Raw genomic sequence first — 288358 nt, 5'->3', positions numbered from 1 at the left:
AGTATGATGGGCTTGTTGAGTTTGTGGTTCTTTAAATCCTTGCAAGGGCTGCTTTGAGGCAAGGCTGGTCTTCTTAGCACATTGCATGGCATATGCACTGAAACATCTTCATGAGGGTAAGGCGGCAGCCGGAGCTTGGCCACTGGCCACCACTCTTCTGCTGAGAACTTTAAAGCAAATGTGTGTAGGGGGTGGAGGCAGAAAGATACATGCCAAGATTTAGCTTCGAATTCCCTCGAGACGGTCTGGAGGCCGATATGCACACTCACGCACATGTGCTGATGCTCGCGTGTGCACGCTCACAAGGCACTCCGTGCCGGTTAGTGCTGTAGGGGTTCAAGGGAGCCGGGCCCAGGCAGGGCCAGCGGCTGGCCAAGGCATTGTTCATTGTATTGTGAGTGACATGAAATCCACCGTTTGACAGCCAGCCCGCAGAGCTGCGGTGACGTGAAAGGCTCGCTTTAGATCACGCATTCCACTGCTGTGCATGGATTAATATGGCTTTGAAAGGGCTTTTCTTTCTTTCTTTCAAATTTAATATGAGAGTATATGAGGAAGAACATGGTAGCAATTAGCTGCTGCCATGAATTTTATGAGCAGTTTGCTAGAAACCACATTAATGACTCCACGGGTAGTGCTGAGATCAGTTTTGCTATGTTATTTTTTTCTCTTTCCCTCCCCTTTCCCTCTTAAAAGAGGCCAGTTCGAAGCTCCAGGATGGTATCAGGTGGGTGGCCCTGAGGGCCAAGATTCTCTTTTCCAAGACAGGAAAACCATCTCTGCTTGGGTCCTGCACAGAGCCCGCCCGGTGGCTCCAGCCTTGTTTTAGAGCCTGGAGCAGCTGTAAGGACGGCAAGTAGTCTGGCCTTGGCCCTGACAGGTGGAGAGAAACCCCTGTAGGAAGTGTCCACAGTGAAGTTGCCACCGAAGAGAAATTTGAAAATCCTGCCTGCTTCTCAATTTTAACACGGGGAGCTAGAATAAAATGGGGGCATCAGCCGGGGGGGGGGGGGAATGCAAGCAAAGAGTCTTTATAAATTCTCAGGAGGCATGGATGGAGATGATTTAAAAATATTGTACCCGAAGCCAAGGGAAAGAGGTGGAATTGGATAAAGGGACCGGATGCAGGAAGCCAAACCTTCTGCACGGCTTCTTGGGCACGTGTGCTGAAAGCCAACTGAGGTCTGTGTTCAAAAGCGATTTCAAGGCTTGGATCTGGAACCCTGAAAGAAACAAAAAAGGGGTTTGTTACCAAGTCATAAACCTTGATCCAGTCGTGAAAGGAGGATCTGTAAACACCAAACAAGCTCGAGACGGTCCCAGCCACGATAGTCAATCCGCTAGCTGGCAGGAGAGGTATAAGCAAAACAAAACAAAACAGAGACAATGAGCAAAAAACACCTCGGTCTGCTTGAGGAGAAATAGATGTGAGGGTGCTGAGAACGTAGCTTTTACTTCTGATTCTTTTCTGGGACCTGAAAAGTTAACAAAGGGAGCTCTGGCAGAAGTCGAGGTGAGATGGGAAACTGAGGCCTCCTCTATGATAAGGAGATGAGCCACCTACGGAGGAGAGAGGGAATGACAGCTGTCTCCTGGGGACAAGCATTTGCAAACCCTTCTCCGTTGGCCAAACTGAAAGTTGTGGCTTCCTGTCCGGGAAGCTTTTGGGCTTTTGACTCAATCAGCGATTCAGACTGACCAGAAATGAAGAGCCTAGGGGCGATGATAAAACAATACCTCATTAGCACATTTTCCCCCTAAATATATAATATGATGGGGGTGTTGCTTCTTCTCAAGTGCTTTTATGAGGCGCCATCTTTCTGACCGGTAAGAGGTGGAAAATTCACGGTAATCAATCTACCGGGGCTTGAATCTTTAATGCGAGGCACATCTAATTCTTGGCAGTTTGTCTGGATCATGGAAACGATACCACCAAATATCGTTTGATAGAAACATGATTAAATGGACTGTTTCCTGACATTTCCTGATGAAAACATCGTATTTTAGCTCAGACATGAATATTTCAATAAGGGGGAACTAGACTGTTAGTAAACTTGGCTCATTGAGGACATTCCCCATTTGAAGATTTTTTGATCTGGGTTCAGCTTTTTTAGAGTGGGCCATCTCATACAACTTTTGATGCCTCAGCTAAATATTGTCAGATTTGAAAGAGGCTATCACACGCATGTGAGAGTTAGAATTGTCGGTTTAAAACGCAGTCCCCGTGATGTAAATGTACATGCAATTTACAATGTGATCAGTGGCGAACTGACCCTCTGCCTCTTCTCAAATACAGCAAAATCAAATGCGAGGTCAGTGTTAATACAAAAAAATCACTCGTGCCGGTCGCTAGAGTTCTCCTTTTGTTTTATTTCTTCAACCATGCACGTGTGTTAGACAAGCTCTTTTTGGTGCCTTTCACAATAAAAAAAGTGTAAAAATTTAACTTGGGACTCTGAGTTAAACTTCCCTCCTACACACACACACACACACACACACACACACACTTAGTATTAGTCTAATCCTCATAAAATTTCTAGTTGGGGCCCTGACATCCTGGTGACACCACGAGTCATGAAAATAATAAGAACTGGAAATCAGCAGGTATGAGGGAAAGCTGAAGGCATTGGCGTCATTTAACCTAGAGAAGACAAGGACCCGGTTGATTTAATAATGGTCTCCCAGTTTATGGAGGGTTATTATGCAGAAGATGGTGTCCAGCTGTTTTTCATTTCTAGTGAAGACAGAAAAAAAATAACTCGAGAGGCTGGAATTGCATCGGGGGAGATCGGGGCGAGAGCTGAAGAAGCAGGGCCTGGCTGAAGGGTTATGAGACTTTGGAATGAACAACCAAGGAAGATTATGAAATCCCCATCTTTGGAATTCTGAAATTAATGGGATCTGTGCGGCCCAGCGTGGTAGAACGGGTTGGTTATCTGCCGGCTAGCCAGCGAGGGCCAGCCGAGCGGAGGGTGTCTGTAGGCCAGGGCCCCTGGTCACCAACAGCCTGCAGCCGGGATCCCAGTGCGGGGAGCCAGGAGCCTGGGGCCTGGTGACAGAGCCCTTCTCTGTGTGCTGGGGTGAGCTGATGCTTCACGTTCCTTTCGGCTCAAATGGCTCCAGAGCCGTTTAGGATCTCTCTGCCTGCCAATGGCCACCTTGAAATAGGGAAAGAATTTGAAACAAACCCTCCAGGACATGCAGGCCCGGGATGCATTTGCAGCGCTCGGGAGACACGGTCACCGGGCAGCTCACAGAGGCGACCGAAAAGCATCAGCGCAGCGGGAATCCCGTGGAGAAGAGATGTGGGAAATGGGAAGATCCGGATAGTCAGCTTAACTTTCTTGCTCTTTTTAAAATATTTTTTTGACACAGAAGCTAAATGTACTTGACCAGATTTCTCTCTCTCCCCCGCCCCTCTTCCTCTCTCGTTTCCCCTTCCTCTCTCGAGTTCTTTCAAACTTTCTTTACTTAAAAACAAAATATTGGGGCGCCTGGGTGGCACAGTCGGTTAAGCGTCCGACTTCAGCCAGGTCACGATCTCGCGGTCCAGGAGTTCGAGCCCCGCGTCGGGCTCTGGGCTCATGGCTCGGAGCCTGGAGCCTGTTTCCGATTCTGTGTCTCCCTCTCTCTCTGCCCCTCCCCCGTTCATGCTCTGTCTCTCTCTGTCCCAAAAATAAATAAACGTTGAAAAAAAAATTAAAAAAAAAATATTTAAAGTCTGACAATTAGGTCTTGTGGATGCTGAGAGGCAAACCCAGGGAATTTGAGGAAGGCAATCGAGGTTTTTTTTGTTGTTAAAAAAATAAAAGCCTAGAGCTCTGCTTCACTTAGAAAGGATACTCTTACTCGTGTCTGTTTTAAATATATTTTTTAAGGTGATGAAACATCCCAGGGAACAGAGCTGTATGTGAAGAGATTTGTGTGGAAAGGAGGATTTTAAAAACTTTTTTTTTTCATCTTCCCAGAGCAGCCCAACCTCATACTTCAAAGGAACTGAGCAGAACTTCTACCTAAGGGAAGCCTTGCCTCCCCCAGCGGGCTTGGTTTCCATACCATGGTTTTTCTGGAAATGTCCTCTTTCCATACACTACCTCTGAGTCACGCCTCATTGAGAGTGATGATTATGATCTCCTCTGGACGTTCAGTTGCTGCTGAGAATCGGGAGGATATTTTGAGCCCTGGAATTTGGGCTCTGCCACATGTTTGGATTAACAACCAGTTAAACCTTGCAAGGGCAATATTTTTCTATGCAGTTAGTTTTTATACCAAACAAGGTTTGTAGTAATTGGATGCCCTACTTGAGCAAAACTGTTTACCAGAAAATAAATCACTCCTGGCATTAAGAAAACACAAGGGCAGGGATTCGCCAGCACAGCATCATCCCGTTCATTTCTCATAAACCTAGCCCCAAACATGTGCATTCTCATCTATGATGACTTATGCTTTGAATTGTGGTCTCTTTATTTCCATGCCCATTATAATGCTTACCTAAACATTTCCCTCTGTTTAGCTGCAGTGCTTCTGGTAATGACTTCTATTTGGCTGCTGGGAAGCATTTGCCAGCTTTTAGCAAGCCCCTCGGAAAAGAGAGAGACAGAGAGATTGGAAGGGGGGAAGGAGGGAAAACAGAAGAAAAGAGGCACATTTTTTTTTTCATAATTGGCCGCTGAATTATGGAGAACTGAAGCTTGCGGCAACTTCAGGCTCATCGAAGTTAGCTCTGTGATTTGTGGATGCGGAGTGTGGGAGCGTGCTGGCTCTAGGGGCCATAAGAGGCAAAAAGGGGGAGTGTGAACTCAGGCCCTCTAACACCTGTTGACCTTTGCCCTGTACTTCTGCGCTCCGGTAGCCCTCTTTTTCTCTGGACATCGTGGATGCCTAAAAAGGAGGCTACAAAACCAAGATGATAGGCCATGTTGTCTCGGGAAGAGACTGGAATAAAGCTAACGTTAGAGGATATCCATCACGGTAGCCAAGAGAGTCAGTGAGTTGCAGGGACAGGACCACAAGCTGATGACGTGTGGGCGTACCTCCATGAATGGTCTTGCCCAGTTGCTGGCAGTCACTTAACACCAGTTAAAGGCTATTAGTAATGCAAATGTCAGGAGAAAACAGGAAAATGGTCCAAATATATGAGGTTTTCAGACTTTGAGACATTTGTTGAAATTCGTATAGAAAATGGAAGAACAGCTCCCCCCCCCCCCCCCCCGCCCCTGAGTAATGATTTAATTTGTTTTAACTGACCTCCATCAGAGCTGGTAGCTCTAATCATTTGGAATGAATCTAATTGGCTTACCGCCAACAGGAATATCTGATGCAAGTCAATTCTGCTCCTAAACCTTAAGTGCTGTGAAAGGGAAAAAGCACCCCAAAAGTAATCCAAAAGATTTAGAATTCGCTCCCTTCATTGTTTTAGTCGGACTTTGGCATCTTGGAATATTTCGGGAGCCTGCACAGCTAATGTGTCTTTTTGACAATGGGGGCAAACTCGTGGCTTTTGAGAATCCAAAAATGAGTCGCTGAGCATGAGAAGATTTTAGTCATTAATGAAGTAAACATATTTTTTCTTCCAAGTAGACTTTTTCCTTCACTTTAACTGGGTACTGTCATTTGCAGAGAGGCTGGGGTCATGAACGTGGCTTCAAGGGAATCCCCCTGCTTCACTTATCTCAATGATAAAGTCATTCACATGGAACCACACGGAACTTGGATTCTAGTGTTGAAACCGCTTCTTCAGGCCTGATTTGCATACGCTAGAAGTATCTTGAGAGCTGGGACAAAATTATTGAGCCAACCACATTATCTAGCACTTTTCTTTGCAAGTACTAGGAAATAAATACACTTTGGAGGAAGGAATCCGTGAATGAATGAATGAATGAATGAAGGTCAGAAGAAGTCATTTCACCGTAGAATAGATAGATGTTCCTACTCATATAACAGCAGTGACTGTTGGGTCCTTGCCACGTGCACTGCAGTGTGAGAGGCACAGAGTGAGGCATACCGACGTGGTATAGCAGCCAAGGCTCCTGCCCCAAAGTAGCTTACACACTACACAGGGCACAGCCACAATTTGCAGTCTTTTCCTCTGGGCGACATCATGGATCCAGTCAGCTGTGGGGTCACCATCTTCCCCAGTGGCCCCTACCACCGTAGAGGCTAGAGTTCCTACCTTTTTTTCCCTGTGAAGCCTTAACTCCCCCTCCTCTCCCTGCCCTGGGACCCACTTCCTAGACCAAGGCAACCGGCAGAAGGACCTGTGCTGGTGATGTGATACCTCATCTACTTGACATCTACTTCACCGACTGCAACTCCTTGACTTCATCATCTTCCGAATACTGCTGGGGGGAAACCAAGTGAAATTTTGCAGTGTTTGTAAGTCAGAATGGCCAGCTATTGATACTCTCACAAGATGCAATCAAATTTTGGCATATTTGTACAAAGTGGATAATCCATAAGCTTTTGGAAGTATTCTAGATTTTTCCAAGAAGTCCTTCCTCTAGGACTCTCTCTCAGCCAGGCAGGCCTGGTGTCAGGGGATGATGTTTTTGATGGACTGTGCTTCTGGGAGGTGAGCGTTGATGAGGTTTTGTTAATTGTAGCAGAGGAACCCTAAAGTGGAGGCATGCTTTGAAAAGTAATTAAAAAAATGCCCTTTGTCTGCCAAACAATCTGATTGGGATAAATACAGCATAAGAATTTCAAAGGAAACACAACTATATGAAAAGATCTAATAGCTCAACATGACGTGATCCCTACAACCACAATATAGAGCTGCTTTTATTATTTCAGTCAAGATGCTTCTGGACTTTTTTTTTTTCACATGGGTAATACTCGAAAAATGGAAATATTCTCAGGAAGTTTGAGGGGAAACTATTAATCACTCATAATTTACTGGGGATTAATTTATATCAAATGCTTTCAGAACTGGAAGTGACTTTAGAAATATTTTAGACCAGTTCTCAACCAAGGGTGATTTTAGCCTCCCAGGGAACATTTGGTAACGTCTGGAGACCTGTTTGGTCGTCACAGCTTAGGGGCCCTCCTGGAATCCAGTGGGCAGAGGCCAGGGACGCTGCTAAACATCCAACAGTGCATAGGGCCATCCCCACAACAGAGAATAATTGGCCTCAAATATCAGTAGTATGACTTGGTGAGAGAGCTTGTTTTCAACCAACTCCCTTCCTTTTGGAGTGAGATGCCCAGAGCTTGAAGATGATTTGCAAAGTCACTCAGCCAACCAGTGACGGGAGGAGGGGTGTCAACCTTGTCCCCTGTTCCGTGCTCAAGGCTCATTTCACTGCAATGGAATAAAAGGCTTTCCTCCTGATATCTTATTGAGACCAGCAGTGTGAGTTGAGAAAATACAAATTTTGATAGCTAATGGAGGATTCAGGAAAACGTGAGAGGATAATTCTCCACCAGAGATCTGGGAGGAAAGATAGATACAAGTAGTGGGAGGTGAGAGTCTGCAAGCAAGAGAAACGAAACAGCCAGAGAGCCATAGTGGGGGTGACGGAAACCAATTGTAGAAGAGGCACAAAAGGAGCAGTGGGGACATATCCCCCCAAATATTGCTTGCTTAGCAGTTTAATATGGATATTTCTAGGGTGACTAACTTGTCCCAGTTTGCCTGGGACTGTCCTGGTTTTAAGACTGAGAGTCCCATGTTCTGGGAACCCCCTCCGTTCTGGGCAAACCAAGTGTGTTGAGTTTCCCATTCCTTCACACGAACAGACTTGATCAAAGCTTTTCTACCAAATTGCATATTTGGACAATTTCAGTGAAGGGCACATGAGACCTCTTCTGTACATTGTTGCAACTTCCTACGAATATATAATTATTTCAAAATAAAAATTTTTAAGTAGTTTATTGAATGTGATCTGAGTGAATCACTAACCTTCTCTCAACCGAGACTCCAGGGCACTTTTACGGGACCAGATGGGACAGCCAGAGTAGAAAGTCATAGGACGTCACAACCACTGTGGGCACTAATTTCATAGGTAGTAAGGGTACCATGTGGTCACGGGACAAATGGTGTGGTTGCCATTTAAGCATGGTCAAAGGGTTACTTAATCTTGAAGTAGTCCAGATCTTTCTGTGGTGGTAAATAGTGCAGTTTAAGGTATATGCAAAGCAGAATGATTTATATAAGAAAAAAAATTGTAGGAGAAACTTCCACTGAGACCATTGCTCATTCATTCATTCATTCATTCTAGTGCCACACACTCTGCTAAGTGGTGAGGAATAAAAGTTGGGTGGGAACTCTTCTTGTCCCTTGAAAGGTTTTTTTAGCTTGGGGCTGAAAGAAAGGTATTGAGCAAAAATGTCCATTTTAACTTTAACAATGTAGAACATGCTTCTTTCATAAAAGGGAGAAGGGAACATTTGTTGAACACCTTCTACGTTCAAGTTACTGTGTTCGAGTTAGATAGCTCAGTACCTTCAGGCAGACAAAACCGGACTTTCCAGAGGAACCTGGGGTTTTCAGTGTTTGGACGTCTTTAAAAGAACATTTGAATGTAATGGAATATTCATTTTTTAAAAATAATTTTTAGTGCTTATTTATTTATTTTTGAGAGAGATAGAGAGTGAGAGGGGGAGGAGTGGAGAAAGTGGAAGACAGAGAATTCCAAGCAGGCTCTGCACGGTCAATGTAGGGACCAACGAGAGGCCTGAACGTGTGAATCATGAGATCATCACCAGAGCTGAAATTAAGAGTCGGTCACTTAACCAACTGAGCCGCCCAGGTACCGTTGGAATATCCATTTTTTAAAGAGGAACATCCACAAGTAAAAATTGGCCTCATGGGCCTGGGAAGCTGAGCATTGGGTAGAAGTGTTTGACCAGAAGATTTCTCAATCCGTTCCAAATTGCTTATCTCTTTAGGTTAAATCCTGGAAAAAACTTATATAATTATCTGAAAATTTTCTAATTTTCAAGGCCACATGACTCTTCCACATGGGGAGGGAAGGTACTATTTTACAGGGTTTGTTGTCAGCCTTGCTCCTGTCTCTTAGATGAATTCTCTTTTAGCTGCAAATGAATGTTACTGTATGTTTTACCCAAAGCAGAAGAAAAGTACAGTGGGCACTCGGCCATATCAGGTGGGTCAGGAGACAAAGGAAACAGAAGGAAAAAGGAGAAGGAAGAAGGAAAGCACAATATGCTAAAACAGAAACTGGAAGTCATGGAAGCAAACCATGGACTCTTCTTTTCATTCAGAATTGCTCATGGTTACGAAGTCAGAGCAGCCATCTTGTTTTTAGGTGAGTCCCTCTCTAGGTTTCTGTCTTTGGCCTTCAGCAAAGACATTACTGGAAGAATCCCTGGGGGGAAGCTTTTAAAAGAATACCTACCCTCAAGCCCCATCTCCAGAGATTCTGATACAATTGGTCTTATATAGGACTTCAGCATTAGTATATCCTCGAAGGTCCCGGGGTAGAGTCATAACTGAGAACCAGTATTTAGCATAAACTGCTAATTTTTACGGATGGAGAAATCAAGCCCCAGAGACATTAGACAACTGAGAGAGGTCCACACGGCTAGACGCAGAGGTGGATCGAGAACTCAAGCCTCCGGCTTCCCATGTGATAATTTTCCACTACTGCATTTCGAATGCCTCACATATGAAGAATAAGTCCCTAATGCACTTCTGTTTTTAAAAACACCTAACATGGTACCGAGCACAAAGCAGCACTTAATAAATATTTGCTGAATGAAGGAACATGGCACATGTTTAATTTTCTCCCCCACACCCACCAGAAGTATTACAATAACATGTTCTTAGACGCTAAAGTGAAATGGAATGACTTTCACGTTGAGTCCCTTTCTTAGGGTTCAGTACCTTTTTGTGACTCAATCTACGAGCCTGTGATTGAGTGGATCATAGAATTCAAGGGGATTTCCATTAAAGTAATGAAGTAGCAGTTGGCTTTTCAGCTTCAAATTCTTTCCCTTGTTAAAGAAAGTGAAACATTATCTTGAGTAGGGTCGGCTATTTAAATCCCGCTGAATGGATTTTCAATAGAAGTGATTGAAAAAAAACATTTTTAATTTTTTGGAGGAATTTGTTCCATTCTGTCTTGTGTTTCATTATAAACAGGTTTTTTTTTTTTTAGCAGAAATTATTCTTCGTGCCATAAATGTGTGGTGAATGCCTCCCAACCATATTTCCACACAGACCACAAGTCTTTGCCAATTTTTTTTTTTGTATGTAGAGCCCCCACTGATGATGGCTCAGAACTGAAACCCGATCTAATGCTACTAAACTCCTGGATTGAGAAGGGTCTTAAAATCAACTTTGGCGGTTTAGACAGAAATTAGCCCAGAGCCTCTGGTTTCTCTCTTTTACTAGAATTGTTGATGATGCAAGACAAAGCCTACTGAATATTGGACAGTAAGCCTTTGAGGGCAGGGATCAGCTCTCTTCTCCTCACTTTGATATCCTTCACACATGGGGAGCGCTCTAAACCATGCATTCTCAGTGGAGATGAGAGCACCCTCCAGGGTGATTCTTGGGGGAAGGGCGTAAGAAAAACCTTAGAAATGGTTTATGGCCCTTCAAAGGGCCACAGTGCATAAGCAGATATACAGTATATCTGTGGCACTAGATTTTCATGGGGAGATTGGGTGAAAAAGATCTAAAGGCTCCTTAGGGGAGTTATAATTTAAAAAACAGTTTGAGGGGCCCCTGGGTAGCTCAGTCGATTGGGCGTCCGACTTCAGTTCAGGTCATGATCTCACTGTTGGTGGGTTCTAGCCCCGTGTCAGGGACTCTGCGCTGATAGCTCAGAGTCTGGAGTCTGCTTCGGATTCTGTCTCCCTCTCTCTCTGCACCTCCTCCCTCGCACTGTGTCTCTCTGTCGCTTGAAAATAAATAAAGGTTTTAAAAAAAAAAGTTTGAGAAACACTGCTCTAAACATATTTATTGACTGAGTGTAATTTATGGCTGGGGATGGTGTTTCATGGCTCCATCTTGGACAAGTAACCTAAGCAAAGATTCCTGTATCTGGAGACTTAGCCAACCGCCATAATATTTTGACTTCGGTTTCAATTATACTCCACATGTCCCACTGTCCTTGTGGTTTGAGATTCAATGTGAAGCCACGGGCACCAGGGAGGACTCTTTGGTCCTTCACCAATTTGAGTGTGAAAGTGAAAGAATTCCATCATGGAAAAATCGGAAGGGAATGAAGCTGGTACCACGAAAGTAGCAAGGAACAAGGCAAAGCTATTTCATGGGGAATGACCCACAAACTATCTCTTACAGAGCGTCCGTTCAGCTATGACTCTGCCACTTACCCAATTTTTTTAAGACACAAATCTCAGTTTCCTCCTCTCTGGAATGGGGACAAGAGTAGGTATCATCCCCACCTCAGAGTGTTCTGGTTGATATCAAATGGGATCACATGTACGGACACACAGTCTAACCTGTAAGTTGTTAATTTTAGCATATTGTTATTTTCCCGATGATTGAAATACTATTTCCCTAGACTATGAGGACGCAAGCAAGGATCTGAAAGAGTAAGATCTTTCCGTGCCAGTGAAAGATCCATTTCAGGCCCTGGAAGACTTCACATGACATGGCGCATGCCACGTGCCCCTACTTGGATGCAAAAAGAGCTGGAAGTTACTTTCCAGAAGCGAATTTGTACAATTGAAGGGCACCACAAGGAAGACAGCTAACAGGCTGTGCCATGAAAGAAAACCACTTAAAACTATACCTAAATGTTAATTACCCATAGCACAAGCATCAAGAAGTTAAACCATCTTAGAATGGTACCTTCAAAAGTGGTTCCAGTTCTGCATCTTGACCCCCATTTCTGTCCTTGGGTCTCTTTCTCTTTGCAAGAACACCTCCTTCTTCCTATTTTCATTGTGTGTATTTTACCGTTAGGGCAAGTGCCCTTCTATCTGTAGGAGTTTCTTTAACCATAGATTCCACCCCTTTACCCTACAGGAGTTTTCCCCTATATTGGAGTTTATTCAGTCTGGAATAATCTGCCATCTTGGGAGATTCCTGGGGAGAATGTAGGACAGTAGGGCATTCCATGGAAGCCTTTGACATTCCAAGACCTTCAAACAAATCCACTGGGAGGGGAACACAATGGTTCTGGTCCCTGTAGAGCTTTCCACACCAAGGTAAGGGGCAGTTACACTTTCTTATCTTTCCACTTTTCTGGAGTATTATTGAAACAGATACACATGTATACACACATATAGAGGAATCTTCTGAAGACAAAGATCACTTTTCAGAAAAAATTCCAGTTTCAACCCACAGAAAGGGACAGAAACCCTTTTTTAACTGCACCACCATGGTAAGCTGCTTTGGTAAACTGCTTCTCTCATAGCAGAGTTCATGATTCAAGTATTAAACAATTTTTTTTAACGTTTATTTATTTTTGAGACAGAGAGAGACAGAGCATGAAGGGGGGAGGGGCAGAGAGAGAAGGAGACACAGAATCGGAAGCAGGCTCCAGGCTCTGAGCCATCAGCCCAGAGCCTGACGCGGGGCTCGAACTCACGGACCGTGAGATCGTGACCTGAGCTGAAGTCGGACGCTCAACCGACTGCGCCACCCAGGCGCCCCCAAGTATTAAAACAGAGTAGTGTTGGTTGGTCATTTGTTTTTCACTCATCTTTGAATTAAAAAAAAAAAAAGTTTATTTATTTTGAGAGAGACAGAGAGAGTGTGAGTGGCAGAGGGGCTGAGAGAGAGAGAGAGAGAGAGAGAGAGAGAGAGAGAATCCCAATCAGGCTCCACAGTGGCAGCTCAGAGCTTGATGTGGGGTTTGAACCTGAGATCGTGACCTGAGCCGAAATCAAAAAGTCAGATGCTTCACCAACTGAGCCACCCAGGCACCCCTCCTCTTTGATTTTTAAAAGTACGCTTAAGGGGCGCCTGGGTGGCGCAGTCGGTTAAGCGTCCGACTTCAGCCAGGTCACGATCTCGCGGTCCGTGAGTTCGAGCCCCGCGTCGGGCTCTGGGCTGATGGCTCAGAGCCTGGAGCCTGTTTCCGATTCTGTGTCTCCCTCTCTCTCTGCCCCTCCCCCGTTCATGCTCTGTCTCTCTCTGTCCCAAAAATAAATAAAACGTTGAAAAAAAATTTAAAAAAAAAAAAAAAAAAAGTACGCTTAAACTTTGGGAGAATAAGAAATATGAAGCATTGTATTTATCATTTGCAATAGTTTAATTAAATTCCCAGACAAATGCTATTCTTCACCCCCCAACCCTATGGGGAGTAAGACTAGTTTCATTCTTCCGCTTAAGACTTGTTTTCACTTCCTTCCAGCCTGCTTTCTCCTGTTCATTTGTGCTTCAATGCCTTTGCCTACTGTGTCCCCCTGACTAGCAATGCCCTTTGAATGATTTTTTTTTTTTCAACTTTCAAGATCCAACTCACTCTGTGCCACTTTCCCTGGCTTCTCTGGCCCATGCTGGCCTATTTCTCTGACCTTCTACTATGTTCCACAAAGTTGAATAAATAATTGCCTTACATATTTTTTCCTCTGTTGCCAAGGTTGTATTTGCCGGCACGCGGAGTAAGTGCTTTATACATATTTATTGTCTGGATGAATCTCACTTGATGGCTGGAAGTGAGAGAACATTCTTGGGTAATTGATGAGAACTGGTGTTTCTTCAAACTCTCTGGGAACAAGGAAATTAGCTTATGACTTCATTCTCACAGGCTGTGCAACCTTGAGCCACTTACCTAACTTCTGTAAGTCTCGGTTTGGGTATAAAATGGAGATTAATGGAAAAACGACCACTTTGTCCATTTTTTGGAAGAATGTGGAATAAGATAGGAAAAGTGGCTAGTGCAGCGCCTGGCATATAGCAGGTGTTCAATCAATAGTAGCTGTCATTAAGAGCGTTGTTATCGTCATTATGGTTATTCTCCGCATTATCCGATACAGTTCCGGGCATGTTGATTGACTACTTAGTCCTGAACAATGAGGCTGTTCAAATGTCCTGTAGCATCCTTCACTGGTCTGCTCTCTATGATTTGCTCAGGGTGCAAGAGACCTGTCGAGGAAAATAAGTTGGAAGATTCAGTAGAAGTGCTGTATCCAAGTATCATAGCCAAGCTACGTAAAAAATGAAAACTTTCCCACTGAATTTCCTGGACTGGCATGAGGTGGGTGTCGTACCCACACCTTAGTTCAGACTACGTGAGGAGTGTGATAAACCAGAACTCTGAATAGTGGCTTTCATGAAGCGGCTCAGATAAAAATCTTACTATTCAATTTTTTATTTACAACTTAGAAATTCTAGATTGGTTGACGTTGGCTCCATACTTTAAACCAACTGATGGGAAGAAAAATCTGTTATTGATTTACTGGCCTTCTTTTTTTCTTTTTTTTTTTTTCCCTCTTGCCTCTGAGCACTGATGAAAAGTCTCTCCAAAACAAGTATTGGGGGCCTCACAGTCCTCAGGGAAGTGAGGGAGGAGGTGTAGGGTGGGCAGCATTTGCATCTCATTGCTGGCTTCGAGGGTTGTGTCCCTTCTTCAAACGTTTCACTCTGGCAAGCCACTCTTCTTCCCCCATCCTCAGGGAAGCCCTTGCCCAGCAGAGTGGCCCATAAGCAGGAATGAGCAGACTTGGATTCGGTTCCAACAGGGCTCCCTCGACAGCCCCTCCCATGAGCTACACACATCGCAGTAGACGTCTTTCCTGGACAGTCTCCTACCTTTGCCACTCTATCCCCCGAGGGGAGGGTCTAGAGGTGGAACAGTTCCATCAGGTAGGTAAAGTTCCAGGGGGGAAAGACAGACTTTGATCCAGCCGTAGAGGAAGCCTCATACTCTGCGTTAGGGCTAAATCTGAAATTGGACACGCACACACACACGCACACACACGCACACACACACTAATGATGGGGAGCTGAGTGCCAGAGAGCATGCTAGGTGCCATCTTACATATTCTTCATAACAATCCTGGATAGTGGAACTTACTACCTTGAATAAGGCTCAGAGAGCCCAGGCGGCTCCCCCAACATCACATGGCCGGTGGGTGGTTGGAGCTGAACAAACCATTTCCCCCGGGCTTCCATCGCTCACGGGCGGGGGTTGCTTGGGCTTCCTGGCCTCAGTAGAGACGCACGGGTCACTACGGAGAACTGCGCTCAAGTAAGCTGGCAAGAGAATTCTGGCCGTGGAGGCAGCGCCCTGTCCCTTGCCCTGCCCGTTTTTCAAAAAAGCCGGCCTTAGACCAGGCCCAGCATCACTCCCGCCATATCTGATTCGATAAGGAGTTGCAGAGCCAATAAGATTCAAGGGGAGGGACGTGAACTTCGCCTCTCCATGGGGAAGATGACAGTAAATGTACAGTCCTATGTAGTTTCACCGGGTCTCCAGAACAGCTTGTTCCCAGGGAGTTCTGGGGGCGCTGAGTTTTTTACTGTACTTCATTTTCATGTTGTACCTTGCGTTTTTCAGAACATCTCAGGGACTATTTACTTCATTTGATTCTCTTCTCTATTTTTTTTTTAAGTTTACTTATTTATTCTGAGAGAGACAGATATAGCGCGAGTGGGGGAGGGGCAGAGAGCAGGACAGAGAGAATCCCAAACAGGGGCTGCACCACCAGTGCGGAGCCTGATGCAAGGCTCAAACTCACGAACTGTGAGACCGTGACCTGAACTGAAACCAAGAGTCAGTTGCTTAACCGACTGAACCCCCCAGGTGCCCCTCATTTGATTCTCTTTTCTAAACAGAGCAGCTGGAGAGATTCTTTTTAAGAGTCACGTCAGATTATGTCATACGTCTGCTGAAAATCTTCCAGTGGTTTCCATCCTACTCAGAGTCAGAGTCAAAGGCCTTACAAGGTCCTAATCCATCTGGTCCCATTTCCTTAGGGCCTCAGACTTACTACACCCCCCACCCTCATCCCTTCCATTGCTCTGGCCTCGCTGTTTTTTAATGTGCAGGCTCACTCACCTTTGCCTCAGGGCCTTTGCACCACCTGGAATACTCTTCCCCCAAATGTTCTCTGGGGTCCCTTCTTTGCATCCTTTGGGCCTAAGTCTCAATAGCCGCCTCTTAGACATGCCCTCCCTGGTCTCTCTTCAGCACTCCTCATTCTCCTTCATGTCTGACTATTTTGCCAAGACACTTATCACCGTTAGAAATTCTACATGTTTAGTTTACTCACCTATTTATCTGCTTCCCCCCGTGGAGCTCTAGGGAGAGAGAGATTTTTACCCAGTTTGTTTACAACTCCACCGCCCCCCACTTCCCCGAGACTACCACAAGGCCTGCCCCTGAGCGATGATCCATAAATATTTAACTTCAATATGAAATATTGAATAAAAGCATGAATTCTTGCAGCAATGATATTTTCTAGTCAAGGTGAGTATTGTGCTCTCAGCTTTACAGATGAAGAAACAAGCCCACGAGTTTCCGTGACTGGTCTGAGGTCACGCAGATGGTGGTAGAATTGTCTAGAACCGGGTGCCATGACCCCTAGCCCCAGGTCTTTTGGGCAATAAATTGCTGAGTTCCCATGTGGCTATTTCCACGCAGGGATGTGAACGACTCTGATATGGGTTCAGATACACAGACACGCAGGCTCCCACTGCAGTGAGAAGAGGGTACCACACGACTATCATTTCCTGGACAGAGAAATATGCATCTCTGCCCGCTGGGTTCAGAGCAGTAGTAATTACGAGAGTCTGGAAGGAAGTGAGAAAAACATCAGGGACATTTAACAACCTTCACTGACCTGCAAATTATTATTTACAGTAACACAGAGCATTTCCTCTGCGGAGGCGAAGACACAGAACATATTATGCTTTTTTTTTTTTTTTTTTTTTTTTTTTTAACATATAAGCCTGAATCCCCATAGCACGCTCCGGAAGCAGACAAAGAACAGAAAAGAGTGAGTGGACAGGTCAGGATGGACTTAGTCTTAGGGGATGAAAGGAACGAATTCTCGCCATCCTTTTTATTAAATTCCTCCCAGAAACTCCCTGAATTTGATATTAAAACAATCTGAGAATCGCATTGTAAACTCTTCAGAGTCTGGGTCGGGCCTTACTGTTCATGCATCTCCTGTTGGTTGAGCGTACTGCTTTGTGACAGAAGGTCCGGAGAAGTGTGTCCAAATTGACTGCCAGGGCCAGGGCTGGAAGAGGCTTTGATTCGAGGCTCTTCCAACCTTGGTCCCCGGGGCACCCACCATCCCTGGCCTGGGCCTACCAGAGCTCTCCACCTCTGCCGACAGGGAGCTCATTACCAACTAGAGCAGTCCTTGGTTCTTATTATACTTCTCAGGCTGAACTCCTGTCTGCCTCCTGTGAGGCCCACCCTTCGGCTCTAGTTCTGGGCTCGGGGGTGAGAGAGACTAAGTTAACGTCAGGTAAGCACTTGCACGTGTTAACGAACATGTTCTCAGTGTCTCACAGGCTCTAAAAGGCAGAACTTGGCAGCTAGGAGTTCTTGAAAGCAGGAGTTCTCTGAAAGTCCTCCTGTGTGTGTGTGTGCGTGTGTGTGTGTGTGTGTTACAGGGTGGGGACTAGGTTTCTAGCGTGATGGTGCAGAGCATGACGTTGGAGTCAAGATGCCTGGGGTCTGCTCCTGGCTCTGTCACACAGCTGTGTGGTTCGGGTATGGCACTTAGCCTTTCTGTGCCTCAGTTTCTCCACCTGTAGAATGGAAGTAATAATGACAGCTTCATAGGGTTGTTGTGAAGCTTAAGTGAGCTAATGTCTGTGAAGTGCCTACCTAGCCCATCGTTAGCCCTTCTATGCTGTCCACACACGCCTGCTCATGCTCACTTGCTCTCTCTCTCTCTCTCTCAAAAATAAACATTAAAAAAAATTTTTTTAAATAAATAAATAAACGTGACAGCCTCTACCTCTCGACTCGTGACAAAGCCTGCGCATCAGAATGAATTTCTGGATTCATTTAGTCAGAATTAGCGCGAAATCACATAAAATAAGAAGAAAATGGTAGCCATGTACCAAATGTTGGATGGGTTAGAAAAGAACCATGAAGAAAGGAAGCTGACACTCTGAGGGCCAGCTGTGGCCCGGGCCTGTGTGAGGCCGTCCGCCTGCCCCCTCCTTCCACAGCCCTTGGGGTGGTGGTCAGAATCTCCCTGTTGTTAACGATGAGCAGTGAGCAGCTCAAAGTGTCCCGCTTTGAATCGAGAATCCCAACCCTAGTCAGTCTGCATCTGGCAGGGGGAGAAGCCTTCAGGATGTGGCGGGAATTTGGAGCCGGGAGGCAGGAGACCTGGTTTCTTATAAGTATTGGGGCAGGCTGGCTCCTGTTTCTTCACAGGTCAAGTGAGCGTCGGAATATCCACTTTACATTTCTCCCAGGGTTTGTAAGGTTGCTTTTGATCATTTGATTCATTTATGTGTAATATTTATTTATAGGCACAAGAACAAAACCAGAACTACCAAGGGTTGTTGGAGTGGGGGGGGGGGTCTCTTTCTCAGGCCCCAGCTGTGGGCCCGTGCCCCGGATGTGACTCCCTAACTATGTCAGTATTTAGTTTTGGCGATTTCTACTACAAACTTAGATAATTCCCTTATACAGCTGTGTCTTGAACGTGTTTAAATTGCATCCGTTCTCCCTCTGCTATGACGGGGATTTTAGCACAATTACGCTCTCTCTCCTTTCCTCTGTGTTTTTGTACCTAAGACCGCTGTCTTCATAATCTCCTGGTCACCTTCATAGTTTTAAATAATGTACCTAAATCTTCATGTTGTGATTCCTCAGCTGTTAAGCAGTACCTGTCGACTTGCCGATAGAACAGAAATGCCACAGAAACGTCTGTCCCTTTGGCTCCTTGCCACCTCCCAGGGCCCAGGACCTTCCCAACACAGGTAGGCACTTGCTTGCTATTTGCTGCATGGACGACTGTAACCTGAGCCAGAAGCACACCTAAGCTGCCTTCCCCTCCCCCACCTTCCCCACTTCCTTCTCTGAACTGTAGTATTCACTTTACTTTTTCAGGGTTTTTACGATTTGTATTCTAGGTCTTCCAGGTTTCATCTGTAGGTTGGCTGGAAAACCTGAAAAACAGGGACACCAGGGTGGCTCAGTCAGTTGGGCGTCAGACTCTTGGTTTTGGCTCAGGTCATAATCTCACGGTTTGTGGGTTCGAGCCCCCCATCGCGCTGTGCACTAACAGCGGGAAGCCTGCTTGGGATTTCTCCTTCTGCCTCTCCCCCACTTGCGCTGTCCCTCTCTCTCTCTCAAAGTAAGTAAATAAACTTAAAAAAAAAGAGAGAAAATCTGAAAAGCAATACACAGGGTATAAAATACTGTGATTATAAAAATATTATATATTGCAGAACCAAGGAATATAACCACATCTGCATCACTTAACAAGGGGACCTTGGGCAGGGGATGTTCCAGAAGCCAAGGCCAAGTGGATTTTTTTTTTTTTTTTTTTAACCCAAGCAGATGCCGTCACAGCCAGTTGCTGTCCATGGAGGAAGGTTGGGGGCTGTAAAACTCAGAAAGGCTTTTAATAGTGACCCCACAGCCTATCCCTTTTCTTCATAGCTATGGTTCTGACTTGGGAGTCTCCCCAGGGCTTTTCTGGGAAGGGCACCTCCTTCCCCAGGCTAGTTCTCTCTTCCTCTATGTGTTTTTGGGGTGTAGATTATTCCACTCAACTTTATCCGTCAATATGACCTCATCCTCTTTGTGTTCTAGGCGTTTGTGAAATTTTCTGGATTGCTGCTGGGATCTTTTCATGCTTGATATGGATTTATTCTTTTGCATTTATTTACTGTTATTTCAATAAGATTTGGGAAGAAGGAGAGGTAAAGTAGGCCCAAGGTACCCTTTTGACCTTCAGCATTTATCTTGAAAATTTTGAAATGAACAAATATTTCTTCAGTGAATAACTAGGAGACCTTCTGGTTCAGGTGAGGAGGCTTGTCATGAGTGGGTGTTTGATGGGGTCAGAGAACCAACACTTACATCCTAACAAACAGGGCCAATTTCATGTCCTTATAGATAAAAGAATACTTTCACCGGGACTACCTTGACAAGTTCATGTGTCCATGAGATGAGAATAGAGAAAAAAAGTACAGGAACAAGTTCCAGCGATGAGAAGAAGAATGACAGAAGCATTCCATAATTTATCTTAAGGTAGCAATAATTTGTGTGTCTGGAGACACGCTTTGCAGGGAAAAGAATCAAGACTCGCTGAGATAATGTCACGTAACAGAAAGCGTGGGGTTGGTGACAAGCAGACAGAAGTCTGAAACTTCGTTGTGTCTTATATATCTTCTGCAAAGTGGATACAGTAAAATCTGCTCGGCGAGGATTGAGCAAAGCGACACATGGGAGGTACTCAGCATAGTGTGGGTTCTTTGGGACTGGTAATCCCCATGAGGCCGGGGGAATGGACTAGAAGAAAGTTGAAAGATTTTTATACCAGCTCTGTTGGGTTTACTGCAGCCATTGCTGTATCTTTATTGTCTTCCTGTCTGTTTTTGTCTGTTTCTCTCCCTGTCTCTTCTCCTCTCCCACCCCAGTCCTCAGCGCTAGTAAAATCTTTAAGCATCCTTTGAAAGAAAATTGCATGGTATCAGTCACAGGAATGTGCTACCATTTCACGGTGGCCATCCGCAGCTCTCTCCCAGGACCCCAGATGGAGAATCCCAGCCGGGCAGGAGAGCCTTTGGTGGAGGGGGAGTGGTGTTTCCTGGATGCTCTTTTGCCCTCTCAGCCATTTCCCTTAAGACAAAATGATCCCCTAGTTATGGGACAAATTTAGCCCCTATCCCTCCATGGCCAGGGGCTGTGGCAATATTCTACTGACTCCTCCCCACTGGATTTTGGAAGTGTAGGCCGGAAAATCACTGTCAGGTTCTGAGGGCAGCACATTATGGAATAATCAGGACTTGGCCCAGGATGATGTTAAAAGTGTTTCTTTCTTCCCCAACGCTACTTTCAGAGATGCTTGGTCAGATCGTTCTTCACTGCTTGGGGGCCGGCAACAGTGCACAGATCCACATGACCTCCCGGAAACCGGGCAAGTCCCTACTCCACCAGAGTCGGACTAGACCTCTTGGTCCCATCAGCCTCTCGTCTATAGACATTTTTCCTCGTGGTAAAGCAGCCCACCATGAGCTCCCCAAACACTCCCTGAGGTCAAGCCTCTCCCCCAGTGAGGGATTAGAAGCACCAACCTCACTGGCTGTGTGACTTTGAGCAGGTTACCTAACCTCTCTGGGCCTCCATTCCCCCAGCTCCAAAGCGGACTTAACAATAGAACCTACCTCAGAGGGTTGGGATGGGAATTCCGCGCGTTAGTTTATCCATGAAAAGCCTTAAGACAGTGGTTCTCAACTTTGGTGTGCTCAGAATCCCCTGGAGGGCTTGTTAAAACACAGATTGCTGGCTCCCAGCCCAGCACGTCCCTTTAGTTTGCATTTCTAACTAGTTCCCAGGTGATGCCTACGCTGCCTGACCGAGAACCGCCCCCAAACCCCCACCCCCATTTTAGAACAACGCCTGACATGGGACCAGCGCTGGGACCAGTATGATTTATTTGTTACTCGTTATTTACCTGAAAGATTTAAAAAAGGAATGCCACGGTACCTTTGGAATACTTGGCCTGATTAGGTAGTCCTTTTAGAAGATTCGGGATATCAAGGGGATTAGCTAGGCCTCCTATCCCGCTGGAAGGGCTGTAGGAAGATTAGGAGATGGTGGGGACCGGAGACGAGACGGGCAGCCTGGATGCATTTCAGTATCCAGGAGCCCCGTTGGCCTCCCCCTGCCGCTGAATTTATGGATAAAACAGAAGGCAGGCGCTGGGAAGCCAGATGAGGCCTGCCTTGCCTCACTCTCCAAGTATTTGGGGCTCAGGGTGGTACCAGGGGCTGTGGGAAATCATGACACTGAAGACTGGACCGCGGCCTTCGGCGATCTCAGTTGCAGAGCTCCCCCCCGCCACACACCAAACAGTAAATAGCCACTGGGGGCGTGTAAGGTGAACACGATGTCCCCCGTGTACTAGCCTTACGGCCTTGGGGAAGATGCTCTCGCTGGCTGAGCCTCAGTGATCTCGTGTATCCTCCCAGGGTCCCTGTGACGATAGGAAGCTCGGTAGAGCCCCGTGAGAGCGGGGACCTGTCTGTGCTTCGCACCGCGGCATCCCTGCTCCCGGCTGGTCCCCCCCACATGACAGGTGTGCCCTACTCTTGGTAGAAGGGGTGCTCTGCTGAGTAAAGCACTCGCGGCATCTGGCTGGTGGCATCTGGGCATGGGCAGTTGTCCTTGTGACTTCGGGTGAGGACTGGCCTAATCGGGGGAGACGACTGGAAGATGTGGCAAGCTCTCCAGATCTGGAGGGATGGCAGGGAAGAGGAGGACGGAGGACGGAGGAAAGAGGGTGTTTCAGATGGGGCTGAGGGCATAAGGCAAGGGGCGTTCCAACAAGGGGCGTTCATCTCCCCCCAACTGCCTGCCCATGAAAAATACAAGAGGCAAAGAGTGCAGGTCAGTTTCTTCTTGTTTGCCTTCTAACTGACAGAGCATTTTGATGGAGACCAACCTGGGCATAAAAGAACATTCTTCATGTTCTCTGATCATGCCAGAGTGTCTTAGGTCAGTGCGTGCATAGGAGGCGTTCCACAATCTGTCTTCAGCTCAACTTTCCAACCGCATATCCATTTCGTCCCATCCAGGACTGCGGTGGCCCCCTAAACCTGGAAAACTCCTATTCATCCTTCAGGACCCAGCCAGTGCCTCCTTCTTACGCAGGCCTCAGAAGAGGAGGTCGCTTCTGTTGCATTTCCCCAGCCTCGGGTCTGGAAGGAGAAACACAATTCAGCAAAGCTCCCTTCTCCGGCTCCGGCCCCACCTGTCACTAGGGGAGCCTCAGCCGCCTGACCTTCCACGGCTTCCTTCTGTAGTTCTCCTGAGTGTCTCCAGAAGGTGTCATCTGTGTGCTCTCCTGTGGGCAGCTGTTTATCTCCCGCATGGCATTTGTCAGTGCCCTTCTCCGCGGAGGGGGAGCAGGCTGTGGGGTACCCCCCTCCCCGGCTGCTGTCCGTGTGCCAGTGGTGTAACTGAGGCCACAGCACAGCGCCGCCTCCCGCTGCTGCGTGCTGAGAGCTGTGCTTGCTTTCCCGCAATCACGTGGTCTGGCTCCCAGATCCGTGCTGCAGAACAACTCCGAAATGGGGACAATGAGGGTCTAAGAATACAGACGGGCTATGAATAGCTCCCGCTCACCACGCCTTTCCTGGGCACGAGGAAGGGCGCTATAAACCCTTCTGTGGAATCCACGTTGTAATCCCCGCGCTGAACCCTGGATTGTTGCTAGTGAGGACCGCAACCCCCAGAGGCTCAGGGAGATTCAGTAGCTTGCTTCGGTGTTCACAGCTGGTAACGGGCGGCTAGGAGTTTAAACCTGGGTCAGCTTGGCTCCAGAGTCCAGAACCTTCATGTCCCTGCCTTGGAATGCACACCAGCTCCCATGAGACGGAGCGATGCCCTCCTCAATGCTTCCCAGTTCCCTTGGCAGTCCATCGGCTGGAAGGTTCTATCTTACCCCACAATAGCGCCTGGCTCTTAGTACAAGTTCAACAACGATTAAATGAATGAAGAAATAAATAACTAGAGTCTTAGTCTCACCTGACACTCCCACCCCCAACTAATGGGCCTGGGGAAGGTCTCCATATCTATCCTTCCTCAACTTTCACCAATCAGGGCAATAATATTGCTTGGATGGGGTTCTTATAAAGCAGGCTGAGACGCCAACGCCTAGGAAAGAGAACTCCAGTCTCAAAGGGGTCAATGGCAACAACGTACCAGCCTCACTGGGTTTGGCCCCCCACCTGCTCACACAGGCCTCAGTCCTCTGCAGAGCCCTGCCCAGTCCTTTTGGGAATCCTGGGAGAATATGTCACGTGTGCCAGCAGTGGTCTCCATGCGGTATCTTCCGCTTCCCTCCTTTCCCTCTCAAGGCCCTCGAGATGATGTCCTCTCTGGGCACGGCCCCCTAGGCCACCTCACCCTGCACCTGCACCCACCACAGGACTATTGTCCACCATGTTCAGGGCCGTCTCCTCTGAGAGTGGCCAGCCTTCACGGTGCCAGAGCCACTCTGTGTCCTGCTTAGACGTGAAAGGGCTGCTACCCTGCTCCGTGTCACACATTCCATCCTCTGGGGCTTGACCAGATGATGATATGAGTGCCCCATGACTTACCACGTCCTTTAGAAATCCTCTCCTCCAGGGGCGCCTGGGTGGCGCAGTCGGTTAAGCGTCCGACTTCAGCCAGGTCACGATCTCGCGGTCCGGGAGTTCGAGCCCCGCGTCAGGCTCTGGGCTGATGGCTCGGAGCCTGGAGCCTGTTTCCGATTCTGTGTCTCCCACTCTCTCTGCCCTTCCGCCACTCACACTCTGACTCTCTCTGTCTCTCAAAAAAAAAAAATTAATAGGGGCGCCTGGGTGGCGCAGTCGGTTAAGCGTCCGACTTCAGCCAGGTCACGATCTCGCGGTCCGGGAGTTCGAGCCCCGCGTCGGGCTCTGGGCTGATGGCTCAGAGCCTGGAGCCTGTTTCCAATTCTGTGTCTCCCTCTCTCTCTGCCCCTCCCCCGTTCATGCTCTGTCTCTCTCTGTCCCAAAAAAATAAATAAACGTTGAAAAAAAAAATTAAAAAAAAAATTAATAAATAAACATTAAAACATTTTTTTAAGAGACAGAAAGAAATCCTCTCCTCCAGCTTCACATGGCAGCCCATCCCCAAAGTGCCCAGACGCATGCGTGGAACCGGGGGGGTATGTGTGCACGCACGTGCACTCTTGTGACTCCGTGCTCTCCCCCACCCCACCCCCTGCCTTGTTCCCCACACTACACGCCAGGCTGCTCCTTAGACTTCTTTCCCCATGACGCTAATCAAACCCTGAGTATAGCTGTTTGCTAGTCTTGGTTCCTCACCCTCCTCCCCACTCATCAGGCAAATCCAGCCACATATGGATTCATTTTAAGGATTATGTGGGACCCCCCCCCCCACTCCCCACCATCCCTTAGCTACAGACTTAAGAAGACCAGCTCCTCAGTCCAGACGTCAGGTGAGCCAGCCTACTGGGGGAGGTGAAGGGTGGATTGAGCTTTATCAACAAGTCTGGCATTTCCAGATTTAAGGCTTGGATTTACTATGAAGCTGATGAGGGCTTAGGTTTCAGGACCTCCCTCCCCGATTTGCATGGGAGAGGCCCCGGTGCTCGCGTGTCTTTATAAAATTGGCAAAAGTAAGCTATTTTAAGGCAGTCGGTTAATTGCTGGTTCTTTTTCCTTCCCCATCTTCCCTCCTGCACCTCCCTTCCTGTCAGGTGACATTAGAGTGGCCATGGACATCTTGGAGGATCTGGGTAAAAGGCTATCAGGCTGGGGATACAGGAGTTCAGTTTCCTTGGGTTATGTTAGCATGGTCTGTCGCCATCCTCCTGCGTGGCTGGGTTACTGCAAACCCTCCCGGTGTCGGAAAGGCAGAGATACTCCTGCTACCGAAGGGGGAGACTTGCTTCACATCACGGCCCAAAGATGTAGTCTCAGAGTCATCTCTCACTGTGACTGTGTCCCAAGGCACCTGGCGCTGGTAGTCGGAGACAGCAAAGTAGAGGCAGGATAGCAACGTGTGGAGCCAGAAGCTATGCTGTGGAAAGTTCTTCCCACCATCATGTGCCCAAAATTGTACGTGGAAGATTCCGGTACCACATGGAGGCCTAATTAAAACTATTACCCCCAAATACCAAAAACCAAAAAGCGAATGTTGATCAGTCACTGCTGGAAGAAAGACTGAATTACCTCTCCTCCCCGTATATAGAAAATAATCGTTCATAATCATCACCTAAAGAAGCAAGACATCCAAAAGAAATGCAAACAAAAGCATAGGAAAAAAAAAAAAACCAGTAGTATGGAGGCGTGTCAGAAAGTTAATTGATACAACTACCGTGGGTATCTTTTTGGATTTTATAATATTTGGGTACTGGATGACTTTTGAAAACTTTTGTAATATCTTGTGGTTTCTTTTCTCCTTCTAAATAAAAATTCACACTTGCAACACATAATGTGCAACAAAATTCATTCTTTGTAACATGCTTTGTATTTTTTTTCCCTTAAATTGAATTGTAATTAGCTTCAGGCTACTTCTAATTGTATTAGCCTGAATGGAATGGTATTGTCTTCAGGACCAATATAACCTGCATCTGCCCTGGGCATGGAGTTAGAGAGTATTTGGACCTCTCCCCGCTTCTTGTCTGAATGTCTGAAGGGCGAGGGTGAGGTGGGGTGAGTTTCCCTCTCTTCCTACTTTTCCTGTCAGAATCGGCCATGGCAGCCACTAGAAGTTTCCTGCTTCTTATAACTCATCCTCTCTGGGTGTCTTTCTAGGCTTTTTCTCCTCAGATCTTCTTACTCGTCGCCGGTTTTCTTAGATATGTCACCTTAGGACTTGCTACCCAGTCCAGCCTCAGTCAAGACTCTTTATACTCTGCAGTCTCCCCTCCTGTGCCCCACGTCCACAGGGTGATGTTGGATCTTTCCTTCCTTTGCTTTCCTTTCTCTCTGCAGAGTCTCAAGATGTGCTCAGGATAGATCAGGCTCTATTACCAAACAAAAATCCCATTCAACGTCCTCATTGTCCTCAGTTCTGGAAAGAGAGGCCCGGAAATGTTGCCCATGGCCTGAGTCTACAAGACCATGGTTCATGAGGGGTAAGGGAAGGGTGTCTCCAATACTTTGTGAGTTGGTGATATTTGTATTTGAGGTCTCAGCACAGACACAGAAAGGGATGAGGATATCCCAGTGTCCTTCTCTCCCATCAGTGCGATAACTTTTTCAATTTATCAACTTCACTCTCACTAGGTGGGAAGAGCATTTTATCTGTAGTTAGAAGATGTGAAATTGACTCTGCTGCTAATTCACTGAGTGTCCTGAAACGCTCACTTCTCTCTTGGCGTTTAGAAAATGAGGTGATTTGGTTATGTGATTACCACAGTCCCCCAAGCTATAACTTATCATGCTCTATGAATCACTGTGCTTGCAAATCTCTAATGAAACAGGAATTACCTACTCCTAATCTTTGCAGACCTAGAATTTGAATCTTGTCAGCTCAGCATTGACAAGAAATCACAAGAAAACAGGTTCACATTAAGGAAAGGGGCCAGGGGGAGAATAACCCCAAGTTTCAGTAGAATCTTTTGTACTAACTACAGCTATAATGTTCTAAGGTCATCAGACATTCAATAATCTAAAAGCTCAGTTATGTTTATTAGATTTTACTAACTAAGGTAGGCAGTCAGTGGAAGTATTTTAGAAAGAGTAGCACCTTCAAGGTGAACTTTTGATGTTGTTATTTTTGTTCTTTTAACTGAAAAAAAAAAGTCTGGTTCTCAGGATTCTCTGCCCTTTCAACGGTTGTGGGGAGTCTTGTTACCTCCAAGTGTGCACAGACCCTCTTTTTTCTGCCATGGTTAGCCAACGCTAACCCCTCACTTTCTTGGTTAAAAAAATAAATGACTGAAGGAAGGGAGGAAATCCAGAATATTTGGAAGATACCAAGAACTTCTTTGAAGTAACTGAGGCCATGGGCTATGGAGAGAGACCTTCATGGCTCCAAATACTGCCTCCACCACTGACTAGCTCCAGGAACTTCTGGAAAGAATGAGAGCGCAAGGTACAGCTTGGAACAGTAGAAAGACAGACATATACGTGGAGGGGTCATCCAGGCCCATTCAGGGAGGAGGGACATTTTGGGTGTTTCAAAGTTTCTTCAAGGCCATCCTCCTGCGTTTGTTGAGTCAATGCTCTGTGACTAGCCGCCTTCAGGTTTTCAAGATGGTTTCCCCAGTGTCTGGGGGAAAAGCATTCCACATAGGGGTGGGGGGTGGGGGGGGCAAGCGAGCAGCAAATCAGCTTTAGGAGAGGGTCAGCCTCATTGTTCTTTAATAGGTTAGCTTCTGGTTTATACATCAGCTTCCTATGTCTTTGGTTATCAAACACCTGTCTATAAGAAACTGATCTCTCGTTTCTGGGTCTGTACGGGCCAAATCTAACTGCTGGACCGGGCGGGCTGAGGACCAATGTGTGGACTGCAGAAACTTCATGCAACTACTGCTTCCCTGGGAGGTGGTCAGCCTACCCTGATGACAGCCTCCCTCTTACCAAGCTTCTTAACTGTAACAGATCTCAAGACATCTTGCAAATAAACAAGGGCCATCACTATACTTTGGAATATACTACTTAGCCAATACAAGCAGGGTTTCTTTCTCTCTCTCTCTCTCTCTCTCTCTCTCTCTCTCTTTGTTTTTAAACCAAATTTGGTAGTCTGGCTTATCGCTCCCTCCTGCCCTCTGGCAGTTGCAACATATGTTAGCGGTTTGTTGTGGAGCATTGGATCTTTGGGGTTGATGATTTGTCGCTTGGGTCTATGTGGCAGAAGAGGTGGATTCCAAGAAACACATGTTTAAGAAATTCAGGAAGGAGCAAGGAAGTGGATATGATCATTGGCTAATTGGTTTGTTAGGCCAAAAATGCCTTTTGGTGCTCACCACAGCTCCAATGCCAATTCTTAAGTGGTGGTGACCTCCCTTGAGGTCACTGTGTGAATGACTATGATAAATGGCTGGTTTTGGAAGGTTAGGGATTTTTCTCTCTTCGCTTGTTCTTTTTTTCCCCCCCTTTGGTTGTTTGGGATCTTATTGAAAATCACAAACCAGAAAGAAAACAGCTGCCAAGATCGGTGGTGAACATTTCAAGAATCAGGTTACTGTGGCCTGTGGCTCTCAGCTCCACTTGAAGAAAATTCAGGTTGCTCTGGTGATCTCCCAGTACATTTTCCCTAAAATACACGCTTATCCTTGGTTTACCAATGAGCAGGAGGTGGAAATGGGCAGAGGGGTCAGCCTAAATAATGTGGCAAGATAAATATACATCCCTTCTCCTCCCCAACCACTCCCCCCACCCCGACCCGCCCCAAGCCAGATAGTTGAGTCTATATGGGACTAACACTGAGTCAGATGCCTTGGAACAAAAGCAAATCCTAGAGGCTAAGGATCATGGTTTGGGGGGAAATTGAACAATTTCATAGGCAGGCTCCCAATGTACCTTAAATAAGTGATTCTGTGGCTCTTTGAGGTTAAGGCACTGGGTCAGCATGCAAGCAAGAGGATCTTCAGTGAGGTCAGCTGTTTTCACACAGACCAGGGTAGTAAAACAGCCTGAACCAAGAGTAAGGAGCCATGCTTTCTAAGGCTTGCTTTTTACTTCTTGCTAAACTGAGGAGGCTCAGCACATCAGTTTGCCTGTCTGGGCCTTGCTTGCCTCAGATCGGATGAGAACATCCATGCTTTGATGCTAAGCTGTCCTTCTGTGTTCACCCAAATTCACCTGAAACATTCTCATCCCCACAAATGTCTTCATCGTTACCCTGGGGTGTAAATTTCACACTGTGATTTTCACACTGTGATCAAGCACGTCACGTTTTCCCACGTGATATGTTATCTAGTGGCAATAGAATCAATTTCTATTAAGTTGTGGCACAAGTACACCCGGAAGGGAAGGAGCCGGAATTGTGGAATGTTTAAAAAAATAATTTCTATTATAAACAGTGTCACAAGTAGTGGCTAAAAATATATGGTGCAAAGAGGGGCCATTGTGACAATTTTGGAGATTAATTTGGGGTCATTTGTATTTAACGTCTTTTTTTTTCCAACGCAAAAGATTTTTTAATGCACTTAAAACAATGTCTTCTTGAGAATGTGAAAATTCCTTAATTGTCACTTACATCACTCAATTGCTTAGATTTGCCTATATGCCTGCAGGGTACATAAACTCTAAATTAGTGAGGTCTAAATTAATGAGATGTTACTAGACTTACCTTTGGAACAGGTCGAACCGTTTGATAACTGTTGAATCACGCTGAGCTGGAGAAATAAATCTGATATGATCCACGAGACTACATCTGAAGCAGAGATTCTTTTATTTAAAGATTCTAGGATATATAGAGTTAAATTTCAACCAAAATGAGATTTCCTGAGGTCTCGAATGCTAATATGTACCGCATTAGCCTTGAGATGGTAGGGTCCCTCATAACAAAATAGAACCCTTGCCAAATCTGGTATCTTAAAACAGTAATGTAGACTCCAGCCTTCTGATTACATTCTTTGGATATTAAAATTTGGTTTGACCTAGATTCAAAGTGACTAGATTTTTCCCCCCTGTAAATTTCAGGGAACTTCCATACGAAGGCAGAGGAACTGTATCTAAATCTCTCTTTTAAAGACACTCGTAAAAATGCACTCAGAGCTAAAAGTTTCCACCCAAGGAAATGAACAAAACAAGTTGGATTCAAATGGCAACAACAGAAGAGAAAAGAAAAAGAAAATTCCACAATTAGACTTCAATGTGGAAATATGTTCTAAATAATTTAAGTAATTGTGGTCAAATCAAGAACAGAAAGACCAAAGCTGCTCCGTTTTTGCAGGAGCGAGTTTTCAGTTTCTTTCCCGGGGCTCATCAGCATCATAAAGCGTTAGTACTGGAAGAGTTCTGAGTGACCCTCTGTTCCAGGCCCCCCTTAATAGAGGCCCCCGGGGAGGCAATGGGGTTGGCCAAGGTGGGGAGCCAAGTAGTGGTCCTGGGGACTCGAACTCAGCTCTCTCCAAACTCCCACACCACGAAACTGTGTCCTAATAGGCGCTTACCAGGCATTTGTGGGATTGGATGAGTTTACCCTTTGAGTTCTTACTGGGAACCAAACCAACCAAAAATCATCCATTCCTTCTCGAAGGTGTCTTTTCTCCAGACACCTTTTCCCACTCTGATTTCCCGGATTCAAGAAAAGATTGGGGAGGAAGGAGTTGAGCCGGGAAGAGGTTTTTCTCCACGCTGGAGGTTGCGCTGGGGGAGAAGGGGCAAGAGAAAGAGAAAGGGGTTTCTCAAATGGAGTTATGATTTAACGCTGAGTTTCTGAAACAAATTCTTCTGTGTTTTCATAAGACTGGTAGCTAAGTCTGCATTCTCTATTTTTGAGGGAGTTAAAAGTCGTCCTACGTAGAACAGAGTGGGTACTGGCTAATTGTTGAATGAATTCATGAATATGTGAGGGAAACGGCGTTATGTGTTTCCTGTACAGTATCTTGTTGAAATCCCTCTAGCTCTCTGGAAGGGGCCATCAACCCCGTTTCCTGAAGGAGGACGCTGATGCTCAGAGAACACAATGGCCAGCCCGACGTGTTAAACAGCTCCTTTGTACACTCGATGCTTTCTCCGCCTGCTTCTTCGTGAAAGAATCCCAGTCTTCCCATGAACCTCTTGGTTCCTTTATGAAATTTTTTTTATTTGGGAGGAGAGAGGAAAAAGATAGGCCTCTAACGCATGGCTGAAACCGCAGACGAATAGGAAAAATCAAAATGGCTTTGGGCTGGCCGCTGCCAAACGGCACTGAACAAAAGAAGTCGCATTTCCAGTTGGAAGGAGAGGAGGGTGAAAATGGATGACAGCTCAAATGCTTTGTGATTTGTAACTGCTTTACTTAATCCTGTTTCCAATTTAATAGTACACTCCAGGTCGACAGAGTCTTGCATTCAAAGAGACTTTGTGGTGTCTATATAATGGGACTGGTATTGAGTTCCTGAGTTCCCTTCTCTGAAGAACCCAGCATAGCTCCATGGCCGAGTTCTTCCAGTGAGAGGAGAAGAGCAACTCCGTTTATCCCCATATGCCTTGTGTCTGTCTCCGGGAATGACATCGCCTCTCACTGAGGATACTTCAACTGATGGAGAAGGTCGGGAAGAATGGCCAGCGTTGCCCTTTCCTGGACCCTGCTCCATCTCCAAAATGAGCTTTTTACATGGTAAATGATTCACTTACCAGGTAAAGTAAACACAGAAACGTTGTCAAATTAAAATGGGGCGAGTTTAGATTCGGAGTGACACGGAGCAAACAGCCCGGCTGGGCCTATCAGGCCCTGTGGGACATGGGTGTGCCTGGATGAGATTGGCTCCAATTAGCCTCAGCGGGGAAGGGCTTGCAACGTGGCAAGTCTGCTCCACTGGAGCCTAAATTGTTCAGCCCTGGAGAGCAGAAAGGCGGAGATGCAGAGATGGGAAGATATCCGATTGCAGCACAAGAACACAGCTTCACTTCTTAAAACTCTGGAAATCATACTCTGAAGAGCTGAGACCCTCCAGGTGAATCCTGTCTTTCTAAACACGAGGAAACTGAGGCTCAGGGAAGCTTGGAGGCTTGGCCAAGGTCCCAGAGCAATGAGCATCTGAGCCAAGTCTTAGACCCAGGTGTCTTTGTTATCATGAGTTGGGAGGGAGGGTGTCTACCTTCTGGCATTCAAAGCAAGAATCATCTAGGAGAGTAGGAAACACATCTGACTTATTCACCAAAGTACTGGGCGCATAGAAGATGCTCAAGAGATATTTGGAGACTGGGGGCGCCTGAATGGCTCAGTTGGTTGGGCATCCAACTCTTGATTTGGGCTCAAGTTCTGATCCCAGAGCGGTGGGATCAGGCCCCGCGTCGGGCTCCATGCTGAGTGTAGAGCCTGCTTAAGATTTTCTCTCTCTCTTTCCCTCTGCTCCTCTCCCTCTCTCTAAAAATAAAAAATTTTGATGAAAAATTAATAAAGATTGGAAGAATAAAATGAAGAAATCTAGATCTAAATATTGATGAGGTCCAAAGATAAACCCAACCGAAACTTTGGATTATACCCAGTGTGAGCCATGAGCTGGTTCCCAGGATGTAGGCTGGAAATGACATTCTGAGCCTGGATTAGGCATATCCCAAAGAGAATCTAGAATCAAAACGTTGTGTTGATCGAGTGTAAAGGTCAAACCCTTTTCTCTAGCTCATGGTGTTATAAAGGTTAAATGAGTCCATAGCAAGTACCTAGTGGAGAGTTCGTGGTGATGATGGCAATCATGATGATGATGATGAACTTTGTGCTATATCAGATAGAAGCCCTTGGCTTGAAGTTCCTTTCAAGCTTTGGGAGCCTGTCTGACTCAACCATAGTCGTTTTTTTTTTTTTTTTTTTCGTAAGTAAAACTAGCACAGATATAGTCTTTAAAAAAAAAAAAATACAAGAAAAGAAAGATGTTGGGCCTCCACTCCAGACTTTCTTACAATTTATGGCGAGTGTAGGTGAACAAGAAGTGAGAAGGCAGAGACTATTCAGAATTACTTTCAAATGTGGTGAACTTGGGGCAAGAGGCATGTGGGGTTCTTGCCATATCCTTCCATGTCACATAGAATGAGAGATCAAAATTGTGTTTATCGTGTCACTTCTCTGCTCAAAAACCCTCGGTGGCTCTCCACTATCTCTCCAGAATAATACAAAGCACACAAGTTCATTAGCCTGGTGTTCACAGGTGTCTTCAGTCTTACCTTGACCAGTTCCCGTGATCCACATGGAGTGTGTGCTATAGCCTGGACCCACCTGCCGTTGCCTGAACTCATCTTGCAACCTCTACCTTCCCATTTGCCTCTTGTCCTATAGTCCTTCCAATTCTTTAAGTTCTAGCTGGTCTCTACAACCAGTGGGAAGATCCCTCATTCTTTTGAACTTTGAGTGGTGATTTGACTTGTTTTGTTGCTGAGGCTTTGTACGGCTGCCTTATTTTGTGATCTTTGAGGTTATCGCTCACACCAAACTATAAACTCTGAGGTTAGGGACCATTCCTGTTTTTCACGGGTAAGGGTTCATATTTACTTGTGGAAGGAATGATGGAATGATGGTCGGACAAGAAGGGGAGCACTAGCAGTGTGGAAGGATTTGCATCCCCTGGTGTTGCCCCAGTGAAAGAAGGAAGGCGACGCGAGGTATTTGATGCCCTGGATCTGCTCAGCGCTGCATTCCTAGATGGCCCGCCCAGAGCCTGGGGGTTCTCGAAGGGCTTTCCTCAGCTGGAGTCTTGAGCTCACTGACTTAAAAGATTGCAAGACCCAAGGCTCTCCCAGCAAGGTGCTCTTTCTATTCACCGTCAAATGACTGACCAGCCACTGCAACGGCACCGGGTGTGCATCTATGTGTGTGCGTGAGAGAGGGATTACATATGCGTTCATGTGAGAAGGATTTGCAGGAGCTGTGATATTTTCACTGGAACCTGGCTGCATGATGAGGACTGAGAAATGGCAGGCACATGGAGGCAGGACTGTACAGACATGTTTAGGCTCAGGGAGTAGCCTAGTTTGGCTAGAGTTTCACACTGAAGAAGAGTGAACATTTGAAATGCAAGAGTGGGGTCCTGTTAGAGAGAACTTAGGAGACAGGTCTGAGGCTTTGAATGCCAAGGAAGGGAAGGCAGAGCAAGATGGCAGGAGGGTCTAGACTAGGGATGGCAAGCAGGTTTTGACGCCCGTCCCAGAAGTTAACCTCTCTGTGTGATGGATTATTCACAAAATGGGGTGTGGTACTTTTTTTATACGATCATCAAGAAGGTTCGATTATTCAGTGTATGTAAAATTACCCGTTGTGAAATGAATGGTAAACAAATTTGGCAAATTGTTGGCCCTATTTTCCAAAAAAGGTAAGAAGATAGGTTTTACTAACTATAGAGCAATCAACACGATGGGGCTCTCGGGCAAGACTCTAGATCACACTATTGAGAACTTGGTTTGTGAGCATGAGACAAAGAGTCTCAAGGAGTCAGCAAGGGTTCCCTGAGAACTCTTTGTGGAAGTATAACATTATGCCCTTTTTGTAAAGGTTTCCTGACTCAGAAAATGCAACACAAGTAGCGTGTCTATATTTCGGTGAGGCAACTTGCTAGGTTCTTCTTCATAACAGGCTGAGGAACAAGACAGAAGAGAGTAAGCAGGACAACGTATTTGGCTGATTTTAAAACATGCCTTCAAAGTGGTGATATCAATCAAAGTGATGTCAATCTGCCTGCAGATGGTCTAAGGCATGATCCACTCTAACATCAACGAAGAACTTAGAAGAATATGTAGAAGGTTTGCTTATTGAATATGCAATGGTGAAGAGCTTGGGAGTGAAATATATGTTAAGTAATAGGACCAAGATTTTTAAAATTCTATTATTTAGAGGCTGCTACAGTTTTTAGGTTTTGACAATAAACACTGTTTATTTCATGATGAGTTTTCAGAACACTATTATCCATGCATCTAAATCACTAACACACTCTCCTCTCTCTCTCTCTCTCTTGGCTTCCTAAATTTCTATGAATATTCTGTTCCTCTGGCACTGAACCAGCACCATAGGAATGGAACAAAGACGGAGCCCTCCTTCTCAAAGACCAAGCTGTAAAATTAGCAAAGGAATAAAAAACAGCTGGCGAAATATGATAGCTGTTATTCCGAGCCCATGAACCTGAAAAGATAGTTTATTTTAGAAGACAAACAAAATCTGCCTTCTGTTTGATCTGGGACAGCATCCGCCGTCAGAAGCAGTCCGTTCACATTTAGTTACTCAGGAGGTTTGGGACAAGAAGTACAGGCACTATAAACAAAGAACAGAAAGGATCGGTTTCCATCTTAATTTGACAGTAAACAGTACTAATTTGACTCTGCAGCTGTTTATCGATACCCAGGGAAAAAAAAAGTTGCAATTCAATAGAGAGAACAGTAGCCAGTGTGTTGAGGCAGAATTGTTCATAAGATGGCAGGAGCCAGGCTGTCTTGAATCTCCTGATGTTAGAAGAACACAATGTAAATTGCCACACGATGCGGTTTTCATCTGGCAACACGGCCAGCAATGAGAGCCTATAGTTTTTAGCCTTCACATAAGGTTCTCTGTAGTGGCTTCATCTTGACTTGCCTTGGAACTACCAATGGATTCCCTGTCCATTGTGTAATATTTTACAGAAAATAGGTCTAGCCCAAGGCAAAATTCTTCATTCGCTCACTCACTCATTTCATAATGGTTATGAAGTGCCAAATGCTGGGCGGAATAGTGGAGATAAAAGGATGAATATTATTCATGCCTACTTGACCTTTACTTTCTAGCTATAGAGAAACCCGCAAACAAATAATCATGAAACGATAAGGTAAGCCAGGAGAATATCCTGGCTAATCAAAGAATCTGTTTAGGTGAGTTCTTGTGTGTATAATCCATGGATTGGTCATACAGAACTTGGCCATGGTATCATAGACTGGATTTGACAGCTATCACCTACATAGCTCATTCATTCATGCATTCATTCATTCATTGTATTCTGGGTGATTCTGACAAGGATTAATAATACACCAGACACCTTGGGGAGTACTTTTCATGCATCATCTTCGTCAACCTTCACAACCATATTATAGAGTAGCATGATTGTCAACATCCATTCGGCAAATAAAGAAGCTATGGTGTGGTGGTTCAGTTTCTTGCCTATGGCGATGAAACTACTAAGCGGAGAGGCCAGGGACAGAATCCCAGTTTGGTAGACTCCGAATTTCGTGCTCTTTATAATAATGCTTCCATTTAAGATGCATAGAGGTTGTGAATCCCAGTGGCTCGCCATGGCCATCCAGTTTCATTGTCATACAGTTTTGAAACAGCATAGGTATTCCAATGAATCCAACATGTGCCCTAGTAATTTATTACAATTTCTATCTCAAGCCTGTTCCTGTAATATTAAACTGCCACCTCGAGATGATACTTCGGGTCTTCTTTTAGAATACGTGGGATAGTATGCTTCGGTTTTTTAAAACATCTTTGTGGAGCCCTTACCATGTGCCGGGACTGAATGCGGGCTTTGTCACACCCGAGAGCCATAAGGTACGTCAAGACATTGTCTCTGACATTATCCTGATTCTTTACCAGGAACGGCCGCCTGCCTTCCCAACACAAAATCTAAAACAAAAACAATCCCACAGCAGTTTAAATAATTTTGAAGACATTTACCCTTTGCCATCAAACCAGAGAGAATAGTAAGAGCGAACAGCTATCAGAAGAAAAAAAAATCCTGTCATACGTTCGGTTTAGTAAGAACATGCCATTTTACTACTTACGTTTTAATTTATCTTCCTTTCAGATGCAATTAAATCTTCATCATGAGGTCATCTCTGGCCTGGCCCGATAGAACATTCTATTTAGAAAATGGAACACTCGGTGCAGCCAGCATCGCTCCATTTCACTTAAAAAAAAAACAAAACAGAAGCAGTGGACTTGTGACTCGCAGATTATTGCCCACCGTTGGTTCGCCTATGTTCTGATGCACAGTAGACACAGAGATCTGGATGACAAAGGAAAAGTACACACGGATTTGGTAAAGGGGCAGAATTCGCTCCTTTATTATATGCTCTTTCTTTAGGACACTTATCATTTGTCGAACACTGAAAAACACAGGGGAGACAGAGTTCTGAGCACCCTCAGAGGGGGATGCACTGAGAAGTTCAGCTGGACTCCATTTTGCACCAACGCTCTGTTGCTCGCGTCACCCAAGTGCTACAACCCACTGGGGCTTTTCTGGGAAATTTGCTATTAATCTCCATTACACTGAAAATTTGGAGCATTCAATACAAACAATGGCTCCGTAGATACGTAAAACTGTACTTTACAGTCCTCCCTCACCAGAAGCATGGCACCTGACCCCACTGCCTTAAGCAAATAATACGTGTGTTATTTCATACCTGCAATTTCAGACCCAGATATGGCTACAGCCAGGGGGAGAAGATACCATTTCTTCCTTATGCCCCCTTTTAAAATCAAGGAAACCCTTCCCCCAAGCCCCAGGGGGATCTCGCCTCACTTCTCAACGGTCAGAATTGCATTACATGCCCTGACTTCCAGGAGTCGCCAGCAAGGAGAATGGAGCCACCTTAGGAGTTGGCTTTATTTGGCCCGGCCAAAGATGACCTAAATGAGATTTAATTGCATCCGAGGGGCGCCTGGGTGGCGCAGTCAGTTAAGCGTCCGACTTCAGCCAGGTCACGATCTCGCGGTCTGTGAGTTCGAGCCCCGCGTCAGGCTCTGGGCTGATGGCTCAGAGCCTGGAGCCTGTTTCCGATTCTGTGTCTCCCTCTCTCTCTGCCCCTCCGCCGTTCATGCTCTGTCTCTGTCCCAAAAATAAATAAACGTTGAAAAAAAAATTTAAAAAAAAAAATAATAATTGCATCCGAAAGGAAGATCAATTAAAATATAAGTAGGAAAATGGCATATTCTTACTAAACTGGACTAAACTAAACTTATCCCCTTAGGCCAATCACAGAATATCCGCTAAAGTGCACAACTGAGTGCAAGATGTAGATACCTGAACAAAGTTGGGGTTGTGTCACTGAGTGGTTGGGTGAGTGGCTGTTTAGGTAGGCAGCCAGCAGTATCTGCTACAAGCGATCAGGCCTGGCCTGTCTAACCTTCAAACAGCCTTGTGTGAAAGCAAGTCAGGTATCACAACCTCCAACAAGCAGAAGAGAAAACCAAACATTTCAGTCTCTGCTCAAGGCCACCTGGAAGTAAACGGCAAACCGAAGATTCCAACAAAGTCTTCCGTCCTGAGTCGGCTGCGTTTTGCGTTAGTTGCCTCCTTGATGTCGGCATAATCTGTGACGTTCCCTCCCGCTAGGGCCCCGTATCCTCATTCCTGGGGTCTGACTTCAGCTAGGATTTGTCTTCTCCCAGTGATGGACGTGCAGCCAGCACTCAGAAAATATTTACCCGGCCAGGCACCGCGCTCCACCATTAGTCCCGCAAAACCCCAAATCGCGTACGAAATGTGAGAAGATGGGGTTCGATCCCAAGCAATTGATTCTAGAATCATGTTCTTAACCACTACACTCTTCCTGTCTGTTGTCAGGGCAGCGGGCTGGGCTGGGGTTAATTCAACACTGCACAAGCCAATGAGGGCTTTCGAATGGAGGCTGATTTAGAAGGGCAGACCATGTGCCCTTGGAGCCCACTGCCGTGTGGGATGATAGGAGAAGGCTAGGATCGAATCCAGTTACTCCCAGTTACAGGCTATTAGATCATGGTAAGAAAATATTCCAGCTGAGCCTCAACTTTCTTATCTGCAAAAGGGAGATAGAAGTAATTCCTATTTCACAGCTTTGTTGTTACCAAGGTTAAGGAAGAAACTGTGCAGAAATACTCTGTAAGTGGCAGAACATTCTGACGATCATTTTATATTATATTAGTTAGTAATTATTCAGATCATTATTGGCATCATCTGTTTTCAGAGGTTAGGGTGATCCGGTCACATGACTCACCTTCTCTGCCCTCTGACGTAGTCAGGGGGGCGAGCAGTGAGAAGCCGTGAAGGGATACTGATGGCTGCAGTCTCGCAGGTGGCTGAGGACTGTCATCAGCTTCCTCCTGCTCGGGACCCTGATGTTCTCCGTAGGAGCTTTGCTCTCCACCACCCCTCCCCGCCTCCCAGGATGTCTTCGTCACCTCTCTCGCGGGTCCCCACGTGCTTCACCTCTTGCCCTCAAAGCTGTAAAATGTTCTCCCCGTCTTGTATTTTTTTTTTCTCTAGGTGGCAGAGAAGGGTGAGGTTGTACACGACACTAACAGAATCAATGAATCCACATAAATCATAATACAGGCAAATTTTGGTACAGGGCACAGCCCTGTGTAAGCTGAGCTTTTGCTCATTGGAGCTGGTTTTGCATGTGCTGCAGAAGACACAGGCCAGAGTGGAGACAGCCGGTCTCCCAGGGGCAGTACGAGGTGGGCCAGTGGGATGTCACAGTTGGAAGAGACCCTGGTGACCACCAAAACTAAACCCTCCTGTCCCAGGTGTTAATGGATGTGACCAAGAAAGAGAATCCATACTCACACTTGTTTCCCAAGCACAGAGCTAAACACAGTTAAACAGGCTTCTTTACCCATGGTTAGATCCAAAGGACGCTGAATAATCCCGTATTATTTTATATTTGGGGAAACTGAGGTTCACAGAAGTTAAATGAGTGGCTCCAGCTAGCCAGAGGAAGAAGGAGGCTCTTAATTCACCATGCTCTGTGTAAGGTGGTTCTCGATCTCGAGGTACATCAGCATTCCCTGGAGGGCTTGTTGAAACAGACATATCTGGGTCCCACCCCCCTGAGTTTCTGAGTCAGGAGGTCTAGGGAGGGGCCCAAGAACGTGCATTTCTCATGCCCTCCCAGGTGATGCTCTTGCTGCTGGCCTGGGGCTCACACTTTGAGAACCGTGCTGTGCATTGCTTGACTCTCCGGAAGAGAGATGGCGGAAGGCAGATGCGTCAGGTTTCTGATCTGAGGACAGGGGCGACGTCCTGGACACCGAAGCAGCCTTAGCCCTTGACAGAGTAAGCAGTTGCCTTCATGATGTGACTCATGGGGCACTCGGAGACCGGCTCAGCCTTCCGTGAAGGCTCCCACCCTCTCTGAAATTCTCCCCCGACCCTTCGCCACCCTCCCCGGGATCCTACCAATTAGAGATTCATCACCATTTTCTGTTGGTTTGTTTTTGCCTTAAGTTGCTCTTTGACGATATAAATATTCCTGGCAGGGTTGAGAAAGAGTATTAGTCACGTACGTGTAAGATTTAGTTAAATCCGATCCCCCTTTGTACTTAGCTGAGAATACTCTCATGAGAGAAGGGGAGTTTTGATGGGGCCGGGTTCGAGAAACTGCAGGAGGAACCCTTATTTTTGGACGATGGAGGCTACCTTAAAGTGGGTTGCGGGATGCTTGGTGAGTGAGTGTGCCCAGGAGGCGGTATGCCACTTTGGGTCACTGCTCCTTCTTGCTGTGTAGCATTATTCTCAGTCTCACCGGCCACTGAACCAGGGTGGGGCGAAGGAGGGGAGGGAGAATGCAGATTTTCCTTTTGGATCCCAAAGGCTCGTCCTCATTCAAATATGGGAATCAATCGAAGGTGGTGGCATAGACCCAAGACTCCCAGGGCCCCTGTTGACCGAGAGGACTCCCTCTGGTGACAGAACCCCAGATCTGGTAACGGAGCCGGAGTGCTGGGTGGTCTGTGCCCTGCTGTGCCCTCTGTTCGTGGGAACATCTGCTCTCCTCTTTGCTGAATTCTATTTACCCAAGTGTCTTGGTTTATTCTTTTGCACTGTAACAAAGACCACGCAGCCTCTGACTCCAGCTGCCTCGCTGCAGCTCCCTCTGGATCTTTCTCTCTTTCTTCCTCTTGCCAGCCTCTCCATCTCTCTCTGTTTCTAGTCTCCCTCTCTCTTCCCATGGAAGGAGATGCGAGGAAACTTTTCTGGACACATCTAAATGGCCAGCACCTGCACTAAAACTTTACCAATTTTCAGGGGACGTCGTTGGCAGAGAACGCCCCCAAAATGGTACCTCTCAAAGTCAAGACTCTTTGGTGGCTGTGACTGGTGCCTTCCACGGTTCCTGCTTCTGACTAGTAAGGAAGACTGAGGGCGGTGAAGAGTAGAGCCCCCTTCAGCAGGCCCAATATCAGGGACAATTGCAATCCCCTTTCAACTTCTCCTCTGTCACTCCAGGGCAAAGGCAGCTGCTCGTAGGGCCAACCCTAACTAAGTAACAGACAGAAGGGAATTTCAGAACCTGGAATGCTGGTTGGGGAAATCAACCTCTGGTTGAAGTCATAGATTTGGGGCTGCCCAGAGTTTTCAGAATACCTGTCTCACGCTGTATCTGGGGCAGTGATCTCTGGAGGGCAATTGACTTGCTACCCTAGTCACTGAGACTTCTGGATCCCCCCAAGGACAGTTCCAAGGCCATCTTCTCCCCCAAATTCCTGTCTTTTGTTCCTGAATCACAGGGCTGTGCACAGCAAGGACCAACAGCCGTGGAGAAGTGTGGAAATCATTTACTACAAGTCCCCCAGAGGAATGCAGAATTTCGGATCAAAGTTAGAACGGACCCGTCAGGCAGTATTTATCCTCCCCTTTCTGAGTTCTGATGACTGACATTGTTCTGTTTTTATTACTGGCCCTTGGAAGCAATTGTTTTAGAAAAATATTGTCTAGACCTGAAATTGAGTGAATATGACATTAATTACAGAGGCTTTCCTCTGAGTGTCTCTTTGCCAGCTGTGTTCTCTGCGCGGGAGCTGCTGGGGGCTCGCAGGGGATACGGATGGTGAAGGGAAGGAACCGCCACATAGCAGGCCTGCTGTAGGCCAAGTTCTGGGCTCTGCCTTTACCGTGCGGTCCTTCATTTCACCCTCTCAACAACCCAGTGCAGTTGGTACCATTTACCCTGTTTGACAGCTATGGAAACCGAGGCGCGAGAAAGTTAAATACCACGCTCAGGAAGACACAAGGCGAAAAGGTGCCGTCAGGATTCACATCCAGGTCTCTGGGCTCTGACACGGACGGTCTTTTCATTCCCTCCAGCCCATCACAGCTAGGTAGCTTGGAATGAGACAGCTCCATGTAGAAATGGATTCGCTTAAGATAATAATTCCTTTGTACGGATTTTTAAGGGAGTGTTCTTCAACTGCAAAGCTTTCAATTTTTTCTTAATGTTTATGTATTTATTTTGAGAGAAAGAGAGAGAGTGAGGGAGTGAGCAGGGGAGGGGCAGAGAGAGAGGGAGAGACAGAATTCCAAGCAGGCTCAGAGCCCGACGGAGGGGCTTGAACTCACAAACTGCGAGATCATGACCTGAGCCGAAAGCAAGAGTCAGACACTTAACCGACAGCCACCCAGGTGCCCCTTCAACCGCAAAGCTTACTCTATTACTAGGCTATAGCATCAGTATAGTTGGTTATGATGACCAGCATCAAAAAAGAAGAAGAAGGAGGAGGAGGAGGAAGAGGAGGAAGAGGAGGAGGAAGAGGAGGAAGAGGAGGAGAAAACTTGTTTTTTAATAATATACTGAGTGTGTACAAGTATGTCAATAGGCCAGGTGTTGTGGGCCTAATGCTTATACGATTTGTGGGGCCCTATTTATGAAAAAGGGTACAGGATGGTTTCAGAATAAAAATAAAACCGTAAGACACTGCTAATTTTAAAAAGCTGACCACAAACCTCACAAAATCCAGAAAACAACATGATATCTTCATGAATTGTTTGACATGTCCTATAACACGAGTTTTCCCACATTTGTCGGCTGCACGCCTTTTGATCTTTTTAAATAATTGCAACATTATTATGTAATTGTCTATTGAAGGAAACAGATCATTTGATCCCAACTTCCGTGTGATCGGAAAAAAAATTTTTTTTTAATTTTTAAATTTGTTTTTTTTTTTTAACGTTTATTTATTTTTGAGACAGAGAGAGACAGAGCATGAACGGGGGAGGGTCAGAGAGAGGGAGACACAATCTGAAACAGGCTCCAGCCTCTGAGCTGTCAGCACAGAGCCCGATGCGGGGCTCGAACTCTCGGACCGCGAGATCATGACCTGAGCCGAAGTCGGACGCTTAACCGACCAAGCCACCCAGGCGCCCCTTAAATTTTTGATAGAAAGTAAAGTGTTCTTCGGCTTCACAACCTTGTAACTAATAGTGTCATTCAACATTTTAAGACTATCATCAGGTTTGGGAAGATCTGTCGAATGCCTTTTGTATACGAGCTGTAAGACTGGGTAGACTTTTCCATAGACTAGCTTCTGGCTTCACGCATCTCAAAACCATTTCTCCCCCACAATTTCACACATTCGTGACGGGTGCCCTGGGACATGCTCATCTAGCACGAGGACAGCTATGCTTGCGCCTTTGTGTCACAGTCACAACACCAGTGGGGCAGTACAGTGGGTGGTTGGACTAGGAATGATTCGTGTGCATCATTCCCATCTTGGGAAGGCTGGCAATCACATAACCAACGAAGAGACGTGGCCGTGATAGCTTCTATCTATCTCTACGTATGTCCCAGTAAACTCAAACTAGATATATCGCCTAGTCCCCAGCTCAACTTCTGTTTAATCGGATTCACAAAATTCCCACATCCCTTCTGGCACCATCCAGCACATGGAGAAGATCGGTGGAGGGAAAGCTGGAATGGAAAGAGACGATGGCCTCCATATCTTGTTTGTGCAAACATTGCTAAAACATATAACCATATGAACACATGACCGGGGCTCCTTCCAAGGCTTCGTGCAAGCGAGAGAATCTGAAGCTTAAATTTCACTAGCTTCACGGAAAATCTTTTTTTCTCACATGTGTGTGTCCCGGGAGCATCTCCACTACAGACGTAAAGATGATATTACTGACGGGAACACGTCTTTTTCCCTCTGTGCTGGGGTGACAGAAGGGTTGAGAGCCAGAGCTTTGGAGTTTATAAAATGGCAATCTTGGTGTTCTGTGGCTGGTGCTCTTTCTAGTACAAGTGTTGGCAAACATTTTCTTTTCTTTTCTTTTTATTTGAGAGAAAGAGAGTGAGAGAGAGAGAGAGAGAGAAAGTGCATGAGTGGGGGTGGGGAGGGGCAGAGGTAAAGACAGAGAGGAAGAGAGAGAATCTGAATCTTAACCAGGTTCCATGCTCAGTGCCAGGGCAGAGACTGAGTCGGGGTTCAATCCAAAGGTTTTTTTTTTTTTTTCTATTTTTATTTTTAAAAAATTTTTAACGTTTATTGAGTTTTGAGAGAGAGACAGAGAGTGAGCTGGGGAGGAGAATAGAGAGACGGAGATAAAATCTGAAGCAGGCTCCAGGCTCTGAGCTGTCAGCACAGAGCCAGATGGGGGGCTTGAACTCACGAGCCATGAGACCATGACCTGAGCTGAAATCAGACACTTAACAGACTGAGCTACCCAGGAGACCCAATCCAAACTTTTTCTATAAAGAATGAGAGAGTAAGTATTTCACCCTTTGTGGACCATGGGATCTTGGTGGTAACCACTCAACTCTGTCTTTGTAGGGTCGAAGCAAACCTAGACATTATGTAAACAAATAGCACGCCAAGTTCCAATATAACTGTATTTGGAAGACAGGGATGGTTTGCTGACCCCCGTTCCAGCACATCTCCCTTGAGCTGCAAGTTTTCTGTATCGAAGACAGAGAGGCACTGAAGGAGGAGGTGTGGCCTTCACTACCACTACATGGGGCGGAATCACTTCCGGAAGCCACCAGAAGCCTTTTGGTGACGTAGGGGCAGGAGGGGTTTGAAGGAAGAAAGGGAGGCGGCTTGTGAGAAGGACAAGATCGAGGACCTTTTAGGTACGCAAATTGTGTTTGCTGCTTCTTCCTCCCAGTTTTCAGTCACACGTGCTCCAACATCTAGAAGCAGACATATGGCTCTTTTAATCTGACTTGGGCCACCCCGCCGGGTGTAATGGAAATACTTGGTCCGTTGAATTTGTTTTGTCTCTGAGTTTTTGAGAGCTACGGTAACCCTTCTGGCACTGACCCTTGCCATTCAGATCTGCCGCCACTGGCCCATGCCTATTTCGACAGCCTACGTGTTGGCATTACCAACCATCTTAACTTCCCTGGGTTGGAATATTAGAATGATTAAGGTAAGGTTTCTGTATTTATCTTTTTGAAGAGAGGCCTTGTAAGAAAAACACAGAAACTATTCTTTTTTTTTTTTTGCTTTGGAAACTTCAAACTATTTCACCAAATCACAGTGATTATTGTATACTTCAGAGTTAAAATTAGGAATAAATTTTAGTATTACTTTCCCTCTCTCTCTTCTCTTCCCTCTCATTTTAACTGAGTTATAAGAAAGGACTTGATTAAATAAAGTGGAAAGCATCATGTTGTAATTTAAAGCATTTTGGAGTTCAGTTTTCCTCATATATACATGTCTTTATTATATTATATTTCCACCCCCCTAATTAGATGTTTAACATCAGTAACAGATGCATATATTACGTCTAACGCACACTGAAGGGATAATGTCCAATATTAGTCCAGGGAGCTAGCTAATGTTCAACATGAACAGTATAAAAATATTTTATTTAACCCTTCAGGTATGAACAGTTTCATCTCCCAACCTTACCAAGGAAAATAAGTGACACTGCATTTTATTTCAGTTTTGGCACAAAGAGTAAGCCTTGGCTAATGATGAGTTCATTCACTAGAAAAAGTTAGTGACTGTCATTTTTACAAATGCAAAGTATTTGTGTTTTGGTTTTTATTTTTTTGTAATCACTTCCCTGGGAATTATTTGAGAAGATGTCATATTTCTTCTTTGAACTGTATAGGACCTATCAGAAAGGATGGGTCCCGAGTTGCATTTTCCGTAAGTGGTAAAGTTGGGACAGTCTGATTGTTGGTGCTTTATTGGAAGACGTTCCCCCATAGTGAGCGAGTTGGGATTTAGTGTTGGTTCTTCCATAGCATGGGGTACTGAGGGCTAAAAAGCAGAGCTTCTCAGTCAACCTGAACGAGGTTAGCATCCACTCTGATGGTATGAATTTGGGCAGTAAATTAATCTCTAGAATCTCTGGTTTTCATGTGTGATTGGGAACAGTAATACTCAATTCTTTTAGAGTTAAAGGAGATTATAATATCAGAGCATTTCATAAGCTGTAACTGACCTAGTTAGGTTAGATATCTTTTCTCTACCTCAATTTCTGCAAATAATGGTTAGTGACTTTGGATATACGCCTTTGAATTACCTGGATAGCTCTCGAGGCTCTGACAGAACCCAGATTAATAAAATCTAATAAATAATTGAAAAAATCAGACCGTTTGGGTCTGAGATCATTGAACTGTATCCCACACCCAAAGCGGGCACAAGTGAGCCAGAAATCCTAGCTGTCCACCCAACAGCGTTTCCTTTGCGTGTGGAAATTTGGTAAGAGAGGGTGAAGGATTGTGTGACAATAGATTATATTTTCACAGCTCTTTCATATTACGTTTTATGGAGCTCTTCGTATGTGTTACTGATTTTATTCTCTTGGCCAGTCTGGAAGATTTTCCCAGCTTCAAAAAGATTCCCCCCACTTGCAAAAGTTCCCACAGAAGTGGCAGAATCGAGACTCGCTCCCCCATCTTCAGACTCCAACTCACTCCCAGTCTCCAAACTCGTGTGAATCCACTGCCAGAAGATGCTCCGTCAGGCGTTGCTTCCCTCTGAGCCGACTGGTGAGGGCAGGAGGAGGGAGGACGTGACCTGCCCCCGTACCACCAGTCCTGGGATGGCTGGAGGATGGGACCCACACACTAGGCGGAGTTGCATCTGCAGTCTGAGAACCCAGGGTAAGTGGTTCTTGGGGGTGTGGCTCTCCAGAGGAGAACAATTTCCCCTCGAACTGGGGGACCAACCTGGGACTGCCAACTTTTTACTTTACTGAATGAGGTCATAAAAAGCAAAACCAAAACATCAGTCATCTCCAACCAATATCATCTCAATGAAAACATTTAACACCACCTCCAAAAAGGCGGAACATCATTCTCAGAAAAAAAGGACGGCTCTCTCATGGACACTCCCCTCCCTCCCCGGCTGCCTTCCTTTCTTCCTTCCACCCTCTCCCTCCTTTCCTCTCCCTCTCTCTTGTTCTCTTTTGCCTTCCCGTCTCAGGGCAGGCCAGCCCACGAGCAGACCTCTGAGAGCCGGAACCAAGCTCTCCATTGTCCCTGGGAGCACACACCTCTTCGTTTTGGTCGAGGCCCCTGGTTAGGAGTGAACTAAACCGACTGTGTGTTTCTTGGAGTCTCTGCGGTCTGTGTGTTTCCAAGAAATGTGAGGGATTAAAAATACTAGCGCACCATGATGCAAGAAGCGTGCAGCAGAGCAGAGTCAGGCCACCAAGGTATTGAAATGTGCCCACAGAAAACAAAAGGGACCCACCTCTCCTCTTCCCAAAGGAGGTGCAAACAACAGCCCAACTGCCATAGAAAACACGAAGTCTGAGAACCGCCCAAGTGTTTGACAGCCCTGGAGGGTTCCCTGAGGAACAGTCTGGGTGGGTCCTGTCAGGAGAGGGTGGAGGCTGTGTTGCTTGGAGAACGGCGCTCTGAGTTGGACGTTCCCCTTTGCAGTGGGGAGATTGGGTTTCTCACATGCAATCACTGTGGAGCATGAATCACTTCATTTCCTTTATGTTGCCCCACCCTCCCACCCACACCCCTCGACACACACTTAAACCTACCCCAAAGTTCCCAGAAACTCCCCACTTAAGCTCAGATCTTTGGTAGTCTGGACTATCTCTTGGGTTGGTTCCTCTGCCCCTAAGGGAGCGGGGAACGGAAGTTCATGGATTCATTCAGTCTTTGGTGAAAGCTGTTTGCATCCAACAAGCTCACTAACATGCTGTCCATGGGCCAGCATAAGTCAGCATGACCCGAGGGCTCATGAGAAGCGCCCCACTCCAGAACTACAGAATCAGAATCTGCATTTTAACAAGATCCCCAGATGATTCTAATGTACACCAGAGTCTGAGAAGTGCCACTCTAGCTGGGTGTTGACATGTCTCTGACGCTGGCCTCTGCCCATGGCCGAAATGTAGCTGATAGTTTTAGTTCTTAGTTTTCAAAAAAACTAAAATCATAGTTCCCTTACAACTGTAGAGTGAGCACAAGTCAAGGATTTATTGAACCCAACCAGGAAAGCTGCAAGATGCTTAGGCTAGTTTCAAAGAGAATAAAAGAGACTGTAGTAATTACAGTCAATGCAAGAGATGGCTGAAAAACAGAAACTTTAAATACAACAGTAGTTAATGTCCAACAGAACAATAAAAGCTTTGAAGTTATGTTTCCTATTAGGCAGGTAGTGCTTGCATTTCTCGCAGATAACAATTATACATGATTTATCAATCTTCCATAAGTTAACATCTAACTTCACAACAGATGGGCTCTTCATCAATATTAAATAAGAAGTCAAAAAGGCTATGTCCTCAAGGACAGAATCAGATAGTTCTTAGGAAGGCTTGTGAGACAACACTTTAGTACGACTCTGGAAGGGAACCAGCTAATCTTTTGTGCCATTTCCAGATTTTGGATAATCTTTCTTAACACGAAGTGGGACCAGAGGGGTGCTACCAGCTTCGCTGTGCCACAGATCACCTTCTCCAGGTTCCCAGAACACGCATCCCGTTCTACAAGACTTCAATTCCCCTCATTGGAGACACTTCGGGATCAGAAAATAGATAGAGGTGCTGCCTCCAGAAAGAGCCATGAAGAACATGCATGGGGTCTACCTGGGACAGAAATGGGAGGGGGGGTGATGAGAGGCTTATGTATCGCTCTCCCTAAAGCTCGCTGGCATGGAGTTCATCAGCTGGTTGACCACCGTCCTAAATGGCAGACAGAGCCCGCCTCTAGGAGGTTAAGAAGCAAGATGAGAAGGTGGGTTCAAGGAAAGAACAAGTTCTTGGATACTGGGCGGGGGCGGGGGGGTGGGGTGGGTGGGTAGGTGGGTAGGGGATAAGCCACAGTGAGCAGGTCTATGAGAGTTTTCCACACAAGCACTGGGATCAGCAGGTCACTTGAGTCTGAGGCCCATGGAAGGCTGACTGGTGAAGGTCTCTAGGGCCCAAAAAGTAAGGGAGATACAGAATTCATTCTTATACAGTCCATTCGGCCTTTATTGACCAACTACTGTGTTGGCATTGGGTTACTGAGATGAGTAAAAATCAAGTATCCCTCAGGGATGGTTCGGTCAAGGCATTTTTAAAAAATTCTTTATTTTGATTTTTATTTTATTTGAGAGAGAGAAAGAGAGAGAGAAATTTCCAAACAGGCTCCACTTTCAGCAAGGAGGCTGATGTCCCACGACCCTGGGACCATGACCTGAGCCGAAATCGAGAGCTGGGCACTCAACGGACTGAGCCACCCAGGCACCTCCAGTCAAGGCATTTTAACCTCGGTTTCATGAGGCTTCAGGGGTTCCCTAAAACCACAAGCATAACTTTGTGTCTATGTCAATTTTTCTGGGAGAGAGCCCACAACTTCTGTCAGATTTCCAAAGTGTTTGTGTCCCCAAACAGAATCCAATGACCAAGTAGAAACAAAATCTTAAGAAGAGGGCTCAAACTCACAAAATCTGCATTATTAGCACCAGAGGCAACAAAGTGGGAAAACTAGTCAATATGGAATAAAAATAACGCCTATTTAGAAAGCTTCTTTACAGAGAGTCCGACGGGCCTCCCAGACTTAAACTGACCCACAGAACAATGGTGGCTTGCCTGACCTGCCTTTCCAGTTTACTGCTCCTTCTCACTGAAAGTGTGCATCACTTCCGGCTGCGTTTCCGGAGCCCCAGCCATCCTTCAGGGTCCAGCTCCTCCAGAGAAACTTCTAGAATTCTCTAGCTTTCAGAAGGCCATTTCTCCTCTGAATGCCTCTGGCCCTTGACCTGTCTTGCCCTATTAATGGCTTATGTCTTACTTTCTGTGCATCGTAAGCATTTTTAGAGCAGGGAATAGATTGGAGAAAGGTGTTATTCTTTTGTGTCCCATGGCAGCATTGTCATTGAATGGTGCTGTGATTTTGGCTTTTTTTTTTTTTTTTTTTTTAACTTTCTGGTCTTGGGCGCCGTATATAGGAAAGAGGGCTGTCTTTCTGGGAGTCTCCTGACAGGAAAATAAGGAAGGCCACGGATACAAACCAAACGGCATGAGGCAAGAACAACTAGAAATCAATCCTACCTTGGCCTACTTACGGCCTCCATTTTCCTCCATTTCTAACTTGAACCATTTCCTTTGCAAATTGTTTGGGGTGGACACATGTCAGCGCTGCTTGAGGGAGTGGAAAAGGAGATACGTGAAAGGAAACATGGAGTCTGGAGAGGGCCGAGACTGTAGAAAGAAATACAAACTATGGATTCCAGAGAAAAGCAAGAGGCTGTGCAAATAAGCCGAAACAAGGAGCGACTTCTCCAGACAACACGGGCTCATCACTGTGCATGCATTGCCCGCAACTATGTTTGCACAAATATATCAGGGGTATCAAGAATGTTATAATGATACTCCATCACCCATGGTTCTCGTTTTAACCACTGTAATAAGCAAAACATACAGAGCACATTGCTGGCTTTAAAGACTATAATTTTCTCTGAGGAGAAATATTGCAAAAAGGGAAAAAGGAGAGAGAGAGAGAGAGAAGAAAACATGATACTTTGTTCTGTTCCTAAAAAAAGCGTTTTTCCCTTTCTTTGCTGCTCTTTCCTTTCATTAAACTGTCCTTAAGTGCTTTTAGAGAAAACTAAGTAGGCCACAATTCTGGGCTGCTGACTACATAATTATAAGTCTGGGAGGCTGTAGGGATGGCCAGAGAGAGGCCCGGTCCCCTTCCTGAAATCCAGAGACCCATGGGGATTGTCCCAGTTGTGGCCGGACGCCTCACGTTGAAATGATTTCTCATTTTGAAGGAAAATCAGGGACATTCTTATCCTTATTAGTCCTCTGAGAACTTGGGCCACTGCCAGATTTTATTGGAAAATTGCAACAAAAGAAATTAGAGATAGTGAGTTCTGCAGGGGTCTTATATTTGAAGGGTTACGCTAGAGGCATATCGAAACCAGATTATTTCCAGATCAGCTCTGCTCTGTGAAATAAAAATCTATTTTTTGCTTTTGAAATATTTGCAACTCCTTCAATTGAGATTCATATTGTTAACTAGAGTTCATTTCTGTGTGTGTGTGTGTGTGTGTGTGTGTGTGTGTGTGTGTGTGAAAACTGGTCGTAAGATTACCATAAAGAAAGTTATGATAGAGGGATGGGTGGGTACTCTGCCACCAAGGGGTTCACTTCAACTGGACAAGCATCTCCTTATCTGTTGGGGCTCAGAAGACGGCTGGTGGTGGGGCGGGGGCCGGGGAGGGGGACACACCAGACAAGTGACACAATAAGAGTCAGGACAGGAATACCCATTGGAGGGAAGGGCAGCAATTTACAACCTCAGGTAGAAAGTGGTCATTGCAAAGGCCTGAGAACAAATGTGTTTGATGCTTGAATCTCTCCAGGGGGTCAATTTCTGAACTTCCCAAGGACACCCTAGCATGGAGAAGGAATGTAGGCTTGGGGCCGGATACACCTTGCATGGTGTCTTAAGTTTGGTTCCTTGTTTATTGTGACCAGGGCAAATTACCTACCTTCGTTTCTGAGATGAAAGGATTGTAGCAGAGCATCTCCAAGCCACATCTTATTCTGAAATTCAGAGATTCCTCATTTTCTACATCCAGTATCCTCTCTGCATCCTAACCCTCCCCCGATTACTCATGTGGCAGGCAACCCTGACAGTGGTTAATGTGGTGCCCTCATGTTCCAGGAGAAAAAACTATTGGGGGGAGGTGACTGTTAGGAATGTGAAATCAAACAAATCATGACATCACATAAACTCAGCACAGTGAAGTGTGACATGTGTCATGTATATTTCTATCCTCTGACCGAAGGGAAACTATAGACGAAGGAAGAATCATGAGCACAATCTCAGGAAAAGACCCCCACCGGGTTGTGTCTCTCCCCCAGCCCCACACATATTGTCACAGATGGTAGTGTTCATCCCAAGAGAGAGCTCTGGTTCTTCCAGTAATAGAGAAACACCTTCCCACCTCATTAGATCTTGAGTGTTGCACTGCGATTAGAGTCTCAAGGTTTCTAAGCTCTGTTGAAGTTTCAAATTCCTCCCTCCAGAGCCCTTGGGATTAGACGCCCATTCTAGATGTATCCTAGATGAATTCCAGCCTCATCCATGAGGCTCTGAATGCCAGGGGTACAGCCTCTGTCTTGAAGCATTTCCACCATGAACCGAATTTCAAGAGCGCTTGCACCCCAAGGCCGATGACCCTGAGCTTGGGAGGCTGATCTCCATCAAAGACACTGGTTTGGGCACTTTTCATTTGCATATGGGGTTTCCATGAGCTGTCATGAATTTGAAGGGCCGTATCAGCAAGGTTAAAAAGTGATCAGATGTGAGATAGATAACTCGTAGTAGTCACAAAGAATACTTAGGTGCTTAAAATAGAACAAGAATTGGGTAGCTCAGGGCAAGCAATTCTCTCCTCTCTTCCTCCAGCTGCGATTTTTGGAGATCATAAAGTGGTTAATTCTGCTCAAGACCTCAGCTAGAGACCTGTGCCTTTCATCTCCCTGGCCCAGAGCGAGCTGGGTGTCCTGCCCCTGGCCTGGCACCGGGAGGCAAGCCTCATACCTCCTTTCAGACAGACGGTCTGTTCATCGCTGTGTCCCAGTTTCTCCCGTACCAATTAGAGTTCAGGGAACATGTTAAAACCCCTCAGAAAAGCAGTCCCTTCAGCACCGTTATGAAATACTTTTTCCAACCCTCGGCCTCCTCTCTCCTTGCTCTCTTTCCAAGAAGCGCTTTGCACCTGAGGCCCCCACTTTATAAACGTCAGGCTGGCTTCTCTCATTGTTCTCTCACAGAATGCTCCGTGCAAGGAGGATTGGGCCATATTTTATCCCATTTGGCAGGGTTCCCATGCGAGCTGTGGAATGATTCTCCCCATGTGTTACGGGGGGCGGGGGGGCGTGGACTTATCTTGCTCGTGGTCATAACAAGCCACACAGGAGCAGAGACAGGGCCCGTATGCTTCACACAGAGAAGGCATTCAACACTTATTGGATGCGTAAAATCAATTAATGAACCTCCACCCCCGTTTTATACTCTCTTTTGCATTGAGACGCGAGAGACGTGGCTAAAGGAGGGTCTATTTTATCACACACTTTTCTTTGCTAACTTGCCCTTGGCTGAAACTGAAGTCCACCCCCAACAGGATTATCGGTAAAGAAGGTCCCTTTGGTATTGCCTGCCTATGCCTTTCCAGCACTTTCTGCCACAGCCTTTTCCCCCGTCGTGGGGGCGCCCTTCTAAAGCCTTCCACAGCTGGACAGTGTCACCACCACTAGTCGGTCACTGCATCTCAGTTTGTTTCTACTTATAACTGTTCTGTGACCATCAGCCAAATCTTGCTGAAATACATCACTTGGGTTCTCCCTCCTGGGGCAATATATTTGCATTTAATGGAAGCCCTTAGGAGATCCTGCGCTCTCACTTCCAGAGGTGTCTTCCGAGTGAGGATTTTGGCAATAGAAATTTAACAGCAGGTATTATAATAATTTCTCTCTCCTTTTGGACTAAAATCCTCTTGAGGGCAGTCCCCCTGTTTTAGTCATCTAGTATGACTGGAAACACCTAACTCTAGCCAGTCATTGGTAATATTTCATGAATAAATGGCAGTATTTCATGTCTAGCTAATATAGTAACATAACTTGAGAGATGATATATATATAGATTAATATATATCCAGCCCACATAACGTATTTGCATCTTCTACAGTTCTGTTCAATGGTTTCAATCCATTTCACTGACAGAGAAAACTTAATATGGAAGTTCCCAGGGACCCCCCACGTCCTAGTATTCATGGCCTTGTATAATCCCCTTTCCTTGAGTAACTTGCTTCGAGCCAATAGAACATGGCAACATTGATTAGGTCATGTGATCAGACTGCACTTCTACGGTTAGGTCACAAAAGACTGTCACCTCCCTTACGGTAGCAGACACCTTTGCTGGCTTTGATGAAGTAAGTGGCCATGTCGGAGACGCCCATATGTCCAGAAACTGAGAGCACCCTTTGGCTAATAGCCAACAAGGAACTGAGACCCTCAATGCAACAATTCTTTAAGGAACTGAATGTGGCCAACAACCACCTAAGTAAGCTCGGAGGCAGATTCTTCCCTGGCGGAACTTTTAGATTAGACCTCAACTCCAGAGGACACCTTGATTGTAGCCTGGGAAGCACAGGACCCAGCTGAGCTCTGCTCCCACTCCTGACCCACAGGAGCTGTGAGATCATAAATGTGTGCTGTTTTCAGCTGCTAAATTTGTGGTAATCTGTTGTGCAGCGACAGAAAACTAAAATGGAGGTCTTTGGTTTCATTTGTCCTCCAAGTTGTCCTACGATCCCCAGTGACATTTTACTTCTTTTTAAAAAATGTTTATTTATTTTTGTGTGAGAGAGAGAGAGAGAGAGAGAGAGAGAGAGTAAGCACAAGTGGGGGAGGAGCAGAGAGAGAGAGAGAGAGGGAAACAGAGAATCCATAATGACAGCAGAGAGCCCAACATGGGGCTCAAACTCATGAACCACAAGATCACGACCTGAGCTGAAGTCAGATGCTTAACTGACTGAGCCACCCAGGTGCCCCTCCCCAGTGACATTTTAAATGAAATTAGCCCTGAAAAAAATGTCCAGGATTGATTGCTGAGTGGTAGGCAGGTCTTGGAGAGTTGCCCTTTTCCATTTGGTCTCCTTCCTCAACATGAACCCTTCAAGAAAATTCATAGCATTGGCCAAACTTCTCATCCTCTAAAATTCTATATGGTTCTGACTGACGGTGGCTGAGCTACAGCTACAATGGCTGCAGCCATTACCTTGTGCCTGCCTGTCTAAGTCTAACTTCATGTCCCCTGGAGGTCAGCCTCGGTCCTTAAAGGCATGCTTCTCCCTGTCCTTGGTCTTGCCCATAGGAGTCCTCTGTCTGAAGGAAATGCCAACCCCTTTAGCAGTGGGTACCAATCCATTTCCATTCATAAATCACCCGGGAAGTTTGTTCAAGGAGCAGATTTGAGCCTTACAAATAGAAAGCCTGATTCAGGGAGTCTGAAGTGGGGTCCAGGAATCCTAATTTTTAATATGCTCCCTTGGGATTTTGATGGCCATAGTGCAGTCCCTTGATCCAGAGGCTCAGAAACATTTCCCAAAGTTCCCCAAAGCATACCCTCGACATCAAAATGTCCATATTTTAATGACCTGCCAAGAGTGTTAAATTGTCCTTTGGGGAGCACCTGGGTGGCTCAGTTGGTTAAGCATCCGACTTTGGCTCAGGCCATGATTTCTTGGTCTGTGAGTTCGAGTCCCGTGTCAGGCTCTGTGCTGACGACTCGGAGCCTGCAGCCTGCTTGGATTCTGTGTCTCCCTCTCTCTCTGCTCCTCTCCCACTCATGCTCTGTCTCTCTCTTTCTCAAAAATAAATAAACATTAAAAAATTTTTTTAAATAAATTGTCCTTGTGACCTTGAAAAAGTCAGTTTTAAGCTCTCTACACCTCAATTTTCATAACTGTCATATGATTGACTGATCTAACCAGTCTGTTAGCCCTCTAACCTAGGATCTCAGTAACGAAAGGGATAGTTTAATAAGAAAATAAGAGCACACAAATGGCATTTACTATGTAGCAAACACTAACGTCACTTTACACGAAAACTCAACCCTTAACTAATCCCATGAGGTACATGCCGTTATTATCTCATTTTACAGATGAGGAGACTGAGGCCCAGAAAGGCCAAGTGATGTGCCCAAGGTCATACACCTGGTGGATACTGGAGGCAGGAATCAAATACTTCCAGGGTGGCTTCAGAGTCCTTGCTTTCAGCTGCCATGCTAGACCACCTCTCTCGCAAATCGCGTTTGTGAGTTTACCAAATGGCAATATTGGGGTGGACTGCACTTGTTGTGGATGAATACGAGTTATGATGGTCCTCCATTGTGGTACATAAGATCGTCACTGGCAAAGGTGTGAGAGAAAACTATTGCAAACAGAGGGAACACCCAGAGAAGAAACGTGGAAGCTGGCGCCTGAGACCGGCTTTGGGATGGGCATGTGACTCAATTCAGCCAATGAAACCTAAGTAGAACTCTGCTGGAGGCCTCTGGAAAAAAGTTTTCCTTTATAATAAAAAAGGGAGATCCGTGAGAATAATAAGTCTTTCTGACGCCTCCTTGTCTTCGTCGCTGGGGTGCTCTGGTGTGAAGACATCATGTTTGGGTCTTTGGCAGCCATCTTGCAGCAATGAGGGGAACAGCAGAGAACACGGCAGTGCTGGTCCCACTCCTCGGTGTATTCTGACTACTTGGTGTTCACAGAACTACTGAACTGGTCCTAGAACCACCTCTCTCCAGGCTTTTTTCTTCTTTCTTTCTTTTTCTTTCTTTCTTTCTTTCTTTCTTTCTTTCTTTCTTTCTTTCTTTTTCTTCTTCTTCTTCTTCTTCTTCTTCTGTACTGTTTTGTTTGTTTTTGAGAGAGAGAGAGAGGGAGAGAGTGCAAGTCAGGGAGAAGGGCCGAGGGAGAAAGAGAGAAAGAGAGAATCGTAAGTAGGTTCCACGCTCCGTGCAGAGTCAAACCCGAGGCTTGATCCCATGACCCTGGGATTATGACCCGAAACAAACTCAAGAGTCAGACGCTCAAAGTTCAGCCGACTGAGCCATGTAGGCACCCCACCTCCCTCCATTCTTGAGTATATGTCAGATGATGTAATGCTTTTCTCATCTGGGCAGCCGACGGTTGAGTAACCTGTTGCGTATGTGGCCAAATGTATCCTGACTGATAGACTATACCAGGAAGCCAGGGTCTTCCGTGAAATAATACCAGTAAGAATTACCAAAGTATCGTGCTCCTGACACATTTTGACATTGCATTAGAAACGAAAAAGCTTGGGAGGGAAAGAAATCATCCCCTCCAGCCTCAGTTTCCTCACCTGTAAAATGTGCAAAATAGTATCACCCTCTTCGAGTTGTCAGGATTAACTGAAATCATGTTTTCGTGGCATCCAGCGTGGCACCCAGCGCTGACTACCTCTAGAGGGTGGATACATACGCTGACGTTGATCATAATAGCGAATACTTACTGGGCTCCTACGGCATACGCCCACCTCCTCTGCATCGGGAACTTTCGGTGCATTATTTCATTTAATCCTCGTGGAGACAGGTGTTGCTAAAGGCACCGTTTATGATTCTGAGTCACCAGAGCTCTTGGAGAGTAGGGAGGGCAGGTGGGATCATCACTCCTCCCAGTCTGCAACTCAGGAGGTGGTACAGCGACCGGAAGTGGCTTGCGGAGGGTTACAGGATGGCAGAATTGGGCGGTTCAGGTTTCCCCAACCTAAATCCCGACGGGGAGCCGTGACGTGTCAATGGCCCGTCCCAGTGTCTTGGCGTCTCATGCCCAAGAGTGACCATTTGCCTTTGGCAGGCCTCCCTGGTTAACAAACGCGGTAGCATCTGTGATTGTTATTAACAGTATTCACGGCCACAAACTCTGGAGGACGAGAGACCGTAATGCCTCCGCATGTCTCAGGAGACGCCTGCGGTTCCGACCCGATGCGCCCAGAGCACCCATCCAAAGGCCTGGATGCACCTGATTTAATGAGGTCGTTAGCCGGCTCCCCACGGTAGGAAGAAGGAGCCTTGCTGGGAGAAGCTTCCCATCCCCGAAGGAGCTCTTTGTGAGGTGATGGACCAAATTGTCGGCAGTGGGAGGTCTGGAGAAAGATCTGGGACTCTTCTTGTGTGGAAAACTCCTCTGAGCAGGTACACGATCTTTTCCACTTCCCTGCGGGGACCACCCACATGCTGTGCGCACTGGAATGGGGAGGGGAAGCGACCATGTGTTTTTACTTAGGTGTGGGTCGCTCAATTGTGTAAGTGTCACTGCCTACATTGCTTCAGCCCCACGCGGCCCCCGGACCCTGAACAGTGGCTCTGACTCCTTTGCTCTGGTTTTGATCACGCGAGTTGAAAAAGAATCGCAGAAGTTACGGGAGGACTGCGTCATTAGTGCACCTTCCTTGCCCGCCAGGGGGTCAAGTGGTGTTTCTCAAGCTCACGCAGCCAGTTAGCGTGGCACAGCCAGGCCTACAACCTAAACCAGCCGCATGCCAGAGCGGAGACAGCCAGGAATGTCAAAGGGCACCCTGGCCTGGATTCTGCTTTCTTTAGAAAAGGGAGCCCCAGGATGGCCTTCTACCTCCTGGAGTCTCCTCAGCATTGCTATTCGCATCAGCCTGCAAGGTACACGTTACCGTGCTATGCGCTGTGCAGATGGCTGTGGCTCAAGGTCACAGAGCAAAGAGGAGAGGGAGTTATGTTTTTTTTTTTTTTTTTTTTTTGGTTTTTTGGTTTTTTCTCACACTGCTCAAGGTGAGCCTGATGTTTAAACAGGTCCAAAGTGTCCGGGACCGTCCTGGGGCTCGCCTCTTCCCTTCCAGCATAGCGGGGCTTGCCGTGTTGGGAATGCTGCTTTCTTGGCTTTATTTCCAAAGACCTGAGGGATTCTGGAGCTACACCGCAGGTGTCCCGTTATCACTCGTGTTTTTTTTTTTTCCCATGCCCCTCTCCTGACACCCCATATCCATTATCTGGAGACAGCTCCGCGGGGACATGAAGTGTAGAGGCTGCATGCGGTGGGATGATTTGAGGGCTGGGGGAAACCCCCAGCCCCAAATCCCTTCCCTGGCTGGAGGCTGCTGTTGATGGCTAAAATTTGAAGCCTGGCTCTTGATTCCAGTCCCCTTTAAATGCAGACCTTCCTTGTGGAGACAGTGCACCCCATAATTCTTGACAGTTCGACTTCTGTCATTTGCATGTGGAGCTTTCCCAGCTCCCAGCCTGGAAGACTAACAACATGAGAACATTTGGGTCTCAGGGATGAGGGAGGAACCGGACTGTGGGAAGAAAGAGGGAGAATCGGGGCTGCTGAAGGGCTGAAGCTGGATTGCAACCACGGCCCCGTCAGGCCACATCACGCCTCTGAATTCAGAGCTTCTCGGCATCTGGTCTGGCCGAGGCCAAGGCCGGACTCTCAGCCATGCACACAGGGAGAAGTGACCCAGCAGAGCAAAGGAACCTGCCGTGCGGTGGGTGTTTGCACAGGGCACTTGGGGAGGGTGTCTGTGGGTGGCACAGGGACCCGACTCTGGTATTTCCATTCCTGTCTGACGAGGCCAAGTGAGCCCAGTCTTCCCAGGGCAGTTCCAGCACAGCTCATTTGTGCATGTTTTACAATGGTGTTGATAAAATCCCCATGGAGCCCCGGAGCATGTGTGAGGAGTTCCCACCAGAAATCTAAACAACGCCCTGGCGTTGCTGACAGCTTAATAATGTGACAAAGTTCAACTCGTTCAATGACAGGGACAGGAATGCAGCTGGGCTGGTCTGACCTAGAGCTTTAAACATACCCCCCCCCCCACGCCCTGACCTAGCATTTGACAAATAACCTTTTCTTAGCCTCCTCGAAGGCACCAGACAGAACCAAGTGCCACACAGGGGCCACATGCCACCGTTAAAATGTTAAATGGAGTGGCAAGGGCCACCAGAGTCACTTGGGGCTGACATTTATCTTTATTATTATTATTAATAATAATGCATATATTGCTTTCTGGTGCATTCCAGGGTTTTTTGCACTCCTAAATCACGCGGCTATACATCAGCAGGCCCGATAAATCACCCCATGGACCCAAATTCGATGCAGCTGTCAGGCCAGATCGGAGAGACGCAGAGTTAGCTTAATTGAGCTACAGCAGGGAACCAACGGGCGTTGCCCAGAAAATCAGAATAATAGCAGTGTTGCTGGTGACATTTCAAGAGCTAGACGTGAACTGCTAGCTTCAGCTTTAATTTTATAAGAGGGAACAGGGGGACGGGTGCAGGGAGAAATCCAGACTTCCAACAAATATTTAAACTCTTTTCTTTTTTTTCTTCTGCCTCAAAGCCAGTACAGACAATGAGTTCCACATTTAGAAATTTCAGTAGAAGAAATTCCACTTTTTCTTCTTTCTCTAGCTTCTTCTGATTTCTTCAGCCCGCTCCCTCCTCCACCCCATGCCCCTTCCCTACAAAAAGAAAGCTGAAAGCAACGGAACAACAGGATTTGAGTGGGAGCCAATTTAATGGGCCAAGAGGTTACATATGGAGCCAACAAATCATGGAACCATGAAGGATATTACTGATTTAAAGTTATGTACGTTAAAGCCCAAATCTTAACAGCATTCATAAAGGTAAAGGTAACTAATGGAGAGGGTAACCGACGGAAAATCAACCTTTCCCCTGGCTGCCCTGCCTCCCTCGTCAAGATGGCAGCACTTCTTGGCTGGAGAGGGGCCCCCAGCCACAGACGCTCCCCGTGAGCTGACCAAAGGGAAGGCCTCAGCCTTAACTCACCGAGGAAGGACAAGTTCTGCCGGATCCTGCATTTATACAAGGCCTCAGAGACCATGACTTGGTTTATTTTTGTGTGCACGGGAGTGTGTATTTCTTCTTCAGATGTTTTGGGGGTTACCAGAAAAACCATTCGCTTTCCCCCCTTAATTGTTAAAACTGTGTGTAATTTCAGGGAAATTTGATCCATGTGCTCCAGATCCCTTGGCACATAATCATGAAAAATCTCTCTGGAAAGAGCTATTTTCTCCCCCAGGAGACTTTGGTGCCCTTTTTAATAAGCCCTATAAGCGCTGTTCTACCCCCAGGTCACCCTCCCCAAGTGCAGAAGGTTGTGTTTGGCCAAAGGAAAACCAGCCTGACCACCGAGGGCATGGGCCTGGCTTGAAATGTCGAACACGAGAATTTGGACTGGGTTTTGGCAAAGGGAAAATGACTTCCCCTGGTCCCGGTGTTTACACAGAGAAAGAAGCCGTCCTTTAAAAAAGGAAAAGAGGGGCGCCTGGGTGGCTCGGTCGGTTAAGCGTCCGACTTCAGCCAGGTCACGATCTCGCGGTCCGTGAGTTCGAGCCCCGCGTCGGGCTCTGGGCTGACGGCTCAGAGCCTGGAGCCTGTTTCGGATTCTGTGTCTCCCTCTCTCTCTGCCCCTCCCCTGTTCATGCTCTGTCTCTCTCTGTCTCAAAAATAAATAAACGTTAACAAAATTTTAAAAAAAAAAAATAAAAAAAAAAAATAAAAAAGGAAAAGAGAAAAAGATGTGATGATGTACACATCAACTCCGGAGCGTTACCCGGTGGCCATCGGCATGTGAGTGTTAGCTTCTGGTTCACAGGTTCAGGAAGAGCGCTTGATGCTTTACTTTGAGGTTCTTTGAGAAAATGCTTTCACCCAGAGACTCCCAGCTACCCCCAAACACTCCGGAACCCTCTTGGATGGATTTCAAGGACCATGGCATTTCTGAGTCCAGGACACGCATTTCCCCACCCTCCATCCACAACAACCCAACCACTGCATGGAAGCCACAATGGCATTCCTTCAATCCAAAACAAACATGTCATTACCAATCTCAGATTAATTGACGCCATTTGTGTGCCCTGCCTTTTGGGTTTCAGCTGGAGTCTGCCCAACAGCAATGGCCACCGCCCTTGCAAACCTCAAGGCACTCACAACTTTGGCCTCTGGCAGAATTCTCCTAGCTATTCTTTGTCACCCCTGTGACTCCAAGCCCTTTCTCCTTCCCACTCCCTTCCCGCTCTGAGGCTTTGGGTAAATTTGAAATGAGTTGCTGGTAGAATGAGGTTATCTGCAGAGCAGAGTTTCGCTTGGAGTCAATGCCTTTGTTCTATTTCATGAATTGTAAGAAACACATTTGTTTTTGTTTTAACACCCCCTGAAATTGGGATATTCCTTACAGCTCATGATGAGAAGCATTATGGTGAGGTCATGGAAAACATTTCCCTTTCTCGTGGTTCATGTGATGGTGCATCTATTCTGGTCCCCAAAGAGATACATGATCACTCTTGAGAACACCGATAAACTTTCACCTCTCTCGCTCATTCTTTTGCCATTCATTCTTCAGTAAGAGCATACTGACCACATGCCTGACTCTGCAGTGAGGAGATTGGAACAGTGTTGAAATGGCCTCTCCCTTTCAGAAAGCTGTAATTTAGTTCTAGACATAAGTGAATACATGACCAACCATGCACAGTGCTAAATTAGCGGTGTGGCCAGAAAGTGGCGCAGGAGAGTAAGACAGAGCCACAGAGTGGGATGGAGTGACTCTAAGCCGGGGGCTGGGCGGCCTCACTGCTGTCGTGGCTCTGTGCTCCCACCTGTAAGTATGAGCGCCTTGTAGCAGATCCGAGTACCCCGGTGTGGGTCCCGCAGAACAGAGTCCAAGGGCATGCTCTGGGACGCGAGGGCTCCGCGGTGGGGGTGGGGCATCGAGAGCTATCACCGCACTCCTTTCTCAGAGATTCTTTACATGTACTAGCATAGCGTGGGCTCTGAGAAGTTCTACAGTGAAGGACATGTTCGAATTGTGTTTAACTCCGTGTTTCCCAAATATATTGGTTCCTGGGGTCCTTTCTTCCACTCAATATAGCCATTGCTGTAATAAAACTTAGGGACACTGCAAGTCTATTCCGACCCCAACATCGCAGGAATTCATGAAACGACACAGAGCTGTAGCACATGGGGAGAAGAAAGCCTGCCCGAGAGAAGAGGCAAGGGCTGTGCTCGCGGTGTGCTGGGCTCCTGCATGGGGGCAGAGTGTACCTGATAAATAGAACATAGTTTAATCCTGACAGTGTAGATTATAATAAATAGAGCATACCGTGCTGGCTGCCAGGAACTCAGAAACGAGCAAAACACTGGGCCCTGACCTCAAGTGCCTCCTAATCGTGGAGAAGACTAGATGTTAACAAACGGTATACCTGGCTTGGCGATTCTCCTGGAGGTAGAAAGAAAGGGCCCTGAGGAGACGAAGAATGCCTGGAGGAAAGCAATGAAGGCTCCGGGTAGAAGGAACCGTCAGAACTGGATCTGGAAGGAGGAGGGTGAATATCCGTGTGCCTGAGACAGGAGCAGGAGGAGAGCATCCTGGGCAGGAAAAGGAACATGAATAAAGAGAAAGAGGCAGGAGAATGCTTCCGTAGCTCGAGGGCAAGATACATTGTGATGAAGGCTGGCTGGTTAGGTTGGGAGCAGACCATGAAGGGTCCAACTCAGCAAGTAACAACAACAGAAGAGGAGACTTAATTATCTCCCATAATAAGGAGTCTCCGGGTCCGTAATGAGAGGGTCTAAGACTGGCTCAGTGGCTCAGTGATGCCTCCAGGGGCCTGAGCTCCTTCCATCCCTCTCCTTGGCCATTCTTCACCACGCTGGCTTTTTATCCACATGCTTGTTGCCTCATGTCAACAGATGCTGCCCCAGAACCAGGCGTATTTCTGGTGGATGATACACCTTATCCTTAAACATCGGCATCTGGAGCTAATTTTCAGGCAAGGGAAGCAGGCTTTTTTGCAAGGAGAAGTGAGCTGATGCATCAGACGGTTGTTTTTATAGGATGACTGGTCACAATGTAAAGGCAGGAGGGGAAGAAGAGAGACTGGAGGCGGGAGACAGTGTAGCATTGAAATGTTCTAGGCAAAAAAATCTTGCGTGCTAACATCAGATCCCTAGCAGTACTTGGAAGAAGGAGGCAAAAGAGAAAATGCTTTTCTTTTGTTACGGAAGGCAATTCTAGGCAGCCCCAAAGACTCACCTTCTCTTCCATTGGCTAGAACCCGGGCACATGGCCCCTCCTGGCACACGGAAGGCTGAGAAATCCAGTTTCTGGTACAGGCAAATGCCGTAGCCATGAGACCACTCGGGATTCAGTCACCGCAGCTGGGCTGCGACCTGAATGACAAATTAACCTTTTATTTCATTAAGCGCTGAGATTTGGCAGTTACCGGTTACAGCCGTTAGATCACCTTTTCCAATACATGAGAACCCCAATGCTTAATCACTAAGGAAGACAATATGGCTTGACGTATGAGAAATGGAGTTGAAAACTGAACTGTGTCAATTGCACTTTTGGGGAGAGGGGACACGTTGGGGATCATGTATGTACCCCTTGCCGTTTCACCTCTTCAGAGATTAATGATTTATAACCACCCCAAATGTGATAAGCGGTCAAAAGTCCAGGAAAAGTGCTGTGTATCTCATGAAATCATTTTTCGATAATTTCAACTTTTTTATTAAGGGTTAAAACAATGACCATTCAGTTGAGAAGTCTAATTGAGAGACTCTGCCATCCCACCCCTGCCCACTATCTAACCCAAGTATTAGCCTCCCCTAAGTATTTTAGTCAATGTTGTGCCCGTCATGTCCACAGAAAATCGTTGTTTCCCCAGAGAAACAGGTCTGATTGAAAGGGTAGGGTCTGGTCAGTGAAGGTGTATGGAAAATGCTTCCCCACTGTTGACACGAATCTGACAGGGAGACGATGAAAAGATGGGAGGGACTTGCAACTCCCTGGTTACTGCCTCTGAATCTAATTTCAAACACAAACAAGGCCAATGACATGAAGTCACAGAAATCCAGGGGAAAGTGGCCCTCTCATTCTAGAGCTCCTAAAAGCTAAGGGAGCGCCGTGATTTTAAGATGTCTGCCGCAGACTTTCAGAAGTAGGCGTTCAAGTAGGGCCAGAGAAGAACATGTATGCAGCCGTGCCAAGAAGCCTCAAATGTAGAAATGGCCCACGAGGGATGGGAGGCCCTCAAAAGTCTGAAAACATGATGAAAACATGACCTTGGTGAGGAAGCAGGGCTCCCCATCGGAAGTAAACCGATACGGCACAGGAACTTCTTTGGAAAAATTCCATGAGACGAAAACAGGGGAACATGGATGTTCTTAAGATGGGTTCGAAAGAGTGGACCCAGCTGACTCGAGGAGAATCTGGGAGATGAGCTCCCAGTGAGATCAGCCTTGTAACCTGACTACCACAGGGGCTCTTGTGGGTCTCTTCAGAATAAGTCCCGAAAATGGGGTGGTCTGGATTCATAGATGGCACCACGCGGCGCGAGGAAGCCAACTCCTCAGCACCTCTCCCAGGTGCAGTCCTGACGCTGCCCAGGCCTCTGCCTCAGCGTCCAGGTCAGTAACGGAAGGCGAACCCCAGGGAAGACGCTTGCCCAACCCTCCACCCTTGGGTGTGCGCTGAGCGGCCCCCACCCTGTCCTTGTCCGTGTAAGTCACACCTGCACAGACCCCTTTCATCAGCCCAGCTTCAAGTGGCAATTTAAACCTTTTAAGGCCACCTGCCGAGCACCCACTCTGTAGATTTCCTTTTATCGCCAGCTCGAGGGGAGTAACTAGATAACATAATTATGAGGCAGGAGAATGGGGTGTTTTGATTTGTGTTCTTTGAGGATTAGCCAAGTGCCCCACTGCCAAATCCGCGATCACCTGAAAGGAAATCTGAAGGAAGAACCTGCCAGGTAAGTCCTCCAGGTGCTCTTCAGGCAAACGGCTTTGAAAATGGGCCTTTTCTGCCTTTTTCTCGTCACTGCAGAGCTCAAAGGCGTTTGGGGTGGACAAAGTTGGCGGGTGCCTTCTCGCACAATGAGGTGGAGGGAGGCAAAGAAAGGTGTTTTCCAAACGCCTGGAGCTGGGGGCGAGACATTTGGGAAGCCCTTTGGATGTGGGATGATGCGCAAAGCAATGATATGGAGCCGGACCTCTGATCTCCTGAGCATCCCTGGGACATTACCTGTGCCCCCTTCGGTGCAGACGCTCTTGAATACTTTCAGGGAATGTCAGGGAGGTGGCAAGAGCAGGCAACTTTGTCTCAGGCTGCAGGATGTGAAATGCTGAAATCCCGTCTTTGAGGCAGCAGGCGGCCTCTCCGAAGATGCTTGAGTGGCGTGCCAGTTTGGGTGGGAGCACGCGGGCTCAGATCAAGAGGGGCCACGGGCAGGACATGGTTGCGAATACAGATGCACAGTATGTTCGCCTCCAGGGCTTCCATAATAAAGCACCCTATCCTGCGTGGCTTAAAACAACAGAAATCTATCTCTCACAGTTCTGGAGACCAGAAGTCCAAAGTCAAAGTGTTAGCGTGCTTTTCCAAGGCCTCTAGAGGAGAATCCTACTTTGTCTCTTTCAGCTTCTGGTGGCTTCAGCTGTGGCAAGCATTATCTCCAGTCTCGGCTTCTGTCTTCACGTAGCGTGTTCCTTCTGTGTCTGTGTTCAAATTGTCATCTTCTTATAAGGATGCCAGTCCTGTTAGATTAGGGTCCACCCTAAGCCAGTATGACCTCATCTTAACCCGATTACATCTGTAAAGACCCTACTTCCAAATAAGGTTTACATTCACCGGCACTGGGGGTTAGGACTCCGACGCATCTTCTGGGGGGATATAAGTCAACCCATAACATGTGGATATATGAAAAAGCAAAGTTACAACTGCTATAACTTATCACATGAGTAGCTGGAAGGCTTTGGAATCTTGAACCTATTGTCACTTCAGTTTTGGGTTTGCCCTCTAAAAGAGGCAATGGCTTTTTAATATTTTGCTCTAATTCCAAAGAGAGACATAAGACATTAAATAATGTATAACAAACTCACATGCAATAAAATTATAATCCAAATTTGGAGGGTGGTTGTAAGCCTGAGGGAAAGGGAAGCCACAGGGGAAGACTTGTTATAGGAAGACGTTAGGGGAGAGGGGTAAAAAAATATTGAGAGGAGGGAGGAAAATGATCTACTTATTAATGGATAGAATTCCCCGCCCCCTGTACCTCCTGCTGATTATAGCATGGCTTGTTGAAGGTGGTGGTTAAAGACAAACCAACAAGGCAGCACCAGTGTGGTCCTAAAATTCTCGGAAGGTCCAAGTGGTGGGTTTTGGTTGGTGACACTTCTGGGCATTCACAGAAGTAGCAATTTAGAGAAGTGCACTGAGTGAGAACAGTTCCAGAGGGTTCACCCCTGGGAACCTGCGGAGCTTGAGGCTCAAGGCAGTATGTAGCCCCATCTCACCCGTGGGCCCTCGCCTGGGCTTGGCAAACCCAGGCTGCCAGAGAATTCTTTACAGCCATATGTTGTCTCCTCATCCAATGCTGGATCTGTATGTCATATGGGTATTTTCTACCAATTACATTTCTTTTTTTTTTTTTAACTCTTATTCATTTTCGAGAAACAGAGACAGAGTGTGAGTAGAGTAGGAGCAGAGAGAGAGGGAGACACAGAATCCAAAACAGGCTCCAGGGTCCGAGCTGTCAGCACAGAGCCCGAGGCGGGGCTCGAACTCACGGACTGTGAGATCATGACCTGAGCTGCAGTCAGTCGCCCAACAGACTGAGCCACCCAGGCACCCCTATCAATAACATTTCTTAATTTAATTCTGTAGGAAGGATCTGTTAACTCGTATATCTTTCTTTTTTAAGATACTTTTTTTTTAAATGTCTTATTTATTTCGAGAGAGAGACAGAGGGCAAGAGCATGACTGTGAGCGGGGGAGGGGCAGAGAGAGAGAGGCAGAGAGAGAATCCCAAGCAGGCTCCACGCTGCCAGGGTCGATCCCCCAAACTGCGAGATTATGACCTGAGCCGAAATCAAGAGTCAGACACTTTACCAACTGAGCCGCCCAAGTGCCCCCATGTTAAATGGTATTTCTAATATTCCTAGGGTTTCAGGAAAAGGGGTAATGCTAGCAATATTAAATGAAGCAACTGGGGAAGAAAATTCGTGAAAACTTATGCTGATGGTTGTACCACAAGCCAGGTGGAGCAGAGACGGGATGGATTTGGAAAAGAAGCATATGGACATTTACAACTCTGTTTCAAGAGCCTGTGGATGCCCTGAATGGCCCGTTTTAAAAAATAACATATGAGTTCCCCTGAACCTGCCATAAACACATTTTGATACATATTACGCATTATCCAAAACAGGTACAGAATGCAACACTATAGCATATTCACATGACCTAAATAATAAAATATAAAAAGGTGTACAGAGAAAAACCTCCTTCCTATCTTGTTCCCTTCCATTCAGCTCCCATCCTTCCCAGCAAGGAACACTATTAAGTTGTCTGTTTATCCTTTCAAGGGATTGTCAAAAACCTGCCTGCCAACACAGATACGTAATTCTGTTTTCCCTTATTTTTTTAAGCCAACTGGTAACGCACTGTATGCATGTTTCTATATTTATTCACATGAATGCACAGTGATGTATGTACATATTTATTCATTACAGCCTTGTTTGCAGTAGCAAAAATTTAGAAATAACTTTGGGGTCCATCAAAAGGGGATTAATTTAGTTATGGAATATCTATACTTATGGAATGGTATGAAGCTATAAAAAAATGAGGATAAGCCCTATGTGCTTATACGGAAATATCCGGGGGTACATTAAGTAAAAAATGTAAAAGGACAATGTATGTATTATGTATTCAGGGTAACGGAAGAAGGGAAAGGATAAGAATATATATTTGCGGGGTGCCTGGATGGCTCAATCGGTTAAGTGTCCGACTTGGGCCCAGGCAACGATCTCAACGATTTGTGAGCTCGAGCCCCACGTCAGGCTCTGTGCTGACAGCTCAGAGCCTGGACCCTGCTTCGGATCCTGTGTGTGTGTGTCTCTCTCTCTCTCTCTCTGCTTCTCCCCCGCTCATGTTCTGTCTCTTTCTGTCTCTCAAAAATAAATGTTAACAAAAATAAATAAATAAATAAATAAATAAATAAATAAGAAGAATATATACTTGCATTTTCTTTCAATTGAATAAAGAACAATCTGGGAGGATTCACAAAAACTAATAAAATCTTTACTTACAGATGATGAAGGAAGTATAATGATGAGGGATAGGGTGGTGAGATTTTCCAATATTTATTTTGTTACACTATTTTAAGTTTTGAACCACACAAATGCATTTTCTGTTTAAAATACAAATGAAGGGGCGCCTGGGTGACTCCGTCGGTTGGGCATCCGACTTCAGCTCAGGTCATGATCTCACAGTCCTTGAGTTGGAGCCCCGCGTCGGGCTCTGTGCTGACGGCTCAGAGCCTGGAGCCTGCTTCGGATTCTGTGTCTCCCTCTCTCTCTGACCCTCCCCCGTTCATGCTCTGTCTCTCTCTGTCTCAAAAATCAATAAACATTTTTAAAAAAATTTTTTAACAAAAAATAAAAAATAAAATAAAATGCAAATGCAAATGCAAATAAATTAATTAAATGCATATCCCTCAGATCTGCTAATCCTACCACCAGGAACTTATCCTACAGGTATGTTCTCATGTATTCTCAAAAATACCACCAAGAATGTTGGCTGCAGCATTATTTCAATGGCAAAAGACTGGAAATGACCTTATTGATTATTAAACGTAGGCTGGTTAAGTGAATTAAGTTACATTCATACAGTCAAACACTCTGCAGATGTTACAAAAGATGTGAAATGTATTGATAAAAGATACTTATATTTAGTAAAAAAAGGCAGGATAAAAAAATCATGCTCCCTTTTATTGATAAAATAAATATGATGCATGTATATGCACCCACATATCCTATATTCTTCCAGTGAGGTGCAATGTGGTGTGTGTGTGTGTGTGTGTGTGTGCGTGTGCGTGTGTGTGTGTGTGTGTGTGTGCGTGTCGGCATTAAAAATTTCTAGGGGCGCCTGGGTGGCTCAGTCGGTTGAGCGTCCGACTTCGGCTCAGGTCACGATCTCACGGTTCGGTTCGTGAGTTCGAGCCCCACATCAGGCTCTGGGCTGATGGCTCGGAGACTGGAGCCTGCTTCCGATTCTGTGTCTCCCTCTTTCTCTGCCCCTCCCCCATTCATGCTCTGTCTCTCTCTGTCTGAAAAATAAATAAAACATTAAAAAAATTTAAAAATTTCTGGAAGTTGATGTAAGAAATTGTTAACAGTGGTGTCTTCTGGGAAGTGGGTGACAGGTGTTTTGCAATAGTAAGGTCGCCCTCTTCTTGCAATTCCTCTTGAACTTTCCTTTTACTGTGCGTGTTTTTCTTTTCCAATTCAAAACTATTTACAAATAAAGCAACAAATAAAGGAACATCTATACAATAAAAATTGTACACCTGTAACACAAACAACGGAGGAAGTTCTTCATGAACGTCTACAGAACAGTTTCCACCATACGTTGTTAAGGAATGTTACGTTGTTAAGGAATGTATATTTTTAATTTTCCATGTTCCAGGGATTCCCATGCTAAGTACACCTGGTTCACACCTCCACCTGGTGAGCAGGTCAGGGGGCTTTTCATTCCTTTGGGTATGATCTTATTTCAGCTCGGCCTTTCAGATCGAGGAAGACTCTTTGGGTTTGTTTGTTTCAGTTCATCTTCCTCACCTGTAAGATCCGCTGTCAGTCTTTTGGGTTGAAGTCCTAGTTCCTACTGGCTAGTGAACACGAGCAATTTGTTTAATGTTGCTTAATGTTCTTAATGGCTACGGGCCTCAGATTGCCTTTCTGTAAATACAAAATGGATTACGTTATGGGAATGTTGTGACAGCTCGAGATCATTGCAATACATACTATTTAGCATGTGAGGACCCAAGGGTAGGCATTCAACATGGTGGCTGTTGCCACCATTAATATTCCTTGGCGTATGTTGGTCTAAACCGCGGACAGAAGTGACCACACCCTGGGTTTGCACCAGGAAATACAAAGCTTTGTGTGTCGTGGCCAGTACTGTTCCAGAGGAGCCCAGCATTTTTCTGGTCTTTTCGACAGTAGCCTTGGGCTGGTATCTCAGAGAATCAATGTTCTATGAATGCAATTGGGGCTGGATTCTTACTAATATGGGGCATTTTACAGCCCCTCTTAGGGAAACTTATTCCCACTTTTTGGACATAATTTTATCCAGCGGCTTCCCCACCTCAGGATGCCTCTTGTTGCCATCTGTTGCCCCAATCCTATTTGAGTTGGAGTCCATGAGTTTAGGGCAATGTCTTCAAAAGAGGAAGTGAAAATGTCCTTGTAGTCTTTCTTCATTTTTAGAGAGTTAAAAAGAAAAACAACTGCCTCTCCATTTTATCTCTCAATATAGCTCTGGGTCAAGTGGTCTCACTGATTATCTAGTTGGCTTTCTGCCTTGATGCATTTATAGAATCTTTTATTATTGACTTTGGAGCTCCTTGCAAGGTACTCCAAAAAAGCATATTACAATAGTCTCTAGTGGGCAATTTACCTTTTAACTGCTCCTTTCATTACCCCCCCCAACACCCTCATTTAGTTCCCCTTTCTAGAATTAAATAACCACATGATAGCTTTTGGGCTCCATGTCTCTTTTGGTTGTTGAACTTGGCCCTGTGGTGGTCTTAATTATGTAATGGTTCAGTTAGACTCTCATGCTCTTTTACATTCATCCCCTTTCTTCTACATTTGTTTTCAGGTTATACGGCATCTTGATAGATTCAGAGCCAGATAATTAGGACCATCTTGGTTTGGTTTTTTGAGAATCTCTCTGAGAATCACTGGCACCGTGATAAGAGATTGTGCTCAAGGAGTTGTGTGCTGCATGAGAATGGGCTGGGGGCAAAAGGAAAAAATAAAGGCTACCATTTTCCAAAAGTCTTTTGGTTCCAGGTGAACATGAAGTCTCTTTTCCCCATTAATTAATCTAGGATTAAAGACTGAAGATCTGCCTGTCTATTGGGTCTTACTTTAGAGGCCATCGTACTCTAGATAGAGACCATCACCCTAGAAATACAGACTTGGATTCAAGGTTTTCTCGATTTACTTTTCTATCACTTCCCATAAATCCCATGGCCGGGCCTGCCGACTCACCATTTTTCTCTCAATTCACTTTATCCACGCTCATCTTCCCTAAGGACGGGACTGACCTTACTCTGAAGGCCAAAAGCTCAATGGGTTTCTGGTAGAAATTTCTGGCAGAAAATAGCTCTTCCCAAGTCCAATGCTAATGTTTCCAAAGCCATAAGTCAGAGAGGAACCCTGCCCCTCCCACGCATATCCATAGACAGCTTCTCACCATGTTCCTAACACCCTTAAGGCTATACTGACAGGGCATAAACTGAGTTTGATCTAGAGTAGCAATCCTTATGTCGCCAAAAGTATTTCTTTTTAAATTCCCTCACATTTGATCTAAAGAAGGAATTCTACGTGTTTCTGTTCTACTTAAAAATACACCAAGGAGTCCAAAGGGGAGCAAATAAACCAGTTTATACTCGACTCATTCCATGATGTGGCAGCTTCATGGATATGTAGTAGGTAAATACTGGAGGAGGAAACTTGCACACTCCCTTCTGAGAGAAAGAAAACCTAAAGACAGTAAAGAAAGTAGAATTGTGCACTTAGGAGAGATCCTCAGCAAGTGGGTAAGTAGACAACAACTTCGGGAGCATGTCACTTCTCAAACTGAGAAGAATTGAAAAAGGATGAATCTCTATACTGGCAATGATGTAAGAAAATAAGCATTCGTATTCTTCTGATAAGAGAGTGAGTTTAGAACAATCTGGAGGCAAATTTAGTAATATATAATAGGTGTCTTAAAAGATGTATGCCATTTGATTAATTTCACTTCCAGAAGTCAATTCTACAGGGAAAATAGAGGTAATGAAGAATCTAGCTTACTGGAACGTCATTATAGCATTGATGATGAGTTAAAAACTTAGAAAAACCCTAAAGGTCAAATAATAGGCAGCTGATTAGATAGATTACGATACACAAGAATGATGTTATAGATGTTATGGAAAAGGGACATGGAAAGATGTTCACGATATGTGAGTGGGAAAAAAAAACAAAAAACACTGAAAAATGGTATGCAGCATGCCAGTTGACAATTACCAAAACAAAACAAACAAGAAAAAAACACCAGAAAGACTTGATTTTAAAAAATTTACATTTATTAGATTGATTTCAATCAAAAAGAACACCTCTTTGACAGAGTCTTAGCAGTGTTAGAGGAGGGAGGTTGGGAAGGATATTTACAGGGTTTCAGAGCCAGAGTCCTGTGACTATAAGGTGGGTCTCACCAGGTAAGGGGCTGGCTATGATTGGGCAGTTGATGACATAATAATTTTGAATTGGCGGTCACAGTAAGGTAAGGTCTTGAAGCAAATACTGTTGAGTAAGATGCTGGTCTTAATAAGTAAGCAAGTAACAAGTTTGTTACTATTCTTGTCTGGTCCCAGTATTATTTGGCAGAAAAACAGGAAAAAGTGCTTTAGTCATAACTGCTTATCACAGAGACAGGAAAGTTCAGTGGTTTTAGCTCTTAATCACAGCTCTCTTTTGGTGAAAAAAAAATATATTCACGTTTATATTTCTATCTCACTAGAAAAAGTCTAGGAAGATAATCATTTACACATTAAAGGTGGTGGTTATCCCTGGGGTCCCATGGGTGGCTCAGTCGGTTAAGTGTCCGACTTCAGCTCAGGTAACGATCTCACGGTTCATGAGTTCGAGCCCCCCATCGGGCTCTGGTGCGGACAGCTCGGAGCCTGGAGCCTGCTTCGGATTCTATGTCTCCCTCTCTGCCCCTCTCCCACTCATGCTCTGTCTCTCTCTGTCTCACAAAAATAAATAAACATTAAAAAAATTTTTAGAAAAAAGTGGTTATCTCTGAATGGAAGGATTACAGGTATTAACTTCTTTGCTTCTCTGTATTTTCTAAATTTTCTCTAATGAACATATATTCAGAAAAAAAAAGATTTATCTGCTTAACTCATATTTAACCAGACTATGCCAGAACTATAGTATCCAGAGTCACCCTCACTTCAGAGCATCTAGTCTTCTTGTAAATATAACACGCCATCTATGCAGAATTTTGTGGCCAGCTTGGGAAACTGGCTAAACCATTCCCTAATCACAACCATGCAATCCAATAAGCATCAGGCAACTCTCCATCTTTTCAGACAGACAAACAAATGCTGTGTAGACTGCTTAGGAGGCCCCATTGGTCAAAAGTATATTGGAAGCGTATTTAACCAACACAGATGCCTGTTTGTCTCCTAGACTCACGGTTATCACCCCCTCTTCAGAGTTCTGGTGCAGTGGGTGTCGGGGAAATGAACTGTGAGATATGAGGTGAATCCAGAAGCCTAGAATACTGACTCATGACCTCTCCAGTGAACCACTAACGGATGTTTTTGAGCAAATAATATTTGCTGAGTGCTAGACAAGGTGAGGCGTGGTACAAACATTGGATAGCTGACATCCCGCCCCTTAAAAGAGCTTAGTTGTGGGTTTTTTTGTGTTTTTGTTTTAGGAGCTTGGGTTTTAATTGGGGAAGGGGTGGTGAGGAGCGACTAGCACACAGGCACAATTCCAAACGCACAAAATGGCATGCAACCAAGCACTGCTCCACAGGTGGGGGAGCACTGCATTCTATGCTGGCCCCATTACAGTATTTGTATCGTGGGTCTTGCATGGTCCAGTCTCTGTGTCATATATTCATTTGGAGATAAGAAGCTTTGGGTTATCAAGATATCCTAGTCAAAGGAGGTTAAACTCAAACTTTTTTTTTTAATTTCCATACTTCTTATTGACAATCTTACCAAAATTTGATCTGCTTTATTTTCTGCAGCTTAATGACACAAAGTGCAGGTCCCCAGGGTCATTTCATTGCACATAGATATCGATTTCATGGAATGTGAACTAAAAAGATAGGAGAGTGACATACATGTGAATTGATCCCAAGACCAACTGAAGTTTACTTTAGAAGAAAGGAAAAGAGGGGCACGTGGGTGGCTCAGTCGGTTGAGCGTCCGACTTCGGCTCAGGTCATGATCTCATGGCCTGTGAGTTCGAGCCCCGTGTTGGGCTCTGTGCTGACAGCTCAGAGCTGGAGCCTGCTTCTGATTCTGTGTCTCCCTCTCTCTCTGCCCCTCCCCTGTTCTGTCTCTCTCTCTCTCTCTCTCTCTCTCAAATATAAATCAACGTAGAAAAGGGAAGGGAAGGAAAGGGAAGGGAAGGAAAGGGAAGGGAAGAAAAGAAAAGGGGGCTCCTGGGTGACTCAGTCAGTTGAGCGTCTGACTTCTGCTCAGGTCATGATCTCACGGTTCTTGAGTTCGAGCCCTGCACTGGGCTCTCTGCTGTCAGCACAGAGCCTGCTTCAGATCCTCTGTCCTCCCCTCTCTCTGCTCCTCCTTCCCCCACCCCAAAAATAAATAAACATTAAAAAAAAACAACAACAACAATCCACCAGTTCCAAATACCCAAGTCTTTTCTGGTGATCAGCTTCTTCCATTAAGGAGGATCACAATGAGACCTTCTAATAGATTGATAGTTCCAATTGGTTGAAATGTCTTTTCACTTGAAATAACCCTTTATTACCTATAAGCACTCTTCATCAAGGATCTCATCACCTTAAAATAAGGAACTTTCATAACCCTCTTGGGGAAATGGGCCCAGAAAGTTCACAGAGTTAATGTAGTGATGGATTTAGGATTACAAGTCGGACCTGCTGTTTTCAACTCTGACCCTCCTCCAGTCTGATACCCCAGTTCTTTTCCTACAAGGTAAAACTTATTGGGGATTCTGGGGATCTTAGCTAGTAGACATAAACATGAAAGAGACACGGCTCATGACACTTGTAAGTACAATGAGACACTCTTGTCCCCCAAGGGCACTTTCTTGGCAGGTTCTCTGGAACAGGACTCTGTTCTCCTTAATGCCAGGCACAGGCACTGCCACTCATGTGCCCCTTGGTTTCATCACTGCGCAATTAAGGAAACCAAGATGCAGAGAAACGAAGTCTCCCGTGCTCTCAGCTCTTGGTCAGCCTATGGAGCCAACAACGGGAACACGGAACACCTCCTGGCTGGGCACTCTGATGACCAAACTGACTCTTAAAAACAGCGGTGGGGCACTTGGGTGGCTTGGTCAGTTAAGCGTCCAACTCTTGATCTCAGCTCAGGTCACGTTCTCACCATTCCTGAGACCAAGCCCTGCGATGAGCTCTGTGCTGACAGTCCAGAGCCTGCTTGGGATTCTCTTTCTCTCTCCCTCTCTCCCTGTCTCGCCTCTCTCTCTCTCTCAAAATAAACAAACACTTAAAAAACAAACAAGAACAGCAACAACAACAACAAACTTGGCTAAGACACCAGTTAAGATGCCTTTGGCTGCCTGTAATAACAAACATACAAACACCCTTCAATGCTCTAGGATGCATTATGGAACAGGAAATGAAGAGTGAGAGCCAGTAGCAGGGTTGGCTGATTCAGCAGCTCAGTGGTGCATTCTAGGAGGCAGGCTCCCTCCATTCTTGGAGAGAATGTGGTGTATTGCCTGAAGCACACCCCTCATGGTCTCCCTGGGTGGCAGCATTTCCAGGCCTCACGCCCGCATCCAGGAGCAGCCTCAGAGGCAGTGACTTAGGGAGTCACTTCTTCAGACCAAGGAGATCTTTCTCAGAAGTTCCTGAACAAATCTCCTTTCACAATACTGGGTGGAACTTGGTCAAGAACCCACTCTGAAGTCAACCACAGCCGGAAGGACAGGATCAGACCCTTCATGATTCACCCCCTGGAACTGGGGTTGGAACCACGTCTACCTGAGTCCTATGAAGGTAGGGAGTAGGAAGGAGTGGGGAGGAAGGCCCCGGACCCAATCAGAGCTCTACCTGAGGAAGCCAAGGGATGGTCAGGAGGAAGGGACACCATCGACAGCATCAACCACACCTACTCTGAGCGACAGGCCACCTCTGATGGGAGTTCCTTGAGTTGGGTGTTACCTCCCTTCCAAGGTGAGGAGAGGCTATTCTGACAGAGCAGGAAAGACTCAGGAAACTGAATGCTCACAGAGGTCCCGTTGGGTGTTCATGCTGGCTTCAGGTAAAACTTACTAAAGACTCTGGGGACCCTAATCTAGAGTCAGTGATGTTCTAGGGGTAGAAATTAGGGCCATGAACCCTGACAGGGCTAGGTAACCGGCGGGGGGGCGGGGAGCGGGGGGGACAAGAGAGAATTTTGGGTGCAGGTGGACCAGTATTTTAAAGTACTCCTTAAATCATATCTGGATTGTCACTGTTTGCCTACCCCCAAGTGTGACCCTACAGATCGGCAACTGAAGTGAGAAACATGAAGAAACGTCAGTGTATTTCTTGACCCAGCCCACGTTCTATAGAATAGAATCGAATTCATTCTTGCTAAAATAAAAATTGATTTTTGGATGACTGGGTCACAAACTTCTTGCTTTTCCTTCCCCTCTTCCTCTTTTTATTTGCTTTTTATTTTTAAGAATAATGAACATATTCTCTTTTATAATGGGAAAACAGAATAACCCTTATTTGGAAAAAAAAAAAAAAAGGGTATTTCACGCTTCTCATTTAGAACAGCATAGGAAATCCCCACCTCAAATAAGCAGTCTGAGGATCGTGTTTGTAGTATTTGAAAATAAACCAACTTTATTTGAATCAGCCAATACCAATCAAGACTGGAAAACAAATTTCTAACTGCTTCAGATTCATGAAGAAAACATCCAACAATATCTTCATTAAAAGGCAACTTATATTTATTAAGGCTTGAAAGCATGTCTTAGTACTTTATCACCACAGTTAAAGGTCTTGAGAAAATCAAGTGACCATCATTTGGAGTGTCTTTCTAAAATGAAATTTTGTCCTTCTATAAAAGCTAGGCATCTTTTGCTAAATTAGCTACACCCCAGCTTTCCAAATGGGAAAAACAGGAAATCAGGAAAGGAAGACAAATTCAAACGTCCGCCGGATATTATATATTTTAAGTATAGGCATAATCGATAATATGAAATCTCTAACTATACATAAAATACCTTAGATAATTGGATCCTTAAAACTATGGTTTTCAAAAAAAAAAAAAACAGATTGCTTTTAGCGAAACACAGATTAGCCCAAACCCTATAATGAAGCAATCTTCCATTTTATTTTTGGTTGGTAAGGGGAACATTGGATCTAATTCCTCAGGTAACATTAGACAAAATTATGCACACTTTGGATCATACCGAATGATGAAAGGAAAGCATCTGAAACTAAGCTGCGAGAAGAATATTGGCAAAGGTCGAGGAACAGGCATTCATGAAGGGGGCACACGTTCCTTGGTTTGAATGCTAAAAAGCGCCGGATAGAAGACAATGGTCTTGTTTGCAGAAAGGGCTCCAAGCCCAAAGACGTTCAGCTCCAGATGTTCCACACGCATAGTTCTTTCTCTAACACTTACAATTCTTTTCAATGGCATATCAAAAACGACGAAGTGATCCCTTAGGAATCAAGGAACTTAGTTTTACTAATGACTTAATGCTGCTTCATCTTTCCAAGGACAGAGACACTGGCATCTTGATTCACTCTGCTATCAAAAAGGCTCCTGGCCACTGGCAATAGCGGTGGGTCAACTACATCTCCTGCTGCCTCTAAACCAACTGATGTTTAGACACAGACCTCAATGGTTTCTCACCACGGAAAACTCTTACTAACACACCCTCCTGACTCTGTCCCTTTTTTAAATTCTATTTGCCTAAGCCTCCTGGGATTCTGAGCTCTGCAGGGTCCGTTCCAGGCATCATCCATTTTGCAACAATTCTAAGATGCTGGCGGCGTCTGCCTGCAGAGTGGCCAGAGGGCACAGATGTCGTGAAGAGCTTCCGTTGTTTCATTTGATAAATGCTAGCATGTGCAGCTCAGGAAACTTCACTCTTGGTGAAGGCTTTTTTCTAACGAAAAGGCCAAGATCCTTGCTGGCCCCACCAGCGGGGCATGTGAACACCAAAAACAGTGGCATTTCCTGGGAAGCTGAAACCGTCCGAGATTGTATGACCAAATAAAAGTGGTTTTCACTTTTCACAGCCTGTGATTCTGAGTTGTCAGGCATCTGAATTCCCTTATCAGGGGATAAAGACACACAATAGAAGGAACCATTATCTAGCCCATCTTATAAAGTTATTAAAATCTTATCCAATACCTTCTCTCTGGGCCATCCTGAGAGGCAGCCCGGCCTGACAGATGGGTAAATTCTACACAGTTATTCTAAGTTGGGTTCTTCTTTCTGCCTCTGCCTCCCACCATGCTATCCCATAAAAATCAAATAAAACAGTGACACGGAAACCAAAGAAGAAAAATAAATCCCAAACAAAATAGGATCTCATCCCAAACCTTTTCAAATGCCAATGAAATGTTTTCTGAAGGATCAGTATTCATTCGAGACCAGTGACAAGGGTGACCTCCTCTTAAAACTCTGGAGTCTACACTGCAAGCCTTGAATACTTCCTGAGTTGGTTCTGGAGACACCTAAGGACCTCACCATATGGATGTTGGAAGATGATTTGCCATGTATATAACAAGGTTATGGCCAAGATTCTTTAGGGAGGCTGAAGAATCTGGAGGCAAATCTCTTTTGGAAAAAAATAATCAGAAGATAATATTATTGTTACTTAAAAATATTCTAATAAATCTGGTCATAAGACATTAAAGCTCTCAGTCAATAGTCGTATTATATAGTAATCTACTGTTGAAAGAAAAAAGATATTCCTGAATCAAGTACTCAGAAGTGCTTTCCATCTATAACTCTGCCCCCTGTGTTAAATGGTTATAAGCGATCACGTAACTGCCCCCCCAAACTCGTGCCTTAATATTTATGTAAAACTAAGTCAGCCACAGAAGGAATATCTAGAAACAACCATGTTGATTTGGTTTGGCTTGTTTTTAAAGACTCGCCAACGCTGAATTCTGACAATCAAATCAGTCACTAGTATCCGACAACTCGTGTGGGGAGCCATCCTCCCCGGGCGGCCTGTTTTCTCTGTCGCGCTGGCCATGCTAACACCTACCTGCTTCAAGAACAGCACCACTGTGGGTATCTGGAAAGTAAACTGCCTCTTAGGTCATCATGCCTGTGTTGGTCAACTCAGGGAGGGGTTTCTGGGGACAACAGGATTTACACTAATTCAAAGTCTCCTGGGATCATTCAAGACTTCATCTCCCAAGAGACCAGTCTGGGGCTTTACTGTAGAGTAAAAGGGGCCATTTCCTCAGCATTCTCCTTTTTAAACATGTCTCGGGACTAAGTTCCCGGGGAGTCCCAGGGAAGGTTCCTTTAGGGGTGGAAATGAATCGACTCCTCCTGCCCTTGCAAAGCTCTCAGGCTAATAAAATGTCCTACTGAGAAATTTCCTCTTCCTCAGTGGGCTAAGGGGGCCCGTTTCCTCCCCAATGCTCAGATCTGTGTGCCACCTTTGTTCTCCAGAGCTCCCTGGAGGCAGGTGGGTCTGGGGCCTGCCGGGTTGAAGATGCACGGATGTCTTCACGGAAAGGCCCCATGCTGTCCCGCCACCCTTCCTGAGCAACGAGCCAGGTCCCGAGGCTTTCTAGCACTTGGAAGCCTGATCCTGTGGCAGGTGGCTTTTCTCATAGGGTGTTCACCAGGATAGGGGGCCGATGGTTAGCTCATTTTCCTGAGTTTCCTCTGCCCGGGTCCCCAGGCTCAAGCCAGGTGAGCTTTGAAGGAGGTGACACTCAAGGAGAATGACCAAGGAGAGAAATACCAACTAAAAAATATCCTTTTTCATCTGGCAGGTGAGTCAGATGGCAGGAAAATTAGCCCAGATGGGGCACATATTTTTCTTCAAGTTCAAACCACATGGTTTCCCAGTCAGAAAAGCCCACGGACTTTCTTCCTAAGGTGTTCCATGACCATGCCACCTCCCAAATGGACCCATCACCCGATGGAGGCTGCAGCCGACTCAGCCAGGAGCGCCCAGCTAGCAGACCCAAGACCCACATCCAGGAGCAACTTGAAGGACCTGGAAAGTCATGTTTGGCCAATTCTTGGTTTTTTTGTTATAGGGTTCGCAGTGATATATAACATCAGCAGTTCAAGACTTAGGGAGATCATAAGAGAGAAGACCTATCTGAAAGATTGCCAGGGAACATGGAACCTCATGAAGAACGTCTTCACCCAACCGCCCCCCCCCCCATCTGCTTTCTCCAAGACTGAAATTCACTCATGATCAAACGTAATCTCCACCAAAACAACTACCCCTAAAGCAAGCAAAATCCATGGCTGGCAGACCCCGTGGTCCTTTTGGCATTGACGCTCCTCCTCTGGCCCTTCCCAGTTACTCTGCTTTGCAACTGCATGCCAACTTCCCTTCCTCGAAAGGCCTGGACAGTGTAAAAACAGAGGCTGGTGTCAGCCAGATACACGAGGGCATCGCAATGCCCTCAGCACGGCGGCAAACGGAGACTACGTCTGAAGTGGTTTTCCAATCTGGTCTTCAGCGCCCAGTGGGACGGCAGGTGTCAAGACGCTGTGAGGGACTGCAGGTGTGTCTGTCACGGGCCCAATCCCCAGCCCGCCTGTCCTCCGTTCACTCTCTCCATCTCCCCCAAACGCAGCGGATCTGTTTCTACTAAGAACTACGATGGCATCTGTCCTTGGCCGTGGAGTTCCCAACAAAGAGGAGGGCGGAAGAGGGCACAGTGTCGCACGTTTTCCTGATGCAGCCGAGGAGAGGTTCTGATATTGGCGGAGGGGGCAGTGACGGTCCCTTACGTGGGTTCTCCAACACTGACCCCAGATGCACGGAACCCAGGCCCGGCCCAAAGGTTGAGAGCTTGACTATTTCTATCATTTCTGCTTGCAGATTCCTGCACGATCAGATGGGGTCGGCGCTGACCTTCCTAAGAGACAGCAGGCCGGGGTTCCATGAGGCCAGCAAGAGGCGGCCGGCTACAAAAAGGAGTGTCCCCGAGGCAACGCGGAAGAGGAGTGTGTGAGGCCGGAGTCCTTTGGGAGAAGCGGAGTCCTTCTGCTGGAGCGGTGGGGCAAGGTGGCCGAGCTCAGGACCGGCTGAGGCGCTTGGCAACATCCGCGTAGGCCGACTCGATCTCCTTGTCTGCCGCACAGGTGTTGGTGAACTCATCCCGGGCATAGGCGTTCTTGAGGTACCGCCACAGGCCTGTCATCTCAGCCGGGAAATCGTAGTTGCGGTATTTCTTGGCCACAATCTACAACACAGGCGACAGGACAGAGATGGCGTGAGCGGGCTAAGCAAATCACTGAGAAGGAGTTAAGCGGCTTGACCTACCATGTGGGCTGGGAGGAAACCCAACAGGCATCACAGGGGGCCATCAGCAAAGTGTCTGTGACACAAGCTGACAAGCGCTGCCTCCTTGTCATCTTATCTAAGCTTATTTATTTCTTAAGTAAATACAATTTGCCCTTTGACCTCGCCATTCTGCTTCTAGCGATGTTTCCTTAGGAAACAATCATGTACGTATACCAAGATTCAGCTACCCGTGTATGATCATGGAACTAATAGTAAAAAAAAGAATGCAACGGTAAAAAAAAAAAAAAAAAATGGTACAGAACACAAATGTCCGCCAATATCTAAATGGAGAAATACATCATCATACGTAAATACAGGGCCATTCCGGACAGCCATTAAAAATGATGCTGCAGGGGGGCGCCTGGGTGGCGCAGTCGGTTAAGCGTCCGACTTCAGCCAGGTCACGATCTCGCGGTCCGGGAGTTCGAGCCCCGCGTCAGGCTCTGGGCTGATGGCTCAGAGCCTGGAGCCTGTTTCCGATTCTGTGTCTCCCTCTCTCTCTGCCCCTCCCCCGTTCATGCTCTGTCTCTCTCTGTCCCAAAAATAAAAAAAAAAAAAAAAAATGATGCTGCAGGGGCGCCTGAGTGGCGCAGTCGGTTAAGCATCCGACTTTGGCTCAGGTCATAATCTCACGGTCCGCGAGTTCAAGCCCCACGTTGGGCTCTGTGCTGACAGCTCAGAGCTTGGAGCCTGCTTCAGATTCTGTGTCTCCCTCTCGCTCTGCCCCTCCTCCGCTTGTACCCCCCTCTCTCAAAAATAAAGATTAAACATTTTTTTTTTTTGAAAATAAAGTGCGGTATAAAATAAAATTTTTAAGAAGTGCAGTATCATGCATTTGGAGAAATGTGTGTGATTACTTAGAAGTACAGGTACCAAAATGTGATCAGTGGTTAAGTCTGACTGATGGAGCTATAAACTGTTTCCTGTTACCTGCTCTGTTTTACATAAGCACCCGTATTTTTAGGAGAGAATAAAAAGCATAAGGAGTTTAAGTTAGATGTGGGAATGGATAGGCAGGTTCTCGAATGAACACATCTTGAGCGGGAGTGAACGAATGGTGATTTTTATTCTGTCCGGAGTCTGCCACACGTGGGGGCCGTGGATGGGCGTTCTGGGAAAGCGGAGTTCGTGCTGAAACGGTCGCACAGTGGTTAAAGCGTGGGCTCTCGATCCCAGCTGAATGCATCTGCAATTTTTACTCCACTACTTAATAGCTGTGTGGCCTTGGACTACTTACTTAGCCTCTCTGAGCCCCAATTTCTTTATCTCTCAAAGGAAGATAATAATAGAACCTATCCTGGAATAACAAATTAGTTAACACACACAAAACGTTTAGAGGGGTACCTGGCTCATACTGAGTGCTCGAGAAAGATCACCTCCTCTTCTAATTCATTGAGACCCACCTTTTGCTCATTTGCATGCATTCACAGATAAGGATAAGGTGGTCTTCGCTGAGGGTGACCTGTGTAGTTACACGGGGCCTCGAACTCAGAGGGGCCTGTTCTTGGTTTAATGCTGTGCTGTCACCATCTGGAAATTCTGAGTACTTTTTTTTTAACAGGGCCCCCTTTATTGCACTGTACGTTGGGGTCCACACATTAGCCGTTCTTGCCTCGAGCCCTCGGGGGCTAGAGTGGGAACAATAAAGAGTAGCCTCTCTCCTAAGGCACTGACTTCTGACTCCTTGCCTCGCTTTCTTTTTAGAGAGGTCGTCAGACTGCTGACCCTGGGATCCTCCCACTCAGAAAACCTCCCCCCCCACCGGCCACCCCAGTTCAGCTACTCTGGACTTTCACCTTCATGTTGATGCCCGTGATGTTCAGGGTCCCCTAGAGAGCTGTGCTGAGTGAGGGCAACGATGAGGGAGGGCAGGAAAAGCTCAGCCTCATCAATTTGACCACATTCCCAAGGAGCACGCATCTCCCCCTCCCTATTCTTCAGTTTGGAACGTCTGTTACATACTAAGCTCTGTTCTATTCTGAACTGCAATTACTGTTTTCATATCCTCTCTCTCTTCTCTAGCTTGTGAGCAGTAGGAGGACAGGAACCACAACTTCTTCATTTCTGTACTGCCTGATCATCTCAATGACACGGTTTATGAGCACAGCGACACTAGCAAATACTTATCTACTCTGCACCCTGCTCTAGGCTCCACCTTAAGCCCTCTGCAAGCTACTTTAAATCTCTAAATAACTTTATAAGGAAGAGTGTATTATACTCCCATTTTTACAGATGTGGAAAGTAAGGCAAAGGGAAGTTAAATAAGTAAAGGTTCCATAAACAGTTGTATGGAATCTTTACTATCCTCAGTTATCCCAAATCAGAGTGCATCTTCTAGAGTCAAACGTAAGACACGTACTTTTAAAGACCAGAGATCCTCAGCAATGAACAAACTGAAGCCACAAGAGATTCAATGGCTTACACAACATTACACAGGAAATGAATTAATTCGACCAACATCTACTGAGTAATCACTAATATTTATTCCGGTCCTTGCTTTTCTTCTCGTTTCTTTTTTTTATTTGAGTGTAGTTGACGTGCAATGTTACATTAGTTTCAGGTGTGCAACCCTGTGATTCAGCCAAGTTTCTCTGCTGTGCTGTGCACAGCAACAGTGTAGCTCCTATCTGTCACCACAGGACACTATCAGTATCACTGACTATGTTCCTTAGGCCGTGCCTTTTAGTCCTGTGACAGTCCTTCCCTTCTAATCTGCGGTCCTCTCCACGGGGCTACCGAGCCCTGTGCAAATGATGCAGGAACCGCTATACTCAGAATCCCTCGTGTGCCAGTTATTCAGCTATAGCTGCTGATCTCCAAACCACCCTTGGGCTTGTTTCTTCCAGCCACTGGGGCAGGGACTCTGCAAATCACATCTCTGCTTTGCCAGTGACTCCCTGTGAGGCTCTGTCACGAGGGGGCGCTAGAGAGAAAGCCTGCAAGGCTGGAGGAGGGAGAAGAGACGTCCCTTCCCTTCCTAGGCATTCAGTTCCTCTCAGCTCCCGCAGTGGCAACTGACTCCTGTTTCCTTGTTTTGCCTACACTAGCGGAACCCGTGCATCACCCCGTCTGAGAGAGGCCAGCGCACGACAGTGACCCCTCTGGACTGTCCTCTTAACTCCGCCTCCAGTGCTGGCTCAGCAGCGCCCCGCCCCAGAGGTCCAAGGTTCAGCCCTGCAGGGGCCCCTCATCTAAGTTTCCAAGTTTAGATAATTCTGACCTCTTCCGTTTACCTCTGCTGCCCTGGGGGTTGTAGCTGCCTCATCCTGCTGAAACGTCATGGTACACTTTGCCTTCCTAGATCTTCAGTACTTAGTGCTTCTTCCTATTGAATTCTTTTGGTGGGGCGCCTGGGCGGCTCAGTCGGTTGAGCAACCGACTCTTGATTTTAGCTCCGGGCAAGATGCCAGGATTGTGGGATCGAGCCCTGCATCGAGCTCCATGCTGAGCGTAGATGCTCTGAGCGTAGATCAGGCTGAGCTTAAGATCCTCTCTCTCTCTCTCTCTTTTTCTCTCTCTGCCCCTCTCCCCGGCTCATCTCTCTCTCTCTCTCTCTCTCTAAAATGAAAAAAAAATTAAATTCTCTTGGCTAAGATAACTGGTCTGGTGTGGTCACTGGAGAAGCCATCCCCACAATGTTGAGTCCGGCTCAGGTGTGGCTAAGAAAGCAAAGGGGATGGAATCTGCGCCCTGTGGCAGAGCCCCGGCCATAAGCCAATGCCGGGTCCAACAGACACTGCCCGTTCACCTTGGCCTTGCCCTGTTCACCGCAGGGTGAGGGCCTCTGGGTTTGCCCAAGAGCCTTTGAAAAGAAGCTGTCCCTGCCCCGGCAAGAGCAAGTCCCTGCAGGATCCGCGGGTCACACGCTGACCGACAGAGCGGCCTCAAGTCCCTCCGTGCTGGGATCTGTTTTCATTTTTAAAGGATACGACGTGAGATTTAAAACAGCAGAAAAGCAATTTATGGACATAGACTTGTGTTCGTGCCTCCCTTCCTGTTTGCTTCAGGGGCTGAAGCAGGTCACTGTGCTAGGCAGGGGTCCCAGTGGCCCCGAGAGAGGGCCCGCCATGCCCCTCCCTGCCCGGATCTGCACGCCCTGAGCCTTGGCCACGGAACCGGCTGTTTCCTCGCATGTCGGTTTGACTTGAGGAGCCAAGGACTAGAAGGGAGCCAGACAGCACGAGTTCAAACCAGGCTCTCGGGCGGGATGAAGATGAACCTGAACGAGAGCCAGGCAAGAGAGAGAGAGGGAGGGAGAACGCACGCGCAGGAGGGCAGGCGGGGATGCGCACACGGAGCTCTGACGTTCACAGGAACTTCCACGCTCCTGCTCTGAATTTGCTCTTTCATATGAAAACAGTTAGCTCCCACAGCCCAGATTAGGTTTTGGCATCAGAAGCCAAACTTGACTTGGCTCCCCCTTCACTCTTTCTTCATGTCGGGGGTTTGCCAGGTCTCTGGGATCTGATAAGCTGGATCAGCAGAAATATGAGGAGACAGAAGGCGAGGCCCAGCCTTGTCCCCTCCAAGGCCGCCATCCCCCCTCCCTGCCCCGCCCCGATCCCCAGCTTCTCCAAGGACACGGGCGTCGCATCATCGCTTAGGGCTGGGAGGCACTGGAGGAGTCGAAGGATGAAGCACGGGGCCTGGGAGATCCATTTGTTTACCTTATTTGACAAGAGATTCTTCAAGACAGAAGAAAAGAGCGAAGGAAGAGAGAGAAAGAAGCAAGAAGGAATATACTTCCTATCTCTTCATTGGGGCATGAGAAAAAAGAATTCCAAAGAGATTAAATGACTCGCCCCAGCTCATCCTGTCAGGACTAGCATGGGGGTCTCACGCCTTTCTGAATGGGGGTCCTTTCGTTACACCACTCTGACGCAGTGTGGCTGACCTGGAATCACACCATCCCTAAGGGTGCCACTTGTTCCTCGGGAAAAGAGAATAAAAGACGTTTCCAGGGCTGTGGTGGCGCATGCAGTAATTAACAACTTCAAAGACGTGTAAGCTTGGGTGGACTTATAAGTAACCGTTGGCCTGGCCCCGAAACCCCAAGTGCCTTCATATTCATAGGCTGCATTTTCCCAGCCTATCGGTAACGGCATGCATGATTCCCACCCAGTCTCCAGCTCTGACCAAGTCCCATGGCGCTTGCCCAGCTAAGATCGCAATTCAAGCTGGTTGTGCTCTGATTGGAGGGAGGCCCGCGTTTCCAGCTCAGGGCTACAGCTGAAACACGATAGGCAGATAGCCAGCTGATAAATGATTCTTTTTACGAAGGGTAGAAGGAAAGTGGGTATGATAAAGTCACAAGCTAAGTGATGAAATGGCCAATCAGTGAGTATTTATGAAAGGGCCACCATGAACCCGCCCACCATCATGCTTGGAGAAGCCACTATCCCCACAGAGCTGACTGCCTGAGACGTACGATAAGAGTACTTATGAGAGTAGACGACGGTCTAGCTGCACGATCCCACTGTGTGTTTCTCTAGGCTGGTGAGGGCCGGGAAAGGAGGTAAGAAGAAGCATCAGTTTAGAGAGAGAATGTTGGGGCACCCTACTGTTGTCTTCAAATGAGATGAAACAGAGCAGTCCCGTTCCATGCTGTTCCAGAATACAAAGGGTGGCCTGGAGGCTGATGGGGCTCAATACAAGGATGTTTTAATAATCAACGCTGTCCAAAGGGATAGGGCTGACTCATTAGGCAGGGGACTCTTCATCATCAGAAAGGTGCAGTGACAGCTGCATGGAAGCCTGTCACAGACACACGGAAAGTGGTCCCGTTTGGGGTGGGAGATGGTTTGGGATGACCTTGGAATTTCCTTCTTTCCAACTCTCGGATCCTCCGATTCTTACAGGACAGGATTACGTGGGGTGATGAAGTTGACCAGTGAGTGCAACCATGACAAGAAAATGATGTCACTTCTTACAGCCTCCAGCTCTTCAACTGATAGATGAGGAGGATGCCATATGCCTGCCCTAGGGAGTTACTGAAGGGAATGAGAAGGCTCGCACATGAAGCAACTTCAGAGAGATGTGGGGGTGTGGCCCGTGAGAACCCAGGAGGCAGAGACAAGGAAGAAGTGCCCTTACTCACTCTCTCTCTCATACATGAAATGACAATGAGCTACTATGTATTGAGCCTTTACAATATGCCAGGCACTGTCACACCGTATTTACTCTCCCAGCCAAGAAGTAAGAATGAGAATAAGGAGGAAGTAATATATGCCTGTTTTACTGACACGCAGAGAGTCTATACAGCCACCAGGCAGTGGAAGCTGACTCTGGGTTCCTATTCGTGTGACTTCAGAGCCCAGGCTCTGGACCGGCCGTGTGGCACTGTCCTTGACTCATCCACACAAGTGACCGGGTCTATGGTGGACCTGGATACAGCGAGCCACCTGCAGATAGAGCGGTCTTTACCTTGACCACATGGAGTTTGGGCAACAGATTGCAGTCGGCCAGGGTCAGCTCGTCCCCGTCTAGGAATTTGCGCCGGGACCTCTTGTCTTCATCCCCGCAAGTGTTGGCGTCGATCTCCTCTGGAAGAGGGGTGTTCAGGTAGTCATCCAGTTTCTTCAGTGCCTTGGTCAGGCCTTTCTCAAGGGCTGGCATGAAACAGCAAAAGAAGTATCTTTAGCGGACCTTCCTGCCACTGGCAACAACCGCAGGGACTTTGGAGTAAAGGGGCTCATCCCGAATCCTGTCCCCCTCGTCACACGGCCAGCTCCCCACACACTACAGAATACCTGGCAGTCACCAATCCAATGCAGTGGAAGAGGACTAAAAAAAAAAAGCTTTTGAATATTTATTTATTTTTGAGAGAGATTAGCGCAAGTCGCGGAGGGGCAGACAGAGAGAGGGGGAGACAGGATCCAAAGCTGGCTCCGTGCTGACAGCACTGAGCCTGATGCAGGGCTCGATCGAACTCGTGACCCATGAGATCACAACCTGAGCCGAAGTCGGACACCCCACCGACCGAGCTACCCAGGTGCCCCAGAAAAAGCAAACTTTAACCAAGCAATGTATACTAGCTAATCATTTGTGGAAAAAAACATAAATATAGAAATACAACCATTAGGATATACGTCCGAGTTTTTAGAGTGCTTATCTCCAGTAGATATAATAATGACAGTTAACTTTCATTTTCTATTTTGCTTCTCTATATTTTGCCAATATTCCACAATCAACCCACATAATAATTTTGTAGAAAGGGCTCCTGACTAAGTAAATAACAACTGCATAAAATCCCTAGGACAGAGATATGCACCAGACTTTGCAGAAGCATTAACCATGGGAGCACTGATGAACCCAACCTGAGAAGGGAAGGAGACAAGGTTTGCAGGAAGACCTGACATAGGAAAGTAAACCACCTGTTTGGTGTTGCCCCTACAGGACCAATGCATACCAGAAAGCCCTACTTCAGTTTAATCTAGAGAAGGTTGTTCTAAAAATCAGGGATGTCCACAATGGAAGGGCCAGTGCACCAGAAATGCCCAGTCACAGCTGCGTGGAAACCTGTCACGGACACAGCTCAAAGAATGAACGTCCAAAGGAAGATCATGTGGTGGATGACGTTTACAGTCTTGTCCCAGTAATTTCCTGCCGAGTAATTCATTTAGCCACAAGAGCAGAACAAAATATTCAAAATAACAGCCGGATGGGGCGCCTGGGTGGCTCAGTCGGTTAAGCGGCCGACTTCGGCTCAGGTCATGATCTCGCGGTCCGTGAGTTCGAGCCCCGCGTCGGGCTCTGTGCTGACAGCTCAGAGCCTGGAGCCTGTTTCGGATTCTGTGTCTCCCTCTCTCTGACCCTCCCCTGTTCATGCTCTGTCTCTCCCTGTCTCAAAAATAAATAAAATGTTAAAAAAAATTTAAAAAAAAACAAAAAACAAAAGAACAGCCAGAAGTCACTATCACTCAAAACCATTCCATCCAGAACTTCCTAGTCTATTCCAGGCACAGAACACTGGCCACCTGAACTCAGAGGACAGAAGCGGACAGAGGTCGGGTCACCAGCCAGTCTTGATGCTAATTCTAGCAGATGAAAGGGGGATGCTCCCTCTGGAGGAAGAGCCCAGAGGACTGTACTCTTATTTACTTTTTCCCAAATGTGCCTTCTGTTAGCCACTCCTCCCTCAACCCAAGTTTGTCTTTTCATAGAAGGCCTTTGTTTGAGACAATGAAATGACACCAGCCCAAGATAAATCAATTGAACGCTTACTGGAATGTTGAAAACAGGCTGGAGGTTGGACGTGGTTTCTCAATACTTCCTTCTCCCTGGTGTGGCATTTGAACTTGTACTTCATCATCTGCTTTGTGTTTCCAGTTTGGGAGCAGGGCTGGGAAAAATGCTTGTATTCCCTTTAGTAATTGTCTAGACTAGGATGGGACTGCAAGCCTATTCAAGGGCAGGAGCAGAGGGTGGGTACCAAACAATAGTTATTATGCTCCCCACCCCCACCAAAGCACTTGTGATCTATATTGGGTTTGTCTGCTCCCTTAAATCCCTCCCTCCCTTTCAGTTACGGAGATTCTGACAAAATCTTGATGATAATGGAGATAGGAAAAGTCAAATAGAGGAGTGCTTGTTGAAGTCTGACCAATGGATAGCAATGCAAGGGAAAGAGACATATGATGGGAAATGAAACACTGCTGATTGTACTTCTAAAATGCCCGCTGGAGACCGGAGCAGGCCACTGCAGAAGTCTGTGCCCAAATTGCCCAGCGTGGGAACTATCATGACATTTGCAAAAGCCGCCCAGCACAGCAACTGGAGCTCCTTGGGAGGGCGGTTCTGGATAAGTATCAACTATCTCTCAACGAGCTCTTGAGGTGGAAGAATAAAGCCCGGCAGTGGGCGTGGCCGTTGTCCTATCCTGTAACTGACATGTATGTAACATACCAAGTGGGTGAGTTCTGAGGATGTCCTCGGAGCTTCAGTTTCATACTGGAGTTTGTGTAATTTTGATCAGGAATGTGAAGGGAGTGGGGGAGTTGGTGTTAACCGTGGTAGAAAGAAGAGGAGACCAGGCAGCAGGGAAGGGGCCACGTGACCTGGAGCTAACCCTGTGTTTAAATTTTGACGTTCCCCAGGGTGTATTTACTGCGACGTTGCTGAGGTGAAAGCTTCGGTTCCCTTAATCACATGGGCCCCTTCCAAGGCCTTGAGCTTGATTTTTTTTAATTCCTTATTTGTACTTATTCCATTGGCTTCAGACCCCACAAGTGTTGGGAACGTCCCTGATCCTGGAACTTACCAAGAAGTGGGACCTTGGGCAAGTTCCTCAACTTCACTGAGGTTCCGTTTTCTCCTGTCAACTGTGAGAGGAAGATCGCTAATCTTCCTAAGGCCGGGGCGAGGACTAGCTCAGATTATGCAGGGAAAAGTGCCTCAGACTACGCCTGCCCCATGCTGGGACAGCAGTTAATGACTGCAATACCAAATATGGCAGCCATCTGCGCTCTGTCCCTGACCCCACACTCGCCACCAGTACTTTCCTCAAAAATCCAAGGTGCGGCAGACCGTGAGAGATTCTCAGAAGCTCCAGTTCTGAGGCCCGGTCCCTGGAGGAGAGAATCAACAGCCCCGAGCCTTGCTTCTCTTCCCGATTTAACATACAGCCACAGCCGGTCCCTTACACTCCCCTGGGACCCTTCTTGGTGACGCGCCGTGTGAGGGGCACGGCGAGAGGGAAACAGACGCAACATGTCTGTGCTAACGCACTGCCCTTATTATCGAATACCAGATGCCAGCACCAAGAACTTCTCTGCCAGTCCTTTTCCCTCCTACCTGCCAACTTATTCCTCTGACCCTGGCTCAATCAGGCATCCATAGAATTTAATTATCTCTTTCGGCTGACGGTACCCAGGTCATGAAAGCACAGGCGTTGACCTTTCTGCTAACAGCGCAGGGGACGTAAGAGAAACCAGAGTGACAAGTAGACGGTAATCCTTCAGTGTTCGCATTTGGAACCCTCCCTGCCAAAGACTTCCTCTGAGCAGCAGGATGGGGCAACCCTCAGACCACAGCAAGTAAGCCTGAGGCCAGGGGACCCTGAGACCCAGGACCAACCACGTCCCAGGCACTTGACGGGTACCCAGTCCTTTAACTGCTTTCTGCCCTCTCCACCCGCCCTTCCTGTAAAGATTTATTCTGTACCACACACAAATGTGCTGGGTAAAATATGTGATGAGGAAGCAAGGGGAATAGTTCATAAATATTCTCAGCCATATGCAAACAATCTCAAATTTATTTTTCTCCTTTTTAAGGAGGAAAAAAAAATCCACCCATTCCATGATCACTTCCAGATTCATTGAGGTTGATATTACATAAGAACCAATATTGTTTTCTCATCGTAGAGAAATAATGACTTGGAAACGGCAATTTGAGCTAAGAAAATAATATACTCTTACCAGGGCATGGAGGCTGAATGAGGACTAGGGAGCCAAGACTCTAGCTCAGCCTCCAGCAAGCTCTTGCAAGCACGGCTCAACCCTGCTTTGCTGGCACGCCTTGTGCAGCGGGGGTATCAGCAAGCAGCCACGCAGACTCTTTGGGGCTCAGAACTCACTTAGAGCGGAACAGATGTCAAAGGTGGTCTTTGAAAGGACAGGAGCAGCTCTGTGGGCCCAGGTTCCTGTACCCTCAGCTCCTAACACGCGTTTTCTCTCTGGCATGTGAACTTGCAGAGAGGGAAGAACCAGGGGACCACCTCCGATCACCGGCTGCAGCCTGGATGGGCGTCTCTTCCGGTCTCCCATGGAGAAGAAGATCATGGCTACTGGGAGCTGGCCCCAGGCCAAGGGACCCTCTATCTATCCCGCGGTGCCTCGTTCATGGCTCTGATCCAGCACCGGCAAGAAATACACTAGCTGAATTTCTGAAGTAGACTGGGGATGTTTATGCGACCTATCATCTAAGTACACAATGAAGCTATTGAGATGGGCATTATTATTCATACCCATTTAGCAGATTAAAAAAAGCGAGTCCTAGACTTTCCCCAGGCACACATATATGTACAAGCAAACTGTTCCCAGGATACGTACTGAAATTGCACCTTGTTTGCTTTTTCACTGCCGTTGCCTTCCTTACAAGGCCCAACCTCTGGGTAATGGGAAAACAACAGCTTTAATTTAGTCCACTCTGTATTACAACATAGTCCAATGTAATAAATAGTCTCTCAAAAAGAATTCTCAGTCTCTTTGACATGAGAATGCTCAGTCTTACAGAAAGTCTCCATCACCTGTGCTCTCCTCCCTGAGTAAATGAGGGTGGGAGGATTCCTGTGACCTCATGGCCTTGGGGAGAGAGGGGTCCTGGGATCTAGTGGGTGGAAGGCTTTAGGAAGCTACCACAGGTCCCGCGTTTCTGCTCAGTTACCGTTTCCTCAGCAAAACCTCCACTCCCTTCCAGAGTAAGGCTGGGGATGTTGAGCCTTGGGTGGTGGTCACAGGTAGGCTGTTGGGCTCCCTCCAAAGCCCTGGAAGGCTACCTGAGCAAAGTGTCATGTGGGGTTTCCCAGATACGACTCTAGGCCCCTGGCCCTTCCACCTCTCTCTCTTCCTTCATCCCCAAATCCCCTGGGCCAGGAGGGGGAAGGCTTTCCTCTACGTTTTCCTAGGTCAAATAGTCTAACCACCACAGACTACTTCTCTAGGAGTCAAGTCCTCTAGATACGGTTCTTGATGTGCTAAATCTGAGAGATAAAGGAATTGAGAACATTCGGAGATAACAGCTTGGTTTGTGAGGCCACTATCTTGACGGAAATGTTAGTTTGAATCAGCAGCTAAATAGTGAATCCTTTTTTTTTTTTTTTCTTCCTTAGAATTCCTTCTGTAGAATTCTTCTCTCTCACGGGGCCAGTGGATCCTCAGGACAGATTAGAATCAAGAGTGTGGCTACTCCCTCACGTCCTACCTTCGGCTCCTTTGATAAAATATCTGTGTTCTTCTATTAACGGCTTGACTTCCGCTGGAGTTCTTGGTACTGTTAATGACCATCAGCGGATCCAGAAGGAGTTACTATCTCTGAGAAGCGAGCCTAACAGGACCCTTCCCGTCATCTCTCAGCCACAGATACTAACTTTGCACTCAGGGCCAATGCCGTCACATTGTCTGTGTGACAGCAGAACATCTGGGTGAAAAGACAGAAAGTCATTTGGGTTTTGCCTATGAAGAAAGAAATATCTAGATATTGGGAAATAGCTGGAGGACCAAATCAAGTTGTTTCTCTTCATCTCTTTCGAGATCATGTCGATATAACAACAACGACGACAAAGCACAGCTGCGGCTTGAGGGAGGCCACAAAGGAGATTTCTCTGGCCATCACACATTCTTGGAGAGAAAACACAAAGATGGCCACACCTTGTTGACATTGGATAGTTTTAAACCTGAATGATAATGTGATCGGAACCCCCAAAATCAAATGGTAACAATGTCATATCATCTCTCCCTTGCCTTTCTGGAGGAAGAAGCCTTTCTTTAGAAACAGTGAGGTCATATGGCTTTAGACAAGATGTCCAGGGCCAACGATCCAAGCAAGAGGAGGAGGCTGGGGCAGGAGTAAGGCTCAGGAGAGTTACCGTGGTGGGAAAAAAGGAGGTGCAGGTAGGGTGGGCAGGAACATAAATGCTCATAAAGAGGACTTGTTTAAGGAGGGACAAGGATGCTCTAAGGTGGAGAGGGGTAGTTAGGACATTTGGCTTTGGGCTGGGCAGTGTAGTTCCCTCCCCCACAAGAAACCTTCCATAAAGATCTATATTCATCTTTCAAGTTTAAGGACTTGGAAACCATAGAGCTTTTCTGTGTTGTCCAAGTCCTTAAAGACAGAATATGTAGCCCTGTTATAGTTGGGTTACATGAAGTATGAATGGGCACATAAAGGCAAAATTATAAGCAGGTGGAAACCAAGGTTCACACCCTCTGATCCACAGCGACCCATCTAGAACACATAGCAGGTAAGTGGTAGTGGGTCCCCATGGTCCTTCTGTCTCTCAAAGTATCATCTTCGCCTGGTCCGCCGACCACGGGGTCAAAAAAAGGCAGCAGGGTCGTAGAAGATGGGAACAAAAGTTTGTTTCAGGCTTGGTGAGCCCTACTCTCCTGTGTCTGAGTCCTCTGGGTATGTTAACACATCACAGGTATCAACAGGGAAGGGACAGGGAGGGGCTGGTGGCCCTGTACTGTGCTTCCCTGAAATGTCTGCACATCCACTCTGTTCTTCAAGAGATCTGAGTTTGAATCCTGCACTGATTATGGTTATTCACAAGTTGCTGTTAAAGCATCTTCTACAGACTCTGGTGCATAAAGGGACTTAACAAAAATCAGGCTACAGGGATGTGTCACACTTACTTGGTCTGATAGTTTGGAGAATTCATGTCTACCTTTGGCATGAGACCAACACTAGACTTGGCCTCATGGCCAGAGAGGAGGATGTTGTCAAATTGGCTCTAGCTGTGAAAGACCCAGGGGCTCCCCTGTGGGAAGCAATTCCCAGGCCTCCGTTTCTAGGCACTGGTGAAAACAGGAAAGGTGGAAAGACAAACAGTGGTTTATGAGAAAGCAAAACGCAATGGCAACTTCAACAGATTCCCTACTGTTCACTCTTGCAATGTCAGCTGAGCTTAAGAGGAGTCTAGCTCATGCGGCCATGGGTATTATTTGTTTGTTCTAGAAAAGACTTCAGCCTTGAATGGGAGGGTGAATTAAATGACAAACTCCCATGGTTCTTTCCAGTAAGTGGTCAGTAAACGATTCTCTAGTCCCAAGGCAGAATTCAGGTCTTACCATAAGGTGGACTGGGGTATAGGACACTATAGGATGCCCCTTACCCACCTTGGTGGAAAGATTCACCAAGCAAATGGGTTTATAGATTTCTTTGATGTATTTTGAAGGTAGTAAGGGATTTTTCCTTGAAGGAGAGAAGATCCTCTGTACGATTTCTTCCCCAAGCCCTAGAGGGGATCATGGTGAAGAATCATCTTTTTTATACAGTTCCGCAAATCAACCCAATATTTGCCCCCATGTTTAGAAGTATGACTCCCGACAACAAATGAACTGTGTGTGTGTGTGTGTGTGTGTGTGTGTGTGTTTCAAGGCATGGCTTTGGCAATTAGCTAGCTGTGTTTAAAAAACCAGAATGGTTGGGGCGCCTGGGTGGCGCAGTCGGTTGAGCAATTGACTTCAGCTCAGGTCATGATCTCATGGCTCGTGAGTTCGAGCCCCACGTCAGGCTCTGTGCAGACAGCTCAAGAGCTTGGAGCCTGCTTTGGATTCTGTGTCTCCCTCTCTCTCTGCCCCTCACCTGCTCACACTCTGTCTCTCTCAAAAATAAATACATATTAAAAAAAAAAAAAACCCCAGCATGGTAAAGAATTTAGGACTTTTTGGCATGCCTTTCATAAGATATTGTTTTTACGTAGGAAGGGAGGTATGCACAATATAGACACTTCCAGCTTCACATAATTTTCTAAATCTAAAAACCACAGTACCTTTGAAAAGAAAGATGATCACTTATGTCTTCAAATTTAAGTTTCCTTTTGTGTACATAGTCTGTACCCTGCAGGCTCCCCCCAGTGATAACTTATCAACGGGAAGAGAAAGAGAGACAGAGAAAGACTGGGGCCAGTGGAAAGAGGAAGCTTCAGAAACTCCCGGGGAGGGTGCGAGCTGGCTGCAACAACCCAGAGAGAATGTGGTCCCCGTTGGAGCCCTGCCCAGGCTTCAGCCACGGGGCGGTGGCGACCCCTCCTGGCCTGTCCTTAAGCAGCGGAAACTGCATCTTCCACAGCGAACACGTATAACATGCATGTGTGTTTTCTATTAGGCTTTCCAGAAACTCATAAATGGTTGTAAAAACCATTGTGCTAATAGAAAGAACGACATAAATGCTGACTGAAGCTATTAATGCTGGTTGTAGTTTATGTAGCAGACTGAATCAGGCTGAAAACTGTTAGATTTTTATGGCTACTTTGTAACAGGTTATTTTTAACTATCAGGCCATAGATTAGGCTCAGCCCTCATGTTCGAACATCAAACATCGGGAATGAACGAGTCAAGGGAGACGCTTTCTCAGTCCAGCGTTGGGACCTAGGCATGTTCTTTCTCAACGCTCCCTGCAAACGCTCAGGCTGAAGTGACTTAGCCACATTTTGCCCTGTTCATCCTCCAATGCCCACATCTTTTGTAGAAGAGCCATTGACAAATTTAAGAATCGTCACGCAGCCACCACAGCTCTAAATTTAAATAATTACTGGTTTCTGTCATTCTGTCACTATCCTGTCTGGAAACTCTCCCCCAGCCGCCCATTCTTTCAGTTGTTAATACGTCACTCTCCAGCGCCCTCTGTGGGTGGGCCAGGTTTGGTGTCCCTCGCCTCTCGCGGATGTTGAGTCATGACTCCCTAAGTAAAGCTGGGGGTTGTGTAGTATATTTGGAAAACCCACACGGTAGTTGTTCCGTGGTTTATGAACCGATTTGATCACCGTTTCCTAAATGACCTACCTACTCTTGTTTGAAAACTCAGCACCACGTGCATGTTAAATAATGAATTATTTCAATGTCTCATGTATACAGGTCAGGTGCACAACTGCGGGACCAGCGGCCTGCGTGGAGATCCACACTCGGCCATTTACTAACTTGGGTGGGCTACTTCACCTCTTGTGCCTCAGTTTCCTCCTCTGCAAAACAGAGATCATAACAAGGGACACCTTGTTAGGATTGCCATGGGGGATGCCTGGAGGAGACTTAGAACTACCTTCGTCTCTCGGCGTGTGGTTCTTATGGGCAAGGCGTGACGCTGCTGATGTGTAAGAAACAAAGCATACAAAAAAGCTGGTGAGTTCTTAGAATTGCAAGAAAAAAAAACCTGCTTGGTAAACATTGTGCTTGACTTGTCCTCCACCCTGAGGAAGCCACCCCAGATGATTTACGCAGTCTTTTGTTGAGTTTTCAGCTGGCCCTTTCACTCTGACTCTGCTGTCGTAACCACAGTCCCACCAGAGTGAGCCTTGTTCCTGACAGTCATGCAACGGGGCAACCTTAGAGGGTAAGTTCAGCAGGGGTTGGGGGCGAGTGATATTTTGCAGAATTCCCCAGATATACCACAGTAATACCCACCCTCCCCCGCCCTTGCTCAGAGGAGTCCTCTGGGTGCCCCCACTTGCCCCCTCACGGCTTACAATCTGCGGGGAGAAGCTTTAGTTGCACGACGTTAACTTGTATCTTGTAAAGTTTGAGGTAAGAGTGTTGCAGATTAAGTATGCAACTTTACATTTCTATTTCTTAAAATCTACGTGGAGTAATGATTCAGATTTGGTTAACCCCAACGGAGAATTTGAAATACTAGTTTTTGTTTGTTTGTTTGTTTTTGGCATGGCCAGATCAGATATTTTCACGGTAGTTTTTGTGTGTGTGTGTTTTAAATCCCCTTCTGTTGAAAATGAATTGTATGGAGAAATTCACTCTCACCTTCCTGGTACCTAAAAGAACCCAGATTTCTTCGTAGTCACGTGCCCAGTCAAAAATACTTATGTTCCCAGACTTTTACTAGAGAAGGCCAAATGACCAAATTATGACCAATGAGATCAAGGTGGAAATTTACGGATGGGCTTCTGGGTGAGAAAAGACCGACACAGCTGCCCTTGCCTGGAACTCGGACGTAATGTCCGGAAGTGGAGTACCTCTCTTGTGACATGAGAATGACAGTCACACATTAACGGTAGAGAATCAGTGCTCCAAGGATCTAGATCGATGACTTCTATGAGCAGCTACAATTGCCTGGACCTCTCTACTCTCTGGCCTTCTTGTTATGTGAGAAAAGCAAACTCTGATTAAGAAGTAAACATTTAGAAAGAGTGCTTTAGAGCAGGGCATGGCACATAGTAAAATGCTATGTAGGTTTTTGCTAAGTAAAATAAAATAAATATTTGCTTTGGTGTCTGTAATCAGGTTTCTATTATATGTGGCCAAGCACTGCCCTTGCCAATTCACGTAGATATCGTCAATATTTCTTTATTACATTATTATTCTAGCACCTTGTGCAGTGCCTGGTACTGAATAAGTGTTTGTTGAAAGAATGAGCTATTCAGTAGGGTCTGAGGAAAGGTGAGGGCCCCTAAAATGTAACTCTATATGTGTCTATATGCTTATGCAACTGCTTTATCTCGTTAGAGGGCCTACAATGGTTCCCTTTCTTTGTGTAATGGTAGCCCTCGGTCTCTCGGGGACGGATGAAGGGATTTCACTTGTTTGGCCTGGCATACCCTCCTGGGGGTGCATCAGAGCCAAATGCGGACAGGTCACCACCAACCTGCCCCTCTCTGCCCGGTGACACAGGGAGGACTGAGGCCAGGGCCAGGCGTAGACAAAGTGTTGAGTAAAACCCGTCTTTGAGGTCCCCAAAACAGAAACAAAACGTGGGTCAGATTGTTCTTATCGATTGGTTTTAAATGTGGTTCTTCCCCACCCCCCCCACCATAAGGCTGCATTTAACATAACAAAGGTGGTACGAGCATTTATGTATTTTCAGCTCAGAGAGAGTTCTGGTCATAGGACAGAATCAACCAAGCAGACGCTGGGAAGTTTCAAAAGCAGCCACGAGAATGGAGGGCAGGGGATATGGGACAGGCTTACAGGTAAAGCTGGAACAGGAAGCAGATGGAGGCAATGGCCGCGACATTGATGAGGCAGGGTAGACCCTTTTATCAAACGTCTCTTGGGTACCCGAGCAGACAGCACAGGTGCCTCTTGAAGTGTCTGGGAGATGACGCGTTCATTCAGCTCACAAACGTTGGCTGTGGGCCAGATGCTGAGCTGGGCTCTCGAGACAGTAACTAGTGAGACGCACACAGCACGTGTCCTCATGGAAACTGCTGCTCAGAACCCCGCTTCCCAAAGCTCCCTCCTGGACCATCAACACTGAATCATCTGGGAGCCCTCAGGCCTCACCCCAGACCCACTGTGTCATTATCAGTATTTTACCAAAATCCCAGGGGATTCAAACGTGCATTCAAGTAAAAAATGACCTGAATAACACGACAAACAAACACTGGGCACATAAGTCCTAAACGTGTCTCTTTAGCTCATGGGTCTACTCAGGCGAAACTCACGCATGGGCTTGAGGGGGTGTGGGGTGCCCTCTGGAAAGACAGCTCTAGAGCAGATTTTTTTTTTTTAATTTTTTTTTTCAAGGTTTATTTATTTTTGGGACAGAGAGAGACAGAGCATGAACGGGGGAGGGGCAGAGAGAGAGGGAGACACAGAATCGGAAACAGGCTCCAGGCTCTGAGCCATCAGCACAGAGCCCGACGCGGGGCTCGAACTCACGGACCGCGAGATCGTGACCTGGCTGAAGTCGGACGCTTAACCGACTGCGCCACCCAGGAGCCCCTAGAGCAGATTTTTAAAGAAAGTCAGGGGTTTTAAAGTCAAAGTTCTGTGTGGCAACCTTCCGCCCCCCTCAACGAATTATCTAAATAACTGATAAATTCAGAATACCAGACTGCATTTATAACCCCTTGGCTTCAGTTCCCATGCTTCAGCATCACTTAGTCTGTAGCAAAAGAGTTTCTTTTATTTTAAAAAAAAAAAAAAATTTTTAACGTTTATTTATTTTTGAGACAGAGAGAGACAGAGCATGAACGGGGGAGGGGCAGAGAGAGAGGGAGACACAGAATCGGAAACAGGCTCCAGGCTCTGAGCCATCAGCCCAGAGCCCGACGCGGGGCTCGAACTCACGGACCGCGAGATCGTGACCTGGCTGAAGTCGGACGCTTAACCGACGGAGCCACCCAGGCGCCCCGCAAAAGAGTTTCAAAGCTGAGAAATGCCTGTTTGTCCCGTGACCATCATGGCTCCCTCATGTCTCCGGAACAAATTTTCCACACCCCAACTTTTCCCATGTGAAACGGAGAGAACGTTGTCCATCCTGCCTGGACAAGATAGTGACCAATTTGGCAAGGAGAGTTTATGATTGAGGTGTTTGAAGTTTGCGAGAGAAAGTTTAATACGCCACCTGGATTTCACATCTTGTCATTCCCCAAAATGGGGAAACCCAGTCTAGATGCTAATTTCCCCAGAGCCATTCTCCAACGAGAGTCAACAGAGGAGAGAGAATTTCCCCTCAGAGCTACGTTCTAATGACGGAGGAGAGGTTATGAGTACAGACATTGCATAACCAACTAGAGTACTCCTGAGCCGCTCCTGGGTGGCTCAGTCGGTTGAGCGTCGGCTTCGGCTTGGGTAATGATCTCATGGTTTGTGGGTTCGAGCCCCGCGTCGGACTCTGTGCTGACAGCTCAGAGCCTGGAGCCTGCTTCGGATTCTGTGTCTCCCTCTCTCTCTGCCCCTTCCCCGCTCACCATCTGTCTCTCTCTGTCTCTCGAACACACACAATGAAGTGCGGACACACTCAACGCGCACACTGCCGCACTTCTGAGGCCTACACACCATTACGCTTAACAGTACAGCTGTTAGACCCATGTCAAGTCTTCTCACTAACACAACTTCGCATGCAAGCACATTTTTCAGATTAACGGATACACGTCCTGTTTATTTAAGGAAGTATGTAAAGGCCTCTGCTAGTACCTGGAAATATCAGAACACACAAGAGCCGTCTGTGTGTGTGTCCGTGTGTGTGGAGAGAGAGAAACGTATTTAGCTCTCCCGTATAAACTGCACAAAGACAAGAGGTGTCGGTTGCACAGGATGAGGTAACGGTAGCCAGAGGTGAAAAAGCATTTAACTCGCGTTCAAATTAGTCATTTAATGTTCCTTTATTCCCCAGGCCTTGATCTGAGGCCAGGCCAGGCCAAGCGAACTCGTTCTGGTCAGACGGCGGGAAATTCCACCACATGGAATGGTGTTGGTGGTCTCCACTCCCCTCCACTCCGGCCGGGGAGCCCACACAGCGAACACGGGCTCCTTGCACTAATGAATGCGCCCACCCACACAGGACCTGCCCCCCCCCAACCCGGCCCCTGCCCCCCTCCCCCGCCCCCTCCCCGAGCGGGCCCCGTCCACATGCAACCCCACCGCCAACCGCCTTCCAGAAATTCGTTTCAGAAGCAAAATTTGCTAAATTATAAATGGCCAGCATCCGCCTCAATAATGAACCAAATCAAAGACCCTCTGGAGGAATCCTCTGGGCAACTTCTGGGAGGTGCCAGAAGGAACTACTCACGCCTTCCCCTCCCTCTTGCTCTAAGCCTCAAGGACCCCACCGCCTGTGAGGGGGCACATCTATGCAGGACGTGCCAAGCCTCGGACGTGGGTCCCACTGAGCCTAGGTTATTTGTTTTTCCTTGTTAAGAATGCTAATCAAAGCAAAACTTTAACCCAACAAACAAACAAACAAAATATCCTGAGTTGGCTACTTGCACGCAGGGGTGGCCAAGGAAGGCAGCCTGAAGGGTTCCTTTATGACCAGAGGCGTTTTTGAAATGAGACAGCAATGGCTGCTTTACGAGGAAGTGGCAAGACAGTCACCTCGTTATCCTCACCGCTGTGGTGGTCTGGGGACCACCCAGGAGCCTCCACCATGATAACAGCCTGGGCTGAGGTCTTCTTCCAGGGAACCAGTTGTCCCGAGTTGGGACATAGCTACCTTTCTCCAAAGAATAGGTCGGTGTTTCTGACAGAACAGACATGGAACCCCACTGGCTTCCTCGTTCTCAGTGGACTAATTAGAACTCACATTCCTGCCTTCTTCCCATTGCCTTAGCTCTCCCCTCAGAGCATGACATTGAATGAGAGGAGGGGCCGTGCCCATCCCCTTGGAAAGACTGGGCCCACCGGGATATGGGGCTGAGGGTTGGGAGGGAGGAAGAGGAGGGGGAAATAATCACCTTGTGATTGAAGTGGCTTGGAATAATAAATACACACGCTCTTTTAAACATGGCTCGCCACATCCTGGGGAATCTAGAGAAACGTTCCACATCACCTCCCCAACCCTCACTCCCAAGAGTAGTTGGCTTTCAGGACGCTTTGGGAGAAAGCACAGGGCCTTTGATAAGAGGCTTGTTAGTTCTGGGCTAACAGTCCTCCCAGACCGCTTTGAATCCTTTCAAATATTTTCCCATTTTAGGTCAAGGAGGTTCATAACGGTAAACACCGAAGGTGGCGGAAGGGGAAGAGAGAAGGGAGAAAGATGCGACCAGGACAGTAAGTTACCAGGTAACCAACGACCTCTCTGGAGGATCCATTGGGTCTGGTGGACATGCCCTGCTCTGGGTGTAAGAGAAGATGGCTTTGAATCCCCAAGGGAGACCTGGGCCTCGTCTTGAACCCCCAGTTTGGGCATAACTGTGTTCCATGCAGAGGATGCTTGAAAATCCTTAGGCTAAAAAGGATTAGCCCTCTCTGGCGCTGATTCCTCCAACCGCCAGAAGAGGGCAGCACATGCTTCTACATCACAGCGAAAGCCGCGCTACCCAATCCAGAGAGTGGACACGAGGGAATTTGGGAGAGGATTTGTGAAATAAGCAGCAGCGGTCGTGGCAGCTTTAGCTATCGTATATTGGTGCCCATGGTGTGCTGGGAACTACCCTAAGGGCTTTAATGCATTAATTCATTCAATTAACAAGACCACGCTACAAGAAAGAACACTATTATAATCTCCCTACTATAGACGAGGAAACTGAGAAGTATAGAAGTTAAGAGAACTGGCTACTGTAATCTGAGACTACCTGAGACAGAGGTCAGCAAAGTATAGTCCAGGGGCCAAATTCAGCCCACTGGGTGTTTTTGCACTGCCCTCAAGCTAAGGATGGTTTTCACATTTGGGGATGGTTGGAAAAATTCAAAAGAAGAATGACATTTCATGACCCCTGCAAATGACGAGAAATTCAAGGTCAGTGTCCGTAGGCAAAGCTGTACTGGAACACAGCCACACTCACTTGCTTACGTGTTGTCTGTGGCCGCTTTCTCACTCCAAAGGCGAAGCTGAGCAGTTGTGACAGCCCACAGTGTTGGAAAAATCTGCAGAATTTATCATCTGACCCTTTCCAGAAAACGTGTGCCGAACCCTAACCCAAGGGGTAAGTGCTACCTGTTTCTAGCCACCACAGACACGTTCCCGGACATGGAGTTAGGACAGCTAGCCTAGAGGGATCCGGAAGTAATGCTGACCTCAGGTCATTTTCTTTCCACCAGCATTTCTGAGAATAGCCTACGTACCACGTTTCATTTTTTCACACCTGACATCTCTGAAGTCATACTGCTTCTGACAATCACAATGGTTAAGCATATTGTTTCTCACAGGTAGTTAAAATAGTAAGGTCTTATCCTAGATGACACCTTAGATGAGGCAGCTCCCACCTCAAAAGTCCGGCCGCTTTTTGTACCTTTCCATGGATGGGACGCTCACTTCTTTTGCTGGGAGCCCATTCTACAATTTTAATGGCAAGTGTCTTAATATCGGGGTGGCGCCTGTGAGCCTCAATTTCCATATATCAAATGGAGATGGTCTAAGGGAGTGACGGGTATATGTTAGGAAGCAGGTACTTGGCCACTGGGATAGGGAGGCGCGTGCACAGTGGCTACAAGACGAGCCTGTCTGCTGGTGTGGTCAGCCAGTCGGGCAGGCTGTGAGGTGGAAGGACAGGAATGAGTTCGTGGGGACACAAACCACGGGGGACATGGCAAGGGAAGGAAAAACTTCCAGTGTTGCAAACAGATTCTTTTTCCACCAGCATCAGCCAGGAGCATGGATGGCCCACCACATCACCTCTTAGAAGAGAAGACAGGACAATTCAAAGATTCGGGCCTGACGGAAGGAAGAGGCAGGGAAAGCAGGTGCAGCTGGCTTGGTCACATTTCCGTGAGGGCTCTGGGGGAAGATGAAGGGAAGGGGGGCGGGGGGGGGGGCAGGATGGGAGCAACTGATATTGTGGCGATATTCAATCACATGTCGGTCAAGTGGGACTGGTCATCCCAATGATGAGATGAGCTCGCAGAGTTTTCCGGGACATTCTAGGGGTCCTCTTCCTGATATGTGGTTTTGGATTGCCCATTTTCTCAGAATCAACCTGGAGAGCCCACTGCTTGCTTCCAGGTCCCTGGAAGTGAAGCCGCTGACAGGAGCCTCAGGAAGGAGGAAACCCTCGCCCTTATTCGTAAACACACGACAGCGGCTCAGAGAACTCCGTGGCTAACGGCAACTTGTGTGTTGCAGCCAAGAATCTGGGGCCAGGAGGCGGCAGAAGGAAGCCGTGATATACTCTCCCTCCCTCTGTGGCGGGGCAGCCAGGTTTGGATTTGGGGTTGGGGAGGAGGGAGAACAGAAGGCTAAGCCCCAAACAGGTGCTTTTCATTTGGGGACATGTGTCCTGGATTTTCTGGGACAGTACCAATTTCTTCTAATTTGATTATTTTCAATGAGGGCAATTTGTTCGACATCTGATCTTGAGTTTGGAAAACGACGGCCACTACGCTTATAACTTAACGAGGGCACCAGCTCAGTCTCCGGTGTGAAACCCTACTCTCAACACAGAGCACTCTATCCAGCACATCACAGGTACCCGGGGAAGGCGTTTAGGACTTTGCTTAGGAAGTCAGACGTATTTTATTAGGACAAGTACTTTAGGAAGAGTATTAGGACCGCACAGGGTCTCTTGCATGAGTGGAAAGGGGCCCGTCTCTGCAAGCACAGCCCAGGAGCCTGAGAGTGAGGATAAAAACACACAGGCACGGGCAGGCTGCGATGGAACAGAGTAGGCAAGCTGGTGACACAGGCCTGAGTCTGCAAAGAGTTCTCTCCTGCTCCTCAAGAGAGGAGAGGAAAAAAAAAAAGAAAAGAAAATACATCGCAGGGGTAATACACACCAGCAGGGTCGGGGGCAGGGGCAAGGTGGGGCCAATGCCTGCAGGGAAGAGACCGACAGCTTTGTCTACAGACAAAGGAAAGGGAAATCAAAGGAGGCCAAAGGTCAAGGTAAATGAAAATAACAGCTCCGCCAAGCCCGGAGTCCTCAAATCAATAAAATTTGTCATTCTTCCGGGAGGTTGGTAGGTTTTTGTCTCCTGGGAGAACCCGACTGTAGCTGACCGGGGGTCCCTTCTGGCTTTTGTCCGCTGGTAGGTTTAGAGCCAGATTTGCGGTGTGCGTGTGTGTGCGGCTCTCGGAACTGGCTGTTTTAAGCTCACCCTGAGCTCTGTTTTATGGTGCCCCCCGCCTTGTTTTTCTTTCTCACCTCGTTCTGCTGTGCTGCTCTGCTGGGCATGGGCTCTGGGAGCGGTTATGAAGTCTTTCCTGAGCAAGCGGAGTATACATTTGAGGATAACGAGGCGGCTCATCAGAGGGAAGAACACAGACACAAAAATAGAAGAAAATGCTACACTTGACGGGGGAAGAGACGAGGGGATTCCAAGGAAGCCTTGAAAGCCGGAAATCATGCAAATTGGGAAAAACACCATTCGGCACAGAAATGTGGGGTACCAGCAGCGTGATGAGTATGCGGTTAGAGGAGTTAAAAAAGGAATATGCAAATGTGGCTGGGGAAAGCCATAAGGCTTCACAGGAGGTGTGGACGAGATAAAAGAGACGGGGTGTGAGGCTTTGTACACCCCTTAGGAGGGAAGAGAGTCCCGTGGAAGTGGGCACGTGCACGAGATTGGAGATGGGAGGTGCGGTGTGAATGCAACAGGAGAAATATTGGATTGTCTTAGTCCGCGTGCATACACATGTCTGCTCCCTCTCTGTGCAAAAAGAAAATGGGGAAAAGTACATGACAATACAACACGAGGGGCGCCCTGGATGACTCTGTCGGTTGAGGGTCAGTCTGACTTCAGCTCAGGTCATGACCTCACAGTTCATGAGTTCGAGCCCCGCATCGGGCCCGCCGCTGTCAGCACAGAGCCTGCTTTCGATCCTCTGTCTCCCTCTCTTCCTGCCCCTCTCCTGCTGGCGCGCTCTCTCTCAAAAATGAATAGACATTTATAAAAAAAAAAATACAACACAAGCCAACAACAACATGAATAATGATACTGGAGCAGGAATATTAAGTGTATCTGGGGAAACGTGATAGGGCTAGAAGAAATGTAGAAGGGACTTTAAAAACAGTGATGAACAGAGGGGTGCCTGGGTGGCTCAGTCGGTTAGGAGTCTGACTTCGGTTCAGGTTCACAGCTTGTGAACACAGTCGGTTCACAGCTTGTGAGTTCGAGCCCTGCATCGGGCTCTGTGCTGATGGCTCAGAGCCTGGAACCTGCTTCGGATTCTGTGTCTCCCTCTCTCTCTCTGCCCCTCCCCTGCTCTTGCTCTGTCTCTCTCTCCTTCAACAATAAATAAACATTAAAAAAAATTTTTTTAAATAGTGACTAACAGAGAATTAAAGATGCACATTAGACCCTCCCGTCAATCGCCTAGAGTGCACAGTATATACAGAAAGTGAAATAAACCTGTAGACTTAATAGGATAAAGCATAAGGAAAAAGGGAAGTTGTGAAAAAGTAAACTAAAAATACAGTATTTTGGGGTGCCCGGGTGGCTCAGTTGCTTAAGCGTCCGACTTCAGCTCAGGTCATGATCTCACGGTCCATGAGTTCGAGCCCCGCATCAGGCTCTGTGCTGACAGTTCAGAGCCCAGAGCCTGCTTCGGATTCTGTGTCTCCCTCTCTCTCTGCGCCTCCCCCACTCACACTCTGTCTCTATCAAAAAACGAATAAATGTTAAAAAAAAAAAAATTTTAAATATAGTATTTTACCCCCAGATTAGGGAAGTAGCGAAAATGAGTTTCTTGAAAGCCCAGGGGTTGGGCAGAGATTTTTAGAGTCTTGAAATGGCAGTTTGAAGGTTCGGAATGCAAAAGGGAAGACGGGTGGGTATTCAGAGAGAAAAGCCCAGGTCCTCTTGGAGAAGACAGAGTGAGGGAGACAGGTTTAAGGAGGGTGTAAAAGAAACCCTTCGAGGGAAGGGACAACCAGAGAGGCAGCGATGTCCCCGTGGCATGGTGCCGGAGCAGGATGGGGTACGGGAGCCAGGAGAGCCAGAGCTGTGGGTCGGGGCTGCCGCCAGGTCACCGGACCTCCACGTGTGGCGGTGGCATCTCAGAGGAGGGTGAAAGCAGTAAGTCCAGGAGGCAACACTTGCAGAGAGAGGTGGAGGACGTGAGCGATGTAGGCCCAAGCGTGGAGGCCTGAAGGTGGAGGCCAGGCCACCGCTGCACTCTGCCTCTCGGGGGAAGCAGCATGGCAATCGGGGTGGGGACAGAGCTGACCGCCGGTCACACCTCACCACCAGGTGGGTCACCAGGTGTGCCGAAGACCGGATGGCCAAAGCTGGCGCCTTCCCCTGGTCCTCCTGCTGTAAACCTTCCATACTGAACCAGCTACTTGCCCCTGCTGGATTGAAAATGCACCGTGCAGGGGCTCAGAGCAGGGGCTCCTACAGCCGAATCCAAGCCCAGTGCTGCTCTCTCCATCCTGAGATGTCCTTTCTCAGGCCACGAGCGCTCCCTCCTGGTGAGCTCTGGATCCCATTCCCCCATGGTCTCCTCCTGTGCAGACCTCCCCTCCCCGCCAAAGGAGAAGGGCCCTGCTCCTCTGGCCAGCCCGGACTCTCTCTGGTGGTGTAGGATCTGAGACATGGGCAGCTGCAGGCCAAGGGGATGTATCCAGAGAAGCTGCCCAAGGACTGCTCCAGGCAGCTGTGTGCGACAACGAGGCTTCCCGTGACCCTGTGCGCAGCATTTCATACCACGGATCACTCTTAAAGCAAACAAACGGGGGCGCCTGAATGGCTCAGTCCGTTAAGCCTCCGGACTCTTGATTTTGACTTAGCTCATGATCTCATGGTTCGTGGGTTTGAGCCTGCCATCGGGCTCTGCACTAGCAGTGTGGAGCCTGCTTGTGATTCTCTCTCCCTCCCTCTCTCTCTCTCTCTCTCTGCCCCTCCCCTGCTCACTCTCTCTCTCAAGATAAAAAAATAAACTTCAAAAAAACACTTTCCTTCCTCAACTTCAACATCTTTTCCGTCTTCTACCCTTCCTAGCTTCCTTCTTTACTCCCTGGCTAGACCTTAACCTTCCTCCCTGACTCCTCTCTTGCTGCCCTCCCATAAGTATGGGTGATCCTTCATGTTGTCCCTAGTGCTCCCCTCCTCTCACTCATGGACTTAACTATGTGTAATTGTAATCAAAATAATATAGTTATAACCTGAGGTACATACAATTATTGTGCCCATTCTACAGATGAGAAACCGAGGCACACAGAGTTGATATGATGGGCCCAGTGTCACAAGGCCAGCAAGAAGAGAGGCGAAGCTGGGGTCTGAGCCCCAGGCAGCCGATGCCAGAGGCTGCAAGTTGGAACCACCACACCGTTGCCTGTAGGGTCCTTGGTTCCCCCACGAACCAGGGTGGCAGTGGGGATCCCAAGTGATAAGAAAGTAAGCTCGCGTAGGACCTTACTCCATGGGGGTCTTGGGACATTCTGATGAGGACGTCAGTGCTACCTTTAAGCGGAGTGAAGAACAAGTTTGGAAAGGGAGCATGGAGGGGCGTGGAGATGGAATCAGGTCTCAGCAGACCAAGGGGACCAGGATCGGGTAATGACAGAAGGAGGAGGCTGAGCAGTGATAGACAACCTGACAGAGCACAGGACCAGGGCTTCGGGGTCAAACGTAACGATCCCGAAGGTGTAACGGGTGGAGCCAGCTCACGGACCCTCTTTGACGTGTCCTGCGGAGAGGAGGGAAATGCAACAAGAAAATGGGAAACACTGAAACAAGTGGAAATGAGCTGACACTAGCCGGAGATTTGAACGTGCTGGTTGCGGGTAGCGGGAGTATGAGCTAAGGCGGTAGCGTCTGATGCGGATATTCGTGTTGGTCTCATTTTGTTCAATTAGCAGCGAGACCCAAAGTGAACATTCAATGAGCATTTACCACGGGTCAGGCACGGTGCTAAAGGATTTACAGGCACCGACTGATAAAGCAAATGAGTCTGCATTACAAACCTGGGATATGCTATTAATTGCCTTCTGTGGCAATGAAGACATTGAAAGTATTATTAAGTATATTTCGGGGCGCCTGGGTGGCTCAGTCGGTTAAGCGTCCGACTTCGGCTCAGGTCACGATCTCGCGGTCCGTGAGTTCGAGCCCCGCGTCGGGCTCTGGGCTGATGGCTCAGAGCCTGGAGCCTGCTTCCGATTCTGTGTCTCCCTCTCTCTCTGCCCCTCCCCCGTTCATGCTCTGTCTCTCTCTGTCTCAAACATAAATAAACGTTAAAAAAATTAAAAAAAAAAAAGTATATTTCACAGATGCAGAAACAGAGGCTCTGAGAGAAGTCTCTCTAGTGAGGTTGTACAGCTAGACGCAGCAGACCTAGAATTCCAACCCCGGCCAGCAATTGCCTGTTTATATGTTTTATAGCCCCTGGTTAGCTCACTGATGGCAATGACTTTGTCTCATCTGTCTTCACAACTCTAGAACCTAGTACAGTGCCTGGCATTTAAGAAAAGCTCTTTAAATTTTTTTTTTTAATGTTTATTTATTTTTGAGACAGAGCATGAGCGGGGGAGGGTCAGAGAGAGAGGGAGACACAGAATCCGAAGCAGGCTCCAGGCTCCAAGCGGTCAGCCCAGAGCCCGACGCGGGGTTCGAACTCACGGACCGTGAGATCGTGACCTGAGCCGAAGTCGGACGCTCAACCGACAGAGCCACCCAGGGGCCCCAAGAAAAGCTCTTGAAACATTAGCTTTGACTTGTGGCCACTCCATGCCATCTGTTTGTTGAGTGAATAAATGACTGTGTGTACAAACTGGGGGGAATTCTCTTGTGTGCTAGCTGGGGATGGCTCCCCTGGATTGGGTCTGGGGACTTTTAATGTTGTGTGAAACAGGGAAATTTTGAATGGCAGTCCCTGTATCCACCGTGGGAGTGGAGAGATGACCCAGCATGCAGACGATGTCACAGTATTGGGTTTTTTCACACTTTGATGTCATGAGGGCAGGAAAGGAACAAGCCATGGCCCTTGTATATATGGGGTCTGAGAGGTATTGGGTGGGCCAGAGGGGAGGGAGGGAAGGCTTTTTTCAAGAGAAAAAAAAAGTTGAAAACATATAAGGGCCAATCTGAAGACAGGACATTGAAGAAATAGATACAGAGCTGAAGATTCAGAGAGAAAAATGGGAAAGTGGTATAAGAAGGCATGTCGGAGGAAGCCGGGGGTCTCTTGCTGAAGTTGTCACGAGGGGCTGCCTGCCACAGCTGGGATAAAGCAGAGAGGGGTGTGGACCGTCTTCCAGGTTAAGGGGCCGCATGGGGTGGACCATGGCGTTACTCTCTGCCTTGGCTTCTGGCTTGCTAAGCCTCAGAACTTTTGGACCCAGTAGACCGTAACTCGGGGATAAGGGTGGAGGGAAGGAAAAAGAAAGGAAAAGGGCAGGGGTGGGGGTGGCCAAGCTACGGTGACAGGGGAGGAACAAATGCGTGGCATCTAGCTCAAGGCAGGAGAAGAGACCGGCACAAAGGGCCATGAAGGGGATGGGCTCCCTGGGACAGCAGAAATGCCGGAGCCCTGAAATGTGCAAATGAGTCAGGGGGAGAAGGAGTCAGGAGGGCAAAACCCGACCCAGAGAAAAACAGGGTGAAAGAGAAGAAGTGGAAACAATGAAAATTGGAGAGTGTTGAGTTTGTAAGAAATTGATACATGATGTTCAGTGGAAACTGCTGCTCTGGGTTTGGGGATAGAAGAACTGTAAATACGGAGAATATGTAAATACTGTTTGTAACTTGAAAAATCTGGAGGGCTCAGATGAGAGAATCCTCCCGAGGGTGCTTTGACAAGTATGAAGGAAGGTATTTGTGGCTGAGAAGAAAGGGCCCTGGATGTAGAATCTGCAAACCGGAGCTGAGAGCTGAGAGCCAGTCCTGGCCCGGGGGGGACAAGCACGAACCACCGGTCGGCTCATTTGTCTCGGGTCCCCAGCCAGGCAAGCCCGGCCTGCCCTCGCACACACGGCCGTGAGGGGCCACATTCGTGCCCTCAACAGAGCACCACAAACTGGGCGGCTTACCACACCAGAAATCTGTTCACCCACTTTTAGAGACCAGAAGTCCACCATCAAGGTGTCAGCAAGGCCACACTCCCTCACAGGGCTCTGGGGCTGGCTGGGGGAGAGAGTCCTTTCCTGCCTCTTTCAGGCTGTGGTGGCCCAAGGCGTCCTTGGCTCCTGGCCACAGCACTCCAATCTCTGCACCACGTTCACAGGAACCACCCCCCTGCTCTCTGTGTGCCCTCTCCCCTTCTTACAAGGACGCCAGTGGTTGGATTTAGGGACCACGCTAAACCCAGGATGATCTCATCTCGAGACCCTTAACTAATGATATCTGCGCAGATCCCATTTCCAAATAGGGCCTCAACCAAGCAAGAGCACGGAGCATGTTTAAAATATCTCCACATCCCTTCTTCTTCCTCTTCTCCCCGTAGGCCACTCTCCTTATGGCGCCTCTTCACGCACCTCTAATGGCTGGCGTGGCCCACAGGATAAAACCCAACCTCCCGGGCTGACGCTTCAGGCTCTGGCCACCCTCCCCAGTCTCTGTCACTGGCACTTTCCCAGCTCCCCATCACCTCCTCCCTATAGTCACAGCCAACTGACTCCCCCTTAACCTTCAAGACCCAGGGGAAACCCCTTCAAAGCAGCTTTCTCAAAGGCCCTGGGGTACATTCTTCCTGCTCGGAACCCCTCTAGCAAATATTGCTTCCCCTTCCCCATGGCAGCTAATGAGCTCTTCAGACTCCCTTGCCTCTTTTCTTGCTCTTTGGCTTTTTGTGAATTTAAGCCTTTTCTTCTGCACCAGCCAGGTTTTCAAGACGGGGAAAGTATCCGTTTCTGGTTTTCCTAGAATCTAGTCTGTGCCTGTTACCACCCAGGTCCTCAGTAACTGTTAACCAAAATATTTACTTTCCACGGCACCAACTCTGTTCCTGCCAAAGTGTTCTTCCCTTTCCCTGCATGCATGGCTGCCCCTCCTGGTCACCTTGTCCCCAAAGATGTCTTTCTCCTCTGATCTCCTAAAGCGTCTAGCATTTCCCACCTTGCTTGGGTCCACTGTGTGTTACTCTGATGGCCACTCATTCACAAAGATTCATGAAGCCCCTGCTCTGTTTGGCTCTGTGCTGGGCTCCAGGCTCCCACCCTTAAGGTGCTCCTTTTCCCCCTTGAAGGCAAGCGAACTTTCTCATCCTTCTTCTTTTTCCTCCCGGGGCCTATCACAGTTCTTCAAGTGTTACCCGCGCTCAGTGTGAGTTCTATTCAAATTGCTTCGGCGAGTTCTTAAAGGAAAGGCCAAATGAGGGACTTAAAATGCACTGAGCTTAAATGAGGCGCCCAGACCCCTCCGAGAAGGCCTCATAAGAAAACTAGTCCTGGGCTCTGTAGCCAAGGCCAGATGGAGGATGAACCAGGTCTTGAGATGTGGCTTCCCCAGCACCCTCTGCACTTGCGGTAGGGCAAGGCTCTGCTTGCCGTCCCACCATGGCCTCTGCACAACTCCTTCCTTGAGCAAGCTTTCAGGGACTGGAAGGAAGTTGGAATATGTGGCTCCAATCAGGGCCTCCTGAGAACACAGGCAGGGTTATGAATGTGGCACAAACGGACAGTGGTATGGCCGAGGCAGGAACCTTCTGTGCAGACCATTATGATGTGCAGTAAGGCACGCTCAGAACACAAAGTGCATCCCTCCCTCCAAATTCAGCAGAAAGGGCCACGGGCCGTTCTCTTGCACTAGACAAAGAGAAGGATCTACAGCCCCTTGTCACAGGGGACACAGGTGTGGGCGAACAGCAAGTCGCATGGGTTCCAGGTGCTTCTCTGGCCTAAGTACCTGAAGTGCCCTGGGCAGGGGTCACTGCTGCCAGGGGCTCTGGGAAGGGAGCCACTCACCAGCATTGTTTTGCTGCTTTGTGTTTTTGATGTACGCAGAGAACTTGGAGAAGATGTCGATGCCTGCCGTGTTGGATTCCCGGTGTTTCGCAGCCAGTTTGGGGTACCTGGAAGGGAAGGCATGGTGTTCTAGAATCAGTGAGAACTTGGAGCTCCTTTACCCCAAACGACTAGCAACATCCCTGTTTCTAGTTTGATCTACAGATCTTTGGGGGGATCTTACACCTATCCTATAGGGCAGATGGGCAGAGAAAAGGGAGAAAACAGAGGCCAGTGAGGTTAGGAGAGTTGCCTGGGGGGGGGGGGGGGGGTAGGACACAGTCTGTGGGCAGAGAGCCAGAAAAACCCTTCAGAGGGCCTGGGTGGTGCCCTCTTCAGAGATGACCAAACAGCGTTTGGACAAACAAAAGGACTCTAATCAAAATTCTAGAGGAGTTTGTCTCTACACCAGGTGGGGTCCTTGAGGTTTCCCAAATCATATTAAAATAACCAGCCACTGCCAGGCTTGTGGTGATAATCCTAACTGTACTGAGCTAATTAATTCCAGGGGCCAGGGGATACTAAACACCTTGCCGCTGAATCTTGGAAACCATTTCTCAAAAGAAAGGGTACCGTTGGTCCTCTTTTTTTTTTTTTTTTTTAATTTTTTTTAACGTTTATTTATTTTTGAGACAGAGAGAGAGAGAGAGAGCATGAACGGGGGAGGGGCAGAGAGAGAGGGAGACACAGAATCTGAAACAGGCTCCAGGCTCCGGGCTGTCAGCACAGAGCCCGACGCGGGGCTCGAACTCACGGACCGCGAGATCGTGACCTGGCTGAAGTCGGACGCTCAACCGACTGCGCCACCCAGGCGCCCCCCGTTGGTCCTCTTCTGAAATATCCTTCCCACGCACTTCTTTTTTTTTTTTTTTTAATGTTTATTTATTTGAGAGAGAGCGGTGGGGTTGGGGCAGAGAGGGAGGGAGAGAGAGTATCCCAGGCACAGGCTCTGTGCTAAGCGTGCAGCCTGACCAGGGGCTCGAACTCATGAACCATGAGATCACGACCTGAGCCCAACTCAAGAGTCAGACACTTAACCGACTGAGCCCCCCAGGTGTGCCTCCTTCGCACACTTCTTACTTGTGTGAGGGAAAAAGATGTGGAAAGCACCAGCCTCCAACAGCACAAGTGTTTTCAGTGGTTTTATTTCCAGGCATGGAGACAGATTTGCAATGATCCAGCCTCTCACCTCTGCACAGTCTTTCATGTGAAGACAGAAGGATACATGAGGCAGCCCGGAGTTAGGACTGTTTTCTATTGGCTCTAAAACTGGACGAGGTAAGGTTGCTTGTGTGGGAATCCACGGCTTTGACCCCCTCAGCACCATCCAAGTGACCAATTCAGACCAATTTTTCAGAAATGTTATTTCACAAACATTTTATGCGTGCAACCAGGCAGGGGTGGACGGAGATGGGGGACAGATGCGTACTTACACAGTTATGTGGACCTTTGTGATCTCTGCATAAATAGCCGGCTACTGCTCACTGTTTGACTGCTTCATGTTAAAAAGCAAAATGCTTTTTAAATTTCTTTTAACGTTTTAAGTAATATGAACCAAAAAGTCTCTAAAAATTACTTGTTGCTCTGTTTTTCCCTTCCTTTCTTCCTTCCTTTCCTTCCTCCCTCCTTTTCTTTTTCTCTCTCTTTCCCCTTCCTTCCTTCCTTCTTCCTTCCTCTCTCCCTCTCTTTTTCTTTCTTTCTTTCTTTCTTTTCTTTCTTTTTCTTTTTTTCTTTTTCTTTCCCTCTCCCTCTCTCGCTCTCTCTCTCTCTCCCCTTCCTTCCTTCCTTCCTTCCACTCCTCAAATGGCCCATTAGGTAAGACCGTCCACTCTTGGGCCATGCTAGGCGGCTGTTTAATCTCAGATATTGCTATCAGAAGAGTCCTCAGAAGGTCACTGGGTCCAGCCCTCTGCCATCAGGCAGATACAGAAGGCATTATGGTCCTCATTTTACAGGGAAAGCAACCAGAGACCAGAGGTAAAATGGCCATTATAAGGGCCCATGGATAATAAATGGTTGGGGGACCCTGAGAATCTGGCCTGCCCCTGGAGCAGTGTTCCTCATATTCAATCACATCACTTCTCTGATATCAGCAAAAGCTACATTGCATTGAGTGCCTGCTATGTGCCAGGCACTGTTCTAGCCCCTTTATGTGTATTCGTCATTTATCTTTACAAAACTTTTGCTATTATCGGGCTCATTTTCCACATGAGAAAAACGAGGCCCAGAGAAGTTAAGCAATTTGCCTGAGGTCACACGGCTAGGTAGCAAAGCCGGGACTCCAACCCAGGCAGTTTCACTTTGGAAGCCCAGCTCTTCAGGCCCTTGTCCTGTGGCCTCTCACGGACTCTACTGTTTACCCTTAAAGCCCCAAAGCCCTCCCTCCAGCCTGGCTGAGCACCATGAATGAAATCTCTCTGTTCACCTGCAGAGGGCGCTCTGAACAAGTTCAGCACACAGGTCTTCTTGAGTACACCGGGAATTATCAGATTCATCTGCTATAACTGCGGGCACAACACCGTTTCCTGCAAGATGCTAGGTAATCCAAGATACTGAACTTAGGATCAACCTTCCCTATTCTGGCCTTTGGATGTGGAATCTGGCATGCCCTTAGAACTGATTGCCTTATTGGGTGTTGTATGTAAGCGATGAATCACGGGAATCCACCCCCGAAACCAAGAGCACACCATATACACTGTATGTTGGCCCAAGTGACAATAAATTATATTTAAAAAACATTATTTGGGATCCTGAAAGAAAAAAAAAAGAATTGATTGCCTTTATTATTAATAACTACCAAGGGCTCTTTGTTTTTGCTTGATAAGGTAAAGAGAGAAGGGCCTGGAAAATGCATTTTCAGTGGACTATTTGTTTGGATTTGTTGTTTTACTTTGCTTTATGCCATCATTCGGTCAGACTTGAAACAATGTGACCATTTCTTCACAATCAGCATGGGCCCAACATGGGTAGATAGAACCAAATCTAAGACAGATAACAAAGGGCCATGGTGGTAATACTGTCCAGTTTTCTAAGTACTATGATTTACTGAGATTTTACTGCATAGCTTACTGTCCCATTTGAAGTTTGTCTTTGTGAGAAATGTGTATCCAAATATTAATCTCACCGATTTCGGTAACTAGACTTGAGAAGGCTACTATCCAGGATGTTAAGTACATTCAATGCAGCTCCATATTTATACCATATTTTGTATATGCATAGAAGTGGGCTGGCTACAGAATACATTCTGTTTCTCTAAAAGGCTAAGTAAGAAATAGTGTTTCATTCATAGAAGCATCTTTGAAGGTTGTGATGTGGTCTAATGACAATCAGAGATGATGAATTGCTCTAACTCCGGGGTTAGTAAACTACAGCCCATGTGCCAAACTCAGCCCAATATCTGTTTATATACCTCTCATGAGCTAAGGATAGTTTTTAACATTTTTAAATGACTGAAAAAAATCAAAAGGAGGACAGTATCTTGTGACATGTGAAAATAATATGAAAAATAGTATTTCCGCGTTCCTAAGCTCTATCAGAACATAGCCACGTCCGTTCATTTCATGTTGTCTGTGGCTCTTTTCGCTCCACAACAGCAGGATTGTGACACAGACTCTATGGCCCCTAAAGCCAAAAAGACTTAGTATCTAGCCTTTTACAGACAAGTTTGCTGATACCTGCTCTAACTGATGACAATTTCTCTCCATTCTATTTTTAAGAGATCGTATTTCAAATGCATTCATCTCAGACAAGCACTTAAGTTTCATTCTGGGATGTAAAACAGTTGGCTTCTCATAAGAAAAAATTTTTTGTACATATTAGTGGGAAAAAATATATATATGCTATAAATATATATATATATATATATATATATATATGCGCTATGACTAGCTTAGGATCCCAACTGACATCTCACTTCAGAGACGACCATGCCACTGAGCAAAAGGGGCCCATACAATAAAACCAACATGCATTAAGCATCCAGCAGGCCCTGTCTGTCCCCGGGGTTGGGGATACACTGGAGAAAGAAAGACAATTCTCCTGCCCTCATGAAGAGGCCTTAGCTGATTCTAGGGTCTCTCCTGACAGTTGAGTGTTGACCGTCCTTTTTCTAATCAGCTTAAAAGGGGATGGACCTCCTCTCTCCCTTTCCCTTTATTTCTGCTTCCTCACCTCACCAAATCCTCACTTGAGAAACAGGTTAACGCTTCTGATTCTTCTGATCTTTGTGTGCTGGCTTGTCTTGTCTCTGCTAATTAAGCAAATGATTTTTAGAGGTACACAGGGTCTGGCTTAGTCATTAAAAGACATCCCTTGGGATCTGTGGTTTTGAGACAAAGGTCCTTATGATTGCATCTGGAAAACAGTCACCAAAAAGGGAGACTGGCTTCTCTTTCTAATGCTTCAAGAGGCCATTTAATGAGCTCTTACTCAATGTCAGGCACTAGGCTAAGAAGTATTATCTTCGATGATAGCCCCATGAGATCAACATTACGATCATTAGTTTAGAGATTTGAGAATGAAAGATTAAATATCCACACGCTTCTCTGCATTTCCCAGCTTCTACCTCTCAGGCAGATTGGGGCCATGTGACTGGATTCTGGCCAATAGGATGAGAGGGTAAGTGATGTAACCACTCACGACCATGGCTTTTACAAACATTTGGTAGGGGGCGCCTGGGTGGCTCAGTCGGTTAAGCATCCGACTTTGGCTCAGGTCATGATCTTGCGGTCCGTGAGTTCGAGCCTCGCGTCGGGCTCTGTGCTGACAGCTCAGAGCCTGGAGCCTGTTTCCGATTCTGTGTCTCCCTCTCTCTTTCTGACCCTCCCCCCATTCATGCTCTGTCTCTCTCTATCTCAAAAATAAATAAACGTTAGAAAAATAATAATAAAAAAATAAATAAAAACATTTGGTAGGAACCTTCTTACTTCTTCTCTGCTGAAGGAGCCTTGGAGGTCCCGTACTCCAAAGGCTACAATATGGAAGGGGGCCATACTGCCCCCTCGGACTTTGCTGGAGTGAGGAATAAACTGCACTCTGCTCAGCTACGGAGATTTTGTGGCTAATCTGTTACTGCAGTGTGGCACAACCCAGTGGTGTGGATTAGAACGCAAGTCCCTCTGACCCCAAAGCCCATCCTCCTGGCCACCGTGCCATCCTGTCGTTGGTACTGAGGCTGCTTCTCTACTTCCCAGAGGGTTGAGAAAAAGCACTCTTGTTTTACACTGTTGTGAGAGATCCCTCAACACTTCTTAAACTCATGAATTCGGAGTGTTTCCCAATTCTGGCAATGTTCCAAATCCTGCTTACACCCAACGCGTTCTTGCTAGTTGACTGACCACATACTACGCCATGTTCCGTTATCTGTTTCCCCTCTTGACCTCTTAGCACAGCCATCTATGCACTAGGGTTATAACCAGCTCAGGTAAAGCGCTTTGAGACCCTCATGGGATCACAGAGCTTCTGCTGAAAGGCATTTTTGAGACTATGTAGTTTCACCCCCTCGTGAGAAAATGGGAGACAGGCTTGCCCAAGGCCATACAAACAAGCCCTATAGACAGGTGACTAGAGTCTGGTCTCCTGCCTCTCAGTTCTGGATCCTCTGAATCTTGGCCATTCTACAGAGGTGAGAGGTGAGGCCCAGCATGCCTCGACAGCAATCGCCAACGCTAATCCCGGGGCTTCCCTGTTGAGCATTAACTGGGCCGGTCTTTGGGAAGAAATGGAAGTGAGTCTCATTTAGAAACTACTGGAGACTTCCTGGATTCCTTTTGACACCAAATGCTTTGTGGGACCAAATACCAAATATGATTTAAAAAAAAAAAAATGGTTGGAGTGTTTGCATGCGGTTTTTTCCTTTAAAAAATAAAGCTAAGGGGAAAAAGGCTACCACAATGCCTTGGCTCTCTGGCAGCTTTTACAAACAGTGGTGTGATGAAAAACACATGGCAGAGCGGCATTCAGTGAACAGTTATGGGGGGTTTGCTGCCCCCTAGAGAATCAGAGGGGCAGGCTGCACTTCTCCTGGGGCCTCCCAGATCCAGGCAGGGGGAAGCCAGCAGGGGCTTGCGGCTTGTTGTGGGTAGAATAGCAGGTCTCCCTTTGTGGTGCCGAGGTCCCGGCTAGGTGGCATTTACTGGAAGGTAACTGGGGCATCTGCCCCCGTCTAACCCATAGAAAGGCATCTAAAGGACACTCCTCGGGGCTCTGGAGGGGTTGATGGTCTCATCGCTACGGCCTCCGTCTTGGTGGAGCTCGAGAGACAGGCATTGTAACAGTTTTGAGTTTCCGCTACTTGGGTGTGGTGGGTTGTTGCATCACTGACGCACAAAACAGCATGAAGGAAGCAGAACTCCGGACAGGTAATGGGGGTGGACAGGGAAGAGAGGAGGCAGCGTCTGCGTCCAACCCCGCTTAGCTCTAGTTGGATCATGGAAATTTTTTAGAAGGATGAAACGATGACGAATCTGATGACGGTCCTCCCGTGGAAGAATGCACACGTGCACTGGAAGAGTGTAACTCCGGGGGTCTTATGGGCCCCGTTGGTCCCACTATGGATGTAGACAGGAGACCCCTGAGTAAGAGAAACAGCCTGGAGAAAGGCACAGCCGGTTGAGGCGGAGGGACCCTGGCTAAGGTGAGCATCTAGTGCAGGAGGGGCCCTCGGGTCATCCTTTCACACCGAAAGGGAACATCCGAGGGGGTCACAGCGCACGACTGAACCAGGAGAGCAAGCCGCAGCCCCCCGCGGGCCCAGCCCAGCGCTGCATACCTCCAGCCGCGGGCCTGGCCGAGGACCCAGTAGGACCCGCTGCTCCCCACCGCTTCCATTTCGAGTTCCCCACTGGCCTTGACGCAAGTGGTCACTCCTGAGTGTGGGTCTCACTTCCCAAAGAAAATAGCTTCGCCCTGGACATCCCCTCCTGGGTCTCCCATGCAAAGTCTAAACCCTGTCTAGTTATTGCAAACAGCATGTATTGTCTCATGTGGGATTTCAAACCAGCACCAGCGAGGAGATGGGAGGCCCGAGGGAGGGGGGTGGCCCCTGAGCCCTCTCGGGCCCCTTTCAGCAAAGTGGCTGGCTGGTGTCCTGAGAAGGGGGGTATGGCTGATTTAATTAATGAGCTCATTCAAAGTCTACACTCAGCTGCTTCCAATGGGCTTGAGGCAGCTTTCCGCTCCTAGTGTGAAAATCAACTGTCCCAACGTGAATGACAAAGAACACCCTTTAGGAGGAATGTAGAAATGTTAAGGCTTATTCAGAGCGTGACTGGGAGTTTTAATTTAACAGTGACTTGTTAGATGCGTGTAGTAGTAACTTAGTAACTTAGGCAAGTTACTCAACCTCTCTATGCCTCAGTTTCCCCAAATGTAAAATGAGGCGACTGGTGGGGCACCGGGGTGATTCAAGTCAGTTAAGAGTCCAACTCTTGATTCCAGCTCAGGTCATGATCTCAGGGTCGTGAGACGAGCCTGCTTGGGATTGTCTCCCTCCCTCTCTCTCTGCCCCTCCCCCACTCGTTCGCTTGTGCAAAAGCTCTCTGTCTCTGTCTCTCTTTCTCTAAATACACTTAAAAAAATGAGGCAACTGTAGCATCCATCTCGCAGGGCACACAGTTAGGGCTATACAAGTATTGATAAATAAATACAACTTTAAAATAAATGCAAGATGGTGATTTCCAGTGGTCAAATCCCAGTTATTTTATGTGCTAAGTAAATACTGAGGTCCTTCGTACCTCTCTGTCCCCAGTTCACTGCCTCTGCCTTAGCTCAGCCACCTGGTCTGTCTTCCATGGGCTGATACCAAGTAGCTCCTCCTAATTGATTTCTCCACCTCCAGCTTTTCCATCCTCTGCCCTCCTGTCTCCCCAGCCCCGACGTAAGCCTGAAAATGGGCTCCAACCACTTTCGCTTCAAACTTCTCAGTGGCTGTCCTACAGGATGGAGTCTGTGCCTTGCCTATAGAAATCTTTTTCTAGTTAAAACAAAACTGTGTGATTGTTTGAATCCCTGATTACAATGAAGTATAGCCAACAAGTCTAGTTCCCATGGATTTTCAGAATTCACTTTCCTTCCTTTATTCCTCTTTTACAGCTTGTCTACCCAAGCCTACAGTCAGCCCTCTGATCTCCTCCTTACCATGTCCCCTGGGGCTGACTTCAGACCAGGGGTCAGTCTCTAGGGGCACTGGTGGCTTAGCGGGTTAAGCATCTGACTCTTGCCTTGCAGCTCAGGTCGTGATCTCATGGTTTGTGAGTTCGAGGCCACGTCGGGCTATGTGCGGACAACATAGAGCTATACAGCTTACTTGAGATTCTCTGCCCCTTCCTCACTCTCTCTCCCTCTCAAAAAAAAAAAAAAGATTAAAGAAGAGGAGTCAGTCTTTTTTAATCCTTGAATATGGGCTCCAACCAGACCTCGTCAGGTTTGTGACTCCTATTCATACTTGGGTGTGGTTTTAAGTCACGGGGTTACCGTTCTCCTGGCTTATTCACATTTTGTCAGCCTCCCAGCTCTCGTTCTAAAATGGGGGAGCCTTTGCCCTCAGTTAGGGGTCTTTCAGGCAAAGTGAACTGGAGAGGACTCATTTAGGGGGACGGAGAGGGACACCCTTCAACTGGAGAGGACTCACTTAGGGCGACAGGGGGGACACCCTTCCCGGCACTCTCCTTAGGAGGCATATCCTGTTCACAGGGGTATCCACCCTTGGAGTTGGACTTTGTGGAGCGGTTTTGAGATTGGTAGCCCTCTGGGGTTGAAAAGAGGGTCCTAGGCTCTGGATTGATGCCGCTCCGCTGAACATCTGCCTCCTCAAAGCTAACGCCGTGCTTTTTCTAGTTCCAACACGGACCCACCCCGGCCCGTCATCAGCTTCGGAAATAAGCAGCTCATTACTTTTCAGGAGTCAAGGTCTCCTCCAGGAATTCCTCAATCTTATTGACGTCCGTCTTCACGTCCCCGTTGAAAGTCAGGAAGGGCGGATGCGTGCCAGGGGCCAGGTTGTGCAGGTCGGCTGGCTTTCTGCAGAGAGATCGAGATTCAGGAGGTGGCTTACATCAGGGCGCCTCACCTTCGGGGCAACCTGCGACTTGTCAACGACACTCCCTGGGCCGTCCAGCCTTTCTGTGGGCAGAACAGACGTGTGGTGGGGGGTGTAGGGCAAGGGAGGGTGGAGACAGCTCTGAAGGGATGTGGTGTGACAGCGAGTCTGTCGGGTGGAAGTCACGAGAGTAAGTCAAGCTGAAGGAACTGAGTCCTACCGAAAAATCAGAAAGGAATGGCAGGTGGCCGTCTAAATGAGCGCCAAGATGTTAACACCCAGGGCAGAGGCTGGGCTTTGCTTTCAAAAGTTCCTTCACCCCTCAGCTTAACAAAAATGCACTGTACAGAATCCCAAGCTTTAGCATTTTAAAAATTAATGAATCCAATCACACTTTTATGCTAAGAAAGATCTTCTGCACCGTTAAGGGTATGGGCCACAGGAGAGAAAGTGGCCTTGGGCTGGCCCAGGGGCCCTGATGGTGCCAAGGGCGTGTTTCCATGCTTCCACCAGCTGGCGGAAATGCAAGTGAGGGAGGAGGACCGGTCGATGCAGGGGGTGGTGGGTGGGGTGGGCATGAGGCAAGGAAACAGTAAGGGAGGGGAGGGACAACAAAAGACACTTCCCTGCGCAGGGCTGAACATCCGAGTCACCCCAAATGCTCCCGCAGAGCACACAACACATGTGGGAGTCGGGAGTGGAAAACACGAGAGGGAAGAACAGAAGAAAAGTACACAAGGGCGAAGAGGAGTCTGTAAGGAAACAAATTCCTGGCGGGCGTAATCAGTTTGGGAGGGGACGGGAAGAATTTCAATTAGGGTGCTACTCCCATATCATTGCCCAAACACACATCCTCTCCAGCTGCATTGTGTGACACTTGGAACTCCTTAAGGCGGCTGCGACCAGAAGTATTTTTAAAATCTCATCTACTTGGTCCCTTTGTTTACTTGGTGCGTGTCCCTCATCTGGACAATGAGAGGACATTCTTTACCTGCTCCTCCTGTTCTCCAGAGCTGACACAGGCAGAAAATGCTTGGGTTCCTCAGTTGGGAGGGGAAATCTATACCCATTGTATTTGTCAGCCACTACCTCTCTGTGGCTTAAGGATACAGAAACTGGGGAGCCTGGGTGGCTCAGGGGGTTGAGCGTCCTACCTTGGCTCAGGTCATGCTCTTGCGGTTTGTGAGTTCGAGCCCCGCGTCGGACTCTGTGCTGACAGCTCGGAGCCTGGAGCCTGCTTCGGATTCTGTGTCTCCCTCTCTCTCTGCCCCTCCCCTGCTCACGCTCTGTCTCTCTCTCTCTCTCTCTCTCTCTCTCTCTTTCTCTCAAAAATAAACATTAAAAAAAATTTTAAAGACACAGAAATTATTTTTTTTTTCCTGTGACTCGAGAGAACAATGGCCTCTGGCGTCTGGCATCGCTAAGGAGTGCTGCCTATAGCTGTCACTGTTCAGGTGGACTTGGCCAGTGACCTGCTGGTCAGTTACGGTCCTCTGTCTTTGTTGACCCTCTTCAGCATTTATGGATGACACTCGACATTAGCATTTAATTCCATGTCACCAAGTCTAATTTATGGCCTGTTTAATATAGATCAGCCCTCTTTTTCTGACTGCATCATCAGTTCCACAAGGGAAGGAACGATGCTAGGAACAGTCTGTGGGTGTTGCTCCTGATACGAGCCAGGCACAATAGTGGATGTAAATGCTTTCCATGGCCTGCCTCGCTACATCCTCACAGTTACCCTATACAAGGCAGTGCTCTTATCCCTATTGTACAGATGAGGAAACGGAAGCTCAGAGAAATGAAGGGCCTTGCTCAAGGTCACTCAGCCGATAACTGGTGGTGCCAGGACAAGAAAGTAATATTCACTGTATCATACATTTAAAAGGTTCTTAACTCTTTGCTGTATACATGTTTTCTTTCTTTGTCTCTTGTTTCTTTCCTTTTTTTTTTTTTTTTTTGCAGTAAGAAAGTTTCCGTATCTTTTGGACTGGAGTTCTGATATTGCCTGGCCTACCTCAGCGGGTGTTGGCAGGGTCAGATAACAGATATGAGACAGCAATATAAGCATCTGAGGAATGCTTGAGGTGGCTTCCTTTCCCATTCTGATCCCCAGCCAAACCTGCAAGTGCACTTTCGCAGATGATAATCCGGGGGAGGGGGGCTGAACACCAGTCTGTCCATTCAGGAAGGCGGGAGAGCTTCCAGGAGGCCGAGGAAACATGCTAGCCAGGGACCGGAGGCCAGAGGGGACGGGGCAAAAGGCAGTCCAACCTGACAGAGATGGAGAGGCCACCGAGAGAAGCATCGGGAAACAACGTTGGGAAGGGCCGAAGATTAGACAGAGAGCTGCAGCTACATTTATTCCGCAGATGATGGGAAGGATCAGAAGGTTTTCTGAGTGGGGGAGCCACATGATTAAAGAACTATCTGGGGAAGAATAAGATTCGGATAATATACAGGATGGATCAGAAAAAAAGAGAACCCGGAAGGGAGAAGTCCAGTTGGAAGAACAAAGAAACAGTCGGGCTGGCAGTGGTGGGACCTGAACCACTGCTTTGGGCTTTGGGAGCAGATGAGAAGGCCCCAAGGTGAGCAACAGCACAGAGGGACAACGCCTTGCCTTTGACAACTGATTGACAATGGAGGTGGCAAAAGAAGGGAGCTGGAAACTCTCCAGTGCTTAGACAACGGAAGAACCCAGGAATTCAGAAGGGGAGCCCAACTCAAAGGAGGAACGACAGATAACAATTTTTGACACATAGATTTTATTTATTTATTTATCTTTTAATGTTCGTTTATTTTTTTTTTTTAAATTTTTTTTTTCAACGTTTATTTATTTTTGGGACAGAGAGAGACAGAGCATGAACGGGGGGAGGGGCAGAGAGAGAGGGAGACACAGAATCGGAAACAGGCTCCAGGCTCTGAGCCATCAGCCCAGAGCCCGACGCGGGGCTCGAACTCACGGACCGCGAGATCGTGACCTGGCTGAAGTCGGACGCTTAACCGACTGCGCCACCCAGGCGCCCCTAATGTTCGTTTATTTTTGAGAGAAAGAGAGAGTGCTTGAGCAGGGGAGGGCCCGAGACAGAGAGAGAGAGAGAGAGAGACAGAGAGACAGAGAGACAGAGAGAGAGAGAATATGAAGCAGGCTCCACACTGTCAGCACACAGCCTGACAGGGGGCTCGATCTCACAAACCTGAGCCGAAGTTGGATGCTCAAGCGACTAAGCCGCCCAGGCGCCCCTCAATTTTAAAGTGATACTAGAAAATGCAAATGGAAATATCTCTAGATATTTCTAGATGGTAGGGTTCTGGGTATAGAATAATTTACACAAAAGCAACATGGAGAATATGCTAAACTGGCCAGGGAAGAAGGTAGAGGTGGATGATAAATGCTCAGAGAGTGAGCCTTGAGCTCACTGATAGGACAGGCGGAAGACAGGAAACAGGATGTAAGACTGAAACGCGTGTGGCTCCAGATAGTGAATGATGCCTGGTATTTTTAACAACCATTAAAACTGCACGAGTGACTCTCCGTCCCACCCTATGGTCCAGAAGGCTCACACTAAGGAATTCTAAAACTGGGGACAAAGCAGAGGAAATGGTCAGATCCCAACACCCCCTGGAAATTCAGCGTCTTACACCTGAAGTCCCGCTAGGGTCCCCCAGGACGGGGCACTAACACTACTGGAATGGTTGACTCCTGGATTTTTAGATATGCGTGCCCATCTCCGTGCCACTCACAGTTGCACATCCAATATCCATTCCTTCCTTCTTGCTACTCAAATCTTGTTAATTTGGGCAGAGAAATGTGCAGTCCCGGGTGTCTCTCCTGTAAGTGGGGGAGGGTCCTGAGACACCGTCTGGCCAATGAGGTGTGAGCAGGAGGCTGCTGGGAGCCATGGGCAAGCTGTGCCCCCCCCCCTTCAGAGAAAGATCTCTGGTCCTGCAGCCAAAGGTACCCCTCATTAATACAGCATTTTTTACCTTTTCAGATCCACAGTGGTGACGTTGAACACAACTCCTTTCAGCCACAGGATCATAAAGAGACGCTGAGAGAAGGGACAGTTGCCAATGCTTTCCCCATCGATTCCAGCCTAGAAAGAAGAGAACCAGAGTCTTGAATCGGCATGTACGTGTTAGCAAGAAGGAATATACAGAGGACTTACTAAAGCCGTGACCAGTCTAACTTCAAAGGGCAGTTGCCCTATCTTACTGTTGTCTTCCTAATATCTTTGCAGGGCAATGCCTGGCACACGGTAAGGACTCAATCAATACAGACTGAACTGAATTTGAGTTCCCAGTATGGCAAGTATGTACTCATAAATTTCTGAAACCATAGAACCATCTCAGGGTAAAGGGAGACCTTCAACATCACATAGTCTAATATAAATGATGTTAGACCACCAACTTCTGTCCCCCCAAGTCATCATCTAGTTCGTGTTTGAATATCTCCACTCACCAACAATTTGTATCTCTCAAAGCAGTCCATTCTGAGGGTACTTCTAACAATTAGAAATACTTTTCTTTGGCTATACCGAACCCAACTATGTTCCTCCCTGGTTTACTCTGTTCTGTCCTTTGGTCGTTGCTCCATGGTATGTCATGAGTACAAGTACCTCAGACTTCAACACATCTCTTTACATCCAGACAGCAGACTCAAGATTTTAATCAATAGCCCCCTTAGTACTGGTTCTTTACCTCAGTATCAAGAAGCCATTCGCTTGTTAAACTATTCTTTTACTCAATAACTGTGTATTGGCTCTCGATTATGTGCAAGGCACTGGAGAAAATTACACAGGAGATTAAAAAATGCATTTGGTCAAGGAGCTTATGGCCTTCTGTGGAGTCGGCTGGTGGATAAGGCAGGAACACATATACAGTAAAACCTTGGATGGCAAGTAACCTGTTCTGCGAGTATGTTCTGCAAGACGAGCAAACATTTCTAATACATTTTAACTTGATAAAGGAGTGATGTCTTGCCATACGAGTAGTACGTGATGCTGAACGCCACATGATCACAACTGAGCCTGTGGTTCTCTCTGTCTCTTTCTCTCGTTGCAGGATTGTGGGTGATCGGCTCCCATGCTCGGATGCTCAGTCTCAGGCCAGCGTGTGGCAGAAAATCAGTCATGTTTCAGAACGTTGGAAGGTGCCCCCAACTGGCACTAGTGTATGTTTTGTCACTTCAGAGCACCTATGCACGGTTCTTTGCGTTTCTACACAAGAGGAAGCTCAGGAATGTTTTGCTTCATTGTAGGTCAGGCTGCCTGCGGATATAGCCCCTTTCCTCTGCTGCCTTATTGCCAGTTACATTAAATACAGTATATGACAAGTGTTTATTAATACTGTATTGTAGTCTACATCCAAATGAGCGTATACAATGGCCCCCATGCAGAAAAATATTCCATTGAGCCAATAGAGAGCAGTGATTCCATTAGTGATAGTGAAAGACGTCCTACACAGTAACCCTCCTCTCTCTTAGCTCCCTCACACCCGCCAAGAAGGTTTTCAAAGGTAAGCGCAGGTCAATTTGTTTATTTTTCTTTATATTTGGCATTTTCTTTATTATTTTGTATTCTATTACAGTATTGTAATCGTTTTTATACGAATATTTTTGGGTTGTGGAACCAATCATCTGAGTTTCCATTATTTCTTATGGGGAAGTTTGCTTTGATATACAAGGGTGTTTCTGGAACGAATTAGGCTCGCAAACCAAGGTTTTACTGTATAATGATAATAACAGCATTACTGAGTGTTTGCATAATTCTGCTCAATAGATGTCCCTTTCTCAGTACCTTCCTCAAAATAGCGTGGCTTTTTTGTTTTTGTTTCTTTTTTTTTTTTTTAATTTTTTTTTCAACGTTTATTTATTTTTGGGACAGAGAGAGACAGAGCATGAACGGGGGAGGGGCAGAGAGAGAGGGAGACACAGAATCGGAAACAGGCTCCAGGCTCCGAGCCATCAGCCCAGAGCCTGACGCGGGGCTCGAACTCCCGGACCGCGAGATCGTGACCTGGCTGAAGTCGGACGCTTAACCGACTGCGCCACCCAGGCGCCCCTGTTTTTGTTTCTTAATCAACTGAAAGGCAAGTTTCGCTTTATTTCTGAGCGGGCTACAGAGACGTGAATGTTATAAGGAATTCATTTTCAGCACATCCATGAACAAACAAAAAGTTCGGGGAGCCGATCCCTGTGTGATTCGTTTCCACCGAGTGGTTTATGGGCCCCTGACATGGTGCCTAGAGGGGGAATCACCCACTCACTCCAGTTTGCTAGCAGCCGCCTTGGAAACCACGGCCCCAAGAGGTGGCTGGAGTGCCTTCCTCCAAGGACAGGGAGGGCCAGGGGAGTGAAGGCCCCCGGGCTTCCCGGCAAAGCTGCAAACAATCCAAAGGTCCCGGGATGGGGGCTTATTAAGACTTTTTTCTAAGGGAGGGAGAAAAAAAAATGCACTCCCAAAATGCAACGCGAATTTTCCCCTTTGAGGTCTGTTCAGCTGTGGCATTTGGGTGGGGAGGGGGTGACGCCGTCTTTCGTACATGAGAGCCTAATTGTGTGCTTATTTCTGCCTCGCAAACTGCTCCCAGCAGAGGCTCAGGTTTATCGCGGAAAACTGGCGCCTTTGACGGTGTTGGTTGTAGGTAATTGCTATGAAATTACAGTTATTTTACCTCTCTCTTAACGACACCAAAAGCCCCATCCCTATTCAGTTCTCACTTTTCCTTGGTGCTGGAAACGGACCCACTCCCGAGCAGCTGAGACACCATGGGCTCCGTTATTCAAAAATCTGAAAGGTGGGAGGGCACGGCGTGGGCGCCACACCTACCCACAGAGCTAAAGTTACCGATAAAGCCACACTCCGACAGGCAACGGTGAATTTAATAACAGCTTGGTTTGCTAACTTGCGTTTATGATGTCAGCCCCCTAAGACCTTCCCAGGAAGCACTCACTCAACGGGTACCTGGTTCCTGGTCCTTTAAGACATCCTGACAAAGGAACTGTTCCCTAGGGCCGGTTACACTATAAGTGACAAGAATTAAAAAACAAAACCAAAAGTCATATCCATATACTGTCACCTGTTTTAGCTCTGGTGGGCGTGGGGAGGGGCAATGACAGGGAATTGAAGGAGGAACCAGTAAAATATTGGAATTCTTATTGGCTAGACAGAAAACTCATGTAATGGTAACAACTGATGTCTGCGTTGTCGGGCACTATTCGAAATGCTTCACGTATAATATGAATTCAGTTATTTCTCATGAGAAGCCTATGTAGTGGGATATTATCACCCTTTTGCAAGATGTGGAAACTGAGGCACAGAGAGGAAATAACTGGCCTAAGGGTCCCTGGATTGAACCCAGGCCATCTGGCTCCAGATGCAGGGCTCCTGCCGCCACGCCTGTGGTCCAATCTGAAGACCCAGACAAGGTTAACAGGGTGGCCCCAGGTCACAGAGCTGCAGGTGACAGTGATCAGGCTGTACGCACACACCCCACCCTTCAGTCCGCGTGCACGCAGCTGTGCTGGAGGGTGCACAGGGTCCTGGCCTTCGCAGATTCCCCCCATTTTCACTATTGTCCTAAACGATGATACTGGTTCCGGTAAATGAAAACTGCCAAAGGAGCAATAGACACAACATGGGAGGATTCTCAGCTTCCTCTTTCTTTTTCTTTTTTTATTTCCTCTCTTTTCTTCTCCTTTCTTGTGGGAAGAACACCGAACACGAGATCTAGCCCCTAAGACATCCAGTGGACAATACATTACTGTTGACTACAGGCACGGCATTGCACAGCAGAGTTCCAGAGCTCATTGATCTTGCTCACCTGAAACTTTATTCCTGTTGAATAGCACCTCCTCGTCTCCCTCTCCCCCACCCTGGGCCCTGACAACCGCAGCTCCTCGCTTTGATTCTATGATGTTTACCATTTTCGTGACCTCACAGGAATGAAATCATGCAGTAGGTGCCTTTCTGTGATTGACTTAACTCGCTTAGCCTTATGTCCTTGAGATTCCTCCCTGGTGTCAAGTTTTCTGAACTTCCTTCTATTTCAAGGCCTCTTAAAATAGACTTCACAGTTTCTTTAGGCATTCATCTGTCCGTGGGCATTTAGACTCTTTCCACCTCTTGCGTGTTGTGAACAGTGCTGCCCTGAAGACAAAGGTGTTCTACTATCTCTTCAAGATCCCGGTTTCGATTCTTCTGGATAAATATCCAGAAGGGAGACTGCTGGATCATAGGCAGTTCTATTTTTAGTTTTTGGAGGAACCCCATACTGGTTTCCACTGTGGCTTCTCCAAATGCACTCCCACCAACAGCACGCTTATGTCCCGATTTCCCCGCGTCTTCTGCAATGCTGGTTGGGTCAGTGGGTTTTTTTGATGATAGCCATCCTGACTGATGTGAGGGGATATCTCGCTGCGAGTTTGATTTGCGTTTCCCTGATGATGAGTGACACTGAGATTTTTTCATATACCGGTTGGCTATCTGGATCTCCTTTGGAGAAATGTCTATGCAAGTTCTTAGCCCGTGTTTCAATCCGGGTATTCGTCTTTGTTGTTGTTATTGTTGTTGTTTCTGTTTTCCTACTGACTTGTTCAGCTTCTCCCTTTCCTCCTTGGCAGCTCACCAGTTATGCAGTCCACATAAACCGTGGTTAAACTCATGGGTTCAATGAAGGGAACTTGTGGCAACCACGCAAAACACAAACAGGGAACAGCCAGGTGAAACTCAATGGGACTCCAGGCCCTGAAAAGTGTGAGGGAAAATGTGATGGATGGCCCAAAGAGGCTCTGAACAATGAGGGCAGAAGGCAGGCACAAAAGCAGTGTAGTAAGTTAAATAATGCCCCCCACACACACACACTGAATCTGTGTCCTTCCAAAACCTGTAAGTGTGACCTTATTTGGAGATAGGGTCTCTACAAGAGGAAATTAAGCTAAGATGAGGTCATATTGGATTAGGGCGGGCTCTAAATATGACTTATGTCCTTATAAGAAGAGAACAATTTGGCCACAAGATATGCAAGGGAAGACTTCATGTGGAGACAGAGGTAGAAATTGGAGTCCCTCATCTACAAGCCAAGGAATAACCAAGGATTGCCAGAAACACCAGAAGCTAGAAGAGATGAGGAAGAGAATCCTTCCCTAGAGCCTTTGGAGAGCATGTGACCTTGCTGACACCTCGATTTCAAACCTCTAGCCTCCAGAAGAATTTCTGTGTGTGAAAAGCCACCCAGTTTACGGTAATTTGTTATGAAAGCCTAGGAAACCAGTGCAAGCCAGAAAGTGTCAGGAGAACAGGGTACCACTGACGGCAATCTTCCCAAGTTCACAATTCTGCTTTGAATTTTTTTTAAATGTATCATTGATTTTTGAGAGAGACAGAGAGAGAAGGAGACACAGAATCCGGAGGAGGCTCCAGGTTCTGAGCTGTCAGCACAGAGGCCGACACGGGGCTCGAGTTCACAAACTGTGAGATCACGACCTGAGCCTAAGTCGGACACCTAACCGACTGAGCCACCCAGGCACCCCTCACAATTCTGCTTTGCCATGAGCCTAGTGCACATGCACAAAATCACCAGCCAACTATGACCCCAAAGTACTTCCTATTTCCTATAGTGAATGTATTTACTATAAGTTACACTCTACTATATTATATGCTATATATAATAGAACTTACATAATACATAATATCGCATAAGATAATAACCGTATAATGTAATTATGTAGGTTGTATGAATATGCATTATGTTATGTGCCAGGTAGGTCAAATTATACACTATGAGACATTGCCTTTCATATAGTCACTCCCTGTAAATGGTGAGCTTGGGTCCTCCCAAAACATGGGCCATGTTTTATTTACTTTGTCCTCAGCAACAAGAAGTGGCTGCATGTTGAGGGGAGGGTGGTACTACTCCCTTTTTATGGCTTGAGTAGCTAAAAATTCTGATGTTAGAACTCTGAAGAGTGTCCTGAGAAAGAAGTTCGGGCTGTATAACACACTATATAGTGTATCTCTGCCTCTAATTTGCTGTGTGACCTTGAGTAATGCAGCCACCTTCCTCTCCGCCTTCACCGCTGCACTCACAAATTCCTATAGTTTTATAAATTCAAGTGACTAGTGGAGATTTATTGAAGATAGCAATTCTCAAACATTGTGGTCTCAGAACTCTTTTTAAAATAATTTTTTAAATACTTCTATATTTTTGAGAGAGACAGAGGGTGAGTGGGGGAGGGGCAGAGAGAGAGGGAGACACAGAATCCGAAGCAAGCTCCAGGTTCCGAGCTGTCAGTGCAGAGCCCCACGCAGGGCTGGAACTCACGAGTCCTGAGACCATGACCTGAGCCGAAGTCAAATGCTTAACCAACTGAGCCACCCAGGTGCCCCAATGATCTCAGAACTCTTAGATGCTTTTAAAGATTGTTGAGAATCCCAAAGAGCTTTTGTATTTACTGTATTATAAATGAAAGCTAAAAAATATTTTAAATACTTATTGATTTAAACATAACAGTAATAATAAGAAACATACTGTATGTTAAAATAAATAACATATTTTAATATAAAGGAAGTATTTTTTAAGAAAAGAAATTGAGTGAGAAGAGCAGCATTGTTTTATATTTTTGCAAAATCTTTCATGTCTGACTTAATAGAAGCTGGCTTCTGCAATCTTTTGTTTTTGGTTGAAGTATAAAACGAAAATCTGGCCTCACTCAGATATGTAGTTGGAGACAGGAGGAGTAATCTAATAGCTTTTTCAGATAATTGTGGGCATTTTTCTTTAATGTCATACCGAAACTCGAGTGATAGTTTCTTAAAACCGAGTTGATAGGTGGAATTTGAAACCCTATCAATGAAGTTCTTCTGTTCCACTAAACCCCATTCATCTGTCTCGCACTATGAATGGATCTTTCACCCATGAATGATTTTTTAACATCACAAATTCGTCATTTGGAAAACAGCATTTCACCGAGTTATGCAGATCTTCCAAATGCTGATACGTTTCATCACACAATGTCAAAATATTTCATTCAGTAATATCACCACTGAGCTCATCGGAGAAGTTTAAAAGAAGTGGTCAAGTGCGTGGTAGCAGGTTATCGGTTTTCCAGTAGTCTACTGTTCTCTCGAAAGCTTGTGTTTTATCACTGGCAAGAAATACTGTCAGTTGTTATCCTCGAAATGACAGGCTCGTTTCATTGATTTTCCAGAGAACGTCTGGGAAACACCAAGCCTGAGGAGCCAGTTTGTCCGCCACTTGCTCTTTCGAGTAAAATCTCTGTTCCGTGAGAGAAGCGGCTGGTTCGGTTCACAACTCAATCACGAAAGTGCTATTCCTTAGAGGACCGTTGTGCTTCGGCACACAGCCCAGCGGCTTTATGTGCATTTCCCATTTCATCAGCCAGAACGTTTAAAAGACATGTACCCAAGGGTTGAGACTTTATTACGTTATATACTTTTTACTGCTTCATCAAGGACATTCATAAATGAGACTCTTTTTTTTTTTCTGCACCCACGTGACTCCTAACACTGTTTGTACCCCTGCCTTGATTTTTGCTCAAGCACTAGTAGCTTTTACTCATGAAATTTCAACCTCAGGGAGAAATTCTGTTACTTTGAAAATAGTCGTGACCTCCCAGAATCCCCGAAAGAGCCTCAACGACCCCAAGAGGCCACCAACAACGTTTGAGAATTGCTGATTTAAGACCCCCCCCCCCCCCCACGGACAGACCAGGTACATAGAGCTTTGTCTCCAGACAAAGAAGCAGCTGGTAATTGTCCAAAAGTCATGTGAGGGCACCAAGGTCCAAAAGAGGGAATGATTTTTCAGAGAGGTTCCAAGAAGGAGTGGCAGGAAATGGATAAATGACATTTAAGCTTGACAGACCCTGTATCATTGATGAGTTTATTGTCTCTCAGCTCCGAATGCGCCCCGTAGGAAATGGACTCACTGAGCCTCTCACAGAGATGTGAGGCTCACATAGCCAGAAGGCTTCCTACCCCCGCTAATGCCTGGTTCCCACTGACGCCTGTGACACCACTGCTGACCACATGCTGCTACTCGAGCTCTGGACAGTGGCCGGTTGCTTGCCCAAGCAACTCCAGACCGGTTCTGGCCTGGCCAAACCAGTGAGCTTCTATGCATTTTGCTGGGCTGACTGTAACTTCTCCACTGAGATTTGAACCCCTTCCTTGGCTATTCTCCTTCAGCTCCGGAATTCTCATGTATGTTATGCTTACTCTCTTATCACGGTTAATACTTTTTGTGAACCTTCCCCTGTTTCAACTGCTCTGTGGTTTCTCTCTCCTGACTGGGCCCAGCCTCCTACAGATGCTTAAATGTCTGATACTTCAAAATGCAAGATTTTTAGGCTCTTTGATTCATTTAAAACCCAACAAGGTTGGGGGGCCTGGGTGACTCAGTCGAGGAAGTGCCCGACTCTTGATTTCAGCTCAGGTCACGATCTCACAGTTCCTGAGACTGAGCCCCACGTCGGGTTCCACGCTGACAGCACGATGCCCACTGGGGATTCTCTCTCTCCCTCTCTCTCTGCCCCTCCCCTGCTCTCTCTCTCTCTCAAAATAAATAAATACACATTAAAAAAAATACTTTCATTAAAAATAAAAAGTAGTATAGAAATACTAGAAGACAGAAACCTCCATTTTCTCCAGAAAGTTAACTGATGGCACATTTCAATTTCTTGTTGCTTTAGCCCATAAAAACTGTCCTCAGAGACTCAAATAATCAGGCAATTTTCTCAAGTTTAGAGATAAAAAAATTCTACAATAATAGAGCCAGAACTGATCTCAGGGACGATATGGTCTAGCTCTTTCTTCCTGGTCAGGAAACAGGTCCAGAAAGGTTAAACAACTTGCCTATGGTTGCACAGTCTGGTCCCATGACAGGATTAGGGAGAATTCCTGATTTCTGATTTTTTTTTTAATTTTTTTTTTCAACGTTTATTTATTTTTGGGACAGAGAGAGACAGAGCATGAACGGGGGAGGGGCAGAGAGAGAGGGAGACACAGAATCGGAAACAGGCTCCAGGCTCTGAGCCATCAGCCCAGAGCCCGACGCGGGGCTCGAACTCCCGGACCGCGAGATCGTGACCTGGCTGAAGTCGGACGCTTAACCGACTGCGCCACCCAGGCGCCCCCCTGATTTCTGATTTATAGCTTTCTGCTATGCTAGGCTGATTGTTATCTTATGGGAAAGAGTGTCAAGGTGACAAAGGCCACAGGAAGAGAACTTTCTTTGAATATAAAATGATTCATCTATAGAGCACTAAATAGATTCACATTACATGAAAGAGAAAGAATTTTTCTTTATAATGACAATATTTGGAGCTGCCCACTTTTTCCTTATTAGTGTAGGTCAGGTAGTATTCCTTATTAGGACTATATTTTAAATACCAAATGGTGTGTAACAATTAGCAAGCCCGCTGCTAGCAGGGATGGGACTTGGTGGTTTGTGGTCCACTTGAACACAGGGAGTTCTGCCCTTGAAGAAACAACATCCCTTTTCTCAGCAGACACTTAGGGCCTCACTCCCTGGGGTCACTCGGGCATTTTTCGTTCGGTAAACACAGAGGTAACAAGTACACATTTGAGGCTTCAGACACTGTCAGCATTTATGTAAAGTGGATTAGAAAGGCTGAACCAGCACTATGCAGGTAACCTGAAGAAGTCCAAGTGTATGAGTCAGGATTGCCTAGATAGAGCCTACAGGATGTATGTGTGTGTATGTGTGTGTGTATGGGTGTAGATAGATAGATATATAGAGATATCAAGATAGATAGAGACAGAGACAGAGAGATAGAGACAGAGATATTTATTTTAAGGGACTGGCTCACATGGTTGTAGAGGCTCAGTGAGTCCATAACCTCATGGAGTAGGTCATCAGATTGGAGACTCAGGGAAGAGTTGCAGGTTCAGTCCAAAGGCAGTCTGCTGGTAGAATTCCCTCTTCCTCAGAGGGGGTCAGTCTTTCTATTATGGCCTTTAACTAATTGGATGAGTCCCACACACTGTAGAAAGTAATCTGTTTTACTCCAAGTCCACTAATTTAAATGTTAGTCTCATCCCAAATACACCTGCAGCACAGAAATATCTAGAATAATGTTGACACACAAAATTAACCACCACACCAGGCAACTGCAAAATTATTACCTGAGACATCAATCCAATGTCTGTCACCAACACCTTAGCTCGCCAGATGGTTTTATAAAACAAGTCAATATAGCTATGTAAATATCCCCTCCCAAAGGCCCTTGTGGGTGCGATACCAGAAGGCTGCTCTATTAAGTGTCTGACTAAGAGAGCAGGGGCCGATGGTGCCCGTGACCCTGAGTAATTGGTCCGGTCTGTTAGTGGCTTCAGGCCCAAAGACGCCTACAACTTCTTGTGTTGCATACTGTTGCTGTGCTCGCGGCCTCTTGGGAGTGTCCTTCAGCTTTCCTTGGGCTTTATGTCAATCTGCACTGAGTCTATATACACCTTGCGGTTCTTCCACATACTCTCTGGGAAAGAGCTGCTTTTTCCAACCCAACACCAGTGCCCCTCCTCTCGGCCCCTTCTTCCTACTCTTACCTGGCTTTTTATGTCTATTCTTTCATGTCCACGCTGTTTGGATAAACGAATGGGTCTCTTTTAAACCTCTTGCCTGTCCTGCTTCCCCTTCACGCCCTCTTTTAAAATGATTCTCTCTCGATCACTTTCGGGCCCTAAGCAATGCGTTTTTGTTTTTGTTGTCTTTTCTTTGTAACTTACTCCTACTTGACTCTTCTCTTGTAGTTAGAACTTTTGCTTATCCCTGCTTCTTAAAAGTCAAGATGGCTCGGCCTCCCTGTCACTGCGTGCCCCCCGGCCTGCTGGGCTGGCTTCACGGACAGGCTTCCCGTGCAGGTGCACGAGGCCCCAGGCTCAGAAGGCCTGGAACGCGGCTTAATGTGGTGCTGTTGCTGTCGGTTCTGCATTTGACCCTCCTGCTCCCTGGCTGACAACCTCCTCTTCCTGACCTTTGCCCTCTCAGCTATCAGCTCTTAGGGGTGACGCCCTCGAGAAGTCCTCTAATCCCAAGAACATGATTATCCTCCCTAAGTCAGCAGTGCTCTGGCTCTCTGACCTATAAACACGCCATTTACCCTGTGAGCTTAAAACAAAAAACAAAAAACAAAAAAAAAAAAACAACAACACACACACACACACAAGAAGCAAAAAGAAATGCAAAGAAAGAAAGAAGAAAAGAGAAAATGTTGAAAGGCTATAGGGCCCACTTGGCTCCATTCTTCTTTGTGAGCTCCACCCCCTATGCTATCTAGAATTTGCCTCCTTACAATTGAAGTTTTCCAGTTTTTAGACACCTGAGGGGTTTTTGTAATTTTATCAGTAAAAGTCAGGTAGTATTCTTTGTTATTCATATTTTTAATACCAAATGATCTCCCTTTCTAATAAGATAGTGGATAAATCTTTCATTAGCATGAATGGGACTTGGCGATTTGTTTCATTCATTCATTCAGTTAAATTTATGAAGCCCTGGGAACCCAAAAGGTGCTCAAGAAATATAAATTTGGTGGTCTTAGTACATCGTCCAAGTTACTGTATTGGGCTTCAGGAGACAGAATGAACGGTGCTCCTATCACAAACCTGCGCCAAGTTTTGGGGGGGCCCCCCACATCCAAACCTCTGCCTCTAAGTTAGGCTCTGTCTGATCTAATAGCCCCGGGTATAATATTTAACAACTAAATGCCATTACACTAGAGGCAAGCTTGCGTCCTTGACTTCACACAGTTCTGTAGTACAGTAGAAAGGCCATGGTGTAGAGCCAGGCAGACGTGAGTTCAAATTCCAGCCGTGATATCAAGCAGCTGTACGTGACAGGTTTTATTTCCCAAAGTGGCCACAGCAGTATTTCTAGTTCCAAATATTCTCCAGAGGTGGAGTCTATATTTGCCTTCTTCTTGAAATCGGGTGGGCCTTTATGGCTGCCTAGATGAATTGTACAATGTCAAATTGTATGACTTCTCAAGACCAGGTCATACAAGGTGATACAGATTGTTCCCAGCACTCCCTCTCTCCTTTGGGATGCCTGTCCTGGGAACCCTTGTCATGAGGAAGGCCAGAGCACAGGAAGAGGCTTTGTGTAGTGTTCCAGCTAAGTCCTCGGCTGACAGGTGGCACCACCCATCAGACACACAAATGAGCGAGACTTCAGATGATTCCAACCCCCGGCCTTCGAGCTGTCCCAAATGACACCTAGTGAAGTAAAAGGAGTTATCCCTACCACCCCCTGGCCGAACTGCCAAGTTCACGGACAAAATTAATGTTTTGATCGCTTACAGCCACTAAGTTTTGGAGTGGTATGTTAGCCAGCAGATAACACATACACCCTTAACCTCAGGTTCTTTATCTGCAAATTGGGGGTAGAAATATTTACTTTGCAAGGTTGTTATACAACGGAGTGGTAGTACGTATAAAACCCATGATATCCGCTTTATAAATTTACAGCTATAGTCATTATGACCACAGAAGACAAACATTTAGGAAGAGCTAATTAAACATCCCTGTTTGTGAAATGCTATGCCCTGGTACAGAGTCAGGAGACCTCTCTTTGATGGCACAACAATTCAGCATTACGTTGGTGTTCAGGGTTTTGTGTGTGAAGCAATACGTTCAGTAGAGAAAGAAAACACAGGAAGAACCATGATCGCTGTCCACTGGCTGGAAAAGTGTCCCTAAATGAGGACAGTCTCCCACTGACCATGAGGGAGACAGGGAAAGCGATGTATGTTTGGTTAGCTGTAGGTACGATCATAGGCACATGCATGTCTATTCTCTATAAGGTCACTGAGTTTCTCTGCAGAGCTACATTCTTCAACACAACTGTTTTCAGGTCATTCAGGTGCCAAAGACAAGAACTTGAGGGAGGTGGATGGATGAAGGTGAGGGTCAGGCTGTGGCAGATTGCTGGTGATTTTCTGTTGAAGCCCAGTGGAAGCCTGTGCGTCCTCTCGTTATCCGGGAACCTCTGCCCTAAATATTTACAGGATCATCGTGCTGTGTTCTTCAGGCTTGTCTATGCTTGAACCCCAATGCTTGAGTCGGGCAAGCCAAAAACTGGAATTCTTCCACATCAGAAATGTACCAAAGCCCAGGAAACCAAAGAGCGATACAAATCTACAGCCTCAAATAAACAGAACTCCTTCCCACATGGGTTTAATTTGAAGAAGATGCCTTCTTGCTTAAGCCTACCCCAGAGTATACCAGTCCTAGCGGAGGAAGCATGCCTTCCACTCAATTAGGCCACTGTCAAAATTTTGCTTTCCTCCCTCGACACACTTTTATTTATTATTTAAGATGCTAGAGAAACTGCTTCCAGCTTTTGACCAAGGACCCATTTCCCCTACATTCATGAAATGAACCTGCAACTCCTATAACCTTTATACCAAACCAGGATATCCTGACATTGAGTTGGGCTTCTTCCACAACAGTTGGCGCTTGGGTTCCTGTGACAGCGACGACTGTCCCTCCGATACTATTCGTCCTGCCCTCTGCTTTGGCTGTCTGAATGTGGAGTTTTCAAAACCGCATCTTGATTATCACAAGCGGGTCTGGGAAGACTTTAGAGAAATCAGAAAATCTGTCATCCCGCTTCTCAGTTGGGCTCAATAACTCTCATCCACCCTAACCTCCCAAATATGGCAGATTAAAAGCTTATGCCACTAACAGCAAATCTGAGTCATGAAATTTATTACATAGGTTCATCTAAATCTGGGACCCTGTGGAATTTTTTTTTTGCAAAATTCATATGTTATAACAGGTCAGCAAAGTAGGTTTACAGAACTTGAAAAGTCTAATGCTCATTTAAAAATGCATGCCCAGGGGCGCCTGGGTGGCGCAGTCGGTTAAGCGTCCGACTTCAGCCAGGTCACGATCTCACGGTCCGTGAGTTCGAGCCCCGCGTCAGGCTCTGGGCTGATGGCTTGGAGCCTGGAGCCTGTTTCCTCTGGGCTGATGGCTCGGAGCCTGGAGCCTGTTTCCGATTCTGTGTCTCCCTCTCTCTCTGCCCCTCCCCCGTTCATGCTCTGTCTCTCTCTGTCCCAAAAATAAATAAAAACGTGGAAAAAAAAATTTTTATAAAAATGCATGCCCAGGGGCGCCTGGGGGGCTCAATCGGTTAAGTGCCTGACTTCGGCTCAGGTCACGATCTCACGGTTCATGAGTTCAAGCCCCGCATCGGGCTCTGTGCAGGCAGCCCAGAGCCTGGAGCCTGCTTCAGATTCTGTGTCTCCCTCTCTCTGCCTCTACCCTGCTCATACTCTTTCTCTCTAAAGTAAATAAATGTTAAAAATAATTTTTTAATGCCATGCCCAGACCCCACTCTCAAATATTCTGATTTAACATTGAATTCTTTTTTCTTTTTTCAATGTTCAACCAGTCCGGGCGACCTCTGACCTAGTGGTCCTCACGGTTGGGGCTATACAATAGAATTAGTGGAGGAATGTGCTAAACAAGAAAATTGACAAAAAGAGGTCCCCAGGCCCACTCCAAACACACCAAGTCAGAGTCTCAGGGAGATGGCAGGTGCCTCCTTACTCTTTTTGTTCCCTATTTCCTTGGTACTCCTGCACCGGAGAAGTCTTCAGGTCCCAGCCCTCCTCCTCCCACCCCACTCCTACTAATGCTCCCTCCACGGTCAGCACTTGCATAAGGCCTATAAGAAGGGCGCCATTTTGGGCCGTTCAGGGAATGGAGAGCACACTTTGGATGCAGATGTCTGGAGAACCTCAAGTCAACGCAGCCACAATGCCAGGAGCCTCCCTTGCCAGCTAATGTCTTTATGGTTGCACCTCCACATAAGATTGCTCTTGATCTCTGCAGGCCGGTCCTCCCTGATGGTGACAGACAGCCCTGTGACCAGGCCCACGTACTCACATGGTCATATGTGCTCAACCACGTCTCCTCTTCCCACGCACTATCCTCTAGCCCACATACAACTCTGCTTCTTCTACAGGTGGGACCCCCCCCCCGCCCCATAAAGTCCTAGTTCAACTTTCTTGACTGTGTGGAGCACCAGGAGGCTTTAGCCACACACTGAACTATATGCAGTCACCTGACCACTTGGGCAAGGTGGAAGACAAACATCTTCAATGAAGGCCTGCTTGGTGCGGAGCCTGGGAGTTTGATGATGAATGAGAACGAGTCCCTCTCCTTGGAAAGCTGGCCCGCGTCGAGGCATCAAGAGGTAAGGAGATGACGTCTGGGTCATAAGCGAAGTGCAATAATGACAGAGGGAGATTGGGAACATGAAGGAGGCCACAGGAGAATCAGGGAAGGTCTTAGGGTGGCAATGATCCTTGACGTGAGCCTAAAGGTAGGAGGAATTACTCAAGCAAAGCAGTGGGTGAGGACATGGGGAGCAGAACTGACTGTATACGCGCAGGTCTGGAGGCTCGATTACACAATGTGGGGTGTGTAGGCAACTGCAAGCAGGTGGCCTTGTCCTTTGTGCTGTATCAGGGGAACCCCCCCAGGAATTCTCCTTTCTTCCTTCAGTCTGAGGATGCCTGCCCAATCACAGGCAAGGCCACAAACCAGTCAAAAGCCTATCTTCTGGGCGTCCTTGTATCCTTTGAGTCTGTTATTCCTGCCATCACTGGTCCCTAACCCCTTCAGCCATACGTGACCAGCATGGCATCTTCCCTACTTCCATTTCTTAAAGCCCACTCTGAAAGCATTGAAATTTAAGTGTGAATTCTTGATAACTATGTAGCATTGATTGTGGACCAGAGCAGAAGGTACAGAGCTCTAATGGTGAGGTTCCAGGCATCAAGCAGGCGAGCGAGGATCTGGGAAAGAAGGAAGATGGGCAACAGCAGCCTCCCGGAGTCTTGAAACCAGACACATGGGCTTTTTCCTATTAAATCCTATGTGAGATCTGGTCAATTCTTACCTCTGCTACTTACAAGGGCAGAGCATCCGTAATGGGTGCCCAGGCCAAAGGGAAGCCCTTCTTGTTACGGAGCTGCTTTGGTTTCCATTTAAAATTCTCTGTCTAACATTAATTCAGCCCTGGCTGGAAAGGCAAGACTCAAAAACAAAAACAGCACATTCTTTTTTAATTAATTTGGAAGCGGGGGAGACTACAGGAATGTTTAACTTCGCCTTTGATATGAGTGCTATGCATTTGGGATCGCTGCTTGTGGTAAGACCCTAGCCAGGATATTTGCAGGTTGTCTGGGTGAATTGAGTTCCCTGGGAAGCCCTTTAAGCAAAAGACAGGAGTGGAATAACGAGCAGAAGATTAGAAGTCCTGTGTTCCTGGGGCGCCCGGGGGGCTCAGTCCGATGGGCGTCCTACTTCAGCTCAGGTCATGATCTCACATGAGATTGAGCCCTGTGTTGCGCTCCATGCTGACAGTTCAGGGGCTGGAACCTGCTTCGGATTCTGCGTCTCCCCCTCTCTCTGCCCCTCCCCCACTTGCACTTTCTCTCTCTCAAAATAAATAAACTTAAAAAAACAAAACAAAAAGGCGTGTGTTCCAGACCTAGTTTGGGCACAAGTAACTGCGTGACCTTGTGCAAGTAATTTCCCCCTCTTCCTGAGCCTTAGCTTTGTTATTTATAAAGTGGATAAATTAGAAAAGACGATCTCAAAAGACACTCTAAAATACTGCCAAAGTGTGGGTTGGGGAAGAAAAATAGCACGGAATCTTACAGCTGAATCTAAGAATTCCACTGGCTGAATAGAAACTCCGTGATCCAGCGTGGCCCTAGGCTCCCAGACCACACTGGCTCCTGGCACGGGCTCCCTAAACGTTTGCTGAGAAGATGGAACTTTCGGGCTGGCCCTCTACCCTGAACAGCAGGCAAGTGGACCTCCGGGGGACAGTGGGCATCACTGCAATACGAAGGGGAAATGAAGACATAAAGTGAGAACCACCCCTAACCACCTTCATGGGTCCTTCAAGGCTTTGCCTTCCCACAGTGTTCCTCTAACAGCTTTCCACGTTATTCTCAGCACATTACTTCAGAAAGCCATTGAAGAGGCTTTCCTGTTGGAAGGCTGCCCCACCCTCACCCCCACCCAGATCCCTCAAGCCTCACCCAACTCCCTCATTTCTCAGACGAGGCCAACTGAGGTCCAGAAAGCGCAAGTGACTTATCTGAGACGCGACTGGAGGGGTGGAGTCTTCAGTAGGAGCGGAGAGGGTTGAAATCTCGGTCAAAACCATCCACCGTAAGTAATTCAGATGCACTCACAGGAGCTATGAGAACTGAATCCTTCCAGAATTCATCTCTAGAAGTGTTCCTGTGAGCCCCTGCTCACCGGACATCACCTGTCTCTTAAAACAGTAAGATACTGAAGTGGCAGGAAGAAAAATCCTGCTGATCGCAGGATACAGATTCAAATCAAGGTTTATTCCACTTTAAGGTGAAGGATTCACTCAGGGTAAAGACAGGAAGCCAGACTCACATGGAAGGTCCTGAGCCCCCAGCGGGAGTAGCCCCCAGGGGAGAAGCTCTATTGCTAAATCCCCACCTCCCCTCGTCCTTCCCTCCCCCATGGGGTGGCTGGGAGGATTCAGAGAGATTACACATGCGAAACAGGGGCACCGTACCCATCAGAGAGCAAGCCCTAGACACATCAGCTGCCCTCACTCTCACTCCGCCCTCTGGGCCGGTCCCTCCTTCCTCTGGCTCACCACCCCCAACCAGAACGCTAAAAGTCACAGTCTGGAGAAACTCTTCCAGGCAACAGGGAGAGGTTCCCACTAGCCGGCGCCTCCTATCACATAAGCCCACCCAGCTCCTTTCTTTCAAGGTCGTACAGAATTTACCGTGAAGATTGTAGTCCTGGATGATTATTTCTTCCGATTTTAAAAACAGCGTCCCAGCTACAGACATAGAAGCTGAGCCAGGTTTTGTGTCAAGGAGACCCACGTTCGTCTTCCCTGCCTTGCAAAAACTCAATCTGACCTCGCGCCCGGCTGAGTTGGACGTTCAAGCTCAGCCCGAGCTATAATCGAAAAGGAGTCTGTCTTTTGTGATCCCCTATGCCCAAAGGGGAAATGAAAAGCTTTTCCAAATGGCAGGCTAAGGCAGGAAATGTTCTATTTATTGTACTCCCGTTAAAAAATAAATAAATAAACTCACCCTAGTAATTATACCACACACACAACAGTCCAAGCCATCACCCAGGAAGCCATAACCTGAGATGAAGCCTGTGTTTCTACTCGGAAAAGGAATGTTTCCAAGACCTACAGCATTTTCTTTCATAAATTCTACAGTTACCGGAGACAGATTTCCCACCCTGCCTTCTGTCTGGCCAGTGGCGGTCAGAAAACCTGCGTGTCCTGCAAGACAAATGTGCCCTTGAGCAAGTGATTGCCTCGAGGTAGTGTTCCGCATCTTTGCCTATAAAAATGAAGGGGTTGGGCGCCTGGGTGGCTCAGTCAGTTCGTCGTCTGACTTCGGCTCGGATCATGATCTCACAGTCTGTGAGTTCGAGCCCCACATTGGGCTCTGCGCTGACAGCTCGGAGCCTGGAGCCTGCTTCGGCTTCTGTGTCTCCCTCTCTCTGCCTCTACCCTGCTCATGCTCTGTCTCTCTCTGTCTCAAAAATAAATTAAAAATTTTTTAAAAATAAAATTTTTAAAAAATTTAAAAAATTTTTAAAAAATAAAAAAATAAATAAAAATGAAAGGGTGACTGGATAACGTCCAACTCTGCTCGTGCTCACTCAGGCAGCAATATTATTTGGGCACACAAAAAGTTGGAAATGGCCCATGCCTGTGAGGAACTGTCATGTAAATTCTCCACTTCATGCCTCCGAGGGACAAATGGAAGTGGCCTTTATAAAGATACACAACTACTCCCAGGTGACTCCAAAATAAGTGAGGTGTAGGAATTGTTCTGCACTATTGGGTCCTTTCTGGAAGCCTCAGAATTTGGCATAATGCTCTTGGGGTACTAAAGCTCACAAGCACCAAAAAACCTTACTATTGCTTCCGCATCGTTATACTGGGATCCACAGAAAGGACCCCTCAAATCAGCCACTTGGTGTATCAGAAGATGGGACGTCGTGTTCCCAGCTCTCACAGAACTTGCTCCTTCCATAGGTTTGGAGTAGAAGGTTATGTAACATAGGTTTAAGTCAATAGTCACGAAAGTACATCTTCTGTATCTCTGTTTAGTTTGAAGGTACCCAATAAAGTAGATGCACGCGGTTGTTAAAAATTGTACCACGGGGACGCCTGGGTGGCTCAGTCGGTTAGGCGTCCGGCTTGGGCTCAGGTCATGATGTCACGGCTCGTGAGTTCAAGCCCCGCATTGGGCTCTGTGCTGACAGCTCAGAGCCTGGAGCTTGCTTCAATTCTGTGTCTCCCTCTCTCTCTGCCCCTACCCAGCTCATGCTGTCATAAATGAATTCATGTTAAAAAACTTTTTTTAAAAAATTGTACCGTGGCCCTGCCCTCTAGACCAATCCTCAACCATGTCCTCCACTGTAAGCCAGGACAAGCCATTCACAGTAGCTTCCCTTCATTTGCAAGCTCTACCTAAGGAAGGAAGCTCGCTATTGTTGGGCTGTGTTTAGAATGGATGATGCAAAGCCCTGACCTTCAAGAATAGCAGATAGATTTCTGAGTTCTATCAAATGTTCAGGATCAGCCCCTTCAAATTATCTTTTGATGGAGGCTCAGGAAGGGCCAAGATGTTTCCATTTGTGCTTCATCTCTCACCCACTGGAAGAGAATGCCAGAAGCATGATGCAGAAAATTCTGAGGCCTCAACTGGGATCAGTGGGACAGAATGTCAGTGTCATTTGGTGATTACATGTTTTATTTATAAAGCCACCCTTAGATGGGATTCTGCAGACACTTCTCCACAGAGAGCAGAGGACTGCTGAAGAGGGACACTAGGACAAAGCTAAAATGAGAAGCTTAATTTCCCCCCTCTGTTCTCCCAATTAGCTCTTATCAGATCTTTTTTTAAACGGGATTCTTCTACTAAGTCCTAAAACAGACCCTGTTTTAGTTTTCTCTTCTCAGTCTTGTGATAAGTGCAGGGCCAGACACGTTCATTCTAATTGTTCAAAATGCAGTTAGTTTCCATGCAAATACCACAGCCTCGGGGAAAGACCTCAGGGCTGAGGAGAAACAAGGCCTTTGAAACAAATGTACTAGAAGTGGAGTGTTAATCATCCAGGACTTTAGTCTAGTGCATCTGCAGTTACCTAACTAGCTTTGAGCAAAGGCCTTTCTTCTCTCAATCCCGTCTGTGGTGGGGAAGGCAGAGTGGCTTGAATTAGTCTCAAAGCTCTGCTCCTCCTCTGTCACTGGGAGTAACAACAGCTTCCCAAGTGCGTCCCAAGTTCTCTGTGAGGCTCAAATGGGGGAATGCACACGCAGGTGCTCTGGGAGAGTGAGGCACAATAATAACACCGCAAGCCCAACAGGAGATTGACATTATCGCTGGCGAACCATGCCCAGTCCACATAGGAAAATGGAACATGAGCCCATTCCCCAATCAAGTCCCATTATGAGCATTTTATCTCTCCCCAGAATTCCCAGCCATGGCCCTAAAACAGTTCTCCTGATGGGAGGGAATTGTAGGCTGTCTATGCCTTGCTACTCAAAGTAGCCTACAGACCAGCAACATCAGGTTCCTCAGACTGTAGGTCCTGGGTGGAAACTATATCCTCAGGCCCTACCATATCCTCAGGCCCTACCCCAGGCCTCCTGAATCACAATGTTGCACTTTTAACGATCTCTAGGCCATTTCTCCCTATTGGTATTTAAGAAGGCTAGTATTCAGAACCTTTGGAAGACAAAGGCCCGCCTATGGCAACACTGCAAATACCTTCATGACCTATGCCCAAGTCCGGGATATCCAGCTTTTCTTTTTTCTTTTAAAGAGTACATCTTTGCACATCTGGATTTCACATTGCTCCTATTAAAAAAAAAAAAAAAAAAATCTCTACTCCCGCACATGGTAATCTGGCCCTCCCATGTTCTAAAACTGTTAGTGAATCTCAGCCAAATTTCCATAACTCGTGCAGGGGCGGGGCCTGCTTGCAAATAACAATGGCAGCCCGGTGCTGAAAGTGAACGCTGAGGCTGAAACTAGAGCCAGGATTAAATTATTTATTGAAATTCCATGATGTGGCTTGTCCAGGAGGAGCCCAGCAGAGCCTAGAGTCATCGAATGTATCCATCCTGTGCCAGGCCCCAACCTCTGCCCCCTGAAGTCACCTGCCTCTTTGCCCAGGAAACCACGGGACCCTGGCCTGAGAGGCTAGGTTATGGCAACCTGACATGCTGTCGGCAGTGAACGGGGGTCCTGCAGGCTGCAGACCGAGTGCTCCCAGGGCCCATCACTGTGCGGTAAGGTAGCTGGGCAGGCTACCTGCCCGCACCCCCCAGAACATAGAAAGCCTGTGTAGAAAACTGCAAAAATACAAGAAAGGCAATATGTTGCAGCTAACCCCTAAGAAAGAAAGAAAGAAAGAAAGAAAGAAAGAAAGAAGAAAAGAAGAGAAAAGAAAAGGAAAAGAAGAGAAGAGAAAAGAAAGGAAAAGAAAAGAAAAGAAAAGAAAAGAAAAGAAAAGAAAAGAAAAGAAAAGAAAAGAAGAAAAGAAAGGAAAAGAAGAGAAGAGAAGAGAAAAGAAAAGAAAAGAAAAGAAAACACCTGTCTCAGGATTTCCACCTGTATAATGCAGACAAATGGTTTCTTTGCCAACCAGCATGCCACTTTATATAAGGTGAACTAAACTCTAACAAGTTGGCCTGTTATACTCACTACTCAAAAACAAAATACTGTATGGGGCGCCTGGGTGGCTCAGTCAGTTGAACATCCAACTTCAGCTCAGGTCATGATCTCACGGTTCATGAGTTTGAGCCCCACATTGGGCTCTCTGCTGTCAGCACGGAGCCCGCTTTGGATCTTCTGTCTCCTGCCTGTCCCCACTCACTACCCGCCCCCTCAAAAACAGACATTCAAAAAACCCAAAATACTGTAAACATATGTCCACCAATAACAAACTGGTTGATTACAGTATGGTGTGGCCAGGTTATGAAATAGTATACAGCGGTTTTAAAAGAATGAGTTGGGTTCTTATGCACTGTTCTGGAAGGAGTATGTGATCCCTTTTTTATTTAAAAACATTATAACTTTATCCTTCATTGGATCAAATCCAGTGATTCTCAGTATGAATAATCACTTCAGGCTCTGCTGAAATGGGAGATGAACATTGTAATGGTGCAGACCTATGAGTTTTCCTAAAATAAGATAAAAGGCAGCTAGTCAGGAAACCAACAACAAAGGGCTCCTGTTGATTCTCTCTAGGGGCGGGGTGTTAGGTGTGTGTTGTGTGCCTGCAAGGTGCATGTCGTTATTGCCATATTTGTTTGACTTTTCACTGTTGAATGGGCAGTGTAGTTCAAACAGATCTGCCCACATATCAAAAGAGGAAATTACTTCCTTTGAGGGCTTTGTCCTTTGCAAAGAAGCCCTGTTTAAGCTCTGGGATCACTTATAATAAATGTGATAAATATTTATTTTAAATAAACAGATGGGGCAAGTGCGGTCATTCTATCCTTGAATAACAGAGGTCGTGGAACCTCTCCATTCTTTGTTTTTGGCCCCACGGTCTTTTGGATTTTGCTTCCCTCTTTTCTGGGACGGTACACTGGGCTTCTTACAGTGAACTATAAACCTCATTTTTATCAACTGCCGCTTCAAGCTTTAGTGACAGGCATACTGTAGTTACTATAATGGCATGCAAAATGGTAACGAATCAAAACACATTCTTCTCTTGTGGCCCATCCAGGCAAACTCTCCCCGATCTGCAGTCCACCCATCTTTCCTCTGTCATCTGTAAAATTAAAAATAGGGGCACCTGGGTGGCTCAGTCGGTTAAGTGTCCGACTTCGGCTCAGGTCATGATCTCACGGTTTGTAAGTTCGAGCCCCGCGTAGGGCTCTGTGCTGACAGCTCAGAGCCTGAAGCCTGCTTCGGATTCTGTGTCTCCTGCTGTCTCTGCCCCTCCCCTCTTCATGTTCTGTCTTTCTCTCTCAAAAATGAAAGAGAACATTAAACATTTAAAGAAACATTAAGGAGAACCTGGGTGGCTCCGTCGGTTAAGTGTCCAACTTTGGCTCAGGTCATGATCTTGCAGTTCGTGAGTTCAAGCCCCGCATGGGGCTCTGTGCTGACAGCTTACAGCCTGGAGCCTGTTTCAGATTCTGTGTCTCCCTCTCTCTCTGCCCCTCCCCTGCTCTCAAAAAATAAATAAGTGTTAAAAAGAACCTCTGTACCGGGTGTCAAGGATAGAGAAGAATTAAGGCAGGCGTGTGGGTTGGCCTTCCAAAAGAGCCAAGCACCAGGGTCTGAAGAAAACACACAGCAGGGTGGAATGAACCCTGGGCCTGGTTCGAGTACCCAAATTCTAGCCCTGGTGCCATCCTTCACTGGTCTATGACCTCAGACTAGTCAGTCACTTGCTCTGAGCCTTGGTTTCCTTATTCATAACATTAGGATAGAACATCCCCTTCATACCTCACGGTGCTGTGTGGACCAGGGACCAAAATAAGAATGTAAAGTATTATATGTACTGACTGGAAACCAAACTTGAGAGTCGGGGGAGGGGACATACCCTCCCCTTCTCCAGTCCAAAGCGACCCCCTAAATGGAAGAGAAACCCCCTAAGCAAGCCGCATTCTATCCCAGTTCACTGAAGTATTATTTATAACCTTAAAGACCCCAACTGCCTGAATAGATCCCTCAAAGCCTTAAATCAGCTTTGAATCAAGAGCCCCTCTCTGGAAAGTGACATTAGGGACAATCCACCATGGGGTACAGGCACTCTATCTACCCTTTGGCCTTTTGCTTTGTCTTGAACCACACTGGGCTGCCAGTAGTGAAAACCTCCTACCACTTAAGGTTAGAATCTGTGAAAATCATTTCACTTTCTCAATGTTGCACACACACACACACATACACACACGCCATACAAAACATCATGTGAGAAATGATCTTAGAACCCCGTGGCACATGTAAAAACAATGCTTCACATGAAGAGTAAAAGCCAGTGATAAAACGTTGTGAATAGAGCACACTAAAATGGATAGGCTCTATGATCCCAATATTAAACAAACAAAAGACTGGAAAGAAAGATACCAAAATGCTACCAGATGCATCTTTGGGAGATGGATCACGGGTGATAGTCTTCATATTTATCCGTTCCAAGCTTTCTACAAGGAACATGAACTGCTTTTATAAATAGAAAACAATTAACATTATTTTTCAAAGTAATTCAGCGGTAGGGATTTTGATTTCCTCCAAAAAATTAGGTGGCTTCTTCCACTCTCAAAAAGAGCATTCTATGACTGATTGCTTTTTGCTTTTTCCTTGTTTCCCCCTGGCCCTCCAAGAAGCTCAGAATCCTATTTAAAGCACACCAGAAAGCTGACATTGAGACCCTTATTAGAGGTGCACAGAGTCCTTTGCATTTTGCATTTTACTGCGGACTACAACTACAGACTACATGCTTTTACCTATTAGGTCAAGTGGAAACTTCGTGTCCTACATCATTTCTGAAGTTTCTAAACACTCTGAACTATTTAGACGCTCATTAGGGGGCCCCAAACAAGCTAAAATTTTAATTTAACAGATTAAATGATGGGAGCCCCGAATGCCCGAAAAACTAACATCATTTCTCAAAGGCTTATGGTTTGTAACCCGAGAGAAGTTCAAGCGGTAGTTGAATCATCGATCAAATCTGATTCATTGTGCACCAAAGACCACAATATGTGTGCAGTGTCCCCTTTATGTGAGCAGTCGATACTCAAGACTAGATACGCGAGGGTTCCCCTGACTGTGGTCTCTGCGGGTGTCAGGCCAAGGTGGAGGACAACTCTGCACCTCCCCATCGCCGTTCAGCTTAGTGGGCATCCGCCGAGGGGACCACCCTGCAGGAAGACGCGGCACCTGACGGAACGTGGGGAGCAGTCCAGGATACCCCTGAGGCTTTGACCTCAGGACACTGGGAAAGGCAAAGAGGACGTGAGAAATGAGACATATGGGGCACCTGCGTGGCTCAGTTGGTCCAGCATCTGACTCTTGATTTCAGCTCAGGTCATGATCTGGTGGTTTGTGAGATCGAGCCCCACATCGGGCTCTGTGCTGACAGTGCAAAGCCTGCTTGGGATTCTCCCTCTCCCTCTCTCTGCCCCGCTCCTGCTTGTGTGCACACACGCACACACACATTCTCTCTCTCTCAAAATAAATAAACTTAAATAAAAAGAAATGAGATATAGGAGGGAATCTCACTTAAGGGGAAAATTTTGATGTCTGGTGAGGTGGCTATGGGACCAGCAGGAGGAACAGTGAAGAAGGCCGGACCACAAACCACACAGGTGCTTTGATTCTGGTCCCAGCCTCTCCTTATCAGTTGGGATGACTCAAGGTAAGCCCTTCCTGCCTCTCCTTGAGACTCAGCTTCCTTATGAGTCGAGCTAGTTCATCTCTAAGGTTCTTCCAGTTGCTTCAGTGGATGAGTCTGTGACAATATATATAGGCTCTGCAACCCACGAGAGATTTCACACAGAGATAAAGGTAACAGCTCTGTTTGTCTCAGATTGCACGGCTGCACAGAGGAGTGGTTTTAATAAGACACATTTAAGAATAGGAGACATTTGGGGCACCTGGGTGGCTCAGTCGGTTAAGTGTCCGACTTCGGCTCAGGTCACGATCTCACAGTTCATGAGATCAAGCCCCACATCGGGCTCTGTGCTGACAGCTCAGAGCCTGGAGTCTGCTTCGGATTCTGTGTCTCCCTCTCTCTGCTCCTCCCCCGTTCATGCTCTGTCTCTCTCTCTCTCTCTCCTTCAAAAATAAATAAAAAACATTTAAAAAAACAAATAAAATGGAAAAGAATAAGAGACATTTAAGAAATCAACGATTAGATTTTAGTACTGACTGACATCTATCTCTTGCCTGGGAGCCCGTCTAAAAGACACGCATTCGGAATCTGTAAAAACTAACAAGGACAACGATAAACGCAGAAACGAAACAGAAGGTGAATAGAACAGAATGGTGAATGGAATAGAATGGTAGAAGGTGAGAAATGATTCAAGCACAACATGAATTACTGAGGCCGGCTGCCTAATTTTATGGGCTGCTCAGAGGAAAGCATACATGTTCAGGGAAATGGAGGAAAACGAAACACTAATAAAACAGGAGCTGAGCACCCCTGTGGCGTATACTCAAAGACAGCCCATACTTCCCCATAAACCCGTTAGATCCTCAGATGTCCACCCCGGGGCTTTTCCACAGGCTGGTCCCACCAGATCTGAAGTTCATGCAGCCATGCAGGAAGGGAGGAGTGGCGGTCAATGGCGCGGTAGGGCTTTGTTAGTATTCTTAGTGGGAAGCTATAAAAATCCATGCCTTCTGGGAAGGGGTGTGTTCAGTCACGCACAGAGCCAGCAAAGTGCCATTGAAAGTAATGTCCCTGCACTCCTGAGAGGGGGCTGGGGTCGGGTAAGCAAAATCAACACAGGAAGAGGAGTGCTTGCACACCACATAGTGGCGTGGGCAGGTGTCATCACAGCCTGCTGGAACCGTGAACGTGGCACTCTGCAGAGTTCAGCTCGAGCCCACGAGGCACATCAGGCTTACCTCAGGGGATAGCAGGTGTATCAGGAGGAGGGGTGGACGAAGAGTCACATGGAGTTAAGCATGGACCAAGTGGTACAAAGGGGCAACAGGTAGGTCAGGATAGAATGCAGGGGGAGGTGGAAGGGGTGGATGACTGGTTAAAAAGAATACAAATAACTGTTTATTCGCTCACTCATTCATTTTAACTTATGCACACATACATTCATTCAACCAATATTTCCTTAGTGCCTGCTTAGGGGCTAAAATATAGTGGCCTTGTCAGCTAAGTCTTTTGTTCCCTCTCACATGGAAATTAGCCCCTTACTGGGACATCTGGGTGACTCAGCCGGTTAAGTGTCTGACTCTCGGTTTCAGCTCAGGTCATGATCTCACAGCTTTGTGGCTTCAAGCCCCGCACTGGGCTCCTCGATGGCAGTGTGGAGCCTGCTTAGGATTCTCTCTCTCTCCCTCTCTCTCTGCCCCTCCCCTACTCGTACTCTCTCTCTCTCTCAAAATAAATAAACTTTATTTAAGAAATAAATAAATTAGCCCCCTGCTTATTCCCTTAATAACACTATGTATAATCTGAAATTACCTGACTTCTTTATGTCCTATCTATCTCATCCATCAGAATATAAGCCTCGCGAAGGCAGGGATCAGGTCTAATGTTTTCACTACTAGACTCCAGCACCTACAATAGTGGCTAGCACACAGTAGGCCCTCAAAAAACTGTTCTTGAAATGAATAACTCACAGAAATTAACAGAACCTGGGTCCTTGGAGAAGATATTCTAAGAGAGTGCGGGAAAAGCACCTACGAGGGCAGTAAAGGGAAAGAGAAACCAGTACAAAAACTGAATTGCTCACCCCCTAAAATGTAACGAGATACTTGACATCAAAAACAAAACATCAGAGGAACCGTCCATACATTGGATCCCTGTGTGCAATGAGAGGGTTGAGCAGTATTAATTCTTTTTTTTAAAATTTTTTTTTTCAACGTTTATTTATTTTTGGGACAGAGAGAGACAGAGCATGAACGGGGGAGGGACAGAGAGAGAGGGAGACACAGAATCGGAAACAGGCTCCAGGCTCTGAGCCATCAGCCCAGAGCCCGACGCGGGGCTCGAACTCACGGAGCGCGAGATCGTGACCTGGCTGAAGTCAGACGCCCAACCGACTGCGCCACCCAGGCGCCCCAGCAGTATTAATTCTTAAGTGCTTTCCGGTCCCTCTGGTCTGTGATCTACTGTCTTCAGCTAGACAATGCCAAGGCTCTTTCGTGTTGTCCGTGCTATCCTTCGTCTCGCTGTACTGGAGTAGAAAGGACACACTCGGCAGGTCAGAAGGCCCAGCCCCACACTGCAGTGTAATTGGCTGTGTGACTTTGAGACAAGACCCGTGGCTTTGGGACAAGACGTGTGACTTTGGGAGCTATGGGTTTCTTCTGTCAGAAAGCTGGGGATAGTGACATTTGAGCTAACTCTGCCCATTTCCCCAGCTTTGTTTTGTGGTCCAGACTGAAAATGTAGTGCGTGGACTCTGTAAACCATGAAACCCCATGCAGACATTTGCTATGTGACAGTCACCGGGATGCCTCTTCCTGTGACTCACTGCAACGCGAGTCCTTCATGGGATTGTTGCCTTCACCAGAACTGGCTACTCACAAAATGGAGTTCTAAGAATGGGCTTTAAAGGAAAAATATAAATCAATAGGTGAGTGCCTTTGTCTACAGCTATTGATCAAAATCACTCATGAAGAATTCATTGAGTTTTCCAGGACACTTTGTTTTCCAACATGGGCAGACTGATGGGCAAGAAATCCTTCTTGTCTTTCCACAAACATCCATTGAGAAGCTCTGTGTGTCAGGCACTGTCTTAACACCAGGGCAATAAGGTCAACAGTCGCCGTCCTTGATCCCATGACCCCTCAAGGGCAGACACTGAACATTCGACATGCTCTCAGAAGGCAATGACATGGGAGCAGTGACAAAGCCATGCACAGGGTGTTGAAGAAACCCCCAAGTGACTTATACCAGGGTGGGTGGGAAAGAGAGGCTGAAAAGGGCTCTAAGTCCAGGCAAAAAGGATAAGAAGGAACCTGCAAGGTAGAGAGAGAAGCATGTGCAGGACTGAGAGGAGAGAGCCCTCCTGGGCCCTCTGGGAGCCTTGAACTGTTTGTTCAGCATGGTTGTCACTTGGATGGTGAGGCAGCATATGGTGATGGATGGGTCCAGAGAGATACAGGAAGCAGACCCTAAAGCAATCCATCCTACCCAGAGCAGAAACATAAGGATTTAATCTCACATATTAATTTGAAGGAAAGAACCTAAAAGTCACTACACCCTTTTGGTACAGCACAGCAGGAAATATACATATTTACTTAACCTCCTTATAAACGTCTTCCCATAATTCCCTTTCTGTAAAAAGCAAGCTCACCTCAAAACAATGTTTGACCAGGGCCCCTGGATGGCTCAGTAGGTTAAGCATCTGACTCTGGATTTCTGCTCAGGTCATGATCTCACGGTTCATGAGCTCGAGCCCCAAGTCAGGCTCTGTGCTGACAGTGTAGAGCCTGCTTGGGATTCTCTCTCTCTCTTTCTCACTCTCTCTCTTTCAAAATAAAATAAACATTAAAAAAAAAACACCCCAAAAAACCAACAATGTTTGACCAGGCAGTGCAACAGTGAAATGACAACTTCCTAACCAGCTGTGTTGGATATCTCTGTCCCTCCAGACCCCCTCTCCACCTGTCCCGCTTGCCTGGACCCTAGGAGGCTGATGTGGGGGAACGTATCAAGGGGTTCCATGCCCCCTGGATGCCAAGGATGGATTTGACCAGTGAGGTACCAGAGGAAGACAGGAGGTCTGAAAGAGCATAAAGTCAAGGTGTTTATTGCCCTGACTCTACCCTTATCAGGCTACTCTGAGTTGGCTGCAGCCCTCTAGCGAAGGCCACACTCCTTCCAGGGACCCCCTCTGGGTCTAGGTAAAGGTTCAGGCCTAAGAGGGGTAAAGACTCCTTGCTGTTGCTCTCCCAGATATACTCCTCTACTCTCTCCTGATGGTGCCTCTAAGTCCTGGTCATACATTTGTAAACAGCCCCGTTTACCAAACTCTCTTCCAAGTGCCTATTTTGAGGATTGCCAATAGTTTCCATTGAGCTCCTGACTGACACACCTTCTCATTGTCTTCCTGTGTCGCTGGGTTCTTTGGTGTAATTGGGACACAGGGTTGTCAGGATCCTTAGTGTTATTGGACGAGGCCACCCAGAGGGTAAGGAGCACTGGCTGGAGTCAGAAAACTCAGGTTCCAGTCCCATCTTTGTCCAGAAGTGGCTATGTGACCTCAGGCAAGTAAAAATCCTTCTGGGCATTAATTTGGATGAAAGGACTTTGTTGCCTAAAGAGAGAGGGCAGTGGTAGGCATGAACTGAGGTTTGGGGACCACGGTCCCTGGAGCTCCAATGCTTTTCAGAGGTGCTTCAGGGCCACTTTCGGGTAAGGGGAAGTGGACCACAGCAGACCCTCTTCTATGTTTTTTCGTATAGTGGGGTTCTATATATGATTTAGTTCAACAACAACAACAAAAATTCCTTGGAAATACTTGGAAACTACTGGGCTTGATGAAGCAGTGTGATCTTTCCTGACTTTTTAGAGCTGAGATTTCCCCTCTGCTCATTCATGGAGTGGAGAACCTGGTAAGGATGTAATCGCCACTACAACCCGTATGGCTGCAGGTAGCATCATTTAAATGCTTAGATTACGATGAGGCGGTGATTGTGACCCCGCCCACCATAAGGAGGCTTGCGCAGGGACAGACGACCTGGCGCCATATTTCTTGCGCACGATTCCAGAATAGCATTTACTTGAGTCATTTTCCACGAACTATTCATATGTATCGACGGCGGTTGTGCCTCACTTGAAAGTCAGTGTGGCTCCTGTGTTGCCCACGAAACTGGAGACCTGATACTCTTCCCCTGGCAGCCAGTGGAAAGATGCTGAGAATAGCAACATGAGTGGTACGGTGGACTTAACCCAAGCATCTGACCCCATTAACTTATCTGGTATGTGGGAAGCTCTGCAAACGTTTGCTTCCTACAGACATGTATTAACATCACTTCCCACTCTACAAAACTTTTCTTGATAACTCCCTTGTCAGAAGTCATTGCTCCCTTTCCAAACTCAACATTCAGCACTATCTTCTGCTGACCTTCCAAGATAGATTCTTGTTGGTGTCTACACCCAAGCTTTATCTCTTCTGCTAAGCTGTGGTCTCCACTGGGGAAAAGAACGTGTGGTGCACTCCTGAATTCGCTGGCAGGGAGGTGATGTCCTGGGAAGAAAACTGAAGGCCAGTCTCAGCCTAAGGGGTCCTGGTTGTGAGTACACAGAAGGTCAGTACTGAGGGCCAAGGCTCTCCCCATCCCAGGGGGTGGCATGAATCTCCTGCCCACATGGGTACAAGTGCTCTGCAGCCTGGAGGTACTGACATATGGGACCTGGTCTGCTCTTCTAGACTGCACTTGGTGTGCATTTGATCTTGTTTCACTCTTGTCAAAATGTTGCGGGGAGGAGGGAACACACAGCATGACTGGCTCTAACTGAATACTCTCACGGTCCCCGGTGATACTTTCCGGGTGTCCTTTTATGAGATGTGTCCCCTTCCCTGATTGTCATCACTAGGACCTCAGAGACCCCCTTCCAGCTTCTCCTACCAGTAGCCCCAGCATCCCATTGAGGTTATATTGTACTGTAAATACCCTACCTCTGAAAAAAAGAAATCAAGTCAAGGTTGCTTTGAAATTCTGGAATAAGCATTGAGGAAAATCCCCAGCCTAAAATTAAGATCAATGGAAGTCGTTTTCTAGATTCACCACCTTTCTGTGCCTAACATCTTGGATGCTGGTTTCACAATCTCACATCCACAAGGTCAACATTTATTTTTTTTTTAATGTTTTTTTTTTTAACATTTATTTATTTTTGAGACAGAGAGAGACAGAGCATGAACAGGGGAGGGGCAGAGAGAGAGGGAGACACAGAATCTGAAACAGGCTCCAGGCTCTGAGCCATCAGCACAGAGCCCGACATGGGGCTGGAACTCACGGACCATGAGATCATGACCTGAGCCGAAGTCGGACGCTCAACCGACTGAGCCACCCAGGCGCCCCAAGGTCAACATTTAAACCACATAGTACAGTTTAATCTAAATGGGAAAACAGGAAAGGCCCATCTTGCTCATCGCAAGGATTCTCTGCCTGGCTCTGCTTTGTAAATGAGGGATATTGAAACACACAAAAAAATACCTTGAAAAATTAGCATCCCATTAAAAGTACCCAAATCCTCCAAGGGGCAGAGTGCTGGGCAAGTCACATTGCCCTCCGGGATGGGAGGTTTAACAGTAAAAGTACCAGCCCTGAGCTAGTGGTTTGAGGAGTTTACCAAAAGGCTGTTGACAGCTAAATTTTGGGGTCAACTCTGCAGATCCATGATGGAATTCATCTCACATGCATATGGTTTCTTCAGTGATGTCCCCACCCATATATCCATCTTTGCTCATGAGAGCGGGAGTACAGCTGGAGGGCTTGGTAGTAAAGACCGGGAGGTAGACCCAGCTCTTCCTTGTATGCATTGTGTGACCTTGGGCAAGACGCTGAGTCTCTCCCTGAAATGTCCCCTCATCTGTAAGTAGGGACATGGGGAACAGAGTCGTTAGGAGAACTCGATTATATAACTATACAAATATGCTTTAGGCTGCAGACTGTTTTACAAACGACAGGTATTATAAAAACCAAGCCAAACAAGGTAGATTCTCTGCCCTCCTCTGCAAACCTCACCCTCTGGATCACTGTAGGCAGCAGCAGACTTGTGCTATTATTTTTTAAAGTGGTTTCCACTCATGTTTAAGTCACTAGTTTCCAGTCCAGCAACAGGTCAGGGAGTTAAAGAGGCAGCTAAACAAATAACTGCCTGACGCAAACAAACAAACAAAATCCCTCCGTCTTGACTTTGATTTTTGTTTCCTTTTTGTTTTAGAAAGTGATTTGAGTTGGCCCATGGCTGCCTGACGGAATAAAGCACGATAGGGAGATGGTGGGTTTAACATCTGACTCCCAACAACTGTAAGAAGTTCAACGTCACATAACCTGCCTGAGCTTGCAGCTGAGTTTCCTCGTAGCGAAAATCTGGATAATAACATTCACACTGCAGAATGGTTATAAGGGAATATATACAACCCCCACCCCCTCACGCAGGAGGAGTGTCCTTCCTTCCGCAGAAAACGGATTGATGCCAACAAGTCCAAGGTCATAGATGTGCATTCATCTAAGCTTGGGAAGAAATATAAGTAAAGTGGGGAAGCTTCCAGGAAGGTCAGAGTAAAACTTTAGTTTCCAGTATAATGGTGTCCTCAGAGGACTTAAGACTGTCAATTCACTTAAGTGGCACAGAGACTTTTTGGTTGACTGGTTTGATGTCAGACAAACCTGAATTTAAGACCAAGATCTGTCCCTACTAGCTGTGTGACCTCGGGAAAGGGGCTGGACCTCACACCCCAGGTTCCTTTACTGTGAAACGGGTCCATATCAATTCTTTCCTCACACAGTCATGATGATATGAGAAGATGGTGTATATGAAGTGTTTGGCTGTTATTACAGGTAGAGGCAACTTAGATCAAACTACCTACGACAGACAGACCCTAAGGTGACCCCTCCTCCCCACCGCTGACCATGACTCCGGTCTTCTGACATTTATGCTCTTGTACAATCCCCTCCCTCCCTTGTTTCTAGCTAACAGAATATAGTAAAGGGGAAGGATTCGGGCAAATACAATCACAGCCCCAAATCAGCGGATCTTAATTTAATCAAAAGGAAGCTGTCCTGAGTGGGTCTGACTTAATCAGGAGACGCATGTAAAAGACTCTCCTGTCGGCCTTAAAGAAGCAAGCTGCTATGATGTGACTCGCCCGTGTAGGGGGCCCTGTGGCAGGCAACCGTGAGGGGCCCAAGGGGCCTCAGGACCTCAGTTCCACTTCTGCCAACAACCACAAGGGCTTGGAAAGGGCTCTCTGCTCCAGAGGATATGCTGAACAGAGAACCCATCTAAGCTGATGTGACTCCCAACCCACAGAAACTCTGACATAAAAAATGCATTGGTTTTAAACCACTAAATTTGTAATAACTGTTACACAGCAATGGGAAACAAATGCAGAGCCTCTTCTGGAAATCATTTCCTACAGATAGGCTGGGATCGAAGGAAGACAGCGTCCGCCTTTACCCCATCTACTGAACTGTTGGATGTACGGGTGAGGGAAAGAAAAAGGAGCTTCCCTAGACACATGTCATTCCTGTTCTGATGCGGCACCTGGGAAAACTTCTCATGGAGCGCTCTGGGCCCTCCCCTAACCTTTGCCGCGCTGGTCACACCCAGGTCCCCACGAAGGCTGTTCAGTGGCCACCTGACTCTGGTTTGCTGCCCTGCTCTGTAAAGTTGGGCTAATCTCTTCTTTTCATCTGGGGGGTGGGGGGCTTTCAGTTTCCACATCTGCAAAAAAGGTATAATTATAGGAGTTTTACTCAGTTCAGAGGATGGTGGGAAGGTAATACAAAGTAATCACTGTGGAAATAGGGTTTTTAATAGTTAAAATCAAAAAGAACACCAGTGGCTCGCCTACTGAAGAGTGGGGGTGGGGGGACAATCTCTACCCCCTTAAAAGAAGGCTTCAGATGTAATCTGGAAACAGCAACTGCTCTCACACATACGAGGGCATCAGGTGCAACAGCACCCAGGTCTCGGTAGCTTAAAGCTCAATACAAGTGGTGGCCATAGATTCTTTAAGAAATTTCTTAAAACTTAGTCTTTAATTTCACGTTATTGATTTCGAAATTCGGCGCACCTGCGTGGTTCAGTTGGTTGCACGTCCGACTTTCGCTCAGGTCATGATCTCGTGGTTCACGAGTTCAATCCCCGCGTCGGGCTCTGTGCTGACAGCTCAGAGCCTGGAGCCTGCTTCGGATTCTGTGTCTCCCTCTCTCTCTCTGCCCCTCCCCCAGATCACACTCTGCATCTCTCTCTCTCTCTCTCTCTCAAAAATAAATAAGCATTACAAGATGTTTTTTAACTCAAAGCTCCTCCCTCCAAAATTTTGAGGGCACTCAAAATCAATATCAGCTGTGATCATTAACAACAGTAATTAACAATAATCATAACTCAACTTATTTAGTTTCATTAAGCAAACTTACTAAAACCACCTCTCAGTGCCTACACAACAGGCTCCAAAGTCTTCTACCTTCTGTTGAAGAGCCGTTATGAGGCTGTCACGAACAGAGTAGATATTTGGGCCGTGCCAGCCGTTCGAATTGAAGTATCTGCACGGGTCGGCCAACAGCTGTGCTGGAGCACCTCCCCGCCACTCGGACGTCCCTCCCTGGGACCCTCTGGACTTCCTCAGCGTCCAGCATTAATGGATTAATGGCAGACATGGTGTGGGGCCCCCCAGACCTCGTTCCCAGTGCCACAACTGGTGCCCAAGGTCAGATCATGTGATTGTCATCCGGACAACCAACCTTTCTGGTGTAATTCTCAGTCCTCCTCTGGGCATAGCCAAAGCGGGTTTGTCACTGGACGTCCCCCCCACCCCGCTGCCACTCCACGCCCTAAACTCCAATGCTCTGTCGTATCTGCCATGGCTCCCTCCACCTGCAGTGTCTCCTCCACTCCCCGCTGCTCTCTGCCTGACCATGTTCCTCCTAGCTCTGAGATGCTGAGAGACGGCGACCACCTTTCTAAGCCTCAGTTTCCCCATCCTTAAAGTGGCAGTTCTAAGAGGACATACTTTCATGAGGTTAAGGATGAAATGGCAGCACGGGTGATGCGTGGGTACAGTTCTAGGACCAAATAGACAAAGTGTGGCCCATTTGCATTACCAGTCTTGCTCCTTCCAGGGTCCTCCTGAAATGACAGGTGAAGCCTTCCACCACCCTTAGCTTGAAATGGCGGCTCTGCCTCTGAAACCTTGTAGGCTCCCCAGACCTTCCTCTTGGTTCCGGCTCCTCTCCATCAATCTCTCCATGGTAGGCATGTGGGGATGTGGTAGCTCCCCCCAACCCAAATCCGATCAAAGGCAGACGTCCTGACTCATTCTTGTCATTTCTGAGCCCAGCCTGGACACAACACGGAACACTTCCAGCAGTCCAGGAGCCTTGGCTGACATAAGACGAAATACCAAGGTAAGTGTTTGTCGAAGGAATCAAGGCCAGAAGGCTTTAAATAAGAAATGCCAAGAGAGTAAGTCTTAAAAGTTCTCCTCACAAGAAAATATATATATATATATAACTCTGTATGGTGATGGATGGTAATAGACCGATTGTGGTGATCATTTCACAATCTATGCAAATAGCAAATCATTATGTCGTACACTTGACATCAATACAATGTTGCATGTCAGTTACACCTCAATAAGTAAAGCCAATTTTTAATGCCGGAGAGCATGACGAGAGCTGCACGGCCACGTGCAAAGCCAAATGACAACAGTCAACATCGACTAGCACTTACTACAGGCCAGGCACTATTTTAAGCACTTTGCAGACGTTAACTCATGCAATCCACCCACCGACCCCGTGAGGGAGGAACAGAGATCACTCACTGACTGTGTACCTCCCAGGGAGCAAGCTCACTAAGGGGACCTGTCCTTCATCTCCTGTCCTGCACCTGCCACAGGGTAGCCGCTCACCAAACAGGGAGGGCTCACAGACTCGTTGGTTTTACCTTCTCTGTGCCCTCCTCTTGCTGCTTTCAGGAGTCCTGTCCCCTCACCACCCCACCCCACGTCTGACCTCAGAGGCTTCACCCACACTGAAGTAGAATAACCACTTAAGTCTCCAAGGGGTAGCTGCACTATTTGGAAAAACTTGGGGGAGTTTTTCTTTGTGTGCCTGAAATCACACCTATCTTAATCAGACACAAAGCTGGTATTGCAAATCCATATTCTATTAACTGGGACACAGGGCACAAGAACCAAGTGGAGGCAGGAGATTGTGCGTGTCAATCAGAAAGGGGTTTCTTGGGGCGCCTGGGTGGCTCAGTCGGCTAAGGGTCCGACTTCAGCTCAGGTCACGATCTCGCAGTTCGTGGGTTTGAGCCCCGCGTCGGGCTCTGTGCTGACAGCTCAGAGCCTGGAGCCTGTTTCAGATTCTGTGTTTCACTCTCTCTCTGACCCTCCCCCATTCATGCTCTATCTCTCTCTGTCTCAAAAATAAATAAACGTTAAAAAAAAAAATTAAAAAAAAAAAAGAAAGGGGTTTCTTTAGGGGCGCCTGGGCAGCTTGGTGGGTGAAGCATCTGATTTTGGCTCAGGTCATGACCTCACGGTTCAATCTGTGAGTTCAAGCCCCACATGGGGCTCTCTGCTCTCAGTGCAGAGCTCACTTGAGATCCTCTGTCTCTCCCCCCCCCCATACCCCTGCTCCTGTCCCTCCCCAGCTCCTGCGCCAACGTGCTCTCTCAAAAATAAACATTAAAAAAAAGAAAGGGGTTTCTTTAAAACAACAAAAGCTGATTTCTAAGAAGGTAAAGGAGAGAGGAAAAGGAGACAGACGAGCTTTCCAGGTGAAGAAAATGGTATGTCCCGAAGCAGAGGCCGCACCATGGAAGTCTGGCGTTAAGGCAACAGGAAATACAGAGTTCTCTTTCCACACCCAAGTTCCTTGGTGGAGCCTAGGGGCTTGTATTTTTCAGAAGTTCCCAGGAAGGTTGTGATGCGCAGTCATTTGGGGGACCTGATGGATTAAACAAGTAACGCCCAGATTGGTTGCAATTAGAATCACCAGGGGAGTTTTAAGACAAGCAGATGCTTGGGCCCCACCCCCCAGAGGCTTGGATTTAATTGGTCCAGAGTGGGGCCAGGCATCGACATTTCTTGAAACTCCCCGAGTGCTTTCTAAGGAGGGTTGGGAATACATCATGGAAGTAAGTCAAGGAGTAAGTATGAGCAGAGGGCCAGTATAATGGCCAAGAAGGTCACTGAGATGGAGTGCAAGGAACTCAATGCTGACTCTAGACAGCCTTGTCGAATACAGGTATTATATGTACGAATGTGTAACAAGACTTTTTTAAAAAAAATTAGACTTTATGAGCAGCTATGTGGCTCAGTTGGTTAAGTGTCCGACTCTTGGTTTCGGCTCAGGTCACGATCTCACAATCCCTGAGTTTGAGCCCCGCGTCATGGGGCTCTGTGCTAATGGCACGAAGCCTGCTTGGGATTCTCTGTCTCCTTCTTTCTCTACCCCTCCCCTGCTCTCGGTCTCTCTCAAAAACAAATACACGTTTTTTAAACATTTAAAAAAAATTAGATTTTATATGTACCACCTACTTCCAAAAACATTTTCAGGGCACTCTAAATCAAAACACGGCGTGATCATAGCAAAAATAATTAACAAGAGAAAAGATGAACATCAGAATAAGGTTGATAAAGGAGAGTGAGGGCAGAGAAAATTGGATCTGGAGTACCAAAGGATGTGAGGTCAGCCCCTTCCCCAGTCTCGGGCTATTTCAGTCACCTCCGTTCCTCAATGGCTTCAGGGGCGCTCACACCTGTAAGGCCCATCCCTAACCCTGACTCTACTGTGGGGTCTCAGACCCAGGGGCCGAGCTCCCCATCTCTGCATGCCCCATGGGATACCTTACAACACCAACCGGGGAGGGGCTCGGTGGATGTCTGGTAAAGTGAGTTGGTGATCCAGCTCATGTCTAATAGGCAGCCTTTCCACAGAGTGACAGCGAACACAGATTATCTGTGTTTGAAGACTGTGCACAATGTTACCTGAAGTGTCTGCAAGTTAAAATGAGGAAGGCAGTTCACGGCACATCAGATCTTTAACGGGGGACATGACAGTTGAAAGCGAATCCCTCAGTTGCAGAAAGTTTCACAAAGAACACAGAATTCAGTCCTGTCCCTGTCACCAATTCAATCAGTTCAATTTTGGGGTGAATCTACTATAGTAGGTATATGTATATGTTTGTGTATATGTATATGTTTATGTATATGTTTATGTTTATGTATATGTGTGTTTATGCCTAATAGACATACATGCATGTATGTGTTGTATACATGTGGCCCCACAAATACATGTGTATTTATATATCAGTGTATCTGCTATAAGTCTGTATCTGTGGTTTTCAACTTTTTTCATTATTATCTTCCCCAAGAAGACTTTGCAGCCATTTTCCCCTCATTACCCCCACGAAAATTTAATACCACAGATACACTATATATCTGTTTATTTGTTATATGTATATTTGTGCTTTATCTACCAAAAAAGAGTAAGAATTTTCACCCCACAAGAGCCAATTTTATCCCCTTGGGGAGATATTGTTCCCCGTGAGAATGCACGCTCTATAATGCCTCTGTTCACACGTGTGCACATGTCCGCGTGTGCATGCACGCGCACACATATGCACACACACTCAGCACACAAGCTAGCTGGTTCCTGGGAAAGAGACCTACGAGGCATTTTGAGCTCCCACAGGAGAGGATCCCCGTCAATCACAGCCAATCAGAAGAGTGGTTTCTGGCCCAGCAATTCCTGTAGGAAATAGATGCTGGCAATTACAAAGCCGGGCGCCCTAGCCAGTCTAAGCTCACTGGGCATGACCTCATTTCCAAGTTTTCAGAGTTGGGAAACATTTCAAGAAGCCATACGAGCAGAAAATATCTAATTATGTGTAAAAGGAAAGGTTCTGAAATTCTCATTTTCACATGGCCATTGCAAACTATTAAGTTCACGTATCTATTTTAAAGTAAGTGGACAGAACACACTTTGGACAAAAGACAAGAGTCAGCATATTTAACATTTTCTAGATCTCGTCACCAGGACTGGCAAGATTTTATTGAACAAACGATTAATCAGTCTCTGAAAACTCCCCCGGTATCTGCCAAACGTTTGGCCCTTGCAAAGACTTGCAGGGGACACAGAAATAAAGGTCAGTGCAACTGCCTTCAAATGCCTCACGGCCCAGTTTTGTTGTAACTTAAACTAGATAAAATGCATGGGCACATCAACTCCTGTGTGAGCTACAGCAACCCCAGGACACAGGGGAGAGAGCCCCTCCCGAGCTCCTCTGAGTAACTCCAACACTTCAAAAGCATAACGTCATTGGGGCGCCTGGGTGGCTCAGTCGGTTGAGCAGCCGACTTCGGCTCAGGTCACGATCTGGCGGTCCGTGAGTTCGAGCCCCGCATCAGGCTCTGTGCTGACAGCTCGGAGCCTGGAGCCTGTTTCAGATTCTGTGTCTCCCTCTCTCTGACCCTCCCCCATTCATGCTCTGTCTCTCTCTGTCTCAAAAATAAATAAACGTTAAAAAAAAATTTAAAAAAAAAAGCGTAACGTCATTTTAGCAGATTTCTAACCTTAACAAACCCTTCACGTAATAGGTACTGACCACTTGCATGTTTTCTGGTTTACAGCAGAACTGTAAATTAAAAAGAATATTAAAACAACGGGCCACTAGAGGGGGGACAGGTTTGCTAACGATTGCTACTGTTTAATGAGCACCTACTATGTGCTGAAGACTATGTGCTAGGCCCAAATACACAGATTCTTTCTCCACCAGGCCCTGTGGAAGTCATCCAACCACTGTTTAAATATATCCTTCATGGGTAGTTCACCACCTCTCTCGAGGTACCCATCGTTCTGTTTGACAACTCAGTGCAAGAAAGTTCTTCGGTGTGTGAAATTAAAATCAGCCTTCCCTACTTAAAATTTAAAATCAGCCCCTCAGGGGTGCCTGGGTGGCTCAGTCAGTTAAGCACCCGACTTCGGCTCAGGTCGCGATCTCAGTTTGTGAGTTCGAGCCCCGCGTCGGGCTCTGTGCTGACAGCTCAGAGCCCGGAACCTGCTTTGGATTCGTGTCTCTACCTCTCTCTGCCCCTCCCCCGCTCACTCTCTGTCTCTCTCTGTCGCTCAATAATAAAGAAACATTAAAAATAATAATAATAATAATAATAAAAATCAGCCCTCAGCATTCACCCTTGGGATTGACACAAGTCTAATTCCTTGTCCATGTGGTTGACTGAAAGCAGGGCTCAGGCTCGGCAGATGTCCTCACGGGGGTCCTATCTTCAGCACAGGCTGAGGGGGAGGCATCGGGAGGCTGAGGGTAAGGCTGTTGGTTAACAGCCACTTTCCTTTTTAAATTTTTTTTTTTCAACGTTTATTTATTTTTGGGACAGAGAGAGACAGAGCATGAACGGGGGAGGGGCAGAGAGAGAGGGAGACACAGAATCGGAAACAGGCTCCAGGCTCTGAGCCGTCAGCACAGAGCCCGACGCGGGGCTTGAACTCACGGACCGCGAGATCGTGACCTGGCTGAAGTCGGCCGCTTAACCGACTGCGCCACCCAGGCGCCCCATCCACTTTCCTTTTTAATATTTCTGTGTGAACTTGGGGTATGTATAATGAAGAACATCTAAGCCTGTTACAGTATTCAGAAAGGGGAAGAGAAGGAGGTAGTAAAAAGGCCCACAGGTAGTCAGGGAAGACTGTCCCTTCACCCCCATACACCACACAGCCTCAGGTCACTGCTTCGCGGAGGCGGTAAGTTAGGAACACTTGTGAGCTATGGGATCTGGATAAGCCACTTACCCACTGGTGCCTCAGTTTCCTCGTCTTACACCATAGGGTTACCAGTAATAGTATTATTATGTGTGTAAAGCAGTTAGCACATCGTAAGCACTTAATAAATGTTAGCTAATATTACTATACTCTTCGTTCTTAAAGGAGGCTCTCGGATTACCGTAACTTGTTTTCGTTCAGTGAAAAGGCTGCGCTTTGGTGACACTAAAGGGGATGAGGAGGGTGGAGAAAGAAGCCCATGTGATCTGCTCTACCCCCGCCTACCCCAGGCTGGCCGGATGAGTCAGATTAATTCCGGGTTCCTGGATCTACGTTTGTAGTAGCCTTTATTAAAATCACCCCCAAGAATTTACTGGAGTTATAAAAGAAATATTTGGTGTTAAATCTCCTATTGGGACATTCTAAGGTTTTATAATGAATGACAAAGGATCTGTAAGACTTCAAAGAAGATTCTGTTGTGCAATTTTTTCTGAGGAAATACTGATACGGATGCTTTGTTGCAAACCACAGAACACCCGCTCGCTCATTTAAGCAGAATGGGAATTGGTCTCCAGAGTCAGTTCCTGGCTTCTGCTTTGAAGCAGCAGGGCCTGTGAGGAGCGTGTTCAAATGTGCTGGGCCTCAGCCCAGAAGGACAAGTGCGCGTTCTACATGTCAATACTGCAATCAGTTGAAAGGACTCTCCAAAGGATAAACACGAATGATGGGTGAAAGTGCCCTTTATGAAGACTTGTTGGTACAGGAGAGAAATAATTTTCTGCCAGATCTTGGTATGTGAGGCTGCTGAAAAGACCTGAATATGAGGAAACTAGGTGCACACCCATGCGGCCATGCACACACTCACACACCCTCGCGCTCACACCCATGCACACTCACATGCACACAAAGATGCACGCGCACAGTGAAACTGGCTGATGTGAAAGTTAATCGAAATAAGTAAACAATAGCCAGAGACCGTAAGTGGATTCCATGAATCTACACAATCTGAAGTGAGGCCAGGATCCAGCAGGCCTAGGAATGCAGTTTCATCCACGTCATAGTTGAAAACGTCCCCGGAGAGGTCAAGTGTCTTTGCCAAGGGCACAGGGGAGTCAACGGCATAAAGTGCCCCCAGTGTTTACCATCGGGAATGTTTGCCTCAGAAGACAACATTCTCCTTTCTCGGGAAAGCAACCTTCTGGAGCAGTCTTCAGAGGCCTCACAGAGGGGCTTGCCTATTGGAACTGCTTACCTATGTCACTTGCTGTGCAAGACCGGTTTGGAAATGAGGTCTTCACTGTATTTTCACCTGGTGACCTCCCTGGGTAGACCCTGCTGTACCTCCGTGCAGCCAGGTGGTCGTGCCCCAGCACACAGATGTTAAGAGCGCTGCCCAGAGAAGCAGCGAGTGTTAACGTCAAAGGGAACAGAACCGCTCCCAAGCACAAAGGAAGTGAGAAATAGCACTCTTCTACATACTGTCTATGGCTGCCTTCACGCCACAATGGCGGAGTTGGGTAACTGTGACACAAACGGGACAGACCACAAAGCCAAAAACACTTACTATGTGACCCTTTCCAGAAGCAGTTTGCTGGCCCCGACTAGGTTGTGGGAGCTCCAAGACCCTTCACCAGGTAGATGGGAACCTGCTTGAGAACTCAGTCCTTTTGGAAGCTCTCTCAGGGCCTCCCACAGTGCTCGGTACACAGCAGAATCAAAGAACCGATTTTTTACGGGACCTCAGCTATCATTTGAAAGGGACCTCAGCTATCATTTCATCCAATCCCCGTGTTTTAGGGAAGAAGAAGCCCAAAGCGACCAGTCCAGAATATTAGGCCGGCAGAAAGCAGAAGCAAAAACCAAGTTCCCTGAATTCTCTTGTACTGCTCTGTGACTCAGTAACTATGCGGTGGCTATGGAATATGGAATAAATGCAGATTAGGTATGTATGATTTAGCAATAGCATTATTTGAACATATAGTACATGCCAAAGCCTTTTTATCTAAGGTATGTCTATAACATGTATTACGTATAATATATGGGATCTACAGACACAGCAATAATAAAATGAGGGCACACAAACTCCTTTGTAGGAAACAGCCAGCCACCAGGAGAGGATCTATCTCATCTGTGACTTCAAGGTAACCATTGTCAGTTGGTTACTGTCCTATTCACTTGGACCCAACTAAAGGAAATCAGCACCCAGGGAGCAGAGCCATGGCCAGAGAGACATGTATCTTCATCCCTGGCCTCTTTTTCCAGCTCCTCACAGACTGTCCTTCCCCTCATCAACAAGGTGCATCTGATAACCACTCCTTTCCCCTCCTTGACTGATGGCTGGTTACACGCCAGGAAGTACTCCTTCACTCCCAAGTGTGAACCGGCCAGGCATTCCCACCAAGGGCCATTTATCTCCCGCTCTGGAATGAAAGGTGCCTCACCCTTGATGGTGTAATTCTTGGCACACAGGTAGAAAAATGTTTTCTGGAGAGCATCAGGCCTAGATAAGCTTCAGATAGCCCTTTAAGGTGACCTAGCATGGGAGAGGGGCCAGAAGGATCCTCCACGGTTGTTCTTAGCGGTGTCGAGAGAAGGACCCGGAGTCCTGAGAGGGGTGGAGAACCTAGGGTCCCTTCATCACCTGCTCCTTCCAGAATCTGTGCTGGCCATGGGCCCGTTGAGGGGAGAGGTAGATGGCATCGTCTCCCTTCTCTGCCTCAGATCAGCAGGGACTCTCATGTCCCACCCCTGAGTTGTATCCTAAGTCCTTCGTTACCCGTGCTACAAAACTTGCTTAGTGCCTTCTTGATCCCGGGTCCCCTTGCTTGGAGCTCCCATAGCCTTGTACTTGCCCTGGGATCACAAACCCCCTGCATGTCCGGTGTGCCCTGCCCCCTCCATTCCCAGGCTGTGAGTTCTGCCAGGGCTCAACTGCGCCTGCCTTGTGCAGCTCATTCCGTATCAGAGCCATGGCCTGGCGGCTGGCAGACCTTGATAAAGAGCTGCCACATGGAAAACGGTATTTCAAGCAACTTTAAATTTTTTTTAATGTTTATTCATTTTTGAGAGACAGAGAGAGATTAGAGTGTGAGCAGAGGGGTGGGGGGGGGTGCAGAGAGAGAGGGAGACACAGAATCCGAAGCAGGCTCCAGGCTCTGAGCTGTCAGCACAGAGCCCGACACGGGGCTCGAACCCACGAACTGTGAGATCATGACCTGAGCCGAAGTCAGATGCTTAGCTGACTAAACCACCCAGATGCCCCTGAAGCAACTTTGACATTAACTTTGTTATTTTTTTTAAGTCTATTTATTGTTGAGAGAGAGAGAGAGAGAGAGAGCACTCATCAGTGATTAAAAATAATTGTGGGGGCGCCTGGGTGGCTCAGTCGGTTAAGCATCTGACTCTTGACTCCAGCTCAGGTCATGATCTCAAGGTTCGTGAGTTCAAGCCCCACATCGAGCTCCGTGCTGACAGTGTGGAGCCTGCTTGAGATTCTCTCTCTCTCTCTCTCTCTCTCTCTCTCTCTCTCTCTCTCTCAAAAATAAATAAACTTAAAAAAGTCTTTGGGGGACATGCCTACCATGTCCTAGCTCTGCAGCCTTGGCCAGGGGACGTTGTCTCTCTGAGCTGCAGTCTCTTCATTTGCAAACCGGGAGTCACAATCAGGATTCAGCCAATGCAAGTAAGGTATTCAGAGCATCATACAGCCACGGCTATTATTATTCAGTCTCCAAACTGACCGTCTGGTTTCCACAACTGCAGAGAGACCCAGTGCACCAAAAGAGGACCGGAGAGTGAGGTCTGGTTTTGCTACCTCAAAGTCAAGTCCATTTCCCTTTGTCTCTCCCACGCGTTGGCCCCCTGCCATCCCCCCAATCTCTTTCCTGACATCGTCTATTTCAAGCACCTTATGATCCGGGGATGGGGATGAACAGCTGGGTAAAAAACAAAAACAAAAACAAAACCCAAAAAACCTGCCAATGACTGTTTTTATAGCTGCACAGTCCGTGGAGTGCATTCTGAAAGCATGGGCCAATATTTAAGATGGGGTGACCTGAGAGCAGCTGGAAGGCCCACTGCTCCCTCAGGTTTCTCTCCCGTGTTTGCATGTCCCTGTGCCTTAAATGTCCACCATGAGTTTCACTTCTTTGGGATCAGGATATTCACAGGGGCCCTTGTTATGTTATGGCAATGTTCCCATAATGGACCGTGCATCTGAATCACGGGGGTACTAGTGAATTATAGACGTCTGGGGCCCCATCCCCTGAAGACTCTGGCTCCTAACTTTGGGCTAGAATTTGGAAAGTGTCCTAGGTGGTTCTCGTGATCTTACAGGACTGGGAAACCCTGTCCTGGTGGGGACTGCTCAGTTCTGGAATCAGGATCTCCAGGTTTCTCCCTCGGCTTGTGCAGAACAACACAGCACGTAGACCCCGGCAAGCACCTCGTCTGTGACAAAGCTTAAATCTCTTCCTTCCTCAAAGGGGCTATATGTGAGGACAGAATCAGAGAAGAGACTCAAAAAAGCATAAAAAACTATTAAGACACATAAGGAACCATTTTCAGGGAGTATGGGAAAGAAGGTCGGGAAATGGAATGCTGGCTTGTTCTGGGGAGTCTCCAATATGAAGCTGAAGCACCTGAACTTGATCTAGCAGGTAGAGGAGGGGGTGTGATAAAGGGAGTATCTGAGGAAGATTAAGCTAATGGCATTAAACCTGGAGGACAGGAGGGGCCAGAGGCCGCAGGCAGGATGCCCTGACAGGGGTGATGAGGTAATATGGTGGCAAGAAACAAGGAAATAAATCATTTCTATGGTAGATAATGAATTGTGGTTCACCAACCTGTTCCCCCTCTTCCTGGGAACACAGCTAGATGATACTTGAGTTCTGGACTATGGAAAGTGGGTGACAGTGACGTGGCCACTTGCGGTCAGGGACCACGCACACCTTCCAGGGATCCTCCTCCTGCCGTCTCCCCCTGTGCTGGCAAACGTGGAGTCCAGACAGAGGAGCCGGCAGCCCTAGGGGGTGGCAGGACCAGAGTGGAAGGAACCCGAGTAGGGAAAACCATTCACTAAACACTGCGCCGAGCTGTCAGGGCCCATGCTGACCAGTAAGATACCTCTCACACTTCAACAGGGGAAAAAACGCTGGCTTGCAAAAGTGATTCGTGTTTCTTACTGGTCCCTCGTAGTATCCTGCCAAACAGGTCAGCTCTCTGGTAGGCTCACTCAGTACCCAAACGAGGAGAGGTCGCGTAGCTTTGCCCACATGGCTCCCCTGTGTCAGAGTCCTGTGGTCAAGCCCTGCCCAGAACTCTCTATCCGCACAGGAAAACTCTGAGGCATTGGTGATAAATCACCACAGGCGTGTGGCTCCTTTGGTTTCTCAGGCAGATTATAAAGACGCTGTGGATCCTAGATTTTACGATAATGACTACAGAATGCCACAGCACCCAAATGTGAACAAACGAACTGCCGCCCACCTGCTGTAGCTCCCAGGCCTCTGTTCGCCGTCAGCACCGGGGAGCAGAGGCGTGTGGTTCAGAAGAGAGGAGCCTTGAGCTGAATCGAGAAAACTGGCTCTGTTGCCATGACAACCTCCCAAATTGGATTTTTAAGAGATAGTAACGGACGCCGGACGCCGAGGTTTTCCCTTCCTCTTCCTTCTAGGTAATGGGCTCCCAGTTGGACTCCATTCACTATAGGGCCTTCCCTCCCTCACCTCGGGAGTCCTCTCTCCAGCCTGATGCTGTCGCTCTCCTCCCTTACCAGAGGATAATGATTAACGAGGGTGGATAACCTCATCTTAAGGACCACAGAGGTTGTTACCCGGGGGTGGAGTGACCGGCACAAGGCCTGTGACACCGTGAAGACCGCCGGAGTTTTAAACACGTCTCCTCAGATGCGACAGGGCCAGGCAGGCCAGCTTCAGATGATTAAGCGCTCCCCTCCCCACCAGCAGGTGGTTCCACAGGCAACGTTCTACGTTGTAAAAAAGCTCCAAATTGCTAGGCCTGCCATCAGCGGTGCCTCAACATCCGACCCTAACTTATGTTTCTGTCGCCTTCTTGCTTCTCTTCACATTCTCTTTGCCACAGCCACACGACACTCAGTTCTTCGGGGACACCCTGCTGTTTCCTGCCTCTGAGCCACGTTCCCATAGTTCCCTTCATCCTTCCTCTCTGCTCCTTCCTCACCTTTGCCGGCTTCTCTGGGGCCTCACTCCTCCCCCTCAGGTGGGCATTTCCTGAGCACAGTCCCTATTTCTTTACTCCTTCACGCTCCTTCCTCCTCCTCTGGGGAACTTAGTCCTTCAGCTGCAGCTCTGAGCAGAAATCCAAACCCACACCCCTCACCCTGGCCTTCCGGTCATTCTGAGTTCAGGCTTTCCAGCCCTCTGTTGGACATCTGCACTTGACTGACCTGCCTTTGCCTCAAACAAAACCCTTCTAGCACTAGAAGATTATTCTCATTAGCAACCACTCCTGTCCTCGCCGCTCTATGGTAGACTCATAGGGTTTCGGGGCTAAAAAGAACTGTAAAACTCAAGCCCAATTAGTTTATCTGCACTCAGTCCATTTACAACATCTTAGACAATCATGAACAAGCCCATCAGTGGTGTCACCATCCCAAATATGGAAACCTGTGTCTCAGGAGGTGAATTTAGCAACCTAAAATGTTATACGGTGAATTTATCTGCTGAGAGGGGGTCAGAACAAATGACTTCTAAGAGGTTTCTCCAAGTCAGAAATTCTACCACTTTATGATCTCGTATCCCATGTTACGGAAGAGGAAATTTGGCCTTAAAGACACTCACATACCTAATATGTGGCCAATCGGATTTGGAGTCCTGGGCTTCTTACTTTTGAGTTCATTCAACTGCCGACCACATCATGCGATACGGCATATGAGCCTTTCCAAGCAGGCACCGAATTAAGGTCCTATCCTGTGTAGAAACTTCTGGTTGCTTCCCACTTACTTATGATGGAGCAAAAAACATTTACCAGCCACTCACAACCCTTCCCACTGTTAGGTTTTTTCTATCTTATTTCCAACTGCATCCCTCCTCATAGGCCATTCTCTTCAGACAATCTTATATACTCCCTGGGCCCTGATATCCTCACCGCATTCTGGTTGCCACTCCATGAATCCTAACCATTCTTCGAAGCACAACTCAGGTCCCACTCCCCCCAAATTATACCTGGAAACATCGTTCAGGACATGCTGGTCCCTATACCTGCACCCGTCATTTCATTTCCTGTCCTTCATGAGGCACTGATGCTCATGGACTCCTAAGACCCTGTCTTCCTTGCTCTCCAGCAGCCCCTCTTGAGTTTCCATAGAGCCTGGCACAGAATAGGCAGCTTCATAAGCATGTTGGGTAACTGGTTGATTGGTTGGTTGGTTGACTGACTGTTTTCAATCCCTTAACTCCAAAAGTTCTTTATCTCACGAATACCTCCTTCATGTCTACCTTTTAAAATTTCTGGTCCCTCCCGGGGCCCCTGGATGACTCAGCTGGTTACGCGTCCGACTTTGGCTCAGGCCATGATCTCACGGTTCATGGGTTCGAGCCCCGCTCTGGACTCTGTGCTGACCCCTCAGAGCCTGGAGCCTGCTTCGGATTCTGTGTCTCCCTCTCTCTCTCTGCCCCTACCCCCCCTCTTTCAAAAATAAACAAACTTAAATAAATAAATAAACAAACAAAATTACCGGTCACTCCAATGTCATAACACAATGTTACAGACGATAAAAGCAAGTTATAAAAGAAAGGTCAAATGCATTCCTTTCCTCCCTTTCCCGGTTTATTTGTGCTCAATCCAGGGTGATGCACGCTAGTAAGTGTACTTGCCTCAGTCTCGTCCACCCTGCGAAATGCACGCTTCAAGTAGGGGCTGGACTTCACGTCGCCCTTTGGATGCCACTATTTGTACAGCTCTATTTACCCATGGTCTGGGCTAGTGGCTCTCAGTCTTTGATAAATCCCAGAATCACCCAGGGATAGCTTCATAAGGAGACAGATACCTGGGCCTTACCGAAATCCTCCTAAATAGGGATTTCTGAAGAAAGGGCACGAGCAAGCCGGTGTATGTATAGAAGCTTTGCAGTGCCTTTCGCACACCCCCAAACCGAGCGCCATTGGCCCAGCTATTGTTCACCGTGAGGGCTACAACACATGCAGTTCAAAGAATCTTCCCACGGAATCAGAGCGAGAGGGTGCTGGTAGAAGTTAAAACTCCATTTCTTCTTCCCAGAAAAGATTCATTTAGTTTCTGACAAGAGGCTCTCTATCTTACTTATCCTGAAAGAATTTCCCATCTCAGAACTAAGCTATTACTTCACTACATGTATGTGTTTCCAAAGTAGATTCTCCATCAGGGAGCTGGCAGACAGATTTCCCCGGTGGTTGGAGCTGACCCCTCAGGATGTAAGCAGAGTCAGGTCTAGGATGCCCTGGGTAGACAGAGAATCTTTTTATCACTGACCCACATCTTCAGGAAAGCCACGCTTACCCACTTTGCTCCTTCACGATTTCTAGTCCTCCAGCCTTGATGACAAAGACAGATAAGGATGTCTCCTGGGTAATAATTTTTAAAAATACCAGATATTGAGAGTCTATTACGTCGTTTGTATTGTGCAGATAGATAATACACGTAGACACACGTGTATATTTTCTAGAAGAGCAGTTATGGCTACTCAGAGCTGGAAGGTTGCTGGGGGGGGGGTCCTCCTGAAACCGAAGGTCAGAGACTCTAGAGCCTTCTTTCTCATCTAAGGGTTAAAGGTATAGGCATGTTCCCGGTGAGCCAAAGCCCAGTGACTGGAAAGAGAATGACGCCCCTAAAATAACATCCCCACAAGAGGCCTGTGATGCCCCCATCCCCCCCTCCGCGCACCCCCTCCCCCCCCCCCAAGGGTTTGATGCATCCTGACCCAGTCCCCAGGGCTAACGTGGGAGTTCCCTCGGATGAGGGAGCAACTGATGGGGAGGAATCGACTTCCACTGAGCTCCAGAAGCCCAACCACTGGTGAGGGATCTGCACACACCCTGTGGCCAGGCCAACCACATAACTTCAGACAGCGGCCTCTGGGGACACAGAGCAGCACTTCACAGAGACAATCAGATCCAGTGACATTTGTACTCAGCTCCAGCAGCGAGGCAGAAGCAGGTAGGACTGAGTCTGTGGCTTCTCAGATACACCAGGGTAGGAGAGCTCATGGGCTTGGCTTCTCACCAAGGACGCTGTAGCGGAAGAAGCTACATTTTTGCCCCAATTCATGCACAGCTCATTCAATGCTCACACCAACGCTAGAAAATATGTACTACCTTCATCAGTATTGCCCTGGTTAAAAAACAAAAACAAAAACAAGAACAACAACAAAAAACAAAACAAACAAAAAAACAACTGTGGCACAGGGAGCCACAACAGCCTGTCCTAGCCGGCATGGCATGGCTGGGAGCCCACGGCCTGACCCCAAAGCCAGCAATTCCTCCAACACACCTCCTGCCGCCACCAACAGGGGCCCAGCACCTGGCAACTCAAAAGGAATCAAGATGAAAAGGTTTTTTTACCTGACTGTCAAAACTGATGGAGTCTTTGCCCCGGGGAGGGGCGGAGCTGGGGGGAAAGGGAGGGGAGCCAGGCAACCTAGAAAAACAAGGCAAGGCAAGCGGGCAGGGAGGCAGGAGCTGAATGGACTTCGCTTCTGCAGACCCACAGCCCTCACCCCCACCATCTGCCACGGGGCCTGAGGCATCCGCCAGTTGACCTCTGACCCTAGCACTCCCATGGATGCGTTTCCGGAAAAGATGTACTCATGGACACAGCAGGGCAGGTGAATGTGTGCACTGGATTATTGACCTCAGACCCAAACCTGGAGTAGCGGAAAAGAAAAACAGCTGCTTAATAGGATGAAGGGATGTCAAAACCTAACGATCCCCTGCTCAGGCAAGGTGCCCAAGGTGACCGGGCAGCCAGTGGGCCGCAGGGATCTGAGAGGGAATGTCACAACATGTGATCCTGTCTGTTCTGGAAGTCAGATGACTGTACTATGGGTTACCATGACTTGACTTGTGCTCTGCACCACTGTCAAGAGCCTTCTGGATCACTCAATAAATAAAACAACTAGTCATTTCCATCAGACAATCAGCAGGATGCCGTTTTATTTCCCCCACGCTGAACTGAGGCTTATTTGACTAGACCCCATGCACTGATTGTTCTGGAGTCCTGTGGAGAGGGCTTTATAGTCCGTCAGCATCTGTTAACCGAGCACAGATTGGGTGCGAGCTCTCTATCAACATCACGCCTGATCACGATGCCCTGAGGCTGTTACAAATTCTGGACATTAATCCGCACTTGTGAGGCCACCTATTTCAGAGTGACAAATGCTGCCTGCAGTCAAACTTGCCTCTGATCATGACTCAGTGACTCTGTACCAAAGCTGCACCCTGGACTCGCCTGGGGGTGGGCGTAAAAATAGTGCTTCTGGGTCCCACGCCCCTACAGAGACATCCATGTAATTGACCAGGGAGTAGCCTGGCATAGGGAGTTTTTACAGCTTCCCAAACAATCTGAACATGTAGCCAAAGTTGAGAACCACCAGTCTCTATTGAAATTCACCGCCCTGGCACCAAGAGACATTTGTAGCAAATTGGTCTAACCACCTCAGTGGTTTTCTACTTTTGGGGGTCTAAGGATGAGACTAGGTGAGAAGGCATCAATGCAGATGGGAGGAATGTCTTGATCTAACCTACTCAGCACATCCTGTGTTTGTTTTCCCAGAACCACTTTCTGTTTTGCTTTTACTTCCTTGCTCTTTCTTCGTTCTATAAACCACACTCACTGCCACTGTCAATTTAACCTGCTGTCTTCCTTATGATCAAAGTCCAAGCTGTGTGTGATCTCATTTAGTCTTGAAATAGCCCTGCAAGTGAGGAAGCAGCCAAGCTTTTGTTCCTTAAGGCAAATCAGGGGCCTGCAGATCAGGAAAGGTTTTATCTGACATGGAATTCATATCATTATTTTACTTCTGTGTGTTTATAGCCCTTTTCATTTACGAAGTGCTTTCACCTATTTGCTCCTGTGGAGTCCTCACAGCAAGTCTGTGGTGAAAGTATTTTCATAACCAGAGTGGCCACACATCCTGATCTACCCCGAACAATTCTTAGTGGCACCTGTTGTCCTAGCCCAATTATTCATAGCACCCCCTTTCACTCTCCAACCAAGTGTCTTTGTCGGAACAATAAATGATATGATCACCTTATTTATGACCATCCTCTTGTTTTTAAAAGAGGCTACTAAGGCTCGTAGAAGTTAAGGAATTTGGAGGCTCCTGGGTGGCTCAGTTGGTTAAGCATCCGACTTTGGCTCAGGTCATAATCTCACGGTTCTTGGGTTCAAGCCCCGCATTGGGCTCTGTGCTGACAGCTCAGAGCCTGGAGCCTGCTTCCAATTCTGTGTCTCACTCTCTCTCTGCCCACCACCCCCCGCTCCCGTCATGCTCTGTCTCTCTCAAGATAAATAAATAAACATTAAAAAAAAAAAAAGAAGTTAAGGAATTTGTTCAGTCATCAGCCAATTAAAAGCAAAACAAGACTCGATCTCATGTCCTGTCTCTCCAAACCTCTGTCCCGCCCATGGGGATTATGAAACATTAGATCAAAGCTGATTTACTCAAAGCTTTCTTATTGTTGATGAAGAAATTAAAAGTGTGAGGGAGATAATCTCCTAAAAGTCGCTACTACAATGTTCTCTGCAAGGAGTACAGAGCAAGGAGAGCAGACTCCTTGGCTGCATTCTATGACCACATTAGAATGCATTAGTTAAGTATCAATGAATTGTCCTCTTGGATGGCCCTCAAGAGCTTAACTCAGCAAAACCAGGTACAAGGCCTAACATGGGTATTTGGAAAAGAAAGAGAAATTCAGAGTCCAAACTGCTACATAGGAGGACTGGATCTGAATGTGACCAGGCGTGTTCAACCATAAAACAGGTGGAATCATCATTCTCACTTCCCTGGGTTGTTACACAGAAAGCAAACTTCCCTGGGTTGTTACACAGAAAGCAGCTAAGTCTCACAAGGTCCCCGTGAGTCACTTTTTTTTCGTTCTCTTCATTTTTCACGCGAGGGAACCAAGGCTCATAAACAGGATGCTGGGGATCCAACAGGATAAGGTATTTGAATGTGCTTCATAAATCCTAAAATGCTACCGTGTATTATTATCATCATCATCGTCATTATTATTATTATCAGCAGCAGTAATAGTTAACAGATGATAATCAGTTGATGTGGGCTAGAATCATGTGTCCTTGAAACTCCCTGGGCGACCCAGGTTTTGAATGACGCACCCAGTGGACAGGCCAGGTGGAGAGAAGGTCCCTTCCAGAAAGTTGTTGAAGATGACACATCGGATTCTGGGTGGGGTCCAGCCTGACTGAGAGGCTTCCTAGAAACCAACCGATCCTGCCTTGCTGGAAGGACCTCAGGCACCAGACACCCTCCACAAGAAGGCCTTTCTTCATGAGCATCACAGAGCTAAGAGAAATGTCAATTCTGTAAATTGATTCTGGAACTCAGGACATTGTTTCCCTAAAATGAAACCAACCATCACCTGGACAGGATCTTGATTTCACAATCATTTTTCAGCCTTTGCTGCTCCCTATAAATGATAACTACAAACCAGAATTGCAAAAAAGAAGGGGGAAAAATCAAGAGCTAACCTCTCTGATTTTTTTTTTCTCCCATCAGTCCGGTTTTTGAGCTAATCATGAAGGCCTGCCTGGTTCTCATGGATTGCCTTCCTTTAGGGGCAAAACAAATAACAACACAGGCATTTTAGAATTCTTTTGGGGGCTCTGAGGGCTGTGCAGTGAGCTTTTTGTATACGTGGAAAAAACCTTCAAAGCTGCCAACACGAAGTTCCCAAGGTGCAGGCAGAATTGGTCTCCGTGCCTAGTAGTGGGTCAAAGGGCTCCTCTGACTCTAAAGAGTCAATTTGTGTTTCAAATAGCTTTCAGGAACCTGACACTATGAAACTACCTGCTCCCAGGAAATCTGAGAAAGTCCTAGAATAGCTTTCTTCAGGGAGAGCCGTGAGCCTCCTGGCTTTGTTAAAGCTCTCCCTGTTCATTCCCTTCCCTAGGCCACAGGACTGGATGGTGAGGTTCAGGGCGCCCGCTCCTGGCCCTTGGTCCAACAGGCCCAGCTCTGGAGAGGACGCGACCTCTTTCGCTATCTGGGTCTGCCAAAGGACCTGGTAATCCTGCCCAGAGGGGACCCAGAAACCAAATGAGGGAGAGAGGAGCCACATCTGAGGGGAGACAAACAGGTTCAGCACAGCAAATAACCGGCATAATTTCTATGGATTATTTTGAAAAATAAACCCAAAGAAGGTAACACCTAGCCAAAAAACATTTAACAGACCTTTGTGGTACGCTAGGGCCAACTGGGGAGGACCACTTACCAAGTCGCAACCTGATGGAGGTTTGGGGATTGTTCTGTTCGGTTTTAGGCATCAAAAGATACCAAAGACCAAAGGGTTGCTATCAAGGTTTATGAAGATCTTATCCTTTTTTAGTGAAAATCTCTCATCAGCTTGGAGATAAGGGCAATTTGCTCAAAACATCTTTCCCATCGCAGATATATAGGTCTTTTCAATTCAGCCGGGAGACTCCTAAAAAAGGCACCAAGGAACTCTCCTCTCCTCAGTCACCTGTGCCTTTCCTGGGAAACTTTGCATTTGAAGGCTATTTCCCGCCCCCCCCCCCCCCCCCCGCGGCTCTCACGCCGCCAGCGGACTCCCCTCCCCCCAAGCCTGGCGACTCTCCCCGCACCGCCCAGGAGGCCGCTCTCCGGCCGCCTCAGGTTTCCCGGCTTCTGCGGTGAGCCCGCCACAGCGAGGACTGATCAAATGTTTCTTTCTTACACCGCACCACCCGCGGACCGGGAAACGCCGCCTCCTCCGCCTCCATGCTTTGCCTCCTACAGGTTGCAAATGAAATACAGCCGTGTGGAGGGTAGATTGTTTCTGCCCAGGGAGCGAGGCGACTGAAGTCAGTTTGTGCACTGTGCCCCTCCATCCCAGCCTGCCCCAAGTTGACCGGGGTTTTTTTTTTTGTAGTTGTTGTTGGTTTTCTTTGTTTGTTTGTTTGCCAAACCTTGGCATTTCCTGATACTCCCCTGCAGAACCATGATTATGACAATAATAGTAATGTTGGCCAATGGAGTGTTTGTTTTCTGCTTTGCAGGTCACAAAGCAAGAAACACCTTTGTTTCCTTTGCTTTTTTTTTTTTTTTTTTTTAGTAGCTCTCAGCAAAAGAGAGAAAAGACATTTGAAGAAATGTTATTTTTATTTTGCCAAAGATAATTGTCCGGATCGGCAGTGTTTCCTTTTCTTCCCTTCCCTCTCTTAGCCCTCTCTCCCACCCAATTTTAGAGGCACGCTCACGGCTCCAGGCAGGTTCCGGCCACCTCCTTATACCTTGAGATGGCCCTTAAGGACTAGCCAGAATCGCACCTGTAGCGGCGACCCGCTTGCTCTACAGCGGATCTGACAAACGGCCGGCCAACTCTCCAAGAAGACAGCCACCTGCAAGATTGCACCTGACTCCACAGCAGCCGGGAGCCCCGAAGCGAGGCTCTCTGGCTTGCAGGAAGGCCACCCAAGGGATCGCTGGGGCTGGGCTGTCCTCCCTGGGGAGGGTCCAGCGTCCCAGCTCTGTCCGCGCCCAGGCACGTGAGCCCGCGCAGCCGGGAGCCCGACTGCAGGCGCGACAGGTGCGGCGGGCGCAGGGACGCCGACCTACCTTCACGAAGAGTTCGATCTCGGGGTCCCTGTCGTCCCCGTTAGCTGTCGCCGAGTCCGTCATGCCGTCGGCGCCCGGGGCCAGCGTCCCGGGCCGGGGAGGCGCCACCTCTGCGGCGCCTGAGCCAGCGCTCTGCGCTCCTGCTCCTGCTCTGCGGGGCCCTCCTTGAGAGCGGCGCTTATTATTATTATTATTATTATTATTATTATCGGATCTGTTTCTCAAGCCGGGAACCGCAGTGTCTGACAGATCAAATGTCCCGAGAGATCACATGCAAAGGAGGAGAGGGGAAAGGTGGGTTCAGGGATGGCAGCAGGTCCCCGGAGCAACAAGTGCCGGGCTGCAGGGAGGTGTCACAGGATCCGCTCCAGTCAGCGATCCCCGTGTCGCCGCCAACGCGCCCAAAATAGCCGGAGGCCGCGGGGCGGGGTCAGCCCGGGCGGGGCTGGGCGGGAGGGGCGCCCGGCGAGCGCGGCCTCTGCCCTGGCTCCGGCCCCCGCCCCCTGCCCCGCCGCCCGGGCCCCGCTGGACCGGAGGCAGTCGCGGCCGAGCCGGGCTGGCACCGCCTAGGAGGCCCCGGGGACCTTGTGGGAAAGGTAAAGGGAGGGAGAGGGAGTCCAAGGGAACGGGAAAAGAGAGGGGAGAAAAGATGGCTTTAAGTCTTATGTGTCATTAACGATGCTTTAGCTCGTCCAGGTTACTCTACTATTGGCGTTACCCACTCGGAAAGCCCCTTCCTGCCTTAGCCGTGCTCAGAGTGGGGAGGAGCTGTGGGGAGCGGGCAAGGAAAGAAAGGACCCCTATGAGGAGCCATCCTAGAGCTGGGCAAATGGGGTAGGACATGGGGTGGGGGTGGGCAGGGCTCACGTCTAAGGTAGAGGGGTGAGCCAACCTGGTCAGGGGCAGCCGGAGCCGAGCACCCGCGTCCCGCTGATCTTCTAGGCTTACTTTTTCTTCCACTTTCTTTTCTTGTCTCTTCTTTTCATTCCTTTCTTTCCTAGTCAAATTCCGTTCTCTGTTTTGTAGTGAAGTATGATGCACATATGGAAAAATGCACGTATCACAAATGTCCAGTTCAATGAACTGAACTCACCCATGGAACGCCAGATGAAGAATTAAAATACTAACTACACCCCCAGAAGCTCCTTTTGGTCTCTCTTCTCTTCCTTTCCTCCCCCTCCACCCCTCTCTTCCACCAGAGTAAACATTATCTTGACGTGTAACAGCACTTGTCTGGAATCTTACAGTAAATACAGTATATATACTCTTGATGTTTGGCATCTTTTGCACACCACTACATTTGTGACATTCATCCATTCTGTTGTGTGTAGTTGTAAATCATTCATTTTCATTGCCACAACTTAACATCCGTATTTTTGATTGATGGACATTTGCATGGTTTCCAGTTAATGACTACCGTAGATACTGCTGCTATGAACATTCTATCAAACATTCTTTGGTGATAACATGGACACTCTTCTGTTGGGTATATCCTTAGGAGTGGAATTTATAAGTTATAGCGTACAAGAATGTTCTTGAATAGACGCTGCCAAAGGGGTTGTACCAATGTACATTCCCACCTTTCATTTATTTTAAAAATAGGTACAAAATCTTTTGCATCTGAAATCTGGTCAACTTTCATTTGTTTTCTTTGCCTTCTCTCTAGCTAATCCTGTTGGTGCTCTCTCTTGCCTTGCTCACAAATAATGCATTTATTTCACAGCTTTGTAAGAAAACAAAGTAATCCCTTAATAATAAAAATAACTAATAATACTTATTACGTACCAGACAAAAAAAAGCACTGGAGATCTTAACTTGTTTCATCTTTACAGTTAGTGTTATTATCCCAGTGTTCCAAAGGGGGAAACAGGTTTAAAGTATTTAAGTAAATTGCCTCTAGTCATTCAACTAGAAAATGGCAGATTTGAACGCAGAAAGACTGAGCTTCTGCTCCCAACTACTCTACTAACTGCCTCTCTCAAATTTAGTGCATGCTGGGTAAGTCATTCTGAAGAAACAAAGACACTGTCCTGGTCTGAATGGAGATTAAGTTCCATTTCAGGATAATAGTCACATGGAAGGAAGACTAAGGCTGTCACATGAATTGGGCTCCATAAATCAGCATGTAGACAGATTATTCACCACAGTGGGAGTGGGTAGACAGAAAGGCCTCATAAAGCAGAAGGCACTGCGCTGAATCTTCCCGAATGGCCAGGCGTCTGACAGGCAGAGAAGATGGCAGGGTACACTGACCACCCTTTATGGCAGGCCGTTTCCCCATAAACCCCAAGTACAAATGTTCCTTTTCACTGAAGAAGTCGCCAAGCCCAACTTGCAAGCCCTCACAATACACTACAGCTTAATCAAGGTGAGGTCTAATTGCTCTCCTCCTCCTTGGTTTCAGGCTTACATCACCAAAGCCTTTAGAGAAACAGTCACCTTCACAGCTTGTACATTCTGAGCCAATGACTGCATACCTTCACTGCATGCTGCACAGACTCATCACTTCCTGCTCTGGACTGCAGACAATATTTGCAATAGCGATGTGGCAGAGGTAAATAAAATTATATGCGTGAAATGCCCTTGAGGGTTTTTTTTTTTCTCTAGATGAAAAATGCTTTACACGTGTGATCATGCTCTTGGCTATGATCTAAACAATGTATGGTATGACCTCCACTTTCCTTACTTCCAACCTAGCAGAGCTGGCTTCCATTTTGTTTTCTCTGAACATCTACTGCTTACTGCTTATTGGAAATGAACCAGTTCCCTTTTAATCTCTAGATAGTACCTTCCATTTGGACATCCCTACAGACAACTGATAGGTTTGATATTCTAAATCTTCATGTTGCCACACACACACACACACACACACCCACACACACGTCCACATTGGTGATGAAGTACTTTTGTGCCTATTTCTAGTTTTTAAGTCCACATTCTGCTTTCATTCAAGATAAAAAAAATCTTTGTTTTGTACCCTTTAATGTCAAATCATAATTGGTTAGAGTCTATTCCAGCTTTGCCCAGAGAAAAACACTTCCTTGATCATATACTACTTCTGATAATCATAGTTTCACACAGTTAGTGCAAGCTTGGGGTAACTATTTACCAGGAAAGCACTTCAAAGACATATTTAGTGCTCACTTTGGCTGCACATATACTAAAATTGGAACAGTACAGAGAAAATTAGCATGGCCCCAATGCAAGGCTAACATGTAAATCTGTGTAACATCCATACATTTGTATGATTGTTGAAAGCAAAAATTATCACATGTCTTACGGGATTTTAAATATATTCAGACTCAAATGATATGGCATAAAGGTGAAGGTAAAGGGATTTATATAGTGGTAAGGTTTCTTCAAGTGGCAAACTATGACCTCTAAGCAGACTGAGAAAAGTTAGGTATGTATGTCATAACCACTCCTAAAGCAACAACTATAAAAGTTATATAAAGAAATGTAGTGAAAAGCCAAGAGGTAAATCAAAATGTAATGGGAAGAAATTTTCAAATAATCTAATAGGCTTGATGGGGGGGACAAAGAGAACAAACATAAAACTTACTGTTAGACGGCACACCTAAATCCAACCACATGAATATTTACACTAAATAAAAATGATCTAAACACATCAATTAAAAGCTGGAGATTGTTGGATTGGATTTTAAAAGATACTCAGCTCTACAATGTTACAGAATCTCACTTCAAGCATAATGATACAGATAATTATAAGGAAAAGGATGGAAAAAAATACCATGCAAACACTAATCAAAAGAAAGTTAGTGGTTATATTCATATCTGACAAAATAGACCCCAGAACAAGGAAATTATCAGCGATAAAGTTGGATATTACACAATGATGAATGATTCAACCCATCAAGAAGATGTAACAACTCTAAGTGTATACATACCTAATAAAAAACTTTCAAAATACATGAAGGAAAGCTGACAGAACTGAAGGAAGAAACAAATACACGAATATGGTTGGAGACTACAAAATTTTTTCTTAGTAATTGATAGCACAAATAGGCAAAAAAAAAATCACTAAGAATATAGAAGACTGAAACAGTACTACAACCAATTCGGCCAAATGAACTTTTATAGAATATCCCATCTAAATAACAACAGAACCCACACTGTTTTCAAGTACGCATGGAATAGTCACCAAAATAAACCATATTCTGTATCACAAAACAAACATTATATGTAAAAGAATGAAACAATACAAATATATTCTCTGACTATAATAGAACCAATTACATCAATAAAAAATGTTTCTGGAAAACCTCTAAATATTGGGAAATAAAGCAATTCACTTTCAGAAATTCATTGGTTAATAAAGAAGCCTGAAGGATAATTATAAAATATTTTGATCCAAATGTAAAGGAACATACAATGTATCAAAATTTGTGGGATGTAGCTAAAGCAGTTCCTAGAAAGAAATTTATACTTGAAATGCTCATTTAGGAAGGGAATAAAGGTCTCAAATCTAAGCGTGTACCTTAAGAAACCAGCCAACCCTAAAGCAACAAGGAATAAAATAAATATAAGAAAAAAAATGAAATTGAAACAAGATAAAACAATGGAGAAAATCAGTGAAACCAGAAGCTAGTTCTTGTAAAAGATCAATAGAATTAATAAATTTGTCTCTGGATTTGCCAAGAGAAAAAGAGAGAAGGTGTATTTTATCAGTATCAGGCGTGAAAGACGGATAGCAATGCAAACTTCACAATCAGGAGAAGGTAATAAAGGAACAATATAGGCAACTTTTTGCATATAAATTAGATACTTAAATGAAAAGAACCAAATCTTAAAAGACACAAAACTCATTCAAGAAGTAGGAGATAACCCTAAACCATAAGAAACTCTTAAATACAGAGAACAAACTGAGGATTGGTGGGGACGGGAGGGGAAAATTGGTGATGGGCATTGAGGAGGGCACTTGTTGGGATGAGCCCTGGACATTGTATGTAAGTCATGAATCATGGGAATCTACTCTCGAAGCCAAGAGCACACCGTATACTCTGTATGTTAGCTAACTTGACAATAAATTATATTTAAAAATAATAATAAAAATAAATAAAATAAAAAACATTGTAATCAAAAAAAAAAAAAAAGAAATAGGAGATAACCTGAATAGTCCCATACACAACAAAGATATTGAATTCATAGTTGAAAATCTTCCCAAAAAACCCCTACCAAAACTCAAAAAACTCCCAGGCCAAGATGTCTTTATTAATGGATTCAACCAAACCTTTAAGAAAGAAATCATAGCGATTCTTTTTTTTTTTTTAATGTTTATTTCTGAAAGAGACAGAGACAGAATGCGAGTGGGTTAGGGGCAGAGAGACAGGGAGACAGAATCCGAAGCAGGCTCCAGGCTCTGAGCTGTCAGCACAGAGCCCGACACGGGGCTTGAACTCACGAGCTGTGAGATCATGACCTGAGCTGAAGTCAGACGCTCAACCGACTGAGTCACCCAGGTGCCCTGAAATCATAGCAATTCTACACAATCTCCTCCAGAAGTAAGAAAAGGAGGAAATAAAGAACTTGTATCCAGAATTTGTAAAGAATTTTCACAACTCAAAGATAAGAAAACAAACAACCCAATTAAAAATTGGCAAAAAGAGGGGCACCTGGGTGGCTTAGTGGGTTGTGTCCGACCTCAGCTCAGGTCATGATCCTGCATAGGGCTCTCTGCTGTCAGCACAGAGCCCGCTTCAGATCCTATGTCCCCCTCTGTCTACCCCTCCCCCACTCACGTTCTCGATTCTCAAAAATAAATAAACATTAAAAAAAAGTTGTTTTTACTTGGCAAAAAGAATCTGAACAGACATATCCCCAGAGAAGACATGCCAATGGCAAATCAGCACATGAAAAGATGATAAATGTCATGATTCAGCAGAGAAATAGAAATAAATACAATGATACCACAGTATACCTATCAGAATGGTAAAAATATATACATGTGATAACCTCATGTGGTAGCAAGGATACAGAACAACTGGAATTCTTGTACATTGTCAGTGAGAAGGCAGAATTGTACAGTCGTTCTGACAAAACACTTTGGCAATTCCGTGTAAAGTCAAATATATGTTAGCCATAAGACGCACTCGTCATCTCCTGGATATCATCCTAGAGAGATGAAAACTTCGGTTCTCACAAAAGCCTGTACATGAATGTGCATAGCAGAATTCATGATTGGGGCAAACTGGAGACAACCTAAATGCCCCTCAATAGCTAAATGAATAAAAAAAAAAAATTGTGGTACATCCATACAATGATATACCATTTAGCCATTAAAAAGAATGAATACCTCCAAAACACGGATGAATTTCAGCTGTATGTACTAAGTCAGAGAAGCCATTCTCAAAAGATTGCATACTGAATGGTCCCATTTATATGACATTCTGGGAAGGCAACATTATAGTGATGGAGAGCAAATCAATGGCTGACAGGATTGCAGAGGGGTGGGGGACTACCAAAGGGTAGCACGAGGGAATATTTTCAGGTGATGGAACTATTCTGTATCCTGTCCATGGTGGTGGTTATAGATGTTTCTGCATGCATGAAAACATACAGAGCTCTAAACCAAAAAAGAGAATTTTCTGTAAATTTTTAAATGATCAAGATTCTTTTTTTTTAATGTTTTTATTTATTTTTGACAGACAGAGAGAGAGAGAGAGAGAGAGAGAGCATGAGCAGGGGAGGGGCAGAGAGGGGGAGACACAGAATCCGAAGCAGGCTCCATCCAGGCTCCGAGCTGTCAGCACAGAGCCGGATGCGGGACTCGAATTCACAGACTGTGAGATCATGACCTGAGCCAAAGTAGGACGCTCAACCGACTGAGCCACCCAGCTGCCCCTAAATGATCAAGATTCTTAAAAACTGCAGAAAAAGGTAAAACCACTAGATTTTATTTTTACATCCCCTTTCCACGCATTCTTTGCTTCAAATCCTTAGTCTCAGATCTCATCTTACCATTGATTTCAGATCTATAAAACGGCTCTCTGTTCCATGAGACCTGGTGCTCCTAAGTATAGTCATTCAGTAAAATAGAAAGAACTTTCATTGAAATAAACAATGAAACAACAAAATAAGCATATTTAGACTGAGAGCGAGTGTGTGTATGTGGTAAAAGGACATTCAGTATGAAATAATGATGATCCTTTTGGGAAGATTTGGTAGAAATGTTCACCTTGCCCAGTGCCAGAGTAGAAGAACGTCAGTAGATACAAGCTCCAACTTTTACGTACCTAATGATATTCGCTCGAACCCACTCAGTCTGCCCAGGGTAGCAGCTACTTCCATGAGAATTAGATTGTTCCACTCTTACGTTCTTCACGGAGAATCTCTCAGACAATCCCAAGAGCTTGAGGTTCAAGCTGAGGGGGCAAGTAGGTTTTGATGACAGCTGCAGGAGTATCAATTACATTGTGTCTCTGTGAGAGGACCAGGTGGGTGTAGACAAGAGGAGGTGAGTCCTGGAGGAGTTACAATCCCATGAAGTCACTGGTTGGGCTGTGAGGGGGATTAGGGTGGGTTGCTAGTTCTATCTATCCCTTTATAAACTAACGTGCTCTTGGGCGTGCCTAACATTACCAGTAATCTTTGTCCCCACCGCAGTCGGCTTACAGACTCCCGGGGAGAGCCTGGGAGTGGGCTGGACTGAAGCCAGGGGTCCTTGTCAACAACCTTCACTCATCCCACTGATTCACGCATTACTCATTCTCTCCACCAGGGTTTTGGGGAGCACTGCTCATATGCTTTCTAGAACCCTCTAAGAACACGCATTGTGCACATCACCTCCTGATGATAAGCAGTCTTTGCTCCTGCATTATTCCTTCATGGATTGAGTCAGGACTTTTCCACAAAAGTAAAGTCCCCTTGAGGACAGGAATGCAGTTTTATGTCTCTTTTGCATGACCCTCAGAACATAACAGTTCCCTGCTATACACTTTTAAACAAACAAAAACCACTTATCAAACAAACTGTTGATAATTCAAGTACAAGTGTACATGCTCAAGAAAATAGTTGTTGGTGGAATGAATTAATGAATAACCGGAACTTTCTTTCACAGCCTCCTCCTCCACTAGAGAGTCTGCCCTTACTTATATTAACTCAAAGGCTGACATCACTAAAATGGACATTACAGTGTGGGGGGTTTGTAAAGATTCTAATTTTGAAGTAAAACATGGAAAAGAGTTTGTAATAATAATAATAATAATAGTTAATAGTCAACATTTACCAAGGGCCCACCATGTGCCTGAAGCTCTGAATCTCTTATGAGCTCTCTTCATCTCTATAAATAACCCTGTGAGACAGGTGCTATCAGTCCCATTTCACAAATGAGGAAGCAAAGACTTAAAAAGATTAAGTAACTTGTCCAAGATCACACAGATAATAAACAACACAGCTGGTATTCTGACCCGGGTCTCTCCATTGTGAAAGCCCATTTTATTAACCAGCATGCTTTACTGTATGTGAGAAGCAGGATGGATTTGGAGGAGGCTGGGATGATGTTAGAGACTTAGAAATTGCTTCCTGAATTGCAGTCAGTGAATAACTGGTTTTGGATAAGAAATGGCTAGATTTGGGGATTCTAGAATCCCTCTTCACTCTGCTTAACCTAAGAGACACCAGAGACAAGCTGAAAAAAGAGGCAGGGACCAAAATGTGGTTCATGAAAAATAAAAAAATACGGAGCCCCTAGAGAAAGGAAAGCTGTGGGAGACAAGAGGCCAGGGAAAAGTGATCTGAGGTCATGTTCTGTTGCATCACCATGAATTTTTGGCAAGATTTATTGCTCTGGTAATTGTCTCACTTAATGGCAAAGTTCATACTTTAGTCACAGCAAGATCACATTAAAATACAACTATTACATAAGTATATTTTTAAAAACCTTGGGCCAGATCCAGGATAAATACATAATTCAAAATACATAATTAATAATAATTCAAATACATCATTTGTAACAAAATCCCCAAAATATGTTGACCCATATTACTTTTACACACACAGCTAATTTTCTTTTGGCCAACAAGCCCATCTTGACAATTGACGAGAGATCAAAAAAGGGCATGGTGTTAAAGAGGACCCACGCTGGAGAGAAGCAAGGTAAGGAATCTTGTGGTGTGGAAGTCAGCTTGTCCATGGGTGGGAGCAGAATGAATTGAGGGAAGTGGGAAAATGCCCATGACCAAGCAGATTAGAATTCTGAAAGGAAAAGTGAAGAGTTGTTATAATGATTGACAACCAGAATCCATTTGCCCTTTTGTTAAAGGAACCCCGAATTTTCTTTGGAATCTGCACCTGCTCCATTCACAGCCCATTAGGTTCAAGTGGAGCTTCCTGATTGGGCAGGTAACTTGGATTGGCCAATGGGAGCATTGACTCCCTGCGAGCACTACGATTCGTCCCAAATGGACACATGATCAACTTGGGGCCAATTTTCTGTTTTTAAAATGGTTAAAAAAAAAGGTCTTCTAATAGACTTGCAAAGCAAGCTTAGTGTTGCGTTCATGACATTCTCATTTACAGTGTAGCTTGTGAAGAATCATGTTTTAAAACGGTAATTATGTTCTCTAGTTAAGAGAACATAGTTAACTAGTTAACTAGCAAAGCTAGTTAAGGCTGTTTCTTTGTCACTCTTAGAAGACGTTATATGAATCCTCATTACGACATAATAAAAACAGCTCAGACTTTGCTCAGATTTGGGGCTTTTGTCAGAAACGTGCCTAAGAGTCAGTCTTTCCTTCTGTTGGACTTACGGAGAAACTAGGATATGGTCCTGGAGCTGCCTGTGCTATCTAGCCACTGCTAAGACAGTATAATTGAGAGTAAAGCCAACAGAGAGAAAACGAGGGCCAAAAGCTGGAGAAAGGAAACCCAAGTTCTGATGTCTCGTTTGAGTGACTAGATGAGTGACTTGTTGAGTGACTAGTGGTCCACATGATAGAAAAAAGATTTCAGGGCTCTTGTAAGGTGGATAGGAGTCAACAGCACAGTGATGCCTTTTTAAAAAAGAGGCTGCATCCCAAGATGAATAAGTCATAGTTTTAAAGTTCCAGACCCTCTATATAGGCACTATTTAGTCTTTCCAGGCTTGTAAGCCAAAATACAAAATGAAAGTGAAAATATGTCCAGAAAGTGGCAGAGTTGCAGAGAAGCTCCGTGTGTCAATTTAAAGCATTAAGATAAATGATACAATCATAAAATTATGACTCCATGCATCAATCTTATTTTTCAACAGAGAATGTCTTATATAGTGAAAAGAGCACAGGGCTTGGATCCAAAAGTTCCAAACTCAAGACTTGGCTTCTGTCACTTTCTAGCCTTATGCCTTGATGATCAACCCTCCCAAACCTCAATTTCTTTTATTTTGTTCTTTTTCCAAACCTCAATTTCTTTTTCTGTAAATGGAGGTAACTGTACCTTCCCTGAAGTTAATGTAAAGTTTAAATAATATTATTTTTGAATACGTGTAATTCATGCAGCATATTGACTATCCCATAAAGAAAGAACAAAAGAGCTGCCTCTCCACAAATGCATATAAGACAGCACTGTGTTTCAGAGGTAGTTTCTCACTTAATCCCTCACTCCAACCCTATTCACGAGGTAGCTACTATCATGGCTCCATTGTGCAGAAGAGAAAACTGATACACACAGATTAGTTAGTAAGCATAGCTAACCAGAAAACTCTAGAGCTGGGATTTTAGTCCAGGTCTGACTCCCAAGTGTCTGCTTTTATGACCTCAATGAATGAGGACTATTTAGTATTATTTTATTATTAATGAATTAAATAAATGGATAAAAAGAAAGGGAGAGAGAGAGAGAGAGAGAGAGACAAAAGGCTCCAAGTGAAGGCTGAAGGTCAGCTACTGGAACATTCAAATGACAAAATAAGGAATGCCCCCAGGTAAAGAATGGAATATATACCCTGTCATCATTACTCTGACCACGCTGGATGGCCTCCCTCCTTTATCTGACTGTCTCCCTCTTCTAATGTCAGCTCTTCAAGCTACATAAGGAATTATTTCCAGAATGGCATAGAATATTTTTGAGAACCTTGCAAATTCCTTCTTGGAAATGGGTAGAATTGATCTAACCAAATTGTTTTTTTTTTTTTTAAGTTTATTTATTTATTGGGTCGTGAGGGGAATATATATATATATATATATATATATACACACACACACGTATGTATATATACACACATATATATGTATATATTCACACATATATATGTGTGTGTGTGTGTGTGTGTGTGTGTGTGTGTGTGTATGCAGAGAGAGAGAGAGAGAGAGAGAGAGAGAGAGAGAGAGAATCCCAAGCAGGCTCCACACTGTCAGCCAGCATGGAGTTGGATGCAGGGCTCAAACTCAAAAACCGTAAGACCATGACCTGAGCCAATATCAAGAGTCGGACGCTTGGGGCGCCTGGGTGGCTCAGTCGGTTGAGTGCCTGACTTCAGCTCAGGTCATGATCTCTCGGTCTGTGAGTTCGAGCCCCGCGTCAGGCTCTGTGCTGACAGCTCAGAGTCTGGAGCTTGTTTCGGATTCTGTGTCTCCCTCTCTCTGACCCTCCCCTGTTCATGCTGTGTCTCTCCCTGTCTCAAAAATAAATAAAACGTTAAAAAAAATAAAAAAAAAGAGTTGGACGCTTAACCAACTGAACCACTTAGATGTCCCACCAAATTGTTATTTTAAAAATAACCTATCCTAAAGGTAGGGGCAGTTATATATGTCCATTGCACCTCTAGAAGTCTAAAAACATATCTCTATTTGAGTCTTTTTTTTTCTTTCCATTTATTTCCTTGTATACATATGTCTCCTTATTTTAGGATCTCAGAGAGAGAATACAACATTTCTATGCCTTATTAGTTGGTCATAACTAGGCAGATACAGAAGAAATTTATCTCTGCAGCACTGTAACAAGTGGCTCTCTTTAACTTACATTCAGGTAAAAAGCTTTGATTCTATTTTTTGTCATATATTTTTCCCAACTGTGCAATCTTTTATGATCTCCCAGGAAGATTAGCCTTACTGCCGCAAAACTTGATGGACAGAAAATCAGAGGCTTGTCTAGAATTGTTTCAATTTCCTTCTCCTGGAGAGAAAGCAGAAAGCCCTTCAAATATCTCATTTTGGCTAACTTCGGCCAAGCATACCTTGGTCGTGTTCTATGCCAGGCACTGTGCTCAGTGCTAGGGAATAAATGTGTGAGTGAGCCCTAGCCTCTGTTGCAAGGAGCTCACAGTGCCTACAGCAGAGGGGTGCTCCCGCTCTTCGCCCCATTTCTAGCTGAGGAGGTGCAACGTGTTTGTAAAAACACAGAATTGAAATAAGCCTAACGGTATTGAGAAAAGATGCTCGTTGCCAAAATTTTCGTAACCAGAGTAGGAGATAGATGTACACTTGGGTCCACACCAGCTGCCTCCCAAACGAGTCCCCTCCCACCAAGTCAGCGATGGTCAGAGGTAATTCATCATTTCCACGTCATGTTTCTGTTGACCACCTGTTATACACCAAATACTCTTGGAGACACTGAGTGTATCTTGGGGAGTAAAACACTTGTGGATAGCCCTCGCTTGGTGGGCCTTGCAATACAGGGTAGGAGATAGGACAAACATGTGAACAAATAAATAGATGCATACTTATAAAATGTGATAGATACTTTCTGGGAATCTGGGTTTCAATGCTAAAGAATCACAGTGGAAGATGAGGGAACCCCGCTTAGGCCATGCATGGGGAAAGCTTATCTAACGAAGTGACATTTAAGCCCAGACCTAAAAGATAAAAAGGGGCTGGTCGTTTGAAGACAGAAGGGAAAAGAGAAGTGAACAGCATGTGTGAGGGGCCCTAAGGTAGGATGAAGTATTTCATGCTTGAGAAACTAAAGATCTAGCTTGAATTCCTCCATGTATCCCTTTAGGGGTCCATGCCGTGGGGTCCCAGATTTACCTTTTCCTACATAATTATATTGACAAACTTTTGGAATATTAATGCCCTCTTGGAGAAGATGTGCCCAGAGGCTTTCATTCAGTGAAAAAGTTATATCGTAAAGAAATAATGGTGGCACCACTGAACATACGCTGAGTTGGTAGCAAATCATGCTCTCTCTTGCTCTATAATGCTTCAGAATTTCTTTAGTTAAATACACTTTGGAAAGGGTTGCAATTCACACTTGTAGAAAGACAGACATTAACCTAAGACTCCTTTGCAATATATGCTTTTCACTTCAATGTCCCTCACGCTTTGGTTTTGCTCACTGGCTGCATCTACGACAGGCAAAGTCATTTGCAGGATGGCAAAACCCACTCCCAAAGGCTGAGGTTTTTATCTAAGTCATTTTATGATAGAAGATTGCATTGAAATCCATTCAATTCCGTTAAAATGCATTCTTTTTTTTTTTTACCTTGCTTTTTTGGAATCTGGTAAACACAACCATTGTCACTTTTTCCTCTCTTGAGAAATTAAATCCCAGGATGATAAAAGCTGAACATGGAGTCCGTCGTTTGTCTCCCTTCCACACATCACAGGGTAATTCCATCAGTAGACATTAGGCTTAATGACCTTAATGAAGCCTCCCTATGTTAGGGCCCAGAGGGTCAAACTGCTGACCTAAGCTCTGCCTTACTCACGGCACCGGCTCTCTGGTCAAAGTCCTTATATTAAAGGGCAGAGGATACAGAACAGCCTGGCCAAAGCGGTCTGGCCAAGTTCTCAAGTCAAAGCCAACTCCTCTGCTCCTTCCCTCTTGTTATAGAGATGCATGTGTGCCCATCATGTGGGTCCTGACTAGCCAAGACCCCTTGCCCTTGTGCCGAGAGATCACTTGGCAGTCAGAGTGTCCATTCTCTTTTTATCCCTCATGTCTCATACCAAGTAGGCACTCAGTGGGCATTTATTCCATAAGTGGGTTGAATAAATGAGCGAATCAACTTGAGTATAGTTCACACACACTTGACAACTGTTTACATGGAGGCCTACAAAGTGTAGGCTTTCTGTCTGGCATCTTCAAACAATCTTAGCATTTGCATGAAACTTCTAGAAATATTTCTTATTTAATGATTGTCACGGCCATAAAAAGTAGAACAGATATTTTTCTTGTTACCCCCATGTTAACAAGATCGGGGAACTCAGATTCAGAGAGGAGGAATAACTTGTCCCAGTCCTCTGCACTGAAAAGTGGCAGTGCCCGCACGGGCTTCTGTGACTCTCTGATGTACCTTGATGCCTTTATACGGTGCATTGTCTCTCCCTGAAAGCTAGGCTCTGGGTCATTCAAGCTGACAAATATTATACAGGAAACTAACTCATGCTGATAAAGGGCTAAAAGAGGGGCGCCTGGGTGGCGCAGTCGGTTAAGTGTCCGACTTCAGCCAGGTCACGATCTCGCGGTCCGTGAGTTCGAGCCCCGCGTCAGGCTCTGGGCTGATGGCTCGGAGCCTGGAGCCTGTTTCTGATTCTGTGTCTCCCTCTCTCTCTGCCCCTCCCCCGTTCATGCTCTGTCTCTCTCTGTCCCAAAAATAAATAAAAAACGTTGAAAAAAAAAAAATTTAAAAAAAAAAGGGCTAAAAGAGACCCTTTCCCCAATCTTGTTACTCGGGGGAACCCATCTTGTCACAAAGAAGAGTGTCCTTGGCTTTGACCTTGCAGCCCATATCAGTGAATCCATTTTCCTTCCACCATAACAAGCGAGCTGCTTCTGGGCTGTGAAATGAATCTCTGGGAAGGACACTCTAACAACTGATGGGTGAGTAGCTCATCGTCACTCAACAGTAAGAATGCACTGCTGGGCTCCCCTGCTCCTGTTAGCATCAAAAGGACTTCAAGGATCTGGGCCACACAAATCCATCCAGATCTGCAGTTGTGATGGGCCCTCGAAGGGACAATAAACTTAGGTTGATGTTGTGCCTGGTTATGAGTTACTTATGGGTAAGGCTCATGAAGGCCCCTGCCTTGAAATCCAATGCCATCCAGAATTCCTTCCTTCATTCCCAGATTGTAACTTTTAGCCTTCATCTGTTCCCTGAGAGCCTCATCCCAATATGTAACTATTTGAGGAATATACCCCTTGGGTGTTTCCTCAAGGACAACATTTCCAAAATGCCACACTAATAACCTTCTTCCCGACATCCTCTCCTTACCCTGTATTTTCTTTCCCGGTCAGTGACACCGTCATCTCTCCAGTCACCCAAACCAAAACCAAGCCCATATTTTTGTTTAATTCCTTCATCATCCCCAATCCAATTAGTTACCAAGTCCCTACCCAAATCTCTCCACTTTTCATCCCTGTAAGCTGCAGCTGCATTGCTTCATGCCCAGATGGTCATAGAACATTCCTGACTGCATTCTGTCTTGGCCACCAACCGCACTCCTCAAATTGACCTTCCGCCTGGCAGCCAGGGTGAGCCAGCTACCATGCACGGCAGATCACCCAGCCCATGCAAGAAACCCTTTGGCAACTCACCATGGATCACACTCCCTGGCATGACGTGACCTATCTGCCTATCGGGACTCCTCTGGCCCGAGGCGCCAGAGATTCTGGGAATCCTAATATGGTTTGCTTTCCTAAGTACACACCCTGCTGTCCCATACCTCCATGTCTTTGTTTCCATTATTTGACTTTCCTCGTGTTTCCTCACTCAGCTAACTCTCTCTCATCCTTAAAACTCACGCCTCGGGGCGCCTAGGTGGCGCAGTGGGTTAGGCGTCCGGCTTCACGGATCTCGCGGTCCGTGAGTTCGAGCCCCGCGTCGGGCTCTGGGCTGGTGGCTCAGAGCCTGGAGCCTGCTTCCGATTCTGTGTCTCCCTCTCTCTCTGCCCCTCCCCCGTTCATGCTCTGTCTCTCTCTGTCTCAAAAATAAATAAAACGTTAAAAAAAATTTTTTTTTAAAAACTCACACCTCAATAACATCCTATGCAAATCTCTACTGTTGTACTATTACTTTGAAATGATTTGTTTGTGAATCTGCTGCCTTCTAGATTTAAGACCTTCAAGGACAGAAGACATCCACTCATCCCTCCATTAATCACCTCTAGCATTGTAATTATCACTTTACACAGCCACAGCCCAACAAATCTTCTAGCTTTTTGAAAGAAGGACCGGTGTTTCTTACGTGTGTTTCCCTGTGCCCAGCACAGAGCCAGACGCATAGAATGTGTCTAGATCTGCCTGTCTGTCGACAATCACTCATTTGTTTTAGAAATAACTTGAGATCGGATTTCATTCCAGTCACTGTGCTTTGCTCCAGCTCTTAAGGTTTACACGCCAAATGATATACGCGGTGGTTTTTAATAAGCTGCTGGTTCTGATATCTTGAATAAGTGGAAAATGACTCCCTTGCTCTTCCCCCGCTCCGTGGATTTGCTCTCTGTGGCGCATGACCGTTTGCTGCTCGCCACAGATGCCACGGTGAAAATAAGAAAGCACAGTGTTTGGCAACACAAAAGTGAGCCTTGACTCCATGGTAAACGATATGAACAGTTCATTCACAGGAACACAGGGATAAGAAGGATCTGAAAAAGCATACCGCTTAGCTACAAAACTGAAATTGTACCGATGGGATATTTTCTCACTATTTAATTGGTAAAACTTTTTAAGGACTCATGAAAAAAGTTGTGAGCAAATATGCCATACAAGTAGGGACCTTACATTGGTACAACCTTTTGGAGGTCAGCTATCTATCAAGTTAAAAAAAAAATGTTTTTTTAACGTTTATTTATTTCTGAGAGAGAAAGAGAGACAGAGTGAAAGTAAGGGAGGGACAGAGAGGGAGGCACAGAATCTGAAGCAGGCCCCAGGCTCTGAGCTGTCAGCACAGAGCCCGACGTGGAGCTCGAACTCACAAACCGTAAGATCATGACCTGAGCTGAAGCCGGACGCTTAACTGACAGAGCCACCCAGGTGCCCCAGCTATCTGTCAAATTTAAAGACATAGTTGGGTCATACGAAGGCTCAACAGGCCCATTGATAAGAAACTCTTAAGTGAACAAAGGGTCAAAGGTGTTCACTGCATCATTGTTTGAAATAAGAAAAAACTAGAAGGGGACTAAATGTCCATCAGAAGATAGATTAGGTACGTTGGGTACATCCATATAATGAAGGATATCACAAAAAGAACATACATGGAGTTCTTTTCCATGACATGGAAAGATGTCAGGATATATTGTTAAATGAAAAAGAAAACAAATTATGGAAAAGTACATGTGTTTTTTCATTGTAAGATATGTATAATCTTATATATATTGTCTGGAAAGCTACACCTAAACTGTGAATAGTGGTTATTTCAGAAAAGTTGGATTAGGAGGGAGACCATTACAATTTTTACTTTTTATAATTTTTACTTTGTGCATTATCTGAATTTTTTTTTTTAACCACAGGTGTCTTTTCTTTTCCTTTTCTTACGTTTTATTTATTTTGAGAGAGAGACAAAAGGAGAGCAAGTGGGGCGGGGAGGGCAGAGAGAGGGAGATACAGAATCCCAAGCAGGCTCTGTACTGTTAGCACAGAGCCCTACTTGGGGCTCGAACACACAAACCATGAGATCGTGACCTGAGCAAAGCCCGAGACTCCTTGGATTCAGAACCCTCATCCCTTCGCCAAACTCTCACACTAGCAGATCTTACTTTCCTCTTGTCCGTTTATTATTTTTTTAAGCTTATTTATTTATTTTTGAGAGAGTGCAGGAGGGGCAGAGGGAGAGGGGGAGACTGAGAATCCCGAGCAGGCTCTGCACTACCAGCACAGAGCCCGATGCAGGGTTTGAACCCACAAACCATGAGATCATGACCTGAGACGAAATCAAGAGTCAGATGCTTAACCGGCCGAGCCACCAGGCGCCCCATCCTCTTGTCCATTTAATAAACACACACCGAGACCTTCCTACTGCTGTTGTCCTCACATCTGCCCACAGAGAGGAACTTAGTGAGTCAGGCTGCAGTCTTTTCTGCATTTTAAAAGTGCATCCCAGGAGAAGGCCATTGATAGCACAGTCTGAACCAATCACTTAGGGAGCATCTTAAAAACGCAGCTCTCGGGGCGCCTGGGTGGCGCAGTCGGTTAAGCGTCCGACTTCAGCCAGGTCACGATCTCGCGGTCCACGAGTTCGAGCCCCGCGTCGGGCTCTGGGCTGATGGCTCAGAGCCTGGAGCCTGTTTCCGATTCTGTGTCTCCCTCTCTCTCTGCCCCTCCCCCGTTCATGCTCTGTCTCTCTCTGTCCCAAAAATAAATAAACGTTGAAAAAAAAAATTAAAAAAAAAAACAAAAAACAAAAAAAAACGCAGCTCTCTGGGCCCTTCCCACAAACACTGAATCTGAGGGTGGGGCCAGGAAACTGGGGGCCGGATACTTTCCTGTGGCTCTCCACAGCCTTTGTACCTTTAGTCTGCACACATCTGGGTATCCTTGACAATATCAGGTTAGGAAAGTTAAGTTTTGATTCTGAAAGCTCCACAAAGACACCAAATAGAGAAGGGGGAAGAAATACCAAAGAGTGGAAGCCTAGCATCACTTTGCAAAATAAAATTTCTACCCATAGATGTGTTTATCTATAGATGATCTATGTCCGGGAAGAGTCTTTCTTGCTTTGCCCTTCCTGTGCTGACCATCATTGTAACCAGTAGATTGATCACCGCCAGGAATGAAGCTTTATAAAAAATCGCCATTGATGCTTAAATGACATCTGCAGAGCCAGTTTTAACAATAAGCAGAAAACATCGCCATAAAAGCTATGTTAACACAAGGGGTTATTACTTTTTCAGGGTGACGTTGACATGTTTGAGGAAGACCTAAGGTAAGACAAGAATATCAAGGGCAAGACCAGGCCAGCAATTCAGGTGTCTTGGCTCCTAATGGCCACCTCCTCCTCCCTATTTTATATTGTGCTGTGACCTCTTCCTCAAAAGACAGCAGAAATTTTCGAGTCTTTGACAAATATTAGAAGAAAAAAGAAGAGCGCCTGGGTGGCTCAGTCGGTGAAGTATCTGACTATGGCTCGGGTCATGATCTCATGGTTCGTGAGTTCAAGCCCTGCGTTGGGCTCTGTGCTGACATTGTGGAGCCTGCTTGGGATTCTGTCTCTCCCTCTCTCTCTCTGCCTCTCCCCCACTCCCCCACTCTCGCTCTCTCAAAATAAATAAACTTAAAAAAAAACCCACATAATTAGAACTCTATACATTTGAAAAAGAGAAAGAAGAAAAAAGAGCTAATGAAGCAGAAGATGTTTTCCTTTAAGCAAAAGGCACTTTGATAAAGGACAGGTGTAGCCATTTGTTTCAGAATGTATTGTTTACACAAGCGTGTTGTTTAATGGCTACCTGGCAATCCTCCCATGCTTCAGTTCCTCTTAAATGAGGTAACTGCCTCAGCTCCCCTATCAATGCCTCCGTCTCTCCCACGAGTTAGATTTGCTTGCCTCCAGATGTTGAATGTCTCAGAACTGCATTTGAAAACTCTAGTGTGGATCTGCATCGAGCTTGTGCACAAGCTGCCTCTATCCTGGGCTCTCACTGTGGCCATCTGGGCAGAAGTCACTGGCCATTTTGTTAGTCAAGTGACTTTGTTAGTCAAGTGACTTATTAGACTGGGGCCCCAGGTGACCCAGGAAAGGCTGTGTCATAGCTGGGGTGGGTTTTCAATAACTTCCCCACTCATGGCCTTGCCTATGTCCTCCCTGTGTTCAAATGCTAAAGTCCTACCTTGCCAGGGAGACTTTTCTGACCCTCTCAACCTACAGTGATTTATTCCTTTTGAAACTTGCGGTCTCTTTTAGTTGTCTCATTCGGGACTTACTTTAACTTTTTTCCAATTTATTTATTTGCATCCTGGTTTTTTAATCTTAAGCTGTGTTCTTTTACAAACCTATCCTTTCGCTCTGTAAATCTTATCTCCTCAACTGCACCACCGTGTCTTTGAGGTTAAGGACGATGTTTCATACTTTTTTCATTTGTTCCCAGGGCACAGACAGTGCTAGAATCATGCTTAGGAAGTAGTTGTCAAGCAAATGAATGGGTGTTGAACAAACTCAGTGGCTTTGCAGAATATCAATTATTTTATTAGTGGATTCCCAAGCATTCAACCTTTATAAACCTTATGGGTTTTGCAGTATAACGGTTGCGAAAGCTTGTTTTGAAAATAATACGGGAAATCTTAGTCTTGGGAATTCCTGCCTTCCAAATTCTCTGTCCGTCTCCTTACTCCAAAATTACAACTGAGACAATAACTGAGGTCTCCATAGTATATTCTATAAAAGCTGAAAAAACTGATTTTAAGGCTCCTCCAGAAGAACAAGCAGGAAAAAAATACCAAAAAAAATTATTTTCCATCCTTAGTTTAACAACTCTTATTTAACCTCAGCTCTTAACATTAAAAAAAATTTCAGAGATATAATTGATACGTAACATTATGTTAGTTTCAGGTATACAGTAAAATGATTCAATATTTGTATATCTTGTGAAGGTCTTAACATTTTTTACAGGTGCTACATTTTGTCTCTTTTGCTTCTCTCATGAATATTCAAGAAATGCCTCCATAAGAAGGTCATCACTGTCATTTAGGTTGGTGACTATTAATTATTTCTTCTTTTACTCACAACAGTACTAAGGACTTCTTTTGCAAATGGATATCCCAACCTTGATTTTGGCTCAAAAATCAAAAGCACCTGGGTGGCTCAAAAATCAAAAGCACAATGGATATCCAAAACCTGATTTTGGTTCAAAAATCAAAAGCACCTGGGTGGCTCAGTCGGTTGAGCATCCACTCATGATCTCACGGTCTGTGAGTTCGAGTCCCGAGTCGGGCTCTGTGCTGACAGCTCAGACCCTGGAGCCTGCTTCGGATTCTGTCTTTCCCTCTCTCTCTGCCCCTCCCTCGCTCATGCCCTCTCTCTCTCTCTCTCTCAAAAATAAATAAACATTAAAAAAATTTGTTTTAAATAAAAAAAAATCAAAAGCACAATCTTTTGATCACAGTTTATACACTGAATGAGATAATTGGCAAGCTTGGAAGAACAAATTACTTCTGTTGTGTGTTGGGGCAGAAAAGGTGTGTGTGGGCACATAGGCAGTGCTCTGTAAGAAATTAATGGAAGCAAAAAGGAATGAATAAATAAGCGGATAGACAATCTAAGGAACCGCACTGACATCCGAGGGCTTCCTTGGTTTGCTGAGCAGTTCTTGCCTATCCTGGGTGTGCAGTAGGGATGTGGTCATCCCTGGGTGGAAAAAAGTACAGGGGACGTATAAGTGGAGAATCACAGGAAGGACGGGTATTTGGTTACCGATTCACCAAAAGGCAGGTCACTCCATGGGTAGAAGACACTGAAATTATATTGAGAAGATTAACCCAGTGACAAGGAGCCTCAGAGGCCGAGACCTGGGTCATCAGACCCAGCCCAGGACCTTTTGGGTTCATAGGGCTCACTAACTAATATCAGTTTTTCATTTGGCAAAGCTCATTGACCCAGCCTCTCAAGTACCTATTTTGTGATAGCAAACATCTTAATTCTAAGGTGAAAGGGACCTAGGAGCAAACCTGATCCAATGCCTTTATTTCTCCCTTTTCATATTGATAGATTTTTTTTAAAAAAATGGAGACCACGATGTTTTATCCACAGTTAGTGGATTGCATGGCTCAGTAATATTTGTTGAAGAAGTAAATGAATGGTGGACTCACCTACTTCTGCTGTGACTGCAAAATCTAATCTCCAAGCTTAATAACCCTACCTTTCAGAGAGGCTCATCCAGGTGGGTCCTCAAAACCCCAAGATGCCATTAGTGCCTGGGGGCAGTGCTCTATTTCTGGAAGAAAGGGAGCAAACTTCTCAGGGGCCCATCTTTGCGATGATTTTGCCAACTTACACCCCAGTCTTGACTGCTACTCTCTGCTAAAGTCAGCACATAGGAAGCCCCAGACAATGGAAAAGGAGAGAACTTGGAGAAAAGGAAGTTTAAGTGGCATCAAAATCCCACTTCACATGACAGTTTTCCAGAAACTCAGCCCTAGCATGCTCGTCCAAAGTTGGTTTACATTAATGGATATCCATGTGCCGGGAGACTCTGTTTTTCCCAGATTAGTTGGTCTGGAGGCCCTGCCTTTCTGAAACATTTTGGCTTTAAAGAACATGTCATTGTTTTTACTAATTTGGATGTTGCTTTTCAAGTGGCAGAAAAAATTGTTATGGTATCTGAACTGTTTATCTTAGATTTTGCAGTTACCCCAAAACCTGATGCATTGGAAAAGATAAATTCACTAAAATTACTTGTATCCTGATACTTAGGTGATGAATCACTTCATATTGCTGTAAAATCTATATACTCTTATGATAAAAATACAATTAACTGCTTAGATAATAATTTAGCTCCAAATAATAAAATGATTTTGAAAGGAAAAATAATACTCTGAATAATGGGAAATTAAATCTTATTCATGAATGCAAAATCGAATATCGTTAGAGTAACAAACTCTCTGTTCATATGATAACAATTAAAGTCTCCATAGTATGTTTTATAAAATCTGATTTTAAGATTTCTCCAGAAAAACAAGCAGGAAAAAATAACCAAAAAGTTTTTCCAAAAGGCTTAGTGAAAGATTTATTTTCTAGATTTTAAAACAAGTGACAATTACCAAAACTATGTGATATTAGATTAAAAGCAAGGAAAAAATGATGAGATAGAGTATATATTTTAAAAGTAAATTAAAACCATTATAAGAACTTACTACATGAAAAAAAATACAATCCAAGAAATAATCATAATTCAGTACGTGGGCACGATCGAATCACAGTACAGAGAATAGATTAGATTCATACCTCATATCATATACTTATAATAAATTTTGGTCAAAACAAAATGATGAACATAAGAAAACTAGAAGAAAATAAGCATATTCTTTCCAACTAAAAAAGGGAGAAATACTTCTGATTCTCTAATGTTATAATTAGACATAAAATAGATGTTATAACATCCAAAAACCTAAAGAGCTTAAAAGATAAAATATAAGTGAGAAGGGGCACCTGGGTGGCTCAGTCGGTTGAGCATCTGACTCTTGATTTCAGCTCAGGTCATGATCCCAGGGTCCTGGGATTGAGCACCGCTTTGATCTCTCTTTCTCTCTGTCCCCCTCCCCCCCCACTTGCACTTGCTCCCTAAAATAAAAAAAATATGTGTGTGTGGGGGGGGAAGAGTATATGTTATAAATGTTAAAGAAAAGTTTTACCATGGAAAAAAATCAGGAACTGATCTAATCATTTGAGGTCAATATTCAGCTTTCATGTAAAATGAGGTCATAGGAAGGTTTACACACAAGGAAATGTAGACAATAAATCACCATATGGAAAAACGCTCAGGCTGAATAGCAACTAAAGAGATGTAGACGAAAGGACTTTGAAAGACCACAGAACGTCAATTAAAGTAAGTGCAGGCATTGGCGCTACAGAGAATGGGCTTTGGAGTCTGACTACTACAGATACGGATCTCGGCTTTGCCATCGTCCAGCAGTATCCTTGACCAAAAGTCTTAATTTCTCAGCGTCAGTTTTGCAGTCGGCAACAAGGGGCCATTATACACCTAGAAGGGTTATTGTGAGCCCGGAACGGTTAGTGTAAGTAAACACTCAGGACGGCATGTGGCACATGCTCGATGTCTTCAATAATGGTGGTGGCATATAGTGATGATGGGGACGATGATGGTGACAATAGCTGATGATGGGGAAGGGACGATGATGGTGACAATAGCTGGTCATGGGGAAGGCGGCGGTTATAAAAGTAATGGCGGTAGTGAGTGATGGAGATATGGGTGGCCGTGTTGTGGATGAGAGTGACCGTGATGTCAGTGACAGTGTTGTGGTGGCATTTTGAAGGTGATGGTGACAGTGGGGGTGGATGATGACGATGGGGATGGTATTGATGGTGAAGGTAGCTGATGACTAATGGTGCTGCTTTTGGTTGTCTGGGCAAAGGTAACGATAATGGGAGTGGTCATGATGTCAGGGGGCAGGGGTGGTGGCAGCGATGTGGTAAAAACACTTAAAATGATTAATGACATTGCTTGGTAGATAAATCAGCAAAACGGAATGCTAAAGATTCAATGCTATATGGACTTGTAATTTATCTTTTAACCTTCCCAGAAAGCAGCCTAGCAAGATACAGCAAGAGCCGATATATTGTGCACTTTGACACAGGAATTAAACCCTTGGGAATATGGATCGGAAAAAAAAAAATCCCTAAATTAAAATTGCTCTGGAAATGGTATAGCGATGCTATTTATAACTGGGAACAATCCAAAGCGTCAACAATGGGGAGGTGACTAAGCAAATCATGATACGTCAAGATAATGGAATAATATCATGCAGCTATTTAAAGCGAAACATGAGGAAATATGCATATGAAAAAAATTGTGTTAGAACAGCACAGAACTGTGTGTGGATAGTCAGTGTGTGTTTGTGTGCTTTTACCAAAGAACAGAAGAAATGATAAACACATGTGCATCGAGTTTTGTAAAGATTCGACCTGCATTCAGCTTTTTCCTTTTATATATATACTTGCTTAATGGACCCTTAATTTTTATGAAAGATTATGATGGAACTTGAAGCTATACCTCACTCCAAAGAGCTGGCCCTTAACTGATCAATTCCAAGGTCAGCCATCTCCCATCCCCTCCTTGGGCCCCATTTACCACCCATCTTTTAGGGCTCCTCCCACCTCTCTGTGACTCATTTTGTCTTCACAATGGTCAGGGAGAGCTTTCGGAACAAAAATAATGTTCCGTTTCAAAACGAAACACAGAGTCCTAAAAAGCTTAGCGGCATCTATCTGAGTGTATATCTACGAATTTGAATGTGGGATAGATTTGTGGTTGTGTATGAAAGGCCCGGGAGTATTGATAAGCTGTAAACTTGGGGGTAGTTACTTGACTCCTCCGTGCCTCCATTTCTCCGGCTGTAAAAGGGAAAAAAACAATGGTAATGAACTCATTGAGCTATTGCAAGGGTTAAATGAGATACTCCCCGCAAAACATGGCAGGATGCTTGATTCATAATGAGTTCATATTCATTGTTATTTACACTGAATATTAGCATTGCTCTTACTAGTCTAAGTACTCTTCCAGAAATTATCAAGAACTCTGGATTAAATATAAAAGTTCTGGCTTACCAGCTTCTTCATCTATACAATGGAGCATTAGATCAGGTAATTTGTGACATTCTGTTTCTCTGTTGTCTAGGAGACAATAGTGCTCCTTTTTATTGATTTCTGCCTCATTTTTGGAAAGATAATAATAAACTCAAAAAATATAAACTTAAACGGACTTCCCCTCTGTTTAAATATTGTTTTAATAAAATACTAATGTTTATCTTGTTAAAATATTCTGAACCCTGTCTTAATTCTCTCGATGGAAACATCAAAACGTTATCGTTCCTCATGAAACACGTTACACTTATATTTGAGATACATAACACATAATACATAATACAAAAGCTCTCTGCTTTTTCAATAATTTCTTATTTGATTTGGGGTTCTGCACCTCCAAGTTTATTCTGGGGGTTTAATTTTCATTTTTGCTAGTTTTATTCCTTTGGGGTTTTGTAATTTTTCAAAACAAATTTATTTCAACCCATCAAGGTAGAAACAACATTGTAAGGTCTACTTAAGAAGTGAGGCAGATAAGAAAAAAAAAAAGAAAAAGAAAAAGAAAAAGACGCAAGACAAGTAATTGTAGGCCTTAGGAAATTCAGAACCCCCAGACCCTCCCCCGGGTGTTTTTCATCCTTACATCCTCAACACAGGCACGCCTTGGGAAAACCCTAGAGGGCGCTGTTTTCCTGCTTGTTACCACTTTTGCCTTGCCTTCTCGATGGGAAAATGGAAAGAAAAAGAGAGGAGTGAAGCAAATTCATCATACACAAAACACAAACCATCCAAGCCCGAGGGGGATGAGGGTATGAAGTCTCAGTGCCTCTTTGCTGGGTGAGGATGCAGAAGCCCGGTGAGCTTGTCCAAGGTCACTCCATCACTCCTTAGTGGCAGAGACAAAGCTAGAGTCCAGACCTCGGACCCAGACCTTTTCTCCACCACCTGCTCTTTCATTGGATAAAACACAGAATATCAAGTGGGAGGCCCAGACAAACATTTCTGGGCACACACTCTCCCTTGCTTACTAGTTCGTGTTTCCAAGGAGTATGGTCACTGACTGACAGGTAAGGGTATATTTAGGAGTGTAGAATTCACAGGAATTTTTGAAACCTCAGAGAGATCAGCTTATTTATTTCGAAGTATAAGTTTCATGTATTTCATGAGGAAATACAGCATTTCGATGTTTCCATTGAGAGAATTGAGACAATGTTCAAAATATTTTAGCAAGGTGAACAGTATTTTATTAATGCAATATTTAAAATTTTTAAAAATAAAGTTAAAAAAAATTTTTTTTCTTTATTTATTCTTGAGAGTGAGACAAGGTGTGAGCAGGGGAGGAGCATAGAGAGAGGCAGACACAGAATCTGAAGCAGGCTGCAGGCTCCGAGCTGTCAGCACAGAGCCCGACGTGGGGCTCGAACTCACTGACCACGAGATCATGACCTGAGCCGAAGTCAGACACTTAACTGACCGAGCCACCCAGGCGCCCCTCTTTGCACACCTTCTTCCAGCATTACTCTTGGAAAAATATCTGGCAAGTACAGTCATGTCAAGGCATAAATATGGTTTGAGGTGGTTATTTTTTTATCAGGATATTTGCTTTTTTTTATTAATCAAAAAGCCTTCAACTACAGCAAGGAATTCCTTACCAGCCTTGATTTTCCCCCCAGATTCTAGATGGGGATGCCTTTTCTCTCAACTCCAACACAAGCATATCAAAGCAGGCAGTGTGCTTTCATACCCCCACTCCTCCCCCACTTGTGCTCTGTCTCTCAAAAATAAATAAATGTTTAAAAAAATTTTCTTAAATAATAATAAAAAAAGAAGGTGTGCAAAGAGAAGGCAAGGGAGGAGAGCCAGGAGGCAGTACAGGGAAACTGCAGATTTTACCTGCATCATCACTGTGTTCAAGAGTAAGCCTCCCAGAGGCGCCTGGGTGGCTCAGTCTGTTAAGCGGCAACTTAGGCTCAGGTCACGATCTCTCAGTTCGTGAGTTTGAGCCCCGCAATGGGCTCTGTGCTGGCATCTCAGAGCCTGGACCCTGCTTCTGATTCTGTGTCTCCCTCTCTCTGTCCCTCCCCGCTCATGCTCCCCCCTCCCCCCTAAATAAGTAGACATTAAAAAAAATTTTTTTTTTAAAGAGTAAGCCTCTCCAGGAATTTACATACATTTGGAAATTTTATGCTGCGGCTCTGAATTCTTTTGCTTTCGTTATCATCATGAACTTCCGCGGCACAGGTAAAATGTAAATGGAGACTGGGTCATCTTTTGCCTCACGTACGGAGAACAGACCTATTTGCCAGTGCTAGGGGTCTAGATTTCTTCAAGGGAGGCTGGCTGAGAATGCTTTGGGGAACTTGATTCTTTCATTGAACAGTCATCTATTTCTCTCACGTGGTTTGTCTCTGGGGGCCATGAAGTTATTCAAGGTGTAAAAACGCAGCTCCAGGGATTCCTAGGATTACAGCACAATTAATGAAAGCTACCATCTAAATTTGATCCTACTGAGGTCAAAGAAAGTGGGAAATCAGCAGCTTGAATCCACAATACAACTTGAAAAATCACTGACGATGAAAACCGCATTCAAAACTCTCTCATAAGTCATCAGGGTTGAAGGAATTTATCGGCTGCGTTCGAGCGCTCCATTCTTGGGCACGCTGCTTCCCCAGAACCCTGCTGACACCTAGCCCCACTTTCCATAAATAAATAATTCTTCATTTGCTGACCTGGAGCCGTGATCACGCAGCCCCTCCACCCCTGCTCTCCTCTGAGAGTAAAATGCCCTCTTGCATTTTTAATGCAACTCCCAAGACTGTGTGTCAAGTTTCCACAAAGTTTGCCAGAAGAATTAGCTGCCCCCTTTTAATAGGCAAGAGGTCAGAAAATAAACCTTTTTTTTTTTAATGACAGCATTTGAAAAATTAAGAAAACGAAACACTTGATCCAGCAGCGTACTGCATTTCACATTTTTGCAAAGATTGGTTTCTATAATTTTACCATCTGGCCCAACACAGTGAAATTCACTTTATTGGATACAATAACAACCAAGTTATTATTATTTTTCTTGCTTCCTTCCCTTCCTTCCGCTGCAGATGTGGGAAGCATGAGTCACACTGGACTGACTCAGAGGAAGTATGACTTCACGAAATACTCACGGAGTCGGGGACTTGGGGGGCTCATCCTCCACAGTGCTGGGAACCAAGAAAACATTGGCCTCTGGGCAACCATTTCTCGATTCCAGGATCTTTTGTGGAGATTTGCTTAATGTCAGTGGGTCTGTTCACTGTTTCTACAACTAGGCACCTGAACTAAAGCACTAAGCCAGATAAAAATGTATTTAACTATTATTCAAATCCAAGGTAGGGGCACCTGGCTGGCTCAGTTGGTAGAACATGTGACTCTTGACCTCAGGGTCATGAGTTCAAGCCCCACTTTGACCGTGGAGACTACTTGAAACACACACACACGCGCACACACACACACACACACACACACACACACATCCAAGGTTATTTTATTTTCTTTATAAAACCTGTATCTAATTTTTTGTATTGATGCATTGAAACTAGTATTAAACAGTTAGACATACTTAAAGAAGAAAACAGTGACAAACACTTGTAAGATGACTACGCAAACATAGCCCCTTATTAAGAGTTTGGTAAATCTCCTCCCTATCTGTGTTCTACCCAGGTTTTTATCTTTCATATCTTACAAAATTGAAATTATACTCTATTACCAGTTGGTATTCATCAAGGTACCGCAGTCTTCCACATCTAATTCTTCTCTTCTGATACACAGTATCCACAAAATTTCGAACATACCCTGGTCCTTAGAAGCCCTGGATAAATGATGCCCAATGGATATACATATTTGCTATTATTGCTTTACAAATACAAGTTTCAACAATCACTCTGTGTACAGGCAGGTGTAGACACTTTGGGGGACGTAGGTGGGAGTGGGGGTTAGGGTGGGAGCTGAGGGGAGGGTGCCAGAATTATTCCTTAGTTTCCTGAACCATCTTCTCCACTAGGATTTCAAGAAAACCACAGTTTTCTTTAGAGGTAAAGAAACAAAGTGGACTTGGCTTCCATGGATAAAACTGGTCTCCTTTACCTGTGTGTACCAATTTCCTTAACTCTGATATGTCATTTTGCCCATTGGGACTTTAATTCCCTCCACTGTGCAATGAAAATAATCTCTAAGGTTACTTTCTCCTCCGATATCCTCCGTTGCTATCTTGTCTGCCTCACCTGAAGATCTCCCTAGTTAAAGTAAACTTATCAGCGAGACCAGCTCATCAACTCTACCTCAATGGAAACAAAAGAAACATGATGAAGGTTTAGCACGTTTGCTCCCAAACAACCTGACTGCTCACGAATGGCACTAAGAAGGTAGCGAAGGTCAAAAGCCTCTTTAATGTCTGATCACCTGGTGTTCCTGTCCTGGAAGCAGACCCTCTGCTGGAGCCTGCGTGGTCATCAGTGTGGTCCCCAGAGACCTCATTTCTTACCTCAACACTGATTTTTCCCTTCCAGTTGGGTGTATACCCCATGCTGATTTTTTATAAAGGTGCTTTGAAACACAGTCCATTTAGAGTAGAGGCAGTGTCCTTCTGTTATCAGTGGCTTCCTTAAATGGAAGCATGTGGCAGTGAAGTCTAACACACAGGAGGTGGGTGTTCCTGACAGATATCACAGAGCCTGGTGCCCTTCCTTACCACATGCCCGGAGGAAGTGTGGAGTCCGGGATGGCTCAGCCTTCATGGGTAAGACTGTTGAAAGGTCAGGACTGACCAATCTGTGTCTAAATACCCAATTGGTATTGGAAGTTGCTTGGAACCAACCCTCTGACCTAACCCAAGCAGGGTTGATTGTGACATTAATAAACCTCAAGATCCTTGATCCCCTCCCTTGCACTGGTTCCTTCCAAGGTTTAGAAAAGGACCTATGATAGAGTTCACATAATCATTTGTTTTTGTCAAACTTGCAATCAAGAGATATTCAAGCAGCAATTAGTTAGGACTAGTGTCTCCTTCCATTGCAACCTCACCTCCATCATATTTTCTTTAGTATAAGATTATATTGGGAGTGCCTGGATGGCTCAGTTGGTTAAGTGTCTGACTCTTGATTTCAGCCTAGGTCATAACTTCACGGTCATGAGATGGAGCCCCATGTTGGGATCCGAGTTGCATGGAGCCTACTTAAGATTCTCTCCCTCCCTCTCCCTCTGCCCCTTCCTGCTCTCTCTCTTTCTTTCTCTCAATTTCTCTCACTCTCTCTCATAAATAAATAAATAAATAAATAAATATTTAAAAAAGATTATATTGGAGCGGCCCTGGGCATTTTGGGGACTTCACAAAATGGAAAGTTCAATTGAAGAATATATTTAGTTTGGGTTCAGTGGGATATATTTGTGTGGTTCTAAGTCGTTTCTGGTAATAATGATGTTGTTGTTAGATGGCCTCATGAAGGACTGATTTCTGGTAATAATCTTGCCATCCATTGTGCTGACCTAAAGGAGCAAGGTCAGGGGTCTAGTGCAATATAAATGTGTCCCACGGCACTAGGCACTAGACGTATGTGTATCAAAGAAGAGAGTCCAGGTTTGAAATATAGGTAACCAGAAGCTAGTCTGTAGAGAATTCTCCCAGTTACCAGATATGGAAAAGTGCAAGCAGAGGGTTTGGTTCTTACCAATGCTTATTCAAAACAGAAGTTCTCTCCTATCAGAAGTATACTCAGTCATGCAGCATATACAGTAATAAAGGCACTGTACGTTTTTAAGGGGAAGTACCCCAAATACACTTTATATATTTATAGTTTATCAACTTGTAGTAGTTCTATAAGTAATTACATTTTTGTAACTCCCAATTCTAAAAATTAAACAGTGATAATTGCATTAGTGGAGAAATTATCTTTCTCCTGTCTTATCAAAAAGTATATTACAAGATTGTAAAATGGAGAAACGATCAAAGTGTATGTAGTCCAAAAACCGCAGGGGGAGAAAGTGTTGGAGAAGGGTGGTAGGTACTTAATAAAACAGTAAGTCACTTTTCTGGATTTCTGATATTTGTGGTATTTGACAGCTTTTAAAAAAAAATTTTTTTTAATGTTTATTTATTTTTGAGACAGAGAGAGAGCATGAATGGGGGAGGGTCAGAGAGAGAGGGAGACACAGAATCTGAAACAGGCTCCAGGCTCTGAGCTGTCAGCACAGAGCCCGACGTGGGGCTCGAATTCACGGACTGTGAGATCACGACCTGAGCCGAAGTCGGACGCTCAACCGACTGAGCCACCCAGGCATCCCCTTGACAGCTTTTTTAAGTTGGTAATTTGATTCGTTTTCTCACTGCAAATGAATATTCGCTTCCGTGTCTAATGTTATATTCATAATTGTATAACCGTTTGTTAGGAAGGCTCCTTGATTGCCCTAGCTTCGGGCCCCAGGAAACCTAGATCCGCCCCTGCCCCTCACCTAACCCTTGCCACGAGCATATTTTCGTACTCTGCCTCTTCTCCACCCTCCCAAGTTCAAATGGCCTCTCTGTGGGCTCCTTGGCCTCCCATCTGGCTTACATCTCCTTCCCAAGACTCTTTGCCTCCTTATTCCAAATTCCATCTTCGCTGCTACCTGCTGTCCCCCACTCAGCTCTGCTCACCCTCGGCTCTGTTTTTCCAGTTCAATTCCTGGAACCTAAGCGCAGGACAGAATCTTCCCCCCCCCTCCTCTCCTCCCCTCCTCCCCCCCTCCTTGCTTGGAAAAGGAGTTCAGGCTGGCAGTGGGGACAGCTTGGAAGAGTCTAACCTATTCCTTGATCAGGTGCTCTATGCCTCTCGGGGGAAGAACGGGCAGAGAGCCGGAAATGCTCAGTCGGTCACACCATGGTGGCTTAGCCATAGGAATTCACGCTCTAGACCATCACAACAGCAGGGAAAATGAGCTCTCCTCACCTGGTAGAGGGCGTACATAATCTGAGAATTCAAATTTGCGAATTTAAAACTCCGAGTGGGCAGAGACAAGGGAGGAAAACAAAGAAGGCTGCTGTTCAAAAGCACTTTCCTAAAGGCCTCCTGTATCAATAACCCTGCAACCCCTAGGGAAAGGTAGGTTTGGTACAGGTTAGCCAGCTACACTCTTGCTGCATTTTGCTTTGCAAATGCAGGCTGAGAAGGCTTAGAGGCTTAGAGGCTGCTCCACCGGAAAATCTTTGGAGGCTAAACCTGGGCCATCTCACTCACAGTCATCTTGCCACCCTTTCCCCATCCTGGGGAGATACACGTTTGTCATCTTTCAAACAATGATGTCTTAAACGTATGGCCAAGCATAACATCTCCCTGGGAGTTGTGACAATGATAAGCAAACAAATGTTACAAGTGCCCAAAAGTATTCCTGTGGCTAAATCTTACCTATGCTTCTACAAGAACTTACTCCTCCCTCCTTCCCTGCCTCCCTCCTTCCCTCCCTTCTTCCTTCTCTCTCGTTTCTTTTTTCATTTCTAGCAGGCAGGGGACGTTGGGTAACAGAAGACAATGAGATTCCCCCAACTATTGAATTATCTTCAGAGAGAAGGAGTTTAAGTGCACTCATATATCAAGTAGAACAACACACAGTTAAAAATCTGGGCTTTGGGGGCACCTGGGTGGCTCAGTCGGTTAAGCGGCCGACTTCAGCTCAGGTCATGATTTCGCAGTCCGTGAGTTCGAGCCCCGCGTCAGGCTCTGTGCTGACAGCTCAGAGCCTGGAGCCTGTTTCAGATTCTGTGTCTCCCTCTCTCTGACCCTCCCCCGTTCATGCTCTGTCTCTCTCTGTCTCAAAAATAAATAAACGTTAAAAAAAAATTAAAAAAAATCTGGGCTTTGGAGGCCAACAGACACAGGTATGAGTCCTAGTTTCAATAGAACCTTCAGGTCCAGGCAAAAGCCATCAAGCTGGTTCTAGGAACGGGAAGAAATTTCAACAAGTGGCAAAGCACTGGGTTGGCTAAATCATCTCAGGGGCAAAACTATAGATTTCATACAGACTCAAATTGTCTCTTCTTTGTCATAAAAGTAATTTTTTTAAGATTTATTTATTTTTGAGAGAGAGAGAGTGAGAGCGTGCAAATGGGGGAGGGGCACGGAGAGAGGGGGATAGAGGATCCTAAGTGGGCTCTGTGCTGACAGCAGAGAGCCCAGTGCGGGGCTCAAACTCACAAACCACAAGATCATGACCTGAGCCAAAGTTGGATGCTCAACCAACTGAGCCCCCCAGGTGCCCCTGTCATCAAATTAGTTTTTGCTGTGCTGTGTTAATAGCCTCAGTCAGAAAGTTTAGGACACATGGATTCCACCGTATGGAAGGTTATAGTTACTCTTTCCAAAATGTTGAGACATGCTGGTTTCTACAAGTTCAAGTTTTCTTGACTGATTTCTTTGCTCCTTTCAGAGGCCAATGTGTGCTGCGAATCTGTAAGAGGAGGAAATCGTGGGTAATTTTTCTCAAAGTTCTTTAGCCATAGGATCCATTTTTTTGTGGACTATGTCAAGGAAACAGTGTTCTGTGGGGTATGCTTTTGGAAATAATCACCAATCTTAGGAGATCGCACCATGGCTATTGGCTGTATGTATCCTCAACAGCAAACCATTTTTGAGCCACATGGATGTTAGCAGGCTGGTTTTTTAGTTGCCCCTTGATCCCTGTCTACATCCCTCTGGGTCCCTGTGAGTCCCCGGGACCATATCCCTATGCAGAGCCACCAAAGCTCATCTACTCAACTGGAGATAACTGTCCTCACATTGTGGACTACTGCAGAGTGGTCTAACTGGCCCTTGTGCTGTTGAATGCTCTGTGCTCTGGCCCTAGTTCTTTGGTTAAATCGAATTTTCTAACATAAATAAAATGGGGAGATGTTTTATTTATTTTTAAAAAAAATTTTTTTTTCAACGTTTATTTATTTTTGGGACAGAGAGAGACAGAGCATGAACGGGGGAAGGGCAGAGAGAGGGAGACACAGAATCGGAAACAGGCTCCAGGCTCTGAGCCATCAGCCCAGAGCCCGATGCGGGGCTCGAACTCACGGACCGTGAGATCGTGACCTGGCTGAAGTCGGCCGCTCAACCAACTGCGCCACCCAGGCGCCCCTGGGGAGATGTTTTAAAAAAAGATCTTCTAAGAGATGGAAGCCAAGAGAGTATGCCATCGGTCCAAACACCAAATAAACTTGGCATCCTGAGATATTCAACCGCATCGTGTCATTACTCCTGCTAATGGGAGACAGTGCCCGCTAATTGCCAAGATTGAATCATTCCATCTGAGGGCAGAGTTACTAGCAGAGGCCAGACCAATTTACTGCTCTATAAATTTTAGAAATGAAAATACTGATAGATGCATCAACCTTCCAAACACAAGGATAATATTTCAATAGTAAGTAAATATTGTTGCCAGGAAAATGGGTGTTTTCTACTTCCTCGCCATGAAAGGAATGTACGGGCTCTGAGGCACTTTGGCTTAGGTGGCAGCCAATATATTTCAGGCAGAATGCCCTCTCCTAGTAGGTCCCCCTTTCTCCTAAAGCTCTTAAGGTCAAAAACTGTCTTTGACATTTGCAGCAGATTCTTCCACTTGCATCTGTATATAGATCCCAAAGTATTCTAAAAATAACCAAAAAGAAGAAGAAAAGAGTGACAGCCTCCCTAAATCATACATAGTATATATGTATATAAAAATCAAAAGTATATGCAGTAAAACCTTGGTTTGCTAGCATAATTCACTCCAGAAACGTGCTTGTAATCCAAAGCACTTGTATATCAAAGTGAATTTCAAGAACCATTGGCTCAGTTGTGATTCTGTGACGTCGCATACTACTCGTATTGTAAGACGTCTCTCGTTTATGGAGTTAAAATTTATTAGAAACGTTTGCTCGTCTTGCGAAACACTCGCAGAGCAAGTTACTCGCATTCCGAGGTTTTACTGTATTTTATATCTGTATGTAAAAGTGTGTGTGTGTGTAATATACATAATCTCATTGAGGCGTCTTTGAGATGAAGAGGTAGAATTTCTGAAAATGGCAAATACCAACTACCAAAAACGTTTCTGTCTCAGCTATCAACAAAGGCTCTTTCTCTGAACTCCTAGAGCACTTCACTGAACAACCTATTCAATAATTGTCACCTCTGCACTAGTGATGGCTGTTACTCTCTCCTCTGAGCACTTGCGAGCTTCTTCCGCGTTGAAACCATGCTCCAGCCCCTTGACGGCATGGCAAACCCATGCTGGAGGCTCAGTCGGTGTTTGTGGGACTGAGTTATTTCAGACCTGCTTGCTAGCTCTGCCTCTACCATTATATCAGTATGATTGGGGACGAATTATTGGGTTGGGGTTCCTCTCCTTTTTTTCTAAGTGCTCCTCCCTGTGACCCGTGGCTGGGGACATCTATAAATGTAGGGTGATGGGGTAACCAGCCATGTGATATGCTTAGAGAATGCTCGAATGGCTTTCCCTTTCATGCTGTAACTCCTGTGACATGTCAGCTGAATCTCACAACAGCAATCCCTTGTATTTGGTTAGTGTTTTACATTGTACACAATACTGTCTCCTATATCTTCTTTTGATACCCACGGTTACCTTACCAAGTAGGAAGAGTATATATTATTCTTACATCAGAGATATGGAAATTGGGACTCAGGTACATTCATTTGACTAATAGCACTCGGTTAGCAATGAATTCAGCCTATGTTTTCTTTCCACTATAGTCACTCTCTGAGCTTAGGCATCCGGGCTGTGAAGTGGGTCTATTCTTTGGGTGGGGTGAGGTGGTATTTAGGACCCATATGTTCGGCCTCTTTCTGCACAAGCATTCAGTAAACATGGTTAACGTCTCACACATCCAGGTCCCAGGGCTAATGTGATACCAGAAAGTAATCCAGTATTTTCCACCATGTACTTCATGAAAGACTAGCATGATGAGATTTCCCTGAAAAAAAGAAAATCTTGCAGTCAAACCAATTATGTTATGTTTATATTTAGAACCCTTTGTGCATGAAGTATTACTGGCACATTTCTGCCCACAGACCCTCCTGAGACCCTCCTGCTGAGAAGCAATATATGAAAGTATGAAAAAGACAAATTCTCACAAGAATAAAGAAAATGGACAAAGTCACTAACAGACAAGGGATGTAGACATACTTGTAGAAGGCAGCTAGGAGCATGCCAACGGATGATAGGGGACACAGAAAGCTATTGCCCAGAATAAATCCCAAGGGGGCTACAGAGGAGGTGGGGACCATGCTTCCTGCCAGGACCCTGGAGAAACAGTAGACTAGCACATGGCCAGTGGGTGGGAAGCGCAATGTGGGGTTCAAGTGGAGTGACTCATTCAAAGTCTGTCTTGGAACAACCACACTGGATGACAGCCAAATGCCTCCCCCAGCTGGAGGTGACATTTACCTCCAGGCTCTAAATGGAAGGTTCTTCTCAGGAAGCCATCTGATGAGCAGGGGGAGAGCTCAAGCTTCACGGTATGGGCATGGCAGCACCGGGGTAAAGCCTTGCTCACTCTGGCGTTTGGAAATCCGCTCCCTTCCTGCTCACCCTGAAGTGAGGTTGGTTGATTTGACTTCCTCTGTCTCTCTGCCTTCATAAGGTGGCATGGGACCCTTTGACAAAGGACCAATTAGAAAATAAGGCCAGAATTATTAGGAATTAAAAATGTATCTGCTGGGGCGCCTGGGTGGCTTAGTCAGTTAAGCGGCCGACTTGAGTTCAGGTCGTGTTCTCGCGGTTGGTGAGTGCGAGCCCCGCATCGGACTCTGTACTAACAGCTCAGAGCCTGTAGCCTGCTTCCGATTCTCTCTCTCTCTCTCTCTCTCTCTCTCTCTCTCAAAAATAGTAAAATATAAAAAAAATTTTTTAAAAAACATATCTGCCAAAAATAAAAAATCAAATAGAGCTGCAAAATAAAGAAAATCTTTCAGAACATAGAGGCAAACAGAGAGAGACAGATAATGTGAGAGAAAAAACAAGAAACAGAGGCCAAACCCGGAAGGGACAACGTCCAACTAATCGGAGTTATGGAAGGTTTGGAGAATACAGACAGCAGGGCCCTGCCTGACACACCACACACTCCGTACGGCCATTCCTGTGCCAGACCCCAGATAGGCAAAGCCCCTGCCCCTGGAGCTGGCCAGCATCCTAGCAGCACAGGCAAAAACAGCGAAGTGCAATGCCAGGGGTGGAAAGGAAACAAGAAGACAAGGGAACTGGGCAACAGGAGGTGCCGCCGGCTTGGACGGTGAGGAGGTAACACCGGACACTGAATCAAGCGAGGGATTGAGCCCAGTGAGTGTTTGTTGCGCCGAAGAAAGGAGGAAAGTGCCCAGATGGAAGAGGGATGTGGTGCTGAGCAAGGACCACCTCACTGTTCTCACTTGTAAACTGAGGGCTTCCACTAGATAATCTCCGAGCCTGTCGTGGTTAGAAAAGGGCCTTCGCTCCCACCCAGTAAATCCACTTTAACTGGTGAGGTCAGCATTAGTGGTTTCAGGGCACACATCACATCTGGTGATGTGTGTTATGAAACACCAGGCAACGCTTTATCTCAGCCTGTGCTTCTTTTCTGGGCGAACTGTTTCCTCCAGAGGTCCCGGGACTGGGGTTTTATACTGTGGCTATTTTTAGTCGCTGTCCGCGGTGGCTGCTGGGACCTATTGCCTCAAGAGGCTGACGAGAACTTTCCCCCCGGGGGGGGGGGAGGAGGCATTCCGTTCTGTAATCTTGCCCTGTAGAGCTCTCTAATTGAGATTTGACGATTTCCAACTCGGAGAACTAGATACTTCCTTCATGCATGGCGAGATCAGGTAGCTGTGCTGTGTATTCAGCAGTCAGCAAGAAACTAAGTTATTTTGGTCGGTAGATCCATAGCTGCTATTCAAAACCTTTTTGCTGAAGTAAAGGGGATTGTTTTGCTCTGGGTTGACTGATGCTTGGAAAGTGTTGGTTGAGGGAGGTCCAAGGAAGATGCCCCTCTACTGATTTTTCACAAGAGCTTCCCAGGGCCTGTGCCCCCAACGCGCATGTTCCTTCCTTACCAGTTAACCAACTGGCATTCAGGGAAGCAACTCGAAAGGTCTGGTCGGGAGATTCTGAGCTAGCTTTTTAACCTGTTAGTGCTGACACTTCCTTCTCTGCTCCAAGATAATACAGGCAGGAGCGGCGGTAAAATCCCCCACTGCCAAAATCATCTTCCCAAGGCACAGTTCTGACCTTGCAACTTCCTAGTTCAAAACCTTCAGAAACTCCCTGCTGTAGACCAAGTACGCTTTATAAATCTTAGCTGCCATTCCAGGCCTTCTTCAGTCTCCAACACGATCCCCAGGTATAATTTTGTTTCTCCATGCCTCTACCTTCAACCCCCATATGCTCCATCCAAACCATATCACTGAATGTTCCCTATAAAGGTATTTTTCCACTCCCATGCCTATTATGGACTGACTGTGTCCTCTCAAAATTCATATGTTGAGGCCCCGAGTCCCAGTGTGGTAGTATTTAGAGATGGGTTCTATAAAGAAAAGGTTAAATGAGATCATATAGATTAGATTACCAATTAGATTATTGTCCTTATATCAAAAGAAGAGACACCAGAGAGCCCATTCTCCTCCCCATGAGGACATGGAGAGAAGGCTGCCATCCATAAGCCATAAAGAGAGCTGTCACCAGCCCTACCATGCTGGCACTTGGACCTTAGGTTTCGAGGCTCCAGAACCGTGAGGACATAAATGTCTGTCGTAAAACCTCCCAGTCTGTGGTACTTTGTTACACAGCCCAAGCTGACTGATACAGTGTCCTTGCATGTGCAATCCCTCTTCACAGAGTGTCCCTTTCACTTTCCATTGGACCAAATCCTTCAAAGAAATTCTTCCTTTTCTGGGAAGTTTTCACAGATCTTCTTAGCCAGAAATATCTTCCTTTTACAACTTCCCAAAGAACATTGTCAGCACTTTAAAATTGTTTTCATTTTCTGACTAATAGTTACTTGAAAATATGAAATCTTTCCTACTGAACTGAAAGTCCTTGAAGGCAGGGACCTTGAAAGCAGGTACTTGAAGGCAGATACTCATCCTTGTGTCTCCCATAATTATCTAACCATCATCTTTAACATATGAAAAATGATATCTGAGCTTTCTCTAGGCATGTGTGAAATGCTTTCTGCATTTAGTTGGAATCTTCACAATCACCTTACAAAGAAGGTATTGTTATTCTCATTTTTAAAATAATGACATTAACTGTATAATTCCACTTTTATGAGGTCTCTAGAATAATCCAACTCATCAAGACAAAAAAGCAGGATGGTGGTTGACAAGGGCCAGGGAAAGGGAATGGAGAGTTAGTGTTTAATGGGTACAGAGTTTCTGTTTTGCAAGAGGATAAGAGTTCTGTGGGTATATGGTGGTGACGTAGCATGACAACGTGAATGTATTTAATGCCACTGAACTGTATGCTTAAAAAAATGGGTTAAGATGTTAAATTTTATGCTAGGTGTATTTTCCCACAATTTTTTTAAATAATGAAACTGAGTTGCAGAGAGGTAAAGTAACTTGCCCAAGGTCGTCCAGCTAGAAAGGGGGCATGCTTAGATTTGAGCCGTCTCTGCCCACTCTTCTTGTTTTATTTCATTTTGGTGCATCTTCTTTCTCCATTGTATAAATTCTGGTGTTCCTCAAAGCTCTATCCTTAGCTTTCTTGGATTCTGGGTTCAGAATTAGAAAACGATGAACTGTCTGGGTAAACAGAGTAGAATAATGTGCCCCCTGCGTAAGCAGCATCCCTACAACAGCTGGTTTCTTGGGTAGACTTGAATGGATGCCAGCCCTGCCTCCCTTTGACAAGCACCCCTGCATGAGGTGTAACCTGCACAAGTAGTGGTGTGTGTAATGGGTTGTCCCAGCTCATGAGAGCCAACTATGTACTTCTCTTCCCAACTTCCTGTTCAGTGATGCCACACCGGCCGCTGGAAATTGGCTTTGGTGGGAATATTTACATTATGGAAACCAGCAAATACTAAAAATGAAGACATTTCTCCCCAGAGAAACTGTTGCTAAGATTTACCAGCACACTGCTGTGCACAACGTACAAACTGGCTTTATTGGGATCTCTACTCTCCTCTGGCTTGAACTTCTTTACATCAGTTGCTACGGCTGTTATTTCCATATGCCAGCGAGACCTCTACATCTATTCTTGTCCCTCTTTCTACTTTTAGACCCATAGGTCTGCCGCCTTATTGAGCACATCAACCTGTATATGCCAGGGCACATTAAAATGTTGAAAACAGCTCCCTTCCTTCAAATTTTCTCTTCCTTAAACTATAGTGTCACAATCCCCATGGTCTTCCACATCCAACTAGGTACCCAGTCTCAGAAGTTCTGTCTCCTAACTAGTTTTCACCGACTCCGTGTTTGTCATTGCTTTCTGTATGAGTTCAGACTCTCATCATCATCGTTGTCATCATCATCATCATCATCATCAATCTCTCACCTGTGACATAATATCGACTGTTTCTCTTAGCCGGCTAACTGGTCTACCTGCTTCTTCCATCCTCCTTATTATATCAGACGTTCACAGCTGTGCAAATGGAACCCATCATTATTCTGCTTAATTTTTCATGATACCCCATTCACTACAAGGTTAAATCCAACTTCCCTAGTTTAGCACACAAAACCTTTCACAGTAGGGCCCTAACCTTGATTTTCAGTGTCATCTAGTGCTTCCTGAAACATAGTCTGTGAACCACTTGCTCATTCCAAATACCCTCAGATTACTGTTACTGCTATCAGATTGCCTTCCTCTCCCCTGCTCTACCTGGGTTCCCACATGACCTTTAGAATCCAACTCACGTGTTGAGTTGTGAAATCTTCCTGGGCTTCCTCCCTCCTCCTGAAAGATCAACCCCTCCTTCACCACACATTGTCACCTTGCACGGTGTCCCTCTTCCCACCTATGATGAGTGTTTGTGAGATTCCTGTTCATTGGTATAATCTTAGTACCTCACAGAACTCCTGGCATATAGCAGATACCAAATATAAATTACTTGGAGACATAAATTTGAAGTGAAGTAAAACGATTTCTGTTCTTAATGATTAGAAAATGTAGAAAATCTTTCCATCTCTTGAGCTCATGTCATGTATCCGTGATTCAGTTAGTCACTTCACTCTGTGCTCTCTGTGACTAGCCTCTGTCGTGGGGATCACACCATATCCTCCAAATAGAGATATTAGTGTTCAGGGATGTCAGTCGATTTCCTTCGAAGTTAAAGAGTTAGTAAATAGCAAATCTGATATTTGCACGCAATTCTAACTCGAAATTCCACGTGTTCCCCACCACTCCATGACTCGATTGAACAAGGAAGACCTTTGTAGGAACAAATAATGATGACTAAACGTAATTGGGGCGATATCTGGAACATGTGCGAAGTTCCATGGGCACAATCTGCAGGGAGCCACTGAGTCTGAGTGGGAGGGGACTTGGAAGTGAACTTGTGCTCTGTGCCAGATATTGCTTACTCAAACCTTTCCATGGCTGGCATGACTGCCCTCTACTATACGACCAAAAAATATTACGCTTCTTAGACTCCCCGCAGTAAGAATCTAGATGTCTGGTTTCCCCCAAGCAAATGCGCTATGTGTGGGAACTGACTGGCAGAAATGAACCTCGTGTAGCAGCAGCGTGCACGGTATATGAGATCTGATGGCGAGCACTGTGGCAGAGGCATTGGGTTTTCCGGGTTGCAGGTCTGGTGGAAGGTTTAAGGCCTAGCCCTAGTGTCACAGAGGCCAGCAGCGGAAAGCAGCAACAGCGGGCTTTCCTCCAGAACCGTCCCAAGCTATGGTTCGGTGTTTCTCCAGGCTGTTTCGTCCCTGGAGGCATAGCACTTAACCCTGGCTCCTGGCCAACCCAGAAAAATCTGTGAATTCCCTAACACTGTGTAATAAATCCCTCTCTTCTTAAACTCTTAGCGTGGATTCTCTTGTCTGCCACTAAGCCTGCTTACCAATACAAGTACTGTCGTGGACAGTGATCGGCTTGCTCCCCCCCATCCTGGAGAGATTATTACAGAAGCGTGTAGCCTGTCTTAGCTATTTCACGAACAAGGCCACACCATCCATCGATCAGCAATTTGAGCTCCATGTGAGGGTTTAAAGCAGATACATATTTGTGTTATTCATATTGTTTTAGTTTATTTTTGTGTTTAAATTAATTCGGATGGTATGATGTTATTGTTCTAAGCAGAGCCAGTTCAGACTGGAGGGAATCCTGCCTCCTTCTTAATGTGAAATTAGCCTGAGGAATTGAGTAGCAGCGATGTGGCTCCTTCTCAGAGAGGGTGGTAATAAATCCAACTTGCCGGGACACTTGAGCGAGCTCCTGCCACATGCCAGGCATCGAGTCAGATAACCATGGTTTAATCCTCTGAGCAAGTCTGTGAGATGGGCATTGATGGAAAATGAGGCCCAAGAACTTACGACGTTTGCCCTAGTTCAACTGGTTTATAAATGGCCTCGTTGGGACTATCACCAAGGTTGGACACAGAAGCCCACGGTCCTTCCATGTTGCCACTCTGCCTGCAGCGGGAGCGAGGAAGTGAAGCAGGATCATCGTCCCTCTTACACTAACGAGATGCTCGTTAGAACGAAAAGTCCCGGCAACAAGGGAAAGAAAGGCAATTGAGGGGAGATGGCAGGCATGGTTTGTTCCCTCCCCAAGAGCACTTCCCTTCAAACTTCCTTAACATATCCTACTTTTCCAGGTGCTCGGGGGCCCTCTTTACCTTGAAGAAGGTGGACTCAATCCCCTTTCTACAGCGTGGCCTCCCATGTGACTGAGAAGTGAGGAGGGCTGCTCTCGACCTCATCGTGGAGTCGGCTGACCTCACCCCAACAGCCAGGCTCCAGGACTCTCACCACACATGAAAAATAAAACCCTGCTTTTTTTTTTAATTTTTTTTTTCAACGTTTATTTATTTTTGGGACAGAGAGAGACAGAGCATGAATGGGGGAGGGGCAGAGAGAGAGGGAGACACAGAATTGGAAACAGGCTCCAGGCTCTGAGCCATCAGCCCAGAGCCCGACGCGGGGCTCGAACTCACGGACCGCGAGATCGTGACCTGGCTGAAGTCGGACGCTTAACCGACTGTGCCACCCAGGCGCCCCTAAAACCCTGCTTTTAAAGCCATTGTTGTGGTTCCTGTAACAAGCAGCAGAAACCCTTCTTGCTCATAGAGGGGTTTATAATTCATAGGAAGTCTTAGGAGTGTTTGATGAGATCGCAAGAAGACATGAACAGGAACCCACCCAGAAAGTGAGGCTGGGAAGTTCTATTACGTCCTCATCTCAAGCTATGAAACCACTGAGAGCTTGAGCAAACCAGAATCACCTCATCAGCAGATCCTGGTCAACGCGCTCCCCAGCATCATTACAAGGCACGGGCCAACCATAATCCGGGTTGGTTTTGGCCTGACGTGCTGTGTCCCGAGATGGCAAGGATGGGGCAAGGCTTCGCAGGTTCCTCTGCATTTCCTAGGGTATCGTTCTCTTAAAAGAACCAACAAAGTGATAGACTGTTCTCGTTAACGCCATGACAGCGGGGACTGTGCCTGAGGCGTTCACCACTGGACCCCCGACATCCGGCCCTAAGACAGGCACAGAGGAGACACTCACTAAACGTCATTCGAATTGGATGGAATTGAATTACGTTAGCGTCGCCAGTAGATGTCGGGACCAGGATTTGACTCACATAGTCTAGTTCCATGGTTTCTGCTATAAAACACTCTGATGAACTGCCTCCTAACATGACATAGGATTAACAAGGACAATGCATTGCTGAGGCCTGGAATCTCCTCCCTGATTCCTCCCTGCCACCCCAGTGCCCGCATTTCCTTCAAAGTTTAAGACCTGCTTCCTACGTGAAGCCTTCCCAGATAAATCCAGTCTCCTTCATCTCCGAATGCCTTTCGTGCGTGTTGGGTACTATGCATCATATGTTCGAGAAACTGTCTTGTATCAATTTCTAAATGCCTTGTAATGTCAATCCTTCTTGCTGAGCCAGCGGGTCACAGTCTCACAGAAATAATCCCATCGGAGACTGCTTTTCTGTCTCTCACAGTATCAGCACGTGAAGTACAGAGTACATGCTCTATAAAGATTAATTGACCTTCGATTTGAAATGGATGAAAGGGATGCCTACAAAGGTACGGGCAATTAACCTGAGCTCATTCTCACAGCTATTAAATTTTTTATTATAGAATAAGAATCACGTTCACAAGAGAATTGTCCAACCTTCACCCTCACATTTTCTTGGTAAACAACCCCTTCCCCTAGCCCAGCTGACCTTGCCTCCTTTAACTTGCCAAGTTATTTTGAATAAGCAGAAGGATCCTGGTCTGTGTGTGTGGGTCTCAGGATTAATACTACATTTGGCTCTAGTGGCTGAAGGGGCAGCCTCTTGGATCCTCAGAGTTATGCTTCGGTGGAGAACCCTTGCCACAGAGAGACCTGAGGGGAGCCTGGGCATGGCCAATGGATATTGACAGCTTTACTGACATTTACACGAGCTGATTATTAGTTGAAGAACTTTGCGTAAACAGTTGCCATTTCTTTTTTTTTTCTCTTTGCATGACTTTATTTATTTATTTTTTTAATATATATGAAATTTATTGACAAATTGGTTTCCATACAACACCCAGTGCTCATCCCAAAAGGTGCCCTCCTCAATACCCATTTCAAACCAATTGATTTCCATAAGCACAGGTACTGCTTATGAATGTGAATACTTTTCACTGGTGATTTCTTTATTTTGTGGGCCTGACCACTCCTCTGTCTTACTATGAAGCCCAACCTCTTATTTTCAGACAAAGGAATAAAGGCTCAGAGAGGGACCTGTGACCACACAGCTGATTGATTTTCATGCCAGATCTTAACCCATCTCGCCCTACAATAACACTGCCCTATAGAAACTTCACCAATAATATTCCATATTTGCACTTTCCATGTACTTAGCCCCATGTAGCTGTTGAGCACGTGCAATGTGGCTATTATGACTGAGGAACTGAATTTTCAGTATTTTTTTAATTTAAATTAATTTAAATTTAAACAGCCACATACGTATGAGCGCCCGGCGCTTGACTTCAGCTCAGGTCATGATCTCATGGTTTTGTGGGTTCGATCCCCATGTCGAGCTCTGCACTGATGACACAGAGACTGCTTGGGATTCTCTCTCCCTCTCTCTCTCTCTCTCTCTGCCCCTCCCCAACTTGTGTTCTCTCTGTCTCTCTCAAAATAAAGAAACTTTAAAAATAAACAAATAAACAGCAACATAGGGCTAAAGACTATCGTTCCAAATAGTACAGCTCCAGAATAACCGACCCAATTTGTAGAGGGTCAGTATAAATATAAAAAGGCTATCTACCAAGTTCCTTCCTTTCTTGCCCCATAGAAGAACAGGGCAAGAATATTCCTGTGGAAGGAAAAAGCATGCAGTTACAGTGCAGTCAACAAGAGGCACTCATGTCAGTTACCCATCACCACCCCACATATTTGCTATGCAGTTGCTATCGTCGAAACCGCAGAACGTTAGTGGTTTCCCAAACAATGCATTCTCTTATTTATTTTGGCTGTTGCCATGTTACTGCTGTGCACGAAGCCCTGGTAAAAATGGGAGGCTGATGGCTTGTGACAGGCCTGTCCCTTCTGTTGACCCACAGGCTCATGAAGGGACGTGGAACGCTCTGCCATAAAGCATAAAAGTGACGCGTGGCTTAAAGCCCAGATTTCTAATCTTTGTCTTCACAAGATCTTTGTCTTGCACAAAACACTTGGTTTCAGGCCCCCCTGACAGGGGAGGTCATCTCATATTTTTGAGGGAGTATCATCTGAGAATAGAGCTTCCAGTTAATGCATTTTTTTATGTACACAAATTCATCCTGGACACTTGGGGCCTGGGTACTGGAAGGTAGCTTGAAAACAGGATTCTCTCTTGGGAGTAGTAAAGCTCCCTCCTCCTGGGATTTTCCAAAGGAACTCATAGAATCACCAGGTCTGAATGGTGAGAGGTAAAAAGATGAGAATGTGGCGCTGCATTCTGGCTTGTGTTGGTGAACGATTAGCTGTGGCATCGGCTTTCCTGTCTCTTCACTGCTGAGAACATTGAGGTACAAAATAAAGACTTTGCAAGTGACAACATACTCTTCAAAGAGAAGGGAAAAGAAGGAAGTTTAGCGAGCAACCTTGGCCTGAAAGCCAAAATATTTGCTATGGTTGTCTCCCACAAAATCACTTTAATGTCATTATCATTAGATGTTAGTCCAGTTGACATTTCTGACTACATTCCAGGCTGTGATTCGAACTTGAATCCTTTCCAGTGTTTGGAAAGAAAGGAGAAGCAACTCAAAAGAGGTGGGAATCTTAAAGTCGATCGGGACAACCTCCACCTCTGGCCAGAATGGAGTATAAAGACCCAGATTTATACTTAATTACCAGAACATTACTTTAAACAACTAGTAAAGCAGACCAACTATATGAAGTGTTGGTCTTTAGACATTGGGGAGGGGCAGCACAGAGCCCAAATGGAGCCTGATGGTCTCTCTTAGTTGAGGAGATAACCGAGTTTGGGGTTTGGAAAGGTCAGAGCAGCTAGAATTCACAGATCTAAATACCAGAGTGGATGGAGCTAGAGTGAGACAGCAAGAGAGAGGAACTACCAAGTGTGAGGAAAGAACTGGAAGTGAGTAGGAAAAACAATTCTAGGATCTCACATAAGACTGGTAATAGTTTGGTTCCCAGCAGTCAGAGTGGAAAGACCTCCTTGTATGCAGTAGCTGGAGTCCTCAAAAGGGTATTCCTTCCATAGTAGAACCAAATTGGCTTTAAACCATTCTGAGGGTAGGATTTTCTGGACCCACCCTCGCAAAGAGTACAAGTAAGCTTCAAAAGGATCAAATTCGTTCCAAGTAACTTAACTGCATTTCAGAATGAGGTCCAACATTACTTAAAGGAACACAACAAAATCCAGTATCAAACAACATAAAATTCACTGTCTGGCAGCCAAAATATATTATCAGACCATGCAAATAACTACAAAAACATAACTCATAATTAAAGAAAAAGCCAATCAATAAAAGGAAACCCATCTATAGATAAGATGAAAAAATAAGTATACAAGGACATTAAAATTATCATTGAGAATAGACTCCATATGTTTAAGAAGGTAAAATAAAACATGAATATAAGGAGAGAATTGGCAGTAAATTCAACACTTAGATTAAATCAACAAATAATTTGAGGGATGGGAATTACCAAATCGATCTACAAAGAAATATATCCCTGGATTTCCTTATATCTATTAAATACACTGAATTTTCAAGGTGGGGGGGGGGTGGAAACCTCCCCACCAAGAAACGTCAAGTGAAGATGCCTCCACTGGCAACTTCTACCAAGCTATCAAAGAAGAAATAGTACAATTCTACAAAAGGTCTTTCAGAAAACAGAGGAAGAGGAAATACATTCTCAACTCACTCTGTGAGGCCTGCATTACCCTGATAACAACACCAGACCAAGAAATTAAAAGAATACTACAAACTAAGATTCTTCATGAATCCAGATGCAAAAACTTCAACAAAATTGTAATAAATCGAATCTAGCAATCTATAACAATAATAAATCGTGACTAAGTGAAGTTGATCCCAGATGTGTAAGGTTCGCTTAACACCTGAAAATCAATGAATTTATTTCACATTAACAGAAAACCAGATGATAACCTCATAACTGGAAAAATTCAGCACGCATTCATAATTTAAAAACTCTCAGAAAAAAAAAAAACTAGGAATAGAAAGGAACATAAGACATCTGTGAAAGGCATACAGCTATTATCATCCTTAACGATGAAAGATTGAATATTTTCCTTCTAAGAATGGGAACAAAGCAATGATGTCTGCTCTCATGGCTTCTGTTCAACAATGTCCTAGAGGTCCTGGCCAGTGTTGTAAGACCCCATCCTACCAGGGGGGAGTGGGGGGAAGAAAAAACAGAGAAGGAAGGAAGGAATAAAAGAAAGAATACAGATTGGAAAGGAAGAAATAAAGATACCCTTTTTTACAGATGATGTAAAAATAGAGGAGAAAATCTTCATGACCTTGGGTTAGATAATCATGTCTTAGGAAGGACACAGAAAGCATAAACCATAGAAGGAAAAAAAGGAAAAATGGACTTTCTCAAGGTCAAAGACTTCTGTGTTCCAAAGACACTATTATGGAAATGAAAAGTCAAGCCACAGACTTGTAAACTATTTGCAAAACACTAATCTAAGAAATTGTATTGTGAATCTATAAAGAACTCTTAAAATTCAGTATAAGAAGATACCATACTAAAATAATAATAACTCAACATCACTCATCATCGGGGAAATGCAAATTAAAACTACAATGAGATATTAACCTCACATCCATCAGGATAGCTAAAACCAAAAATACAAGAAACAACGAGTGTTGGCGAGGATGTGAAGAAAAGGGAACTCTTGTGCACTGTTGGTGGGAATGCAAACTGGTGTAGCCCTTGTGGAAAACAGTATGGAGATTCCTCAAAAAGTCCTTAACCATTCCTTAAAATTTCTTAAAAATAGGGGCACATAGGTGACTCAGTCGGTTAAGCATCTGACTCTTGATTTCGGCTCAGGTTGTGATCTTTTATTTCTTGGGATGGAGCCCCACATCCAACTTTGTGCTAACAGAGTGCATTCTACATGGGATTCTGCCCCTCCCCTCACTCACGCACATGCTCTTTCTCTCAAAATAAACATTTTTGAAAAGAAAATAAAAGAAAATAAGTTAAAAATAGAACTACTTTGTGATCCAGTAATCACATTACCCAAAATACAAAAAGACTAATCCAAAGAGATACATGCCAAATTGTGGACGCAGAACAAGTGTCCGTCAGTTGATGAACGGATGAAGAGATGCCGTGTTTATGTATACACACACACACACACACGCACATATACATACATACACATACACACACAATGGAATATTATTCAGTCATAAAAAAAGAATGAGGTCTTGCCATTTGCAATAGCATGGATGGGACTAGAGAGTATAATGCTAAGTGAAATAAGTCGGTCAGGGAAAGACAAGTACCATTTGACCTCACTCACGTGTGGAATTTAAGAAACAAAACAAATGAACAAAGAAAAAAAGAGAGAGGCGAACCAAGAAACACTCTCTTAACTAGAGAGAACAAACTGATGCTTACCGGAGGGGAAGGAAGTGGAGGGATGGGTGAAATAGGTGATGGGGATTAAGGAGTGCCCTTGGCGCGATGAGCACTGGGTGATGTACAGAATTGTTGAATCACTATGTTACACATCTGAAACTGATAGAACATTTTATGTTAACTATATTCGGATTAAAATCTTAAAAACGTACTTTAAAGCTGCAAGGAAATAGCATTATACTTTACCAGTGCACCTAAAACTTAAACGATTGAAAATACCAAGTGCTGGAAAGAAAGCAACTCGAAGTCTCATACAAAATATAGTAAGTCACTTTGAAAATAATTTGCAAGCTTTATTATAAGGTTAAATATCCACTGACCATATGACACAATAATTCCACTCCTAAATATTTGCCCAAGAGAAATGAAAACAGAATCAATAGAAAAGCTTCTTTGTGCATGTTTATAGTCGCTTTATTATAATAGCCCCAAACTGAGAAAGAGCCCAAGTATCCATCAACTGTTGAATGCATGAACAAATTGTGGTATATTCATACAATGCAATACTACTTAGTAATAAAAAGGAATGAACTGCTGATATATATACTAACATGGATGAATTCAAAAGCATAATGTGAAGTGAGAGAAACCGCACACAAAAGGTGACACAGACTTTAATTCCACTTGTGTGACAGTTTTTAAAAGGCAAAACTATAGTGATAGAAAGAGGATCAGTTGTTTCCAGGAGTCAGAGGGCGGCTGGAAGGAGACTCACAGCAAACGAACAGTGGGGAGCTTTTTGGGGTGATGGAAGTATTTTACATCATGATCGTGGTGGTTGTTACACGATTGTATACATTTGTCAAAACTTATTGAAGCTTACACTGAAAATTGCTAGATGTATGCAAATTATATCCCAAGAAAATTTGTTCCAAAGAGGCAAGGTGCACCATAAGGTGTACAGTAATATCATAAGTGTTAAATAAAAGGCAGAAAAGGAGAGAATTTCAAATATGTACCCATACAGGCTGGAATATGCACAAAATGTCTCAGGAAGCCTATACATGAAATTTTTAGAATATATTGCTTCAGAAAAGGAAATAGGGCATCTGAGGGGGGTATGATGGAGCAGAGACTCTATCTTTTGTACCTTTCAAATTTTGAATCATGCAAATAATAAACCTATTCAAAGGGGGAGAAAAGTCCGTCGCGTTCTAAAACCTGCTGTTATTCAGTATGATTTGAGTCAGAATCCTGTTCTACGTGTGAACATCTCTCTTTGTTACTCATCATTTCCTCCTTCCCCTGTTTTAAAAATCACAGGACTGCCTAAGAGTATATTCAATATATACTTCAGAGCATGACAATAAAACAAGTTTACAATGTGAAAGAGAGAGGGTGCCCGTGGGATTGAGACAAGGTTACTACAGGGTCGAATGAAGTTCCATGCACAGCAGGTTAGAACCAGTGGGTGCTTTCGAGCTCATCTCATACACCTGTTTTTTATTTTTTGTTTTTTTTTTATGGGGAGAAATCTAAAGCCTAGAGAGTGCATGTGACTTCCCCAAAGGTGCACAGCTAGTCAGTATCAGAATCCAGTTGGGGCTTAGCTCCTAAGTCTTATTACAGAAATAATATCAGTAGAGCAGGCAACCTAGCACAGTTCAAAGTACACGTTCAGTAAAATGAGTGTCCCCTTTGCCTCTTCCCCCTGTATCAGCTGGCTTTTCGTCAGGACTCGCCGTCCACCCATCCCCAACTCAAAGTCAAACATCAATGGAAACAGGAACCTAGGGTCTTTGCTTTAATGCTGACCAAATTTCCCAGAATACACTAGTAAGTTTTCCTTTAAAAAAAAAGAACTTAATTGCCCTTCCCATAACCGGCTCAGTTTTAATCCATTTGACAAATATTTATGAGCACCCCCCCCACCCCAACTACGGGCCAGGCTCTGGGCTAATGGTGGGCGGACATACAGAGGTGAATACGATGTGGTCCAAAGTGCTTTCCCTATGGTGCTTACAGACCAGTGAGGAACAGCCTTACCCAGGTGATTGTAATATTAGGGGACATGTGGTAAGATGGAGACAAGGACAGAGGCAGTATCACATAGAACAACCTGGAGTTTTAGAAATGGCGTCACGGGGAATTTGAGTCCAGAAAGATGAGGACAAGGTGACAAGGTGACAGAGGGGAGGAAATGCTATAGACAGAGGAGTCAGCACGGGCAAAGCCAGGTGAGGTTGAACATGTCCAATTTGTGGGGAGCTCGGTATTCTTGGGACATACTGAATGACGCAGGATGTGATGGGAGGAGGACCAGAGAGGCTGTTAGATTGTTAGGAGCGAGGTCAAGGCCTTGGTGACGCTCAAGGGTGGACTTGATCTTGTTGGCAAGGGGCAGGGCTAAAAGCGGAGAAGTATCTAACGTACAATTCTGTTCCAAGGGATGGTCTTTACTCCAGTAGGTGGCTGAACCATACTTGACAGTTCCCATTACTCTGACCAATATTTATGGAGCCCTGATGACAATCCCAGAAGCCCGCAGGACACTGTGCTTCAGAGGTAAGTAAAATGTGGTCCTTTCCTCAAGAACCTGACAGTCTGATAAATTACTCTTCAGAAAATGGGAGCTCAGAAAAGGATCTGTCACCCACTTGTCCAACCCTGTGCCCCTCCCCCAATATTCTGATTGGTAGCCCCCTCCTGGTCAGTTGGTGTTCTCTCCCCCAGTGTTGACACGACTCACCTTCTCCTGGTTAACGTGTTTGGTTTTGGCCTCTACGTCTGTTGAGAAGACAGTGTTAGGTCAATTGTATAGCTGCAGAAACACAACGGCAGGCCCAGGAGGGAGGACACATTACAGTAGCTACGGTGACACGGTTGCCACAGGCTGCTCCTTGTGATGTGTAACACTGACAGCTGTGGGAATCCTCAAGTCCTTTGATTTAATGTTCCTTCAGAGCTCAACAAATCAAATTAAGCGCTCACACACTGGCCTTCTGCCCAGCTTCAGGATGATGTTAAGAACATGTCAGGCATTCTCATAAATGGCTGGGAACCGACGGGAAGGTACAACCCGTCCACGACTTCTCACAGAACCCCTTGCGTTTGGTGGAAATACGGATCCCAGGAATGGCTGTCCATGTTCCCATGCTTCAACTCAACCAATTCCTACCCTGTAGGGGCTGTAGCGGGTGGAAGAGTGCCTCCTCCCCAAAGGTGGGTCCAACCAGAACCTGTACCTGCTACCTTATTTGGAAAAAAGGGTCTTTGTGGATATAATTAAATTAAGGATCCTGAGACGAGATCATCCTCGATTAGGAAGGGCCCTAACTCCATTGACAGGTCTTTACAAGAGAACGGAGGAGAAAATAGAGGCAGTTACAGGAAAGAAGGCCATGTGATATGGAGCGGAGAGTGGAACGATGCAGGTACAAGCCATCAGAGGGGATGCCAGGAGCCACCAGAGGCTGGAACGGGCAAGGAAGGATTCTCCCCTAGAGCTGTCAAATGGAGTGTGGCTCTTACCCCGGAGCTGGGAGGAGGAAGGAGCCTAAGCAGGTTACCCTTGTACCCTCCTCTTCCGTGCAAGCAGAGAAGCCCCTGTATCCCCCACTTTCACTTATAATTCCCATTCAACATTGAATAAAAAACTGCCACGGGGATGGGTAGGGAATTGGGAAGCAGGGATTATGACTGCCACTCTTCTTAGCACTGCTGAATTTCGTGAAAAAAAAGTTCACACATAGGAGCTGAGGTCTCTGAGTGAACAATTATTTTAAGAGGAATGTAAACTGAAAGAGTTAACTCCAATATTTGCTTTCGGGAACTACAGATCTTAAATAACACAAGACCACACGTTACTATCAAACAGTTTTTCCTGTTGCTAATGCCAGCTGGAGATTCCAATAGTTCTGTTTCCTCCTGCTTCTGTTTGGTTCAACGCCAGTGGCAGGCTAATTTCTAGTGAAATCAACACTTTGCCAAATTTACAAGTGTCTTCATGTGCCCGTAATGATGATGACGATCCACCTTGTCTGTTGCATAAAGGTGCATGGATGCTTCTGTCCTGAGAAAAATATACCTAGTCCTCACTAGGAGTGGGGTTTTGTGGTCTTTTCTTTTTTCTTTCCTTTCCTTTTTTCTTTCCTTTCCTTTCCTTTCCTTTCCTTTCCTTTCCTTTCCTTTCCTTTCCTTTCCTTTTTCCTTTCCTTTCCTTTCCTTTCCTTTCCTTTCCTTTCCTTTCCTTTCCTTTTTTCTTTCCTTTCCTTTCCTTTCCTTTCCTTTCCTTTCCTTTCCTTTCCTTTCCTTTCCTTTTCTTGTTTTGAAACTAACTTAATGGTGGATATGGAAACTGGAAGACTGCTTGAATGCACCTGCTTAAAGGTCACCTCCTTGGTGGGACCCCTCCTGACTCCTTCCTGCACTCTTGAGCACTCCATCCCCCGTACCCACAACACTCAGTTAACTCATCTATTTCACTGAAATTAACCATGTGCAAGTCTATCTTCCGCACCACGTTGCTGATTTCTTGACAGCAAAGTCCCTCCCTGTCTTCATACCCCTTTTCCCCCAAATGCTCAGCATAACACCAGGCAAGTTTTGACGGGTACCTAAGTAGAAGCCAAACACTCTGCTAGGTGCTTTTTAAAGACTGTATGGTAGAAGAAAGGAAATACAATGTGCACACAAAACAACTAGGGAAAAGTACAAGGTAAAAAAAATATATATATATATGAAATTAGTAAATAAAATGAATTTTATTGGAGGAGTAATTGGAAACCACAAAGGGCAGAAATAAGCATGACCTGGGGGTTTTGTGGGTTCATTTTATTAGCCAGAAATAGCATTTGCTAATATGTGGTCCTCATACTAAGAAAAGTGTAAATATGAATATTATCAGGGAGTGGACGTTGGGGGAAAATGTTCTGCTTTCTTGATTAATAAAGATGATTTGTCTAGCCCAGAATGCTTTTGTATGTTCTGATAAATCGTAATAGTCTTTACTGTAAATGGTCTGTGTGTAATAAATAGACTATTTATTATAATATCAGTCTAAAACAAAGATTTCCAAAGTTCTCAGTTTATATATCATAAGCATTAAACATTAACACTGGCTGTTAGTGTCTTACTACTACACCACTGAAATCATTTTACTTCATCAGATAGTTTAGTTATATTGGTGTCAAAAGGGCAAACTCAATGACAGAGGTTACCTTTATTGACCATATATCTGAAGTATCTGTGACCTTAGAAATGCTAAGAAGGAAAGCCCAGCACCTGACTGTTGATTTGACTTCCTCTCACCAGCCTTGGTTTCGTTTTTGAAAATCAAGTTGACAAAGGAAATTTAACCAGACGAGAAAATGTACTTAACGTCTGTCACAAAGGTAAGGATTTGAACTGCATTTTCTGCTCACTTGTAAGTGAACTTTTAAAAAAATACTTTGCCCGTGGTATATAAAAGTCAATGATCAGACACACAATTTAAATGCACTTTCCAATACTTATACTTTTGAGCAGTCCCGCGTGAACTCTGGAATGACTTGTTTATTTTTCATTTAATTTTTTTCAATATTTATTTATTTATTGAGAGAGAGACAGAGACAGAGGGTGAGCAGGGGACGGCAGAGAGAGACGAAGACAAAGAATCCAAAGCAGGCTCTAGGCTCTGAGCTGTCAGCACAGAGCCGGATGCGGGGCTCGAACCCACGGACCGTGAGATCATGACTTGAGCTGAAGACGCTTAACCGACTGAGCCACCCAGGCGCCCCTGATTTTACTTTTTGATTGGGGGAACACAGCAGTCGCATTTTCAAAATTACACGAACAGAAACAACATTCTAGAACTAAATTTTGACAGTCATTGTGACATTACTATATGCACATATATGTGTGCATATTTTTATACCATGTATTTGACAGATATCAAAATAAATGCCTTTGATATATTGTTGAAACTTAATTTTCTTAAACAAATAAAAATATAAATCATCTTTTCTTTTTCTTTTTTTGTTTTTTTTTAAATGTTTATTATTTATTTTTGAGAGACAGAGAGAGATAGGGCTCAAGCAGGGGAGGGGCAGAGAGAGAGGGAGACACAGAATTTGAAGGAGGCTCCAGGCTCCCAGCTGTCAGCACAGAGCCCGACGCGGGGCTTGAACTCACAAATGGCGAGATCATGACCTGAGCCGAAGTCAGATGCTTAACCGCCTGAGCCATCCACGTGCCCCTGGAATGATTCATTTAACCAGCCATACTCTTGAATATGTCTGGAGGTCCAAGGACCATGACATCATGCATCTTTCCCTGGACACTCAGAAAAAGAAGACACCATTTTCTCCATCTACACATGCAGAAGTGCCTACCAGAGACAGCACTTACCTTAACAAAGAGGATAATCTCAGGGTCTGTGGAAGTTGATTCACTTTCTTCCAAACCATCAGCAGCAGAATGGCAGGTGGAGGAATCCTTGCTGGCAAAGAAGGCCCTACTCTGCTGGGTGGGGAAGGTTGGAGAGGGCAGGCCTTTCTCCATCATGCCTCCATCCTCCTGGGGTTCCTGGGCTGGTGAGGGTACTTCTTCCCAGTCCTGGGCTGGTGAGGGTACTTCTTCCCGGTCCTGGGCTGGTGAGGGTACTTCTTCCCGGTCCTGGGCTGGTGAGGGTACTTCTTCCCGGTCCTGGGCTGGTGAGTGTAATTCTTCCTGGTCTTGGGCTGGTGAGAGTGATTTTTCCATTGAGTTGTTCCAGTCTTCACTGGAGACTGGTGGCTCACCCTGTTGAAGATCCTGGGACTCAGGACATATGTCACCTGGCAGGAGGTAGTCTCCTGCTTCTGGTTGGGAAGAGGTCAAGCTGTTCTCCTCACCCTCAGCAACATCAACTGACACAGAGTCAAAATCATGGTTTTCCAGCTCAGTGGCATATGCATCATCTTCTGACCTCAGGCCTTCATGGATGTTATCATAAAGAGGGACTTCGTTTTCTTCTGGCGTTTCTGGAACGTCATACATCCTTTCTTTTTGGACTGTGTCATAGATGGTGCTGCTATCTTCACCATTCATGTTCCTTGATCTGATAGATCTTTTGCAGGCAGACCCGAATAGATCAGAAATGAATAAAGGACTAGAGGATGCTGCACCACCTTGCAGAGGAATCAACAAGCTTTTGAAACACGGCAACTAGCAACAGCTACCAATGACAGGTCTCTAACAATCATTTACCAGAGGCTTTAATCAGCAAGCGACGAGTCCATTGGGCACCAGATAAAGCTTACACACTCAGTTAACTCCTTCACTGCTAAGGATAGTTTCAAGTAGAGTCTGGGGTTTTCCTCACTGCCAGTAACTCCAAGATTCTTTGGATTAACTGGAGGTTGAATTATCTTCCCAGTGCACGCTTAAATTCTAAATATTTAGCCATGGGTCGCTAAGCAGGGCTCCCTCTTCTAATTGCCTCCAAATGTTGACAACATTCAAGAAGTCCCTGCAATTCACTTCTTCACCATTGTCACTGATCTGTTAATGGCTGAATTCATTGCACAAAACAATTCCTTGAGTATCAGTACCCTGTGATGCATAAGCTGTACATGCTCCAGCTAGGTGACAAATTCCATTTGCATTTCTTATCTGGAAACACCACCAGGTGATTAAATGGCAGAAGGGAAAGGAGATAAACGCACTGGCCTATAATTACATCGGTACAGACCACCCAAAAATAAAAACTCAAAGATTTATGGCTTTGAGTTTTACGTTTCCCTCTTAAATCCATATGATCATCAACAAAGTCAACGAACTTTTATACCGAGATTCTGCTATGCACAGGATACTGAAATGAGCGCTAGTCCTATGTGTTAGAAGATTCATTCTCTGCTGTTGAGAAACTTCTTTTTTTTTTATTTTTTTATCTTTATTTTTGAGAGACAGAGAGACAGAGTGTGAGTGGGGGAGGAGCACAGAGAGAGGGAGACACAGAATCAGAAGCAGGCTCCAGGCTCTGAGCTGTCAGCACAGAGCTGATACGGAGCTGACACGGGGCTCGAACTCACGAACTGCGAGATCATGACCTGAGCTGAAGTCGGACGTCCAACTGGCTGTGCCACCCAGGTGCCCCTCTGCTGTTGAGACGCTTCTAAACATAGTTGGAAGACTAGAAAGAAAATCTAGACCCTAATGGGCACAGAATAAACTATCCAAGGTTTTCTTAGTGCAATTGCCCCAGGTCTGGGATAAACAGTAGGAACTAGATGTACAAGGGTGCCTAGTTGAAGTCACTTACAAATGCCATAAAAATACAGGCTCTTTGTTTCTAATCTGGTACTCTATTCTGTTAATTCCCATTTCCCTTCATCACACCATGTATGTGGTTCTCTGTGAAGTGACAACCAGAGAGGTTGTAAAGGGACCTTAGTGTCCAGAAATCATGTGAAAATTAGGAAGCAGTGCAACTGTGGACGTAGAATTTGATGAACATCTTATTAACAAAACTACCTTGTACCCTTAGCTCCAATAACGTATCCAGGAATCTTCTGCAGCAAACTAGAGCAGTATTTCTAGAACTCTAGCTTTGGGGATGGCTCAGAGACTAGATGAGTGGAAGGTGACTAGAGACAGACTTTAAGCATCTTGATGTTAGTTAGCCCTTTCTCTTATTGAAACATGAGGTTTGGTGTGTCCAAATCCCTGATAAATTACCATAGGTTCTATAACTAGGCACTTATATCTCAATGGAGCCCCCCCCCAATTCTACGGATAATATTAGAGCTGGAGAAAACCTAAAATGTCATTCAGTCTAACGTTCATTTTCCGATTGGAAAAAAGCCTGAAACCTAGAAAGGGGAGGTGAGTGGTCCAAGTTCACACAGAGAGTTAATGACAGCTGATTTCCATTGCGATTTCCTAACCTCCAGCTTGGTGATATCTCAGCTACTCCCTCCTGAAGTCAGTGTTTTCCAATCTACTTTCATCATCACACAAGCCTCCTCTCCTACCCCCCCACAAGGAATCATTGTTAGATATTTCCCCGCCATGAAATGAAAGTCAACTGGGCTCAAACTCAGGTAATGGCTTCCCATTTCTCTCAGTAAAAGAGCCAAAGTCCTTACAGTGATCCACAAGATCCTAGAATATCTGCACCAGCTTTCCTATACCTTTCCCACCTTTGCCTACCCTGTTTCAGATGACCTGGCCTTGTTGCTATTCCTGGAACATTCCAGAATCGCTGCATAGGATCTTTACATCGGCTGTTTGCTCCACCTGAAATACATTTCCCCTGGATGTCTGCATTGTTAATTCCCCAAACTCTTTTAAGTCTTTGCGTATACATACTCTTGCCAATGAAGCCACTCTGTCCTGTTAAAAATGTCAACCCATCCCAACTCCTCTCTGTAACCCCTCCATTGCTAAAAACCCTTACTTGATTTTTTAATTTCTTTTTCCATAATACCTATCAGCTTTTAACAAGAAGCATACATTACTTATTTTATGTCTAGAATTTATTTTCTGTCTCCTCCCACTAACATGTAAACACCCTGTATGGTCACAAATCTCTGTCTGCTTCTTCATCATTATCTCAAGCCTTTAGAGAAGTGGCTGGCAAATATTAGATACTCAAAACATCTGTTGAATAAATTTTTGTGACTGTTTGATATCTTTACCCCTCACTGGACACGTAAGTTCCATGAGAACAAAGCCCGTGACTATTTTGTCCATCAGTATATAAAAATTTAGCAAATATCTGATGTATCGTTGATGTTTACTCAATATTTATTTTATAAACAGCTAAAATGGAGATGTGCCTAGAATTCACGCCCTTTTACTCCTGGTCCACTTTTCTTTCTGTACTATGTGTATAAATATTATTTCCGGATTATATTTAAGCTCCTACAGGAAAAGCACATACCTGTGTGTTTCACAGCACTTTGTATAGAGCAAGTTGGCTTGTTTACTTATAAAAGAGAGCCCATCAATCAATTAATCTGTCAAAAATATTTTGAGGGCTTCATCCACATGTTGCAACCCAGGAAAGGAAATATGACACATTTATTCATTTGTTTGAGAGGTTCTAAGAATGAGCTTGCATGCTTTCTGAAATACAAATTTGTTTATGTCACTCTCATGTTTGGAAATCTTTGATGAGTCCCAAGCACCTACAGGAAGATGTCTGTCTCAAGATCTTTCACAATCAGGAGAAGCCTATCTGTCCCGCCAGCTTCTCCCCTTAGAGCTCTCCCAAATGTTCTATTCTGCAGCCAGATAGACTGCTCGTCCCTACATGCTATTTCCTGCCCCAGTACTTTTGCACGTGTGCTGCCTCTACTGGGCAAAATTCTACTCATTCTGGTATGTGCAAGGTATAAATACACATAGGACATGATCTTATATGCACATACGACTAAGGAAATTTCCAAATTAAAATTCAAGAGAAAGGAGCCAACTGGGCCTACAGGAGACCTGCTCATTGTCTGGAATGACCTGGGGGCCAGTGTCTGGTCTTCTGCTTTGTATGTGCAAAGATTCAACTTGGTTAGTGTGCAAAGGGATTTTCAAACATTGTAGAGCTGGATCACTCCAAACTAAAAAAAAAAAAAAAAAAAAAAATCATATTAGCAACAAAAATGCCAATTAATTATTTTACTACAAAAAATTGCCAAAATTGACCTCTATTTGTGTAGCATAACCACTTCACAATAGCAAAGGAATCAGTTAAGATAATGTTCTCATGTTATGTTTGTGTGATGTTTGCATGTTCTGAGACAATACCCCTTTTTCCCAAATCCAGTATCAGTGATTTGTGTCTTTTCTGTTTATATTGATCAGTCTCATTAAGAACTTACCCATATTGGGGCTCCTGGGTGGCTCAGTCAGTTAAGCGTCTGACTCTTGATTTTGGCTCAGGTCATGATCGCACGGTTCATGGGGTCGAGCCCCACATCGGGCTCTGTGCTGACAGCATGGAGCCTGCTTGGGATTCTCTCCCTCCCTCTCTTTCCGTCCCCCCCCCCCCCAAAATAAATAAACAAAATTTTTAAAAAGAACTTACCAATATTATTTTCTTTTTAGGAAACAATTGCCTTTATTAATAGTCTCTATTGTGCATTTCTTTGCAATGTCACTAATTTCTGCTCCTATCTTTATTATTTTCTTCCTTCTCCTCTCTTTGGTTTTACTTTGCTGTTCTTTACTCCAAGATCGTTGTGGTGGATACTTAGATCATTGGTGTTCAGCTTTTCTTCTTTCCTAATTATGCATTTAAGACTATTAATTTCCCTCTAAATATAGTTTTTTCTGTATCCCACAATATTTTATGTTTGATTTTTTTGATCATCTAGGTCAAAAGGACTCAATTCTTATTTTGGTTCTCTTGGCTTTTGTTTTATTTGTGTTTGAGGCTATGTTATTAGGTGCACACAGATTCAATATTGTGTCATCTTGGTACATGGACTGTTTCTTCAATAGAAAATGCCACTCTTTATCTCTAGTAATATTTTTTTCCTTTTTCTGAAATCAGATTTTTTTGGTTAGTGTTTATAGATATCTTTTCCCAAGTTTTTACTTTCCATTTTTGTGTGCTCTGATACATAAGCATTAGATCATTATATTTTTATTCAATCTAATAATCTTTGCCTTTAATTTAAGTCGTTGGTCTATAAACATTTAATGGAATTGCGGTGTATTTAGGCTAAATATACCATCTTACAATCTCTATCTTTAAAAATGAGCAAAAACTTGAAGAGACATTTCACCAGAAAGTAACGTACGAATGGCAAATAAGGTCATTAAAGGGAAATCAGCAGCAGTAGCCATGAGGGAAATGCAGTTAAATGAGATCACTTCATACCACTAGAACACCTAAAATTAAAAGGACTAACAATACCAAGTGGTGGTGGGGATGTGGAGTAGCCACATATCACTCTCATACACTGACGGTGAGAGTCTAAAATGGTACAACCAATTTGTAAAATTGTGTGGCAGTTTATTATAAAATTAACCGTACATGTATACATGTACCCCATGACTCAGCAATTCCAGCAAATCTTAGAACTATATCCAAGAAAAAAATTAATGTGAAAATCATCACAACAGGCTTGTATGAGAATGCTTAGAGAAATTTGCTTCCTAATCCAAAACACTGGAAACTTCTCGCAAGAAGATAATGGGCAAACTGTGGTGTACTTATGCAATGAATATTGCTCAGCAATGACAAAGGAATGAATTACTGATACGGACAACAAAATGGATGAATCTCAAAGACACTATATTGAGTGAAAGATGGCAGACATAAAATAGTATATACTGAATGATTCCATAGAATTATGTCAGTGTAAAAACATACAAAGGGTTACAGGGTTCCTAATCATGCTTTTAATGGGCACTTGAGCAAAAGATTTTAAGGATCACTTCTAGAGCCGATGGATAAGAAATGTCCCATGTTAACAACTGGCTTAGATTTCCAGCTCTGGGAATGGAATGGGAGTGGAATTTCTTGGGTTACTGTCATTAAGTCATGAGAGTTAAAAGCACTCCTTCTCTGGAATACAAGCATCAGGTTGAACAAACCAGGCAAAAGAATTTACAGTAAGCCCATGGTGCTGGCGACATCTTGACCACGAGTGCTGTTAGGTGACCATCAAAAGTATCATTACAAAGCTTTCAGAGTAGGGGCGTCTGGATGGCTCAGTTGGTTGCGCATCCAACTCATGATCTCATGGTCATGAGATCGAACCCTGCATTGGGCTCTGTACTGATAGCACGGAGACTGCTCAAGACTTTCTCTCTCTCTCTCTCTCTGCCCCTTCCCTGCTCACTCTCGAGCGCGCTCTTTCTTCCTCTCTCACAAAAATAAATAAATAAACAAACATAAAGAAACCTTTCAGGATAGGTATAAAACACCCAGGAATCGGTTAAGAATGCCCCAATCCTTATATGATAGGAAAAGATAGGACTCAGTAGGCAGAGGGGGATAGATTAGGATGTGAGGTCCCTGGGTGAGGGAAAAACACATATTTTGGAATGATGCTGGGAGCGGCTGACCACAGCAAACCCCCTAGGGAGTAAGGTTCCTCTTAAGAGTGTAATAGACCCCACCTACACCCCTTCAGGTTTCCCTCAGGAATTTGACAAAAGTTCTGACTAAAAATAGGTAGACCGTAAAACATATGACCCACAAGGAACGGTATGGCCATAGGCCACCCCTCATACAATGGAAATGAGCCAATCAGGAATGGACAACCCAGCACCTAGAGCTATCAAGTGAATAAGGGTAGGACCTGAGAAGGAACAAGGGGAAAAGGAAAGGGAGGTGTGACCAGAACCCTATAAAATAAAGACCCTTGCCTATTGTCGCGAGTGTTCACCTTTGAATGTGCTCTCTCTGTCAAGAAAGCTTTCATACTATTCTTCCTTTCTAATCTCATACTCTAATAAACTTTTGCCTGCTGCTCATTTTGTGTCCACCTCTTTATTCTTCGAAGAGTCGAGACAAAGAATCCTGGGTATTGAGGTAAAAAAAAAAAAAAATCCTGCAACACTTACACACCTGAGGAAATATGTCTTAAAATGTCCCGTTTCATAGATTCCTTCCTCATCCTTTTCTCTGAATCTCTGCCCATCTATGTATTATTCAGATGCAAAATGCCATCTTTTCACCAATTTCTATAAGAAACATCCACTCATACCCAAAAGTCTCATGGAGATTCTGGGGTCACAGGCAGTAAGTTACCTGAGGTGGCGCCATTTCACTGGCCCCACCCCCATCCCTACCCCTCTCCTCTCTCTTCCCCCACTCTCAGAGAAGCCATCCGTTCTTCTAGTTTCTTCCACAGATTACTCATCAGACTAACTCCACTCACGTTTGGTTTGGGGGAGGGGCCTCTTCACCTTCCTTCTCAAACAGAATTTTAAAGAATGTCTTCATTCATACCCAGTAGTCTCTCTGAAGAGAGTCCCGACGGATATGATGTTCTCCACCTTGCTGCATTTATATTCGGATTTGACAACTTCCTGATGAGATGTTTGGGGCCACTGAAGACCCAGTGGCCATGAATTTCCAAACGGAGGCAGTATCTCTGGATCGTTTGATGTTTAAAGCATGGAAATGGCTCGGCTCCCGGAGAAAATGGGCATAGCCAGGGTACTTCAGACTGAGGGAGCAAACCTCCAGCATTGTTCTGCCTTGCTCTCCCTTCTCACAGTTGTTCTTATCAGCGGTTTGCAGATGATGGGGGAGGGGAAAGGAGGATATGTCAAAAATGTCTGTTTGAAAAGGGCTTGGAATCTGTCCAACATTTCGAGGTTAAGGGGATGAGGAGAGTTTATAGGCCTAAATTTCCTGCAGGGATCAAGTATTTGACTTTCACTGGGAGTACTCAATTGAGTTGAGTATCAGTTGTTTCCAGCCAATCTGAAAATTATCAAACCATAGGCTCCTAGAATGGGAAGAGGTATAGAGGCCATACCTTACAACAGGTTCTGGAATGATTGATTGGGCCCTGCTACATGTATTAAACCTGAGACTTAAAACATGACCCCCTTGCCTGAGGTAGCTGAGTTAGCAGGTGGGTTTCAGGAAAATCAGCACAAATGGTTGGCCTCAGACGAGCAGGAAAAAAAGAGAGGGGAAAGACAAATGATATTAAGAAGGGCAAGTTTATCCCCAGTGCCAGCATCTCCCCTTGATTTTCTGCCTTCGTCTCTTCACTTACCCATCCCTTCATCCACCGCATTTTCCCTCTGAGGAGCCACCTACTCTCGACAAGCCACTGGATTACCTACCCCCTCAGTAATTTTTTCACTTCAAGAAATGCAAAGTCTAAGCCAAAGGAATGAATGGCTAAAGGTAAATACTCATTTTCCACTCTTCAGGGAAGAGCTACTTCTCACCTCATGTCTTCCCTGATTCTCCATTGCCCCATATGTAAAATGAGGTTTAATAGTATGTGTTATAGTAGGATTTACTTAAACACTGTCGGTAAGAAGTTTATTGCAGTGCCTGGCTGTCTCTACTGTTACTACTACTGCTATTGAGTTTATTGCTTAGATAACAGTACGAGCTCTGTTGTCTTCTTTGGAGGAACAAGCAAACACTGTGGATCCATCCAAAGATAGGAAATCTGAGACCACAAAAGTTATGAAAGGGCTGTAAAATATAACCTATGGCTTTCAGAGTTCAAAATCCGATGGAGCGTAAGACATAATGCTGCAGCAAAACAACAACAAAAAGTTAATTGGCAACAGGAGGCATCCTGTGTAGCGACAGACGAGTGAGATTGATCTTTGGGACCGTAAGATTTCAGAAGAGGGTGAGATAACCCCAGGCTGGGGGGTGAGGGACCGGGAAAGTATCTTGGGTGGTAGATGAGACCCGGGTTAAGTAGAGAAGAGAGGGAAAGGTTTGAGATATGATGCAGAGTTGAGAATTCACAATGGTAGAGAGTAAATTCGATTGGATGGAGTATGCCGATTATGGAAAAAATAGAGACAATGAGCAGTACTGGATTAGGCTCTGGGCAGCCTTGAATGCCAGGCTCAGAAATCTGAATTTTATGCTCAGAGGATGATATTGAGGATGAGCAGACACAGAACACAAAAAGAAGCTCGATTCCAGAACCGTTTAAACACTAGCTAGCTTCAAAACAGAGACAGGTGCTCAGCTTGGTCTACGGGCACATCCCAGAATGACATCCACATCTCACTATGGGCACAGGGAAGAAACTGTGTATAAGCCACCTGAGAACTTCCGATGGTTCCACTGAGTCATTCCCATCACGGTAAATACGCCCCTCTCCTGGAATTCTCTCCTCCTTGGCTCTCCACCAAACACCATTGTTCCCAGTCAACATGTAACCTTCATCTAGTGGTTCCAACCTGCTGAGTTTCATGCCTCATGAATCTGACTGTGGCATAAACCCCACCATAGATCCCTCTTGCTTGCATACGAACCCCCTGGTTTACTGCCCTTTCTCACTTTCCAAATTGTAAACAGTCATCCACACCTTGACTCATCATTACATTGGTTGATCCACCTTGGTGCTATCTATTTTAGAGTGTGCAATCTGGAAGACCTCCTGGAGGAGTCTCAGGTGAGGTCATTTAGGATGTTTTATTATTAGAGGACATGCGTAAAGAAAATAGGAAAAGGGGGACCATTAAATGTTGGGGGGAGACAGATGGAATCCTATTCACTCAAATAATTGAACATGAATGGGAAGGGAAAAGAAGTTATTGAAATAATTTAATTAAAAAAGCGACTACCAAAAACAACATCATTTTTGAACAGGATTAACTGTATGCCCTCAAACTATATGCCTCAGGCAGGGCAATCCTGGTTTCAGCCTCTCCCCGGCCCTCGCACTGCCCAGGCTGGGACTACACGTCCGAGCCCAGAACCCCGCTCTCAAGGATACCCTCCGCCTGTCCCCTGCCCTTCCCCCTTATTCCGAGTGTGTCTGGTTTCCTCCCTCTACTGTTTCCCACGTGACCAAAGCCTCCTTGTCTGACCTTTTAGTAGCTCTCTGTCAGCTCCCGAGAACCTCCACTATAGGGAAAAAGCAACTGACCACAGGTTAACTCACAGATGCCCAAAGACTGGGGTGTCTCCACAGTCGACCTCAAAGCGGGACGAGAGAGGTGGGCACTCTTAGCCAGGCTTCTGCAGACAAAGATAAAGTCACACTGCATAAATGTTGAAGGAACGTGCAGAAATGCTAAGTTACTTAGTTCACTTAGTGTTTATTTAGTATTATATGTATATTACTTATATAGTAGCTTAATGGAGTGTTCCTGGACTGAGTTATTTTTCATCGCCATCATTCTGCCCAAAGGGAACATGCTTTCCTTCTGCCATAGACAACGTGACTCTATTGAGCTATTTCACCCAGTTACTTCCTCCAGTATATATTTTCATCTCTGGGGATTTTATGTCATGATTAGAGAGGTTTCAGGGTATGAGTGTGTAGGGATTTTTTTTTTTCTCCAAAGACATCTGGGAAGTTGGTTTCTGTATTATAAAACCAAAAGCAACCTATCTCAGGAAACTTCTGAGTAACCTCTGAATATTATATACTTCCCTACATAACAAACATAATGCAAACTGTTACCTGAGCCGTCCAGGAAAGAGGGAGAAAGGGCTGTGTGTTTTGAAAATGCAACTTGAGGGGCGCCTGGGTGGCGCAGTCGGTTAAGCGTCCGACTTCAGCCAGGTCACGATCTCGCGGTCCAGTGAGTTCGAGCCCCGCGTCGGGCTCTGGGCTGATGGCTCGGAGCCTGGAGCCTGTTTCCGATTCTGTGTCTCCCTCTCTCTTTGCCCCTCCCCCGTTCATGCTGTGTGTCTCTCTCTGTCCCAAAAAAAATAAACGTTGAAAAAAAAAATTAAAAAAAAAAAAAAAAAAAGAAAATGCAACTTGACTCCTATAACTCCACTGGGTGGACACCTGCCCCGAGTAAGCTGTCCTTTCATACCTGAGTTTTGCATTGTCTAAATAGTATTGTCCAAGCCTACTGCCCTACTGCCCTTGTTATTCCACAAGAAGCACAAGAAAAATATAAAAATATTTTATATTAAGATTTCTTTCCGATTACAAATGTAGCTCACGCTCATTACAGAAAAAAGATGATAAAAATCGTCTGTGATTGCACTACCCAAAGATAATTATGTTAACATTCTCTTATTCTTTTTCTACCCATATCTATCTATCTATCTATCTATCTAGTTTTAATTGGAATTATGTTTTATCTTTGTATTCTGCTTTTTAAAATTTGACATTATGTAGTGTATATACATGAAATTGAAGCATATTACCTATGACCAGCCAAGTATTGGTCAAATAGTAAACTCAAATATTAGATGACATTATTTGTGGATTTAGAAGATTCAAAGATATTTTTCTTTATCATATACCCAATGACTTCTTTTTAATTTATTTTATTTTATTTTTAAATTTATATTCAAGTTAGTTAATATACAGTGTGGTCTTGGCTTCAGGAATAGAACCCAGTAATTCATCTCTTACATATGACACCCAGTGCTCATCTCTTGAAAAGTGCCCTGCTTAATGCCCATCATCCATTTAACCCACCCTTTCCCCTCCAGCAACCCTCAGTTTGTTCTCTGCATTTAAGAGTCTCTTATGTTGTGTCTCCTTCTCTGTTTTCATCTTATTTTTCCTTCCCTTCCCCTATGTTCATATTTTGAGTTTCTCAAATTCCACATATGAGTGAAATCATATGATACCTCTTTTTCTCTGACATTGAACCTTCACAGCAAAAAAAAAAAAAAAAAAAAAAAATTGCTGTGATCAGTAAAAATTTAAAATTTATGCCCTGTAAAAGTAGGTCTATAGAATCAGGGAAATTATGAGATGCCCATAATTCAACCAGAATTATAGGTGATGCAGTAAAAACGAACATACTTTTACCAGGGCGAACACAATATGCAGGAAAGGATCCAGTTCAAAAATCACCCTCAGAATTTGGAAGTCTGAGTGCTTTCTGCGTCCATGGTCCACCAGGGGGCACTGTTCTCCGCCTTCCGCGGGGATCCCTGCCGCGTCTGGACCAATGTCCTTGCAGGCTAAAAAGCTAGGTGACAGTTCCAATTTACAGATTCCCAGGTCTGATGGCTTTACCCCATTTCCCAATTATTTTTGTTTGAGGATAAGATGGCTCCTATTCAAAAAATCTTTAAAATATTGTATCTGGGGGCACCTGGGTGGCTCAGTCGGTTAGACATGGGACTAAGGCTCAGGTCATGATCTCGCAGTCGTGGGTTCCAGCCCCGTGTCAGGCTCTGTGCTGACAGCTCTGAGCCTGGAGCCTGCTTCAGATTCTGTGTCTCCCTCTCTCTCTGACCCTCCCCCGTTCATACTCTGTCTCTCTTTGTCTCTCTGACAAATTCAAATGTTTGTGAAGATCTGAAACTATCTTGGTACTAATGCCTTCTCTTTATAATGGTTAGGTAGGGGCGCCTGGGTGGCTTGGGGGGTTAAGCGTCCGACTTTGGCTCAGGTCATGATCTCACGCTCCGTGAGTTCGAGCCCCACGTCGGGCTCTGTGCTGACAGCTCAGAGCCTGGAGCCTGTTTCAGATTCTGTGTCTCCCTCTCTCCCTCTGCCCCTTCCCAGCTCTGTTCTGTCTTTCTCTCTCTCTCCCTCTCAAAACTAAATAAACACTTTTCAAAAATTAAAATATTGTATCTATATGTGTCACATTAGGGCTCAGTACCCCAGTCCCCCTTTAAAAATTCCTTACAGTTCTTTTATGAATCTTACATTTTTCAATAGAGGGGGAAAGGAGTTTGTGAGGAACACTAGATCTTCAGGACAATCCAATAGGGCAATTCATTGTGTTTGTTTGTTTTTAATTTTTCACCTGAAGGAACTGAATTTCAGAGAAAGTAATTTGTCCAAGGTCAGGCGGACAGTAAGCAGAGAAGCCAGACCCCAACCCAAGTCTGTTAGAATCCCAGCCCCAATTCTTTTCACTATTCTCTACTTTATAATAACTCCGCTTCCCAGGGGACACTATTATTAAATTCAAATAATGTCTTCTTAGACTTGTTAGACAGACAGTAACAAATGGGATGGCATTTTTTAAGTATGCAGATCACAAAAATCCTCAGCCTTTTAAAAGTTTTTCTCTCTTGGGGCTCTTAGGTGCCTCAGTCAGTTAAGTATCTAACGTTGGCTCAAGTCATAATCTCACCATTCATGGGTTGGAGCCCCGCGTCGGGCTCTGTGCTGACAGCTCAGAGCCTGGAGCCTGCTTAGGATTCTGTGTCTCCCTCTCTCTCTGCCCCTCCCCTGCTCATGCTCTGTCTCTATTTGTCTCTTAAAAATAAATAAAAATGTTTAAAAAGATTTTTTAAATAAAAAATACATAAAACTTTTTCTTTCTTTAATTACTTTTTTCCCCCCTAGAGTTAATCTGCAAACTAGGTTTGAATGTGTTTCATTCCCGTCTTGGTTTATCTCAGTAATTAGGTACCCACAAAACCCCAACTTTTAGCTTCTAGCACTCATAATGTCCAAACTAAGCAGAAAATATGGAGTGGTATCTGTCTATATACTAGAATCAAAGTTGTTCTTTTTTTTTTTTTTTTTTTGGTATGGGTATACATGTTTGTACGTAAACACATAAAACTGTATTTGTGGGTTTTAAACAATTATTTATTTATTTAAGTAATCTCTATGCCCAAGGTAGGGCTCAAACTCACCACCTCTTATGATTGAGCCAGCCGGGGCCCCATAAAACTATATTTGTACTCCATTTCCCTACCAGTATTTTGTGGCGCTGTTGCTGTCCTGTGTCTCAGTGTTTATGGTTTCCTTGCCATCACTAGACAACGTCTGCTGTCACTGCTAATAATCATGGCACACAGTATCTGTCCTGTGTCCGTCCTGAAGTCTCAAACTAAAATAAGACCGCTACTTGAATGAATGAACCTATCTGCATATATCCACGTATATATACACTCCGTGCGTATATACGTATGTATACGAAAGACTACTTACATATGATGTGCCGTTACAAGACTGGGGATCATGAGGTCACTGTAGTTTCCATCTTTCTCTCTTATTTGGGCTGTCGCTCTAATCCAAAAACGGTTCTCCCTCTCTCCTACCACCCCTCTTAATCTAACTCCTGCTTTTTGCCAGGTTAAGCATCCTACAATGCAGCTAAGATTGCACAGATCTTCCTCCTCCCTTCTTATCTATTGCTCCTGACCAGATAAGTGATGCCTTCCCCATGAGGGCCTCTTTGATCCCTCCAGACTTTGTCTTCATGTCTGTTGGTGCAAGCACTATGTTCCATCCTTCATGATAGCGTTGCTTCTGTGGGGACCCTCCCTGCCACCTTTTCTATCCTACTCCATTGATTGAGGACAATAATCGTATCTTATTTATCTTTATATCCCCTCAAACAGTGCTTCTTAAACTTGAATGTTGCATAAAACCCACCTGGAATCTTGTTGAGATGCAGATTCAGATTCCCACAGAGCTGAGGTAGGCCTGTGATTCTGCATTTCTAACAGATTCCCAGAGAATGTGCATACTACTGGTCCACGGACCACACTTTGAGTAGTGAGGCGTTAGTACCCCTTGCATAACATTTTACATGCGGCAGGTGTTAACTCACACCTAGCAGAACGTTAAACTTAAAAAGCAAGAGCAAAATGCAAATACCATGAGAGAGCCCCATGCCCATACGACCTCACCAAACATTGGTGAGGATGTCTGAGTACCTGGCTTCTCATAAAATGTTCATGGGAATGTTAAATAGTACACCTGCTTTGGAAAAAGATCTGGCTGTCTTTTTTTTTTTTTTAAACAAAATTAACGTATACGTATCCCGTGACCTAGCAGTTCCTTTCCTAAATATTTATGTGTCCACAAAAAGAGCCGTATGAGAATGCTTGAAACAGTTTTATTCCTAATAGTCAAAGCCCCCAAATACCCTAGTTGTCCCTTCACTGGCAACTGGGGGAAGTAAACTATGGTATGTGCAATGTTGACATCTATTCTATGCCAAGGGATACTGGCACAAGGCTGGAGTCGTGTAGGGCAGAGCTACAGTCCTCTGAAGGCTTGCCTGGGGCTGCTGCAGAACCTGCTTTCAAGATGGCACCCTCATATGGTTGTTGGCAGGAGGCCTCAGTTCCTTGTCACATGCTCCCCTCGCTGAGCCGCTGGAGTGTCCTTATGACATGGCCACTGGCTTCTATCATGTGAGTGATACCAGAGAGACCTGCTGTGGCCTAGCCTGGCTCCAAGCGGCTGCCACACCTGCTGTGCGGCTTTCTTGGTCAATGTTGGGCCACAAGGCTCCTAATGAAAAGGTATGGATTCCTGATGCCCAAACATATGGGTGAGTCTCAAATGCATTATATTGAGTGAAACAACCAGAACCAAAGGCTACTTACATACGATTTGATTCACTTTATATGAGGTTGTAGAAGGCAAAACAAATCTATAATTAAAAAAAAAAAAAAGAAAAAGTCAGGGACGCCTGGGCGGCTCAGTCGGTTAAGGATCCGCCTTCGGCTCAGGTCATGATCTCACGGTTCGTGGGTTTGAGCCCCGTGTCGGGCTCTGTGCTGACAGCTCAGAGCCCGGAGCCTGCTTCGGATTCTGTGTCTCCCTCTCTCTGCCCCTCCCCCATTCGTACTCTGTCTCTGTCAAAAACAAATAAACATTAAAAAAAAATTTTTTTTAAGTCAGGACTGCGGTTGCCTGGAAACGGGTAGGCAGGGAGGATTATCAGGGAACTTTCTGAGGTGGATGGAATGTTGTATGTTTTGTAGCATTTTCAGTTACACAGCTGCATGCATTTGTCAGAACTCAGGATCGTATGCGTAAGATTTGTTGTACGTGTGGGTCTTCGTAAATGTTTTTTGAAAAGAAAAAGAACCCTCAACGAATTCTGAATCGTGACGATAAGCTGCTGAAATGTTCCGAGTTGCGGGGTACTGATCTGGCAACTTAGAGTGGCTACAACAAGAGAGCTAGTCAGAGAGTTGAGCTACATCCTTCCAGGCTCCTAAGGATTCACAAGAACCCTACTGAAATGTCTTGATGGTTAAAATTCAACCAACATTGGGCGCCTGGGTGGCGCAGTCGGTTAAGCGTCCGACTTCAGCCAGGTCACGATCTCGCGGTCCGTGAGTTCGAGCCCCGCGTTGGGCTCTGGGCTGATGGCTCAGAGCCTGGAGCCTGTTTCCGATTCTGTGTCTCCCTCTCTCTCTGCCCCTCCCCGTTCATGCTCTGTCTCTCTCTGTCCCAAAAATAAATAAACGTTGAAAAAAAAAATTAAAAAAAAAAAAATTCAACCAACATTGACAATGTTTACTTAGAAGTGCCTGCCATTCTACGTATACCTGGAACCCTTTAGCATGTGTTGTTACACTTAAATCCATGTTTTTCCTGCTGAGTTAACCTGAAATGGTATTTTTGTCCATCAGTTTCAGGTGGAGACCAACGAGGAGTCAGTCATTTGTCTTTATCAGTGCTGGACCATCTGATGGGGTGTAGACACATCTCCTTCTGGGTGGAACACTGGTTCCCCAAACTGGCTTCCTATTAGACTCACCCTGGACAGCTCTGGAAGCAATCACGATGCCAGCCCACCCTAGGACAGTTGAATCAGTATGGGAGGGCAAGTAGGAAGGAGGTCTGGACATCTATACTTTTCAAATGGTCTCCTGGGTATTTTATTTATTTATGTATTTATTTTTAGAGAGGGAGAGAGAGAGAGAGGGAAAGAGGGAATCTCAAACAGGCTCCACACTCGGCACGGAGCCTGATTCGGGGCTCAGTCCCTCCACCCTGGGACCATACCTGAGCTGGAATCAAGACCCAGATGCTCAACCGACTGAGCCACCCAGGTGCCCCACTCTCCTGGTTATTTTAATATTTATCACATAACTTAAGGTCTATTCATTTTTTTAAGTTAAAAAAAATCCTTAAAAGACACTGCAAAGAAAATGTAAGTCTACTTCAAACAATGCTGTTTAGGGTCAAGTTTCTTAAGGTCAGTGGGCATCTTTTTCTTTCAGCTCTTCGAGATCTGTATCAAAGTGTGACAGGTCGGTAAGTTTGTTCATTGAAATATAACACACTTCAATTTTTGACTCCTGGGGAATAATAGGATCTCACTGGCAGACATTATTTGAATATTATTGACACTGACATCTATGAAAATGGTAGTAGTTTCCCAAATTCTAATGTGTGTATGTCCTGTTGGCATAACTGGATTACCCAATAGGTGAGCCAAGCATGTGTTTAGGGCAGGCAACAAAATACGTGTTTGGAAAAAAATTGTGTATCTGATATTTTATTTATTTTAAATGTTTATTTAGTTTTGAGAAGGGGGCAGAGAGAGAGGGGGACAGAGGATCTGAAGCAGACTCTGTGTTCACAGCAGACAGCCTGACGCGGGGCTTGAACCCACAAACCTCAAGATCATGACCTGAGCTGAATCAGACACTTCACCTACTTAGAGCCACCCAGGTGCCCCATGTATCTGGTATTTTATTTTATTTTTTAAATTTTTTTTCACATTTTATTTATTTTTGAGAGAGAGAGAGAGAGAGAGAGCAGGGGAGGGGAAGAGAGAGAGGGAGACACAGAATCCAAAGCCGGCTCCAGGCTCCGAACTGTCAGCACAGAGCCCGACGCGGGGCTTGAACTCACAAGCCACGTGAGATCATGAACTGAGCTGAAGTCAGACACTTAACCGACTAAGCCACCCAGGTGCCCCCCCACGTACCTGATATTTTAAAAGCAGTATTGGAGGAGTCATTGTACTTTTTAAAGAAATTAGAATTATATTGGCATTCCTTACACTTATTCTATCTCTGGGAGGCAGGGAGGACCGACGGCCTTGGCAACGATGACCACCATGGAAGGCGCTACCAGCCTGGTTGGTGGAGTAGACGGGGCTTCTGAATGGGAGGCATAACCAGTGCTTCCTGCCCTGCCCCCTCTCTCCAGCCAGGTGTCAGTACCAGTCAATTACAAAGTCAAAGTACCCGAGGAGAACGGAGAGAGCTTGTGCCTGGCCCAGAGGGTTTTACACTGTGAACTAGATAGAGAACAACATGCTAATTGTTCTTTGTTTGCTGAGCAGGGCCTGCTGCCAGTGCAGAGCTGGCCCTAAGAAGCTTCCAGAGCCTGGGGACCAGGTGTGGGGAACCAGCACTGACTGCTGCCTGCTAGAGGAGGGGGGGTGGTGGTGGTGGGGCACACAGCAGGCGCATAATAGATGGATTAGAAATCCCGCACAACTTACAGGTTTCAGAGTTTCTGAACTTACAGGTTTCAGAGTGTATTCTAGAAAAGGACAGAAAATGGTTAAAAAACTTAGGCTGGCCACACTCCTATCAACACAGTAAACTCCAGGAAGGTGGGGGGTTTAGGACTGTAAATGTGCAGAGATGCCCCCGCCCCGAGAAGAGTCTAGCCCAAATATCAAAGCTCTTCCTGGCCTTCAGATTGTTTGACCTGCAGAGACATGACCAGACCGAGTTGTCACAGACACTGTGGACTAATCCTTTAACGGCAGGGCAGTCCCTAGGTTGTGAATAAGAGAAAGGCTCCAGGAAGGCAGCCTCCATGGAAAGCGAGACTTTCTGGAAATGACAACATAAGGTCTTTGTGACGTTATCACTGGACATTGAAAAGGTAAAAATTCTACAGCTATGATTTTGCTGTTGGTCTTCTGGATGTATCTAGACAGGAAAAAAACATAAGTATACGCCAAAGAAAACATACTTTTCTTTTATTTATTTATTTATTTATTTATTTTTTTTTTTTTTTAACGTTTATTTATTTTTGAGACAGAGAGAGACAGAGCATGAACGGGGGAGGGTCAGAGAGAGGGAGACACAGAATCTGAAACAGGCTCCAGGCTCTGAGCTGTCAGCACAGAGCCCGACGCGGGGCTCGAACTCACAGACTGAGAGATCATGGCCTGAGCCGAAGTTGGACGCTTAACCAACTGAGCCACCCAGGCGCCCCGAAAACATACTTTTCAAAAATACATGCACATAAAACTGTCATGAGCTCTGGGCATTAGGACTGTGGAAGAATTTTTCTTTTTCTAAACTTCTAGACCACCTTACTTACTTTAGGTATATACATATTTATGTATTTATACAAAGACCATGCATGTCTAAAACTCAAGAGATGTATAAAGCTAGTTCTACAGTAAAGTCAGCCTAAAATTGCAGAGTCCCTAGTTGGGGTCCACACTGGGTGTGGAGCCTGCTTGAGAGTCTCTCTTCCTCTCCCTCTGCCCCTCACCGTCCTCTCTCTTTCCAAAAACGTAAAATAAAATACAGTCATAAAAAATACAAGGATCGAGGGAGAGATTGATGTCTCTGGAAAAGTCTCTCATGCTTTCCTGTGGTAATTTAGAATTCATAAGACCATCACGAACAGGGCAAGACCTTTCTTCTGCCGCTCGGACACAACGTCACCAGTTTTCTTTTCTTGGAAATGACGGTACTTAGCTGCTGTTCCTAGCTTTCCAGAGACGTCAGGCAAAAGGAGATCATTACAATGTGTATCAGTCTGTCGACTCATCCCAGTTGGGATCCAGTCATTTTGTTTACCTTTGACCCTTCACCTTGTTTCAGTCTCTAGTTGCTAGGTCACAGCAATGGTGCACGGAAATACCAAGTAGCCAGGAAAAAAACAAAACCAAAGAAAAAGAACAAAACCAAACCCAGATCCTGTGAGTTCGCTAGGACTAGTATCATTGCTCCTACTCTCATGTTAAAGATGAGACGACAGACTTGGAAAGGTCCTGGGATTGTCCCCCAAGTTATATAGCTCCCCAACTTGGCTCCAGAACTGCTTACACCGTGGTGGTGACAGAGGCTGGCCCATGATGCCGTTGGCGCTGGCACGGGCTGCAGGAACTACCCTACCCATGCTTTCGATTGCCACCCACCCTTTCATCTGACCTGCCCCCTTCAGCATTCCAACCCACATTATTAAGACCACAGTGGCAGCCATTTTGGAGGCCCAACTGGACAGGTACCATTCATGGACTCCATTTTATTCTACTTTTTAAAAGCCATTTTATATACTTTTTATTTTAAGCTACATAAGAAATACACGAGTACAGAAACAACGTAAGACTTTCCCATAACCTAAAAGAATATAAAGTCAACAAGTAAAAACTCATCTTAACCGTCTCTCTGTACTCCTCCATCTACTGCCTCAAGGCACGTACTCTCAGTCTCACTCACCTCGCTGGAGGTAGCCACCGAGATCATTGGTACGTATTGTCCAGCAAAACAATTGTCACAATGGTTGCTACAGACTAGAGATTGCCATACGCCCCCTGTTCTCCTAGTTCTGTCCAGTTCAATGTCATGTAAATATGAGGGCCCAGGCTAGGCCGGCTCAGAAGTTCCAGGTAGGGTGGGTCGCAATGTGGATTTGACCAAGAGCAGTGGCCATGGAAATAGCCCAGAGGACACAAGCACAGTGTGTCTATGACCACTTCATGGCCTGACTAGTTTTCCATCTCTCATCCACTCCTTTATCATAAATGGACCTTGAACACCTCCTTTCTCATCTCTAGAACCAGAGCTGGCCTTGAGAAGGGGAGTTTTAATAAGCACTTCCCCAGCACTCTGTCACTCAGCATCAAGTCGACTTTGCTTTTGGTCTTGGCCGAACCTTGTTCCTGGTTTTTACAGTGTGTCTGCAGGGCCCAACCCTGATTTCATATCCTAGATCTGATCAGTGGATCCACGATACGTCACTTTCTTGGTAACACGCACGGCAAGTCAGATCCTCTTAATCTGGTAGCCTGTCCTTGCTCTCATGTGTCACCGGCCCTTGAATTCCAGTCCAAGAGCAGAGCCTGAGAACCTACAGTAGACCTCCCCGATACAGGACTCTGTATGTCAGAATGAACTTCCTCCTGCGTCCACAACCCTACTCATCTCTTTAGCACTTTCTGCCCCACGGTGAATGGGTCTAGTCGGCCGGTTATGTCCGAAGAGACGGCAGGTCACAAAAACAGGAGAGAAACGGGTGGCAAAGGTGTGCTGCCAGCTCTCTTCGCCACATCCATTGACATCATCTTGGCCACATCAATTGACATCTTAGGCAGAAGTGGCCCGGATGCGCGGTCCAGAACACCTGTGTGAAAGCTGGGGAAGGAGTGGAGGTCACTGGCAACCTCGCAGCGGGGTCTATGCACGCACTGTACAACCACTGGTGCCGGCTGGCCACCGATGGTGCTTGGTGGTGTTTTGCTTCTCCGTCCATCTGAATCCCGTGACCCACGCACAGTATCGCAGGACAAGTGGGGCCTGATGCGCGAGGACCAGCGCGAGCCATCAGCTGGAGGGCAACATCGGAGTCCTGCCACCCTAAACTTTGCCTTCAGATGAAGAATACAACCGTGAGAGTGAGTAAAACAAGGAAGTGTTCCCAGTGCTTTCCTGGGCTGCCTTAACATTGGTGCGAAGCTCCCAACAACTGCCGTCTGGACCTCAACGTTAGCTGCCCAGGCACAACAGCCCCAGGGGACCGAGCTCTTGCCTAAAGGCAGAGGGAGTTAGGAGGAAGCGTGGAGAGAACTCAGGAATTGCAATGGGAACCCAGGTGGACGTCCCAGCTCTGACGGTGACAAGCTGTCTGGAACGTGCCCCTCTCTGGGCCTCAGCCCCCTCACCTGACAGCAAGTAGGAGTAGCCTCACACACTTTCTAAGGTACTTTCTGGCTTTCGCATTTGATGAGTCTCTGTTTTTCCACGTTACTGAAACATGAGAAACCACTTAGTTTCGTTCTTACCCCAGCCATCCACCATGTCATTAAAACCAAGAAACGGCCTATTTATACATTTAGTCAAGATGATGCATCTGACTACACCATGCAGGCATTTGCGTGGTGATATTCTCCCAGTTGGAGTGATGGATAGATAGACTGCAAGGTCCTTGCAGGAGCACACTCTTGCCTGTTCTTCTTTCCTGGGCTAGCACAAAGTTATGCACACAGTAGGCCCTCAACAACATATTGAATGACAAGATTTGAACCGAGACATCCAATCTGTCCCACCAAATCCATCACGGAGCAAAGAATGTCCTGAGGAAACTTTGGGGGTTTGAAATGCATCTTGTAAAAGACAAAACTCTCTGTGCTCATCAAGTTGAACCTGGCTTGACATGCACCCTGTGCCAACATGCTAACTGAAGAAATCTAGACACATACATCTGTTAGATGGAAATCCTCAGTTTACAAGGATCCACTGCTTAGATGGTTCCTAACGTGCCCAAGAAGCATGGACAAATGGGCCTCAGGAGACCATTCAAAGGAGCACACTATAATCTGACAATCTTATAATGTCCTCAGGGAAGGAATGGGTGTTTCAAATTTGGCATTTAGAACGAAACAGGTAATTAAAGTTTCTTATATGTAAAATGCAGGTTTGGATTCAATAATCTCTGAGGAATTTTTGTTGTTTGGCTTTCTTTGATTATCCATACACTTACATACCCTAGAAATAGTCATTTTATACACGATGCTATATGCCATTCTTAGGGAAAAAATATTTTTAGGTTCATTGCAGTGCATTCTGCACATATTGAGAAATCAAAAAGAAAAAAAAATGTGTGTGTTTGGGGGCGGGGTGAAGGGTAAGGTAATAGAAGGAGAAACTCACGTCCGAGGTCATCTTAAAATTTTCTGCTTCCTTATTTGGAAAATGACTCTAGCCATCTTCACATTACAGGTTGGAAAGAAAGGACTAATAAAATACACATCACAGAGCTCAAAGTGTAGTTGAATTTTTAAATTAAAATTTTAAAGCATGAGTCAAGTATACAAAGGACAGGTGCTTTTTATTTTTTTTTATTTTTTTATTTTTATTTTTTTTTTCAACGTTTATTTATTTTTGGGACAGAGAGAGACAGAGCATGAACGGGGGAGGGGCAGAGAGAGAGAGGGAGACACAGAACCGGAAACAGGCTCCAGGCTCTGAGCCATCAGCCCAGAGCCCGACGCGGGGCTCGAACTCACGGGCCGCGAGATCGTGACAGGACAGGTGCTTTTTAAAAAAGTATTTATATGTAGCTTCACCTTGTTCCAGAAGGGACTCGAGGTGGCATAATATAAACAAACTAAAGGTAAAATTCAGAGGAGGGAGAAACAAGGTTGGGTTGGGACAGACGCCATTACAGAATGCCATGTAAAGGATCAGTAATATCTATATCTCTCTCTATCTATCAAATTATATCTCTATATTATATATTATTATATCTATATAATATAGATCTGTCTATATAATATATAGATATATTATATATAAGATACAGATATATATAATTATTATATATTATATATAAGATACAGATATCTGTATCTCTCCCTTGTGGAGAGGCACATACTCATATATAGCATGAAATATACAAGGAGTTAAAAAATTTCTTTCTTCCTTGACTTGCTCAATTATTTCTCCAAGTATTCTCCCATGTGAACATGTCCCATGTGAAAATCCCACAGCTTTTTGAGGATGGCAAACAGAAAACTTGCCTTTTTACAAGGGACTTAAAGAGATGAAGGAATGCACCTGTGGTCACATAACTCGTTTTGACAGAACTAATAATTAAGATCTTTAAAAGAAAGAATGGGCTTCTGAAAAATTGTGTATAATTTCCTTTCTTGCAGGGATTTGAGAAATAAGATAAATAACTGCCTACCTAGGGTACCTTAAATGGAGCTCTTCCTGAAAAGAACATTAATTAGAATACGTGTTATCCCTGTAACTTACGGCTTTTACAAAGCCACAGTTTTCAAACATTTGAAGTTATTGACAATTGTGTAAACTATATTAAGAGAATTTCAATTTAAGCAGAGATTTAACAAGAATTGGGAGTATGGTGTGTGAAGCTTGCGTGGAGGGTTGCTTCTATGTCTTTGAGAAGTTGGAGAGGCCAGTTTGTCAAGAATGGTGTGTACGTGTGGGGCGCCTGGGTGGCTCAGTCGGTTGAGTGTCCAACTTCAGCTCAGGACATGATCTCGCGGTTCAAGCCCTGCATCAGGCTCGTGTGTGACACGGCGAGTTAGAGGGGACTGAGGTCCAGAAAATACTGAGGTGGACAACTGCCATAAACCTCTGGGAGCTCCTGCACGGTCTGAGTGCTACATATACGTAGCTGAGGGAGACTGTGGAGTCCATGGGAGACATGGGACAGTGATACGAGGTTCATGAGTTGCTGGGGGAGAGGCATCCTGCAAATTACTGGGCGGCCCTGGCGAAAATCGAGATGATGGCAAAACAGTTCATTGGCACAGGAATGACAGGATGCTGCAAATGAAGCAGACATGGGACTCTGGTGAGCAGCTTGGTGACTCCATTGAGTCCCTGGAGGCTGGATCATAGCAGGTGACCCTAGAGGACATCTGTGACTGTGGTTGAGAAGCTTGGGAGGGCAGCCGGAAGCCATGATGCAGAACGTCACAAGGGGAGTTAGGCCTGGGTGTTGTGGGTAGAGTCAGCAACGGTACCACTGTCATCTAAAACAACAGTGATGAGAAGTCAGGACTCCACCAGCTTCTGGTAAAGGGGCCAGAAAGCCACCTCCTTCTTCACCGAGGCGGTCCTTGGGTGCCGAAGCTGACTTTCTCTTCTTACCAAATATTTGGCTTTATTAACTTTTCTGCTACCTAATCTGTTTCTGCGTCTGCAGAATCTGTTAGGACCTGGCCTAGGCTGGGCAAGCAGCCTGGATGAGCCGCTCCAAACCCTGTGCTTTCATCTAACCCTATAATTTTGTAATGATCATCTTTTCTCTTTTTTAAAACTTTCAAATTTTACTCTAGTTACATTGATTAAAAGTTTCCATTTTGTTCATATGAGTTTACCTTCATGACACGCTGACACAATTAAATGAATGCTAACCAGTTTTGTACTCCTTCTAGAAAAGTGACTTCTAGGAGACAGAAGCAGCCTTCTGTTTGTCTCTGGAAAACATTCCAATGAAACAAGTATGTCTTTGATTTTTAGTGGATGTCAGATAGCATCACAATACACGGGATTCCCGCCCCTGGAGCTAAGATACTTACCAATGTCGAACAAAACCAGTTACATAACTCACCCAGATGCCTTAGGTTAAGCAAGGCAGATTGCATTCATGACAAGTCAGAAATGGGAAAAATCCCAGCCAGTTTTGCTCACGGCAAAGAAGAGGGGAACGGGTATCTCCCGGAATGGATATTATCCTCAAACAATCTAAGGCACTTGAAAGCAATGTAAAAATATCTCGGAAATCTTGGGTACATTTATGAAAAGGCGTGCGATTTTTTTTCATCCTCTTCTATAATATACCCGTATTGTTTTATTAGACTGTATGCCACAGCGTGTAAGAGAGCTGGTCCCTGACCCTATTACTCTGAGTTTGAGAGCATAGCCATTACCAAACCCCCAGGGTCTGCAAGCAGCTTCAGAGACAATGTGGGGCTGGCTGGGTTCTATCGATTATTAGTTCGTAGCTTCACAAGTCCATTCCCGTTGCAGACCTCACGGCCGGCCTGTGCACTGGTGTATTGGGCTCCTTAGATCCGTGGGGTGTCAGAGCCGGCAGGAGTGGCAGAGGCCATGTCATTCAATCCCTAGAATCTGCCAGACCTGAATTTTAATACTCGCTCTGCCACTCAGTAGCTCAGCAATCTTGGGCCAGTGTCTCAACCTCTTGAGCCTCCATTTCTTCATCTGTAAACCAGCCTTCTTACAGCACCAACCTCTTCGGGTTGCTGTCAAATGAATGAGATAAGGCAAGTAAAGTGCTCAGCACAGTACCTGGCACATGGTAAGTGTTAGTGATCTTCATCACTCTGGGCAGAAAAACGTTCCCCACCCTGAACAACGGTCAGGAAAAGTCTGAGTTCCTGGGAAATTGATGTAATGTCCAATGTAGGGGAAATTAATTTTTCTGGCATTCTGACACGAGGTGCATGACTGCTTAAAGAGTAGACAAAATCGACTGATACGAAGGTCAGATGTGGAGCGGAGACGGCAGCTGGATGGGCATCGGGGGAGAAGGTCCCCTTCATCCACGGCCACTGCCCACGTGGCTGGGTCAGATCAGGCATGAAAGCTTGGCTTTGACGTTAGTAGGCATCCATTGACCTCGAATTACTCCTTGCCAATTTGAGGTCATGAGCACAGAGAGTCCTCATGTGTCACATTACAACCTCTTCCTAGATCCAAGGGTCCCTTGGTGTCCTGTCAGCTATATTCCACTGTGGCACACAGGAGGATACCAGGTTACTAACTGGCACCCAATCCAATATTTTCTGAACATGCCTCATCATGAGACATCCAGCGTTCACGAAAAACAGAGTTCTCAGATGCCACACAAGATTTATTGAATCCAAGTCTTGAGGGGAGGGACTTGGGATCGTTTGACAAAAGCCACAGGTGATTTGTGATTGGGCAAGTTTGCGAAACTGTAATGCAAAAAGCCAGAATGCAAATGTGTTAGTTAACTAAGATGTTACTCTCTCTGGACTTAACCCAATTAAAACATCCAGCTTCTTAAACGTCCCAAAGGTGTTACACTAATTCTGGAAATTCCAAGCAGAACCCTAGGGAGGATTTATGTCTGAGTAAAGAGAATTCCTTAAATCCACTGTTAGGAGGAATGTTTATTAAAATTTACCTACATTGTTCTGTAGTTCCATAGTTGACGAGAGTTCTGAATATGCTTGGAAGAAAAGCTGTAGAATGATCAAATGGTTAGAAACACCAAGCAATAAAAAAAAGATGTAAAGTAATTAAACTTATATAAGCCCCCAGGGGTACCACTTCAGTGAAAGTCTTCATATTTGAGAAGAGATGTTATCCTACTGATCTTAAAATATACATTTCCCCCTCCATTTTAACATCTCTGAAACCAGAATGTATCTTACAGCTGATTGGCTATGGTTTTTCTTAGTGATACATCAAATAACAGGGTTTCTTAACACAGCATCTTGTAGTCAATGAAATACTGAAACCAAGCACGCGACAATGACATTCTCCTCCATTCCTACGCACGCGCAACAAGTGATCTAGGTGTCCCCTCTTGCCTGTGCATCTCCACAAACAAGTCTGACCACACTTGAAGGTCCAGCAGCCAATCTAACCCATCCGCTCACCCAGACTACAGGATATCTCTACTCCTATAGCTCTTAACTATCTGTACAACCTATTTTCTTCTGTTTCTCTTGCTTAGCATGTATGTTGCAACATAAATCCTGCCTGATCAATTAATTTGGATGCTACCCTATCCCTTTATAAACATCTCGGCCTCTAAAACTAGGTGGTAAACAACATGAACACACAAAATTTGCCTGTCTCTTGTTTTTCCCCTGGGGCCTAACACAGAACTCCACCTGGCAACATTCAATAAATATGAAAAATGATGGCACTTCGGTAGGGTGACCATATACTTCATCATCCAAGCCAGGACATTTTGGAAAGTGAAAGGGGGCACTGTGAATATGGATGTGAGATAACGGCCATAAACGGGAACTATCCTGGGCAAATGTGATTGATCCCTCTATATGGGAAAGTTTCTCCTAGTCTATTGTAAACCTTTTTGAGGGCAGGGACAATGTTGTACTCACTCCTATTCCCACCATGCAAATAGCACAGTGCTTCATACCTCATTGCCAAATTGGGTATAACTCCTTCTTTATGTAAAAAATAATATGGACTTTTTAATTTTAATTTTTTAAAGGATTATTTTATTTTTGAGAGAGAGAGAGCATACATGCAAGCAGGGGACAGGCAGAGAGAGGGGAAGACAGAGGATTCGAAGCATTCTCTGTGCTGAGAGCTGGGAGAAAGGAACCTTGCAGGTGTGATAAGATAAGGATCTTGAGTTGGGAAGTCGTTGTCCTGGATTACCTGGGTGGGCCCAAATTAATGGTAATCAGAAGGTTCTTTATAAGGAAAAAAAGGACAGAAGAGTCAGCGTCAGAGAGATTAGAAGCTGGTACACTGTTGCTTCTGAAGCTAGAGAATGGGGCCAAGAGTCAAGGAATGTACTTGGCCTTGAGAAGCTGGAAAAGGCAAGGAAATGGATTCTCCCTGAGAGTTTCCAGAAGGATCGCAGCCCTGCCAACCTATTCTAGACCTCTGGCTTCCAGAACTGTAAGATAAAACATTTGTAGTAATTTGTTACAGCAGCCAGAGGGAACTACTCTACAATCTAACCTGTGAGAACCAGTCAAAACCCAGCTCGTCCTCCATCCATTTTTGGATTCCTACAGCTGAATGTAACCTCTGCGTGATTTAACCTGTTCCTCTTTTGGGCCTCCCTTACAGCATTTACTTTACCCAACAGGAATGTAAGCAAATATTAGCTTTTCTTATCCCCTTTTGAGATGTAAGTGATAGAAACCTAATTAAAATTAGCTTAAGCAAAGGGAGAACTTACTGAACCATGTGAATGGAAAAGCCCAGCGATGGAGCTTCAGGTAAACTTGGATCCAAGGACTCAACATCATCGGGTATCAGGCTCCTTCTCTCGGCTCTGCATTCTCTGTGCTGGCTTTATTCCCAGGTAGACTTTCCATTTACAGTGACAACACTGATCACCAGCAGCTGCCACAGGCTTATAGCCTACCTATTTAGCAGCAGCTCCTGAAAGACTGACCCTCAACTGTTTCAACAAAAGTTTCAGGATTGACTCTTTTTGCTTTGGTCTGGGGCATGTCTCCATCACTGAACCAAGTCCTGTGGTCAATGGAGTGGAATTGGCTCTCCTAAGCCAGGCTTGGGTCAGAGTGAGAGTGACCAACTCATTCCAATTTTCCTGGGACTTTTCTGGTTTCAGCACTGAAAGTTCCGTGCCCCATGAAAGCCCTCGGTTCCAGGAAAATTGGGATCGTTGGTCACCCTAGGCCTCCGTGCTGGAGATGAAGGGAGATGTGGTTAGCCCCAAATGACTCCCATAGACTAAATGTGAAAACAAAGTGGTTTCCCGGAGGAACCACCGGGAGAAGAGGAAACGAATGTTGGGCAGGCAAACCCAACAGAGAGATGTCCTCTCCATTTACCCTTCTAGATTAGAGGTCCTTGAAGGCAGGTACTGAACCTTACTTATTTTTGTATCTTTTTAGAAATTGGAGCACGTTTCTTTCTACCTAGGAAAGCCTCAAAAGACTTTATACCTGCACAACTTTATTAAATACTTGGAAAAATTCCTTTAGAGTGAGGAATGTCGAACACCGTATAGTTCATGATGGATACTACAGATTCACTTTTAACAGGAGCATGTAAAAATAGTTTACCATCTTACTTGATTGAGATTATTAAAAAGTAATCTTGCAGAAAATGGGGTGGGTGGAGAGTTTTAGTTACATAAACTTTCAAAGATCACCGAAGCACTGTCATTCCCACTGTCCTTTCCACCCCCTATATTAAAGATAAAACAGGCTTCGTCTTTACATCACCATCTAATATATATTAAAAAGTGAAACTTAAAATACCGTAAGTGATTTGAGATTCGATTCACTAGTTTCGGTTTTGTTGTTTAATCCGAGGAAGCAGTGGACAGGAATTGTTTTCTTTTGGGCAGGGTGTGGCTTTTCCTCTGAAACTTTGTTTCTGTGACTTCTAACTTCTGACCCATTCCTGCCAGCAATGAGTTATGCACCCCAATTAGGAGTTTAAAAAAGAAATAGCTGCATAAAAAGCAATGTCTCTGATCTAGAAAACATGATAAAAAAAATTTAAGTGTTTGATGCTAATGCTAAATCTTGAATCTAGTAAATGGGGGGAAAAGGAGAAACTGCCTCTAACATACTGCTTCCAAACCTGACTTTGGCTGTGGGAGCAAAGACTCGAACTGTAATTCGTTTTTGTGAATTTAGCCAAGTCAGTTCTCTTGGAGGCACAACATTCATTTGTAAATGATGAGTTTAGATTATTGCTCCTTGCACATTTCAGTCTCTAACACAAAATGGGTTTCAACTTCCTCCATATTTCTAAGATTTATATAAAATTCCTTTTTCAAGGGGCTCCTGGGTGGCTCAGTCGGTTGAGCATCTGACTCTTGATTTCTGCTAAGTTTGCGGTCTCGAGGTTAGTGAGTTTGAGCCCCTTTCCCGGCTCTGAAGTGTGCTGTGCCTGCTTGGGATTCTCTCTCTGCCTCTCCCCCACGCACATGCTCGGGAACACACACACACACTCTCAAAACAAATAAATAAACTTAAAAAAATTCCTTTTTCAAGAGCTAAGCTGAAAGAACATTATAAGTGAATGTTACTAGATTGCCAGCTAAATAAAACAATTATATATATATGTCTAAAAATCACTTCAGAAATGAAAAATTCATGATACTGTTACGCTTTCTTTTATTATCATTAAATCGCTCCAATGAATCTATAGTATGCTTTGTGGCGGAGTTTCTTTCACTTATTCCGCCTCACTCCCGTCGAGCAAGGAAGCACGGTTTGGGAAAGATCTCAGCTCAAGGTTTGGACTGAATCGATCACCTGGTAATTCCACATTCTTTGCTGGCTTAGATTTGGGCATATGACACAATTCTAGTTCAAGTAACTGAAGGAGATGGTTGCTGGAGGCTTCTGAGACACAGGGAAAAAAAAAACCCTAGAAATCACTTCTGTTGCCCAGTGAAGTGAAAAATGAATCATATGGCTCCTTTTGCTACTGTTATATTTACTACTAGAGGAACCAGATTCCAAGTCTGTTAATAGCCCAGTGGAGAGTTAAAAGAATCTAGTACACGGTGACACTGTTGAGTTGCTAACATAATCGGTCCTGAAGCCTACATTACCTCTGGACTTCTTGTTTCACAAGATTATAAATATCCTTGTTAGTTATGTCTATCCAAAACACATTTTCAGTTGTGGTTGAAATAGTAAATATTTGAAGGATAACAGAATCTTGGTGCCAAAACATCCTTATGAATCATTTTGTCCCCCTGTTCTCAACGACATTATCTGTAAGAAGGAAACCAGACCGCATAGGACTCCCCGTTCTGACCCTGCCACGTGGGCAGTGGCCGTGGATGAAGGGAACCTTCTCCCCCGATGCCCATCCAGCTGCCGTCTCCGCTCCACATCTGACCTTCGTATCAGTCGATTTTGTCTACTCTTTAAGCAGTCATGCACCTCGTGTCAGAATGCCAAAAAAATTAATTTCCCCTACATTGGACATTACATCAATTTCCCCGGAACTCAGACTTTTCCTGACCGTTGTTCAGGGTGGGGAACGTTTTTCTGCCCAGAGTGATGAAGATCACTAACACTTACCATGTGCCAGGTACTGTGCTGAGCACTTAACTTGCTTTATCTCATTCATTTGACAGCAACCCGAAGAGGTTGGTGCTGTAAGAAGGCTGGTTTACAGATGAAGAAATGGAGGCTCAAGAGGTTGAGACACTGGCCCAAGATTGCTGAGCTACTGAGTGGCAGAGCGAGTATTAAAATTCAGGTCTGGCAGATTCTAGGGATTGAATGACATGGCCTCTGCCACTCCTGCCGGCTCTGACACCCCACGGATCTAAGGAGCCCAATACACCAGTGCACAGGCGGCCGTGAGGTCCGCAACGGGAATGGACTTGTGAAGGTACGAACTAATAATCGATAGAACCCAGCCAGCCCCACATTGTCTCTGAAGCTGCTTGCAGACCCTGGGGGTTTGGTAATGGCTATACTCTAAAGTTCAGACCCATGGTGCAAAACGTAGACCTTGGTTTCTAAGGTCCACTATTGTAGGTTACTAATCCAGGTGCTGGGTTTACACCCAGGAAATCCTCAATGCCTGAAAATAATTAACATATGATTCACATTCTTAATTCATTTAATTGCATATTTTAAAGTACCCGCTGGGGCTACAGTATTGAATATGAAAGAAAATACCCTCTTGGAGCTTTGTTTGTTTTTTTTTTTTTGAAGTTTATTTATTATTGAGAGACACAGACAGAGCACAAGCATGGGAGGGGCAGAGAGAGAAGGAGACACAGAATCTGAAGCAGGTTCCAGGCTCTGAGCTGTCAGCACAGAGCCGGAGGCAGGGCTCCAACCCACAGAGGGTGAGATCATGACCTGGGCAGAAGTCAGACACTTAAGCCACTGAGCCACCCAGGCGCCCCTTGGAGCTTGTATTTTAAAGTGAGGGAAGGCAAGAACCAAATGAATCAAAAGCTCCATTAAATTCAATAAACATTTAGTAGGTACCTTTTCTGCTCCAGGTTCTGTATTTGGCACCGCAAATACAGAGAGAGAAGAGATACTATCCACTCTTTACTAAGTATACCAGGGTGACCCAAGTGTTAACAAATAAATCTACTTCTTTTTGGTATTCTTTCCAGTAGTAAGTTTAAAGTTGCAGTCTTCCGCTTGACAAAGCTTCCAACTAAAGGCAGGAGGACAGTCCCCTATGTATCTGTTGAAAGAGGTGCCCATTTCTCAGCTGGCTCCCTACCACAAGGATTGTGTTTCTGTGTTTCTTGTAACCTAACGTGTAAACTGCCTAGTACTCAACGTCCCTTGTAAAGGTGCTCACTTTTCCAGTAAAACAGGTGCTTTGGGTAGAATCACATCGTATTTATTCCAATTCATTAGAAGTGGCTGAAGCTGCTCCAGACATGGGCTGGGCTCTGGTGCAGCCAAAGTCGTTTTTCCTGCGGACACCGAAGCCAACAGGTGCGTATTAACTGGGGGCGAAGCAACAGCCAGAGGCCTTTCCTGGACTCCTTGGGCTTCAGCTCCCCTGAAGGGCACCCCGCCCTAGGATGATATGAAAGGGGCGTGGTGGAAGATAGAAAAGAACCTCTTCGAGGTCCAATGCTAACCCACCGAAGCAGAAGTCTCCAGGTGGTACCTGAATCTAACCAATCGCAAAGGAAGTTACATTTAACGCGGCCCCGGGAACCAATCAGAGGAAACGTCTCAGCCCCCGCCGCCCGCCGGGTTCCAGCTGGTTGGCAGCATGTTCCGCTGTCGCGCGCCGGGCGGCTGCGCACAATCCGTAGCTGCCCCAGCCAAGCGGTTCTCGGGGAGGTTGGGGCTGTTGACAACCGCGGCTGGAGCGCCCGCCATTGCGCAGGCGCCTTAAGAAGATTTCTGCCTCGCCGGTGTCCCTTCGGGTCTCCCTTGCCCCCAGGATCCACGAGCGCCGCGTGCCGACAGTTCTGAGTTCCGCGTGCCGGCAGCGGGTGAGTGTGAGCCTAGCGCGCCCGCCTTCCGGAGGGAAATGCCACCACGTCCTCAGTCGCCAGGGGATTTGACACTGGAGGTGGTGAGAACCCCCTCCCCTCCCGTCTCCCAGCCTCAGGGGAGCTGGCGGGGACGTCCCCGAAGGGACCCGGAGGCGCAGGGACCGAGCTGAGCACCGCGAGGCAGAGGGCGTGTGGGAGGCGGAAAGAGCAGTTGGCAGGTGCTTTGGGAAGGGGGCGGGGTGGGGGGGGGGGGAGACTGTGGTGTGAAGGGCGGGGAGGGCAGTGGGCTGACCGCGGCGAAGGTGGACAGCGTTGACAAAGAGGGGAGGCGGGCGGCGGGGTGGGCGTTTGCATCTGAATATTAGATCACAGCTCATGGTCATTATATAATCAAATGTAAGAACTAATTTCCTAGAAAACCAGTTAGCAAAGATCACATTTACGTGCTTTTTATAGGCTGGACGCCCTGTTAAGCACTCTCCAAACAATGCTTCCTTTTCTCGGTACAGCAACCCTATGAGATAATAGCGTCCCATTTATATAGATGAGGAAATTCAGGCTCAGAGAAGTGAAGAGACGTTCAACATTGTGCAGCGAGTGACAAACAGATTCAGGTTTATACCAGCCCAGACCCCAGAATGGTTTTGCTTAACCACCAGGTGATCTGCGGGACTGAAGCCTGAACACTTGCCCAGTGTTATAGGAAGTCAGCTGTTCGTTTTAATGTTATGGTTTTTCTTTCCTTTCTTCCTTTCCCCCCAGAGGTTGTTCCAAGCTATTTTAAGGAAATTAAACTCACTTGAAAGCAAGGAGGAGCTGTTTTAAGTATTTGAGTATAGCCACAAAGTAATTTGGGAGTTTTGATGAGAACACAAGAAACACAAGAAGTAGCTGTTTTGAAGACACTAGAAAATTTTGTGAGCCCTTGAAAATTGAGAATAACTTAGATTCCTAGAATTTTTAAGACTGAGTAAATCTTCTAAAGAGGAGTTACGTTTTTTCTTTAAACACCAAGAAAATAATAATAATCTAGAGGAAATCACCAAAGTTCCCCAGGCCCATAGACAATAATGTTATTTTATTTTAAAGCTGTATAAAAGTTTAATTATACATATTTGTGAAGTCTTTAGAATAGAGCTTTTGTATTACAGAGCAGATGGCAAGCTAATGGTGACAAATACCTTTCACCATTTCCTGTAACTGTTACAGTCTCCTCTCCCAACTTCACACGGGCTAAGAACGCCAGTGCGAATTGTCTGACATGCATTCCACCCAGGTAAAAAAAAAATCATCCCAGAAGACTTGGAGCATGTTCTGTCCCCTGAATTGAAGACAACTACTTACTACTTCTGGTTGCTGTTGGGATGTTTGAGTATAGTCCGGATGAGTCTGCTTTTTTTTCTTCCCTCTGCTATTTTTTTTTTTTTTTTGGTTTGAAAAATTACAGAATTTTTCCCAAAGTTTAGTAATACGTAACGTGTAGTGATTTTGAGTTCTTGAAAATTACTTGAGAACTTCTCACCGGTATTTTGTTGCTAATAGATTGACACCCCCTGTTAGAACGAAACAGATGGCAGTAGACATAGATATGGGCACTGTTAATGAAGGATGCTCTGACATGAAAGGTTTTGGTAATTGTTGGGAGTTTATTACTAGTTTTGTGAACTCGCTGTTACTAGACTCGTAAACTTGTTGAGGGCGTGAATTAGTAAGGGCATAGTAAAGCTGCTAAATTGCTTTCTGAGCTTGGCCAATCACTGGACTTCAGCTCCCTTACATGTAAAAAGAAGGGGTTGGACTAAATTATTTCTAATTATTTTATAGTGGCACAATAATGTTATTCTGCCCATCGTAGTACAGACTTTCTCCTAACATAACAGCTTTGTAACTCAAATGGATAAAGGGAAACTTAAACGTGAGAGCCTGTCCTGTAACACTGTATGCACCCCCATTTCACAAACACTGAAACTAAATCTGAGAGAAGTTAAATCTGCCCACTGTTGCCCATCTACTAAATGTGAGCTCAAGTTCTGGGATCATTCTGAATTCGGAGCCTACAGTCTTTCCATTCTGTGCTTCTAAGCCTGGGGACGAGGATCCTAACAGTGTGCTAACACATTCCTGAACCCCAGGATAAATAGCACGTATACCTTGAACATCCTTTTCATTCAAGATTTGCAGAAGAAAGATTTTGACTTGTATGTTTTTTGAGAAAGAGGGTCAGACACAGGTTTTCGTTTTGCTGTCGTTTTGCATTTGGAAGGTGGTATAAGACATTTTCATGTTAAAACACCCCAGGTCTGTATTATGGAGTACAGATTTCACACAATTTTGGAGGTAAATTGAGACATCAAAGATGTTTCCCGTTTTCTGGCAGGGCATTTCAGATGCTTTTAAGATGACAATTTCATTCCCTCCTTTTTTGTTGTTGATGTTAATACAATAGTTTTATTGAGATAGAATTCACATATTATCCAGTTCACTCATTTAAAGTGAACAGTTTTGTGGAGTCCTGGAGCCATCACCACAGTCAATATGAGAGCAGTTTCATCACCCCCAAAAGATACCTCCTGCCCATTGGAATTTCCTCCTCATTTCTCCCCAGCCCCTTGGCCCAGGCACTACTAATATACTTTCCATCTCGAAGAGATTTGCTTATCCTAGGTATTTCCTCTAAAAAGTCCTACAGTAAGAGATCTTTTGTGAGCACCTTCTTTGACTTCGCATAATGCTTCAAGGTTTCTCCCAAGTTGTAGCGTATGTTCATTCCTTTTTATTGCCAAATAATATTCCATTGTATGGCTCTGCCATACAGTGTTCAAAATGCAAGTTCCTGGCTTTTACTCCAGCTTGACTGAGCTGGAGTTTTCCAGGTGTAAAGACTGGGCAGCTGCACTTGTAAGGAGCTTCCCTCAGTGATTTTTAGGTCTACTGTGCTGTCATAGATGATATGCAAAGAGAATTGACAAGGCTGGCAACAGATGCTTTACCCAGGGCAGCTCTGTGGTGAGACAAGGGGGAGGCTGTTTTGCAGGTTTGGGGACCTAAGGAAAGGAAAAAGACTTGGAGGTGCAGAGAGTGCATTCGGCCTGGTGTACATCAGACCTGACTTGCCTGCAGAGCTGCCTGTGCGGTGGGATTGGTGGCGAATGTCAACTGGTTCCTGAGGGAAAGAGCCAGGGCAGTAGATTATGGTTTTAAAAAATGTATTTAGGAGTGTCTGTAAGATACCGCACCACCTGTTTGCTGTTGTAGTTCACTCTTTCTGGAAACAAACATTTGTGCCTGGGAATGTAGCTGTACCGCAAGAGAAAACAGGGAGTCCGCCAAGTTCAGCTTTCATGGTCTCCACGCAAGTTCTAAGATTGCTGGAACCCAGGGCAGCAGCCTGCACAGCATTGTGGTATGGCCCCACTTGTGCTGACGGTCCGAGGGAGGAGGCGAGTTGTGCCTAAACACTAGGTCAGGAGCACCAAATACCGAATGGAAAGAGAAATGCTGCTGTCTGTCTCGATTCTTGAGAGTTGATATTGCTGAGCTGTAGCCGGGGCTGTGTCTGTGCAGAGTGTCTCTTAACTCTTTTCTTTGGAGCAGTGATTTGATTTTGCCATTCTGTACTGGTTTTGGTTTCCTGGAGGGCATCAGCAACGGATGGTCCGTGCACCACACCCAGAAGGTAGCCCATCTCGGGTTAAAATGGTAGACTTTGCAGGCCCAGAGATCCTCACTGACAAGATTCTGTGCCTTTCTGATGTTTGCAATTGTTGAGTCCCCTGGTTCCCAGAGGGTCACAGCTTCAGTCAACAAACGTTTGAATGACTGTACATACAAAGATCATCTACCTGTGGTGTGTTTGAAGGAAAGAAAGTCTCTGTCTTCAAGTCATTGTGGTTTAGTTGGGAGAAAGAAGAACACACAAATGGCTCATGAACTTAATCATCATGTCAGCTCACTGCTGCTTATACCTGGGGCCTCCAGACACATATCCCACCCCCCGCCTCTCCGGCAGCCATACCTTGGGTCTTACTCTGAAATAGTGACTTCACTCACCTCACTCTGACCACAGTCTCACATTCTTGCAGCTTCCTTCAAAACCTCCGGTCGGGGGGCACCTGGGTGGCTCAGTCGGTTAAGCACCAACTTCGGCTCAGGTCATGATCTCCCGGTTCGTGGGTGTGAGCCCCAGATCGGGCTCTCTGTTGTCACAACAGAGCCCACTTTTGATCCTGTCCCTGTCTTTCTCTGCCCCTCCCCCACTCACACGCACATGCTCTCGCTCTCTCTCTCAAAATAACTAAACTTAAAAAAAAAAAAAAAAGAAAGAAAAGAACCTCCAGTCCAGGAGCCTTTCCACTTCGCACATCTGTATCGGTTTCATCTTAAGCGCTGCAGTTCAGACTTCAGTCACTCCGTAGGACCTTCAGCTTCCTTCATTATACTTCAGTTTCTGGCAGAGTCTCATGCGCAGGCAGGATCGGCTGCCTGTTCATGCCTGTGCTGGGGCGGCCGAAATGCTAGAAAAAAACGGTCAACAGTGTCTCTAACAATTCATGACGCCCGCTGTCAACTTTGACCACCAGTCCTCACTGTTTCCCTGTACCCTCTCCCGTTCTCCACGTTGGCCACTTCAGACATTCTCTGTGATTCTCAAAACCCTGAACCTTTTACCACCCTACTCGCTCTCAATAATCACCCCTGCCTCTTGGAACACAGAGAATGCAGCTCCCTTCATCTCCAGCCCTCACACCTGTTAGCTAACTTTGCCTTCGCTCCCTCTCTCTCCTATTGCAATGAAAGAGAAATCCTCTCCATCTAAAGTGGACCATCCTGCTTAAATCACCTATCCTGCTTTCTTAAGGACCAAAGATGATAGACACTGAAGGCAGGGATATTTATTATGGGAAAGCTATTTTTATAATCAGTGGATTGTCAGAAAAAAATAATGAAAAATCAGGGAGAGCTATGAGCCTGGGGTATTAGGGAGAATGGTTATGTTCTTGATAGTAAAAAGGAAGTTTAAGGGATATGGTGATGAAAGTCATTTCAGCAGCTGTTGGATTTCTTCAGAAGTTAGTACAGCATCCAAGTCCCTGTAGGCTTTGTCTGTCAACCTCATGTAAATACTGGGAACGTATAGATTGAGACGAGATCTTTTACTCAAGTAATATTTATTTCTTATCCTTCTTTTCCTGCCAGTATCTTCAACAGGAACTGGTGATGAGCCAATATGGTAACATTTCCACCACTTATTTCTGTGGGTTAGAAGGAACTTGGGGGTGGGGGGCGCCTGGGTGGCTCAGTCAGTTGAGCGTCTAACTCTTGATATCGGCTCAGGTCATGATCTCAGAGTCTTGAGATCAAGCCCCATATTGGGCTCTGTGCTGATAGTGTGGAGCCTGCTTGGGATTCTTTCTCCCTGTGCTCACACATGCGTGCTCTCTCTCGCAAAATAAATAAGTAAACATTAAAAAAAAAATAAAAGGAACATAGAGTACTTGTCATTAAACTGGAAAAATAATCTCCTCTGGAGCCCCTGAAGGCTTGGTGTTATTTCTGTTTTGTGCAAAGGGATCATTTTTCCTTCTTTTATCTGTTCTTAATAAGTCTTTTTTTTTTTCTTCAAGATTTTATTTTTAAGTAATCTCTACACCCAACATGGGGCTTGAACTTATACCCTGCGATCAAGAGTCTCGTGTTCCACTGAGTGAGCCAGCCCGGTGCCCCTGTTCTTATTAAGTTTTTAGGATAATTTCTGCTACTACAGACAAGCAAGGCGACCAAACAGGAATATCTGTGTGGAGTGTAAGAGCGGTCTGTATCCCCTTCAGAGCACGAAGGGTGGAGCAGGACATACATAAATAGGAAATTGGACAAGTAAAGACAGTTTTCGCCCCCAATTTTAGCTTTATTCAATTATCTTTCAGTAAATGGCACTATGTAATTTTGAGTAGATATAAAGCTGGTATATGAAAGTTTATAAATTTTGATTCTCTTCTCCTGATGGCTAAACTTCTGAAACTGAATCCAAATCAAAGCAGCACTACTACTTATGAACTGTGTTTTTATATTTTAGGAACCCTGATTGCTCTCCTTCAACACATTCATTATGAAGTTATTAGTAATACTTTTATTTTCTGGACTTATAACTGGTTGTAGAGGTAACTCTTCCCATAGTTTGCCACCCAAGTTACTACTGGTGTCCTTTGATGGTTTCAGAGCTGACTATCTACAGAACTATGAATTTCCCCATCTCCAGAATTTTATCAAAGAAGGAGTCCTGGTGGAACATGTTAAAAACGTTTTTATCACAAAAACATTTCCAAACCACTACAGTATCGTGACAGGCTTGTATGAAGAAAGCCATGGCATTGTGGCTAATTCCATGTATGACGTAATCACGAAGAAACATTTTTCTGACCTTGATGACAAGGATCCTTTTTGGTGGAATGAGGCAGTACCTATTTGGGTGACCAATCAGCTTCAGGAAAACAGATCCAGTGCTGCTGCTATGTGGCCTGGTACTGACGTGCCCATTCACAATACCACACCTTCCTATTTTATGAATTATAGCTCTTCAGTGTCATTTGAGGAGAGACTAAATAATATTACCACGTGGCTCATCAATTCAAATCCACCAGTCACCTTTGCAACCCTCTACTGGGAAGAACCAGATGCAAGTGGCCACAAATATGGACCCGAAGATAAAGAAAACATGTACAGAGTGTTGAAAGAAATAGATGACCTTATTGGTGAGCTAGTCCACAAACTCAAGGTGCTAGGATTGTGGGAAAATCTGAATGTGATCATTACAAGTGATCATGGGATGACCCAGTGCTCTAAGGACAGACTGATCAACTTGGATCGCTGCATTGATAATTCAAGCTACGCTCTTATAGATTTGACTCCAGTTGCCGCTGTACTTCCTAAAATAAGTAAGTAAACTTTTAGCTGAGGGATATTTGGGAAGGGGGCGATTGAACGAGGAGGAGGGCGTGTCAAAGAATGCGGCTCTGGCTTTCTGTAGTACGGTACCATGTATTCGTAAACTTGCTCAGAGTGAGATTCTGGGTTTTTCCCCTTAATTTGTAAGTCTTGAAGCAGTTAGTTTAAGGTTCATGTTCAAGGAGATTATTTCTCTGCTTTTTGATGTGTTTCTTCATTATTCACACTAATGGAAAAGGACATTTTTGTCCTTTAAAAACATCTTGGATATTTGTGTGAGATATATTCTTTGTCTACTGATCTTAGAATTCGTAATAATATGTAATTATTTCATCTTTCCTTAGGAAGCTATACATAAAAATTGTCCCCTTTTGTATAAAAGCCTACCAGGGAGAGTCACAAAATGAAAAAAGAGATATGTGAATGCTTGGAAAGATAGAAGTGTGTGTGTGTCTGTCTGTCCATCCCCAACAATGTCACATAATTATTATTGCTCTGAATTTTTAAGAATTAAAAGTGATTTAATCGATGGTATTGTTCAGAATTTATTTCCAATTATTCTAGTTAGAAATAATTATTTTCCTTATCATTCAATTGTGATTTTTTTCCTTTACTGTTTCCTTTTTCTTCCAGATACAACAGAGGTTTATAATAAACTGAAAGTCTGTAGCCCTCACATGAATGTTTATCTCAAAGAAGACATTCCTGCCAGATTTCATTACCAACATAATAATCGAATTCAGCCTATTATTTTGGTTGCTGATGAAGGCTGGACAATTGTGTTAAATAAATCATTACCAAAATGTAAGTATTTAGGATATATCTGTTGTATCCTGGGGATAAATCACACATTGTGACGTATTTCTATTAACAGGGTGCTTTGATTTAGAGACTTTAACACTGTATAATCAGTTCACTTTTTTGACTGGATAATTCGTAGGTTTTCATTCAACAGCAATTTAAAACCGTATTTCACCTTTAGAGAAGGGTGGGTGACCTTGAGGGCAAAGGTGTAGATGTACTTTCTTACCCATATTGCGGTTACTGTCAGTAACGTTCAAGGTTGGTTCTCTTGACTTGTAGAAAACGGCAGAGAGGTAAAGAAATGGTAAAAGGGGACAGATTCGATAGTTCAAATGCCTGTTTATTTTTTGTGTGCATTAATAAACATTGTCCAAGTATCCCGAAGTCTTTCCCCAATGATGAAGTCGTTTACCTGAGTGCGGTTGCTCTTTGGAACACTGGGAAAGATTCAGAAGGCAAACAAACAAAAACCTACCAAGTACAAAAAACAGGTGTATCAAAATCTCTCCTAAAGCTAAGGAAATAATAGGGGAGAGTTACAGGTCTTCCCTGAACCCAAGCTTATTCATCCATATGTTAAGTTCAATTTGAATACTTTTTTAAAAAAACTGGCTTTGTACAAGTCTGTAGCAGGAGTCAGAACATTTCTGTAAAAGACCAGATAGTAGATATGTAGGCTTTATAAGGCAGCTGGTCTCCATCTCAGCTACTCAATTGCGCCTTTGCAGCGGGAAAGTAGCCCTAGACATTATGTAAACGAACTGACATGGGGGGGTTGCAGTGAAATTTTGTTTACTGAAACAGGTAGGGGACTGAATTTGGCCAGGGTCTGTCATATGCAGACCCCTGATCTACAGCACATCAGAAGCTTCAGACAAGGATAAGATAATGGTTATTGGAATTTATATGTTCTTTACGCTTATATACTCACTGTTGAAAACTGAGAAAATACAGAAAAGTTTAGAAACGAGAAAAAAAAAACAACTATCCATAATCCCTCCATACAAAGGTACGGACAGATGTGAATTGTGGGAGTTTCCCCCTTCTATACTTTTTTTGCTATTACATATACATGTATATTTTTACACTGCTGAAATCGTAATGTCTATATATAGAGTTTTATTCTGTTTTTATTATATTGATCACATTCATTATTTTTATTATGAAATATATCAAACGTAAAATTAAAGGCTAATATAACAAAAACTGATCTACCTTCCACTCAGTCATTTGCACTTCATATGAAACCAGGAGCTTATCAAATCCAACTGGTGTACGTTAAAAGGGAATATTTGCCAACACAAAGCCAAAACCTGAGATTCTGGTGTTGGGGTCATATCAGAGACTATCCTGTTATGTTTTCCTTTGAGTTAGATTTGGAGTTACAGGTTGGTGATCTGGTTAGACTTCACATTCAGTACAAGAATCCCTTCTGTATTCTCAATTCTGTGGCCTCCGGATGTTAAGGTGTTCATTAACTGTCAGTAAATCAGTATATTGTATCATCCCGTCTCTTATCACGGGAGCAATTGACATGGGTAAGGCTGCAGATTCACTTCTTCCCCATTCACTGGACGCACTCACTTTTGCTCTCCAGTTATTTAGGACCCTCAGCCCACCCACTCTTTTTCTTTTATAATCACTAGTGCTCTTTGCATGCAGACGGTTCTGGAAATTGAAGGGTGAAATAAGTGGGGCCAGAACTGAAAGGTAGGTACCTGAAGTCAAGAAATAGTTTTAAAGTCTCAGGTCATGACCAGTTGGGAAAAGCGGTATGTGTGTCTGTGTGAAATGGGGACATGGCTGAGTTGAAAAAAATAGAAAATTTTATTTCTAGCCCCCATCTGGTCCAAATTAATTGGAATTAATTTTAACAGATGGGAATTACACTGGCAAGAATCAGCATATTTCCGTTGGAAGCAAGTTATTTTGTAATAGAAAGATCATTCTTTCTGTTAAGAACTAACATAATTTTGTTCTTTTTTTCAGTAGGTGACCATGGTTATGATAATTCTTTGTCTAGTATGCATCCGTTTCTAGCTGCCCACGGACCTGCATTTCACAAAGGCTACAAACACAACACGATTAACAGTGTGGATATTTACCCAATGATGTGCCACATCCTGGGATTAAAACCACGTCCCAATAATGGAACCTTTGGTCACACTAAGTGTTTGTTAGTTGACCAGTGGTGCATTAATCTCCCGGAAGCCGTTGGAATTGTTATCGGTGCGCTCTTGGTCTTAACCACGCTAACAGGCCTCATAATAATCATGCAGAATAGACTGTCTGTACCCCGTCCGTTTTCCCGACTTCAGCTGCAAGAAGACGATGATGATCCCCTAATTGAGTAATGCTTGTGGAATTTATACAGAGTATCTTTAATTATACATGAAACCAAGGATACATTCAAGGGATGGTGTTATAACTATGAAAAATTGACTTTGAAAGACAAAGAACTTAGACCAAGCATGCTAGAGTTATTTTGTTTTTCCCTGTGCTTTGTTTTGGTGCATCAGCTAATACAGAACAACCGTGACCATAGTTAAAATTGCTAGTAAATCATTGGTTAACACCACCGAGTTCTCTAACTAGAAACTTTTTTTAAGAAAAATACTGCCTCTGCCTTTTTCTTGCAATGAAGATTTGACACAATTTTAAAGGAAAATATACCAAAATGTAGTAGGCATGCTTTTCTAATAAATTTTTATATTTGTAACCGAAACAACAGAAATCTTTATGCAGTTAGAGGATTTTGTGTATCAGGAAGGAAAAGTTTTCTATATTTTTATACTTATTAACCTTAATAGAGTTTGTATCCTAAGTTCACCTGTGACGTAGGAAAACCTCTGTGATGGTTAATAAAATCAGTTAACCAGGCAGAACAGATCTAGCATATGAAGAAATTATTTTAAGAACAGCTATTATAAAACACAACACAAAGACCATGTGATACAAAGCCTCAGTCTCCACCGTTGCGTCTTTGTTTAGACCCGTAAGCTGTTGAAGCCTCAAAAGATCTCTTTTGAAGATTGTTGCTAATAAGAAACTAAGAAAATAGAATTGCTTTCCTCTGTTTGTGCTTAGCGCCTTCGCGTAAGTTATTCATTTGTGTGTGTGCAAGTGTGTTTGTGTGCACGAGTATGCAGACTTCCTGTGACTTACAGAAAGTGTCAGAGGTAGGCTGGTCTGTAGGCTGACTTCCACAGAACGTGGCTGTCAGGCAGACGGTATAATTGCACTTCGTATTTGTTTACTTTCTTCTGACTCACAAGCTAAATTCCTAACTGAAGAAAATTCATCGGCTTTTGTTACCATTTTTTACTTTCTCATGTTTATTATAGCCAGAGGTATCAAGTCCTGCAGAAAAACTGATGACCTGAATACAAATCTGGTTTCAATTGGGTCAGAACGAGGAAGAGAGATTTTGATACTTAACCTTTGGGACATTATGCCTTACTTTTCAGGCATGGGATTTGGTATCTTTTGATCTTTTCCACTATTCATATGTTAAGTGGCAGAATTTAAGCTTAAACTCTAAGCACTGTTAACATTCTGTAGCCTGAGGCCACCTCTGATTTTTTTTTTCGGTGTTTGGTTCATAGAAATAATCACTCTGCTCCTATTTTTGTAAACATACGTGTTCAGAGCTAAGGATTTGCTGTGAAGGATCGCCATCCTACCTTGCTAGGTGGTACTTTCTAATAATCAAAATTAATATGCGGAAACTGAGTTGTATCTGTTAAAGAAAAAACTGGCTTTAAGAACCATCCATCAGGACCTGAGGCAGGCCATTAATAGTGTGAACTTGAAAGTTTTGACAATATAAAATAAACTGGGTAACTGTCTTTCAGATAAAAATAAATTATCTACAGCAAATATGCAGCCCAGTTAAATGCTGATTTTCTATGATAGTAAAGAAAAATGCTGCCAGTCATCAAACATATAATTCATCCTATTTGGTCACTGCTAATTTTGTGATCTTAGCATTTGATGCCTATTGTCTTGGGGGTTCTTGAGAAGCATTTCTACAACCTGCATAAATAGTCCATGCTATTGGTCATAAGTGGACTGTGTTAAGAACAGCATAATAAACAAATGAAATAAAACCAATAGGACTAATTTTGCTTTTTGACAAATTTTGATTTTTTTTCCTCACATAAAAGTTACCCTAAACTTAATAGTTTTTCTGAATAAAAGAAAATTTTCTATTTCAATTTCCATTAAAAAACAAAAAGACTGGAACAGCCACATTTAAAACAGTAGACACATTTTGAAGTATCTAAAATAGCAGAATATTTCATACTAGCCCAATAGAGCTTGGTCCCTACAATGCCGTGAGTTTTCGTGATCGCATTAGTTTGGTGGTTAGGAGTTTCAGAAATCTATACACAGCATCCAGCCTGTGAGTGGATTTCATACAGGATGAAAGAGCCTGTCAAGTCTTACCCTTTTGAATAAGACCTTTACATATTTGTCTTTCATTCCATTCTCAAAATATTAACTTTAATTAAAATTGTAAAATTTTTTATGTATATATGCTGATGGGACAAAACAGTATTTATTTGCTCAAAGAGACGTTTATATATTATTGAACTTTGTGTTAATTCATTTGTATCTTTGAAAAATTATCATCGCTAAAGCCAATGACTCCTCTCGTGCTCTGAGAAAATGTTTTAGCGAAGCCAGCCCTTTACATTAAGGTTTTGGTGTGGATTTTGTTAAATAAGTGACTCCTACATGTCCTGACATGTTTTCTGGGTGATAGGAAGTATTTGGCTCTGGGAAACACTTAACTGTTGATGACAACAATACTCAAAGGTAATAGGAACACTTTTTAAAAAAATTTTTTTTTAATGTTTATTTATTTTTGAGAGAGACAGAGACAGAATGCTATTTATTTTTGAGAGAGACAGAGACAGAATGCGAGTGAGTTTAGCGGCAGAGAGGGAGACACAAAATCCGAAGCAGGCTCCAGGCTCTGAACTGTCAGCACAGAGCCCGATGCGGGGCTCGAACCCACAAGCTGTGAGATCATGACCTGAGCCGAAGTCGGACGCTCAACCGACTGAGCCACACAGGTGCCCCAGGAACACTTTTTATTAAGTAGTTTTTGTTCATTCAGTGAGTGAATTCAGAGTAAGTACATTTATGCCTTGGTGGTATAGTGATGAGCATAGCTGCCTTCTGGAATAAGTACATTTATAAGGACAGTTCTGCTGTTATTAAGGTGCGAGTTCTGGTAAACAGCAATAGAATTCAAATGTAAATTATTCCAGTGCTCTGTATTGTAGGCCTTGTGTTACGGTTTCATCAAGCTTGGTATAAGAATTTAAAGATAAATTCTTGGAATATTAAAGGATTAAACATGCCTTTGTATCGTTCTTGGGTGGCTCCCCCTCTTGTCCATATCTGGTAAGATTTAAGGATGATGGCATTTAATTCCTTTTATTTGGAGGTTTTGCTTCATTGCGAATGCATAAAGTTACAAGTGAAGGACAAAGATGAGATGGAAGGTGTGGATTTTATAGTCATTTCCTAAAATAGCGTGTAAATAAAATGACATGAGTATGCTTTAAAGAAGTCTTTATGTGGTGCCTTAAGTTGAAGTAAAATATATTTTGACTATATTGTTTGAATCCATAGTGAATGACTTTGCTTATGATTAAAAAACTTTATGTGAATAAAAACATTTTTACTGTAATTATTAAATATAGAATGCAGTGTTACTGATTTTTTAATTTGTCACCCTGCAAAATACACACACTGTGATAGATGTTGACCTGACCCAGTAATACTGCAAAAATCCACATGAGTGTTCATTAGAGACTTTTTAAATTTTTTATTTATTTTTATTAAGTTTATTTATTTTTGAGACAGAGAAAGACAGAGCATGAATGGGGGAGGGGCAGAGAGAGAGAGAGAGAGACACAGAATCAGAAGCAGGCTCCAGGCTCTGAGCCATCAGCCCAGAGCCCGATGCAGGGCTCTATCTCACAGACCGCGAGATCGTGACCTGAGCTGAAGTCGGATGCTTAACTGACTGAGCCACCCAGGTGCCCCTACAGACTTTTTTTAAAGCCAGGATTACGTAAATATTTAACCAAATTTTTATTTATTTTTCTTATTTTTTTAAATATTTATTTTGAGAGAGAGAGGAAATGTGAGCAGGGGAGGGACAGAGAGAGAGAATCCCAAACAGGCTCTGTGCTGTCAATGCAGAGCCCAGTGTGGGGCTCAAACCCACGAACTATAAGATCATGAACTGAGCCAAAATCAAGAGGTGGAAGCTTAACTGACTGAGCCATCCAGGTGCCCCCCCTCAACCAGGTTTTTAAAACAGTGTATAAGTATACAATCTAGCATGAGGACATCATTGGAAAGAAGGCCAAGATAAATTTTGTAGAGCTTCCAAAACTGTAACTTATTCATGTACAGTAGAAGGGAAGAAGTTTGAAAAAGCTGATTACAAAACTCTAGAGGTGAAGGGGGGATTATAGTATTTAACCTATGTTTTGTCAATAGCCATAGAAGTAAACTGTGTTTTGTAAATAGGCATACTAATTGAGTATAGATTCCACAAAGTTTTCCTCTAGTAGAGCAGTGATAAATTCATTCCCTATATTCATACTAAGCAAACACTGCTAGGAACTGTGGGAGGAAACGAGTAAAAGGTACTTGGGAAGAGAGCTCTGCCGTATCTCACAAGTGGTAAAACTTCTATACCAACAAATTCTGTCTACTCATGGTTTAACTCTTGCTGCTGAGATCCTTGGATACAGAACCATTTTCGAGGCTGTGTGCTTCCTGAAGTTTGGATGCCAGCATCACACCTCTTTCCCTGACCCCCAGCTTCCTTGGTGCCTGTACTTGGGTGTTGTTACCGTCCTCCCTCCCCCAACACACACACAAACATGCACAGCTTCAGAGAACAGGAGAATCCAAATGAGCCTGTTGGGTCCTGTCGAGTTAGGCTGCAGAGGACTGGTTTGCTTTTTGGCATAAACCCTTTGGAGTTTCATTTTTCATTGTTCCGTGAATATTTTTTTTAGTTGAATGGTTTGCTTCATATCTTTCAAGAAAAACAAAGACATTAGGCAAAAACCTCCCACAGAGATGCTGATCAGAACGTGTTCCGTATTCTTAATGGATGTGTGTGTGCAGGGGGTGGTGGCGGCCGAAATAACTCAGAGATGTGACTCATCTCCCATGGCCACATTACCTGGCAAGGGCCGAGTCCTACCCCAAAATCAAGCCCGACTGCCAGGCAGGCCTTCTACTTGTCCAGGTATCTTCTACCTCCTTGACTACAGAAATCTGATTTCCACCATTAAACTGAATCCAGGGAGCTCCTCGGGTGACAGCGCCCCAGTGATGGTTTACAGATGTCTCCAGTTCAGACTGCCCTCCTGTGGTAAAGAGCTGAGTTGCCAGGGACCCAGTCGGCATTCTTTTCTTCCCTACCAGGCTTACTCAACTTCACTTTCATAGCCGAGGTTGGTGGAAAGGATCAATGGAAATTAACCCCAAAGCAAATCCAGACAACCCCACTCTACAAACATATTTTGTAAAATGGTTCATACTGGTTAGACCCAGACCCAGTACTAGACTTACACGTTGTTTGAATTTTCCACTGAGGAGAGAGAGAGGTCTTATACACAAAATTTTTGTTAAGCCTTTTTTTTTTTTTTAAATAATAAAAGTTCTGTTTTCAGTAAAATGATGGAGTATGTAATTCAAACCAACCCTCTTGGTGAGGACTTGGAAAAATCTGGACAAAGTATAAAAGACCTGTGCTAAAGCACTGAAAAATTACGAAGAAAGTGAGGGATCAAGAGGCCACAATTCACAAGAAGGGGGAAATGTAAAAAAAAAAAGGAGCCCCCGATGGCATCTGTAAATTCTGGAAGAGGCAGTGGAGGGCCTGGAAGCCAACATAAAAAACCGGGTGGAAGTGTGGAAGGAGAGAAAACATAGATGAAAAAGAGACCAGCAGAACACTGAAAAATATTAAGCCTACTTTATACTATTTGGCACAAATAAGTTTGGAAATACAGACGAAATGGATAATTTCCTAGGAAAAAGATGAACAAAACTGATTTCCGTAGAGAAAGGACATGAAAACAGACCAATTTCTGAATCAGAGATTGGGCAAATTATAAACTATTGTACAACAGGGTACAGACCCCAAAGCTAAGAATCTTGCTCATTGCCTCTTCATTAGGCTTGATTATCAATGTTACATTCGCCTCATAAAACATGCTTTAGAAAAAAAAAATGTGGGTTTTT

The 288358-nt window shown here is 45.4% G+C and overlaps 2 protein-coding genes, 2 long non-coding RNA genes and 1 other non-coding gene across 12 annotated transcripts; 4 read left to right on the top strand and 1 right to left on the bottom strand.

Annotated features, from left to right (window-relative positions):
- Window positions 1-77534: 77534 nt before the first annotated feature.
- Window positions 77535-183653, bottom strand: CLIC5 (chloride intracellular channel 5). 2 transcript variants are annotated; one of them, XR_006966074.1, is made up of 7 exons: window positions 183270-183653; window positions 127183-127292; window positions 123048-123173; window positions 114117-114223; window positions 88655-88839; window positions 79952-82130; window positions 77535-79005 (listed from the first exon to the last, which is right to left on the bottom strand). XR_006966074.1 is itself a non-coding variant. In XM_047101439.1 (6 exons), exons 1-6 carry the CDS (start codon window positions 183330-183332, stop codon window positions 81963-81965), a joined length of 759 nt encoding a protein of 252 aa, XP_046957395.1. In that variant the 5' UTR covers window positions 183333-183653; the 3' UTR covers window positions 77535-81962. The 2 variants fall into 2 exon arrangements, 1 of the variants encoding a protein (XP_046957395.1); XM_047101439.1 differs by having other exon boundaries at window positions 77535-82130.
- LOC124528086 (uncharacterized) lies at window positions 98221-106979 on the top strand. Its single transcript, XR_006966081.1, has 6 exons — window positions 98221-98278; window positions 103316-103404; window positions 104167-104267; window positions 104922-105024; window positions 105251-105745; window positions 106475-106979. It is a non-coding gene; the product is annotated as an uncharacterized LOC124528086 (long non-coding RNA).
- A 106-nt stretch (window positions 183654-183759) lies between the features above and the next one.
- LOC124528085 (uncharacterized) lies at window positions 183760-226364 on the top strand. Of its 6 annotated transcripts, XR_006966076.1 has the most exons (6): window positions 183760-183865; window positions 185674-185823; window positions 192288-192383; window positions 203749-203827; window positions 216823-216865; window positions 217343-217366. It is a non-coding gene; the product is annotated as an uncharacterized LOC124528085 (long non-coding RNA). The 6 variants fall into 6 exon arrangements; XR_006966078.1 differs by lacking the exon at window positions 203749-203827; XR_006966075.1 differs by lacking the exons at window positions 203749-203827; window positions 216823-216865; window positions 217343-217366 and adding an exon at window positions 226175-226364.
- Window positions 186406-186513, top strand: LOC124529477 (U6 spliceosomal RNA). The gene has a single exon (XR_006966370.1). It is a non-coding gene; the product is annotated as a U6 spliceosomal RNA (small nuclear RNA).
- A 45786-nt stretch (window positions 226365-272150) lies between the features above and the next one.
- On the top strand, window positions 272151-283155 carry ENPP4 (ectonucleotide pyrophosphatase/phosphodiesterase 4). Of its 2 annotated transcripts, none has more exons than XM_047102397.1 (4): window positions 272151-272320; window positions 278397-279255; window positions 279899-280069; window positions 282059-283155. In XM_047102397.1, exons 2-4 carry the CDS (start codon window positions 278430-278432, stop codon window positions 282421-282423), a joined length of 1362 nt encoding a protein of 453 aa, XP_046958353.1. In that variant the 5' UTR covers window positions 272151-272320; window positions 278397-278429; the 3' UTR covers window positions 282424-283155. The 2 variants fall into 2 exon arrangements, with proteins under 2 accessions (XP_046958353.1, XP_046958354.1); XM_047102398.1 differs by lacking the exon at window positions 272151-272320 and adding an exon at window positions 272368-272541.
- Window positions 283156-288358: the final 5203 nt, after the last annotated feature.

Source organism: Lynx rufus, unplaced genomic scaffold (genome assembly GCF_022079265.1).
Source record: "Lynx rufus isolate CCGP_SWC_20201006 ecotype Redwood Valley unplaced genomic scaffold, mLynRuf1.p SCAF_6, whole genome shotgun sequence".
Taxonomy (NCBI): domain Eukaryota; kingdom Metazoa; phylum Chordata; class Mammalia; order Carnivora; family Felidae; genus Lynx; species Lynx rufus.
Note: the sequence above shows the minus strand (reverse complement) of the source record. Positions and strands in the feature narration are given on the sequence as shown.

Bases quoted from the DNA above. Each gene is read 5' to 3' on its own strand.
- CLIC5 (XM_047101439.1), bottom strand. From the start codon at position 183,332: ATGACGGACTCGGCGACAGCTAACGGGGACGACAGGGACCCCGAGATC. The intron at 127,293-183,269 runs GTAGGTCGGCGT...TCTTCTTTCTAG, and splicing joins AGATCGAACTCTTCGTGAAG to GCTGGAATCGATGGGGAAAG. The intron at 114,224-123,047 runs GTAATGAGCTGC...CTTCCCTTCCAG, and splicing joins GAGACCTTGACTCCTGAAAA to GTACCCCAAACTGGCTGCGA.
- ENPP4 (XM_047102397.1), top strand. From the start codon at position 278,430: ATGAAGTTATTAGTAATACTTTTATTTTCTGGACTTATAACTGGTTGT. The intron at 279,256-279,898 runs GTAAGTAAACTT...TTTTTCTTCCAG, and splicing joins CGCTGTACTTCCTAAAATAA to ATACAACAGAGGTTTATAAT. The intron at 280,070-282,058 runs GTAAGTATTTAG...TCTTTTTTTCAG, and splicing joins AAATAAATCATTACCAAAAT to TAGGTGACCATGGTTATGAT.